General features: G+C 40.8%; 5 protein-coding genes across 7 annotated transcripts; 2 read left to right on the top strand and 3 right to left on the bottom strand.

Moving 5' to 3' along the window:
* The first annotated feature begins 15,568 nt into the window (after nucleotides 1-15,568).
* Nucleotides 15,569-22,975, top strand: ACOD1 (aconitate decarboxylase 1). Its single transcript, XM_063126025.1, has 5 exons — nucleotides 15,569-15,639; nucleotides 16,065-16,226; nucleotides 18,081-18,170; nucleotides 19,079-19,284; nucleotides 21,692-22,975. The coding sequence occupies exons 1-5, from the start codon at nucleotides 15,628-15,630 to the stop codon at nucleotides 22,647-22,649; spliced, it is 1,428 nt and encodes a 475-aa protein (XP_062982095.1). The 5' UTR covers nucleotides 15,569-15,627; the 3' UTR covers nucleotides 22,650-22,975.
* Nucleotides 22,976-24,366: 1,391 nt separating this feature from the next.
* LOC134398660 (glutamine amidotransferase-like class 1 domain-containing protein 3, mitochondrial) lies at nucleotides 24,367-30,426 on the bottom strand. Its single transcript, XM_063126024.1, has 4 exons — nucleotides 30,258-30,426; nucleotides 27,178-27,349; nucleotides 26,203-26,407; nucleotides 24,367-24,665 (listed from the first exon to the last, which is right to left on the bottom strand). Exons 1-4 carry the CDS (start codon nucleotides 30,366-30,368, stop codon nucleotides 24,473-24,475), a joined length of 681 nt encoding a protein of 226 aa, XP_062982094.1. The 5' UTR covers nucleotides 30,369-30,426; the 3' UTR covers nucleotides 24,367-24,472.
* A 985-nt stretch (nucleotides 30,427-31,411) lies between these two features.
* CLN5 (CLN5 intracellular trafficking protein) lies at nucleotides 31,412-37,742 on the top strand. Of its 2 annotated transcripts, none has more exons than XM_063127435.1 (4): nucleotides 31,412-31,605; nucleotides 32,550-32,715; nucleotides 34,905-35,130; nucleotides 36,424-37,742. In XM_063127435.1, the coding sequence occupies exons 1-4, from the start codon at nucleotides 31,493-31,495 to the stop codon at nucleotides 36,933-36,935; spliced, it is 1,017 nt and encodes a 338-aa protein (XP_062983505.1). In that variant the 5' UTR covers nucleotides 31,412-31,492; the 3' UTR covers nucleotides 36,936-37,742. The 2 variants fall into 2 exon arrangements, with proteins under 2 accessions (XP_062983505.1, XP_062983506.1); XM_063127436.1 differs by having other exon boundaries at nucleotides 31,520-31,605; nucleotides 32,576-32,715.
* Nucleotides 37,743-41,632: 3,890 nt separating this feature from the next.
* On the bottom strand, nucleotides 41,633-59,207 carry FBXL3 (F-box and leucine rich repeat protein 3). Of its 2 annotated transcripts, none has more exons than XM_063126028.1 (5): nucleotides 58,845-59,207; nucleotides 55,217-55,583; nucleotides 47,873-47,995; nucleotides 46,336-46,444; nucleotides 41,633-42,895 (listed from the first exon to the last, which is right to left on the bottom strand). In XM_063126028.1, the coding sequence occupies exons 2-5, from the start codon at nucleotides 55,580-55,582 to the stop codon at nucleotides 42,252-42,254; spliced, it is 1,242 nt and encodes a 413-aa protein (XP_062982098.1). In that variant the 5' UTR covers nucleotide 55,583; nucleotides 58,845-59,207; the 3' UTR covers nucleotides 41,633-42,251. The 2 variants fall into 2 exon arrangements, with proteins under 2 accessions (XP_062982098.1, XP_062982097.1); XM_063126027.1 differs by having other exon boundaries at nucleotides 46,336-46,507.
* Nucleotides 59,208-67,226: 8,019 nt separating this feature from the next.
* Nucleotides 67,227-232,631, bottom strand: MYCBP2 (MYC binding protein 2). Its single transcript, XM_063126029.1, has 83 exons — nucleotides 232,321-232,631; nucleotides 216,562-216,637; nucleotides 208,229-208,444; nucleotides 207,955-208,108; nucleotides 206,669-206,865; nucleotides 204,904-205,146; nucleotides 204,613-204,684; nucleotides 203,651-203,747; nucleotides 201,450-201,523; nucleotides 199,750-199,888; nucleotides 199,257-199,333; nucleotides 198,415-198,619; nucleotides 196,765-196,929; nucleotides 195,771-195,929; nucleotides 193,380-193,584; nucleotides 191,979-192,124; nucleotides 189,575-189,676; nucleotides 183,190-183,297; nucleotides 177,198-177,317; nucleotides 176,731-176,812; nucleotides 175,122-175,239; nucleotides 173,655-173,859; nucleotides 173,260-173,413; nucleotides 171,438-171,610; nucleotides 170,287-170,412; nucleotides 170,067-170,194; nucleotides 168,163-168,254; nucleotides 166,595-166,729; nucleotides 166,407-166,490; nucleotides 166,059-166,155; nucleotides 164,484-164,676; nucleotides 163,051-163,325; nucleotides 161,833-162,054; nucleotides 161,243-161,434; nucleotides 160,511-160,717; nucleotides 158,339-158,470; nucleotides 157,703-157,881; nucleotides 157,272-157,414; nucleotides 155,234-155,334; nucleotides 153,362-153,580; nucleotides 152,050-152,275; nucleotides 151,267-151,385; nucleotides 148,661-148,748; nucleotides 143,288-143,337; nucleotides 141,616-141,788; nucleotides 140,963-141,107; nucleotides 139,673-139,885; nucleotides 138,704-138,759; nucleotides 137,796-137,911; nucleotides 136,352-136,449; nucleotides 131,650-131,766; nucleotides 130,084-130,224; nucleotides 121,407-121,631; nucleotides 120,429-120,561; nucleotides 119,353-119,478; nucleotides 102,606-104,246; nucleotides 100,926-101,095; nucleotides 99,356-99,600; nucleotides 98,063-98,230; nucleotides 97,161-97,318; nucleotides 94,490-94,689; nucleotides 92,167-92,316; nucleotides 90,202-90,362; nucleotides 88,696-88,852; nucleotides 87,957-88,181; nucleotides 87,406-87,471; nucleotides 86,632-86,871; nucleotides 85,599-85,697; nucleotides 84,319-84,399; nucleotides 83,054-83,320; nucleotides 82,678-82,961; nucleotides 82,370-82,466; nucleotides 81,007-81,126; nucleotides 79,903-80,004; nucleotides 77,897-78,025; nucleotides 77,618-77,750; nucleotides 76,174-76,277; nucleotides 74,991-75,179; nucleotides 73,488-73,595; nucleotides 71,629-71,838; nucleotides 69,762-69,869; nucleotides 69,483-69,648; nucleotides 67,227-68,040 (listed from the first exon to the last, which is right to left on the bottom strand). Exons 1-83 carry the CDS (start codon nucleotides 232,629-232,631, stop codon nucleotides 67,925-67,927), a joined length of 14,043 nt encoding a protein of 4,680 aa, XP_062982099.1. The 3' UTR covers nucleotides 67,227-67,924.
* Between the last annotated feature and the right edge of the window lie 55,727 nt (nucleotides 232,632-288,358).

Below are 288,358 nucleotides of genomic sequence, written 5' to 3' on the forward strand. Positions count from 1 at the left end.
CTGCAAGTCATCAGACTAGCCCAACGCACACAGGCATATGCACACAGGCACAAGAACATTTATCCAGATATCCCTACAAGATTACCTTCTACGAAGAACATTAGTGCTACTAACTACGGTTTATATTTTTCTTTTTTAAATCTGATTTAGCATTATTTCTAAATCAGAATAAAGATGCAACATTCTGCCAAGTGATATGCGTCCTATGTTATGTTTGTGTAATATGACTTTTTCTTTCAGGCCCCACACAACCCCCCAGCTGCATACAGAATGGTTGTCTGCTTGCTTGGGTTTAAACATCATATATAGCAGGCTAGGAATGCAAAGATGTCCCCCCCACCCCCACCCGGCCTGCTCCTATCCAAAATCTAGGGTGACCATATGGAAAAGAGGACAGGGCTCCTGTATTTTTAACAGTTGCATAGAAAAGGGAATTTCAGCGAAGGAAGATAGATGCTTTTGAACTGTGGTGTTGGAGGAAAATCCTGAGAGTGCCTTCGACTGCAAGAAGATCAAACCAGTCCATACTCCAGGAAATAAAGCCAGACTGCTCACTTGAGGGAATGGTATTAAAGGCAAAACTGAAGTACTTTGGCCACATAATGAGAAGACAGGATACCCTGGAGAAGAGGCTGATGCTAGGGAAAGTGGAAGGCAAAAGGAAGAGGGGCCGACCAAGGGCAAGATGGATGGATGATATTCTGCAGGTGACAGACTTGACCTTGGGGAAGCTGGGGGTGGTGACAGCCGACAGAAAGCTCTGGCGTGGGCTGGTCCATGAAGTCACGAAGAATCGGAAACGACTGAATGAATAAACAACAACAAAAATCATTTGTATGCATAAAGCACCTGGTGAAATTCCCTCTTCATCACAACAGTTAAAGCTGCAGAAGCCCTGCCCTCTTTTGTATCCGGACACTCTAGTATAGCTCCTGCAGCTTTAACTGTTGTGACGAAGAGGGAATTTCACCAGGTGCTGTATGCATACAAATGACACCTGCTGAAATTCCCTTTTCTATGCAACTGTTAAAGATACAGGAGCCCTGTCCTCCTTTTCATACCATCACCCTACAAAATCCTTTGTTCAATCTAGAAGAAAGTGGTGGTTATTATTTACAAGGAAAGGGGAGCACCTAGTGGACTGAATATTAAGTTGCAACTCTGAAAGGATGCGGAACTGAAGGCAAACTACAACTGCCATTTTTGAAACATTGAAGAAAATAACTATAAATGAGCTGTCCGTCCTTCTTCAAGAGAAACTGAGAAAAGAAATATCAACAAGGAGTTCTGTGGCACCCTTAAAACCCATTTACAGCATAGTTGTATACATGTCTACTCAGAAATAAGTCCCATTGAGTTCAGTGGGGCTTACTCCCAGGAAAATGAGAGTAGACAGAAAAATTATTTATTATTATTTATTTATAATAAAGAGACTTACAGGTCCCAGCATGTCTAAACATGTATAGGATCACAGCCTTAGTTAATTTGGCATGGAATGACCATGCACTAGAAGGGAGATAGCCATGTTCTGCATTCTCAGGGGCCACTCAACTGTAATGGTGGCCTGGAATTTTGTTTTGGGTAGGTGACTGATTCTCCTGAATAGGAAAAACTGGCCACACCATAAAAATTTAATTCAGCCATCAAAGTGCAATAATAAAATTGCTATAGCCCATTGCCAGCCAATAAAACCATCTTCATCACATACCTGGGGGCATGAATCACTGCTAGTAGGGATGGGTGAGAAATGTGTTCAGTTTGCATTTTAGTGTGAATTTACCTAATTTTGCACTTTTAAACCAATGCAGCCAGTTATCCTTCAAATTTGCACTTCTCCGGATTTTGTAATGGAGTTCTCCGTGTGTTTTAAATCTGTATATTAGGGGAAAATGCACACAAAAACACATGTATTCATGAAAATAACATTTAAAATGTAGTATATTAGGACACTCACTAGCAAAAGATGTGTATATTAAGAAAAAAATGCATACCAAAAAGCATGGATTAGGAGAAATGCACATAAACATGTTTACAAATTGTCATGGCAACTTAAAAATACATTCTCCAAATTTGGGAAAATCCTAATTTAAGACTAGAAAAATGAGAAAGTGAGAGGGAACTGAAATGGATAGTTTCATGCATCCCTAATTGGTAGGTTTCTATAATATTTATTTATTTATTTATTTATTTAATTAATTTATTACATTTTTATACCGCCCAATAGCCGAAGCTCTCTGGGCAGTTCACAAAATATGGAAGAGAAACAGTCTTAGGGGCTGTCTATACATCAGTAATATGTTTCCAATGTTATATAGGGACAAGGTGCTGGACGTCCATAGCCTCCAGTAGGACACCAAGTATGATGCTAAATGCACACTTAGCATCACACTTGGCGTGATGCCAAGGTGCTGCCACTGGCAGCCCCACCTTAATTACCCGGATGGGTGGGGACAGAGGCAAACACAGGCTCAGGATGCAGGTCCAACAGGTGCAGCAACAGTCAGGCAGCTCCTTCCCTCACAGGCTCTTCCCACACATCAGTTATATGACGCAGCCACAGATTCACAGCCACTGCCACAAAACTGTGCAATAAAAAAAAGTCCGGGACTTGCCTCGACTTTTTCGGTGGGAGTGAGGTCACCCTGGCTCTTCCACTGTCTGGCCTCGCTCCATGATCAATCCAAGCGGCGGTCCTGGCAGAAGTTGACCAGTGATTGGTTGCTGGAAGCCAGGAAGAGGGTGGGGGCAGTTCCAGTACCCAGTAACCCCAAACTTCCTCCTTGGTATAGGAATTACCTGACACCACCCCAGGTAAGTGAGACTGTGGGGTTTGGGGAGAAGGTGGCACCAACTCAGTGCCTTGAAGACAGCCCCTTACGTAATCAGATGCTGAGACACATTATATCACGTAGAGCTAGTAATACCACAGTACGGGCTCTAACTAGAGTGTGGGAGTTAGGATAGCTTGACATCTTTTGCCCCCAATACAAAAGTGAAGTATACTTTGTACTGACAGCTTGATTTAGCTCTCTGTTCCCCAAAGCGGAATTCTATGGCTTGAAGTCAGGGATGGATTGCGTGTGGTTATGCTCCTTCAAATTATTCCAATCAGCACCAAACACCTGGAAGTGCACTTGAAATGATTTTGAAGCAAAATATTTATCATACCACAAGAGAGAGAGAGAGAGGCTTCTAGAGTGCTAATCCTAAATGGCTCTTGGTATTTACAGAGCTAAAAAGTGGCTTCTTTTTCATCTGAAAGTTGGGAGGAAAATGCAGCGAGTTCAGCAGCGGGATTAAAAAATGAAAGAAATCACTTCTTGACTTCCTTCACTTCTGTGAAGAGCATAAGCACCTGTTCAGATCAATTGATAACACTCCACTATGGCAAAGAGGCTTGCATTTTCCTAGGTATTATTGCATTCATGTCGATGGAATATAAGGTTGTGGAGAGGCAACTGTGCCTATGAAATCTGACTGGACTTTTACGCATCTAGGATTTTCAGATCTGAAATGGGGATGGACGACAGAGTAGGCTCCATATTTGAGGGGAGGCTTGGTCTTCCTCCAACGTTGGTGGGCCCCATTAGGCTCACCTGGTGATGTGTCATGTAGTAGTGCACTGAGCAGTATACAAGCTGCACCAGATGCCTGAGTCATGCTGCCATTTTAATTTCCCACAATGGCCCTGGGTTATGCTACGTCGGAGGCATCATGGGAAATTAGACCCAACAGTGCTAAAAGTGCTAGGCCACACATTTTTCTTAATGGAGGCACCAGAACAAGCATCAGCAGTGGACCCCACTGGGACACCAGCAGCTGCTCTAGGATGCCAGCCAATGCTACTGGTCTTACCTGTAGGTAGTACTTTAGCACCAGAGCTTCTCTTGTTAAAAAATAAAACCACGAGCACTACCAAAAAAGAAGGGCACCATGTTGTTCAGAAAATATCCATTTCGTACTCCGCATGAAGACCATTCATTAATTTTGCAAGAGGATTTTTCTTTCTGCAGTCATGGCTTGGAAGAACTACATCGGAGAAGGATTTGGGTATCGTTGTTGACAGCAATCTCAACATGAGTCAGCATTGTGAGATAGGTGCTAGAAGGGCTAAGACAGTTCTGGGCTGCATTAAAAGAAGCATTGTATCAAAGAACACGTGAAATACTCATTCCTCTCTGCTCAGTACTAGTGAGATCACACCTGGATTATTGTGTGCGATTCTGGGCACCACAATTCCAGAAGGCCATTGACAGGTTAGAACAGGTTCAGAGGAGGGCAACAAAGATGATACAGGGATTTGAAGACATGCCCTATGAGGACAGGCTGAAGGAACTTGGGATGTTCAGTTTGGAGAAAAGAAGACAGAGGGGAGAAATGTTAGCAGTATTCAGGTACATAAAAGGGTCCCACAGGGAAGATGGTCAAGAACTATTTTCCATGGCCACAGAAATGAGGACCCAAAATAATGGATATAAGTTACAGCTACCTAGATTCAGATTGATTACCAGTGGAACAGTCTGCCTACGGAAGTTGTGTGTTCTCCATCTCTGGAGGCTTTTAAAAAGAGGCTGGATAGCCACCTCTCATGGATGGTTTAATTGGTTTCCCTGCACATTGCAGAGGGTTGGACTATATGATCCTTGTAGTCTCTTCCAACTCAACAATTCTATGATTCTATGAAATGAAAATTCCTAGTTCTCATGACTCCAGAGTTTGACATGCAGAGAGCAATTGGTATCCAGATCTGAAAAATAAAGAGGCATGTACATCCCTATTAGGATTTTCAGGAGGTTAATCAAGGCTTTTTCACAACATGGCAACTCTTGCCAGGATCAATTCCTTGCAAAATACATGTGGGGTATCGAAGAGCTGTAGCTGTGAGCATCCATCACCTTAATGAAAGGATATGCAAATTAGGCTCATAGGATGCAATTCGATATGAAGATTCATTGCAGCCTTCAAGCTCATGGTGCATTTCAGGTACGGCTCAAGAGTTTATGAATTACAGCTCCATAAATAATGGGGGGGGGGGGAAACAATGTCAAGTAATTTCAGGATATTTGTCACAGTTTATCTTGACTTTGAGCGTTTGGTTTATCTCCCACAGTAACCTACCATGTTGGCAGAATTACAGAGACAGAATTACATCCTGTACTTGCACTTCAAAGGATGCTTTTCTTAATCTCATTTTTCAAACAAGAGAACTGAGATAGAGGCCACCGAGTGAGTCTATGGTTGTGTACAGACTTAGGGTCCAAGCATCCCACCTCTTTGTCCACATTTATAATAACGATTTGGCTAATTCGTGATTTTCTTCCCTTATACTGTTGTTCGAAAACGATCTAATTTTGTTTGCAAGGTGGAAATGATCATTTTATTTATTATTTATTACATTTTTATACCGCCCTATAGCCAAAGCTCTCTGGGCGGTTCACAAAAATAAGTTTACAATCTGCTAGTCTTTGGTATTTTTTATTTCCGGACTTTATACAAATGATTGCACACATGCAGCTGTCATTTCCTTATGCCTATTTGCAAATTCACTGTGCTGAATTTTTTTGACATGCAGTAGAAAAGAAGGGCAAAAAGAAACTGCACCCAAAAATTGTGGGCAGGGTGAAAATGGTTGGAAATGTTGTTCCCCATCCATCCCGAGACACTATCTAGGGGATATAGGATTGCTCCCTTAATGCGTGGAACTTTGGACGTAGCTAGGCTTAGCATCGCTACAGCCTACTGTCTGGTTTCCTTCTCCTCCCCTTCCTTTTCCTCTCCTCTTTGTATCTCTGCCTTCCACCACTGCTGGAGCACATGATGTGTTTGCTCTCTCTCCTGCCAGTGTTATAGTACACACAAAAAATGAACTGAACAATCTCCTCCTGAAACACTATCCCTGCATTATATGCAAGGTTACTTCTGAGTAAAGCTTTTACCTTTTCTTCACTAAAAGAAGAGTATGGTCTTCTTCTTTTTTTAGGCCATAGCTAGACCTAAGGTTTATCCCAGGATCATCCTGGGTTCATCCCTGCCTGAGCACTGGATCCCCTGTGTGGCACTTAGATGAACAGGTTTGACCCCAGGACAATCCTGGGATAAACCTTAGGTCTTAGTAGCTAGCCATGCACAAAGGGGACTAGTGAAAGCTCATTCCATTTTGCCCTTGTGGTCTTTCTCTGCTAACTGCCTTTCTAACAAGAGGTGGCAATACCTTAGAAATCCCATCAAGAATTTCAGTGAAATTTCTGAAGGTGCAGGGCTTCAGTGCTTGCCTTATTGCAAGGAGGTGGCTGAGCCCAAGACCGCAGGCGTGTAAGCCGTTCCGCTGCTTTTCCCGGCTACCGAATTTACTCACAAGTAGCCGGGAAAAGCGGCACGCAGTGCTCCGCAGGAGCGCTGTGGCCATCAGGGCAGGGGGGGGAGATGGGGGGGAAACGGAGCTGGGGGGATGGGGGAATCGGAGATCGCAGGTGGGCAGGGGGGGGAACGGAGATTGCAGGTGAGTGGGTGGGGGGTGATGGGGGAAATCAGAGATCGTGAGCAGGTGGGGGGGATCATGGCCAGGGGGTGAAATCAGGGACAGTGGGGGAACGGGGAACCCTTTTTTTAAAAAAAAAACTACCTTTATCATTGGTGCACTCCTGCACACCTGGCCTCTTTAAGTTCCCAAACAAAATGGCCGACGCGACGGGGCTTTCCTTTACCCCGTCGCATCGACGTGTGGATTGAAGCGACTTCTAGCATGGGCTGGCCTCTCCACACGCCAGGATTTTAAGGTAGATCTAGCAAGGCCCAGAATGAGTGCCTGAAAGCTGAGACTGGCATTGTTGGTTTTGTTCTGCAGTTCTTAAAAGTCGAAGAATAAGAGGAAGAGGAAGAGGAAGGAGGAGGAGGAGGAGGAGGAGGCGGCGAAGGAGGAAATAACATTTCTGTGCTCAGCTTTCAGGCATTTAGCAAGCAGCCAGCCTGGAAAACCCCAAGGGAGAAACCCCAGAGGCTCCAAGGCCAGAATGGGTAGAATGCTAAAAGGAAATGCACCCATGAACCCGTCTGCTCCCTCCTTGCAATAAGGTAAGCCCTGAAGCCCTGCCCCCACCCAGTGATATTTCTTCAAAATTCTCAGCATCCCAAGGAAAGAGGCAGAAAAACCACTGCCTCTTTTGCAGGGAAATGAAGAAGTTGCAAAAGGACAGGTGGAGGTTTGGCACAGCATTAATATTCCCATCAGGTAGCCATTGCACAAAAATGCAGTGCACTGCGCAAAAGCCTGATACAATGGTGTGCAACATTGTAATACCTTTGCTAGCTCATCTCCTGGCTTTTTGGTGCCTGAAGACAACCAGCACCTATACACCCATACACCTATACACCCAACACCTATACACCCATGTTACTGTATTTCCTTGTTCACTCTGAATTCATACGATACAACAGGTAACCCATTGTGTTCCCATCATTTCCACCTCCTTATTCTAATATTTTTGACCCAATTTTTGACAGCTTTCCTGTCACTTGTGCTATTGCTGTGTTTCCAGTGTGGGCAAATAATGCACCACTGTTACACTTTAATGAGGGTGGGGAGTGGCCACATTAAACTGTTTGTTACATCCTTGATAGGTTTTATTCTCTTTTACTCCTCCCCCGGTGAATAGTCTGACTCCTAGTAGTGACCGGAGTTCAGAAGAGCATTTTATTGCACACTCGTTACTGGGCACTCATGGATTTTCGCAGTTCTTCCTTTTTTTCTCATTACAGTAGGCCAGGAAAAATGAGATGGGGAGGAAAGAATTAATCTGTACCTTCTCCACGTCTTACCTTTTTCTCCTCAGAGAATTAGGACAGGAATGGGGGGTGGGGAGAATTTACTCATAGTCCAATAGTAAATTGTGAGAATTTACTCACAATGTTTGCTCATCAATTAAGCCCACTATATTCAATGCCTCTTATTTGTTTTATTACATGTTACAAATTCGATGGGTTGTAATAAAAAATACCCAGCTTCATCAGGAGCATCATCTTCAAAAACATTGTCTTTTGGATTTTTAGACTACTACTTCACAAGCCGAGCAAAACTCAGGAAAAAGTCTGTCACAGAAGCACAGGGTTCCTCAGAAATTAATTGCAACAAAACCTGTCAACAGATCATTCTCAAAATTTCCACAGATGACAACCATGAATTTTTCTGTAAGCTCAGAAAATTTCATGTTGCTATCTTGAAAAATGAAAAAGTTATAGGTGTTTATTTCTCCCAGTGGAACTCCGAATCTCAGCTTGGATCTGGCTCTGAGGTGGATCAGGGGAGGTCTGGATCAGTCCGAGGTGGATTGGGCTTGATTCAGAAGGTCTGCATTGGACTCCAAAGAGGATCGTGGTGTCCGTGCACAGCCGTAGTTTCTGGGAGGGAGGTGACTCCTTTGGCTCTGCCTCCAGTGAACCCACTTTCTGCTCCAACAATTGGGATTAGGTAACTGAGGTTTGAGATGGAGGCACTCATAACTGCATCACACTTAAAACCCCTGATGCCTAAACTTATTCTGCAGTTCTCCAAACTATACTCCAGCATCAGCAGCCAGCCAGCTAGAAGAACACCCTTGGAAGAATTAATCTGCTTATTCCATGGATCTCTTCCTTTTTTTAATCATTACAGTAGGCCAGGAAAAATGAGATGGGGAGGAAAGAATTAATCTGTACCTTCTCCACATCTTCCTTTTTTCTCCTCAGAGAATTAGAACAAGAATGGGGGTGGGGAGAATTTACTCAACAGTGGAAGAGTAAATTGTGAGAATTTACTCACAATGTTTGCTCATCAATTAATCCCACTATTTTCAATGCCTCTTATTTCTTTTATTACATGTTACGAAGGCAATGGATTGTAATAATAATAATAATAAACACCCAGCTTCATCAGGAGCATCATCTTCAAAAACATTGTCTTTTGGATCTTTAGACTGCTACTTCACAAGCCGAGCAAAACTCAGGAAAAAGTCTGATGTCACAGAAGCACAGGGTACTTCAGAAAGACTAATTGAACTAGAATATGACTCTTCTGATGTCACAGAAGCACAGAATTCCTCAAAAAGTCTAACTGAACCAGAACGTGACTGGTCTGATGTGACAGAAGCACAGGGTTCTTTGGAAAGACTAACTGAACCAGAATTTGACTGGGAGGAGGAATTTTCTGGCAACCCCAGATGACAGCACCCAACGGTTTCATGTATATGTTAAGCAGCATGGGAGACAAGACTGACCCCTGCAGAACTCCATACTGGAGAGTCCACAGGGCCAAGCAATGCTCCCCAAGCACCACCTTCTGGAGCCGACCCACCAAGTAGGAGCGGAACCACTGCAATGCAGTGCCCCCCACTCCCAACTCAGCCAGACGGTCCAGAAGGATACCATGGTCGATGGTATCGAAAGCCGCTGAGAGATCAAGGAGAATCAACAGAGTCACACTCCCCCTGTCGTTCTCCCAACATAGGCCATCATACAGGGCAACCAAGGCTGTTTCCGTGCCAAAACCAGACCTGAAACCCGACTGAAATAGATCCAGATAATCAGCTGGCCCGCAACCACCCACTCAAGGACCTTGCCCAGGAATGGAACATTTGCCACCGGCCTGTAGTTACTAAGATTTTCCGGGTCCAAAGAAGTTTTCTTCAGGAGTGGTCTCACTACCGCCTCTTTCAGACAGCCTGGGACTACTCCCTCTTGCAAAGAGGCATTAATCACTTCCCTGGCCCAGCCGGTTGTTCCATCTCTGCTAGCTTTTATTAGCCAAGAGGGGCAAGGATCCAGTACAGAGGTGGTTGCGCGAACCTGTCCAAGCACCTTGTCAACATCCTCGAGCTGTACCAACTGAAAGTCATCCAAGAAAACATGAGGTTACCAGTGCATGAATGACCGTGGCGAGGCTCTCCTGCTCTACCTAGTAGCCATTGATTGCCTTGTCCTCTAGCTTCCTGCAGCTGCTTTCATTTAAAAGAAGAAGAATCGGACAGGCTGCTGCCACATGATGTCTACTTTGGTAATAGCACAGAAGCAGGACAGGAAGGGAAATGACAAGGAGACAAAGCTACAAGAGCAGACGTTGCACTAAGAGATGATGAGGCGGCAGAAAACAAATATGACATCAGAGCAGCAGGCGTCGAATCTTTCTTCACACTCTCAGCCAAACACATTAACACAATCGTATGATTCTGAGCACTAGGGGTTTTCCCAATTGTTCTCCTCTGCACTTGGGCAGTTGACATGAAGAAAACTGACCATTATGTTTTACACTTTGCCTTGGATCCAGACTTAGAAATAGTTAGAGTTAGACCCATTGAAATCAATGCTCTAAGTTTGTGTATGCCTGAATCCAACCCACTGACTTTCAAAACAAACTGCTGGGCATCTGTGGGATGTTCTACTGCACAAGGCTGTATTGTTGAGTTTGATAACAAAAGTTTATTAATTAATAAGAATGATTGAAAAGTTTAAAAGAAGGTACTGTGTATTTATAGCACATTAGTAAGTATAAAGCCATAGAGGGGAAGTGAGTGCCGGATGGAAGGGGAGTGCTGATTGGATGTTGGTGTGGAGCGTCTGGATTGGCCGTGAGAGAATGAGAGGAGTCGGAGAAACTTGTGAGTATATATTTGCTTCTGTTGACAAGGCAGAATGTATGGGTTAGAGGCGAGAGTTATGAGTTTTAGATTAGAGTTTGGAAGAGAGTTTGAGAGAGATTGAGGCCATAGCTAGACCTAAGGTTTATCCCTGGATCGTCCAGGGGTCAAACCTGTTCATCTAGGTGACACACAGGGGATCCAGTGCTCAGGCAGGGGTGAACCCTGGATGATCCCAGGATAAACCTTAGGTCTAGCTGTGGCCCGAGAGACAAGAGATAGGAAAAATCTGCGTGCTTTGTCGTTTGAGTAGATTAGTGTGTAGAATAAGCAAGATAACCTAATAATTATATTGTGAAATGTTTAAGAGAAAGAACTGACTGAAGTTCTTTATAACTATTACGCTTGAGAACTAAAGAAACCGTTAAGCTTTTGTACCTGCACTAACTACTTGTTAATAAATTATATTTCGTTATAACTTGTGTTGTCATGTCTAGCCCTGCTCCCCCTAGTTAGGAGGAAAGTGTTTCGGGTAATCAGTCAGAATCAGACTCCGATGTAGAGGAGTCGGCGCCAGACACAGGCCAGCCTGTACCAGTGGGGGAGGAAGCTCTCACGGGCTTTTCACCAGCTGGTGGTGAACTCTCTCCAGAGCTCATCTTGTCAAGGGCAATAATACACAGTCAGTGGGAAGCCAACATTCTTCCGAAGGAGAGAGCTCCGGCAGGTGCGCAGATCCTAGAGCACATCGCAAGCTAAAACAGGCGGAGCGAAAAGTAGGCGAGAGAAAGTCGGCCCGGCTTGCATCGGGTCAGATGCTGCCTCAGAACTAGTCTCTCTGAAGTTAAGGAGTCTTGGCAAAAAGCTTTCCATTCTTGAACAGACAATTGTCTCACTTAGTTTGCATAGTTTTGCCTAGAGGAAAGTTCCAAGAGATTAGACTCTCTTCAAGCGAGGAGAGATGTTTATTGCTTAAATAAAGCTTTGTGGATTACTTCGCAAACCTCATTATTGCCTCCCAAGAAAGCAGGACATTAAAGAGAAACACAATAGGTGTTGTCCTTGGAGTACCTGAAAAGAGTACATGTCTATAGTGGCAGCGGAAGAGAGAATTTGGGGTGAGAGTGCTGAACTGTATAGCTGTTGGGCCGAAGAAGTGAAAAGTGTGTCACAAAGATGGTTGCAGCATTCTAAACCGCTTGACACCTGCGCTAAGTTGGACATCTAAGTTGTCTGTCTCCTGGACTGGGATAGCTTGGCCACAGTGGTACAAGCATTGGTAACCTCAAGAATGGATTACTGCAACACGCTCTATGTGGGGCTGCCCTTGAAGCTGCTCCGGAAGCTGGAGCTAGTGCAGAATGCTGCAGCTCGGCTGTTGTCTGGAGCTGCCCCTTTCCAGCATGTAACTCCTCTGCTGAGGGAACTGCACTGGCTGCCTATTCGCTACCGGGCCAGGTTTAAGGTTCTTGTACTTGTGTACAAAGCCCTAAACAACTTGAGACCAGGATACCTGAGAGAGCGCCTTCTCCCTTACCAACCTGCCCAGTCACTGGGGTCATCCGAGGGCCTGCTTCTGGTGGTTCCACCTAGATCCATCCTCTGATTGGAATCCACCAGGGGAAGAGCCTTCAGCGTGGTGGCCCCCCTCCTGGGGAATTCCCTGCCTCTGGAGGTCAGGCAGGCGCCAACCTTGTACTCCTTTTGGTGTCTCCTGAAAACATCTTTATTCCAAGAAGCCTTTCCTTAATATGCAGCCTTGGATTTCTGTTTTTTGCTTCTTTTTAAATTTTGTTTTAACTGTTTTATTCTGTTTTTATTTTCATTTTATCTTGTACACTGCTCTGAAATTTTTCAATGGGGAGCAGTATATAAATATTCAAAATAAATAAATAAATAAGTCCTTTGGTTCAGGAAAGGAATAAAAGAGCATTATAATGTAGGGGTCGTCACAATCTGCCACGTAATTTCTGGCATGTTGCAGAGGATTTCTGGCTGGGGTTCACGTGAGACTCTGGCAAGGGCACCACTGAGCCCTGTGGACTGAGAGCATGGTTGGGAGCAACAGGCTGTGCCTGCCTATTGCAAGGGAAGATCAGGCCAGATGGGCAAGTCAGCTTCCAGGGAAGCTTGCTTTCCAGTATTCATCTTCCCATTGAGGAACCCCTGACAGCTTTCCAAGGAACTAGGGTGACCACAAATCCTGGTTTACAGAGGATACACCTCTATTTGAAGGCCTCTCTGGTCGGAGTCCAGTTTAAAGAACAGGCAGCAGGGAGGGCCCTTGAAGTCACCCAACACTATAGGGAGGTGTAATGAATTTCTATTTAAATTGTAGTAATTCTTCCTAAATTTGTATCTACACATATTTTTTAAAAAATTAGCATATGCATAATTTATGCAAATCTGTACCTCGTTTTGGTAATACTCCATATAAAAATGTCCTATAGGCAGGGATTGTCTTGTTTTGAATTTGTATAGCTTAGAACATTTTAGGTGCTTTATATAACCATCATATATTTTTATTTGATGATGATGATGATGATGATGATGGACCTGGTTTACAAGGGACAGGTACCAGAAAATATGAAGAGAGCTGGAATGTATTGTAATGAGATCTGGAGTAGTTAAATGACTTTTCGGTGATTCCTTCTTGCAGAGAGTGACTCAGAATGGAGGGAAATGGCTGAAAGGGAAAGGGTTACACAACCACAGATGCACACATGCTGTACCAGGGGGTCCCAACTTCAGGGATCCTTTCCAATTCTGTTATTTGGAGGCAGAACTATCAGGGGAGGTTGCCCCGAGACAATACCTCTTAAGGCCTGATCAAAGACTGGTAACAGTTGTAATATTCAGATGATGTGTCTCAATAGGAGCTAAAGTGGTCCAACAAGCTATGAATCAGGGATGGGGTACCTATGGCTCTCCAGATGTTGTTGGACTGCAATTCCCATCATTCTTCACCATTATCTATGATGGCTAGGATTAATGGGAGTTGCAGTCTAGAAGGCCACATATTCTCCACGCCGGGCATGGGTGGAGATGACACAACATTAATTTGTTCCCCACCCCACCCCGTCCCTGCACTCCCTTCTCTGGAGAGGACAGCATCAAATGGTGTGGCTGTGAAGAAGCTGGAGGGTTTCAAAGAGACTGGAAGAGACACACAGAGAACTGAGTTATTGTCTCCAAGGGTTCTATGATGCTGGTGAGTCCCCTAGAACAGGGGTCCCCAACCCCCGGGCCACGGACCCATTAGGAACCGGGCCGCACAGGAACCCCCGGTCCGTGGCCCGTTAGGAACCGGGCAGCACAGGTGAGCTGCTTTCACCCCCACCCCCCCACCAGCATACCTGGGTGCGAGGCACCATCTCGCCTGCTCAGCGAAGCGAAGCCAGGACACTGGGGTGGGGTGGATTCAGAACAGCGCACCTGGCCGGAAGCCGCTCTGGGAGAGGAACTTCCAGGCACGCTTTTCCGAAGCCGCCCGCACGCCCCACTGTCCTGGCTTTGCTTCGGCTGGGCACCCAGCCGAAGCGAAGCCAGGACGCTGGAGTGGGGGGCGGGTGGGTGGGGGCTTCCCAAAACCATCCCCTCAACATCCCCCGGTCTGTGGAAAAATTGTCTTCCACAAAACCGGTCCCTGGTGCCAAGAAGGTTGGGGACTGCTGCCCTAGAAGAAACCTGATGGGAGAACAGCATATTAATGCTGTAAGCCTCCACTTATGCTGAACCAGCCTATATGTGAAAATAAAACAGGATTTTAGAAAACACCAGTAGCATCTCGACCAGGAACCTCATTCCAAGCAGTGGTGTAGCAGAGCCAAAGGCTTGCAGGGATGCAGCGCCAGCACTTTTGTATCAGCAAGGGCACTGATTTCATCTGCCACCCTCTACCTAGAATTCCCTGTTCCCTCTGGGCTTAGCTGCACTCCTCACAGTAACTGGTGGGTGGCAGGGGCGGGGAGATAAATTTTCCCAGCATCACTATATTGTTCCTTGTTATAAAGCAAAGTGTTTTGGCTTGGTCTTGATTGGGCAATTCAGATCCATTAGTTTTACTAAAGACTTGTAAAGACGTTCCTGAACTTCCTTTTTTTTTGGCTCTGAGAAGCGCTGCATCATTTGGGTTTCATAGAGCTTACGGCCAATCGAGTATCCTGGAACTTCCTCTCTCATGTTTTCAAACGTTTGTTTTGAAGAAGTTGAAAATGAAAGAAGATCTGACAAAGGAGAGCTTCAGCACTTTTCTTCAGTTTTGCAACCCATTTAGTGACACCGCTAAATGGATGTAAAGGAAATTTCATGCTGGGGCGTTGAGCACACTTTCGCAAGTTTAAACATTCACAGGACTCATTTGTGCTTGAATTTGTACAGCAGCACCCTTTCTGATAAACCACCTGATGCTTATTTTCCAGCCAGATCGAAAAAGAAAAATAGGAAGTGGGAGGCAGGAAGGAAAAGGAAACTTGTGATGGGAATGCAGAACCCGCCACCCACCGAGGCTGAATGGACAGATACCTGCCAGAGCATTGAATCATATAGAAATGCATTGGGACAGCCTTTTCTGTGGTTCAAGTCCTTTGAACTCAGAGGAGTCTTTAATTATTTTATTGACTGGCTTTTCATTTCTATGAGCTGGCACTAATATCACAACACACTAATGTGCCCTCGGAGAGAGTGTGAGGGTTGCCCCTTTGCAGCAACGCCTTTGTCTTTGTTTGATCATCTGAAGCCATCGCTTTGCACATGGCACGAATCTGACTCATGCGTTGCTGCAATCTGGAGTGTCAACCGCCGCCGTGGTCCTTGCGAAATTAGTCAGGGGAATGTTGTTGATGTTGAAAAGGGGGAACTTCTGCGCAAAGGAAGCCGGGCCGGGCCAAGGTGCTCTGTGCCCAACTGCTGTTATCATATAAAAAGGAGGCATCTGCCTTACCAAAGTCTGCTTTGGAAGGCTCATCAGACCCAACTTTACTCTGGAACGTGATCTGAGAGACAAATCACCGCTCATTCCATCATGTGGGCAAAGGTATTGCTTTGATTTATTTCTCCGAAGAGAGGGAGATAGAACATCAGTGGAGGTGTAGTGCAGTGATGCTGCACCAGCACAGAAATAAAATTATTATTATTATTATTATTATTATTATTATTATTATTATTATTATTATTACTAGGTGCTTACGCCGCCCCATAGATGGCCGCATTAAACAACAACTGTATACCCCACAAAACTAAGCCTATTAAATATTTGGGAAATTATTTACCAATTAACTTCTAAATGTATTCTGTATTTCTGGATATCTGTTAAAAGAAATTGTAGAGAGACCTCAAAAGACACCCTATGCTGGACAACTCTTTCCTCTCTCTTATACTACGCTGGACAACCCTTTCCCCTCTGAAAGTGGAAAACATTGATCACTTGGAGAGATTGGTTGCTTGCTTGTTTTTTGCCAGAATGTTACTGGAAATTTTGCAAACGTGATCCACGGTTTGAATGCAAGCCACTTGACTGACGTGGCTGTTCGGAGGAGCAAGCGAATGATTCTCGATACCTTAGGCGTTGGGCTGCTGGGCACCAGGACGGATGTCTTTCAAAAAATGATCCAATACAGTAAGGTGCGTTGATCAAAATATACATTATTTCGAAAGGCAAGTAAAAAACCCTTCAGTGGTGGCTGAGGATCTCCGATGCCTTAGGAGCCTGATGGATTTCACTTGGCTATTACTGTTAAATGCAAATGCACAATCCTAGATTGGTGTTTTTTTAAATCAAAAATCAAAAAACAAAAACAAACACATACCTTATTTCTTCGATTCTAAGACACACTTTTCCCCCCATATAAACATCTCTAAAAACGGGGTGCATCTTAGAATCGCGGGTGCTTTTATTATTTCTTAGAATCAAAGCTTTTTTTTTTCTGTTGGTGGTACTGAAATTAGTGTGCGTCTTACAATCGATGGCGTCTTAGAATCGAAGAAATACAGTAGCTGTGCACAAGATCCATCCATTTTCTGTTCTAATGAAAGCTTCATTCTGCAACCTGCATCAGTGATACAAACGAATACAATGGTCATAATGTAATGTCTCTTACGTTGTTTATTTAATCCATCTATGCACTGCTTACCATATCTAAACAAAACATCACTGAGTGCTTTACAAAATCAGATTATTATTATTATTATTATTATTATTATTATTATTAAAAAAACACATTATAATAAATACAAACACTCATTGGTTAAAATGTTTTAAAGCTTTAAAACCAAAACTAAAGACGCAATGAGTACTAAATATAATTCTTGGCATCATTGACTCAATTTTTGCTATTTGCAGCGAGGGAGGTATCAGTGGCACTGATGCTCCTTGGAAATGTTACTCTGTGCATACTGGAACTTTGTAGATTTCACCAGAACTTGCTTGTGCACTTAATGGTGTAGAAGCTGCCAGGCTCAATCTCTGGCAGTATCTCCATAGAATCATAGAATCATAGAATAGCAGAGTTGGAAGGGGCCTACAAGGCCATCGGGTCCAACCCCCATGTAAAAGAACCAGGCAGCAGGTTATGGGGGGAAAGCCCCTCTCCGACTGAGACCCTGGGGAGGGGAGCCACTGGCAGGCAAGGGTAGGCTGTGCTGCGCTAGATGGACCAGTAGTCAAGGCGGCATAAGGCAGCTTCTTCCAAAGTGAAAAACAGAACTCACCACACATTCTTCAGCCACAGTAGGGAGTCAACATCCTCCTGGCTTGGCAGCTGAAAGGGCTGACAGGCAAGCCAGCAAGCTGGAGCTCAAGCTGTTGGTCTTGCCACTCTCACTGTGGTAGACCGGTCATCTTCCTTTGGGGGGAGAAAAAGGGGCCCAGTGCCACATGCACAATCGTTTGTCACCAGGATTCGGTTTGGGGTTGTTGTTGTTGTTGTTTTTGCTTATTCATGTTTACTTGGGAGTGACTCCCTCTGGGTTCACTGGGGTACATACTCCAGTATGTGCACACAGGGGGCTTGTCTACACAAAGGGTTTGCTCTGGGGTGGCTTCGCGCTAGCGGCACGTCATTTACGTGACGCAGCCGCCATTGCGAAGCCATCCGGGGGCAAACCCTGGAAACTCTGCTCTGAAAAAGTTGGGCACTTATCCCGACATTTTTGGCAGCGGAGCCCATGGCGCCCCCTGATTGGTCACCATGGGCAACTCTGCGCCTATGGAGCTTCGGCTGTTGGGCGGTATAAAAATGTAATAAATAAATAAATAAAATATTTTGCATATTGGAGGCTGCATATTGTTCTTTGCCTGGGAAGGGAGGGAGGCCTTGGCACTGGAGGAATGCGTTACCTTTGCCAAAATTATCATTATTTCAGTGATATAAAACTGTGCCTGTCTTGCAGATCAATGAACCCAGCCAAGCCTAAAGAGAAATTGCTTGTTTGTCTTATCCCTGAAACCAATACTAAACTGTATTGATACTATTCCAGATCTACAGCTCAGAGGCATCCAGTTCTGTTTGGGGCCAGCCAGATCTCAGGCTGCCTCCCCTTTATGCAGCTTTCGTGAATGGCGTGGCGGTAAGGAACTCTATGAAACACTATACCCACCTACCGAGTTGGAATGCTTTGTAAGCTCTTTAAGAGAGCAATCCTATGCATGTTGAGAGAGAGATGCCCCATTCAGAAGACACCTTAAACCATGAATTTAACCATGGTGGTTAAGCCAGAAAGCCGAGCTGTGTTCAGAAGACACCTTAAACCATGGCTTTAACCACGGTGGTTAAAGACAGAAAAACTTATTCACTGTAATTAAAGCTGTGGTTTAAGGTGTCTTCTGAACAGGGCCAGAGAGAGAGAGAGAGAGACAGGGAGAGTCCTACAACTCCCAGCATACCGGAATGCTGGGAGTTGTTGGACATTTTTCTGTCTAAACTTGCATAAGGTTGTGCCATCAGGCATTTAGTATGAAATGTGCCATGCTTCACACATCACTTCTCATTGCGGTCTGTGGATCTCCCACGTCTAGTCCGGCCACCAGACTACGCAGGAGCTGTCCAGGTTTCCTCTTTAATATGATTGGCCTTGACAGAGTGATAGATCGATTATATTTTGGGAAGCATGCCCCCTTATGCTTCCACCCCCCCATCCTGCCATCTCTAGAACATATTTAGCTCTCACTTTGGGGCTTACATTAAATACATTGGTGTAGTTAACTAGAAACCCCGGCAACTGACCTTCCCAAGCAATTCAGATCTTCTGTCAATTGTTTTGCAATTAACAACATCACCAGTATATGTGGCACTTTACAGAGCAGCAGAAATAAAATACAGAGGTCTGTGTCCCAAAGAGTTTACAATCTGAATCTCAGCAGTGGAAGGGGAAAAAAGAGGTAGAAAATTGAGGGACTAGAGATAATTGCTCAAGGTAAAAATGGCATTGAATCTTTGATTTAAAACCAGGACTTTCCCCTCCCCTAAAAAAAAAAGGCTCACTCCATGGACTTTGATGATACGTGGCACCCAGCCACACACCCTTCTGGAGCCGTGCTGCCTGCTCTCCTGGCCATCTCGGAAGCTGCACCTGAGAAGCAAAGGATTTCCGGACGGGACCTGCTTTTGGCTTTCAACATAGGCCTTGAAGTACAAGGCAGGCTGATGCACTTTTCCAGGGAGGCCAGCGAGGTTCCTAAAAGGTACGTTAAGATAATATATGAAGATATGTTTCTTTTAAAATAAATATTCATAAAGATCAAGTGTGGCCTGAGTATTGGGCATTGATCTGAGGGATGTGTTTGCAAATCGCACTTCACTTGACAAGTCACTAAGCTCCCACCTTTATAACCACACCAGTGAGACTGAGAAGGCTAAACTATATCAGCCTTCCCCAAACTCGTGCCCCTTCAGATGTGTCAGACTTCAAATCCCAGCATCCCCAAGCCAGTCGAACACCTCGGGAGAGCATCAGGATAGGGCAGGCTGAGCTATATGAATAATAATAGCAAGCATAATCCTGCCAAAGTGAAGCACTTTTAAATTCCCTCAGTTCCGAGTGGAAGAGAGTTGGGTGAATGCTCAGCAAGAGAGTTATAGATAGGAGCAGGCCATACTATCTTTATGCAACATAGGTCACCAGCACCAATGAAATACAAGAAGGGGAATGTTGACTCAACAGTTTCTCTACTAGGGTGGTGGAAAACCTGTGGTCCACCAGATCTAGTTGGACTCCAATTCCAATGAGCCCTAGCCATTGTGGGCAGTGGGATGATGGGAGTTGTAGCACAACATTGGGAGGTCCACAGGTTCCCCACACCTACTCTAGTATCTTCAGTATAGTCAATTCTGTGTCCTGTTTTAAACCAGCAATTGACAAGCTAACTATTGCATGGAAATCATACTTCTTCTTCTTCTTCTTCTTCTTCTTCTTCTTCTTCTTCTTCTTCTTCTTATTATTATTATTATTATTATTATTATTATTATTATTATTATTTTGGATTCAAGGCACCTCACATCGTCGTCGTCCTCTCCATATTATGCTCACAACAACCCTGTGATGCAGGGTGACTGGCCCAAAGTCACCCAATGAGATTCATGGCCGAGCAGGGACTAGAACCTAGATCTCCCGAGTCCCAGTCCAAGATTCTAACCATTGCTCCACACTGAATCTCCAGTTCAGTGGGACTTATACCTCTGAGCAAATCAACACACATAGGCAGACTGCATAGCTTTGGGTCAGCCTTCCCCAAGCTGGCATTCTCCTGATATTTTGAACCTCAACACCTGTCAGGCCCAGCCAGTATAGCCAATGGTCAAGAATGCTGGGAGTTGTAGTCCCAAACATCTGGACTACAGATGTTAGGCACCAGATTGAGGAAGGCAGATGTTAGGCACCAGATTGGCACCAGAGGGCACCAGATTGAGGAAGGCTGGTTTAGGATGATTGCTCTACAAATTGAACTCATTGAAGCTAGCAGCACTTGAGCCAGTTTGCTGGTATGGATATAATATTGGCAAGTATTGGGTTCAAATGATTACTCAGACATGAAGTTCACTGGCTGACCTTGGGCCAGTACCTACCTATTAGCCTAACCTACCTAGCAGGGTAGTTGTGAGGAGAAAATGCAAGGGGAGGCAAAATTACAAATCCCACTCCATATCCTTGGAGGAAGGTTGGGATAAATGTGTAAGAAATACATACAAATGGGTCAGCCAGAAAAATATCACAGTGATATCTGCTTCTTGACTCCTATGCATGGTATGGAGAATGTGGATAGGGAGACATTTTTCTCCCTCTCTCAAAATACTAGAACCCGGGGTCATCCCATGAAGCTGAGTGGTGGGAGATCCAGGACAAATAAGAGGAAGTACTTCTTCACAGAGTGCATAGTTAAATTATGGCACTCACGACCACAAGATGTAGTGATGGCCACCAATCTGGATGGCTTTAAAAGGGGGTTGGATAAATTCCTGGCGGCAAAGGCTATCGATGGCTACTAGTCCTGACGGTTGTGTGCTATCTCCAGTATTCGAGGCAGTAAGCCTGTGTGCACCAGTTGCTGGGGAACATGGGTGGGAGGGTGCTGTTGCACCATGTCCTGCTTGTTCATCCCTGGCCGATGGCTGGTTGGCCACTGTGTGAACAGAGTGCTGGACTAGATGGACCCTTGGCCTGATCCAGCATCAGGGCACTTCTTATGTCCTTATGTGGAGTGGGCCTGTTTGGTGTTCCGTTCAGCCAGCCAGCCAGCCATGTCCTCTTCTAGGCTACTCCATTCTATTACCTCTCCCACCTTGTTTTCTGCTCCCAACCACAACAGTGGCCACTAAGCACACTTGATCCTCAGGGGCCATTGGTGTGGGGGGAGGGTAGGATTTTTCTCTAAAGATGCTTTTGCACTACTGCAAACTCTGGAGTCCCCACCCCCCACCCCGGTGCTGATACCTCTCTTGTACATTGATGGATGGTATTATTTTGGCTGTATAAGCATCAACACTCATAACCAAACATCAGAAATGGAAGGAATATGTGCTGAGTTATAGGCAAAGCCGGATTCCCACTGATTTCAGTAGTGTCATCTGCTAACGTCTTCATGCTTTTCTCAGGTTTCACCCGCCATCCATACTTGGTACCATGGGAAGTGCTGCAGCTGCCGCCAAACTCTTGGGTCTCGATCAGTTTAAATGTAAGGAAGCATTGGCAATTGCTGCCTCTTACGCCGGTGCACCGTTGGCCAATGCCGCCACCCAAACGAAACCTCTTCATACGGGCAACGCAAGCCGGCATGGCATGGAGGCCGCCATGTTAGCATCCTTGGGCCTTCAAGCAAACAAGTTGATCCTGGATCTGGAATCCGGCTTTGGGGCCTTTTACGCCGACTACTTGCCCCAGACTCTACCAAGCTTGCAATCCTACTCTTGGCTGTTGGATCAACAAGACGTAGCTATCAAGAGCTTTCCGGCACACCTGGGGACACACTGGATGGCAGAAGCGGCCCTGGCAGTAAGGAGGCACCTGGCAAAGAACGGGGAGTCCCTCCCCAGTGGCAAGATCCAGAAAATCGTGCTTCAAGTCCCCGACATCGAATACGTGAACAGGCCATTCCCTGCCACAGAACATGAAGCGAGGCATTCTTTCCAGTTCGTTGCATGTTCTGCCCTGCTGGATGGTCACATCTCTGTTGAGTCCTTCAAACAGCACAACGTCTCCAGGCCAGAGCTGAACGAGTTGCTCCGAAAGACGCACTTGGAACATTCTCCTGACAACCCGCCCAGCTTCAAAAGCCTTTACTGCGAGGCCAACCTCACCCTCCAGGACGGATACACCTTGTCAGAGCGTTGCGACACGTTCTACGGGCACTGGAGGAAGCCACTGAGCAGGGGGGACCTGGTGAAAAAATTCCACGCCAACGCCACCACGGCTGTCACTGCAGAAGCCGCCGAAAGCATCGTGGAAGCTGTTGACAATTTAGAAAACCTAGAGGACTGCTGCATGTTGACGTCACTCCTTCAAGGAGCAGAGTCGGCAACGGAGCAGTTAAAAAGCCAAAGTGGGCTGTTTTGAGAGACTTTTGAAGGCTTGCCTTGCCCAATAACAGCTCAATGTTCTCCAAGAGCCAGATCTAAGAAGACTATTAGCGTGGACTAGCTGCAGTTGTGCAAATTGAATCGGTGTCTATTTGACACACGTTGAAGTAGAGGAGCCATGTGTCCTGCTTTACAGAGGACAGTCCTCTATTTGAAGGCATCCTCAGTTTGAAAGGCTGCAAGGCCAAAGTCCGGTTGAAAGATGAAGACCAATGAGAAGGGAAAGCTTTGAACTTGCCCATCAGGTCACTTGGTCACATTTTTCACCACTATGGTGAGATGTATTGTATTTCTATACAAATTAAAACAACTGGTTCTAAATTTACATCGATACACATAAATCAGCATATCCAAATATTATGGAAGTCCATGTCATCTTTTTTGGCAATGTATATGCAGCCACCCTTTGTAAAATGAAATGGTCAGGAGACAAACACTCACACATTCCCATATGCCCAAGGGGTCTTTAGACACATCTTTCCCAAACAGCAGCCCCTAGAACTACGTGGCATCTCACCTTTGAAAGAGAGGTGTTCCAAAAGGAGACCATGATATGGCAGGAGAATCCCTTGATTAAGACGGGGTGGGATAAAACATGCCGAAGCCCTTGGGCACGCCTAAAGTAGCTCTCTGGATCCTGACCAATGATGCTCGGGTTCACAAATATATATTATACTGGTATACATGCAAGGGAGGTAGCTTCTTACTAGGATCCCAGAGAGCCTTCTAAATATTTTGGCTTTGGACTTAGTCCGAAGTTCTGCTTTCCACTAGTCCAGAAATGACCAAATTGTGTAGTCTTGGGGACCAGTCTATTTTCCAGATAGCTGTCTCGGGTTCCAGAGTAGTGGATGTCATAATAAAACTGTGGCAGGAAGGATGTCACAGTTCTAAAGCACCTGCTCGCAGGTATAGCATGACATACTTTCAAAATTGACAAGGAAGGTGCAACTGTCTCTACTTGTAGAACCTGAAAACAATTTTAATGCAGCAATGAAGAGAAAATTGCATTGCGACTGACAGTTGGGAGTCTTTGCTCTAGTTCAGGAGTAGGCAACTCATGACGCTCCAGAGGTTTTGGCCTACAGCTCCCATCAGCCCTAGACAACATAGGCAATAGTGAGGGGTTGTGGGAGTTAAAGGCCAAAACTTTTGGCGAGCCACAAGCTGCTGATTTAAACAAACTCCCCCAAGGTAGTGCCTTCCTACTGGATTGGACTACAGCTCCCATCTTGCCAACCAGCATGGCCAACAACTCAATGGCTTAATTTGAAACTTGGCCATGTAAGAGAGGCTTGTTTGCGGATGGCCCGTGCCAATTTTCAGGTTGAAAGGGTGGGAAAGGGCTTCTTTATTATAGGAGTTTGATGAGTGACTTCCGGTAGTTTGACAGGTTTTGTCTGTGTGCCCTCATAGACTCAGCTGGGGCCAGTCAATTCCTCTGCTTGTGCTTTGTCTTTTGGGAACATGTTTTGAGGTAGGTCAAGGGGAAGGTCTACTACGTGCTGTCTCCTGGTGGCAGGAGCCCTTGACGGACCCCCAGATGCGATGGACCCCCAGCCCTTCAGCCACCATTTCCTCCAGTAAAACTAGTTGCTGACAAGTGGTTTAGAACAGAACTCATCGTTTGCTTATTTCAAGCTGTGAAGGAGAAAGGAAACAGGCCCAGAGGGCCAAGAACCGAGACTCTAAACTCAGTAGCTGAATAAATGTTATTAATTCAATCAATCACACTAAGCTTCATTTGTTAAATACATTTCCCAGCAACCACCAAATGCTACTTTAGTTTCATTTCCCTCTTCAGGCAAGTTTCAGGACTTCGGCAACCATGATTCCAATCCCATCAAAAATTTCATGCAAAGGGGCCTTGCACATGAATGCGCAAGTGGTGACTATTTTGTTAGCGGAATCGACATGGGCTTCATTCACATTTTTACAAATGTGCTTGCATCCAAGCTCTTCTATCGCAGCTGCCGTTTCGGCATCAGGAAATCTGTGAGAAGAGAAAGCCAAAAGAACTAGCTATTTTTCCAAAATGAGAAAAAGTTATAGCCAGACATATATTGTCCATCCAGATGTTGTATCTACCTCCACCCCCATCCCACACACCATTTTGTGCAGGGAGATGGAAATTCAAGAGAGATGCTGACAAGAGTGGATATATTTATTTATTTACAATATTTATATACCGCTCCCCATTGAAAATTTTGGATAAAAGCTGGCCACATCAGTGAAAAGTGATCCTGCGGAGCTGTGATTTTGCAAGAAGGCCACAGTAACATCTGGTGGGGCCATGGAACTGTACATCTTGTAGTTTTACATTTTAACTCTGTAAAAGGTAGACGTTGTGCTAAATCAGGAGTGGGGAACTTGTGGCCCTCCAGGGGTTAGACTACAACTCCTATTATCCCTGACTATTGGCCATGCTAGGGCTGATTGGAGTTGGAATCCAACAAGTTCTGGTGGGCACCAGGTCGCCCATCCCTGGCTTAGACACTTCAGATGAAGTGGTTTAACTATGAAGACCTTTCAGTTCAGACGACTGGCAGGAATGGAGCGGCACTGACAATCCTATGCCCACTTATCTGGCCCATTGAGTTTATCTCTGGCTGGTTTAATGCAGTTCCACACCAACCGCATTAAATCCTGTGATGTCTCTCTCCAGTAGATGTTGCCTCTATGCGGCCTCCCTTCTTTCTCACCAAATCTATTCCCCTCCCTGCACGGCTTTCAATCTCTTCACTCTCAGAAAAGCAATTCTAGGGGCTTCATTACATTCCCCCCCCCCCCCCCGCCGAAGTGTACAGGTATGACTTCTATTAATATCAGATATTAACATAATTTTAATAGAAAAAGTCTAAATGTTTAAATATGCAGTACACTATACATAAATAGCATTAGGAAACCATAAGGATGGGTATAATCAAGGGAATTTTCATTCCAAAAATTAACAAACATTTTTCTATAAAAGTATCCATCTGTGAGTTATTTTACAGTAAGTTATTTTGGGGGACATGGTATTTCCCTTTATTTTAAGGCCATTCCCAGTGTCAAGTGTACACTGTGCTGGCTGGAAGTGTTGGAGTTGTATTTCAATATATCTGGAGGGTAACAGATTGGAGAAGGCTGTACTAGAGATAACAGTGGTAACACTTGGAGCACAGGACAGAATATGTTGACACACAGACAAGTTCACATAATTAAATAACCCACGGTCTGTTATCTTTCCTAAACAACCCAGGGAGATTCAATTCCTTGGTTGTTCTCTGTGACATACAAACTTTAAACTCTGGGTTGCTGAAGGAGAAATAACTTAGAGCTTTAACCCAAGAATGGGTTAAAACTCTGGGTTGTTTCTCTCTCAAAAGCCCAGAGTGACAGATTCAGATGTCGTGGAGAACCCAGTACCTGGGTGGTTTAGCACACTGGAAGTGGGCAAGTGGCTGGGAACCAGCATGCTCAGTTGTTTAACCATGCGAACCAAGTCAAAAACAAACAGACAACCTCCCAAATTGTTAACCATTTCTTACCTTCCATCTACATTTTTATTGTGACCAACGGTGACTTCACAGCCTGGGAAGACTTTCGCTGCCAGCACAGGGGAGATACAGCACAAACCAATGGGTTTCTTTGCGCTATGGAATGCCTCAAGGGTGGACTTCACAAGCTCATTGACGGTGCAGTCCTTTCCTTGTACGGCCCAGGAACACAGGTTCTTAGCTACGCCAAAGCCCCCTTAAAGAGAAAAGAAAGGACATTTCCTCTTGATATTGGGAAGAAATTTCCCCTCATTACCTCTTTGTGCCCTTTAACATATGACACAATTCCTCCTATCAGTTATCCAAGGCTGCCACCTCTACCGCCCACATTCTCAACCCAAAGTGGAGGAGAGGAAGAAAATATACTGGTTCAGTATCTTAAGTGCAGTTGTAGCCATTCTACTTTATCAGAGGAAGAAAAAATTCTGAGAATGAGGCGGCGTGCCATAAAAGCCTTGCCTAGAAGCACCCCCCCCCCGAATAGCAACCAATTTACATATTAATAGTGGTCCAAATGATAAGTCAGCATTCACAGTGTATTCTCATTCTGCAAACAGACACTGATGGGGGATGGAACTCCCCAAACATTGTCACTCCTTTTATAACTAAGATGCAATCCTGTACAACACTACTCAGAAATAAGCCCCATCAAGTTCAATGGGGCTTACTCCCAGGTAAGTGGCTATAAGATTGTAGTCCCAGTGGGTAATCCAGCCCCCACTTCCACTTTGCAGCTGGAAGGGCTATGGCCACTCAACCTGTCTCAATCCCTGCAATGGCACCATTGAAACCAGAGTCTTTGGGGAACGCAGACAACATTTTTCAGGTTACTGGTGCCCTGGGATGTAGTACTTGGGAGTTCGGTTAATGTTCCCATCACACAAAGCTGGCCACATTCAATTAAGGCAAAACTTTCATGGCCTACAAAGACAAGCATACAAGCATTAATTTTGTAAAAGTGCTCACCTGGGAAAATGACAGCATCAAATTCACCAATTTTTAATTCAGCCAAATCCTGGATGTTACCTCTTGCGAGCCTGGCACTTTCCACTAAGACATTCCTCTTTTCGTCATTGGGGTTGCCTTTTAAATGATCGACAACATGCATCTGTTCAATGTTGGGTGCAAACATCTTTACCTGACGGGCAAAAGAAACAAAGAAGAATGAACAGGACACTGTATGATGAATAAGGTAAAAAAAAAAAACCCACCCATCAGCACCTTCACAGTTTCAAGCATGAAGAATTTAAGATGTTCCTAGATAACAAGACTTTTGCCAACTGCAACCAAAATAATGTTTGCAAGCACCAATTAAGATCTTTCCAGAGTTCCAAGATCAAAAAACGTATAGTGAGATTTCATCATTTGGTTTGAAGGTTTTAGCATTTTAGTCAGCCACGCCACAGTCAAAACCTTCAAAACATGATTCAACTACAGTCTTAAAATTTAGACACAGTATTGTTTCAAATGAATGATCGCCCTGGGGTATAATACACCATATGTATTTTATGGTGTTTGCATTTGTGTTGTACCCTGCCTCGATCCAGAGGGAGAGGCGGGTAACAAATAAATAAATGTATTATTATTATTATTATTATTATTATTATTATTATTATTATTATTGTTCCCCTTTTATGTTGTAAAATTGCTTTCACTATACACTGAGTTGCATCCAATGAGATGTAGCCACTGTTAGTCTAATTTCAAAGAATCTACTCTAGATAGGTCTAATACTGGATACAAGCAAACAGTAAAAATGTTTTGCAGTATTGTACTTACGAATAATATTTTGCAAATTTTATTTATATCTAAACGTTAAAAAAAAATCTTCCAATAAACGTTTTAGATGTAACGGCATTCAGTGCAATCCTAAACATGCTTAGTAGTAAATCCTAATGAATTCAATGGAATTTCCTTCCTAAGAAATCTGTTTAGGATTGCTACCACCCTTGCTTTAGGGCTGCAGTCCTATGCACACTTCCAAATCAACATGCATGGGGGTCTCTGTAGGTAGAGAAACACAGTCCTACGCGTGTTACAGTTATCCATGCTCTGATAACCTCTCGTTTGGATTACTGCAATGCGTTATACGTGGGGCTGCCTTTGAAAACGGTCCGGAAACTTCAACTGGTGCAAAACAGGGCAGCAAGGTTATTAACAGGGACTGGCCGGCGAGATCACATCACGCCAGTCCTTTTACAACTTCATTGGCTGCCAGTCCAGGTCCGGGCCCGATTCAAAGTGCTGGTATTAACATTTAAAGCCCTAAACAGTTTGGGGCCAGGTTATCTGAAGGAACGCCTCCTCCCATATGTGCCTGCCCGGACCTTAAGATCATCTACAGGGGCCCTTCTCCGTGAGCCCCTGCCAAAGGAAGTGAGGCAGGTGGCTACTAGGAGGAGGGCTTTCTCCGCTGTGGCACCCCGCCTGGCGCCTACACTGTACTGCTTTCGTCGCCAGCTGAAGACCTTTTTATTCACTCAGTATTTTAACACTTAATTTTAACTTAAATTTAAATTTTACTGTTTTAACTCTGTATTTTAATCTTATATCAACTTTGCTGTGTGGTTTTATCCTGGTTGCGCTTTTTATACTGTATTTCGTAATTGTGTTTTAAACTGTTTGGTGCTTTATTGTGGTTTTAATTTTTGTGAACCGCCCAGAGAGCTTCGGCTATTGAGCGGTATAAAAATGTAATAAATAAATAAATAAATAAATAAATTTAGAGAGAGAGAAAAGTCCTACAACTCCCATCATTCATGCTGATTGGGGAACGCTGGGAATTGTACTCTCTAAACACGCACAGACAGGACTGTGCCCTAAAGCATTGCACAAGGTAATACCCGTTAGTTCCTCTCTAAAGCGTGGCACATCTTGGCTTTGTTACTGCCACACAGACTAACATTAACCCAGCTACCTTTTAGGGGACAAACGTGATGGCCATTTTTATGCTTAAAATATCGCAATAAGGCTACCGTCACATGGGCAGGATCTACACTACTGCTTATAACGGTTTATAATGGTTATTACAACTGTTCAGGCCCAGGACACATTACGTATACCGTTTTCATAACGTTTTAAAGTGTTATATCCTGCTTGGTGTAGATCGGGTCACACAGCAACCTCGTCGTGCGTGCGAGATTTATTTATTTTTACAGGGAATTAACCAACTGACTGGTAAAGGAGCATAAACTATTGCAATAATCGGAAACCTCAACTCAACCCATATCACATTGTGATTTTTGCGTCGAGCTGTGTTTCAGCGGCGGTCAGCGGGCAGAGAAGTAACGGGGCCAAAGCTCTACTGCAATCATTCGTCTTGTTTGGTCCTAAAGCAAACTCCAAGCCATAGCTACACCTAAGGTTTATCCCAGGATTGTCCTGGGGTCAAACCTGTTCATCTAAGGCCACAGATAGACCTAAGGTTTATCCTGGGATCATCCAGGGTTCGCCCCTGCCTGAGCACTGGATCCCCTGTGTGTCACTAAGGCCACAGCTAGACCTAAGGTTTATCCTGGGATCATCCAGGGCTCGCCCCTGCCTGAGCACTGGATCTCCTGTGTGTCACTAAGGCCACAGCTAGACCTAAGGTTTATCCTGGGATCATCCAGGGCTCGCCCCTGCCTGAGCACTGGATCCCCTGTGTGTCACTAAGGCCACAGCTAGACCTAAGGTTTATCCTGGGATCATCCAGGGTTCGTCCCTGCCTGAGCACTGGATCCCCTGTGTGTCACCTAGGTGAACAGGTTTGACCCCTGGACGACCCAGGGATAAACCTTAGGTCTAGCTGTGGCCTAAGTGCCACACAAGGCATCCAGCGCTCAGGCAGGGACGAACCCGGGATGATCCTGGGGTAAACCTTAGGTCTAGCTACGGCCCAAGACAGGCTTTACAAACGTGGCTTTCCTGCACTAAATATCAGTGCGGCTTTCCCGAGGTCCCCTGCCTTTGTGGGTGGGCGACCGACATGCACCGCTATCCTAATCTGGAGCCTGCCGGCTGGTTCCAACTCTAGCAGAAGACAGCTGAGCCCTCGGCGGCCTCACCTCTGCTCCAGCCCGGCTGAGATGAACCAGGGCCGCGGAGGCCTCGTGGATCTCAGTGCCATCGAAGACGCCGCAACCAGCCAGGATCAAGGCCACCCGCCGCTTCGCCATTTCTCTCTCCTACCCGCTCGCCTTCTCGGTCTGCTGCCGGGCCGCCCCAACAAGAGACCCGGCTCGCACCCGCCCTCTGCCGCGCCGATCAAGGGGCGGGCCGCTGTCGCGCCTCCTCTCTCCTGCGCAACGCGGGAGCCGGAGGCGCATTTTGCGGCCCGGTTCTTGCGCGCGTCTTTAGAAGATGCTCCCCAAGCAGCCTTCCCCAGCCTGGTGCCCTCTCGACTGCAGCTCCCATCGTTCCCAGCCAGAATGATGGGGGTTGTAGTCTCGACACTTCTGGAGGCCACCAGGTTATGGGAGGCAGAGCTAAAGCATCTTTCGGGAGTGGTCAGTGGGGCTTTTGATGCCCCTGATGTCAGTGAGTCTGGGCACGACAAGGTGCGCTCGCGTGGACCCGCGCGCGGTGGGATGCGGCAGGCAGGCAAGGCGCGCGCTCGCACTTCGCCCAGCTCCCGCGTTGCAAGGCTGCCTCCTGTCCCATCCCTGCCTCGAAAAGCCATAGAGCTCGGAAGGCTTTCGTCGATGCAGGCGAGGCCGAGAGAGCTCGCAGCTATTATTTATTTATTTATTTATTTATTTATATAGCACCATCAGTGTACATGGTGCTGTACAGAGTAAAACAATAAAATAGCAAAACCCTGCCGCATAAGCTTACATTCTAATAATGTAAGAAACGCCAGTCAAAATCAGGAACATCCAGTGGAAGCTGGTGGCTCCAATTTCGGTGGATTCCAACGTGGGTTTCAGTCAGAACTAGCCAGAACTCCAAAGGAGTATCCCAGGTGTTGAACCTATCTTGGGGCTAAGGTTCAGTGCAATGGACAACTCTTTTAGAGTTCTGACCGAAACCTAGAAATGTAATTCACAGCCCCACCAAAATAGGAGCATCCAGCCTCCACTGCGAGCCTTGAAACACGGAGGCAGATGGGGTGGGCGGAGCCGGGAGGGAGGAGCCTTTCCGATCCTGCTTCCGACATGTCTGAAAAGTCGGGACTCCCTGTCACGTGATAGACTGTAATCACCTGACCTGTGTGCGAGATGAATCCTACGGAAGCGACGCAGTAGCTCCGGTGCCTGGCCTGATCTTTGCTTCCTGGGTGGGCTACGCTGGGGGGATCGCGATGGCTGCAGGCTGGGACCCGGCGGCTCTTTCGCTGCTGATCCTGCAGCTGGCAATGCGCACCTGCTTGGCAACAGACGCTCCGCGCCAACAGCGGTGGCCGGTGCCTTACAGGTGAGGAGACCGCAGCAGGAGGGGAGGAGGTGTCCAGTGCTTCAGCTCCAACAAATAGGCTTCGTTTGCTGTCTAGTGGTGGGTGAAGGGGTTGCTGATTTCGAGATCTAGGAGCTAACACACCTTTCACCAACCTGGAGCCTTCCAGATGTGTGTGACTAAGATTCCCATCATCCAATGGCCGTGCTGGCTGTAGATCATGGGAGTGGTGGTCCAAGGGAAAGCTGCAGTCTGGACAAGCCCCTTTAACTGAATGAATGTTTGGAATAAATATTGGCAGTAGTGGTGCAGATGACACATGCATTTTAAGACAGAAGGGTTCTTTACCGTACATCTGAAGAAAGATAAGCAGCCCCGAGGAAGGACATTTCTTTACGAAATGCATTGGGCGGAATTAAAATAATAATAATAATCAGCCACCTAAGGACTTTTTCTCTCTTGAAATGAATATTAGCAGTAGTGGCCATCTGTAAGGGCCAGATCACACATGCGTGTTTGTTGACCACTGCTAGCCACTTCAGAGAGGTCTTCAGCGGTGTGCAAATGAGATGAACGTTAAGTCAACAGTTTAGAAGGCGATTTGTTCTCAACAGAAACAAGCCACATAATCAACACTGACTCAGCGAGTGTGGAGTAATTGAAACAAGGAAAAAGAAGGCGGGACCAAGTATGTTTATGTGAAGTGGCCCCATAAGAAAGGGAACGCGCAAATGTGAAGCCGAGAGGCACATTCCAACATTTAGCGTATTGTGTAAAATGGGAGTAGACGGAAGGAAGATCTCCAGATGTTTTGGACTTCAACTCCCAGCATTCCGAACCATTGGCCATGCTGGCAGGGACCTCTGGAAGTTGAAGTCCAAAATATCTGGAGATCTACTTTCTGCTTGCCCCTGGTGCAGATATTTTAGGTTTTTTTTTTTAATAATTCATTTATTTCAATGCAGGCGTTTTGATTACCGCCCCAAAACAGATCCTTACTGCCAGGCCCGCTACACTTTCTGCCCAACTGGTTCATCCATTCCAGTGATGAGCGACGAAGATGTCCTCGAGGTCTATCGATTGCAAGCTCCTGTCTGGGAATTCAAATACGGAGATTTCCTGGGTCATATGGTATGTGACCTCTCTCCCCCATCTTCCCAACTTTCTATTATTTTGCTATTATCCCAATTAACTTTAACATCTGAAAAATTAAAAACAGATGAATTTCCATAAATCCATGAATTCTAGGCCAAGTAAATGTATTTAGAAAATATTGGCAAGCCTGTTACTCTTCTGCCAGCTATCGGAGACTCTCTAGGGATGTGTTGTGTAAACTTTGGGGCATGCTCTGAAATTAAATTAATTTAAAAGCCCAACTCTTAAAGAAGCCTTTTAAAAATTGCACGTGCAGGACGAATAAAAATAATTATTGGCGTGCAACACTGATTCACTTCCCCATTCTAGATCTTAAACATGTTTCACAGCTGCACTGTACACTTGTAGGGGAACCTCGTTGAGTTTCTTGAAACTGTACCATTTTCCAGATTGGCTTGTTTGTTTTACAAAATTTATAATTTTGCCTTTCCTGCCATCCAGGGAGTCTTACACAGGTGGGGGATACCAGTACAACAGCATAATTTGCCAGTTAGCTTACCAGCTGTATGAGATCTGGCCCACCGACAATTGTAGCTGGAATAATACCTTTCGGGTACTTCAAAATAGATAATTTCCCGATTCTGCTTTTAGGTTGCATTTCTGTGCACACTTACCTTGGAGTGAAGCTCATTGAAAATTCCGTGGGATTTACTTCTGAGTAAACATTCACAGGATCTGACTCTTATAGCAGAATCCTAAGCATGTTGACTTAGAATCAAAGGCCCACTGTATTCACTGGGGCTTACTTTCACATAAGTGTGCATAGCATGTAGCCTTAGATCTGGGATGCAGAATCTTGAGCCCACAGACCAAATCTGGTTCTGCTGGAGACCCAGTTCGGCCCTCTGAGGTTCTCCAGAAGGCCACACCTCTTTTCCTTGACCACCAATCATGTGGTGGTTCCTCAGCTTTTGCATGGATTTTTCCTCATTCTAAAAGTTGAGACACCTCCCTTAAGGCTTAGTTTGTGGCAGTAAGGGATTGAAGCTAATGTTGTCTCGCTTTGGGGGGTATTTTGCCCCTGCCCCCTTTGCCCCTGCCCCTTTGCTTCCATCCCTGCTCTCCTTCATTTTGGAATGAAGCCCCAAAAAGTTCCTCGAATATTGAATTGGAACTTTGGGCTGTAGAGTGACTGTAGATGGTGGTGGTGAACAATGATTATTTATTTATTTATTTATTATTTATTTATTTATTTATTTACCGCCCCGTAGCTGAAGCTCTCTGGGTGGTTTACAAAAGTTAAAATAGTGAACATTAAAAACAAATATACAAAATTTAAAACCATCAAAAGCATTAAAACAACAATATCCTTTTAAAACAACTATTCTGGGGTCAGTTAAAAACAAACGAACTCAGCACATGTTGTTAACTGTCTGGGAGAAAAGTCTTGACCTGGCACTGAAAACAATGTTGGCACCAGGCGAGCCTCGTTGGAGAAATCATTCCATAACTGGGGGGGCACCACTGAAAAGGCCCTCTCCTTTGCTGCCATCCTCCAAGCTTTCCTTGGAATAGGCACTCGGAGGAGGACCTTAGATGTTGAGCGTAGTGTACGGGTAGGTTCATGTCGGGAGGGGTGTTGCATCAGGTATTGTGGTCATCAATGGTCTTTGAGCTGCCAGATTAGGGGCTTTGGCTGCTTTACCTGGAGAAGGCCCGATGTTCAGTCCTTGGCTCAGTTCAGTTCAAAGGGGATCCGAGGTAGCAGCACCTCCCCCCAACTCAATTTTCAGGGATTCCCCCCTTCTACCCTTCTATTCAGCAGGGTTCCCTGATCTTCTGCGTAGCATTTCCAGGCCAGGGAGAGGGCACAGAAATCTGCTTCCACCAGCCCAGTTGCATGCGCCTAAATCTGGACCCAACGCTTTGTTTTTAACATCCTCTTTAACCAGTGTGTATTGTAAAGTGTACGGTTTCAGGCTTTCCTCTGTCTTAACTAAATAAGCCACTTCCCCCTTAAAAAATAAAAACTCCGCTTTGGCTATAAATTGCCAATGGTGTCATCCACCGTACAATGAAGACACAGCTGCTTTTAAACCCTCAAATGGAATCTCTCCTCCTTGACCATTCTAGCAGTAGCAACCCTATTTCCAAAACCCCTGCCCAGGCGTCCTTTGAGTCAGCGTCACCTACATTGCGGCTGGTTGTTCTTTTCCTTCTTTCAGAAAATCATGCACGACGCTGTCGGTTTCAAGAGCTCCTTATCCGGAAAGAACTATACGATGGAGTGGTATGAACTCTTCCAGCTAGGGAACTGTACCTTTCCACACCTACGACCGAATGTATCTGCCCCTTTCTGGTGTAACCAAGGGGCTGCCTGCTTTTACGAAGGAATAGATGATGCCCACTGGAAGGAAAATGGGACGTTGGTTCTGGTGACCACAATCTCAGGTAACCATTCAAACGTTGCCACCAGCCTTGTTCACGTGTTCAGCCTTCAGAAGGTGTTACTGCATTATCCTTCTTCTAGGCTTGTTATCCTGTTTACCCAAACAAGAAATTCCATGCATGGCTGTGAACTTTCTCTGGAAATTTGTAGAACTAGGAAGATCTCCATCAGAGGTCTTTTGAGTGTGTTTGCACCTACCTTGTCAGACAGTGGGAATTTCCTCTAGCACCCACATACTTCACTTCTGATGCTTTGCACGGCCTGCTCAATAAAGATTGAACTGCTGTTTCTTACTGCTTTGTCCCCATCCCATAGTTCTTTTGATATCTCAAAATGGCGCTTGATCCAACTGTTTTCCCTAGCTACAACTTACACTTAGACTGTTTGCATTCAAACACACCATAGGAAATGAAAATAAGCTACATTAACACTGAGTTCCTATTGATCAGACCCACATCTTATAGCATTAGGAGACATTCAGGTGTAAATCGAGTGAACTGCCTTTGCAAAGGCACTCACACTGAGTGTGAGACCAGCTTGAGGACTAGGAAGCCTGAGCTTAGTATCTTAACCATAAATAATGTATTTTGTTTTTCTAATGTGAAGTTGATAACATTAATGGGAAATTTTGCAGGAGAAGAAACAATCTTAAATCTTTGCTCAAATGTAGTGTTTCCTAATTTGTGAGTAAAAGCGCCTTCTAAAACTCCCCACAGCCAGATTTGCATTATTCTTAAATGTTTCTATATATTTTGAGTGTCTATGTAGAAACTGCCATCACATGCTTACATGTTGCACAGGGCAGGTCCATCAAGGCATTAATCCAGAAGGAAGTTACTCATCCTAAATGAGTGGCTACTTGCAAAGGCGTGTTCTAAAATTATTATATGGCTATCAGCTCCAGTCATATATATGAAGGAATTACTCACATGCTGAGTGATGCCAGGCGGCAAGCAGTCTGCCCTTTCCTGGGATTGCAGAATAAATTTCTGGGCGCAGAATTCAGCTTCTTGGGATTCTCTCACTCTTCCATTTTTTATAAAATGAGCACGCTTCTAGCCCTTATGGCTCTAAGCAAAAGCTTGAGAATGAGCAAAAGAAAAATAAATTATCCTGAATAAGTTAAAACCTGGTGATGAGCACAGTTCATATAGATCGCAGAATCTATCTTTTCTGGGTATGGAAGGTGTTGTGCTTTTTTTAAAAAAAAGAACAGAATACTTCCCGCTCTGATGATTCTAAATGTAATAGCATTCTCTCTCTGTCATGTGCTTCTGTTTTTCTCTTCCTTACAGGAGCAGTGTTTAACCAAATGGCAAAATGGGTGAAGTATGACAATGACACTGGCATTTACTATGAGACGTGGATAGTCAAAGACAGTCCAGCTGAGCATGCCAGAGTGTGGTTCGAGTCCTACGAATGCTCCAAGTTCGTACTCAGGACTTACCAAAAGCTAGCTGAACTGGGGGCCGTTTTCAAGAAGATACAAACTAATTATACAACCATTACTCTCTTCAGTGGAGAGCCCATTTGCTTTGGGAATGAAACATCTATATTCGGATCACAAGGAAACAAAACACTGGCTCTAGCCATTAGAGACTTCTACTCTCCATTCAAACCTTATCAGTCAGTTAAAGATTTCTTTATAAACCTCTTGAGAATATTTGATGAAGTGATTCTGAATCGTCAGTTTTACCTCTTTTATAATCTGGAATATTGGTTTTTACCCATGAAATATCCTTACATGAAAATAGTCTATGAAGAAATCCCGTTACCGAATTCAAATGCCACGAAGTTTGGCATATAGTTTTCCCTTTTATTATTTTTAAAAATCCTCTTTTACGAAGGATATCCCAAGGGATGGCTCAGAACTTTTCCAGGGTGAAGACGACTGCAAGTAGTGGTAGATAGCTGGATTTCTACCAGTACTGAAAATATCCTCTGCTGAGATGTAGACATCTAATTCAAGCTCACACGGAGTATGAAAATGAGATTTTTGATGAAGGGCAGTATATAAAGAGTAGAATCTCGATGTACTATGCCAAAACAGTGCCATGTTGTACTTCAGCCTACCTCAACCTGGTACCGTCCAGATGTGTTGGTTTGCAACCCTTGTCATCCCCAGCCAGCATTGCAATGTGAATTGGGTATAATGAGAGTTGTAGTCCAACAAGAAACGTGCACAGGATAAGTGAAATGTCTACATTGGCTCTTAAGACTGTGGACCATTGTACTGGCCTTTGAATAGGTAGTTCAGGGGATAGAATGGGAACACTGCAGCTTCTATAGCACTGCTCAGCACGCAGGACAATGCTATGGAAGCTGAACATATGTCTTATCCCTGCTGCCAACCCAGGGGCAATTATGTAAACAGTGGGGATGTGCCACATCATTTCCAGATAATTGCTACTCACCACGTGTGCTAAATTACAAGGCTTCAGGAGGCCTGAATTTTAAAGGTGTTTTTCCTGATGACTGCCAATTGAACTATGCTGTCTCTTGAATGGTTTTCAAATTAGAATCTGTGAATAAGCCTCTAAAGTGTTAGCTTTTATGTTGTAAAACTGCTAATAAAAGTGAAATTATATATTTGTTAATAAAAGCAGAAATCTCAGTTCAGTTAAAATCTTTGTAATTTGTTCCTTTGTTTTAAAGCTTTCATATTTCATGTGTAAAAATTACCCCAAGATTGCGCTCTGATAACTCTTTCACAGGAAGAGGAGTCTTGCAGAGTATCTCTACACTTAACCATACTCACATGGTGGGCTCATTTCCACCATGTAAAATGGGACTAACAGTGAGCTCCCTCACTATGTTGCTATGATCAATATAATGACTACATCTTACACATTGGAAGTAATATAAAATATTTATTGCAACAACTCATCTGATTTGCACCATGATTCTAGGCTAAGCCATCCTTAGTCCAATCAAGTTTTCTTTTTAGCAGGAAAGATTAGGCCAGGCAGCTCATGGAATTATCTCTTGAAAATGCCATCATTGGGCTGATATAATTCTATTTTATTTTCTGCATCTCTTCCCAACCCCCACACCACCTTTTGAAAGTTAGTCTCATGAATCCCAATTCCTTGCACATATATTACACCAAAAGAATTAGAACCCCCTATTGTATTCCATACCTGCTCAAAACAAACAGGAACTTTGCTATCACCAAAGACAATCAGGATAACAGGCTCCAACAGTTTAATTCTTGTTAAATAAGAGTAAACAGTATGTTCATTTTTTCATTATTAGCTAATCTACATGAACAGAAATTAGTTTACTAGAATTACCCAAGTTCTGTTTTAGTACAAAACTTCAGAAACAGTTCACATGCTTGTATACAGTGGTTCTAACTAATGTGGACCTTGGGAATATTTTTTTTAAAAAATCATTCCACACCCCCATTTTTTTCAACAAAGGGGTTTTACAGAGCAAATAAGCTCTCGTAGCAAGCAAGATGGCATTATGGGTAGTGACTATTGCCTCAAATGCAACCTTCCCCAACCTGGTGCTCTTCAGATGTTTTGGACTTCAACTGTCAAAAGCCACAGCCAGCATAGCCAATCCTGGGAGTTGTAGTTCAAAACCTCTGGAGAACACCAGGTCAGGGAAGGCTGTTCTAGTGATTGCTTATGTTCTTTTGGAGATGCCTGAAATTAAAGTAAGTGGCTAATACTAGCTTTGTATTGCTGCTAGGGTTACCCAGTTGCTGCAGGGCTAAGGACCAAACAGCCATCACTTCTGATCTTGCTAACTGACCCCACAATCATTTTTTAAAGGGACCTACATAGTGGCATTCTTCATCACATGGAATATTTGACCCTAGTCAAACAACAGTTGGCCAACTGACCAGTATGCCAAATTTAGGAATCTGAATTCATTCTTTTAAAATCAGAAATAAAATACCTCCATTATTCTTGCACAAACGTTTTTTTAAAGAAAATCTATGGGGAGTTTACAAAAAATCCCTAACATTCTTAATAGGAGTACCATTAATTTCAGGAGTACCATAAAAATCACTATTTATTAAATCTTAGATCCCATCTTATAATCAAATGATCTCCATCCAAGGTAGTTTACAGCAGATTAAAACAATGCAATATCGCTCCAGCTGTCGATCTACACCAAGCAGTCTATAACACTTTCAAAATGGTATGAAAACGGTATATGTAATGTGTCCTGGGCCTGAACAGTTGTCATAACCATTATAAACCATTATAAGCAGTAGTGTAGATCCCGCCCAGATAGAACACAGCAGCTCTCAGTTCAACTTTTGCTAGTGGGGTAGAAAATACATGTGTATGAAAGCCTCTTCCTAGCTCTCTTGTATTACTCTTGTTGGCCTTATTGGGCCCATGGCAAGTACATATGAAATTCCACAGAAGCATGCTTCCAAGTAGGCCAAGATACAATTGTCTTGGAGATATTTTCCTCAGCCAGGTAAAATGAAACTCAGTTCTGAAACAATCTTTTAGTGGATGCGCAATAAGATGCTGGGGAAAATCATTATTAACGCCTACCCACCCACCCCTGGTGATCCTACCACTTGATCTGTCAAAAGGACGAAGTATAAAAAAGTGCACATCCACATGAACTAAAACTAAACAAAAAATAAATCATAGCAACAATAGGTCATAATTTTGTCTCTTAAAAAAGCAGGGATTAAGTACATATTCAGATGAAAAACATTAAAGTGCTATATTAAACAAATTCAAAGAAAATCTGCATACTCAAAGTGATTTTTCAGTCACAAAGCTCTGCAAAAACCATGCATCTTTTATATTCAGATGTTCCATCCACTAAGCAAGGTTTCTAACAATTATAGACTTAAATAGCTCATTGTAATTTATACATTTGGTGCACAGACAATAATAAAAATAAATACATTTTCTAATTACAAGAGGATCCTACAACCCAAATATAAAATTTATTCACAAGGCAAGTTTTATCTTTGATAGAATGTGTGTATGTGAAATTTATAATTTTACTCCATATTTTCTCCATGTTATTTTATGATCTACATGTTGAGTCTTTGAGAATTATTGTAAAATGCTGAAATTAGTACAAATAAACACATACAAAGACAGCTGACAAAAACTATCCAATTGATTCAGTAATTTGCTGGAGAAAATTGTTATTCCTAGAGTCTGCAACAAATTTTACAAAAACATGTTTCTGTTCAATTACTAAAGGTCTTCAGTAGACTCCTTAATGCTTCATCTTAAAGAGGTTAACATTTTTTTTACAACATTTTCCGAACTATAATAATGTAAAGATACAAAACTTCCCTTTTCATATTGTTCCACACTAAGCTTGTGATAACAAGAGGAAATGTTTTCATGGTAAATTTTCTTCTGCAGATGAATAAGAGAGAATGTACCACATCCTGAATTTCTTTAGCTAACTATTTTTGAAGTATTTAATGAAAAATCTTCTTTTAAAAAATAAATAAATCCACAAATCCTCCATATAGCCAAATCTCTCCTCCTGCTGCTATATGAAAAAAAAATCTTTGAAACTTGTTGGGGGGGGGGGGTGGATTTCAGAAAACAGTTTGTCATGTAGTGCAAAGAAAGATTGATGTTTGATGAACATGTCTAAAGTCCATTTTAGGCTGATGGAACTTGATCCTAACCATTATCAGGAAGGTTTATGGTTCTTCTTAGACTAGGAATCCAAGAACTACATGTAGTTTTCTGCAAATGCAAGAAAATTCATTCAGCCACCCATTTCTTGATGCAACACTAAAACAACTGCCTTAGACTGGAACTCTTTAGAGCTAGCCAATTGTAAGGTAGAGCTTTTGTATTTCATTAGGCATGAGGGGCAGTTGCCATGAAGGAACAAGATGAACTTCCCAGTGCATGTACCTCTCTAAAACCTAGCCTTGATCAAAGCTGCTCTCTTGCCATCAGATATGAAAGACACCAGCTGTCCAAGCAGAAAACTAGCACCTCCCCATATCTTACTTGCCATTTTCCCTTTTAGTACCCATGGGATTCAGCAATCATTACTTTTTCCTTTACATTGCAATCCACTTACTACATGCAATATTTCTGTATGAGCTTTTCACTTCCTTAACTGAAAAACAAAGCACTCATAAAGATAATGCTGCAAAACATCTAGACCTTGTTCAGAAGACACACTAAGCCATGGTAGTTAAGCATTTTGAGCTAAACATTTTGGCTTACCGTGTCATGTGAACCATTCTTCACCATGGTGGCTACATAACCATGGTTTAAACATGCTCATTAACCATTTACTGCAAAAGGGTTAGCGGCCTAACCATGGCTTAGCATGTTGTCTGAACAGGTCAGTCACCTTTGGTTAGCTATCACCAAAGTATAGGATACTTCTCCCAGAGTACTTTAACTTCCTGAGCTTTGGTAATACATTAAAATAGCGTTATATATGGGTGTTAAGTGTTAAATTTACATTTTAAAATTGCGAAGTTCAGAGAAAAGTTGAGAGAACATATTGCTAATAGTGTAAAGCCAGTAATATTTTCTGGAGCGTTTTAATAAGCACCGAACAAATACTTACATTTTCTACATACAAATATATCCAACTAAGTTGCTCTATTCCTCTGTCTTTATAATTTATCAAAAGATGTCAAAGCCTACAGACTATTGTATGTAACCTCAAATTAGGATTCTGTCTTCTAAGCACTTGATGGTTACACTGCCCAGGTACTTTTAGTAAGTCCAGGAATCTACAATAAAAGGGATCTTTCTTCCTTGCAAATTGTATTTCAGTCAGTCACTTCAATCAGGGAACTTAAATCAAAGTATCAGGCTAAAATACGGTAATTTATCAGAGCAAAGTTTGGAATGACAGCATCTGAATAACTCAACTCATAAGTTTCTACATTTGGAGTCAGTGTCAGTGGAAAAAGAGTGAACTATAAAAGGTTTTAGATGGACAAAGTTTTCAAAACATCCTCATTCCCTCCCCCTCCCTTAAACCTGGATTTTAGAAACCACTATTAAATAGTACATCAATTGTCTGGGTCCACTTTACAAACTCTATAGTATTAAATAAGCTTATATGCTTAAGTTGCAACACTGTGTGCTCAAAATGTTAAGGTGCTGTTTCATACGTCTTGCCATCTTCAGAGACTCTACCATGTGGGCATCATGTCTGGAAACCAAACTCTACCAAGATGTTTTGACACTTCCCAATGAATCTGCTCCAAGCTGTACTTCTGGTCAGGAATCAATACTTCTTCCATTATAGACAGCTGAGATAAGCGACCACCACACATCTTCACAAACTCCACAAAGGCACTGCAGGAGACTTCACATTCTCCAAGACCAATAGCTGACAGATTCTTACAGCGCTCTGCAATGCAAATCAACTCCTCATCTAGTGGCTGTAATCCATTGGCACACACCACCAGTTCAACTAAGCGAGGGCATGTCATTCCGACCCGGCCAAGTACATCTTTGCTGACTGACCTCCCAAAATAAAGGTGAGTGACAGGTGTTTCATAACGGAAGAATGGATCAAACTCTTCTTCATATAAGAAAAAATACATGACTAAATTCACTTTGGGAGAATGTCTGATGAAAGCATCCCAACTGCTTTTCTCAATTGTGTGGAAGTGTGTCTGTCCAGGATTTTCACTGACTACATCGACACGCAAGTGTTCTAATCTGACATGTTTTTCCGAAGACAAAGCAAGGAGGAGCTCATCACTCAGCAGATGGTAATTCAATGCCAGCTCACGTAAACCATGGCACTGATCAGCCACACAGAGGATACCTTGAGAAAAAAATGGAATATGAGAATGTGAATTCACATCCAGCCTGTCATAGGAATGAAACATTCTATCACATAACTGGAAAACATCCCCCCCTAAAGTTAACCTCAAATATGTAAACTAGATACTTAATCATTTAAAGAAAAACTCATGCTGTATAGGTTTCCTCGCCTGAGATAACAAAGTGACCTGAATGCTAACATGGCAATTAATATAACATATCTATGCCTTAACAACATAGTATATTTTCTCTTTATTGTACATCCATTAATAAGAACAAAAAGAAATATAGAAACCTAGAGGATGTCATTTATGAAATAGTTTTTAAAACACTGCTTACACCAAATATTTTTAAAATGGGAGCATTCATACAGGATAAATGTTTTGCTAACATGCAGGTCATGTGCTGTGGAAGTGATTAAAGCATATCTGCTAGCCAGAATTTCAGTAAACTTCCAAGATGATGCATACTGCTAACTGGGACAAGGAAGCAGTGAGCTCATACACACATTGTGTTTTTTCCCTTCATTTTCAGAAAGGAAAATCACTGGAAAGAGATCCTGCCAGATATTTTAATATCACACGTCCATATTTATATATATAAAAAATCTAATTCAGCTAGCTAGTTTCTGGGAACATGATAATACAGCACCCTAATATTTATTTTTTTATTAATATTTGTATACTGCTTTACTTGCTAAAACAAGCGTCAAGTTGAATGTTTACTACCTCCAGTCGGAATGTATGGAACCAGAAGGGGCCTTCTCTTGATTTATTATTTACTAGCTGTACCCTGCCACGCGTTGCTGTGGCTCAGTCTGGTTAAATTGAAAAGAAAGAAAAGACAAAGCGGATGTTTCTACTATGTTTAATTTCACAATGCTTGTGGATATACAATATTTTTAGTTGTTCCATTGTCTGTGTAGATATACAGATTGTCTGGTTTGCCGACTCTAGAACACGCAACATATAATTGTCCATGTGAGAAGCAATCTGTGTCTAGATCTAAACCGCACAATTCTAAAGATTGGCCCTGAGCTTTGTTGATGGTGATTGCAAACACCAATCGAATTGGGAATTGCAATCTCTTAAATTGAAATGGCATATCTGTTGGAATCATAGGAATGCGAGGAATGAGGACATCTTCACCTTTGAAAGGTCCTGTCAAGATTGTTGCTTCTATGACCTATAAGAGCAAATAGGAGAGAACATGCAAATAGGAGAGGAGGCAGAGGCAGTGGACTGGCCTACTGGTTGGCGATGTCACAATCATCAGCAGGACTGGTTTTGAGGAGGCCTATTTCTTCGATTTTAAGACAAACCTTTGACCCCATATAGAACATAGTTACATAACAACGCTCGCATATTCAAATGCAACTTTGTGTCAAAATTTCAAAGCAATCGGTGAAGAACTTTTGGAGATATAACGTCTGTTTCGAACGAACATTTACATTTTTATTTATATAGATTTGTTAAACTGATATTCCATCTTTCTACTATATAAACTCTCAAGGCAGATAATAAAATATCAGACAAAATATGAAATTATAATGAAAACATAAAAGCAATTCATTTTAAAATAGGGTATTTTTGTAAATGATAACTTAAGCTGAATCACTTCATGCCTTTAATTTTGTAAATACAAAACCAAGTAAACTCCCACCTCCTGCCAGTTTTGGTGGATCTCCCACATACAGAGCTACCCAATTTAGTATGGTCCCAGTGACAAAATGATAATGTAAGTTATTGTTTATATGTGTATATTTAAGTGTTTGGTTCAGGTTTGGATTTGCTGTGGCCAATTCTTTCGTTTTCAGGAAAGTAAGTGGGTGGGTGTGAATGGTGTCATCTGATTGGTTGGTTGATTTGAATGGAGAGAGAGGAGGGGGAGTGAGAGGACAATTTGACAGTTAGCTAGATTTAGTCAGAGTTGGAAGTCAGTTAGGGTTAGGGAGTTAGTGAGAGTAGGAGTGAGTGAGGTTTGGTAGAGGCTTGTTTCAAGATAATATTAGGAAAGTGGGGTTTTAGGATTTGGAGGTGGTTAGTATTTCCAGAGAGGTAGATGTATGTGGATAAAGCAGAATAATCTTTAAAGTGTCTTTTAAAATCTACTTTTATATGAATAAACTTTATTCTTATTTTGTTTAACAACTACGTCTGCTCAGTCATATGCGCTACTTCAGATGCACAATACACACGCACACTCACACACAAAGGTTTATTATTATTCCCTCATTCTTTTAGAAGATAAAGAATAGGGTGGTGGCAGCGAAGGAGAAGTTTAATAATAGACTTTTAATAATAATAGACTTTTAATAATAGAAGTTTAATAATAGACACCGAAGGAGAAGTTTAATAATACAGAGGCTGCTGACGCCACAGTCCCCAACCCTCTATACAATGTTTTCAGAAGTATGGAAGGGGATGCCACCCAACTAGCACAATCCAGACAAAAGCAAGCAATTTTAAGCCCTTTTGACTTAAGTGGGAAAATTAAGCATGCATCTGATTTTGCACAAGATTTGGAATCATTTTAAATCATTGGGATTTACTTAAAAAAAAAAAAGGTTTTTAATGTGATTCAACCTACACCCAACTACGAAACACAAAGTGACACAAGTCAAATGTATGTATCTTGGCTTATTAAGCCATGTGTTCCATACCCATGGTACACTTTCCGTCTTTTCTTCATACCATTATTCAATACCTTCCTTGCACACTTCAGTATTTCCACAGTTTACCATTATGTCCAAACTAGGAAACTATGGTTACCAGGATTAGAACAAAGTAGGATCGTAAACCAATTCAAAACATGGTTTGAGATCCTAATTTGTTTCAGTCATGGTAACAATAGTTTCCCAGTTTGGACACAATAAGAAAATATTATGTATCCAGGAAGTGTTGAATTGCAGAACACAAAGGAAAAAGAGATGGGATGACACGAGGATGGAGCATATGGGCACAAAGCTCATGCATATCTTTGCATATAACTGCATGTGTCTAGTGAAGCAACATGAAAAGTCATAATGGTCATTTTGCTTTTTCATAGGACAGCAATATTATATGAAAAGTTCAATGGTCATCTGAACTTTTCATATAACTTCTACCTCAAACCAAGGCCACCCATAACAGCGTACTGTCAGTCAGGGAGCTTAACTCGACTGAAATCAATGGGATTAAAAACATTTGTACACGAGTACCGTGGATTGCTTTAGGGTGCTCATTTACAGAGATAACAATATTACTGTTCATAGTTTATTATAATACATATATCATATAATACTGATATAAATAAATGCAACGAAGGGGAAAAGTCACATAATTCTAAGCTATCTAAAGCTGCAGATACAGGGTAGTCAATAAACACACATGTAGATGTTTGTTTAATCAGACAAGCTACTTCAAGATAATCGCTCACAGATAATTCTAAGAGCAAGCTCACCTGCTGGAGAAACATGAGGACAACTGCTCATCTTTAACAATTTCAGGGTATCACGGTTGTTAGCCACTAGTACTTTGAGAGATGGATCATCTACTGGTGTATCATCTATCTTAAGTGAAGAAAGGGATTTGGAGTTTACAAACACCACAGTCAGGGCAGAAATAAAGTGTGACTGTAGAAAGGAGAAAACAGTGAAATCAAGAAGTGAAACTTAATACCTTTCATCCATAGCAGAAAACCTGGACAACTGTTTAAATTTTTGAGCAAGCAACATCTTTTTAAGCCCTTTCTGAATTAAGTGCACAGAGCTGAGACAGACTAGTTCCTGGTCAAATATTCCAAGAAGCCTATGGCAGCTCACCTTGCCCCTCCATTATAATATCTTTTGTTAGCTAAACAAGAGTAAGAGCAGCTTGCATTTGCACCTATCAGTGGCAAACCTAGCAGCATAGCAAAGATTTTCCCATTCATTACCTGCTGACACTGCAAGCATGTCCAAACATGAACACAAGCTGTCATTAGTGGCAAAGGCCATTGTCTAATGTGTAGTGTCAGCATAGGACAGGAGACCTAGCTTCAAATCTTCACTCAGCCACGAAGTTCGATGTTAGGCCAATCACTCACATTCAGTTATAATTTAACAATGGTATAGATTGGTTTTCTCTCCAAATGCATGGGGTAGTGTCGTATAGATTTGATGAAGCCAATTCCATTTTTGCCAGTAAACTCAAGGATCGGTGTAGTTGGTGAAACAGCCAAACACAGTCTATTTAGCAGTCACTGCTAATCTTTCCATGCATGCATATGCACGCATGTGCACGTGCGCGCACACACAAGCTGCATCAGGAAATAACAATAACCTATTGTTTATTATTCTGTGAATGAATCTCAGTCCTGTGCATTCTCTGCTCCCCTCTCCTGCTCTAGTGAGGATATTAGGAGATCAGAGTCTTTTGTTTCCTTATGGAAACAGGGCAACTTTAAACCTTCATTTATGAGGCTAGCTTATTTCAATAAACCATAGTTAAGATTAACCATAGTTTACAATGCTAAATTGTGGTTAACTGAAAATGGAAGCAAAGGCTTCTGAATTCCTCCTCATGGCCATGACAGAAGACAAGGGAGGGGAAGCACTCGTTCATGTAACAATAAACCATAGTAAACAACAGTTTTATAACAGCATACCATAGTTTATTGTTACATCCAAATGCATCCATACACTGCACAAGAGAAAAGAGAACATGCAGATGCAGCAGTTATTACAGTAGGTTGATTCCTTCCCTCCATGGAACTACAGCACACTGCAATGGCAGCTGCCAGTTCTATGCCACAGGAGAGAAAGGAGAGGAGAGGAACATGCATTTTCTACTTGGCTGCTTATCTCAGGCAAGTGAGCTCGGAGAGAAATCTTTCAAGATTTTGCGAGTGCAAGACTGAAGGCCTAGCAAGACACACACCAACAGATTGAAAGGAAAAGGGCCTGGGCCACTGGAGCTCACTGCATGGAAAAGTATCAGTTTTTCAGTATGATTAATACCTTTGGTAAATCCATGAAGCTTGGTCGAGCAGTGGAAATTAGTCCAAGTGTTTTTAAAGAACAGTTCACAAGCTGTGATAAGATATCACAAGCTGCTTCAGCTGATTCCTTGCTGCTGTCCACCTTAAACAGGAAAGAAACAGTCAATGGATGCAAATATCACTTCAAAACCTGAAATTTTTCTAAACTGTTTAAAATATTTGAACTCCATTAGAAATAAAAATACTAATTTTGATTCTACTATGACAAATTGGATAAGAAGAACATCTCCATTTTAGATCACACCGTTTCTGAATGTCAGCTAAAGGATGATGCATTTGTTGCCATGTCTAAGAAGACGGAAGTAGGATCTGGAAAAAAATGCAGTGCTCCTAAAAGGAGTGTTCATGTTCATGGTTCTAGCCAACCATTCCACTACCCACCCGCTCTCTGGGTTCCATTCTTCTCCTACACTTTACATTCTGTAGCTAGTGAACTATTCTCCTTGTGTTGTTTTTGTGGGTAAAGGGTTCCTACTTAGGTTTTCCTAAAGGTTTTCTATACCTCTACAAGCCTAGGGTTCCTCCAAGCATACTGATATTTCCTTCTTGTTTCTCAGTAGCACCGTTTTGGCTACAACACAGGCAGAACTCAATTCCTGTGAAAGAAGTGACAAACTGTAACCAACCAAGGAAAACACCTTCTCACAGACAATTAGTTTATGCTATGCTTATAATAGAATCTTTACTAGTAGCTCTCAAGAACTAAATTGCGGGCTTGCTGACATCTTGACTGAAAAAATTACTTATTTCTCACTTTGTAGTAGAGGTTAGAGCATATGGATTTGTCCTGCAATGAGCAATGTGTGAAATAGAACCTAGATTAACATGTAATGCTACATCATGGTTTGGAAACATTGCAAGAATGAGTCTTGGGTTCAAGCACTCCAATCTTTCTTCTCCCTCCTTTCCTTGTGTATTCCGATTGGTGTTACATTTAGACTGGTGAATTATGATTTTGCCCTACAAGACTGGCAAACATGGTTTGATCATTGCTGGTAGTCCTGGTTTGGAGGGCATGCACAAGCCATAGTTTGCTAGTTTAAATGTAATGGCAAACTAAGATTGCCAAGAAAAAAAAATACAGAATTACAAGGAAGAAAGAATGTGCAAGCCCAAAATTTGTTTATATAGTCCCAAAACACGGCTTCAAGTTAAAAATCACATCTGCCAACTGAACAAATGTTAGTTGCTGTGCTTTCAGAACCTACTCAACTGCTTGTTTGCAATGATGCTCAGACATGATTCACAACATTATAATTAAGACTGTCAACCGATTTTAGAAGTTTTAGTTGAGTAATCATCCAGCTTTAAACAGATCAATTAATTATATTTAGGCAAGTGTACACAGCAACAAAAACACCAACACAGATGCCTGAGATACTCACAGAATACAATTTAACACATAAAAGCTTCCACTCAAGATTTATAAGGAAAAGTGGCCTTTTAATATTTTCTTTTCCATTCCTCATTACTGTAACATTCCAGAACTAAAGTAGCCTTAAAAAAACCACCACATGCCCTTAACTCATAGACCAAGGCAGGATCTACACTACTGCTTTAAAACGGTTTATAACAGTAGTGACAAGTGTTGAGGCCCAGGACACACTCCCTATACAGTCTTTAAAACATTTTCAAAGTGTTATATCCTGCTTAGTGTAGATTGTGCCCAAATGATCAATCTGTTAAAGCCTCAGTTGATTAATTTACTGCTTTAATTGGCTTCCCATCCTAATTTAAATACATTTTGCCCAGAGCAGCTCACGAGCACAACAACCCCAAAGGACCTTGGAGAAGTCAAGAAGGGGAATGGCAGTGGGTGGGAAGGGGAGAGTTCAGGATCCGCAGGGATCCTCTCTGTCACTGCCACTACCCATAACAAGGTGGGTCAGCTAGGTGGGCTAAGAAGCTTGTCTAGCTGAAATCTCTGTCTTACGTCTCAGGATTCAAGAAAACTAGGTAAATTTGCGTAATCATTTTACTAATTTGAGTAATCATTATACTAATTTACTGACTCTAATTTACTAATTTACTGAGCCGCTGCCAAAGGAAGTGAGGCAGGTGGCTACCAGGAACACAGGCTGAGGTTCGCCTGGCACCAACTCTTTCAGATGCCAGGTCTTTTTATTCTCTCAGTATTTTAACAGTCTACAAATTAATTTTAACCTTGCTGTTTTAAATGTGTACCTCTATACCTCTGCACTGCTGCTGATTTTATTCTGGTTGTGCTTTTATATTGTATTTTATATCATGTTTTTATACTGTTGTTTTATACTTTGAATGGTTTTAATTTTTGTGAACCGCCCAGAGCGCTTCAGCTATTTGGTGGTATAAAAATGCAATAAATACACAAATAAATAAATAAATAAATAAATAAATGATTCTCATCTTTAGATCAGCCCTTGCATGATTAAAGATGCAACAAATGAAAGCAGTTCTAGAGGGGCACTTTAATAAAATTCCTTATGCCTCGAGAGACTCTGACCTTGCTGTAGTGGCAAAGTGGAGTATCTGCCTCATTATTTCAACATTATAGGCATTTAAGGAGGCAATATCCAACTTTTTTTAAAAAACAACAACAAAACACTATTGGCCATGGTTTGATCACATGCCTGGTTTGTTTGTTTTTTGGCACACCGGTGAAGAAGTTAGCAGTTGTTATATTCCATCCAGAATCCTGTAAATATTTTGTTAGTTTCTCAACCACTGTCTGTTTTTTGAGGTCCTGATATATTTGAGGAAGGTCTTCCTTCCTCAAATATATGTCAATGTCATAAACAGCCACAATTTGCGCCATACTTCATGAGTTTGTATGACATATACTGTGTCTTTGGACATCTTCTTTTGAATGGCACTAATTATTCATCATTTCTAATATAAATATATCCTACAGGCTGTGCACAGGGCCTGGCTTGTGTGTCACATTCGCACTGAAGTTAATAATCAAATCTAAGAACTTTATTGATTCCTTTAAAAAAGACTAGAGACATTGTGCCTTGAAAACATTGAAGGCAACCTTCAACAACACTGTTTCCAAAGATCTTTTTGTGAAGAGAGAAAAGTGGTAATCTAAAGATCCATGACTGAGAATTGTCATCATTCTGGCCATCTGCTGAGGTGCTTCCAAACATTTTTTGGGGTAGGGTATGTTGCTTGCAAACATTGCAGATGCATTTGGGATCACAGTGTCCTCAATAAGCAGATTAGAAAGTTTCACTCAGAATAATAGCTATGATTAAAAAAAATATAGCTTTACTGGGTCACAAAGGAAGTTTTAACTGGAGAAAAATGTTTTTAAAATTCAGTTTTGTAAAGGAGTTCTGTAAACCGCTGGGGTACTCTTGGCTGCTGCTACCACCTATGGTGATGTTTAGTGAAGTGAGCAATTTGTCTATTATGAAAATAGGCAAAATATTTTTTCACCCAGCAGGTGGAAAGAAGAGCCCACACACCTCCTCGCCCACTTCCAATTCAGAGTTGCAGGTCTGGTTTGGCTCTGTGCTTGCACTGAACAAGCATAAAGTCAAAACAAATCCAGGCTCCAATCCTTGGGACTGCAGAGGGGGTATGGCAATTACCTACCCCTCTGCAGCCCCAAGATTGGAGGAAGCATCCGGTTTGTCTTCCTCAGAGGCTGGCTGACTATTTGGCATGGTGAGCAAAATTGTTGAAGCCCTGCCTGATGTTACAGTCTTCTCAATTCCACTGTTATCCAAGAACACTAATTGCACAGGTTCAGAGAATCTATTCTCACGTATGGATGTATCTTTCTGAATCTGATGAGATATTTGAAGACATCCTATTAATTTCCCTTAGGGAGCCTTTTCATTAAGAAGGAATGCAAAGAAGAATAAGGAAACAGCATCTCAACAGGACCCTTTCCCAAGAACAAAAGTAGTACCACTTAGGAATAAACACAAGTTTAAGCAAGGCAATGCCTTCATACCTCTAATCAGTTTATCTCAAATATAAGAGATGTGAAGTAGTAAAAGACTTTATAGACTGCCATCATTTTGAAAGAAAACTTATGTGAGTCTGGCAACATGGATTAACGAAAGGAAATTAGTCATAAACAAATTGTTCACAGGAAATACCAGCTAGGATCTCGGAGTAGGCTATTTGTCCATTCACATAATAAACTCTTAATTATCTTCAACAGTTTTCAGAGGTTTATGAGCTCTTCAGTACTATTTCCATGAATTAAAAGAAAACAAAAACAAATGCATTCCTAATCTACTGCTTTGAACCTAACAGCTCCCCAATCTGCCCTTGAGAACTTCTCCAGAAGAGCATGGCATAGAGGGAAGGGAGAAATCACCAAAAATCAGAAATGCAACAACTACCAGAGTTGTGGAAAATTTTCTAGGGCTTTTTTATTTCCTAAGTTCATTAATTAAAAAGGAAAGTATGGCAACTGGAAATACAATATTAGGCCAGTATCAAAGTTGTAATTAACGTTTTCACTCTAAGCAAGTATGTTAGAGAATACACATTATGTCACTGAAATTCACTGATGTGTCAGTATGAAATGGAACTAATAAATAGTGACAGTGGAACTGAAGGTGCCCCAATAACCTAGTGGAAGAGAACTGAACTCAGTTGAAATAGATGAGTGGTTGTCAGCATACCATGCACAGTTCTTTGGGTTGCTAAAATGTATCAACAGTTTTCAGTACCTTTGGGTTTTCTTCTTAAGTGTAAGAGCCACAAGTATTCCAATACAGATTGCTACCTAATGTAATATTTAAATATGGATGACTAGGGCATGCTAGGAGACAGCACTTTTTTCTGTCTATAGATGCATAGGATTATGCCGTATTTCACATGAAGTGTGCTTTAATTTCCCCCCTCAAATATTTCAGATAAAATACTTGTGGTATACTGGGACAAAAAAATAACACAGGGTACATTTTTAAAAGCTTTGCTGTTTACTAAATGCAATAAAAATAAAAATGCTTAATTAGATCTCTCTAGGGCAGGGGTGGGCAACTTGTGGCCGCCCCAATGTATTAACTCTAGCCAGAATAGCCTAATGGTGAGGAATGATTGAGAGTTGTAGGTCAATACTTCTATAAGGCCACAAGTTGCCCACAAGTTGCTCAAGAGCATCAGAACATTTTACGATGCAAACTAAAAATTTCCTATGCAAATGAACCTAATTTGCACTAGGAACTCTCTGGAAAATCCACCTCTCTGACAATTCTTTTAATCCACCCCTATTTTCCAATATATTCATTTGGGGGAGAGGAAAGAAAATTTATATTCTAATCACTGGTAGTCCACTCGTACTAGTACAATCTGATTGAGAGAAAGGACCATCTCCATGCTGAAATTACTACAGCAATCGTAATTTCAAATGCCTTTCCTGTTTGCCTCCTCTTCAGAATCAAGTGCCTTCTTAACATAGTTTTTATTGTTTTATTTTAAGGTTGGCATCCTTCCAGAGAATGGCTGTTATTGGGCAGATTAAAAATACAATAAAGTAATTAAAATAAATATTAGGCATGTTATTTGTCAGGATTAATTTTTGGCCTGGGAATAATTAAGCTTTTTTGTGTAAGGTAAAACAAGCTGGTTTCTATAAGACACTTCATTATTTTAAAACCATTGCAGAAATACATAACATGTTTTCACAAAAACTAGAATTCCAAATTTAAAAATCCCCTTGTTCCCTTAGTTTGTATTGCTACAAAAATAGTTCACCTTTTGTTTGATACCGAAGGATCAACATGCAGGTTCAGTATAAGGTTTGTGCCACATTTTGTTTAAATTAAAATTAGCAAACCCGATCAATGTAAGAAGCACAACCAAATTACAAAATTTAGTTCATAAATTTTAATTAATATATTCATTTGTTCTCATTTTCCTAATAAATACCAATCAGCTACTCGGACCAGGGAGCTCGATTTAGTTCTTCTTCACCAAACCGTTGATTAGTACTATTAGAGAACGATCCTTTCACTCCTAAAGAGCATCGGGGGCCATAGGATTTTTTGGGTTAACCCAAGGCCAGGGATAGTACTCCCGAGCCTCTGCAAATTCGCAAACACGAGCTCGGAAAGGAGGGAAAAGGTGCAGTACTGTGAGTAGGGAAGGGAGGAGACCAGAGGCCTTCCTAGACAAGGCCTTAGTGCGCTGAGGCCCGTTTTCCCTGCTGTGCATCCAGACGACGCACAGGGGAATCCGGGGTCAGGCCACGCTGAAGCCTTCCCTAACACGCCATAAGCGAAGTCGCTTATGGCGCGCCTTTTCCACAGCCCCAGCCTGAGGCCGGGGCTGCGGAACGTCTAGCAAGGTCCGTGGCTTTTTGCGGCTACTCGCTTACTCGCGGGGGGGGGGGGGAGAAGGCCGGGCACCAGGATGGCATCGGGGAGAGGGAGAGCGGGCATGGGCATGGTATCGGGGACAGGGAGGGGGAGAGCAGGCAGCACGGGCATCGGGGAGAGGGAGAGCAGGCAGCACGGGCATCGGGGAGAGGGAGAGCGGGCACCACAGGCATCGGGGAGAGGGAGAGCGGGCACCGGGATGGTATCGGGGAGGAGGGAGGGCACCGGGATGGTATCGGGGAGAGGGAGGGAGGGCACCGGGATGGTATCGGGGAGAGGGAGGGAGGGCACCGGGATGGTATCGGGGAGAGGGAGGGAGGGCACCGGGATGGTATCGGGGAGAGGGAGGGCGGGCACCGGGATGGTATTGGGGAGAGGGAGGGAGGGCGGGGAAAGAGTGGCCAGGGAGGCATCGGGGATGGCGGAGGGGGGGGGTGATCAGGAGCGGAGGGGGCTTAATTTTTAAAAAAAGGCACTTAACTTGTCGGGCGGCTTCGGGGCGCACGTGGCCCCTTTAACAACAACAAAAAGGCCAACGCTGCAGGGCTTCCGTAGTCCCTGCGCGTCGTGCGTGTAGGAGCCGAGGCGGCACGTGCTAAAGTTAGCGCGCTGTCGCCCCGCCTCCCTGCCGGCTTATCCGGCATGGTCTAGCAAGGCCCCAGGACAACTGGCTTACAACCTCCTCCTCTCCTGCTCTGCAGCATGCCAACTAGACAAGCAAAATTGCCCATCTAGGGAAAATGCAAGGTGAGAGGAGCACAGAGGTGGTGATCACCTTCATGCTCCTCCCACTCTGCACAGGATGATTGTAAGCTTCTGCGTTCAGGGACTTATAGTCATCGAGTGTATAACCCATGGATTGCACCCTTAGAGTATCTGCCCAGGGCTATTGCATGTATGTAGAGGTGGATCTGAACCAGTAATTTACAGGATAGTTCTCCTTTTTCTCCCCTCCTTTTTTAATATGTCAAAGTAGTTACCTTGAAGCTGACATACTGTAGATGTTTGGAATGCCTTTTGATAATTTGCTTGATGAGCTCTGGATGAGTAGCTTTTAAGTAAGATGTTGCTGGCTGATTCAGTTCAAACTCAAAACATCTCCATAGTTCAGGCATGTGGAAGACTTGGTTCCACCTACGGCAGACTTGTGATGCATGAGCACGATCAAGAAGAGGCAAATACTGGAACACCTGCAGAACAATCTCTGGAATGAGGTTCCCCCAATCAGGGCTCTGAAATACTCCAGCTGATTCTTCAAGTCTAGTTTTCAGTTTTTTGCCATCTATTGTATTCTCCTCATCTGATAAATTATTGCTGCCCTTGCTGTTTTTTGGTCCTCGTTTCATTCTATCAAATAAGAAAATTTCAAAATAGATTAAATCCAGAACTTGAATAGCATTTCCAGAAGATAAGACAGTCTTATCTACTATGTACTTCTCCCCCAAAATAAAGTAAAACTTGGAAGTAAAAATACGCAGAGGTGGAGAAAAATTTGTTTTAGATTAGAAATAATCAGGAATCATTTTTATAACACTATGGGCAATATCAAATACTGCTGTTGGGCATCAGCTGGCACAACAGGAAGCTAGCATTTTCTAAAGCAAACTCATGAATAAGCAGAAATGCTAGTTTCCGACTGCTTTAGGAGTACTAGCTTCCTGCTGCGCTAGCAGAATATGAAGTGGCCCTATGTTCTGAAAAGAGACTTGCAAAATGACACTATTGTTTTTGAAAGTTTTAAAAATTACTATCACAGATATGCAGAAATGTATCATTTATAAATAGAATGTAGTGATGCACACTACAAAAACTGATGGATGTATTTTCCGTTAAAGGAGCTGCTCTGGCAACATTTGCATCAATAACTATCATGGCACATTCCTGATTCTCCATATCAAAATGTGTTGAACAAATAGTTCTCACATATTTTTCTCTATGGTAGTACAGAATATATGTGGTATTTCCTATCCAGATAACATGCCAGTGAAAGGTAAGGTGAAACTAGAAATAGTATTTTCACACTAAATCCATCACACCATGGTTGCAGTCATCTGAAATGTTTATGCTTTATTTCTCTTAACAATATCAATTCTACTAATAAAACACTTTTCATTTTGTCATTATTACATTATTTCCAAATAATTATGCCTAATTAATCTGGCTGAACTACACTGTTAAACAATAATTGAACCTCCACCACCAGTGGAAAAACATGGTTTGTGAGGTTCTGTTGATGTAGCAGTCAACATGTCCCATCCTAAGCAGTTATTTGCTGGTACAGAAAGTCTTACTTATTTGCTGGCACAGAAAGGCAGCAAGAATACCAGATAAAAATTTTAAGTCTTTATTTTATGCTTCCATGCTTAGTTCACTAACAATGAATCTATATAGGCATTAATAACATTATACATTGCTTATTTTAATTCCTGTAATTCCCAGACTCCATATTTAGCAGAACCTAAATAACTACTTACAGTACAGTCATAGAAGCAATTACACTAATCAGTCAATACCTATCAAGGAAATAAACTAGCCCATGTTTTGAATACATGTATACCATGTTTACCAAAGAGGAGCAACATGTTCATCATTGTTTACATTACACAAACTTGTTACATAGAATCAAGCCAAACAGCTACTGATCTGACTCTTTTTATTACTTTCAGGTGTACCCGGGCTGAAGACAGGGGAGAAAGAACATTTAAAAATAAGGAGGATCAAAAGGACAGTTTTAAAGCCAAACAAAAACAACCAGACAGCAACAATGTTTAATTCCCAAAGTATTTGTGTTCCTGACGTGTTTCAAAAAAGACTTTCACCTAATTGATTGCACCCCACTGATCAGAAGCCCCTGAACTTGGAGGCACTTAATCATTCAATGTAAGGCGGGAGGAGGCAGTCTTCGCCACTCTGTCCTCCTACCCTGCTGATTTTGCTAGATGAGCTTCTTAGCCCATCTAGGAGGCACATTGGAGGGGGAAGGAAGGAGACTGAAAGGGGATCAGGATAACTCGTATCCTGGTCTCTCCAGTCTCCCCCTTCCCCATCAACCAGAACAACCCCTTTTGTCCTCCTCTGAGACTGCGTTTCTAACCTGAGAAGGCAGCTGGCACTGTTCTTTCTGGGCCAACTAAGAGGGGACGGGAGAGGATGGGTGGATCTCCAACTCTCCCTTCCGAGATCAGTGTGCTGTCTCCAACCTCGTGATGGGAAATCCAAACAAACCTATGCTCCCTGGGATGCTCACCATAGGACTGCTCTCTCCAAAGCTTAATTTACATTGGAAACTAAACATTACAGCTGTCTGTTTTTGAGGGAGGAAAAAACATTACTAGAACTTAGCAGATAACTAAATCACTTGAACACTGTAAGACTCCAGAGTACTAAGTAATAGAAGAACTAAATGATACTGACCTTCTTCAGACAACACAGTGGTTAAGCATTCTGAGCTAAACACTATAGCTTAGCATGTAGTGTGAACCATTCCTAATCATGGTGGCTACATAATCACAATTTAAACATGCTCACCAACCATTTGCTGCAAAAGGTAAGCAGCCTAGCCATGGCTTTGTGTTGTCTGAACAGACCCACTGTGAGTTATGCAGTTTACCACATAGTACTTCTTCTAACCAACAAACTCTCTTGGGAGGATGCAGAAACATCCTCAAATGTAGTGCAGGGAGCTGTTATCAGAAAAAGAACAACCAGCACATAAAGGTGTGCATACAGCAAAGAGGTTCCACGGATGGACACCAATGATTAAATCAAATTGGGAGTCATAAACTTAAATGGAAGTGACCTGAAATATGAGCAATGGTGACTATCAGGAAGGGCCTCTATGGGGATGGCTATACAAGAATAAGGCTAATCCATGTCTATGGCTGCAATTCTTGGGTCAAAGTCTTAGACCCTAAGACAGAGATGAACAGCTTGTGATCTTCCAGATGTTTTGACCTACCGTATTTCTTCGACTTTAAGACGCCATCGATTGTAAGACGCACACTAATTTCAGTACCACCAACAGGAAAAAAAACCCTAAGACACACCCGCGATTCTAAGACGCACCCCATTTTTAGAGATGTTTATATGGGTAAAAAAGTGTGTCTTAGAATCGAAGAAAGAGGGTATAACAGCTAAGGTTCATGACAGTTGAAGCCCAAAACGTCTGGATGGCCACAAGTGCCCACCTCTGCCTAAGAGACGGCAACCGCTGGAAAGGAATGGAAGTAACGCTAAAGCTAAAACAGCCTCGGCCAACCTGGCATCTGCAGGTTGTTTTGGACTACAACGCCCAGTAATTCTAGCCACTGGTCATGCTGGCTGGGGCTGATGGATGTTGAAGGCTAAAGATCTGGCGAGCACTAGGTTGGGGACGACTGATCTAAAAGGTGTCTCAAAGGTTTGGCTCACGACGGCGGCAGAGGAAAAGAGCCGGGGAGGGAAGAAGAGAGGTTTCCGTCTCCTCACCTGCGCGCATGCAGCACACGGCACCGCCGTCGCTTTACCGTTGCCGACTTATGACAGGGATAAAAACACGATAAAACGAACACCAGGCAGGACGGGTCGGACGGCTGAGGTGGTAAAGGCAAGGCCCCGTCACCCACTCACCTGGCGGCGGCACCAGCAGCAGACAACTCCGTCCTGCGCTTCCCTCAACCCGGGCCGCGTTGTCTTCTCTGCTGTCGCCTCATGAGTGGCCTCGTCCGGCCCAGCAAAGGCCTCGGGCGTAGGTAGGTAGGTAAGTAAGTAAGTAGGTGGGTGGGTGGCGCAGGTAGGCAGGCAAGCAAGCAGCTGTTGCCTTCCTCTCTCCGACAGACTGCCAACCTCACCGAATTGCGTCCGTCGCCGTTATAATAACAATGATAATTATGATTAAATGCTGCCTGAGAAAAAGCAGCGCGTTCCACTTTGCTCGCCGCGCTCGCCTCCTTGTTTACTTGGGTATCACCGAGCGAAAGCGCCACCGAGCGAGCGAGAGAGAAGCCAAAATGGCGGCCGCAAAGCCCTGTGACTCTGCGAGGGGGGTCGGCCCTCGCGGCGCATGTGCGGGTGGGCCCCGCTGGCGCTCATGGCCTCCGCGGCTTCACGCCCACCAGGCCCCCTCAGAGGGTCCGAAAGTGCTGAAGGGCCGGTTGGTTCTGGGATTGCCTTTGATGCTCTTGTTGTCTCTTGCCGCCACAGTAAAAGTGACGACTGCTTATGGGAGCAGCTAAGCCTAAAATCGAGCACTTGGTTATGGAAAGTATGAAGTTTGGCACACGTACACAGGGATACATACTAAACATGTTTCGATTTGGATCGAGTAAAGGAGCAGGAGACGGACAAAATCCTTATTCGGTCTGTTGTTGTATTTCATTAGAAACATTTTTAAACCACATTAGTCTTATTTATTTATTTATTTATTACACTTATATACCGCCCCCCATAGCCAGAGCTCTCTGGGTGGTTTACAGAAATTCTAAAATTGAGATAAAAACAAGTATTAAAATTTTAAAACACAAAACATACCAGGGCAGTGTACAAAATGTAATACAAACGCTTAATACTATAGACATTAAAAACAAACAAACCATAAACTACAGTTGGGATAGGGAACCTGTGGCCCTCCAAATTACAGCTCCCATCGTCCCTGCTCATTGGTGGTGGCTGATGGGAATTTGAGTCCAACATCTAAGAGGGTGCAGGTTCCTCACCCTGGAATTATAGCCAAGGCAGGAAAATGTTAAAATGGTTTTGTCCACGAGCCAGGGCAAAATCTTCTACCATATGTGAAGAATAATGTTGATTTTGTATTTATTTCTTTTAGCTAAGGTTATAGTTGAAGAGATGGAAAACAAGTGACAGACCTATGGGAAGCACACAATTTTGTGCGTGATCACAATTTATATCAATCTCATCAAGGGCCAGCCCTGCTGTGGAGGAAAGACAGCACAAGTAGAGTGAGAATACAAGACCCATGAGTGCTTTGTGTAGTCACCCCACACCTCCAGTACAGTGTCTATGAGTTGCTTCTCTATTGTTTTGTTTGGGCACCAGACACTGTCAAGTGTACTGCCCCATGCCAATAATGGCTGAAATAAGTATAAACGGATAAGGGATTGGAGGTGTAAATTGAGATGTGAAGGCCCAGACAATACAGACAATTTTGGGGGAAACCGTTTTTTCCCCATTTTTCTTCAAGTTTTTTTTTCTTTTTTGGAAAATTCTGGTTCATGAAATATACTTTTTTGAACAATGAATAAATGTTTAAGACAAGATATTCATATATTGCTAACTGGCCTTTACTCCCCTAAAATTATTTCTAAGCACTACGTAACGTAAGACTAGAGATGTACAATTTGTGGACATTTTGAAACCATGGGGGAGGAAATTCTTAGCTTTTTCTAACATTAGTTATTAATGTAATTGATCTAATTTATCTTCTATTAGATAAATTAGGGATGCTGCAAGTCATGCTCAATATCCCAACACGTGACTAGAGTCACCTTATCATAATATGTGAAAATAATGTGCATTATTAACAGTTTGGGTTTTGTTTTATAGAGTCCTATGTTTCTGGGCTTATTGTAGTTAGATGCTATAGCAGTCAATGGTTTTAAAATCCTCATGTGAGGGAAACACCACCACCATGTGACTGAATAACATAGGTTGTGACTGAACAACATAGGTTGTGACATTGGTGGATTCACCCACCTCTGTTTATTTCTTCTTCTTGTAAACTTTGAGGTTTGAGTCTATGGAACTCACTGTCTTAGTTGTCAGTAAAGTTCCCAAAGACCTCAATATTAGTGAATGCAGCCTTAACTATAAAACCTATAATTGCTCCCTATAACCTCTGCAGTCAGCACCACTTAATACCTTTGTTAATTTTAAAATCTATTGATGTTAAATGCTATTGTGGCTTTTCTATTATTAATTTTGAAAGAAATCAATTCTCAATTTTTTCGTTGCTTTTATTTCAAGATCTGCTACTGGATGTAAATGAACGATGTAAAGATTTTGATTTCTTTGCAAAGAAAACTGATGTATAATTTATGAACGTCAAAATGTATATATTAAAATTAATAATAAAAAAGTAAAAAACAAACAAAACTATAACTGCTGCCACCAAAATATAACTATATCTAAAACCCCTCAGTAGTGTAGGGATGGCATAAGCAAAAATTAAGAGGAATTATTTACACTCTTCAAATAATAGCTTGAGATTGCTTAGAGCAGTGGTTCCCAAAGGGGGCAGTACACCAGTCTTCCTCTACCTCCAGCTCTTCCTGCTTTTTTTGGCTTTTAAGATGATTCCTATGCTTCAGGGACAACTTGCTGAGCTTCTGGTCAGACATAAAATAGGGCCCTAAAATCTATTATGTAGAATGTAGTTTGCTCATAAAAAATTAAAAGGAAAAAAGTTAAGGATATAGATATAAATTAAAATTTAACACAAATAAAATTGAATTGTTAATACTTTCAAAGAACACTCCTACACATTAACAGATAGTGATGGAATGAAAACAGTGCTCATTAGACTCTGGCCATACATGTTTTGACTTGTTAGTCTTAGTGTCCCAGTCACTAAAAATATACAGAAAAACATTTGTTAGTGCCTTAGATAGAAGCAAAAGAACTTTATCTTTTTTATCTCTCTTTTCCAGTTCATATAACATAAACTTTTTTTGGGACCTATCTAGGCTGTTGAGTACTCAACAAAAGTTTTTCAAAAAAGAGGGGCTGACTTAAGTATTCCCAAAATAGGGGATTTATATGCCTCTCCCCAACGTGGTAGATAGAATGCACCCTGAAATAAAAAAAAATGAAGTACTTAATTATACCTTTATAGGAGTGCAAAAACATATTTACCAAACATAAAATAAGGAGCACTCACAGGCGTTTGGTTTGGCCTCAACTCTCATGCATGATAAGGTATGTCTGAGATAAGAAATCTAAAGCGAGGCTTCCTTTCTATGCCTAATTAGTCAGGTAATTATACTTATCAGCTGTGCTATCAGCAGAGGGGAAAAAGGCCCTTAAAGATAAAAAAAATCCCTGCCTAAATCTTCAAAGGCACTCATAATATATCAAAACCATGATAAATAAATAATTAAAGACATAATACCAAATAGTGTAGATCCACTCTTATAAAATATAGGACCAATTACATTCTTCATTGAAGCCATTTGGCATTGTTGTCCCAAGTGTGAAATCCAAGAGTTCCCTCCTTTTCAATCTGTTATCCAGTTGTTTTCCACAGCTAGTCTGCTTCTCCAAGATCCAGAATTTAATGTCCTTTTCAGAATGTCCCAACTCCATGAAATGTTTCACCTTGGGGGCATGCAGTCTTTGATTTCTGATGCAGCTCTTGTGTTCACAAATTCTTATTTTTATTTTTCTAGTAGTCATACCAACATACAAAAGTTTACAGGGACACTGCGATTCCAGGGGAGTTGTATATGCCATTCGGTGTCCCTGTAAACATCGATGAAACATTTTATTATTTTTGTCACCCTGGAGCCACACAAGATGGGTGGATGTTATTTTAGCTTCTTCCTGTTTTGATCTGGTTGGTTTATCCAAAGTAAGCCAGTTTTGTATGACTAATTCTGAAGCTTGAAACTAAGTTTATGTCGGGTATTAAGCCCCCTCCTTGTAGACTTCATTAAAGCTCTTTTTAGCCACTATAGTTGATTGCCCATCCCAAATAAAATTCATAATACTGTTTTGCCAAGAATCTGAAAGTACTAAGTCATGTTTTAAAGACAGATTTAGAAAAAGAAGCAATATTCCAGGAAGCACATATATCTTCTATGTTGTTCCCTGCCTCGGTCCAGAGAGAGGCGGGTAAGAAATAAATAACAAGAGCTTCGGCTATTGGGCGGTATAAAAATTTTATATATATATATATATATATATATATATATATATATTATTATTATTATTATTATTATTATTACAATTTCCCCAAATGTTTGGAAGGGGGTAAGAGTTGCTAAGTGCAATAAATCTTTTGAGGCCTCTCTTAACAATTTTTGATGATTATCCAGAAATACAGAGTGCAAGTTTACAAGTGAATTTGTAAATAACGGCCAACTATTTAATAGGATTAGTTTTCTAAGGTATACAATGTTGTTTAATAATGACATCAACAACTGGTGTACAGAAATTTGAAGCTCATTTACTCTGAATTGCTAAGGTTTATCTTCTAGTCCAAGGTTAAACTAAATTTAGATGTGCTTAAAATAAGGCTAAGAATGATTTTTCTGGTTCTGTTACTAAGAGAGCTTCATAATCCGCATATAAACAGTTTTTGTTTCTTGCTTCCCCAGCTTTACTCCCCAAGATGGCCATCCTATGGTCCTTGGGAGGGCATCTGAGGGGCTATAGGACATGTTGGATGTCCCCCTCTGAGACTGGAGATGCCTGCTCATAGAGTCCGTTCTTCTCTGACATTAGAACTCCAGTGTTTGAAAGTGGAGGTGGAAGGAGACATGCCGGAAATAGTCCCACCCATGCAAAGTAGCTGCAGATCTACACCAGCCCTGGAGCGTAGATCAACTTGCTCCCTTTCAAACCAATGTGGGAGAATTTGTTAAAAATAGATGGGGAGGAAAAACAAATATACTGTTTCTCCCTCACTTCTGCCCTGCCAGTATGAGCCCAGAAGGGTTTTAGATTCCTGGGAGGATCTGACATCAGAGGCCTCACCTCCCCCTATCCCAACAGGTAGGATTGCTCTGTTAATCCAATTTGATCTAACTAAAATAGCCAGAGGTTTCATTCCCATAGTGAAAAGCAAAGGAAAAGGAAGCAATTTTTTGAATCTCAAAAAAGAAAAGGGAAAAAAGGTTATACACCTCAAAATTCTACTGCTTCTAAAAATGATCCCTGCTGACCTAGTAGGTTGAAATTTGGCATTCACAGTCTACCTGAAGCATTTTACAATTCAGTAAAATTCCAAAGTGATCCGATACAAATTGCCACAGATACAGTAAGGTAAAAAGTGCTGAAAATTGACACATTTCTATTTTTGTACTCCAAGCTGTGGCTTGGCGTATCATATATATTTTTCAAATTTTCGAGAAAACTACAGAAGTACTTCATCAGGTTTGCTGAAGAGGTGTGCCTTTCAATGGTTGGATGAAGTTCTGAGTGGCCATTTAAAAGGGCTCAAGGTTTTTCTACCCCATGAAAGCCTATGACCCTGTTCAGATGACACACTAAGGCATGGTGGTTAAACATTTTAAGGTAAACGTTATGGCTTAGCGTGTCATGTGAAACATTCGTAACCATGGTGGCTACATAACCACGGTTTTAACATGTTCACTAACCATCTGCTGCAAAAGGGTTAGCTACCTAACCATGGCTTAGTGTGTTGTCTGAACAGGCCCTATAAAAGCAGCAGCTGGCAAAGTTATGCCAGGCATCCTCAGTTTCATTCTGATGCTTGAATGCTGCCAGTATGCCAATGTTTTCAGAAAAATTCTAGCGTTCCTATCAGTATTTTGACTTGGGAAGGGGGGTTAGCAAACTCTCAAATGAGGTAAGAGTGTGGAAATTTTGAGAGTTGAAGGTGTCCTGCCTGACAGTTCATTGATGGAGAAGGAGGAAAAAAGGAGGAAAAGAGGGGAAAAATACCCCACAAACGTATGCTGGAATCTTGGGGAAATAAGCTATTCCGAACACATATGGACAAATTATTAATTTGTATACAACTACTTAGTTAATTACTTGTGTTTGTAATTTGATTTAGGGGTTTTCAGAATCCTGTAATTTTTTTTTAAAAAAAAGGAAACTCAGTGATAATAAAATTCAATTATAAAAAAACAGTTTAAGACCAGAGTTAAGGCTATTGCATATTGCCTCAAGCTGCACAAATTAGAAGCTGTATTCTCTGATGTCAACTCACCGGAGGATTCCTCTAGCAATATAGTAAAGTTCAGATGCTCCTCTCCAACTGGATTTGGAACTGAAAGACCACAAGAAAAGTGTGGATGGATGGAGGGTCAGCTGTAAATAAACATGAGCTCCGCAAGAGTATTTCCTTGTGGACTTTGCCCCCGAACAATTATGTGTGTGTGTGTGTGTGTGTATGTGCGTGCGCACACACGTGTGCTGGAGGTAGGGATATAATAATTACATTTCCTTCCTCAGGCACCAGATGTCACAGGACAGTCCCAGTCTCTTTAAACAGTGTTGCAAACTGCAATAAATTAGCCTTACCCAAACTGGTGCCCTGCATATATATGTTTTGAACTACAACTCTTTGACTATTGAGAAGCTGGCCGGGATTGATGGGAAACATTCAAGAGAAAGATGGATAATTTTGATGATTTTATCATTAAGACAGAATGTGTTCAATGTATACTGCTCTTATTCTGAATATCTCTGGCACAGAAATAATGGTCACTATGACAGAGACTCTAGGGAAAGGAAAGGTTTCATTTAAGTAAATGAACATCCTTAGAAATATACTAGCATTGTTACTTATGCGATGTGAGCCAATCCAAGTAAGCCATGAGTTGGTCAACTGCCAATTTTGAGTTGGTCTGCCATTCCTTGGTCCCCAATATTCGCATGGGGAAAACATCAGAATCGAGCAAATCCATTACACTTGCACTACTTATCCAAAAAACAACTGTGATTCTTAGTTAAAGGAAGAATTGAAAATGTGAGGTGACAGAAACCATCCTCAAGAATGGTGTCTGAAGATACCTATTCCGATTTCAATTGAAAGATTCCTAATTTTCCAGCTATGGGATGATGGGTGAGACCTAATGCCTTTTGAAAAAAAGTTAACTGAAGACCACATAGCAGTTTTACCAGTAAATAGTTGCTAAATCTTTGTGACTTCTTCTGTTGGATAAACGGAACAGATGTTATCTAATGCCCACATCTGAAAGTTGGAAAAAGTTAGTCCTTAAAAGTACATCACAGATAATAAGGTAGCCTGGAATAAGTGGGTTATATTAAATTAATACAATTCAAGTAGTTCCTTTGGAACTTTTTGGGTTCTGTGGAATTTCTCCTCTGTGTCTCTTGTAATAAAGTTTTCAGAGAAGTCCATTTACTTCTACACCATGGCAGGAACCATGGTAGGTCCATTTACTCTAACTGGAAATCTGTTCTTACAAGGTGTTACTGTAGTATCTGAAGGAACGCCTCCTCCCATATGTACCTGCCTGGACCCTAAGGTCATCCTCAGGGGTCCTTCTCCACAAGCCCCTGCCAAAGGAAGTGAGGCAGGTGGCTACCAGGAGAAGGGCCTTCTCTGCTGTGGCACCCCGGCTGTGGAGTGAGCTCCCTAAGGAGGTTTGCTTAGCACCTACATTATATGCTTTTAGACGCCAGGTGAAGACCTTTTTATTCTCCCAGCATTTTAACAGTCTATAAATAAATTTTAACTTGGTGTTTTAAATTTGTAATTTTGCATTGCTGCTGTTTTTATCTGGTTGAGCTTTTATATGTATTTTATATCATGTTTTATACTGTTGTTTTATACTTTGAATGGTTTTAATTTTTGTGAACCGCCCAGAGAGCTCCGGCTATTGGGCAGTATAGAAATGTAATAAATAAATAAATAAATAAATAGTAATGTTTAGAGGAGTATGTGAGTACAGCATTAAAACATCCATGACTCTTTGCTCTTTTAAAAACTCGGTATGGCTAAACAATCTTCCAGACTTTGGTTTTTGAACCAAAATTTATTGTCATAAATAGCCCAGGCAGTCCAGGATGCAGAAATGGGAGGTGGGGAGATGTTTAGGACAAAATAGTGAGTCTGTTACCATCAAAGGTGCTTTTCTAGCTACTTTTAGGTTGAAAATGGGAGTTTTATTTGCTAAATTGCCATGTCAAAATGGATAGGAAAAACAACTTCATTTTTTTCCAACTCATTAAGGCTAGCAACAACAAAAACCATTTCTGATATTATTTACCAGTACCTGGTTTAACATATATAAAAATATATTTCAGCTGCTCCTAAATAAAGTTCTTACACATTCATTAGACTTTCACTGTATAAAAATGTACAGCGGCTTTATTGACATATACATTCCATTATGTTTACAGCTGCAAGATATGAGGCACACTCAGTATTGCACTTCATTAAAATTTCAGGCTCAAACATAACCCAGAAGTTTAAATGAAATTGCTGTTTACAATTTAGTAATTCTTATACAGGACAAACATTGATATCTTATATATACAGCGTGATACTGGTTACATTTATGCCTTCCTAACACTTTTTAATAACAGTCTAAGAAATAAACCAGAATACTCCTCTTATCCACCCCTACCCGTGATGCAGTTACAATTGTACAGGATTACAAAAAAGTCAGTATACAATAATCAACTTTTTCTTCATCTGATATCCAGCATCATTTGGAGTCCATGGAAACAGAGAGCCTTTAACGCTTCGTTGACAGCAATTATTTATTTGTAAGTGTCCAATGCTTTGTAGCTGATGCGAGTAATGGCCACATGCAAACACCTCACAAGTTTTGATGTCTTGGGTCATAAATGTCAGTTTCCCACAGCAAGGATTATGTACATGGTATTTGGCATCCTTCTCGCGCTGTAAATTGTTCCTTTTCCCTGGATTATGAAATGGTCCCATACTCATTCTAATTGTGGTTTATATTGATCTCAGGACACTTATGGGATGACAGCAGCTTTGCTCTGGCAAATAAGAGGACTATGAACTAAAAAGTATGTGCATTTCTGCAGACTCCACAGCCTAGTGCAAATTCCTCACCAGTAGGTGGATGGACTACATGAAGGGGACATTCTGTTCCTTCAAGCTGCTTGCCCTTGGGACCTGAAAAATAGTTTAAGAGAAAATGAAGTCTGTAAAAACTTGCACAAACTCCAAGAAATGCATCCAGTTAAATAGTGACATTATACAATGTTATGCCCCCAAATTCTTTATGCTAAAGGAAACCCATCACCACTGCCAACTGCATTTTCATAGATAAGAGTTCTGTGTGATGTTATCAGTGTTGCTGGGGCAGGCAATCCTAAGTGGAGAAAAAGCCACAGCTATATCACCCATCTGAACTAAAGGCACACATTCAGATAGACAGATTCACTGCTTGGAGAAAAATTCAATAATTTTTTTAGGTGTCTCAACCGGAGCATTGAATCTTCTGATCCGTGTTTGCTAATAAAACAGCTACTAGTCTTTTTTCCCCTGTTCTCTACCATGCAAGGAACCTGTGAGTGCTAGAGGCAGATCCAAATACACATGTTTTTCATTTCTTTCTGCATTCCAGCATGTTTCTATGTAACCTGAGATCTTTTTCACCTCTTTTCATTAGTCTGAAAAGATTGCTCTAAAGACTCAAGCTGCAAACAGGGTTTATCATTGCACCTCTTCCAGAAACATGTTTCCTTCCCACCCACCCCTTTTTTTTAACATACATTGTGAACTTTAGTTGGTTCTGATAAGACATTTTACCATGTCGTGCTTGTTATAGGAATATAAACTCTTCAAGAAATTCAGAGACTATACTTTTTATTTTACCTTTCTGAGCCCTCAGGTCTGTGCTTTCTTCTGGCTCTCTTTTGATAGGTGGCTTATGTAAAATGCTTGGGTAAATTCCAATCTAAATCATACTTGAAGTAGACCCATGGAAATGAATGGTGCTTAAGTTGGTCGTGACTAAGTTAAGCTACATTCATTTCCATGGATCTACTCTAAGTAGGATTTATGTTGGATTATACTGTTCCTTCCACAGGCATACAGTTTTGCATGTCACCTGATTTGCCAGACTAATTCTGCTCATGCTAAAGGATTCTCAGAGCTTGTTTTCCCACAAGAAGAGAACTGCCATGCACTGAAAATAACAATAAAAGTGGGTGCCATGAACCACAGAATCACTGTAGCACAAGGAGGACAGTATGATCAGGTACAGAATAGGATGTTTCTAATTCCTTCTCATGCGAAGGTACAGCGTGAATGTTCCAAAAGGTACTGTGAACCATAAGGAAGGATCCATTTTGTTATGAATTTTACTGTGATAACTTTGCTCATTTGTTTTGGGAACTATTATTACCTTAAAATACATCAGCCTTCACTCAGAAAGCTGACTATAACTCACCTGGTAGAGCCAAGTACATGAAATGCTCATGTAAGATCTGTTAAATTATTTTTCTACGTTTCTAAAACTCACCTGGAAGAAGAATATTGTAACAGAATCCTGATATAAGAGGCTATTTGGCATGAATTTACATACATTTAACTACATATTAAAATGTTACCTGCAGGGCAATGTGGAAGTTCTTCTTTAGGAATGCTCGTCATTCTTTGGAAGTCGTCATGACAAGCGTTGCAAAAATGTGTTGTCCCAAAGCAAAAAAACACAGCGACTGAGCAGCAATAGCGGCATTTGTACTCTAGAAAATCTGTACCATGTTTGGGACACATCTACAGAAGAAAAGAAAAGAAAAGCCTAAGTTAACTAGTTAACACAAGCTAAAAGGAATTTGCTTTATATATCTCAAATGTTATTTAAAACGCAGACAAAAATGTCTCACTACCTGAGCCCTTGAAACATCAGAGCAGGCACCACAAATGAGCTCTCTAGGATCATAGTCATCTCCCTGGCCAGCCTCAGCATCACAACGGGCTTCTCCTCCAAAATAAGCCTAAGGGGGAAAACACAAAAACGACTATTAACAGTATAATAAGCGGAGGACAAAAAAGTTAATTTGCTGTAATAAATACATTTGCTGGCGAAAAAAGCAACTAACAATAACTTTCCATGTGTGTATTTGTGCCCATTGGAGAAGTCTAAATGTTTAGCTCACTGGAATGTGTTGGCAATTAAAACTGGATGTTTTATTGCTTCCACTTTCCTTTTTCTTTTTTGGTGAGGGATAGTAGGGCAGACAGGATGTATAGGGATAAAAATTAGAGAACTAATTGTTGCAAGTACGGGGGTGGGGCGGGATTGCACAGGGTCCCCATTCTTGCTTACTTCCTGCCACCCTCCCCTCCCAGCAAATGTTTGCATCATTTTAATGCTGTTTTCATTTATCTGGCTATGGGGGAAATCACTGGGTAGGGAGCACAAATAGGGGAAGCCTACTAATGTGATTAAATACTCAAGTGTATTTGTCCTGAAGATGTGTTTTGAAATTTGAGTTGTTTGTTATAAAGTTGAGCCAATTATGAACTATACATTGTGATAAGTTATGATTTTTTAAAAAATGTCCACGAAAGGATGTCAGCATCCATCCTCTAAAAAGATGGACTTTATACAGATGGGGCTGAAACATCTATACTACAAATGCACTAAGATAGCAATGGTGCCTAAGCCTCTGTCGGTGGTTGGATGAGCTGCCCTAATGTCACCGCAGTGCTGACAACAAGGTTTCTGGCTAAGCTGCTTGAGACCTAGAGATCGGCAGATCAGGCATAAGTGTCTAGGGAAGAGAACTGAAAACAGTAGAAGCCTAGGAAGACAGGATCCAAGAAAGTTATAAGGCAGCTGGTCCAATGAAAATAATAATAATAATAATAAATAATAATAATAATGACAAGAAACAAGTTTAGAAGAGGAAGAGGTTCAGAAGTTGGTGGATAAGAGATTTAAAGGAGGGAGGGGGGTAGAGAGAGAGAGAGAGAGAGATGCATGTAGCCAAGAACTGCAGAAATAAGGACTGCTGAAGTTCATATATTGACTGGAAATAACCAACCAAATCTTTGGCTGCAGATCTCCAGTTTATGTTAAGTGTCACTAGCAAGTTTCAGGCTACTAATAATTAAAAGAAAAGTTGTAATCTTCATCCTCATCCCCATGTATCTTTCAAGAATAAAACTGGAACTGGAAAGTGGTGCAATAGCTGAGTTAGGTTTTAACATATTTCTGTATTGTTTAGATTAAATGCAATTTTCCTTTATGTAGGACAATGTTTATATACATTTGCAAAGTATGCGTTTTGTCAAGTATTTTAATCACGAATGGCAGATTTCTCACTATTCATGCTCAAGTGATAGAATATGTTAGAATATACCAGCTTTTCAGCAGTTTACTCTCTGGTTATTCTAAGCCAGGGGTAGGCAATACGGTACTCATGGGCCCCAGTGTACCCCTGGTCACCTTTCCTGGTGCCCACTAAGGTGCCCTATCCCTGCCACTTTTTAATGTAAAGAAAAAATAACACATTTACTTTAGACATTGAATGTATAAATGGTGATTCATAGTGAGAAAAGAGATGGGGGAATAAGTTGGTGGGCAGGCTGGGAAGGGAGAAAAAAGATTCAAAGGAATGTGTTGAGGCTCAGTCTGTACCTCTGTCTTTCACTCAATCGTTTGGATAAGTTACTTGTGATTTGTGACTATGTCTTCCCAAAAGTTGTCTAAGACTAATCTAAGTAATCAGCCTGAGCACTGAGTCTTACCTTTTTGCATTTGTAACAAACATAATAAGCGTATCTGTTCATGGCAAAGCCAGCAGGGTCATTATAAAACCGAACTCCAGGTGTTGTAATGGCCTCACTTTTGTGCAGCCCTTCATATTCCAATCTCATCAATGCTTTCCTCTTCACATCTTCATAGAGTTCCTTGATTGGATCAAGCAAGTCCTTTAATACTGTATGATTTATTTTGTTCTGTTATAATAAAAATAATAAGAAGCATTAAGCCACTTGTGATCACATATTTGCCCCAAAAAACGTATTTCATTTAATATGTAACAAATGAAAATGAACCCAAAGGTTTGTGTAAGCAATATCAATTGCAAAAGCAAGACACTTATTTTATAATATACACAAATACCACAATCCTACACATGTTTACTTTCCATTTAATGGGACTTAGTCCCAGGTCAGTATGTATAGGGCTGCAGCATAAGAGTCTTAATTCTAGCTGAGGATTCTCATAACATTTGTTAAGTACAGGTATACAGGATTACAAGGCAATGAAACATTGTTTTATTCCTTGACCATCATTATTTTAATATTAACAGCCTCAGTAGAATGATGAATCACAGGTTGGTTAATTTTTTTTAAAAAAAAACCTAACCTCAAACAGTCCATATATTTTGGTACTACGCTACATTACTGGCATGACCAACGTTAGTTCAAAGTGTGTTCTTTGTTGCACATTACCTGCACAGGATGTTTCCTCCTTGTTGTATTAAAATAAATGGCATGCTATTCCCCATTTACATTTCTAAATCACACATGAATTTGTATACATTATTAATCTGATAAGCTTTAATATTTATTTATGTAATCCAGAGGCATATGTACAAGGCTAGTTTGGAGTAATTCGCATTCACGTCCAGCACCAATCTTATTACTTGGTCAAAATGTCCATTAATGTTAAATTATTTGCCCTATAATGGTCCCTAAGGGTGCAATACAATGCATGTTTAGACAGAAAACATGTCCTTCAACTTTGATCATTCCCCAACCATGCAGGAGCTATATGACTTTTTCTGTCTAAACATGCATATGATTGTGCATTTCAGAATTATATTCAGCATCTTAAGTGGCATGCAGACCACTTAAACTTCAATTTAGTACTTAATATTTCCTACCAGTCTTTCCGAGTAAATATGCATGGCACTGCATGATTTAAACAGACCACTATTTTAAAATGACGCGTGTTTTCTTCGGATTCATTTTCCCCAGCAGAAGGCTACTACAACCTTGATGTCATTCTTAATGGTGCATGGAAAGGAAAGGAACCTCTCGTGCAAGCACTTGAGTCATTGCTGACTCCTAGAAGGACGCCTGCTTCTGCTGACGTTTTCTTGGCAGACTTTTGTAGCGGGGTGGTTTGCCATTGCCTTCCCCAGTCGCGGTTACCTTTCCCCCAGCTAGCTGGGTACTCATTTTACCGACCTCGGAAGGATGGAAGGCTGAGTCGACCTGAGCCGGCTGCCCGAGAACCAGCTTCCGCTGGGATCGAACTCAGGCCGTGGGGAGTGTTTCGGCTGCAGAAACTGCCGCTTACCACTCTGCGCCACACGAGGCCCTAATGGTGCATGAGCTTAGTTAATTATTTATACATCTACATCTTCATTCAGTCTTCCACAGCATACCATTTTTACATTAAAAACAATGCATTTTGCAGGTAATCAACAAGTCAATGGAAACTGGACTGGGTACTTTTGTTTCTCACAGTCCAGCATTCCAGTTCATGAAGATGTTCAGCTTCAGCCCTGATTTTGATTCTCAAATTCTAGCACATCACTTACTCCTTCAGCATGTGTTTCTCCAGATTCTAAAAGTGTATCTGACTCTGTACCCACCTTGCAAATAGGACAGGACATGAACCCAAATGTTATCCGTGGCCCAAGCCATCTGTTTTCTAGAACTCGACAACAGCATTGCAAGTGGAATATATGACTGCAGTCCAACTACAAAGAGAAAAAAATCATCAATACATTCACAGTAATAAACAGTGAGAATTGTAATATTGAGCTTTGCCCTATGCAGGTAAATGCCATACCCCAAATATATTCCCTGATTTCACAAGAAAAAAAAAAAGAGATTTACTTTCACATGACTTAAATGAATATCCATACAAACTACATTAACCCATATTAACTACAATGGGGACTTCAAGGGGGGGGGGGGGGAAGCACCCTGAACTGGCATGCTAGCAATTTGTAAGTGAAGCATAACTTACTAAAATGTATGCTATGAGAAATGGTTGCAATAAAACATGAGTGTAACTGGTTAAGCTGAAACAGGCAATTCTCCATTTAAGTATCATCATACTATTTAAAGGCTCAATGCAGACGTAACATTTAACCATAGTTAGTGCTAACAATGACTTGTTGCCTTAACCTCATGTTAAACTCCCAGAGGTCTGGTGAAATTATGCTTTAGCTAGCTCTGCCCATTGAGAGTGGCTGGGTTCACATGTAATGCTAAGCCATGATGGGTTGCTAACCACTATACCTCATGGATTATGCAAACAGCCCACTATGTACCTTCTGTAGAGTGTGGGTTTTCAGAGTGGGGTGTTTGGGTGGATTGGCCTGTTGTGGGCGGTGGAAACATCCCATAGACGGCACACCGACCCATCATGGGTTCCGCCAGAAAATAAACCATCATGGCTTAGCATGTTATGTGAATCAGGACCGTATGTTGTACACAGAATCCCAGCAAGACATGCTTGTCACCTTGCAACCAAAGAGATGGCCATGGTTTGCAAACCTTTAACTGGAATTTAGGTATTCAGAGTTAATGCTTAACACCATAGATCACTTACAAACAATTTACATAAATCCAAAGAGCAGCAAAGGTGCCTTTATTAAAATTCTTTAAAAACACAGAGAGAATTTTAAAAGGCTCTTAAAAAGCTCTAAATTTGACTTAAATGAGAAAGGGCATTGGAGCTAGATATTGGCAACCAAAGCTGAACAAGAACACTCAAAGATTGCGAATTCATTCCAGAGATCACTAGGCACTAAATAGGTGACTTGATAACAGGACATTCTGCCTGGGCAAGGCCTGCAGTTGAGCAGAGCACCAGGATAGATTTCTGCTTTGGATAAACCTGTCACAGGAAGGCTACTCAGTGAGAAGCTGAAGAGACTACAAATGCAACTTGGGCTGTACTCAGAGATGCAGAAATGCACACATTAACATGTACTAGCCTTAATACCACAAAAAAACACAAAAATAGTTTATCTCAACATTTTATGGCTTCCATACTGGCATTACATGATTTACATGTGAGTGTTTCACACTAATTGATGAGGAACACTTTGTAGAGATTCTGGATATAAAAAGCAAACTCAGACCTGGATAGCTGGTGCTGCTGAAAGTGCTTCTGTGAAACAAATCATGCACATGTCATCGGCATCCTGTTTAAGGGTGGTGGTGCTCTTATCACAACCATACAAACAGGGCAAGCAGTGCTCTTCGTTCTTGACACCTCCACAGGGGTGACCACAAGGATGCGTCTTACTGCAGGCGATCTTAGCATACTCCTATTAAAGAGAGACATGAACTAACATTATAAACATATTAATCACGGGTTAGGGCCAGCAATGGTTACTTTGCAGACATGTGAAAAGGTCTAGCAAGAGGTTTAAGCTACAACAGTGGCAGTAATAGTGTTGCGCATGCTTCTCTGATTTATGAAGAAAGAAATTTCCTCTTCCATTTGCCAGAAATAGGTATTTCAAGGAGCAGAAGGTCATGGGAAAGGAGATCAGTGTCTGGCAGGTATGTGAGTAAAGAAGAAAAATGAAGAAGGCAAAATGAGGAGGGAACATGAATTATTTAACCTGCTGCCTCTTTTCTCAGTTATGCATACATTTCTTTCCCTTCCTACTACCTGAAGAACAGGAAGAGAACTAAAGATACATGGGGGCATTGGTAGGCAACAACCATGTGCTCTCTCAGTGCTTCGAGGTTATCTAAAACTAGTAACACAAAAGGATGACAGTACCCGGAAAGATAAATAAAACAGCACATCCAGTCTTACCATAAAATCTTCCATGAAAGGAAATCCAGACCTTCATTGAGAAATGAGTGCTACTGTCCAAGTCAGTCATTAGAAAATATTTTATTGTCTACTATTGAACTCTCCATCCACTTAAAAGTATTTCTGGACAACACATTCATTTCTGGCTCAGTTTGTATTGTCAAATTTATTGAAGGACCAAGCTTCTGGCTCTAAGGGCTCAACTACACATTACACATAAATGCCTGTAAGAATACTCTGGCAGTCCATTACCTACCTTCAAATTAGTGACTGAATGGGGGAATTTAGAGCAGAGAAGCAATAGGAGTACTGAGGCTTTCTCCAGCCTTCCACACTACTCCATCATCCCCAGCAGCTGCTTACCCTAATGTATGTTTGTGCATAATCTGTAGTCGAGCCTTTAAATTAGAGACAAATACTTTATCACTTAAAAATAGCATGCCTCACGTTCATGCAACAGAGTTGAAAGATTCCAGAGTTTAATATATACAAACCTGGCAATCGGCATCAGTACAGACACTCCCCACTGCTGATAATTCTGTTCCGTTTCGGCAGCCACAGAAACGGCAAGCTTCAGAGCTGCTTGTGGCGGGTTTGCCTAAATCAACAACAGGGGAAAAAATGGAACCCCCCTCAGAATTTAAAGAATGTTTATTATTTCGTTATTATTGATCAGACAAATGTTAACCACTTTAACAGCACAGAAGTTTATCTAACAAGCAAACCTTTAAACAGCTACCAAGTAAAGCTAGGGATTACAATTTGAAGAAATATAATGCTTGAAAATATGAAGCTGCTTTAGAAATACTCAGGCAGGGGCCTTTCTCAGCCTTGCTACCGAAGGTTTTTAACTGCAGGTGCCAGGGGACCGAATCTGAAATCTTCTACATGCAAAACATGTGCTCTCCCACTTCGCTACAAATATCAAGAACAAACTGGAGTTAAGCGCTAACTATCACTATATTTTAAAATATTTTGCTATATTATATATTAAATATAATGTAATGTAATATATAGTATAACTTTACACTGGTACTCTACTACCAAGGCTCGCATAAATAATGCAAATTAAACACAAATGAATTACTTCTTATTTTGAATTATTTTATTTAACTATTTTGCTTCTAGATCTCTTTCTCTGAATTATTTAACAAGTGCTCTGGCTTCTGAGATTTCCACATGCATTACTTAACACACTCAAGCACTCCTGTGCAACAAACTGGAACAAGAAACCTGCTTTTTAAAAAAACAAAACTTGACAGCTCAAATTATTACAAAATTGAATCCTTCTATGTTTTTTATCTGTTCCACAGAACTGAAGTATGCATGCCTTTAATATGAGCAAAAGTCCAGGTAGAGGATAGTGTCCTTCTAGGAAAATGTATACATGGAGGAATCAATACTTGAGCCCAAGTACTTAGTTGTATATTTGCTTTATGGGAAACTTTCTGCTGTTTGAGCAGGCAATCAGAAGAACAGAAGAAGCGCCCTGATGCTGGATCAGACCAAGGGTCCATCTAGTCCAGCACTCTGTTCACACAGTGGCCAACCAGCCATTGGCCAGGGAGGAACAAGCAGGACATGGTGCAACAGCACCCTCCCACCCATGTTCCCCAGCAACTGGTGCACCCAGGCTTACTGTCTCGAATACTGGAGATAGCACACAACCATCAGGGCTAGTAGCCATCAATAGCCTTCGCCTCCAGGAATTTATCCAACCCCCTTTTAAAGCCATCCAAATTGGTGGCCATCACTACATCTTGTGGAATCCACTTAACACTATACAGGAGTCCCCAGTGTTTGCTAGTAAATGAATAATCTCTATTTAATGAAAAGTCAACTGGAGAATTTAATCTTACAAATTTTTATCAGTAATATATTTTGCACCCCCAACCTTCAAGTAATCGGGATAAAAAAATAATTGAAAATATGTTTCACCTGTTTGTTCTCTGAACTCCACCATAGCTTTCATGGTTTTAGAATCTGCTAGTGCCATCAGCCAGAACAGTTTGGTCCTACCACAGCCTTCATGAAGATCAACCTTGATAGCTTCTTCCTCCTCTTTGAACACCTGTCAAGTTTGGCGAGACACACATTCAATCTACAGAACTGGCGAACTTAGACAATTGAAAGATACAATTAGATTTTTAAATATGGACCTTTATATTTTAAAAGCCATTTTTTCCTGACAGTTAGAAAATACGTCTTAAGCCCCACCTGTCTCTGGTGAGACTTTGTTCGCCGATGAAGATGGAGGAATCTATCACAATCTGTACAGAGATTCCCACAGACATTACAAAGGATGATTGCAGCTGTTTCTCCATCATCGTGGTTATCACACATTGGCTGAAAGAAGCGAGAGGGAATGTTAAGTTTTTCTTTTCTACTTAAACAAGATAAAAATGTAGCTGTACTTTGAAACACGCTACTGATCACTTCTAAGCAGAAACATACGCTTAAAAGATATAAAATGGAATTAAAGAATCTCAGAATCTCAGCAATTTTCTTTTAAATATAAAATAGAGGTGGGGGGTGGGCAGAAATATGGCCAGGACATAATGTGTTGAACACTAGAAGAATGATTGCCAAATTTCTACTTTCAAGCATTGCTTCCACATCAACTTGTCTGCTGAGGAGCATCTGCCATGGGAAACCAATCAAGTCAGTGTTTTTAAAAACATATTAAATTTTTCTAAAACTGGGGTGGGAAACCTTTGGCCCTACAAATGTTGTAGGCTTACACCTCTCATCACCCCCTTGACTGTTGGCCACACTGGCTGGGACTAATGGGAATTGCAAACAGACTTTTAATGGAGTCAAAATGTTTTTTTGATCTGCTGAACCAATAATGTATATTTTTATGTAATAAAATCTAGTCAATCCCAAATTTGATTACACCAGTCCACTGAATCTAATGAAAGCTGCTGGTTGCATTCCAACTTCCTCATTTCTTCCACAGTAGCTATTTTCAACCACAAGCCTTCGATTCTTAAGGGGTCATTCAAACTCCTGTGGTTACACAGTGAACAGGTATTATTAATGATGGGCAAGTTGGCTTTTAGAGAAGCTTATAAGCCACCACTGACCTTCTTATCGAGGAACACCAATAAGCTTCCAAGGAACCCCAGGGTTCCCCAGAGCACAGTTTGAAAAACACTGCATTAGGTGTATAACTAGACACAAATAGAAATCAATGAACTCAAAAATACAGTTAAAGCAGTGCTACTCATAAAACTGGAGAGGGGATCCAGCCAGCCCGTCTTTTCAGCCTCCCCAACCTAGAATGCTATGATAAGATCCTACGCAGTGTAGTATGAGTTGCCCCACCAAGCTGCTTTTAAAAATTAAATAAAAAGATGCACAGATAATTGGTTGCTCCTGGAAATGCAGTGAGATTGACAGATTGCTGAGCAACTTCCGGAGTCTGCAGAAAAATATGATAAGCAGTGGAACAGATATAAAACAAAACATGTCCAACTGTTAAAAGAAAATTATAATGCCTGCAGTTAAAGAATGCATGAAAAATTCTGTGAAGTTTGTTTTCTGCAAAATTTATGTTTGCTGGTAGACAGAAAGGTAATTAATTTTTTTCTAGAGTTTTTTATTTTTTCATTTAAGGAGAAAACCTAACGCTATAAGCAATAAATCTGAACTGATTTTAATAATTCTTGATACAGATGAAATCTGTATGCATCAATATTTCCAGCAAAACTTTTTCAAAACTCGCAACACAAAACTTGCAGTTCTAGCCTATCTTTCGAAACCTATCTAGCAATGTATATATTTGGGTTTAGTCTGACTGTTATTCTTCAGAACTCTAAAATGGAAAGGTTTTGGTTCTGGTGATTTTTACTCTGAAAGCTCAGATAAATGAAATGAAAAGTTTGGAAAGAGAACAATGAGATTGATCATTGATCTCAATCCTCCCAGAGTGCAGGACGTGGAATAACAGGCTCAAGTTAAAGGAAGCCAGATTCCAGCTGGACATCAGGAAAAACTTCCTGACTGTTAGAGCAGTACGACAATGGAATCAGTTACCTAGGGAGGTTGTGGGCTCTCCCACACTAGAGGCCTTCAAAAGGCAGCTGGACAATCATCTGTCAGGGATGCTTTAGGGTGGATTCCTGCATTGAGCAGGGGGTTGGACTCGATGGCCTTGTAGGCCCCTTCCAACTCTGCTATTCTATGATTCTATGATTCTATTATTTTGGTCTGTGTCTCACCATCTGTTTTTGTTGTCCATCTTTTCCCATCCATCTTCCAGAGGAAAGTCTGTCTACGTGGTCCTGATCAAGCACACAAAGGGATGCAAGAGCCAGCCAAAGCTGTGGAAAAGAGGACACACTCACACAGTTGTTTAGCAATATGTAAACCTACATTAGTTGCAGGAAAATAAAGGCCAATCATTTAACCAATGATTTTATCTAGATGCCTTAATATACAACAAGCTTCAGACTGCAGTTCTCTCTTGCAACATTACTCACACCATTGTCAGCAGCACGGCTGATGGATTTGTACACTTAAGATAGGCCTGCACTGGCCTATCAGTTGGCATATTCTGTACTTCATGCCATACTGATAGGCATCTCGTTTTAGGATTTTCTCCTCTTGAAATTTAGTACTACTTTAATTTAGTATTAACATTTATATACCGCCTTTATCCGCTAAAAAGCCATCAAGGCTATGTACAACCATTTACAACAGTAAAACCTAAATATACAAACAGGAACATTAAAACAGTAAAAAAAAGTAAAATTACACATTTTGAAAGGCTAAATATAAAAGATGCATTTTTACACTCTTTCTACAGACCATGAAAGTGGAGGCTAATATAGTTTTTGGGGGAGTGCATTCCATAGTTGAGGAGAAAGTCCCTTCATGTGTGCCCAACAAATAAGGTTCTGCATGTAATGTAGCCCCCAATAGGGCTTTTCCTGTAAATCTTAATACTTGGGCAAGTTCAGAGCAAGACACAGGCTTTACATTTTCTCTGCAATAGCACTACTGTGTCAGATTTTCAAATGTCACTTGACTTGTATATCCTATACATGCCTATACAACTAAGTTGCCTCTTAGTAGAATTATGTGAAAATAGAATGGTGTATACCCATTTTTAAAACCTTTGTGAACTTCTGAAATTATGACCTCATCACCAAAAAGATGAGATGGATGGATGGGGAATACAGCAATATTGCACAGTTATTAGCACTAGGAGTTCCCTTTTGTAATGTGATGCAATGTGGGTAAAAAGGAAAAGAGCACCGTTAATTGGAAACAACACAAGGCAAGCTTTGGTGATCGGAAAAGAACAGACGAACGGCTCTTACGCGGGTTGTTGCAATACACCGCACTGGAGATCTGAATTCTTCTTCCATTTTGGTTAAAGCAATGATTGTTTCAGCAATAGCATTTTTTGTCACACGGGACCAAGCTTCAGATAAGTGACCCTAAAGAAGACAGAGGAATGAAAATCGAAGACTTTTAAAAAAAGATTACTAGCATGGATTTAGAAAGTCAGGGAAACCTGAGAAATCTTATTGAGAGCTCTGATGAAATTTTCATGGTGGCACCAAAACCTAGCATGGATTTTTCTTAGCCCTGCTCCTATTAGCTTATAAAATATATGATCTATATAATTGGCTGTAAGGGGTGGGACTTCTAAGGGAAAGGAAGAGAACTCACATTGAGGATAAAGTTCTAGATAGAAACTTTTTGGTGCAGCTCTCATTCTTTTTTGGCAGCCATACCGTGTAATGTGGGCAGACAATATCTACTTTTAGACACAATCTAGAAAGTTCTTTGTACTGCTGCACTGTACAACAACGAAATTGTTGCACAGCAAGGCAGGACATGTTCCTGCTGCTCAAGCAGCCCAGTTGCCTCTGTCATGGGGCAATTTCTTCTCCCCTTCCCTTTCTCACACCTATTAAACTGGGGACAAAGCATCAATTTAGCTTTTAGTGATATTGATGTGTTCCCTGATTAGCTATGATCACTGGGAAAGAAGAAAGATTTTCCCCGCACCCATCCTCCAAACGGCCCAAAGAAGCAGCAGAGGGAGAAAAAGAGGTTCTGTACACAGCAAAAAAAAAAGAAAAAAAAAAGGGGGGGCCTTCGGTAGTTTTCTTGAAAGTTTGTAAAAAGAAAAAAACTGGCATAGCTCTACAAACATTGCTTGGCCAGTAAATGAAGCAGAAACTCATTTCTCCCCTACCCTGAAATACTGATTCAAGTGACATCTTCTGGAAGGAGGAGGAAGACATCCACCCTGGTCCTACACAGGACCGGGGACAGCCAAAGTTGTCTGCCTCCCCCTAGCAATGGAGCTCTACAGACAAAAGAGTTTTTAATATCTTGGTTGGAAGTGGCAACCTTATTATATCAATGCCTATAAAATTCAGTGGCAAAAATCAGCTGTTTTTTTAAATGAGTACTATAACTAGGATGTTGAGAAATCCAGATGGCATCTCTCATAAGCACAGAAACTAGAAAAGGAATTTCAGGTTATTTAACTGATAAAACTAGGCAGGTGGAAGTGGACACATTTTAGATTTTGTGTGTGCAGAATATTATGGCTTCTGTTTGTTTATTACACAATCCCATCTCATTCACAAGAAAAATCCCATTTGTGCTACATCAATTTAATGTAGAAAAGAGAAGTACAAGTACGATGAGATGTTGAAAGCTTACAGCTGCCATGTCTTTTATGAGTTTAATAATAATCTCCGAAATCTGTGTTGGGGTTGAGCCCTTCATCCACCAGTGGCTTTCACCTCGTCTAAGATAGCTACAGAGAAAAAAAAAATATAATCAAGAGTTAAAAGGAACAAATTAAAATACAAGCACATCTTTTTGCAGTAAAACATATTTTTGTAAGCATCAAGAACACAATTCTGAACATTTTTTTAAAGAAAGGAAACTGTAAGAACATGTTCTTAACTGTAATTGTAAAATCGAAGGTGTACCTTAAATATTGAATGAGTACAACTTCTACTAACCTGGAATTAAAAATCATTGGCAATGTAACTGTAGTAACTCCTTTGCCAGCTGCAGTACCAGCTGTACCAGTTATAGTAGTTCCTTTGGCCTTTAGCTGTACAGTGAGTGCTTTGGCAATACATCCCAGGAACATGTCCAAGATACCCAGCTTATTCCAATCTCCCTTCTCCGTTGAATGAATGATATCACTTATATCTGCTGGAGGTAGCGCCTTGACGCCTATGATACTAGCCAAGCGACTAGGGGTGACTTCTGGAAGCACACGTCTCAGTAAAGACGTTACCTAGAAGAAGCATACAAAGAGGTTTAATTGTAGAATAAAACTTTTGATCACGCTGCCTCTTTACACAATGTGAAAAGTTTTTCTGAACTAACCTGCCTCTGTACCCTGGGAGAAGCAGTGTGTAACAGCGAGAAGAGATCCTGAAGCAAAGTCAATTGCTGAGCCAGGTACTGACGCCCTACATTAGAACCACTCAGTGCTAGCACCATGGACAGCAGCTCAAAACAATAGGCATCAGATGAGGCATCTTCATCACTGGGCTGGGAGTTAGCATTCTCCTTGCTAGAAATTGCATGCTCCCATTCTTCCCGTACACGTGTTGCTTCCATTCGGATAGCCTGTACAATATGAGCACAGACCTAACATGGGGGGTGGGGGGGGGGGAACAGACACATAAAGGAAAAAAGAAATTAAACTGCAAATCAACCACATTATGACTTCCGCGGCAATAAGAAAGGAAAGTTGACTTGTAATTCTTTTTAAACAGATCTCCAGAATCATTCAATGTACAAGAATCTAATCTAACTGCTTTTTAGTTGTGACGCCGTTACCAAATTGTGTACACACATATGTCTTTCAGTTATGTATACATTACATGCAGTGTAGTGCAAAAGCAAATACAGGCTACTTTGGCCTTCCCACCATGTATAGAACATTCTATATGAATTGATGTTCATATCTGAGTATACCACTTGCCCAAATTGCTAAAAAAAATAATGGAGTGGGTGGGGTGTGTTTGCATATGAATGGAGGTGCATAAGCATCAGTTCATACAAAATGTTCTTCATGTGATAGGAGGGGATAGATAAGCCCATGGCTTCTTCTTGTGTATTTAGTGCACATGTGTAAACACTTTAGAAATGGCTCCTAAGTTAAAATGTAAAACATAAAAAATCCAGAAAACTATATGGCTCCTACCAAAGTTGCTTGTAAACTGTGTGTTCTCTCTCCCTTGCTCCCTCACACCCACAGTATTGCCCAAATAAAACTCCTTTTCTATTTTTCAAAAACAGCTCCTGCTAGACGGATGTAGGCCCCACAATCATTCTGTGCATACAAAGAGGAGCTGTGGGTGTCCTTGGACTGGAACAGATGTGTTCGGTACAGCCTCTTCCCTTTATTGAAAACCAAGCACATCACGCTTTTCTTAAGTTGCGTTGAAATGGAGAAAAACCTTCCTCAGAGAGCTGGGTATCACGTGCCATAGCACTGGCTTCTTGTCAATAGGCTCTGTCCTCTTCTCCCCAATGGCCTGGCCTGTTATCATGTTGAACCACTCCTCCTTGTACCCTAGAGGCCACATATACCAGTGTGTGTAAAATATTTAGCACTAGAAAAGGTTATTATAATAACAAACCTGCTTTTGTAAATTTGTCAGTTTACTTCTGCTGAATATGATTCCAACCATGTGCTCTTTCAGGTCAGCATCTGAAGTTGCCTTTAAATGGAAATATTAACATTTGATGTGAGCATATGTTTCACTTTTCTTTTCTTTTTTTGCAACACGAAATCTCATGTGATTAAAATTTGAGACCAGTTCTGTTTCCCCTACATATGCTGGCATTTAGCGAAACCGAATAGTCAAAATAAATCCACTTAAGAATGCATATACTTAACATACTTTCTTCTGTTTAAAAATAAGCCGTAGGCAATAAATGTCTGAAGAGAGTGAAAAGCTTGTCTAATATTGTTCGAAGCATTTAATACTCCAGACCATAATGATCTTCCAACTGCAGAATGGTAGGCTTCTCCCCCAAGCTAAGTGAAACCCAGTTTACCTTCCTGAGGAAGAACGAGTTTATCTTCCTGAAGAAGAAGTATATTCTTTACATTGCTGGAAAAGCTTATAAATTGAGGGCCTCTACAAATTGCAGGAACTGCTAGTTAGTTTGGCATTCTAGCAAGGCACTGGTGAGAAAAATGTGTGGAATACAATTCTTGACACTTCATGACTTCGTCTGTCAGACGGAGGAGACTTTTTGCTTTGCTGCAGGAAGCTCAAGTTAGCACTGCATTGTGACTTAGCCTTCTGAGGCTACTTATTTGAAAATGGATGCATGCATGGTTTGCATTTGCTTGATTTAAAGCTCTCTGAGAAGAGCAATTTTAGCTGCTTTTTGCAGGATGAAAAGAATTATTAATAGTGATATTTGTAACCTACGGATTTGTGCTGATTAATGTTTGACATGAAGTTCAACGAAAAGGCATACAATTTCATGTCAATCAAAACCAAACTACTAGGGCTATTTCCAAAGTAGCTTCCTGCAATGACTGTAAGAAGTAACCGAAGTATAGATATGGCCTATAAATAGTGGCTGATCAGTACAGAAGAATAGATGGTAGCACCGCTGTCCTGCGGTTCAATGAATTGTGGATGAAGTATCTGAATTATATAAATTGCTTACTATGAATCCTGCAAACATTCTCTGACATTGGTACATTTTTGGTAACTCCAATGGATCTCTGCAGCCCAGCATTTATGTAATCATCCACATTACTAATAGTGTTGGCAAGAACACTTCTGAATTATGAATATCTAGTTAAGGGGAACCTAGTATGACATCGCAAAATCAAGAATATACAGAACTTGCTTTACTAGTTTTCGAAACATAGTAATTATAGAATACAAATAAATACATTGTGTACTTTTTCTTCTCCTTCAGGTGAAGACAACAATGCCTTTTCCTCTTGTTCTGGTGTTGGCTCAGCATCTCCAGATATGAGTTTTCCAAAGACCTGTTAGAGAACAGGAAAGAGATAATGCAACAGGCATAAGTGTAATCTACAGTCTTTTATGCTGCTACATTTACAGTTTTAAAATATATGTGCTTACAATTTGCTACAGATATCTGTCTAAATGGCAAAGAACAGAAGGTGGCTTGAAAATAGCTTTTGAAATGTATCACACCTGACCTGAATACAAGTATTAAAAAGGTTTTTTGCACAAATCAAGTGGTTCTAATGCTACAACAGCAGTGTTTGTTATTGACAAATATGGGCAAAAATAACATTTACATTTTTATTTGCAATTAGTATGTCAGTCAGTACCAACGAAAGATCATGATTTTAAGGTTCCTATTATAAGGAATTATCTAAATGTAAAGACAGGACCTACACTAAAGAGCACATACATGCTGAAAAACAGGAGGTGTGATGATTGTATTTGTTTAAAACTGTAAAGGTTATATAACAATACAAAGCCCAGAGGAATAGGGGAAGTGATGAACAGAGAATTAGCAAGCTGAGGGCATTTTAGTACTAGCAAATCAAAGTTTAGAAGCACCATAATCAACTTTAGACTAGCATCTATATCTATATATAGTAGGACACTATGGCTGTATCCCATCTTCCTTCTAAGGAGCTCAGAATGGTATATATACATACTGTTGGATCCAGACTTAGTCATACTTAGAGCAGACCCATTGAAATCAATGGGACTAACTTAAGTCCCATTGATTTCAATGGCTTTGCTCTAAGTTGAGTTGCCTTGAATTCAGTTTTTAGGAAGGCAGAATAGAAAGTCAAAAATAAATACATATGGTTCCCATACAGTCTAGCATCAAAACAGATGCAGACTTGCTTAGCCTTAGAGGCAGATTACACATACTTTTCATATCCTTTGTCTGAATTACAATGGCAAAAGTTAACGCAATGACATTGAGTGTCTCACCTGAGATGTAATAAGTCTGAAGACTCGCAGTGTCTCTGCTTCACAGTTTCTTTGTTGAGCTACACTTGCGGAGATCTGGCCTGCTATTTTGATGCTTTCGCCATCTTTCCATCCTAGTAGTTTCACTTGCCTAACTCTGAGAGTATTTTCTGGTCCCTTCAATTCAATTTTGATGATGTGATTATCTCCACCAGGAAGTTCACTTGTTACCCAGCCAATATGCCTTGAATCCAAGTCAACCTAGAGCACAGGAATATGAAGACAGATTTGTAGGGGGGAAACGCAGGACCCAGTGATTTGCACGTGTACATAACTGGTACAAAAGTCAAGATTTAATAGTCTGGTTCACACATTCAGTCACTGACAGTAGCATCAAGTAAAGGCTTGCATGTGTAAATGGGCCATCATGGTAGATGCAATATTCATAGCAACCAATGCCAACTCAAGCATTTGGTCAAAAGCAATTAAGTGATAAATATGCATTATGTAAATCAGCTCTAAAACAAATCAAGGGTGTCCTCTTCTCTCTTTACATAGAGTTTAAGACAACAACAACCCTTTCTTAAAGGCACAGATGACGGACTGAATGCTAAACATGAAGGAGAAGGAGATATTCAACACTTTTCCAAATGTATTGCTTCCTTCTCTGCCACAACAGAGAAGTGCTCCAAAGATGCCTTACAGAGACTGATTTGTACAAATGGCATCTTAAATCCATAGCATTATTTTATGCATTGATGCACTCTATTCGTCATAATTAAGCTAGTTATTTACCTGTTTTATTCTGCAAAGATCTTCTACTGCTTTGCCTGTTAAAAAGGTCATTGAAGTAACTTTGTTCTATAGATGAAACAAAATGAAACAAAAAAAGATCCTTTTAAGTTTTAAAGCTGCTTATTGTACCAACAGCAGAGTTTAAAGTAAAGGACAGGAATAAAAGTTATTTTACCATTGAGAACTAGAGGCAGTGAGGAGCAGCAAAAATACCTTCCAAAACCAAAGAGCAGTATTATCTAAAGGATTTTAGATAGAGTTCAGGATTTTCATTGCATGTGGCTTAATCCATTTCCCTGAGACAACTGAAGAGTTCTACATGTTATCTATTTCCTCCTTGTGATTTGGCCTATATGTGAGTGATATATAGAGGATTCTCTCTTTGGTCAATAGCTTCACCTTCCCTGCATTTCCATAGATATAATTTTATAACTAAATCCATTCTCTACAGCAGTGTGAATTTAACACAAGAGGAACATGTGTGCTCTGCTATTCCTTGCTTCTGCAAAATTTATTTGGGAAAACATCAGAGAATGAGATTAAACTCTTACCCCAAGATCACGTGAGTTGTCAACGTGGACAGACACATAGCGAGCATTAATTCCTTTGACACAATTAATTGTAATGTTTTTAGTCTTGTTTTTATCTTCATCTCCCGATTCCCAAAAGGTTTCTGTGGATCCATCTGTCAAACTACCGATCATGGCTGGTCGGCTTGATGTTTTAATATCAACAACACTGGTTAAGTCTTTTAGACAAATTACTATACATGATTCCTGTCAAAACAGTGAAGTTTCATAGTCAAAAAAACAAGTAAACAAGTATCAGTCACTACTGTAGTACAAACCATTCAATAAAACCCTAACAGTAAAATTATAGACTTGTACACCATGGCAGGACAAGAAATTGATGTCAGCATCATAAAGTATGTTTTTCTCATTCCCAATTCTCTCTTTTATTCATTTAAATAAAGGGCAGGAATGAATTAGAAAAGCTATTTTGAGTTTGGAACAAGTTTTCCGTTTTCTCAAACAAGTAAAATAAAAAATAATTCAGCCTTTCTACGAACACAAGTATTTACTGGACAGCACATCCAAATTTAGGTAAATCTACTTGAAGCCATTAATCATTGTATCATAATCTGAATGTCCTTCCAATAAATCTCTACATATGGGAAATTTGTGGAAACAAAATGTTTCAGGAAACTACACTCCAAATGATTGTACATATTTCTATTTAGCAATGTATGCTCTTCTACAGCTTTCATGACAATCTGGACAAGAGACTTACCTGACTCATAGTTTCAAAGCCAGACTGGATGCTGATACTAAAGCTCTCCTCACTATCTCCATCATCAGATTTGGACAGAATGTTGTTAATGTGGTGAAAGACATTGCTCTGGTGCAAAAATTGGTGGTCAGATTGCTTGAATTTGAGGCTCCAGCATCTGGAAAATAAGATAAAGACAATGTTCCTTCAGTTTAAATCAGTCCAAGCAAGCACCACCAGAGCATACATCATTTTAGTCTCTGAAAGAGCAGAGATGGCTCCACTATGCAGTAACTGCATTGCATTATCTGTTGAGTTAGCATCTCTCTCCATGTGATGAGAAACCTGTTTTTCAACTAATAACTTAAGTATGTGCAGGGATTTGAATATCTCACACATCTGAGATTCAACACATACAGTAAGAAAGACAGGAAAAGATCTGAGATCTAGAGACTAACAATAATTGGAGGATACTAGATGTAAGTTTCTTGAATGACTGCCTCTGAAAGTAATATATGCAGGTGTTAGTGAGTGAAAAGAATAGAGCTGAGCTTGAAACAGGGGCTGTTTCTTATGAAAAACTTCAGCCTCTGTAAAACACAACACGCACGCACACCCATTGTGATCTCTCAGAGTGGAGGTGGGATGTCAGGCTGTAAGATGGGACGAAAATGTTTATATATCCAAAGTGAAGGCAGAAGGCAATGTCATCATTAGGATTTGCCTTCACGGTGTCATCACAGAGCCATATCTGAAGGACTACTCAGAGTGAGGGCAATGCTTCCTGACCGTGTCCCAATTTGGCTTCATGATAGTGTGACTGCAAAATAAAGAACTGCAAACTCATGGTGAAGGGCACACAAAGACAGGTAAGCAAGGATGAGGGTGGAGGCAAAATATCCTCCCACCTGCCCCCATCTCTCTCAGCCTTTCCATAGGTAAAAATTTGGCTGAGGCCTAGATCTAGAGATAAGCCTCCTAAGGTCCTGGCAAATATAAGCAGCCACTTGCATGGAGGGAAAGAAATGAACAACATCACCTCAATAGAGTTTTAAATACAGGAATTCTGATCAATTCATGTTTTCTGTCCTTTTGACATAGGACTGAGCACACTAGCCTTGACTTTATTCAAGAAGGAATGAGACGCTACCACTTCCCTTTGCTTCTAATGCAAGGACAAACTGTGTGAATAAAAATGTGTACAGTATATAATTAGTGTAATGTATTTTAAAGGTTTTTAATTTCTGTGAACCGTCCAGAGTTTTGGCTATAGGGCGGTATAGAAATATAATAAATGAAATGAATAAAGCATGTATAATAAACCCCAACAATTATCAATGTGGATATCGCCTAACCATCTAGACACCACATGCTGAAATATGTCCAGCCACATGCATAGCTGGTACCTAAATATTTTATGCAGAGTATCTGTGATGTGTTTCTACTTCTGCTCAAAATATCAACAGCTTAATATTAAACTTCTCACTGGCCAAATGTGTTCACAGACTTTCTGTATCTAGTACCTACCTGAGAGCCATCTGTTGTAATGAACTTCCACTTGGGAGAGACATCATGAGGTCAGAGATTGTCTGTAGCAGTCGGTGGAAAGTGTGAGGTAAAGGATGAGCTGCTTCACCGGCAATTACTATATCTGACAACGGATGCTCACAGACTCTCGTATCTTTTTCCTGAAAATTCAAACAACATTTATTTATGTATTATTTAATGCATTTTAGCCGCCTTTCAAGTCTCCAATCTTCCCAAGACAACTTACAACGTAGGTCTTATCAAACCATAAATCAACTTTAAACAAGTGTAAGAATGAATCAATTAAAACAAGCAAAATGCAAAACTTAAATTGCTAACAAATATTTCACATATAATAAAAATCTTTCAGTTAAAAGCCAAAGAAAACAAGTAAGTTTTTAATATGCTCTTAAAAATACCAGACGGACACACACACACCGCCACACACACAAACTATGAACTTGGCCCTTCACAGGGAGAACGCAACCCTGTCTAACACAAGTTGAATATCTCTAGATCAGCAGGTTTCCTTGCCCACAATACTTCCTTCTTATTGGACCTTTTTAATAAGGGCACGCTCAATCTAGTTCTCTAACTAATACTGTCCCGACACAGGCCTCATACACCAGGCCTCCTCATACACAAACCCTTCTCAAGCCAAGCGCCACCACTTGAACAACCTGAGGGTAGGGTAAAACACAACCTTTCCCTCATATGAGAGGGTAAAGGCTAGAATCTGAAAAGGTTTTACTGTGTATGTAATAAGCTGAAGGTTTATATATAAGGTGTTTACGATAGAAACTGTAGAGCAGGTGATAAAGCCAAGCAGACACATGGTTTGAGGTAACAAAACAAAATAAAATGTTTATTTTTGGTTAACAAAAATAGTTACTTCAAATTCAAGTTAACCTGCTTAAACTACTAGTTTTAATTAAAACAGTAATCTTAAATCTCTTAAAATCTTATCTCCTTTCACTCCGCACACACCACTGACAATCCTAACTGACACTCCCCACTCCCAACCCACTAACCCCCACTCTAAACTCCCCCCATTTATACTCCTCCCCCCGCTTTCACAGCATCATCAGCCACACCCACTCAATCCAACATTCTGCACTCACTAGACATACAAAGCCAGACATACCCCATAACTGTGGGGTAATGCCACATATACATTTACTATTTGCATGCATACATTCAGGATCCTAAGTTCTACTACCTATAAAAAAAGTTTGGGATTATATTTGTAATACCTCAACATAATAAATTGTGGTAGGGTTAATTACATAACCCACAAATATTCAAACTTAATTCAAGATCACCAAAACCACCTTACTTACAAATGATGTACCCAGTCTGTTAAACAGAAAACTACTACAATTTTAGTATTATTTTTCCATTTGTCTTCACGGAGATACAAGCTGAAAATATCCCGCCTTAGCAGATGTTGTAAAGATTACTGAGATAATATTAGGAGATGGGAATGTTTAAGAAAAAGGTGATAAAAAATCCACAGTAAGAATCCAAGGACTAAGCCATTCTTAACAAAGACCTACAATGTTCTTGAAAAAGGCACTAGATATTGGAAAATTTAAGGTAGCCTGAATACAGCGATTTCTAGCAAGGCAAAGGAATTCCTGCAACTTTTATCATGATTTAAATATATCAGAATTCAAATCTTTCTAAATATGAAAAACAAACCCCATGTTTGTAACTACTTTAATCAATGTACGAATAATGCTAATTTAAGCTATTCCAAGATTAATACCAGTTTGTTCCTTTGATGTTTTTAAAAAAGTAATTGAAGTTACAGCATCCTGGGCGAAGCTAAGATGTGTACATGAATAATATGGCATGTGTTTTTAAATGCCTAGATATTTAGAAGTAATTCTGAATGGATTATAGCTATATATTTGGCTCCACAAAACACAAAATTATTAAAAACTTGCAAATGTTTCATCTTACTTGCTCGGTGTTTTCTTTGTTTGCTTTGTTCTCTTCATCCTCTTCTTCCTCCGGCTCTACTGGGGCGGGAGTGAGAGAAGCCACAAAATGCCAGAGAATATCATGAAGAGATGTCGTTTGGATGACATTACAGAGAAGCCAGTTGAAAGCCTAGAAATGAAAAGTTGAACAGTTTAAATATAGAGGAAAACTGAAGATACAACATTTCAGAAGACTTAATGGTGTATTCTGTAGGAAATACATGCCAATTGTGAAATTCATTATAGCAAGAGAACAAGTGCCCGGAATATTTGTAGGCTGCTATATTTAATAGACATTTGGGGTTAACTGGCTGAATTTGGAAATAATAAAAGCAAAATGTTAATTAATGGTGGTGATGACTAGCATGGAATTGGGCAGGCTGCCTAAGGTGGTGAAAGCAGGCACTGTCACGCGGTTTCCACTGGCTGTTAGTCAAGTTTAGAAAAAGTCATATGCAATTAAGGCAGAGGAGATAGAAAGAGATGGCATCTAGATATCCTAACCTAGCAGCTATTCCTATGCATCTTTGCTCACGGGTACATCCCATTGTGTTCTAGGTAAGTATGCATACACCTAGGTAAGTATTCATAGGATTGCAATCTAATGGAGTTACTCTTAAGAACGTAGCACGGAGTAGCAGAAATAATACAGGAAGCTGCTCATCCTGTATGGTTGTGCCACATAAGTGCAAACTAGATATGGACAGACAACACTTTAAAGATGGTCAGACCCCATGCATTAATGAGAGGTTATACTGTTCCCTAGTCCTATGACTAAATTAAACATATTGTATAGATTATAGCAATTGCACTATGCACAACTGAAATCTCTGTGTGGGCCACTTTTACACATCAAAAGGCTTTCACGGCTATATTTACTGTGTGCTTCTCTGCCTGCATGGTTTTCGCTCTCCCAGAAATACACATGAGTGAAGGTGTTCCAGATGCTGCACCAGTCTGAAATGTCTGCCACCAACTCCTCTGTGCACGTTTAAGCCCACCTAAATGGAGCTGGCCCCTCAAAGGGATTTGTGGCAGAAAGAGCCTGTATGTAAGCAAGGGCCCGAGGACTTCTGAATCCAGGGAAGAGGAGCAGTAACCATACAGGCATTATCCCATCCCCACTTCTACTCTGAATGGGCTTGAGTGGATCACAGATGGGGGAAAGAGCCACAAACAACAAACCTTTGGACTTCAGATGATGCAAAAAGAGAGAAGGGGCCTGCAATTTGCACATGAGCCCTATATTCTGCAGGCCTGGGGGTAGGAGATTAACGTGACCACATGCCTTTTTATGAGGACTGAATATATCAAATGTAAAAGGAGTTGCTTTACAGTGTCAGACAGTTGTGCTACCTAGCCCTGTACTGTCTTCTTCTGACCAGCAGCATTTTTTCAAGGCATTTCATATAAAGATGTGTGTAAGAGCTCCGACATACATACATACATATACATACACTAGAGAAGCCATCTTGAGGGGAATTAAGAACAGTGAAATGGCATGGGGTTATGTGCTTGTCTCTTTCCCCATTGCCTATTTATCTACTCAAATTGCCCCACCCCCACCTCCAATAGCTTTTCCCCTAATGGGGGTTCTAGTCAATCGCTTACTTTGCTCACATGCAACTGGAAACCCATGGAACAGGAAAGCTGCTCGGGTAGAGCAATACAGATCATTAAGCTCCTCTTTCTTTGCTCTAAATTTGCTTCTCATTTAAAAACATTGCCAGGGCTTACCATGATTGTGTGATGTGTAGTTAGAATCCCTGAGGCAGGGAACTTTTCCAGTCTTGCTGCTTGGGATCCATTTAACTGAAGATTCTAAAGATTAAGCCTGCAACCTTCTACATTCAAAGCATGTTCTTTGTCACTAAATTATGGATCCTCTCTATGTCCCTAATTAGTATAATTGTAAGTAACAATCTACTGTACCAGCACAGGGAAGTTAAGATAGATTGCTAGGATTACACCTATATATTCAGTTGCACAAATGTGACACATTATACAGAATATATGCAGCCAAGCTAGATAAAACGGTGGTTGCTGTCCTCTGTCTATTCACTGCTATTGCAGAGAAGGGGAAATAGGTCAGACACTGAAAGCAGACGTGGGGCCTGCAGGCGTTATGTGCTGCCTGTTGAGGATTGAGATGCATGCTTGTATTTGTATTGCAACTTCCCAGATGTCTCAGTTTCGGAAAATGAAGAGCAATATAGTTTGTGTGCTTAACCAGAAGTACTACTATAAGGAAAATAAATTGCTGGTGTGACACATATTAGGAAGATAATTAATGCACTAAATACCTCCATAGCAAATACCCGGCAAGCTGATTTTCTCAAAGCCTGTTTCATTGCTATTTCAAGTCCCTCCAAGTCATGATGTTGGATGACAAATGCCAGAACAGGCCACTGGAAATTTCTCTCTCCTTTGGAAAGAGAGCTGTGGGCGGAGATTAACCGAGAAAGTTCAGGAGATGGATGTCTCAGAAGAGAGGAACCCACTTCTATTTAAAAGCATAAAAATATATACATTAGATGGTTAAATTCTGTTGGTGCAGCTATGCAAATAAGAAGGTTAGTATATTAGTATTTAAAGTTTAAACTATACAAGTGATCTCTTCTAAAATCTCATACTACACATTACTTGATGGGGATAACGATCAGGCACCTCATTAAGCAAACAACTTGAATGTAGGGCTAATTCTAAAACATTTTGGTGGTTCATTTACAATTCTGGTCAACTGAAATCACACATTCACATGCTATTAGCATTAATGCATTTATAACATATTCCTAAATGTAGATTATGACCAGGATCCAAAGAACTGTGCAACTATTTCTGTGCACCAAGGGAACTCAAGCCACAGGTCAAATTGTTTATGAAAGACAGAAGGGAGCTTCAAACCAATTATTATTAATTATTCCCCTTATCAGATAGATAGACAGATAGATAGATAGATGCATGTGTGTGCGTGTGTGTGCGTGTATGTTTATGAGAGGACATGGGGAATATGTGCCTGGTGTTCAAAGCAAATAAAGTTTTAAGCTCTATCTAGTATGTATAAACCTTTGAGCTTATCTAAATGGCGCTTTGAAACCAGTCTTAATCTACAATCTCTGTGGCCTACTGATCATCAAGCAGTTCCCATCACTTCCTCCCTTTTTACTTGCCAATGGGTAGCGGGATGGTGGTGGCATATATTATTATTATTATTATTATTATTATTATTATTATTATTATTATTGCCTTTTTAAACCTTTGCTTTTCGTCCTGGCATGAACAGGAAGACAACAGCTTCTTTCTCCCCTGATCAGCTTCTTCTCGGCTTCCTCCTTCCTTGATCAGGTGATCTAGGAAAAAACTAGCCATGCTCTCCTTGATGATCGCCGATCCCTTCACAGAATTATGTTATATCCTGCCGTTTTCCTGCTTAAGGAACTCAAGGCAGTGACAACAATCCTCCTCCTCTCCATTTTATCCTCACAACAACAACCCTGTGAGGTAGGTTGGGCTGAGAGTCTGTGACTGGCCCAAAGTCAACCAATGAACTTCCATGGCTAAGTGGGGACAAGAACCTGGATCTCCCAACTCCCAGTCAAATCAAATCAAATTTTATTAAGGCAACCCAGCATGGGTTTTAGCCAGAACCCAACTCCCAGTCTAACACACTAGCCATGACACCACACAGATTCACCACACTGAACGGCATTCAGTGATCTCTCCTGTGCCTGCTCCTTAGCAGACTTTGAAGCGGCTTTGAAGAAATTTCTTTGTAAAGTAAATAAAAAAAGGCTTTTTAACATACACCTCTTTACTTCCTGACTGATAGTGACTGAAAGGGAAAGCTTGGGGGGAGGAACTCTCTTTCCCTGCATTTAGAAATGCCCCCAATTTTTCCTTTCCCTGCATTGTTCTGTGTTTGCTGTTGCTTACTTCGCTGAGGTACTTGTAAGTAGTGTGAGTGGGTGGGTGGGCTTGTACATGTGCTGAATTTTGCTTTCATCAGTAGGACTGTATTTTAGAACTAAGCATTGTTAACAACTTTTTGCCAGTAAGTAAATAAAGTCAGAGAGAAATCTCAGCCACCTTTCAGGAATGGAGTGTAATTGAGGGGGGTACATTTTCTGTGGAGCAGGTTACTGAGCTGCATCTACTGCCGCTAGGGAATGTCAAATCTAGGAAAGCAGGAGGTGGTGTCTGGTCTGAGAGTCCAACCTTGGCTGGAGCACTTCCAGGAACCATCACTAAAGAGGACCACTGCCATAATCAAGAGGGAACTGAGAGGGAAGGTGAGAGACACGTCTTTGGTGTGTAGACTGAAAGTTGAGCACAGCCTTTCTGCCAAAATTCTTTTGCTTGGCTCTGAAGGGAACTGCACTGGCTGCCTATTCGCTACCGGGCCAGGTTTAAGGTTCTTGTACTTGTGTACAAAGTCCTAAACAACTTGGGACCAGGATACCTGAGAGTGCGCCTTCTCCCCTACCAACCTGCCCGGTCACTGAAGTCATCCGAGGGCCTGCTCCTGGTGGTTCCACATAGACCCATCCTTTGATTGGAGTCCACCAGGGGAAGAGCCTTCAGCATGGTAGCTCCCCTCCTATGGAATTCCCTGCTTCTGGAGGTCAGGCAGGCACCAACTTTGTATTCCTTTCGGCGCCTCCTGAGAACGTCATTATTCCAGGAAGCCTTTCCTTAATGACAGTTCACTGCACATTTTGCTTCTTTTAAAATCTATTTTAAAGTGTTTTATTCTGTTTTTATTTTATTTTATCTTGTACACCACTCTGAAATTTTCAATGGGGAGCGGTATATAAATATTGTAAATAAATAAAATAAATAAAGAGTTCTGAATGCTGCTCTGTGCAGATGTAGAACTCATATGTGGGACTGCACAGAGAATATGAAGAAAAATGGCATATGCATCAACAAATACTTTTTTAAACAAAAAAAAGTTGAAGAAGTTTACATCCTTACCTGCATCTCCACTGTTAACTCTCCTTCTGGGAATGGCCTTGACCCGTGCAGGTAGAATGGAGTGTTGTTTGTCATATTCTGAGGCAACAACTGAATATGACCTTTGAAAAACTGTGCGCTTTGCAAGGTCCGTATCTGTGATGGGGCTAGTCTCTAAACTGGAAACAAGTCAGTGCGCTAATTAAAATCCTTATACGCATTTTAAAAACCCAGTGCAATGTATACATCCTGGAAGTGAATAGGGGGAAACCCATGAGTACAGTCAACCATGGTTTGCCCCAAGAGTTGTAAATGGTTTCCAAAATAGATTTCAAATCCTGCATTAGGAGTGAAACCTCATTAGTGTTAACCATGATTAACAATTGTGTAGATATTATAGTAACCCCCGATTAAGGTGTGGTAGGATTGTGCAATGAACAGGAAAGTGCAGGCAGTCGGAGAGAAGGAACACTAATTCATGGATGGGAGTTGTTACATCTGCATTGGTCTATGGAGTCCTTTAAATTATCTTACAAATTCAAAGATGTTTGGTATCAGGATTTCAATTTATCTAGAAAACAATCAACTTGTATATTTCAAATAAAATTACAGACCATGTGAACTTTTTTTTAGACTTGCTATGTCAAAAATTGCATTCTTACTTTTACTAAAATTGCATTGGATTGAAGTTAATATGAGCAAGAAATCAGAGGTTCTCCTTCAATCTCTCTATAAGGTGGTAAAGAGATTATTCTTCATACATGACTCTTCTTGGTATCAAGAAGTGCAGTAAGTTGATCTCAGGAAATTTTCAAAATGTTACCAGCTTATGAGAAGTCTCAAAAACTAATCACAAATCTGACTTAGAAACAACAACATAGTAGTTAACACATCAATACACATTAATATACACAATGGAGTACCTTGGTGGCATGGATTTCATGTTACTTTCTGGCTCCTCAAAGACATTAGGACTAGCATCAGGAGTAACAGATATATAAGGTGCAGGTACTGAAGTTGAGCGCAAATATCTCATCTCATCCTGAAAGAGATTGTCGTCTTGATAGCCAACAAAGTTTTCATGATGATGTCTGGGGGGGAAAATAGATGACAGTGATTACTGAAATCAACCGTTTTTCAAAAATTAACCAGGCATCCAAATGGATAAACCAGACAAAAATTAAGGCATACAAGTATTATTCGTGAAGATAACATGCCTAAACACACCTGGAAATTTAGCTTATCAAAACCATACCACTACTCATGCTATATCTCTGAACTTTTAAGTTCTGGACCATCTTGAATGTCCTCAAGATTTTAATTCTACATCCTCCTCTTTTCCCATGCTCTACAGTGCTGATAATATGTTGAGTAGGATGGCAGGCTGAGCAACAAGGATGGATACAAGAGAGCTTCGGCTATTGGGCGGTATAAAAATGTAATAAATAAATAAATAAATAAATAAATAAATAAATACAAGCCTTTGAAGTGGCATCTGAATATGCAACTTTTTCCTAGGCAGGTAATATAAGCAGCAAGGATCAAAACAAAAAAAGGTTTTTTTCTGGAAATCCAGAGATATCTCTGAAGAGAAGCCTGCTTCCACATAGAAATGTAGCACAGACAAAACCAGACTCCAGCCAGAATTAGCCCACTTCCAGGATTGACTGATTTCTTCTGAGTCTTTGCTTTCTGTAGCTTAAGAGGGTATTCACCTATCCTGTATTTGGAATGGTTAAACTGGTCTGGCTTCCATGTTATAGATACTAGTTTAAAGTTCAGAGACTGATTTAAAGTATTCCAAGCAAGCGATTTAAAGCACTAATATTTAAAGAAACATCAAGGACTTAGAAATGAGAACACTTTGGAAGAGCACAAATTAATGGGAAGGTAAAAACAACAACAGCTAACCATGTTCTTTTAAATACTTCTTTTAAAAATCACTTGCTTGGAAGAATTCTATCTTTTTAAGTAAATGACATTCAACAAATGCAGAAAGGAAAGTAATTATAATAATTAGCAATAACTGTAGTTAGTGTATTGTTTCACTCAACTAGGAATACTTCAGCAGATAGAAATAACGATTAACATCAATTCTCGTGAATTCTGGCTCTTAAAATAATTGTTATTTCAATACAAAATAAATGAATTTTAGATATATGTAATTATTATTTATATTAACAAACACTGGGGAGAAAAATATATGTGTTTTTTACCTTGCTAATGTCTGAAGATAGAGACAAGTCATTTTAACAGGGAAATCCTCTGAAATGCCTTCCTTGACAATAGGAAGCTGGGACTGGAATGGTTTGGAAGGGTGGTAGCACAAAATACTAGGCTCAGCGGCACTGCTCAAGGCCAGCAAAAACAGTGCATTTGCTTTGATTACTTGATGAGCTTCCATGGTGGGCAAGGCACGAGGTGTCTTAACTTGCATTGGCTTTCTCCTAGATTGTTTGACCTACAAGGAGACAAAATAATGCTACTTCACGACTGTAGTGGATCGTCAGGATCTAACAAGAGGTAAACACAATGTTCTCTTAGAGGAGAAAGGGTGCTGCAGTGGGCTTTGCACACTGCACTTGCTAGGTATTGCAGCTTTAGCACCTCACACTGGAGTTCCCCGTTTCTAGTTTATCCCCTCTTCAGAGCTCAACCAGCATGAGCATTTGAACATGAGAATGTAAAGAAGAATGAAAGGCTGTCTAAAAGCAAATCATCAAAATTGGGGCAGATAGTCCAAGCCTGTGACTTATGTCCCACTTTAAGCAATTACTCACTGTATCCCCCAGAGGCACTGCCAGAATAGTTAACAGAACCTGTAGCCCCTATTATAAATGCTTATTTTTCTCCCTTTCACAGTCACACATGGAAAACAGAAATGGGAGAATTCAGCACACTTAAATGTGACAGACACTGGTCTAAAGTTCAATTTCTTTTTCCATTTTTGACTGTTTTTAGAACATTATACAGCAGTATTTGCAACTAAGTTCATTAAAATAACTAGCCCACATTTTTTTGTTAGCTGCTTTTCTTACTGCCTGTCTGGCAGGCAATCTTTTCCACTCTTTTATGAAAGACAGCTTGAAAAGAACTTATAAAAAATTCTCTTTATAAGAACTTATAAAAAAATTCTCAAATCTAAGCCAGTACAAATAATCAGGGAGTCACTAATTACAATTCTTAAGTAAGGCACACCCAGAGAAATTTATTTACTGTCCATTAAATTATCCAATAACCAAAGCTCTTTGGTCTGTGTACAATACATTAAAAACCCACAGTGCTAATAAACAAACAAAACCAGTGCAGAATAAAACCAAGATAAAACCAGCAGCAAAGAGTAAAACCATTACAACATCGTAAAACCAAATTAAAACACGCAGCAGTATAAAGTACTAAAAGCAGTTCTTAAAAGGCTTGGGAGAATAACAAAGTCTTCACCTGTCACCAGAAAGACCATAATGTAGGCACTACGTGAACATCCGAGGAAAGTATTCCACAAACAGGGTGCCAGTACTGAAAGCAGTGTTAGCGCGAGCTTTGGCTATTGGGCAATACAGAAATGTAATAAGTAAATAAATAAATAAATAAATAATATTTTCTGCTGCCCAAAGCCCAACATGGAATCATGCAGTCAGATCACATTTCATCCTGATTATTACTGGCTTGATGTAAGAACAGCAAAGGCCCACTATTCTTAGATAGCTTCACTGCAACATGTAGCTGAGAAAAGCTACATGTCCCTGCCAGAGATTGTAAAAAACAGATTTTTTTTAAAAAAAATACCTTTTCTCTTGCTGCTGCCTGCTTTTCGCGGAGATATTTTTCTCTGCACCGATCACAGACGAGGTACCATGTGCTTCCTCCTATGCCACCATCACCACAATTACCAGCCCATCCACCACAAAAGTGTCCAATGCTGTTATAGCCTTGCCCACCTGCATAGCGGCCACAACCTTAAAATGATGAGAAGTCATGTTTAACAGTAAGGTCAGCTAAAGCCATTATGTATTTGCCAGGCCAGGTAATCACAGAGAGTCATGCTTTTAAGAGCCTGCCAGAAAACCCGTCACAGATTTAAGGGTTCTCTTTTACTACTGTTATATTAACCAATGCATGGATTGCATATGAGAATACATCCTCTTGAGCTCAGACCATTTAAGCCATGAGAAAGTTGGGCTCAGGTGTTTATCTAGTATATTCACCCTGGGCAGATACACCTTACTCAAGACAACACCATTCCTGGGTATTATTATGAACCACAACAATTCATATTACTAGCCTTCATTCTGAGGGGACCATTATAATCCTGTGAGTTCTCCTCCAGCCTGGACTGTAATTTGAGCAAGAGAAAAATTCTCCCCTCTCTGTCCCCCCCACTAATCTGTCTCTGTCGTGGTGGGGTGGCAAGGAGGCCTTCTTTTTGACACTGGCTATAATGCTGCTATGTTCAAGATGCCAGGGAGCATGGGAAATTAGTCATCAAACACCCTTGTACAGTGATCATTCAAAGGATTCAGGTGTCCTTGGGAAACTACATTTCCCAGGATTCCTGGCATCTGGGATGCTGCCATAGCAGTACTCCAGGAAGTGATAAGGAGACAGGCAGGTGTCCCTCCCTGCTGCTGTCTTCAGGCCAGATAAATGGCTGGCAGAAGGCTAACAGATGGAGGAGGGGAAGAGAAGAAGATATTTCAATTCTGTCACATACCTAATAATGTCACTGGGGTGCAACCTGGGCTCACAATCAACCAATATTGTTAATCAACTGTTATATTGTCAGGAGGGGAAATGTGGTAATTCAGATTCTGATCCAAGATGGAGATTATCACCTTGAACAAACTGTTTCTCTCTTATCAACAGTATACCACTAAGGATTCAGTGAATGCTCTTACTGAAGATAAGCTGGTTTAAACATGGATGGGAGACCACTGGGAGCTCTATAAAACACCACGAGAGAGAGAGAGAGAGAGAGAGAGAGAGAGAGATGCGACACTACCAAAGCACACTAAGCAAGGCTGCAATCTAAAAGCCAAACAGCAGAAAACATTGAATTCATACTGTCTGCCCAGTTTAGCTGTAAAGCAGGGATCTGATGTTTACATCAGAAGAGACACAGTGATGAGGGGAGCCTAACTTCTTTGTGTTGAGATGCCTAAACTGCCACCTCCCCAGCTTGGCTCCAATTCCAGAAGAGAGCTGGGTCAAGAAAAATGAACCTGGGCAATGGAAAACAGGAGGTCCAGGCCAGGAAGGATTCAGCTACTCATACTCATAAAACTCTCCCCCACCCCATTCCCCAACATATACATAGACAGACCAGACAAAATGTGACTGTTGCCACCATGTTTAGTTTATCCCTTAAGCAGATACTTTTGGGTCAGCGTCCATTTTCTTTGTCAGGTGCAGGGACAGTCAGTCCTTTGCATAATGCAAAAAATAGATTCCATGCAGAGGCCATCTTACCTGGATGAGCTTGTCTCATGTGATAGGTCACTGGATATGGGTGAGATTCCCCACACAGTTCACAGATGGTATCTTTCTCTGGACCCCCCACAGCAAGCTGAGCCATTTCACCAAAGAGATTCCCCCTCGGTCTGGCCTCAGCCTTTTCTTTCTTCTTCTTTTCTTTTTTGGATTTCTTGTTATCTTTCTCACTTTCTTTCTTCTTCAATACTGCACAGGACCCAGGGCTTGGAAATATCATGTTCTGAGAAGCTGCCTTGATTGTGGCCAGAGAGATGTCTTCCCAAAAGGCTACTAGGTGCTGCAGTGTTAAGGGAAGAGGAGACTTGGACTTCATAGTATGGTGACTGGATGTTTCAAAAGAGGTAGTTTCATTTTTCCCATCCTCACATCGTTCATGAAGAGGAGGCTCTTTAAGCATAGACAGGACTTTATTTTTATTTATGCTCCCCATTTTTGATATGTCGGGCCCATGAGGGGCTATGTTAAACATATTCAGAGCAGAAGATATTTCCAGGGAATGTCTGTTTTTCAACTTGGTTTCTTTTTCTTCTACAGGCTGTTGGCCAAGGTTGCTCCTAATAGGCGCGTGCTCTTTAGAAAGTTCAGGATTAAATTTTAAAAAGGAAGAGCAGGCCATGGCATCATGGACTATCCCTTCATGCCACAGGAAAGAAGCAAAGACAGCCCTGGCACATTCGGCCACAGAGGGAGACATCGCTTGTTTGGCAGGCTCTACAGGCCTGGCTCCATCCCCTTTGAAAAGACAGACAGACTTTTCCTTTTTGGGTCTTGTGTGCCTGTTTGCACATTTGCGGCTCACTTTTGGAGAGGCTCTCAGATCTTGCTCATCTTTCAGTGGGGCTTTTCCTATGCTGAAGTGAACTTTATTAGCGCCATCATCCACACTTTTGAATTCAGAATTATCTTCACATGTACTATCTGTGATGCTGTTTGTCTTTAAAGTACTTGAAGTGCAGACTTCAACAACTTCACTGTGAAGGTTTTCTTGTACAACATGAGGCGAAGGGGCTCTGTTTTCCGTTTCATTTGCCGGTTTCCCATCTTTTGACACAATCTTTGGCTTGGGCGAAGTGGACCTTCCCCTTAGTGGTTCTGTTAGGGGTACTTTCTTTTTGCGAAGAGTATCTGGGTCCAATGTATACGAATCAGATTTGGAGCGCTCTCGAGGAGGATCAAGCTTTGTTTTCACAGGGGCTGCAGGTTTCTGAGAAAGAGGCTTTTCATGAGGAGATGATGATCGTCGAGAACCGACACCAGATGTACAGGATTTACCTGCTGACAGAGCCTTTGGAGAAGATGACCTGGTTCCTGGCCCAGGAGATTCTGCCCTCAGACCAGACGTTGTCCTCCCATCAGATTTTAAGGTTTGCAGTGTGTTATGGTTTGGAGACAGTGATCTACTGTGGGAATCTGACCTAAGCTTTCCAGTATCAGATCTCAGCATTAGAGATTCACTAGCAGATAAGGTCTCTGCATTCCTGGGTTTCTTCTGGTCAGTGTGATTCATACGCCCATCAGATTTAGATGATCTGCTATCCACTCTGTATTTTGATGCCATGTCAGATTTCCCTGCTGGAGAAACTGGTCTAGCAGCTGCAGTAAAATTCACTCTGTCACCTGTATGATATATTTTATAATAAGATTAAAAGGAAAGTGTGTATTTATAACACAAAGAATCACAATTCATTCAGGCTTCTCAGTATCAGAACACCAGTAACAGCTAGAGGAAAGAGTAGGATATTATATAAGATAGACAGGAGAGAAAATTATGAGTTCAATACATTATGGGTTGGATCCAGAGTAGTGCAAACAGAACTCAGCTTGCCCCCCTTGATGGGCTTTAGGAAGCAGGCTAAAACTTTTTTGTTCCAGCAGGCCTTTGGAGATGGTCCTCAATCTATGTTAATGTCTTATAATTTTATTGTGTATTTTAAACTATGTTTCCACCCCCACCCCACCCCGCCCAATGTATGTTTTAAACTTTGTAAGGCCGCCTTGAGGCCCAGCATTGGGCAAAAAGCAGGATACAAATAAATATAATAATAATAATAATAATAATAATAATAATGATGATGATGATGATGTTACCTCCCCTCCATTGTAGCCCCCCGTGCCCTCTCCCCAAAAGCCACTTCTGGGAATCAGTACACCATCTAGAATGGCGTAGGCACAGGGGGGGTGCAACGGAACTGGGGAATCAGCAGAATTGGGGGGGCACACAGGTAGAAGGGTGTGTATGGCGCCTTTGGATCCAAGCATACGTGAGGATCCACCTGCTGAAGTTATCAGCACTCTAAAGTGCTGACAGCACTAATTGCCCGTTACAGGGTGTCAAGGAGAACTGGAATAAGTCCCCCTCTCTCATCACACACACAGGATCACCACTACCTCATCAAGTACTTGAACGATCCTATTCAAACAAAGTGTACTAAAACTACAGCTGAGATGTGGGGGCTCTCCCCCATGCAGACCATTTTGCATGCATGCACAGAGCCCAGTACAAAAGAGATATGTGTATGGAAGCAGGCTTCCACACACATGATTTTACCTACAGTTCAATGATTAAGGGTTCCATTCACAGAATGGGATGCTCTTAGCTATCCCTTCCTCATATAACCAGAAAGTTGGGGTATCATCCCCAAAAGCATGGAAGGTGGTACTGGAAGCTGCATGAGAAAGAGGGAATCTGCAAATGGAAGGGGCCCTTCTGTTCATGTAAAAGTAACTTTGGATCCAACCCATAGATTATCCTTTCAGGATTGAGATGAGTGATTTAACAGTGCTCAACACGTAGGTAAAATTTATATTTGTGCATACATACACAAAGGAAACATTCACATGCACCCTAAATGCTAACAATAATCTGAAGAAGATACAAGAAAAGGGTTTATTTCAAGACCTTAAAAATTCAAATGCTAATATACTACACACACTGTATTAAAGCAAATTTTGTTGACTAGATTTACCAGAATTATACTATCTAGTACCAGTAATATTAAGCCTTGCTTATCTGACAACCTAAAACTTGTTACAAGATGATATAGTTACCAAGAAACTTTTGTTCTTCCATGCTAAAGAATATAGAAATTATCAAGTTCAATTCAAAATTAAAACTAAAGGAAACATTTATAAGCATGTTGGGTGGGAGTGTCACGTTCACTCAAGGTGACATTATATACATGCCCGTGCAATGCTCAATAACTGTATTTTCTCCTAAAACAATAAAAGCACACAGTTGTTCAAAGTAAAAAATAAAATGCTGCTCCACTTTTATTTGGATTTAAAATCAGACCCTAAAATCATGGTGTTTATTGTAAAAACCAACAACACACAGATACCAAAAATAAACAGAATCTCACACTGCTTCCCTTCAACAAAGTGGAGAATAAAACCTATATAGAAAGTTTGCCCATGTACTTCCAAATGTCACTGATGGGCTATCTAAACCATTTTTAAGCATAAGACACTGAGCTTAGGTATATGCTAGTCATTGGCATTCATAAAGAACTCACACATTTACAGCAAGTCATTAAATCACTACAATTAAATACAACAGCAAATAGAACACCAAGCACAAACTTTTTCTTCAAGTGAGTGGGATGAGATGGACTGAGCAGGAAAACATCTTTTATTTATCAATTTCCAACAACTTTTGAATAACCTGTCTACAATCGCATGCGTACCCACCCTTTAGTTTGTGTGTGAGAGATGAAATAGCAGAGGCAGGCACAGCTACATCATTACTTTTGTAAATGCGCTCACGAGAAGCAAGGCTGCGGGATGGAGTTTCTATAGTGGAAAAGTGGCACAGAAGCAGCATAGATTGAATGGAAAAATAGCAAAGGTAAAAAAAGCAAGCAAAGCAAGCAGTTCAAAGGAGACACATCTATTTTGTGACAGTCTAATGTGTTTTAGTTCACTGTTACAGAAATAATAATAATAATAATAATAATAATAATAATAATAGCAGCTCTAGATGTTACTTGCCTCCAAAATAATAAATCAATATTATTTTTCAAGACAGCATTAACGAAAACCGAATGGTGAATTCTTACGGAAGCAGCAAATGGTTGATTGAAAAATAATAATGAAATAGCAGCTAATGAATAGTTTTGCTTTGTTCTGTTCATTTATTGTTTTGCTTTTACCTCTAATAGCCTATGCCCTGATAAACTAAGCCTGAAATGCTACAGATGTGATTACTATTCTGTAAACTCAGGTGCACACATAATTTCATCGTCTGGCTTGACTTTTGCATAGGGAAAAATAAGAGAAATTACCAATTGGAGATCATTAATTATACAATCATTTTGCTGCTTTTGAAGTGGGGATAACTGCTTTTGTAAGTTCTCCTTCCTAAATCCTTTTAATAATTCAATCATTTAGCAAAACAAAAACAAAAACAAACACATCAAGAAACTATTTGATGACAATAGCATATGCAACAGGTGAGCTCACCCCAATATGCAGCTTGCAGGTTAACCAAAGCCTGGCTAGTGCAAGCTAAACACTTTTAGCTCTGCCTTATTAAATCATCATCATTATCATCATCATCAAATTTCAACACTCATAAAAAGGAAGACCTTTAAATATTATATTATTTTTCAATTACACATCTCTCAGTAATGTTCCTGGTGATGAGGGTGTTACAGAACACTGAAACGGGATTAATTCTTAAAGTAAGAATTGAACATCATCAGACGGGGAGAAATTGTGTTTCCTTACTGTCAACTCCCCCCCCACACACACACACACTTCTGACCCATGATAACGTAAGAACATAAGAAGGACATGGTGCAACAGCACTCTCCTTCTCATGTTCCCCAGCAACAGGTGCACGCAGGCTTACTGCCCCGGCTACTGAAGGGGAAGAAATAGGAAGTAAACAATTACCACGTGGCCCATTCAGTGGCTGTTTTTATCTCTCCACTTTTCCTGTACACAGCAGGAAATGGTTGGATATTTTGTTTAAAAAAATCGGATTTAAAAAGGTCTATTTTGTGACGGTAAGAAGGCAAGGAGCGGGAGATGCATGGGAGACGGACGTCGTCATCAAAAGGACCCACAAACATCTGTAAGTGGGGAGTAACAAGTGTGTGATAAAACGCTCATCTGATGCACACCAATGAAAGACAATCCCCAAAATTCATGTTGAATCAGAGTAGTAATATCATACCTATTTGGATTAACTTCTCTTATTTTGGGAGCATGAGTTTCACTTCTCCAATGGTGCTGTACAGTGATTTTGGTCTATAACTACCATCAGTCCCAGTCAGAATGGTCAATGGTCAGGAATGATGGGAGTTGTAGTCCAAAATGTCTGCAGGACATCACATGGGGAATAAGGACCCTCCCACCTCAATTTTGCTATTAACCAGATCAAGGAAAAAGGTTGCTTCCAGGGGGAGGAAGCTTTTTCTAAGCTCCACTTAGGGAGAGAGGGAACAAGACAAACACCTGAGGCTTAAGCAGAGGACGAAGATCATTCTAGTCCCCACAAATTGGGCTTGATCTAGAGATGCACCTGGCACCTTAAGATCTGCAAGCATAGAGCTGCATCTTTCTAATTCTGCCTAAACCCCAATGGTATTGCAAGAAGTGTTTTAAATTATCCTTGCTTGTGATCTGAAAAGCCTGCTATATGCACACAAGCCTATAAGTGGAACCAAAGAGCTATTGCTGGCTTATAATACGCTGTGGAATTTTCTTTCGGCAGCTGACCCCAAGACTATATCACAATTGCTTTTGTAGTTCCGCTAAGATTCAAGGCTAGTTTTCCATACTGCATAGGGGTTTGGTAGCAACAAGTTTAAAGCCACCCTGGAGTCACAGAATAAGGTAGGGGTTTTTTAGATCCTGGCCCAAATGCGCATATAATAATGATTTCTATACATTTTACAGAATTCTAAAATCTATATGGTTCCCCATACAGAACAAGACACATTTGAAGGGGTAGCAAAAGGCATGGTGTTAGGAAAGAATTTGGCCTAAAACAAGAGCAGAGAGTAAGACTGTAACCCTATGCACACTTTCCTCAGAGTAAACTGAAATCAACACAATGGGTTTTACTTCCCATATAGTCAACAGGCTTACTGCCACAAAATGCAAAATGTTACGGTGCTTTTTCATTATCACCTAAGCACATTGTCATATACAATAATTTACGCACATCAACTCAAGAGGCAAGTACCAGTGATGTTAAAGATGTATTTAGTGACAATAGGGGACTTTCTCCTAATGCAAATACTTGTTTCAGAAGAGGCATTTTCCGCAGGAGAGGAAAGGGTTAAATCCTTTCTCCATGCCTTCTCTGATCCCTTTAATTAGCAGCCCCGGCCCACCCACCTCCTGCAATTGAACCCATTTGCATTTAACATCACTAGTAGTTTTGCCCTCAGAGACTCAAGAATATGAAGAACAAAACTGTGAGCAAGCATAGAGGTTTTACTACAAGTGTGTAACAAATCCCCCCTTCTCAGTCAGGCCTTGTTCTTTATGTAACAGGTTAGAGATCTTTTTGCATGATTCTCATCAGAGGCCATGTATATTATTGAGTATATGAAGAGTTTTGAGTTCATATTAAAAACAAGCTGTCCGATTTGCTTCCATTGAACATCTAAATAGCCAGCTAGTCCCTGACTGCTAATTGCAATCTGACTAACAATTTGGGTTTCTTCTGGAGTCATCACTTACTCGAACTTGGACGCACGGACACTTAGGATCTCACAAACATCCATGTGGAAAGGGGACATGTGAATCAGACCTCATTGGTAATTACTATAAAAAGCCTACCTTTTTATTCTGGCTGTATATACAAGAGTTACATATAGTAAAGAGTAAATAAATATGGTTTTCATGAAAAATTAGTTATTTACACTCTGCATTTTCTTGAGCAGTGAGACGGGAGCACTACAGTGGCTGTTTCATTGCTGTAACAATGTAGATACTTAGGCTGTCTTTACAATATCTACTGACAAATCTAAAAGCAGAGTATGGTCGAAGTGGAGAAGGCAGTACAACCACTAATCCTACTTTAGATTCACAAAGAGAAACTTTGTGAATCTAACTTCCGAGGGTGCTTTTGTTTTACCCAAGTCTAGCTAAAAACTCCCAGTTCTGCTTTTTACAGTGTCTGCATTCAAACTGCAAGTGCCTTCTGGCTGTTACTCTGTCCTTCTCCCAATCAGTGATCGGTATCACATTCCAAACATTTGGATTCCAAGCCATTAAGGACCTTAAAGCTTTGTTTTTGTTGTGCTCTGATCAACTATTAGTTGCTAAGTAAGCAAAATTATAGTGATAAGATCATTTGCAGCAATGAAGACAATCAAATTCATAAAATGTGAATAGGAAATAGAGTAAAAAAAATGGATGAGATGAAACTGCACATTTAGTACAGTCAAAGAATATTAAACTGCTTAAAAATTCTGGATTTGAGGGACATAAATTTATGAACATAGCTTTCCTAAAAAGTAGGTGAACAAAGGCTTCAAGAATTCCAATTAAAATTGTCAAAATCAGTTCCAAGGATGGTCATACAAAAGAGTCTGTATAGCAAAAATCATCACAGGTTCTGTGTCACCTGAAAAGCTAATTTATTGTAGTGCTAGCTTTCGTAGGCAAAACCGGATAAAACATGCCTGATAAAATAGGCATAAGCTTATGCCACAATATCGTTGTTCATTTTTGAGATGTCACAGAAATCTTCAATTCAGTCCCTAATAAGTCACTTTTGGTTTGATTCCACTGAAACATCTTGGAAAGCTGTTAGAACATTATTACCTCAGTAGAAATTTTGTAAAGACTTTAAAGAAGCATGCTGCACATAAAACATATTATCCAAGATATAGCAGAAGATGAAATATGCATTAATTTAATTATAAAATACCTTTTAGATTTTATTGAGATTTCTAAATAAGAGAGAAGTCTGAGGATTAGATGCTAATAAAAGACAGTGCCTTGAATATTCTTGTTTAAAGTGGGGATTGTTTAACTTTTTTCCTGAAGTATTTATAAACTTGAAGCTTGTCTGCATTCTTAGAAAGGGCAACCGTAATTTATTATGTGAGAATGATAAGAGATAGAAACAAATATTTACAGAATGGGAGTCATAAGAAAGCCAAATTTAAGTGAAAGGTAAATGAAATCTTCAAATATAAATGAACCCTGATAAGAGTGCCATGACTGAATATAAATGGCAAAGCACAATACTTGACAGCCTTGTATATTGGTGCCAATGACCAAAGCCCATCTTGGTGTCATAACTAAATCCAACTAGGAAAGCACAATGCTGACAGCCTTGCCTTATGTAGGCAAAATGAAGATCTCTGATATGCCAGATGCACAGACCATTCAGATCTACAAAAGAAGAAATTGCCTCACTTGGGTGGCTGCCACAATGAATATTAAGAGTCTACAGCCTGAAAGAACTGGTATAGAATGAATCAGCTAAGGTGCTTGAGATCAATTACCTACTTTACTTTGCCACTCTGCTTGGAAACCAAGGTGACTATCAACTATAAGCTATGTTGGCTTTTTATGGTCCATAACTTCCCATGATAGTTGAATGACTTTGGGTAGATTATAGAATCACATGCTGTTTGGATAGATTCCAGGACACTTAGAGCCGGGAAATAATCTATTGTGGCTAAGCTCAACCCTAAGCCATTTCCCTTGTGGATCAATCACTCCAGTAGCTATTATTATATTGACTCACAAAGCTTCCACACTAAATGCAGTCTCCTCATTTTCAATAAACCCAGCGTAGGGGAAGAGCATGCCAGTCCTGCTTAAGTAAATGCCAAATCTGTTCACACAGAGAGAAATGCAGTAAAAGACACCCCCACCCCCAAAAAAGATCCTAGAAATGGAATGACATGGACATCTCCCAAATTTCTCAGGTAGTGTCCATGAAAAGACTTTTCTCCAACTTATTCCGCTTTGATTTCTACTGCCTCTTCAGCCAACTTCATGATACATTGCTGATCTCAGATTTGATGGGAAAATATATCATCCAACCCCTCAGCCAGATTATTGGACAGCACTGGACAACTATCCTGTATTCCATTGGCGCTGCGGTCAACCTGACACCAACTAAGATGTCTGCGATATAAGATAAGATTTTGGAGAAAGCAGCCCTGGTGTTATCTTGATGAAACAATTCAAATTCATTTCTTCAGGCTAATGTAACTACAGCAAAAGAGCATCAAACTGTGATCTGAAAGTTCAGCTCCCACCTCAAGTAATCTGTACATCATGATATTAGTCCTAAGGTATTGAAATCTGTTAAAGTTTCTCCTGTTCCTGAAATTGCTCTATTATTAATGACAGCAGCAGCTGTTGCCACCAAGTCCATCTTCTGAGACTAAGCAAAAGGAAGTGTCCACCTTTTGGGGCAAAGGACAGACTTAAAGCACATTGGCTAGCATGAATCTGCCTATTTTTGTTAATGGCATATTCAAAGCAAGGTCTAATGGAAAGCAGGCACCTTCCCTTTAAGACCAAGAGGTTACACCTTCTCCCAAGGCAAATGTGGAATATTATGTTAACCACCTCATTTACCAGATAAAAAGAAGTATCTTCTAGCTGAAGCTTCCTTCCTCTACAGAAGAATAACAAGAATATGAGCGCTAAGACTCCTAATGTGCCCCTTGCTTGAACACTCCAGTGAAGCCAAGGAAGAGGGAAAGGAATAGTACTGTCAACTGTAATCCTCTGTTTTCTCTCTCTTTCACTCATTTTCAATCTCTGAAAATACTTCTCAGCCTAAAATTCCTCTCTACCTTGTGGAGCTGGATGAGCTCCTTAGGGATATTAGACAGCAGATGACTAGGCACTGGACCAGTTAGCAAAGGATTTAGGCCCTCTGCTGTTTGTACCATGATTCACTTAAGGGTCCTGAGAATAAGGGATCAAAACTACAGAAGAAGGTGGCTGCTTTGGGATTACTCACCCGAAGCAGATGACCAAAGGGCACTTCTACCAATTCCTGCAGGTCCTTTGTCTTCACAAGGATAGCAGCTACGCTTCCCTTCAGGCATCTCAAAACCAGGTGTAGGCACAGGGGAACATGTTGAAATAAAGAATGCTCACAAACCTGTGTGGGCTATTTACAAATAGTCTTGTAGTTCCCAAGGTGTAGATCAACTGGCAAGTGGAAGTGAGGTCTTCATTCCTGTTGTGTTTCTTAGTCTAACGTTGTTGTTTTTATCACTCTCAACTAGGGGAAGGGCATCCTGATAGTGCCTTATTTCAGAGTTGGCCAGAAAGCTTGCACAGATTGGCCTCCCCTGGTGCTGCCAGGGGAGGGGAAGAAGGCACCAACAAGTGGTCCAAGAAACAGAAACTTTAGAGAGGTTTAGACACTTCTTGAAGTTGTTTCTATTTACTTAAGCATTTCCTGACTTGTAATTGCTCTGCTTGTTTTACTGTTCATGTCATGTTTGAATGCATTTACTATTTTATACTGCTTTTGGATATCAAACGATATCCAAGTAGTATAAATTTTAAAAAATAAAGTATTGGCACATCCAGTTTACAGAACAGATTCACACCTCTTTGAAAACAGGCATAAATTAAAGCCTAAAGGTATAAGATAGTCATTCTGCTGCACCAAATTATGATTCCTCTCTAGCTAAGCTGAAAAATTAAAGCGTATCTGGGACATTATTTTAACCCGCATGATAAACCAACTGAAACAATCTGATGGTAGCTGAAGGAGCTGTGATATGAAAATTATCATATTACCACATAATACAATGACGCAGTTCGCACGTCATGACAACCCACAGGTTATTGGGCCGTGGAGCAGCTGGGTTTACCACTTCCATTTTCAATTAACAACCCTCTAATGTCCCGTAACCCTAGGTTGTTTAGGAGTTAAACTACCCAGAGGTTAACTCACTCCTGCCAGTTCATGGGTGAAATAACCCACAAATTGGCATTACATGTGAACCAGGTCGATAATTTTCAAGTAAATGGAAAAGAAACAAAAAGATCTTACAGAATTCTATTTTGTTAATAGTGAAGCCTCCCAGTATGTCATTTATGGAAAAATTAAGAAGTTAATACTGGAATTTCTAGCAAAGCTCTGGTATAACTGCAATCGACTCGTGCATTACAGCTCAAGATGTACCAATGGAAATTTTATATTTCTTCCAGGAGTTCCAACAGCAACAGTATTTGAAACCCTTTAATTGAATTGAAATCCTAAAAAGGTCAGTGCAGCAGTCTCTAATAATTGCTGGAAGACTGGAGTTTGCTTCAAAGTTATGGAAAGCCAACATAAAATAAAAATAAAAATGAAGAGGGTGCATTGATGGATGATTAGTAGCTGGTAAGCAACTAAGGTTTTTAAAGCAATGGCAAAGCTTCAGAAATGGACTGATGAGGCAGGAAAGGCTGACAGACTTACTCTGAAGCTGTGGCTGAGGTTGCTGGAAGGAAAGGGACTGTCCAAACACAAATGGGCTGTGGACTAGGGAAGAGGGAGTTTTTGCAGCTTGATCAAAGATGGAAGGAGCTGGGAGACTAGGCCGTGACTGAATGGAATTCAGTAGGGCACTCAGTTGGTCACCTGCAGTGGGCAAAACAGTCAAAACTACAACCTGTTACTTTCCAAAAAGTGCTGAATGAACTTCATTTGAAAGTTTAGTATTGATAAAACCTGCACTTGCCTGCGATCTTGTAACTAAGTATTATTCCATAACAAGACACAGTATATAAAGTGGTGCAATTACCAAGAAGTGTTTGGTAAAACCATGGGTAGTTCAACCAAATATTTTTCCAAGGGGAAGGGGATGACTTCATTTGCAAGTGATTCACAAAACATTTCCCCAATGTTCTTCTCAATTGTTTCCTTTTGAGAATGAGAACAAAAATTTAACATGACCTAAAAAAGGAACTTCCATATAGGACTGGGAACAAAGACTTGAGAATTGGGAGTAAGGAAACAGCTGTTTACTAGAACTTTTGTATCACAGACAGCTTCTGTTCAGAATAAGCTTTAGACCAAGGACGGAATGTGATTTTTATGTATTACTGAGAGTCATTGTTAAGGAAGCACCACAGCTAGACAGTAAGTTCAACCACTATTTTTAAGCAGTGTTAGTTCTCAAACGACCTTCATGCCTTATTTCTCAGAAAAGAGTATTTAAGCATGCTATTTATTATTACATGCATCAATTTTTAAATGTACAGCACATTTAAATACGACACTATTCATTTTTAAATAGAAAAAAGTTTTGGTTCTTTACTAAATGAGTATCAAGAAGATTTACCCTTACAGGCAGCCTAAAAATAATTTTAAATAAATAAGTTTTTTCTTATTCTTTTTAAACAAAACACATTTTTGTAACGTCTATATTATTATTTAGTGTCAACTACATGGACATATTCACTAAGTCGGTATATTTGAAAGACACAGTTTACTTATTGTTAAATTCTAGTTCTCAAAGGTGGCTACAGGGCAGTCTTTCATGTCTGGGATAGCAATACTTTCCACTAAATAGCTGAAACCTTCTTGTTTAGAAGGGCTCTGGGGATATGAAAGGCTTTAGTCCTGTGCTGGTGTGCAATTTAACTCAACACACTGAATGGCTTTATCGCTGAAAGATGTTTAATTGATCCCCTGTCTTTTAGTAGTCTGCAGTTTTTAATAATTTTGGCTTGATTGTTTTTATTGCCAACAACCTATAATTGCTAGCTGCCTTGATCTATTTAAAAAGAAATATATAAATGTTTTGGATAAGTAAGTACCTCCTAGTTAAAGACAGGGTCTTTACACTGTTAGTTTTACCCTACCCTGTGCCTGTTTACCCTACCCAATGCCTGTTTACATCCTCTTCCCCTCCTTATTGCTTTACTATGATTTTATTAGATTGTAAGCCTATGCGGCAGGGTCTTGCAATTTACTGTTTTACTCTGTACAGCACCATGTACATTGATGGTGCTATATAAATAAATAATAATAATAATAATAATAATAATTGACTTCAATGGGAAGGGGCATTCGCTGCCCTCCCAGAGTAAGCTTGGCAAAGCCAGAACTCCTCAGCCCTTGTTACAAAACAACAAAGCCATTAAGAGCAGACAGCCTGGAAGAACAATAGAACAAAACAACTTTGGAATCCCTGCAATGCCCTATACATGTCTATATGTGCATCCTATGCCAAAATGCTCCACTGGATGGGTAAACTGACTTCTGGCCACCTCTGAGAATGGGTTTTTTCTATTAGGGTAAGATTGTACTTAAATCAGCCTTCCCCAACCTGGTACCCTCCAGATGTTTTGGACTACAATGCCCAGGATTCCTCACTCTTGGCTACGCTAGCTGAGGCTGCTGGGAGTTAAAATCCATAACACCTGGAGGGCTCCAGGCTGAGGATGGCTGCCTCAGATCAAATGTATTCTTCCTGGAACACACAGAGTAATAGTGGTAACCTTCTGCCCCAAGCCTGCCTATTCAAGGGTGAAGGAGTGCCGCAAATTGAAAATATGAAAGGTTCCCAAAAAAATGTATTGGCCTTAACTCTGAGATCTAGCAGATGAGATTCTCCTTGTGCCTTTTAGGCATGCTCCTGTTGGAAATAAGTATGTAAAGCCACATTATTCTGGAAGCTCAGAAAGCATTCTAGCAGCATACCAAATATTAAGTAAGGTTCCCCCAGAAAGGTGTAGGACAATAACTTCAGCAGCCTTTTTGGGTTGATCCTCTAAAGGAGGAGAAGACTGGGTGAGCATTTGTAAATAACTTCACTAGCCAACCTTTTCTCATATGCAGATGCATTATTTTGGAATAGTATTTGGAAGGCCTGAGATATGGCCATGAGCTGGATGGTCAACCTACAGGATTACTGGTTTTACATTTCTCAGAAGTGAAAGACTACCTATCGGAGATGGGGAAATTTTGATTAAAATAACTATATTTCCCTTTTTAGATACCCAGTTCTGAAATCCTTTGTGGTGATATGATTATAAACAAGAAAACACCTTAAGGGGTATTTTAGCCAGGACTATAAAGAACAGCTCCCACTGTAGCAGTCAGCACCCAATTCAGGTTTCATGTCTGGAACTGGTTACTGGGGCAGGATTTGGGATTTTGTTGTTGTTTTGTTTACTGCTATACCCTTTAAGAATCTACAAAAATGGGATTAGAATAAAACTTCCTTGCTTCAACACTCTTGTACTCCATTCAATGGCAAAAACTGGTGTTTGCACTTTTGGGGAATAAAAAGAGATGGCTACTTATGGGTGAGGGCATCAGCCACTCCACTCTTCCTTCCAATGGCAGGACATGCCCGCCCCCCGTGCTTCACGGCATGAAGCACCTGAAAGACCTGTGGCTTCACCCTTGCCCTAAGCGAATGACAGGATGGCATTTGTTGCCTCTTTTTCCTTCCAGAAGTAAGGTACTAAGTTCCCTGGATGAACTTGACTAGTATTAACAGGGGGCAGGGAGAAGAGGAGATGAGACTGGAGCTCTGAATAGCTGCCTGAGAAATCCAGCTGCCTGCTCAGAAGATAAGGCATGACTGGGAGGGCAGGGCGTGTTCCTACCCTGGGGGAAGTCAAAAGTTTACCCTGTCTTGAGCTGCTGTTCCCGAGGTGAAAAATAGCCCTTTGACCACTTATAGGGGCTATCATTTGTTTCCACTGTTCAGCTTTAATATACATTTTTATCCAGTTGAAAGTTGAAATATTTAATAAAATCTCTTAGAAATGCACTGTTCATCATATATATTCATCACCTTGGGGTGTCTACATGTTCTTGAAAGCTTGAATTTTCAAGTGTATTCTCAAGTTCAAACTCCAAAAAACAGTGAAACTTTCTAGGTTCCATCATTTTACTGAGCTGAAGTAATATTTCAGAGTGATTTCAGGAGGTGATGTGACCTCCCTTAATATGGCTAACATATAACAGTTAGAAATAGGTTGCAACTTTATTTGCAAAATGGATTAGAACATAAAACCAGTACATTTGTAATTAGAGCCCAACAAGAAAATACACTCCTGCTCCATAAAAGAACCGCGAGAAGTTAATGTGCCATATCCTGCAAGATTATTCAGTAAGGACTTCTCTTCTAGGCATGTCTTATAGAAAATATGTGCAAACGTTCTGCAACACTCCTTGTGATTTCTTATGGTTAAGATTAAGGGACACTGGTCCATACCCTTCAAATGGTATGCTACTGCACCTAGATCTAGGTAAATTTACTTGCAAGTAGTCACAAGACTATGCTAGCTGAAAGGGTACTGTTAATTTGGCTTGGATCTCTTGTTGCTGCACTGCTCTTTGCATGTAAGAACTGCAAATACACAGGGAGAATGAAACATGAAGAAGAAAACAAAGCAGTAAGACATGCAACATCAAAGGGACTCCATTGCGAATACTCTAAAGGTTGATCCAGCAAAAGATAAAGAAGGGTTCCCAGGAATCATGGATGAATGAATAGTTGACATGAAGTTGACACTTACTCACATTTCTACAAATAAACATGATGAACATGAATTCTTTTGTACGTGTTACTTTACAAAGAAAACATAAGAACATTTAAAAAGAAACTTACGACCTTTCCTCAAAAACGTGACACTGAATTTGAAGCAAAGCCTGATTAACACAAAGTTCACTTGGAGATAACTTTATTATGGTTGTAAATTTAGACCATGATCCAGCCAAAGTTAAGCAAAACTTTCCTATTGTTTAATGAGTCTTAAATATGTTTAATTTTGGCTTGATTACAGCCGTATTTTCAAAGAAGAAAATCCACATAGAGAACCTCATCTTTATTTTGTCCTCTTTTCTGTGTTTCCACCATTTATTTTAAAATTCTATGTTCTAAAACTGTATACTACACTCTTCCTACACTTGATGTGTTAGCTTGACTTTATTTTTCTACTGTAGGAGGCATGAAATGACACAAGTAATACCCATAGTTACCAGTAATACCAGAGACACTAACATGTACAAACATTTTGGGGTTGCAATACAGTTCCACACAAAGCCTCACTGCTTTCAGTGGAAATTACACATGGATAATGGTGGAGGGAATTGCAGACTTTGACTAGTTAAGGCACATCATACGTTTAAGTAAAGGGCATTATACCAGCCAAACAAAACAAACGTTTAATAACTACTGAATTCTGATTTAGTTTAGAAATCATAACTATGAAGCCTTCACACCACTAATATGAATAAATATTAATAAAATATTTTGAAAGGCTAAACCCTTCTTGTGCCAGTACAAAGACCCAACCTGATTCTAAGCGCTGGTACAGAAGGCACCATTGGCCTTGTTATGCCAGCATTGGCAAATTTCACAAAAGCAAGTTTTTTGTAAGGAATAGGTCAAAAAATTTCAAGGTTTTCAAACAGTGACATCCCCCCAGCCCGAAACTGTGATTCTGGCTGCAACACAGAATTATTATACTCAAGCAAGTCCTGTTGAACAAAGGCTGAATTTATTATGATTTCAAATTATTTCCATCTCCAACAAACAAGCAATGTCACTCTTCTTTTATAGCTCTGTCTCAAATAATATTTAAGGATCATTCATTATTTTATGACAAAAGCTACTTCACAGTATAATTTAAGCTCCCTGTTTAAAAACTCAAGCACATCTGAATATGTATGACTTGCATCTGAAGCTGGTGCAACAAATAGCACAACAGAAAATACACTCAATAGTTGAAAGAGGAGATAGGAAATAATTGCCATAAAATGTACCTTTGTTATTTCCAAGGCCATAATCAAATCCTTGTCCATTACTACACCCTGTCCCCTTATTGAAAGTTTGCAGCGAGAATGGGCTTGGCGGTGGAGTTTGACCATTCTGATCTAGAAGAACTTGTTCTGTAAAACAAAGAAACCGACTTTAGATTTAATTCATTATGTCTTTCAAATGGGAATGTAAGCTGAAATATATGCACACAGAGATGAAGGTTTCAATTCAGAAAGATCTCCACAGCAGCCTTGTATTGAAATGAACAGGATCTCTAAATTAACATGAGACTATAGCCTTCCTCGCATGTTAATTGTGTGAAGAGGATCCACATGTAGAAAAGGGTATCAGCACCCCACTTCTGACATTCTTCTGTTGATTGTGGATGTCTGAGAAGGGAATGCTATCCAAGTAGACTTACAAGGGAGATGCAACCCTATATGATTGGCATTCCAGCTCCTGGAGAGGTCTAAATGTCTATAGCGTTTCCCTTCCCCCCATGTAGGTTTCCCACATGGGGGGAGGTGGAAAAACTATGCAACTTCAAGAGTCGAGCCACCATTGTGAACGCATTGCCCCTTTCTATTTCATCAACACCCTTCATGCTATTTACACATAAAAGGGGCTTCTATTTTCTTGCCTTTAATTTCATTCCTATACAATATTAGAAGTCATTCTATACTGAATTCATATCATGTTTGGACTGGCTTAATAAAACATTTGTATTCTAAATTGATTACAATTTGTTATTTCTTTAAAAAAAACCTTTTTGCTGGACCATGCCTTCGCCCTCAATACATTGCCCTAGCACACTAAGATTTACTCAGGTAGCATTGCTTGGTTACAGCTCAAGACTGGACTGAGAGTATCACTATATTCTGAAATAGAAAGATCTTCTAATGTTCTAAAAAAACTGAAATTAAAATGAAGAACTTTGACTACCATAAAAGTAGACTGTTTTCATTTAACCTATATGTTGTTTTATATTGAATTATGAGATTTAACCTAAGCTTGTTATTGTCTGTGTGCTTAATTTTAAGTACTTGGAACAGATAGGTTTGTAAAAAATAAAAGAACTTGCCATCTTCATGCCGGAGATATTGGTTTCCACCTCTGTCTCTAGCTAAGGACCACGCTTCACCTTCATCACTTTCACAGAACTCTACCATGCTGTTTTTATCCATCTGTACCCATGTTCCTTCAGAATTAGTCACCTAGTACATACACACACATACACACATATAAAAAGGCACTTTTAATTTACTTTACAAATTATCAACCAATGAGATGCAGAAATATTCTTCCACATGTGAAAAAGAGTGTCTTTCCTGTCATGGAAAGGCAACAGACATTTTTCAAGTTAAGATACAAAGAATAAGATAGAATAAAAATCATTTGCATCCATAGGAAGTTTAAGATCATTAGTATTTTCAATGTGTTAGATTGGATTACGCTCAGAATAAAAGAATAGCGAGATCATCAAAATAGCTCCCAATTAGACATAGCATTTGCAACCCAGTAGTATAAAAATGTTGGATTTATTAATTTTTGAAGCCTGAAACAGAGAAAGTCTGAAATTGACACTATGGATTCAATATTCACAAAGTTGCTGTGTGCTGTTTAGAAAAAAGTAGCATGACACACTACATCCTCAAGCCCATTGCAATAGAAGAGCACCAAAGCATGATCACTGCATGCAACAGCTGAATCAATGCCAAGAAACAAGATAATTTTTGAACTCTGTTGTAACCCTAAAAATAATTCATTAGCAAACTCCGAAAATATACAATTAACATTAGTATTTTCTGATGAATCAACAATATTCTAAAAACATATGCACAAGAAAAATCCAAATTTAATTGATGCCAGTTAACGAAAACATATGATCAAGGCAAAAGTAACTTGCATCAGTTTACAACATAAACCAACCTCCAGAAAGTTAACCATTAGCAACCCAGGATGGAAAAGCAAACCTTGTGTAGAACTGCTTTTCTTATGATTGCTACTATTATAAGCCAGTATCTATGAAGATAAGAACTGAAGCTACAAGGATCCATACCTCGCCCACTGCCTTGACTTTGTTTCCCAGAACTAACATTCCAATTGGGATACCTCTAAGGTTGGGACAGCTTCTGACGTTGTGACCTGAGGGGCCAGTCTTCACTACCTTATACACTCCAGGCCCACCACGAAGGAACGGCATATCTGGCTCTTGCATTACCGCTTCCTGAGGGCAGTGTGAGTTTAGGTCTTTGAAAAAGTCATCTGCATTAGATCTAGACTCCTGAAAATTTTAGAACAAAAGAAAAACCAAAACAAACAAACAAAAAGTCCCGTTAATAATGCCTTTGTACTTTTCACCTGAACCCACTCACTCTTTGTTAAACCTGCAACTAAGGTCTTGCCAAAAAAAGGGTAACATTTCTTAAACTGTAGATTTTTCTTATAAAATAGGAACTGAACTGGCAGCACTCACTGAATCACTCCTAAACACAAAGAATGTAAAACATTTGCTATATGAATGTTTATAAAATAAAAGATACGCATCTGAATCATGAACATTTGGAAGCATCACACAAGCAATTCACCATCTGTAGTTTAAAATATACATATATGATACAAACACAAGACTAAGAATACAAGACTATGACCGAGTAAAAGCATTCATGCAGGAGAGCGCAAGATGGAAAGGATAACAGAAGGTATATACATGACTGATGGTGATATTTACTATCATGTTATCTTGGAATGCAGCATCAAACCTGCACCTTCTATGGAATTCTAAAAAGGCCTATGGGATATTGTTAGCAGGCAAACAAGGAGACATGGTTGATTTAATGCAGTGTATTCAAATTGACTTTTAGCAAACAGGTGTTCCTCACAGGTTTATTAGGGATTCCTGGAGGTGATCAGCAATAGTGGACAAGGTTGCTATCGAGGCTTATGATGGACACATTTAGTTTATTCCCCCCGTTTTTTTGTAGTGCGGTGGTGGGTGTGGGGCGAGTGCAGGGAAAATTGACCCCTGGGCTGCTCAAAGTTGTCTTCCCTGGTTCTAGTGGACGCTCTCCGTTCCTGCAGGATAATGGTGAGACTTAACAGGGCTCATGAACTGAGAGGGAGCCCCAGAACATGAGCCAGCTTCTCCAGCAGTGCAGAGCAGTTCCTCAGCAAATATCAACATAGAAGGAGTTGCCCAAAGTTTGAAAACCACCGCTTTAAAGGTATTGATGTCTCATACTCCACAATGCCAAAAACACTGGTGGTACAAAAGAGACTGATCCTGGTAGTTAAGAAAACTCACCTGAGAGGGAAAAGGTTTGGAAGTCCATGAAAATAAGTCCAAATCCCTGACTCCTTGGCTAGCATTAAAGATACTCTATGTAAAGTTTAAGATAGACAAATATCAACAGAGAATTGGAACATTAACACATCAGAAGAAATTAGAGACAGGTAGAACACTTTTTATTTTATTTTCTCTTCATCCTTGTAATAATATTCATTTAAGGTAGTCTTAAAATTAAGTAAGCTGAACTCACTGTTCACCATGGGAAAAATATGTTGAAGACAAAACAGCTTATAAAGCTCTGAATGATGTAGTGTGTCATGCCATTCACTGAATAGAAAGATTCTTTCATAGAGCTTAAAACGTTTTGTGTAAGGCAATTCCCATTCTCTTGTCTCAATGAGAATACCAGTCCTATCACAAGCCAGATTTGTTTTATGAAAGACAGTCTGCCACTTTGTGAAGATTTTTTTCTGGGGGGAGGGGGAAGTGAGGAAAAAAAGATGTAATGCAGACATTCAGCCACCTATTCGTAACTGGAAAGGTTTAAAATGTTGCTAATATGGTACTTAAGAGAACTTTGGAAAGCACCGTAATGCCATATGTCTCAACAACATTAACAACAAAATACACTTTGCAAAGTACTCTAAAATTCTCATGGTGTTTTTGTTAATGCAGTCATGAAATATAAAAAGTGATGTCCTCATTAAAATAAACTGATTTTGGCCATACTGTCTGTTGCATTCTAAACTAAACTAAAGAAAGAACTATGTTTAAAACAATGAAAACCAAAATGTCCACCAATATCCTACTTTATACACTCTCTTCTCCTAGTAACAATGATATTTACAGAAGAGTCTGATTAACCAATGGCAGAATTTCTTTCTTCTGCAAAACCCATTTAAGAGGGCTCATTTCTAAATTACCAAAACACAGACCTAGAAGCTCAATACTCTAATTACACATGTGTAGAGGGATTCTTGGTTACTTGGCATGAGGGGAAGGCACTATGCACAAAATCAGAGGCACATTTGCTTATTATTGCTTCCCATACTCTAGTGTGGAGCCCGTGTTAGAAAATAAGTTCTGGAAAGAATCTCTGGCCCTTTCTACACCTAAGGATTATCCCAGGAAAATGGAGGGATTGTCCTTGCCTGCTTCCAGGATCCCCTGTGTGCCATTTGCATGCACAGGGATGATCCCGGGACGATCCCTGGAAAGGAGGCAGGTGTAGAAACGGCCTCTGGCTCATATTAAGCCATGAGAGCACCATAGCTTAATCTGGAACAAAAGACTTGCTTAACCTAAAGATAAGCCATTTCCAAATCTTAGTTTTGAGGAATGATGTTAAACAAATGGTGAATATACTGTAAAGAATTAAATTTAAATAAACTCTATACTACACCAGGAATTTGGCATTTTAAGTAAGTTTTAATTTAGCCACAATTGATACTACTGTCAGGTCATACAAAATTTCTCTCTCTCTTTGTCTCTGTTCACATGTAATGACAACCTATCAGTTTAAAAATAAGCAGGCACCATCATTTACCTTACAACCTACAATCAGTTCCTTTGTAGATTGTGAAGCATAATGTGTGAACCCAGACCATAGGGTTGTTTAGGGACTAAGGCCGGATCTACACTAGTCTTATAACGTTGCTAGTGTCCCTTTCTAACGTGGTTCTCTGAATCACGGGGCATACTAGCGTGACTTACATTTAGCTGTAACGTTACTGCAGGGCACATTTTTAAATCCTTTCTGTTGTTCTGGGTTGCTCTGAGCTGCTGGGTTTGCTCCGCCCACTGCCTGCCTCATTCCTAGCCAGCAGTGCAGGGCAATAGTCATAAGCTCACACACAAACCCCCTCCCAAAACATCTTAATGCAGGTCCCAGAGAATAGCCTGAGTGCATAGGAACCAGCCACTTTGCTGAAGCTAAGCAGGGTTGGGTCTGGTCAGGGTTTGGATGGGAGACCAAATTTAAAAGTTTTAGCAGCAGCCCTATTTAAGCCCCACTGGTCATGAGTTTTGGACAGGGAGCAAGGGACCCCAGTTAATTTTCCTGCACGGAGCTACAGCAATCATTTGAGCGCTCCTCAGCTCCTTTGCAAAGAGGGGGGAAATGTTAAAAAAAAATCATAAAAAATCAACCGATGACCCAATTTGATTCAAATTTTAAGGCAGGATGCATGGGAGTACTTCACAATAAAAGCAGATTCTAAGGTGGAAAACTTCTGAGTCCTTTGCATGCAATTGTCAGTGATTGCACAGTATAACGCTGGTGTGATTTATCTGCTGTAGCAAACGGGGCGAAGGAAGGAGAACAGGAAGTGGGCGGAGCAAACCCAGCAGCTCTGGGTTGGGAGAGGAAAATTACCAGTAGGACGAGGCACATGAATCTGTAGCCACGCTGGAACTAAGAAATAGAACCGGTAAGTAGAACTCATTTACAATGTTGGAGACCCAGGGTCACGTGACGCTGTGCGTCACAGTAACCCATTCAAAACGTTAGAATAACACCAGTGTAGATTCCCACTAAGAAACCCAGCAGTTAACCCGACAACAAGCCATGGGTTAATCGCTGAGTTGCTTAGGAACAAACTACCCTGCAGTCAGGGTTCACATGTCATACTGCAGGAGCCCGATCATGTTGTGTGGTAAAGCAGCCGCTCGTCCCCACTTCTGTAGAACAATCCATCAGTTTTTAAATTGACGGGCTGTCGGTCACATGTGAACCAGCCTTCTGTCCCTTTGCTTTACCACCCCTACTCAGCTTAGCAACAAGCCAGGAAAACAAGTTTTTCCAAAAAGTCTAATTGTTCAATATAACCATTTGGGGTGAGATCCACATGGCCATGCACTGGGTTCCCAGTATACACTGGTCCTTGCACACACACACACACACACACACACACACACACACAAAACTTTTGAAGGTAAGGGGACCTTCTGGGCTGAAAATGCAAACACTGGCATCAAAAAATCCCTTCCAAACAAGCAATTTCAGCTCACACATGGATCCTGGCCTTTGATGTCTAATGCATGCAGTACTCACACACAAATCAGGTGGCTGATAGCCTTTTTTGTTCAAATGGGACAATGAAATATCAAAGTTCCACACATCTCAAAATACATTTGTTAAAGAATAAGTATAAAATTTAGATTAGCAGATTAAGTAGCAAAATGGAATAAGAAGTTATATTGCAGACTTTCCACACATAAAACATTAAAAAAAAAATCAGAGTATTCTTTCAAACATACACTTTTATTATTCTTGTAATATATGAATTATGTAAAAAGCAATGAAATTAGCAGGGAAAGGGCATCTGGCAATTGTGTAATAATTCTGAATATTCAAAATGAATGCATTCACTTGTACAAGCATTATGATTAAATGTTTTTCGAGCATATAATCTTCTCGCTGCCACTTTTAAATAATATGCATATATTTATCAATACAAAAAGCTTTCAAAATGGAATTACCAATCTATTCAATATTAATGTTTAACTGTCATGTTTAACTTGCCAGTGCCCTTGAGAAACCAAATCTCAATAATAATAATAATAATAATAATAATAATAATAATAATAATAATAAGTCTTGCAACCTTCAATTTTGCACAATAAGGGTTTTGTGAAAAGAAAAGAAAAGAAAAGAAAAGAACTACAGAGAGAATCAGAAATCTTTTGCTTAATTGCATTGTGCACATGTCTATGACTCCTGGACCCAATAATAGTTTACAGCATTAAAGCTTTGTTTTCAGTGTTTAATATTTGCTTTGTTTTCTTGACATACACTGGCAATATATAATTTGCAATTTATTCCTTTCTGCTTGACATTTGAACTTACAAATGAGAAGCCCCAAACCAGAAAAAGTCTTCCATCCTTTTAAGAATAAAATAACTTCTGTACCACATTGCACATATTACCTCCCTGACAAACTAACTGATCAGAAAAATGGAACATTTCTATTGAAGTGTCAATGTTACAAGATGCAGAAAGAGACACGCTGATCAGTTTGATGTTTCTCCCTGGTAATGAAAGACTGATGAATAGGCTCAATGTCCAATTACTTTTACAAGTTAAAAACCAACAATTTTATATGGATTAAACTTTGGCCAAGATGTTTAAGGTCATCATGGAGGACAGGCCAGTCAAACAAGGAAGTTATTAAGCAAGCGGTTGAGAATGTCAATTTGTTCTCTTTTTTATTGTCTCTATTGGAATCCCTAGAAATTAGTCGGGGTCCATACCGTAAGTACTTAATATACTGTTAAACCCGACTTTTAGACCTGCAAATTATAGTATAAAGGAAAGCTTAAACTTCCTACCCAGTTAATACTCCCTCAAAAGGAAAAGGATTGCTGTGAAGATTGAAAGCTTCACAAAAATTATCCAAGTAAGTGAGCATAAGCTAATAATAAAATTGTTGTATATTGGGCCATGGCAGCCTTAGAAAGAGAAGCAGAGCAGGAGGCACATCCCTGATGGGACTAAAGGCCAAGGGAAAATCTAGCATGCAGGCAAACAGCTAGCTAGGAAGACACACACAGGCCTAGATCTAGTAGCCAGGCAGGCACAGTCAAGGCTGTTCGTTGTGCGTAATAAGTAAAAAAAAATTGGCCTAAAACCTTCATAGAGACTGTCAGATCAGGGCAAATCAATGCGCTATCTGAATGACTGGAACCTAAGCATACATAACCCAGGGAACATTCTGACCTGCAGCCCAAGCTGGCTCATCAAATGAGAGCAGCAGACCATTTGATTGCCATTCATCAAATGATTTTCATAACAGCATCTAACAAAAACACACATCAATCTGTTTAAGCTTTCCCAACTGACAAGTTAATATAAAAGTACTTTTGATATCTTTTAAACAGATCTCTATGATCTCCTTCAAATTAGAAAAATTCCCTGGAATTTAAATCAGCTTATTACAATTAAGGAGAAACACAGTTAATTTTAGTGTTTACCTTTAAAATAGGCTATTTTAAAACAAATGATTGTCATACTGCATTACATACAAGTTTTTCACTAGAAGCATTTAAACGAGGCAACTGACTCACCAATACAAACTTCCCTGCACAAGCACATTCTCTGTGCTATCATTGTGTGCAGTACTCCATGCAAAGCCATCTTTCAACAAAAAGACGACATGAATTTCCCATCCTGTCATCTTTGTACACAACTGCATCTGCATGGCTGAACATGTGTCACTTACTGTGTAATTGCCACATATTTTAAATAATAATGAATATGTACTAGGCAACGTCTTCATCTCTGAAGGTACTCTCTCTCTCTCAAAAGTAAAAGCTATCTTGACCTACTCTTAACTTATTATAGATATATCATTACTATCACTAATAACAGTATATAACAAATATTTATTGCATTTGAACAAAATGGTGAGCCAGAATTCTCAGCAACAAGCAAGTGTGCGGGTGTGCACTGCTCAATGACTCCTGCTTGGCTCTTCCTGCGACCAAGAATTTACCAGCAATAAAAAAAATATCAGTGACCTGGCTTGCATGATCACCATTAGTTAAACAAGCCACGGTGGCTTGCTTTAGCTGTGCCACATGCAAGGCGCCATTTGCCTAATTGCCCAACCAGGCACGGCTTGTTGTGTTGTCCAAACCTGAGTGGCCTGGCTTGTTGGCAGGGGGAAACAACCCTCAAATAAACCAACAACAGTCCATAGATTATTTGAGGGTTGTTTCTTCCTCCAACAAGGCATGCCCCACTGGGTTTGACAACCCAACAAGCCATGCCCAAGTGGGTGATTAGGTAAATGACAACCAGCATGTGCCACATCTTAAACAAGCCATCATGGCTTATTTAATCCATGGCGATCGTACAAACTGACCCATTATTTCTGCACTCTGGCGCCTGGCTTGTTGCTCCTCTAAGGCAGGGTTTGTAGTTGGCTTGTTAGAGAAGTGACAAACCAAGGACTGAGTTCAAATGAAACTTTCACATTTCCCATGGCACCAGTATACTTTCTCGTTATCGATAAGCCAGAATTCTCAGCCATTCTGGTATACCATTTTGTGCAAATGCAGCCACTCTCTTACTCAACACTATAGGGTTCTCTCACGGCAGCTAATAATCTCAATACCATGGTCAAGGAAAGACATAGCTTTCACCTATTTCAGCCTAAGCAGATCTTCACTTGATGTGCAGAAGAATGTAACTGATAAAAATTAACATTTATATCAGTTACATTTTAAATTACAATGTTTAAATTTAGTTACCATACGCCAGTACAGATGGATCACATAGTGGCTGCGTTCAGACAACACAATAGTCAATGGAGAGATTATAGTCAACTCCACAGTTGATTATCGAGGGGGTACTCCCCACACGACATGATTATAATCAACTGTGGTGTGGATTAAGGCCAGCGTTGAGTTGACTATTAGTCAAAGGTGTGTTTGATTAACACATCCCCTGCCTTCTCTCTCCCCCCTCAATCCTCCTGCTGGTATCCCATCAGCCATTGCGAGTACTGCCAGTTAGAGTAGAGCAGCAGCAGCCACTTCGGTCACTCTTGCCAGGGGACTCTGTATTCACTGAAAATAACCAACTGTGTGCAACGAAATAGTCAACGGTGCCCGACACTCAACACGATAACCAACGGTTGTTCAAATAATCAACTCTGCACAGTGTTAATTATTTCGGTTGGTTATTTCAACAGAATAATCAACCATGATGCGAAAAAGTCCTGACAAGCAACACAACAATCAACCGTTGACTATTTAACCCACCGTTGGTTATCGTGTTGTCCGAACCCAGTCAATCTCTCCCTCTCAAGTAACATTTGCCTCCACGTTTCCTTGGCAATCCTAATCCTGATTTGAAATGATGTTGACAGTGTGCCACTATACCATGGGCTGCATTATTCTTGTAATGACCTGTAGTTGGGGATGAACCACTACATTTTTAAAATTACTATAAATTATTCCAATCGTAAACTTATTTCCTGTTTATGATTTCCCACTTTACACTAAAGACTGCTTATTAATTAGACTGCTTCACAAAACAAAAAGAAAAATTAAAAAGAAAAAAGTATCAGTAGAGTACCCAAATTAGAAAGCAAAAAAATATTTCCAGCAATAGCATGCCATTATGTCAATATGATCAAATCTCTTTTTAAGTAAAACAGGGAGCAATGAATAACATTTATTTTAAATATTAGTCAATCAAATATAAATGGTACAGATCACACTGCTGGCCCACTTTAGATGACACAATGTTCCAGCTTAGCTATTTACCTCCTTTAAAGGGAGAAAAAAAGATTACTTCTATGTGCCTTAATTCTTTCTACACTTTATCATTTTTACAAACCATAAAATTGCTTAATGGGAATAATTATCCTTACAGGTGGGATAAATGGATGGTGAAAAAAATCTTGCCATTACAACATTCTTTAAACCACATTTTACTTACATCAACAGGGACCAAAAGGCTTTTGCCAAGATGCTGGTTAAAAGAAAGGCACCAGGCTTCAGTGTAACCATTCATATTAGGAACGTATTTCCGTATTGTCTCATCGTTCAGTCGTAGCCATACACCATCATCATTGTGGATCTATGAAGAAAGAACACAAGCTAGGCTACTTAGGCAGCAAATGATAAAAGGGCTGCAGATCATGGATAACACAGCTGCAAACGAGTTCAACTTTGGGGTTATTTAACTAACGATTTTTAAAAAGAGTTTCACGAAATTTAAAGCAGATTTAGATTATGGATGCAGTACAAATAATTGAGTTAAAAGATTTTCACCATAATCCTATACATATAGAACAGCAATATGGGAGCCTCTTCTGGAAAAGCAGTTGATATACCACTTTTGAAAATTGGAAATAGTAATTTGTTGGCATCTTGTGTCTTACGACTGAACTGTTATATTGTAAAAATAATTATTTACAACAAAGGGAAAGAATGACTGGAAATGTAGAGATTAAAACGCACATTAAAAACCAGATCTAGGCACTCACAATAGAAGGTTTGCATCTTTTCCATATTTTATCTGGAACAAGTTGGCTTTTGTAATAGGTACAAAACCTTTATATAGAACAGAAGCATTCAAATTTCATGAAGAATAATTTCTCCAGAAACTTAGCTGACTTGAGATAAAGCTGAACAATCAACTGAAACTTTAAAATGTTAACACAATGGCCCAATTCATACATAACAACAATCCATGTCTGAACCATGGGTTCTTAGGGCCAAGCAGCAGAGAGTGAGTCTGCAGCCTCCTGCATAATTGTCGCTTCGGTTTACAGTTATCTAGTAGAAGCAAGCAAGTGCACTTTTCAATTATGCTTTCAATTAATTCCTGTGTTGTTATCATGAGGCCTGAACCTTAAAACTGGATTCTTTAGGGGTTAAACAATCAAGAGTTAACCCAACAACAAACCATCGGTTAAACCTGTGTTATTTAATGTTTAAACAACCCTGAGTTTCCAGCTTTGGATGTCACGATAACCCAGGAATGGGGCATTCCAGGTTAATTGAAAACATAATCAACAAGTGCACTTGCTTGCTTCCAGTCAATATTGGTAATTCCTGGATTAAACAACCCAGTAATTGCCATTACATGTGAACCAGGTCAAAGAGAAAAGCAAAAATGCAATATTGAGCATGAGTTTAAAGCAACACAGAAAGCAAAGTGGCTAGCAAAATGAAATGATTCAGCGGATCATTTATGCTGTTTTACCTAAATACGTTCACCAATATCCAAAGATCTTAATACATCCAAAGGCTTGCATGCACTCAGTGGGATTTCAGACTTATTTGCCTTTGAACAGCAGGTCCCCATTCCATATCACAAATGGCTTTTGAAACTATTAAGTTTCAAGGAGGATTGTATGGCCTGGGATGGCTCCTATTCCAGAACCCTAAATCCATTGGCCTTGTGAGACTTAGTCATGAGGTTCATTGATGCTGGCCAAGATGCATAAGTGGTAATTTAATCTTAATTTCAATTTCATATACATTGCTTGCAAGTTACCTCATCAATAAAGGTAATGGATCCATTGACTTTTACTATGCCTATCTGCTCACTCTGAAGGGAAGGGTGGCTACGGATACGCAGCCCTGCACTGTCCTTGGCCACAAATTTGCGAACCTAAGAAAAGCAAAGAGACAGTAAGGTAGAGAAACCTGGAAAAGAGCTCGTGTTTTTTTTTAAGGAGTATAAAGATATGGCTTCAGATTATGAAAATCCACAGCGCTCAAGCGAAAGCCTCCTAACAGCTATAGTCTGCATCTAAATTTTCCAAGGCTGATACGAAAAGCTTCAAATTTGTTCTCTCTGTTTTGGAAGTCAGATAGAAAAATTAAAAGAGTTGTACACATGCACACAAACTAAATTAGATAACAAAGTCTAGATTAAATAGGATATAAGCACTAGTCATAATAAATTGAATTATATGGTGATCTAACTATTCTTGAGTGATGGTGAATACAGATATGTAAAACTGGCAAAGGCATGGTCTTAAGGCACATGGTGCAGCCACCTTGGTTAAGCTAAGAAGGTTTGAGGCTGGTCAGCGTCAGGAGGAGTGACCACCTCAGAACTCTCTGTATACTTTAAGTTCCATGATGGAAGAAAGATGGGATATAAATGTCCTTGCTGCTCCTGATCTGAAAGTTGCTGGGAACAGAAAAATCAATGGGACTAAACACTTGTGCCTAGATTTTCATATGCAAATCCCAATGTAGCCAGTGAGACATAGCTTTGCTTAAGTCATGTTAGGACTACACTTAAAATTTGGATGACTTTTTAAAGCTTCCTTTGAAGTATTTGGTAAACTGAGGAAGAAGACATTTAGAGAAATCTGCCTACGGCAGGGGTGTAAAACCTCTGGCCCATGTTCCCAATCCAACGTTCCCAGATGGCCACCCCACCCCCTTCCCCTTCCCCTGTATTTTTAGGAAATAGCTGATTTTGCTTTATTAGACTTGCTGGGAAGACTACTGAGAAATTGCTAACCCACCTCTTTAAAAACAATGTAAGATGTCTTATTATGACATGTAAATGCCAAATGCTAATGATAAACAACTAAGAATTTGAAAATGTAAATAAGTAAAAGGTAATAATAATATTAAAGGGAAGATACGCAAAAAACCACAAGCAGGTTCACAATAAATGCTGTGTAACTGGCATAAAAAGTAGTTGTCAAGAGAAAGACAGTATCCAAAGAAAAAATGCCGAGTTAAAGCCCTATCATTTTGGCTATAGGGTTATTTGAGTAATGAATGATGTGAGAAGCGTACTTAAAGATCCAATCAAACAAGCCACCATGGGACAAAGTTTTCTTTTATTAATGAGCTAAACCATTGTGTAAGATATATGCATCAAAAAGGTTTATATACAGATATCTAGGGTAGGGGAATACATTTAGGTTTAATTGGCAAATTTTGAATGAGACATCTTCTCAAAGACAATACAAAATTTATCATATCGAGTCTCAAAGGAATATGTGTAAGCCTTTTTTGTGCATTCTATTTTTTTAGGACAATAAGATAAATACGACTGTGAGTCCTAACTTATGGGACAGCAGATAGTAATAGCTATGAGGTAACTTCTACACAAAAGGTATAAATACATGCGGATTTTAGAATGGGTGAGTGTGGTCTTCTTATTAGTAGCTCACCAGGATTGTGTATCTTGTCAGTTCCATAACTTATTCAGTATTAAATACTGAACTTGGTTTTTAAGCCATTAGAACTAAAAGTCTTAAAACAAGAAATGTTTAGAAAACTCTATTTCCTATTAAGCTATTAAATTCTATGAGTCTTTCGCGAAGCTCTGTTTAACAGCAAGAAATGTTTTATGTTATTTTAAGCAAGTCACATTTTGATGTGATGTTACAAGTATATTTCTAATAAAATAAAAATGGATCAAAAGAGTTTTTCCCTATTTCCCTTACTAATTAGTATAAACCCAAAATTGAATCCACCTAGAACAATTTTTGGTGTATTATTTCCCTGAAGTGTACTGATCAGCTGTGGGTAGCTAACTGGCAGCCAAAGGCTTCCTAAATACTGGAACTGTAGCCTGAAAACACTCAGCAAAAGTCAGATTCATAACACACCCTGCTCCCCACCCCACTTTCCCTGACGCTGATCATTTGGATTTGCATGGGCTTCCCCTTCCCCCATTCTAAAATGTTTCAATGCCTCTCCTAAGGCTTATGCCCTTTCTACACCTAAGAGTGTAGAGGGAGGGGGTGATCCCGGACTTACCTTCCGGGATCGTCCCTGTGTGTCTAAACGGAAACGCGACATCCCAGAAGGGTGGAGGGACATCGTGCCCATCATTATAAAAACAATAACAACCAGGACCTGGAGTGCATTTGCGCTCCAGCGCAAAAGTACCAAAACAACACAATCTTGCTTCCCCCCCACAATGGCCCTGGACTCCTCCCATCCTGGCTCCTTCCCTCTGCTGACCCCCACTACTCGCGGAGAGTAGGGAAGAAGCCAGGACAGGCGCCCACACTGCCCGCAGCCCTTGGGATTGTCCCGGGACCGTGGGAAAAACTGGGATAACTGAGGTCTTAGTTATCCCGGGGAAATGGAGGGATCATCCCTCCCTGCTCCCAGGATCCCCTGTGCATCATTTGGACGCATAGGGTTGATCCCTGGAAAAAAGGCCGGTGTAGAAAGGGCCTTAGTTACTGGCAGTAAGAGCATTACGCTAAAACATGGTGGTATTTTTTTGCATTTTGGCACTGTCTCTTTTGCCTTTGGTCCTGACTAACACGGGAATGCAGCCCCCAAGAGCTTCTCCGAAACTAAATGTGGCCTTCAGGCTGAAGTAGGTTCAACACCTTGTGGGTGAGTGGTTCCCAAGTCCAGGAAATAGGCTCACTGCCTGTTTTGGATGGGGTTGCACTCTCTATCTGAAAGATCCAGTTCGTAGTTTGGGGGTCTCCTAGATCCATCATGGTCGCTGGAGGCCCAAGTGGCCATGGCAGCTCGCATTGCCTTTTACCAGTTTTGGCTGGCTCACCAGCTACGGCCTCTTCCAGACAGGGATAGCTTGGCCACAGTGGTACAGGCATCAGTAACATCAAGACTGGATTACTAAAACACGCTCTATGTGGGGCTGCCCTTAAGACTGTTCCAGAAGCTGGAGCTAGTGCAGAATGCAGCAGCTCGGCTGTTGTTAGAGGCTGCCTCTTTTCAGCATATAACTCCTTTGCTGAGGGAATTGCCTACCAGACCAGGTACCAGACCAGGTTTAAGGTTTTGGTACTAGTGTACAAAGCCCTGAACAACTTGGGACCAGGATATCTGAGAGAGCACCTTCTCACTTACCAACCTGCCTGATCACTGAGGTCGTCAGAGGGCATGTTCCTGGTGGTTCCACATGGACCTGTGGACCAACTGGAATCTACCAGGAGAAGAGCCTTTAGTGTAGTGGCCCCTCCTCTATGGAACTCTCTTCCCCTGGAGGTCAGGCAGGCACCAACACTAGGCTGCTTGTGGTGCCTCCTGAAAAACAACTCTGTTTCATGAAGCCTTCCTCAACTGACTAGCCACTGTTTTTCTGGTTCCTTTGTTTATAAATTGAACAATTTTAATTTGCTTTTTTAATCTTCTTTCTTTTACTGTTTATACCTATGTTCACCGCTCTGGAATCTGTGTTAGATAACTGAGTGGAATCATCATCATCATCATCTATGCCCTATGGTTATACATTTTTCCTCCCACTGTGGATAGCAGGCATGGTAGATTCAGACTATAGTAGGGGCAAACAGCTAAAGCTTCCTCCCTGCATGGTCCCAATCTATCTCCTTTTTCTTTCTTTTTAAGATTAGCTGTGAAGGGATTAAGGATCACTGAAACAAGGGGCATATTTTAGTGTTAAGGGCAAGACTGGGTTCTTCTTTTCCATTCCATATCAACAAATGGTTGCGACTGCAAATTGACTTGCCTTTAAAATAAAAGACTATATTTTCTTTAAAAAATACAACCCAGTTATGATAACCAGTATGTTTATATGAATTCAGAACACCCCTAAATGTAAAATGCAAAATGTAACAAAAATTGAAAATAAATTTGGTTATGTTTGCCAAAGAGTGAGGATTAGCTGCAGTTCCCTGTTGAATTGTCAGCAAATTTCTCTGGAACTTGTGAAAGGGCCTGAGAGGTCATAATCATATATGGAGATGGCTGTTGTTACAATTTCTTGTTGGTTAAAATATTTTAAGAAGGAAACCTAATAGGAAACATCTTGCAATTAATACTGTCACCTAATAGGTATCTAAAATGTTTGTGGTCATAAATAATGTTGCTTTGTATATTGCTAATCAAGAAACTCAGCAATGGCCATCTTGTATCTAGAGGTGCTTCCAGATGGAGAGGCTCTACTACTGCCACCAATCAAAAGACACTGTATAGATATTCCATCTTTTCTGCCTTAATGGGTTTTGGGGGGGGGGGGGGAGAGAGAGAAAAGACAGAAGAAGTGGGAAAACACAAGAAGGTTACAAGTGGAAGATGAGTTTGTCTGGATCGCCAAAAAAATTATGTTACTGAGCAAGGGTGATAAGCATGATGAAAACCTCACCTGGGAGCTTCTGAAGCCTTATGCTCTAATCTCTGAGCTCTGGCAGTTAAAAAATATTAGATAATATAGGTAATGTATTTACATACACTAATGCCATTTCAATTTCAAAAAATAATTGTACTTCTTATACCTTGTTTGGTAAAGGCTCTGCTTTCGGTTTTACCAACTGGGTTCCTGGCGGTATCATTCCTTTTGGAGGATCTTTTACTTTTACTTCTAGTCCAGCATCTGTAAAGTAAGGAAGTTATCATGAATGACTGCTTGGAAGTTGTTTCATTCAAAAGCATATCACACTTCAGTTCTTGGCAATGCAAAATTATGCTGTGAGCATCTAGCTTGTTTAGTGAACACGACTCTCTGGTATAAATGCAGTATAAACCTGTGATACACATCATGCATGAGAAATGTGACTCCTGAATCTAAACGCATGTCATTTTCTCAAAAGGTCTATTTTCTGTTCAGACAATGTGGTACAAGGACCCATTAGAAAAACAAAAAGCCTAGAAGTTCCTTAACAGATTAATTTAATTCATCAATCAATAAAGGCTTAACTACCGTATTTCTTCGATTCTAAGACGGCATCGATTGTAAGACGCACACTAATTTCAGTACCACCAACAGAAAAAAAGCTTTGATTCTAAGAAAAAAGAAACGCACCCGCGATTCTAAGACGCACCCTGTTTTTAGATATGTTTATATGGGGGAAAAAGTGTGTCTTAGAATTGAAGAAATACGGTATATACATAAGACTGCATTTAAAGATCCAGCATTCAAACCATAACACAGAAAATGGAGCAGATTATAAAAGGGTCTCAAGCAATTAACCTTCTTTGCCTTGACAACATGACAGAAATAATTTTTGTGAACCGCCCAGAGAGCTTCGGCTATTGGGCGGTATAAAAATGCAATAAATAAATAAATAAATAAATGTTTGTGCTTTCATGAAACCTTTTATCTGTCAAAGACTATTTGGAGGAAATGCATACATAAACATAATTCCTTATGAAGGATCTCAAGGGCTGCTTCCCACAACATGGATTCCAGAAGTGCATAACAGGATACACGTGGGAAAATGTGGTTTGAAGAAACTGCATAAACTATCGGTTCACAAAGGATCATGAAGAGCTTATTCTCTACCTGAGTTGTCATGCAAGGGCTGGGCAGCAAATGGCTCAGTTGTTGGCATTTCAATCTTACACTTATATAAGGCTGAGGCTGGACCTAGTCTCCATATGTGATATGGGAGAAAGCACAAGCTAGTATAGCAGATCAATCATCCACTATAGAAATAAAATTAATTACTATTAATATTAGCTATAATGTATACATTGTTAATTAAATCTATATTCCAATTATTAGCTCTGCCAGATTTCCTGATATGTTTTATTTTCAAGTATTTTAAATATAATTTGGAAGTAGAAAGAAGGGGCAGTGAAAATAGTCTTTAATAAAAACTTGTTCTCTTCTAACCTTTAGAGAAGATTTGTTAAGATTCATCATATGCAATTTTGGGCATTCTGTTATGAATCTAATAACACTTTGTTACTGTACAAAGATGAGGACTTTTTATGTACCTATTTCAATGCCATCAATTGTAACATGAATGGTGTAGAGACCAACTGCTCCTGGAGTCCAGTTAGCACAGTAGGTACCATCATTGTTGACTCTTATCAACATGTTTTCACTTGGTCTAGAAAAAAAATGGATATTGAAATCACAACTATCCACTCACCACTTCTACATTAATGAGGGTCTTGAGCTTATACTTAGAAAATTCAGCACTATATGATGAAATAGCAGATAAACAAAATCAAACAATACAGTACAATCTCCTCTGCAAAAGTTATCCAAACCTTCTGGGTATCTCCACCTTTTTCCTCCTGGTGCATCTGTTCTGCATATGTTTTCGCTAGTTTCAGCTGGGATTCCAATAATTGTGCAACTCCATGCCTCCCAACATTAGACTGGTTTTTCCTCAAACAGCCCCCACCCCCTCACCAATGTTAAGCTGATTTTAAAACTAAGGGGAATTTAAATAATGGTTCATGATATAGCATGGAGGTTGCTGTTAAAAGAAAATAAAAGGCAATCGGTGATAACAAATTCCTCTAGATGTGTGGAAACCCTTGAATCAGCCTATGGCAGCTTAATCCTGGTCTTCATTTTGATAAATGCAGACATTTGGGGGGGGAACTATACAAAAATGAAAAGGTTATAATTAAAATAGAGGGGGAACCAATCACTGAGCTACAAAGTTTAATACAACTTCCCCACATTTAAAGCAAGTAAAATAAAATCATGTTTTAGATTGTTTTTCTTAAATACGGTGCTTTCTGAACCACTGAACAGGTTTTTGCTAATAATAAAAAGTACTGTCGTTCAACAGAAAGTCACGTGCACACATGAAATCAATTTTTTAAAATTATATAGAAGATAATCTTCAAGATGGTTTTATGTCTTACATTTTGTACAGAATTATTACCTCTTAGGTGTTGGTGAAGCAAAGCGTAACTCTTCGAAAGAATAATTTTCATATATCTATAAAGCAAAGAGCACATCAAACTGCATCTGTTGTAATACTAATTGCAATAGCTACAAGTTGGTTTCTCAGCAATAAAGTGTGGTATAGACAATCCAAAATAGGATGAAATTGCTCCATCCCTGAAGAGAATATTCTGAACAGGGAAGGTGTTTATAGGGCAACTACCATTTTTATTTAATATGCTTCTGTTTCCCAACTCTCGTATAACTAGACCAGCCACTCTGGAATGAAGAGAAACCTATTTTCTCCATGACACCTTGGCCTGTCTGCTGAGAATGTCAAGAAATACCGCCTAACTTCAATGATTTTGTAAGGAAGTAGAGGATGCACCGTATCAACTCACTTCAGTCAAGCATTCTTTCTTTCGACAGGACTGAGAATTTCCAGTTTTAAACTGAGGGATCTATCAAGCATTGGTGGGTGAAGGGAAGGACGCAAAGCACACATTCATACACAAACACACCATCCCTCATCCCAGTTACTCTGCAGCACAATCACTGGGATGCAGGAGCCAGAACTTTGGGGAAGGGGGAGACTTTAACCTCACCATGCATCCCAGCGATCCTGCAGCAAGATCACTGTGTGCGGAGGCTGCAAGCTAGCGCTTGTGCTGGCAAAAGAATACCTGCTCTTATTTCTGCTAAGTGATTGGGGATGAGGGTAAATTCCCTTCTTAATACTAGCTAGGAAAATCTTGCCCTTATCCTCAATCAGTGACTGAAGTTAAAAGTGGACTTTTCCTTCCTGAGAAAGTGACCAGGGTCCCCCTAGTTCCATGAACTACACCAGGAATGGACAAGGGCCTCATGTAGCCCGCAGGTTGTGCACCCCGGCTCTAGTTAATCTTGAAGTTCCTCTTCTTCAGAGGTTCAATATTTAAAAAGCTATGACTTAAATAACACAATTTACCTTCATCATTGTAATAGCAATATAGCGAGCTTCTTTCACTATCATTGGTTCGTACGAAGCATCAAGTTTTGGGGAAGGAAGCCCTCCGAAGGTCATGTCAGTGCCAGGCGTAGCAGCACCTGCAGGACTGCCAGGTATTCGTTGCAGTTTTTTTGCCTGTTCTTGCTGCAAACTAGTTTTTTTCTGGGAAACAGGGATTGCTTTGACTTCCACCTGAGGATATAATGAAAGACTTCAAAAATGGCCAGCAATATCTAAACATATCTGAATTATTTTGGAAATATATCCTATATTTCAAAATTCACTTTCTATCTTCAGAAGAAATGCTCAGAAATTCTGTTTTCACTAACCTACCGAAAGATCAGGAAAAACATGATGGTTAGTTCAGATTTGCAAAACTTCTAAATTTCATTTTTTAGACTTCATCAAGAAAATTCAAAAATGAAGTCCCCCAATGAAAAGTAAATCTTGACTGTATAGTCCGTGGGAGGTTGACCCTAAAAAATATTCAACTATCTGTCAACCAGAGATGCAATAAACAAACTAATATTGTTTCTTAAAGCTCTTACATATTTTTAAAAACACAGGAGCTGCAATGCTTTTAAAAAGGAAATTCCCAAGCACCAAAATGGTTAGAACAAACACTCTTGACATATATACCGCAAGCATTGTTGATCACTATCCTAATGGTGAATTACACTTCAATATGCTAGTTGGGGTGCAAATTATATGAAGACTATAATTTGGGGGCCAGTTTTATATCAAGTAGTATTTTACTAAGAGAGGAATCCTATGGTCCCTGGGAGAGTATCCCAGGGACCACAGGATTGCTTGGAAAAACCCTTCCAAGGTCAGAAACAGCATTCTGACCTCGGAAGGGAGAGTTTGTGATCTGACACCCCTGCCCACCCTCCAAGATCTAAAAAGCGACCGAGGCATTCCAGTGAGTAGGGAGGGGAGGAGGCCAGGGAGGCCAGGATATGAGATATCCTGAGCCTCCTCCATCCCTTCCCCTCCCACCATCCTGTTAAAATAAAGGAGACGGGAGGGCAAGGAAGCAAAGATCACCTCCTCTGCTCCTCTCTCCCCGTTGGCTTCAGCCTAGCAGGGCATAGGAATATCAGAAGCCTCAGAGTGTGGAGGGTTCTGAGCAGCAAGGATGCAATCAATAGGATTGTGCCCTAAGTTGTACAGATTTCTTTTTAAAAAATTCAAAAACACCACACTCTGTGTGTGGGGAATCTACCAGTTACATTATTAAAAGGTCATCAAGAGTTCATCAAATATTACCTTCATATTAGGAACGTGAACAACATCACCATACTGGTCTTTTGTCTGCACAGTAATAACGGTAGGCCAGCCACATCGGATGTCATCTTTATTCAGAATCAAGGATGTTTTCTGAGGATCTGCATATGAATCTGGTTGAAGCCATCTGAAACAGGAAGGATAAAATCATTAGGCTTATATTTAAAACCCTCTGTATCATCATGCTTTGTGAGGATTTAGTATCAGAGAAGCATCTACAACATTTACATTTGAAAAAAATGTAAATTATGTATTACAAAAAGCAGGATAAAGCTATGAGGAACAAGAAAAGATGTTATGTTCTTACAACAGTTAACATAAGATACTATTTTATCTTTTCAACAAAGTCTTCCTTCCACGTCTACAGATAAAAACACCTGCTTGGATTTATACTTAGAATTTGTGCCATTTTTATTTATTTTAATTCTAAAGATCAAAATATCATGCTCCTTCTTGTACTAATTAAAAGCTCCAAAGACAACTAACATAAATGGAAGGAAAACACACATATTTCAAAGTATCTAACATAGGATTCTAGAAAAAAAAACTTTAGCAGCATAGTGTGTGCCATATTTCTTTACTTGAAATGAAAACACCTAATATTAGTCATGGATATAAACTAGTCATCACGATACCTTGCAAGCCGTCCACCACTTGATCCTGGTACACAGGAAATGAAATCCTCCAAAAAGGACTGTTCATTGCTTTGCACTTGCAGTGGGAGATTTCCTTCTAGCGCCTCCAAGATCGTTGGTGAATGAGACAATGCTAAGCCTTTACCCAGGATTCCCGAGTGAGATTTACAAACCTGGTTAGGGTTGAGAAAATATGAACTATATCCAAACAACTTCATTGCCTTTTAAAAGGTTACCTTTGGTAATAAATTCAATTATTTTTAGATTTTCATCCAATTAAAAGTCCCGAAAGTCATAGACATTTACAAATAAATAATTACACTGCAAAATATAGTATAAATCCAAAATTAAAACCAATTAAAGGGTGTACTCCCCAAAAATCAAATGTTTATCTCCCAGTAATCTATAGCTTAAGAGTCTTGTGGACTTTCCCCTCTCACAGCCCTCCTAAAAACGAGCAGAACTATGCGTCCCTCTTTTGGAAGTTCAACCAAGAAGATGGCACCCCCTTTATAAAGTACAGCTATCAAGATAAATGAATAAATGAAATGAAAGAGCTCAGTTTAATTAACAACCGTGCACTACACAGTAATTTATATGTGACTAGCTTACAAAGACAGACATTTAATTAGTGAAGAAAACTAACTCTGGATAAGGAATATCGGAGTAATCAAATGAAAGGTTGTTTGTGTGGATAAAGGGAGAATGCCTTAACCAGTGTGACTTTTTAGGTCATATTGCACCACATACTAGTTTTACTGCAAATACAGGAGAATTATTTCATCAGTAACTTGTTCACAATAATTCAAGCCTCTTTAAAAAAAAAAAGAAAGGACAGTGAAGCAATAGAGCTCAGGAAGGAACCTGAATAAAGTTTGTAGATCTACACTGCCACCCAGAAGTGAAGCTATGTTCAGAACAGGAACTGGGTATGCAGAAAGGTATGCACTCCAGTAAGATATGTTTAACAGTGAGGGGAACACAAGCATGCATATGGGTGGGGCCTCTCCATTCAACAGATACTGAGGGTTAGAGACTCCACACTCAATGCTTAGTCAAGCAAGAATAATTTCCTTTAGTTCTTGACTGACACTTGGCCACAGCTGAAGTAATTGTTTCAGCTTAAAAACCTTATTTTTGGCCTGGTCTTCCCACAACTCTTGCCAGTGGTCTCTCAGCTTGGACTTAAAGATGGGGGTAAAATCACTTGATGGACCTTTGGCATGTTTAAAATCAGAGTGGGTTGATTTTATTAAAGATTAAATAATCTTAAATAAATAAAATAAATAAATGCATTGGGTAGTACCTGAGGAATTCCTATTAGAAGTGCAGCCAGGTCCTTCGCTTACTCTGGAAGGACAGGAATTTCAGGTCTGCCTAAGCAAATAACCAACTAGCTAGATTTGACTGAGGTGGAAAACCAGTTTGGTAGAGTGGAGAGTGTCCATCTTTGACTAGAAAAACATAGGTTCAAATTCCCACGCAACCATGAACCATCAGCAAGTTTTAGCCTAATATATCTCACAGGTGTGAGGGGTCACAAATTCACACACATTAATATAATGTGGGTTTCTTAAAATTTATTATAAGACTTAAGCAAACCAAATGAAATCATTAGTGACAATTCGCAAAGCCCCTTAAATTTTTATTTTGCATGGAGAGTAGCCATTACCTGCAGAGCAGCCTCTTCCAGTATCTCAAGATCTTCTTCAAATTCATTACCTGTTTACAAACAGTAAATAAAGTCATGAAATCCAAAAACAATTTAACACTTTAAAAAGATATTGCACTTTTCATGAAGCCTTTCCATGCAATGAATTAGGTAACTGGCTCTTCCCTTAATCTTATTTTTAGAAGTCAGAAAAAAGACTTATCCGAAAAAGGGATTTCCTTGTGCATGTAAAACAGTACCTCAGGTGGGTCTTAGGTAACACCTTTGCCTTTGGGCAGGCAAAATCGCTGCTCCAATTAAAGCTTTGAACTGCCTTTCCCACCCTTATAGCTCAGTTTCTGTTGACAAGCTCAGGAAGTACTAGGATAAGTGTGAACAGTGAAAACACAATCAAGAAAAACAGGATACCTCACACTCTCTGCAGACAAGGCTTGGGAAGCAGCTAAAAAGGAATTTGAGTCTAGGGCGCAGCCCTGATGTACTGTTTTACATACACAAAAGAAATCCCTTTTATGGATAAGTGACCAACTGTCTTTTCTCTTGTGCATGTAAAGAGTACATCAGGTGGGACATACCAAAGCTTGCCCCACGTAGGGCAGGATTCCAAAAAGTAGTAGCTGCTTAATGTCTGGGAAGGACATGCTGTAAGACAGGTGTCCCCAACCCCCGGGCCACGGACCAATACCGGTCCATGGCCTGTTAGGAACCGGGCCGCACAGGTGAGCTGCTTTCACCCACACCCACCCCAGCGTACCTGGGCGTGGGGCGCCATCTCGCCTGCCCAGCCGAAGTGAAGCCAGGATGCTGGGGTGGGTGTGGGTGGGTGAAAACCATCCCCTCAACCCCCTCCCCCGGTCTGTGGAAAAATTGTCTTCCACGAAATCAGTCCTTGGTGCCAAAAAGGTTGGGGACCACTGCTGTAAGACACGACTTCCAAAGGCCACCTCAATAGAGGCATAGAATGTGTCTTGTAATGTTTAACAAAGATGCTAGGATTTGCCCAAGTAGCTGCCCTGGAGCATTAAAGGAAAATGCTGAAGTCGCGGCTGCTCTTGTAGAATGGGCAAAAATCTTGGTAGATGGAAACAACTTAAGGCAGGAATAAGTTAGGGGAATACACACTTTTAGCCATCTACTCAGAGTGGCATTAGAAACCTTCTGTCCCAAGGAGGCAGGATGAGACAGCTGGACAACCATCTGTCAGGTATGCTTTAAGGTGGATTCCTGCATTGAGCAGGGGGTTGGACTCGATGGCCTTATACCCCCCTTCCAACTCTGATTCTATGAAGGCTATTGCCCTAGAGATCTTGAGAAGGGTCTTACATAATCTGGCTGGATCTTGGGGTGCCCCTTCCTACACGTCTTTGAACCACAGGAGAGAAGCTCTGGCACAAACTGAGGTGGAAGCTGCTGCCTGAATATACAGGGACGCAGCTTCGTGGGCTCTTTTTAAACCAGAATCCAGCTTGCATTCAACCGTTTCCTTGACCTGTGCATCTGTATCTTTCGGGTGAAGAGCTGCCACAGGCACATCAATAAGTGGGGCTTTAATCTGATCAATAATGGGCTGCTCTAAAACATAATGGTATGCTGCTTTTAATGATGCACTGGTTTTAAACGTTTGAATTAGTTGTATGTATTTTATGGTGTTTTTATTACTGTTGTACCCCACCTCGATCCAGAGAGGCGGGTAAGAAATATTATTATTATTATTATTATTATTATTATTATTATTATTATTATTATTATTATGTTTGTTAGCAATAGTGATGGATTTATTGTGCTGTAATGGAAAATCCAATTCACCCTTAATCACTTTTTGGATAAGGGCAAGCAACTTCACCACTTTTGTCTTGGTCTGAGGATCAGGACAAACAGCTGCCACCCTAGACGTAGAGGGGTTAGGAGCTTCCCCTGAAAGATTCAAAGCCAAGGCTGCCATAGATTTACATGGCAGGGGAAGGTACCGTATTTCTTCGATTCTAAGATGCATTTTCCCCCCTAAATAAACAGCTCTAAAAATGGGGTGCGTCTTAGAATCGAAGCAATATGGTAGATGCAAAAAGACTCTATCCTATTAAAAAAGGGTCTGAAACATCCATTCTCTCTAGCTTTATTGCTTTTAGAAAGCTGAGTAAGCAGGGCTTTTTAAGATTGCTTTGCAGGCTGATTGGGGCCTACAGCGCGCCCCGTGCAGCTCCGGCCCTCGTCAGCCGTGCCGGGAAGACACGCGGCTCCAAGAGTCAGGAGGCTCACACACACCCCAAGCACCAGGTCCCGTCCCCCCAGCCGCCACGCTGGGAAGCGCGCGTCCCACCTGGAACCCCTCACGCCCGCGGAAAAACCTGTGCCCAGAGGCTAAAGAAGTGCTGCTCCACCGAAGCTGCTCTCACGCGGCAGCTCCAGCTCCAGTGGTCTCTCTCCTCCTCGTGCAGGCAGGCCTCCAAAAGAGGAAGTTCCTGCAGCAGCCGCGAGCCATGCGAGCAAAGAGGAGCTGGGAGGGTAAGCGCCTGGTTTTTTGCTTACCCCTAAGCCCCTTCCAGCCCAGTGGCACCAAAACCCAGCTCTTTCTAAGATATTTCTAAGAAATTTCTAAGAAATTCTACTCATAAAAGATATTCTAAGAAATTTATTTTTTCTTAGAATCAAAGCTTTTTTTTCTGTTGGTGGTACTGAAATTAGTGTGCGCCTTAGAATCGATGGTGTCTTACAATCGAAGAAATACGGTAATGGGAATCCTGAAAGAGGTCGTGAGAATCAGGTTCCTCGAGGTTGGACTCATCACTCCACTCCTATTCATCTAGGACAATTAAGTCTGCATCATACTCCTCTGGGTTAAGACAGTCCAGATGTGGGTTGGACTGATGTCTTCTTTTTTATTTCCCCTAGGCACATCATTAGGATCTGGAGATAAATGAACCCTGTCCTGAGTTGGAGCTGAAGGAGTCTGTGCAGCCTGCTGTGGCATTGAGAGAGAGAGAGCCAGAGGGCTGCGCAACATTTCTAGCTGGAGCAGGCACAGAAAGGTTTAAGGGTTGAGAATGAGCCAAAGCATGCTTAGAAAAGTCAGCTAATAAAACCTCCTTTAAGCACTGCAGCGACAAAGGTGGAATTTCTAGAAAAGTTGCCTGGGAGACGATGTAGCAAAAACTGGGTTCCTGTTTAAACCCAGACTCATACTCCCCCCACTCCTCCTCTTCCTCCCAAACTCCCAACATCCAGGCTGGCTAGGGCTTTCTCATTGCAGGGACCTGTTCTGACTCTGAGCCCTGCTGAGGAAAACTTTCCCAAGGATGGGGAAAAGGGACCTCTGGATGCTATGGAAAGGCTTGCATTTTGTATAAGTTGTAGGCAGACTAGCCACTTCAGTGCAGATGGGAGGAGAGCCAGTAATGGCTGCCACTGTCACCTTTCCTTCACTCACAGAGGCCACTGAGGTGGCTTGTGAAGAGCCAGAGGAGGATGCCAGCTGAGGCTTATGAGGAGACTTGTGGGCAGAAAGTCTTTCCTTTTTGCTTTCCCCATAGCAAGCAGCAGAGCCAAAGGCACAAGGGGAGAAAAGGCTGGCCAAGATGGAGGAGAGAAATGAAAAGGAAGGCAGGTGATGAGGGCTGGTTCCTCCCTGAGGGCTTTTCTTTTTGTATTTTGTATCCTGGTTGTGCTTTTATATTGTATTTTATATCATGTTTTTATACTGCTTGTTTTATACTTTGAAAGGGTTTAATTTTTGTGAACCGCCCAGGGAGCTTCGGCTATTGGGCGGTACAAAAATGCAATAAATAAATAAATAAATATTTTTACTATTTTTTCTGAAAAAGGAATTGGGACGGGTGGGAAGAGTACAGACAGGCAAAAGTTAGGAAGAAAATTGGGAAGTGGGGGGAAGCCTGAGTCAGAAGAACATAGAGGAGTGGATACACGACCACTTCAGTGAGGCAAAATCACAAAACTGAGCCAAAAGGGCGGGAAAGGCCTCAACTACTAGGTGGCGCCTAAGAACCATCTGTTTATATGCACAAGAGAACTCCTGAGGTCCCTGTCCCCTGTTCAAAATTATTGGGATGAAAGGCCGACTCTTCTGGGGAAAAGTTACTTGTCATAGAGTGAAGCCACATGCAAACTCAAATGAATGAACCCAAGAAAGGTAACCAAGTAATCTAACTTGGTAACCTCCAAGTTAGATTACTGCAATGCGCTCTACGTAGGGCTGCCTTTGAAGACTGTTTGGAAGCTGCAGCTCATGCAAAATGCAGCGGCCAGATTGATTTCGGGAACCAGAAGGTTTGGCCATATAACACCTGCTCTGGTCCGCTTGCACTGGCTGCCTGTATGTTTCCGAGCCCAATTCAAGGTGCTGGTTTTGACCTATAAAGCCTTACACGGCTGGGGACCACAATACCTGACGGAACGCCTCTCCCGACGTGAATATACCCGGTCACTACGTTCAATATCTAAGGTCCTCCTCCGGGTGCCTACTTCGAGAGAGGCTCAGAGTGTGGCAACGAGGGATAGGGCCTTTTCAGTGGTGGCTCCCAAACTGTGGAACAATCTCTCTGACGAGGCTCGCCTGGCGCCAACACTGCTATCTTTCCGGCGCCAGGTTAAGACTTTCCTCTTTGCCCAGGCATATGGCAGCACATCTTAATCACCCACATGTTTAGTTTTTTTTAACGGTTTTTAATGCTTTATGTGTGTATGTTCTGTGTTTTAGAATTTTAAATTTTGTATACTTGTTTTTATCTCAATTTTAGAATTTCTGTACACCGCCCAGAGAGCCCTGGCTATGGGAGCAGTATATAAGTGTAATAAATAAATAAATAAGAAAGAGGGGGTATTACACTGGTAGGCCTACTAGAAAAGCACAAGTCAGCCATTTTTCTCAGTCCTGCTAGGTCAAGACACACAAAAAAGGATAAACACCATTTAATATAAATGTTTCGCAAGATAGTATCTTCAGAAAAATATTGTGAGCTTGTAATATGTCATAATTTTAAAAATTCAGTATCGACCATCTTGAAGTAATTGGCAAACTAAGTCTACTGGCCACAATCCACAAGCTGCTCCACACGCCAAGCAGGACTATTGGCTCTCTGTCATCAAGAGAGTCAGCCCTTCATGCCACATGGGGAATTATTATTGAAGCTTGGGACAATCTCAAAAGTAGTTTGTGTTTTGGCATCAGGAACTGATATTTCATAAAACAAAAATCCTGCTTAGTATGCACAAGCCCCTGAGTATATCTAAAAAGCACTCTGGTTTGAGACAGTTATCTTTAAGATCACATCCCCAACCCCTGCGAAAGCACATGCTGTAAATGTTGTTCTGAATCCTACAACGACTGACACCCTTTGAAGGAGCGAGAGCGAGACATACCAATGGGAAGTGCCAGGTCTTTTTTCATCAAAGCAGCAGCACATGCACCTCCTAGATTGGCCAACTCTTTCTCAAGCTGAATGATACCCTTAAAATAAATAAGACAGACAAGACTTTTTAATGTGATTTTAGGGGCTCAGCAAATTCCCTCACCTTCTCAACCTCATAACAAACTTAATTAAACCACTTAAATGAAAAGTATAAACCATTATCAACCTTCACATTCTAATTAGTCTATATCTGGCAATGCAAGCATTGTGCAAGTAACAGAACCATTTCCTGAAATTCACCACTGCCTCATTTTGGGAACTTATAAGGGAGCCTTGACTAGAGCAGTGTAATGGGCTGTGAAATGCAGACTGCACGACCTTGGGGAAACAGTGATTAAAAGCCCAGAAGCCTAATTTGGTGGCAAGTGTTGCATTTGATCCAATGAGTAAATGAACTGGAAAAAAGCCTCGGCCTTGCCATCTAGGCGACTACTACTATTCAGCCCAGAGGTTTTTTATGCTACTGGGTCCCTACAAGGTTTCACCCCCTGTCCCATGCTCTTCAACATCTACATGAAATAGCTGAGTGAGGTTATCTGATGATTTGGAGTGAGGGACCATCTGAATTCGGATGAAGCGGAATCCTTTTTAAAAATCTGATTCGGCTAAGGCAGTGGAAGTTCTGAATTGGTGTCTGAAAACAATAATGGACTGGAGGAGGACCAATAAACTGAAGCCCAATTCTGATAAAATGGAGTAACACTTGGAAGATATAGTTCATCAGAGTGGAGAAGCAGTATTCCAGTGGATGGAGTTGCTCTCCCCCTAAAGCAGTGGTTCCCAAAGTGGGCGGGATTGCATGTGGGGGAGTTAAGAGGCAAGCGGACGGCAGGGGGGCGCTTGAGGTGGTCTTTTCCGTACCAGTTTGGGTTACAGAAGGAAATTTCTGATCGTTATCCTGCACTGTGGAGAGTGCTTCAGAAGCTCCTGGTTGCATTTCCAACATCATATTTGGTGAAATGTGGTTTTAGTGCAGTCTGCCTACTTCTCTCCAAGCAAAGAAATTGACTCCAGATTACTAAACGTGGTGATTTAAGACTCTTGTAAAGTGACTTTAAACCAGACATTGGGAAACTGGTATCCCTTCATCAAGCCCATCCATCACATTAAGGATTTACAGAATAGTGAGGTACTCTACCCTAGTTACTAAATGTGATATCTGATATTCTTGCTAAATGACTATCAGACTTTGAAAAGATGATATCACTGGATTAAGTTCATCAATTATGCTTAATTGAATAAACTAAAAAAATTAATTGGATTTTGAATAAATATTCAATTAATTGTTACAGTTTTGAATTTTATTGTTATTATCTTCCTTAGTGGGTTGTTGAAAACCACTATTCTGAATAATGATTTTTATAACGTAGGGTAGGGGGGCGCTGGGCATGAGTTTGTGGAACCAAGGGGGCAGTGACCTGAAAAGGTTTGGGAACCACTGCCCTAAAGGATCAGGGTCTCAATCTGGCAGTGCTGGAAGATCCAGCTTTTTCATTGGAGGCCCAAGTAGGTCTATCATGACATCCAATGTCTTTCAACACCTAAAGCTGGTGCACTAGCTGTGACCTCTCCTGGACAGAGACAGTTTGTCTATGGTTTTCCCTCCTCTGGTAATCTTCAGATTGGATTGTTGCAATGTATTATACATGCAACTGCTTTTGAAGACTACTTGGAAACTTCAGTTAGTCCAAATAGCTACTAGGGTGCAAACCATGGCTGGGAAAGCATGTAAGAAAGTAGTGTAGCAATTGGTTGCCAGTCTATTTTAGAGCACAATTCAAAATGCTGAGGCTTATCTTTAAATCCCTAAATGGCTTGGAGGCTCTATATCTGAAGGACCGCCTCCTCCCACATGAAACTGCCCATATGCTTGAGAGATGAAAGGCCTTTTTGCAGGTCGCCTTGCATTTTCAGGAAAATCCAAACATGACCAGAAAAAGGCCAATTTTAGTTGTGGTGCCTTGTTCTTTGAATGCTTGCTCTAGGACAGCTTGCCTGGTCTTGAATAAATTAAATGAAAATTTAAAGACGGAATCCTGTTCACTTCCCAGCTATGCTTGATGAAGTTACACTATTGGTCTTCAACTGGTGCGTCAGAACTGACTTGGAAAGATGATGTGGTTTAATGCGGAAAACTGGTATGAAAAGAATGAAGATTACAGAGCTACAGGGGGAATTGATGGGATTTCCCCCCACAACACTGGCATATAAATTTAACGTTTTAAAAAGTCCAAAGAGTTGTATTAACAGTTAAGCCTCAAACCATTTGTGATGATGAAATTGGACTCACATTTACAGATATGGAAGAAAAAATTAGGAAATGTATTCATTTCAGAATGACCCCACATTCATGTATTTTACAATATGTTCAGCCTGCCAAGGAAACGTCAGCGAAAGCAGGCGTCCCTCTAGGAGTCAGCAATGACTCAAGTGCTTGCACGAGAGGTTCCTTTCCTTTTTTCAAGTTAAAATAGAACTAAAACAATACAGTCAATCTGCAGATAAAAATTGAGATTTATTTTTTTAAAAGGTTGCAAGACTTAATTTTATATTTACCTCATCAGGCCCTGGACTAAATTCATAGCCAATTGCAAAACACTTGAAACCATAGAAAGTAGCCTTTTCATCTTTCACATAGTCTGATGCAGTTTCCAGAGAGAAGAGTGCCTCGTTACCTAAGATGAAGTAACAGATTTAATGAAGCAACAAAAATGGGCAACAAGTCATCTACAGTAAAAATCAGTAACGTGTAAGCTTATTTATCCAAATTCCACACACCATCTAATATCCATGCTATTCTTTCCCCAGTAATTAACCTCTACTGATCTAGAATAGCACATGGCATTGGAACACACTATCACTGCCACATGCTCCAAACTATTTATTTATTTATTTATTTATTACATTTCTATACCGCCCAATAGCCGGAGCTCTCTGGGCGGTTCACAAAAACCGCCCAGAGCCCACCCACATGCTCCAAACTATATGATTCTGGACTAAAAGTAGAATGAGTACTGCAGCACAACATCCAATCTTCATCTATGAAAAAGTAGTTAAGCAACATGATTTTATGTATTCACTCAACCACTTAACCATCAGCTGGATTTTGTCATTGCTTCCCAAGCTCCGTATTTCAAATATTTACTCATTAAGCAAATCAATGCCTTTTGAAACAACACACAAAGAATACCATACAACACCATTTCATTCCTAAAAATCCCACATTCATAAAGTCTACATAATTTTCATCTTGCTGAAAGAAGAGAATTTATTTTCTAAGACTACAGTTTAGGTCAATTCTGGCCAACCATTATACATTTTTTTAAAAATTGTACTTACCTGGCAACACCAGGACCATAGTTGGCCACCCAGATGAGCCTGAAAATTTCTTCAGTTCTATCCATGAATTAAGATTCTCATGAACAGAAGTCTGCTTTGGTCCAAACCCTGAATTCTGGAGGATTCGGGCAGGAATGAGCAAGCGAAGAACATCCTCTGATTGAGCAGTTCCACACTGAGCATCAAATTCTATTGTCATCCACCTGACACATTCTGGAAAAGTCACCTGAGCAAAAGGAGGGGGGAATTAATGTCCCTTTCTCTTTCTTAATTGACATTTGTTTGGCTGTGGTTTGGTTCACAACTGAGTTACATTCGGTATCAGGCGGCATCTTCAAAAATCAGGATCCTAGTACACATTTGGAATAGAAATAGATTTGCTACCAAACTCTGAAATGAGTGAGGGGGGGGGGGGGGCTGAATGGAAGATGTATGCCTGCTATATACAGTCCATTACAATTCTGTAAACCGTCCAGACAGCTTCAGCTATGGGGCGTCTATAAATGTAATAATAAATAAATTGCACAGCTGCTCAATAAAGTGAGATATTTTTGACCAGTTATATTAAGATGATGATCTGTGGGTGTAGAAGACAAGCAAACTGCCTAATCAAGAAAGAAAGCCACACTTCTGAACAACAATTCCATCCACCATCCTTACCAAGGCCTTACAATTTCATGTCATTGTCCTACTACCTTTTACAACCTACAATGACTCAAGTCACCTTTGCTTCCTTGCGCCTTTATCACATTTATTGTTTCCCAATAGTTGAATATTGAGGAGAAGCAAAAATATAAATTACAAACACAACTGAATGAATTAAGTAAACATACGTTTCTGAATAATTCATTCTGAGGACGGGGTTTGGATTTCTGTGTCATAATTTATTTATTTTTATAGTCCTTTTCTCAAGAAGCATAGAGGTGGACAAATCTCTAGATCTGCTGAGCTGAATACTTAGTTGACAAAAATCTAAGAGAAAGTACCCTAACCAGTTAGGTCAGGTTACGAACACCAGTAACATCTATATTAGCATTTAATATATGGAACAATAATGATTGCTATATGTATTTAAACTGCAATTCCTCAGGCAAACAATATATTGCTTGTTTATAGCACCACATTGCTTACTGTTAAGGTATTTGCAACATGGACTTTGTTTAAGTATCCAAATGCTGCATTCTTTGCCCCTTTACACAACACCTGAAGTAGCTGCTGAATCAAATTAAAATGGCATGCTTCGCAACAGAATCAAACAGTCAACAAAATGCTTAAGGAAGGGCAAACTGGTACAGACTTGAATAGTACATACCTTGTAGTGAGTAACACATGCTGGCTTGTAGGGGTGTTCACATTCAATGACAGCATAGTGGTTAGAGGTAGTACAAGCAGATAGCCCTTGTTCAGGTTGGTTTCCTGTGGTGCTGTCTGTAGACTGATTGGGATTGAAGGCAGGAGGGGCATACTTCTGATTCAAAACGGCTACGGATGGAAGCAGCTGCTGAACTAAGCCAAAAACCTCAACCGCAACCTGTAATGTGACAAAGTATTTGAAAAACTGAAAATATGTCTCTAAAATACATCTCCGAAGATACATTACAGTGCTCCATTTTAATATTCTTAAATTCACATTAATTCTATTTAATCCTGATGTTTAGTATAAAAATATACGCATATTCCTAAATAAATCTGATGACACTGATACTAAAATGTCAAGTGAAAGGAATGTGTGTCAACAACAGGATGAGTCAATATCTTTTCTAGACAGCTTTATAAACACTTGGTACCTTTCTGTTCCTCTTTCCAGGATATATTTATTATTTATTTATTTTATTAAAACATTCAGATCAGCTGAAGCTGACCCCAAGTACTCCAGCCCACGGAGTCCACCTGGGCCTCTAGTGACAAGGATGGATCTAGGAGTACTCCTAAGCTATGCACCTGTTTCTTCAGAGGGAGTGCAACTCCATCCAGAACAGGTTGCTTACCCAATTCCCGTATTCAGGAACCACCAATCCACAGAGCTTTTGACTTATCAGGATTCAGCTACAGTTTATTAGCACCCATCCAGCCCATTATAGCCTCCAGGCACTGGTCCAGCACCTTTACCACCCCAGCTGAATCCAACAAGGAGAAATAGAGCCAAGTATCATCAGCATACTGATGGCACCCAACCCAAAAAACCTTAATGACCTCACCCAGTGGCTTCATAAAGATGTTGAACAGCATGGAGTAGAATAGAGCCCCGTGGAACCCCACAGCTTAATAGCTATGGGGTGGAACAGGAATCCCTGAATACCACTCTCTGGAATTGGTAGGAACGGAACCACTGTAACACAGTGCCGCCTACTCCCATCTTACAGAGCTGATCCAGTAAGGTATCATGATCAATGGTATCAAAAGCTACTCTGTTGACCTAGGAAGATCAACAAGGTAGCACGCCCCCTTGTCTTTCACCTGGAGTAGGTCGACAGTTAGACCAACCAAAGCTGTTTCAGTGCTGTGCCCTGGTCTGAAACCACATAATCAGTTTCCTCTAAGAACATCTGAAGCTGCCCAGCCACCACACGCTCAAGCACCTTTCCTCTTCAGGAGGGTGCACTACAGCCTCTCTCAAGGCAGGAGGGACCACCCCGTGACAGAGTGAGGCATTTCCCACCCCCTGGACCCACCCAATCAATCCACCTCTGCTAGATCATTTTAGCCAAGATGGGCAAGGGTCAAGCTTACATGTGGTGGGTCATCTCCCCTGAGGGCCCAGGCTCCTCATGGTCAGGTGACAGTGATTGATCTGGGGTATCCTCAATTTCTGGGAGATCCAGCTCTTCCTCTGAGGATTCCTCCAGTGGAGGCATGACACCAGCTAATAACTAACTTATCCAGAATTGCTCATTCAATTCTTAACAAGAGCTATAGAGTTCTACTAGAACAAATGCAGCAGTTGAGTTTCAACTTTGAAGCTTTCAAGCATCCTTCACATGATGATCAAAACATAAATGTGGTGAACCACAAACCACAAGAAACCATAATGGATGTTCTCTAAAAGTAAGATAGTCTAACCATTTCAAGGTAACTTCTTAGAGTACTAGAACGTGAATACAATCCAGAGTTCCATGAGTAAACACAAAGGAAGTTGTCTTATAGTCTTAAAAAATTAAACCAATCGAGATTTCAAAGAACTTACCTTAGGAATAGCTGCAGCCACAGGCCCTATATAGGCTATGATAAGAGGAAGGAGCATGGAAAAGAGACTGGAAGAGCTGAGTAGTTCCGGAATGTCATCAGCTAAAAGAGACAAACCCAAAGATCATTACAAAGACTTCTTTGAAAATACAAGTCATTTTCCATTATTCACTGAAATAGTTAAGACACAGCAAAACAATTAATTTATTCATTTGAGCCAGGTTTAAATGTTTTATGTTCCACTGATTACAATGACATGCTGTTCAGATGACATGCTAAGCCATGGCTTTTAAGCATTTTGAGCTAAACATTATGGCTTAGTGTGTCATGTGAACCATGACTTAGTGTGTCGTGTGAATCATTCCTAACCATAGTAGCTACACAACCATGGTTTAAATACGCTCACTAACCATTTACTGCAAAAGGATTAATGGCCTAACCATGGCTTAGGGTGTCATCTGAACAGGCCCAAAGGGAACTCTCGTCAACAGTACTGAAATAACAGTCAAATGTGGCTGGACCATGCCCTATGGATTATAGCTATTATTTAAGTTTTACACTATTTCCATATCTTTACTTAAAGCCATAATTATTTTACCTAATAGTATAATGCCTATATCACTTTATGTGGCAGACTGTAGGCCTGTGCTCAGATGCTGCTTATCTCTGCCTGTACCTGAAGGCAGAGGTCTACTTTAGAGGTTGCACACTCCTCCCATGCATACAGATGATAATGGTTTGTGTTTATTATTATTATTATTATTATTATTATTATTATTATTATTATTATTATTTATTTATATAGCACCATCAATGTACATGGTGCTGTACAGAGTAAAACAGTAAATAGCAAGACTCTGCCGCATAGGCTTACAATCTAATAAAATCATAGTAAAACAATAAGGAGGGGAAGAGAATGCCAACAGGTACAGGGAAGGGTAAGCAGGCACAGGGTAGGGAAAAACTAACAGTAGAAAGTAACAGTAGAAGTCTGCACAACATCAAGTTTTAAAAGCTTTAGGAAAAAGAAAAGTTTTTAGTTGAGCTTTAAAAGCTGTGGTTGAACTTGTAGTTCTCAAATGTTCTGGAAGAGCGTTCCAGGCGTAAGGGGCAGCAGACGAAAATGGACGAAGCCGAGCAAGGGAAGTAGAGGCCCTTGGGCAGGCGAGAAACATGGCATCAGAGGAGCGAAGAGCACGAGCGGGGCAATAGTGTGAGATGAGAGAGGAGAGATAGGAAGGAGCTAGACCGTGAAAAGCTTTGAAGGTTAACAGGAGAAGTTTATATTGGATTCTGAAGTGAATTGGAAGCCAATGAAGAGATTTCAGAAGCGGAGTAACATGGTCGGAGCGGCGTGCTAAGAAGATGATCTTTGCGGCAGAGTGGTGAACAGAAACCAACGGGCTGATGTGAGAAGAAGGAAGGCCAGAGAGAAGAAGGTTGCAGTAGTCCAACCGTGAAATAACCAGTGCATGAACAAGCGTCTTGGCAGAAGGGACAGACAAAAATGATCGAATCCTGGCAATATTATACAGGAAAAATCGACAAGATTTAGCTACTGCCTCAATATGAGGAATAAAGGAGAGCGAGGAGTCGAAGATAAAGCCAAGGCTACGAGCTTCCTTGACCGGAGTAAGCGTAACATCATTGACAGTAAGAGAGAATGAGAGATGAGGAGAAGGTTTAGGAGGAAAAACATTCCTGATTTAACATTCCTGATTCAATCATTAAATTGTATGCAGAATGGGGTGGGCAGAGACCTCTCCCACTCTCAATGCACACAGAGGTTTGCAGGAAGTACTAGTGTCAGACTAAATAAGATTTCACATTTATCAAAACCATGAAACAAGATACAACATTTGGGTGTTATCTCTCTTTCTGCTATAATTGTACACTGTCAGTGTAACTATACAATAGCATACAACCCTTTTATAAAGTGAGTGAAGATCTAAAGGGCAAACATTCACAGTACAGAAACTCACTATCAGAAATGAATTTTGAATAAGGGGAACACAGCCCTTCCTGTAACATATTCTTACCATCTACAGCAAGAGCCCTGTGTAAAAGGTCTTTAGCAGCTCGCACCACAGCACTCACGACAGAAAGTGCTCTGCTACAATTTTTATCTTCTTCATTGGCTTTGCTCAGGAGCTGGGACTGTAGATCACCATCATACTCACTTCTGGAAAATGGAACAATTAAGCCACAAAGTTCATGGGGGCATTAAGTAAAATATGCTAGTACAAAGAAAAAAGTACTAGGTTTTTCAAACAATACAACAGGATATATCACATTTAAAAGCATCCTTCTTCCCAGGCCTCTTATTTTCCAAATCGTCACACGAGGATATTACTGATAGTCCTCCTTCAAAAATCAGTAGTTCTATCACAACATTTCTACAGTGGAAGCCTTGTACTGTTTACTTATAAAACCAAGCAGAACTCATGTAATTCAATCATACAATTCATACCTGTAATAAAGAATCTGTGGAATCTGTCCCCGTGTTTGATTTGTGCCATTACTGCTCAAACTACATGTGCTGAAAGTAAATGTTACGCCATCTGGGCATTGTACAGTGGTCATTCCTCCATCTCCATTAGCTGTGCGACTCCCATAGTTTCTCAAACGGACCGCATATTTCACATTTTCCTTCAAATCAAACACCAGGAAAACATGCCACATTAAACTAACGTGCAATATTTTATTTGTTTTCACATGCGAGAGACATCCTGAATGTTTTAAGGGCAGCATACACATTCTCAAAATAATTGATTTTTTAAAATGTTGGCCTGCAGCATTCTTCTCCAAATAACATTTTTATTCAATATAAGGCAATACACAACCATCTTCAATTTATACATGCTTTCTGCATAGCTACATGCAATACACTGAAGCAACCTTCCTGATTGCATTTTTACCACTAACAATTCCTGCTATTATGCCTTAATATTTAAAATATTCAGAAATAAAAATAAGACTAACGAAGGCTTTAAAAATGCTAAATTTTAGAAACAGCTCATGTTTGATGGAGCTGGGTGTTCTCTTCTCAGTAAAAACATAATACAGAAATATTTTTTCAGATTCAAAAATATATTGTTTTCTTTACCTTCAGGGGAACAACTTTGTCAAGTTTAATTTCAGCAATATCACTTGGGGAGTCGTCTGTAGTATAGGTCCCTTTAACCAACTCTAAAGACGTCCATCTATGAGAATGAGTTGAATCTCCTGTATGATCACTCTATATTAAAAGAGCAAAGGTCAATTCTTTAATGCAGGTCTGTCAAAAAAAAATAATCCTGGTATGTCTTTCTCCATGATCTTTGCTCCTTCAGCTCCACCCACGCCCACAGGTTTCCTGTTCCCTCCAATGTCTTTGCCCTTTCACTCTTGCTGCCCTATATACTTGGAACGGACTCCCAAAATACCTGTGTGGTGCCATCTCTCTTTCACTTCTTCAAATCTCTCCTCAAAATTCAGTTTCTGTGAAGACTTTGTCTCAATCCTAGTCCCCATGTCCTAGTGTAATTTAGCCTGTAATTTACCCTAAGCACATGTGACTGAAATTACATACTGCTTTTCTGCTCACTCTTGCATTTCCGGGGGGGGGGGGGGGGAGAGTGCCTTTGCTTTGTTTTACTACATTCTGCTGGCCTTCACATGATTTCACTTATTTATTTATTTGAAGAATCTCTACCAAGCTTTGTCTTCAAAAGAAAACAAAATGGCTAATTATTCTGTAAAGCAACATGCAAACCGATGGTGCTAGATAAACAACAACAGACAAGCAGGAGCTTGAGAAGAGGGGATGTTTGCATATGTGTTTTTATAACAACATTTAAATCCATCAGTTCATATTTGCCTAGGCACCTATACACAGTGGGCAGTATCCCAACGTGCGTGGGGGAAAACTGTCAGCTAACCATATGGTTATGGCGCTTGAGTGCTTCACATTCACAATTAGTAGCAGTAGTTTATATTAGCGGTTGTGCCCTGTTGGATACTGCCCACTGAGCCCAACATATGTAGCCCTATCAGGACAAGCCACACCCCTCCATCCTGCATTTCAGGTGGGGCCTGAATACAACAGGCTGCACATGGTTAGACCCTTATGCTAATGTGAAGTTCAATGCACAAACCGCAAATAGGGGCAAAACAGCAGAGAATGAGACCAAATATCTACACTGGTCAAAGGATTAAAGGCAACACAGTCACACATTCTGCTGTTTTATAACTCACGAGTCTCCCAAACTTGCCTATCTTGCAACCTAAACATTTTAAAAGGTAAGAAATAAATCTATAAACAAAGCGTGATGCTCTGCTCCATATTCCCAAGTCACAACAGTAATGCTAGAATTGCTATATCACAACCAAAGTATTAAGAGTACTTAAAAAAATACTATTAAATTTCTAGCCTAGCTCACTGGCCTTCAACTAGCAGGGCCATGGCCAACTTAAGCTGAGTAACCTTTACGCTCTCCCCGCCCCCCCACCCCACACACACTTCTTTGAAGGAGAAGTATAAAGATGGGGTCAGGGAGAGCAGAAAGGGCAGTACTGTTGAGGTTACATGTGATATTCCCTCCAAAAGTCCTTCAAATTGCACGTTAGCATATAGGTACTAAGAATATTGCTAGGGATCTCTAGCCCCCTATCCATGCCCACTCCCAACTCCATGTCTGAGGTAATTATAACAAAGAAGGAGACGGGGAACATGCACACTAAATTTAAACAGCATCCCCTTGTTTCAAGTGGGCATAGGTTTCCAAAGGTTAAATTCTACTCGCCTAGACTATTGGACAAAAGTAACAGGAAGCGTAAGAATCCACATTCATTCAAGTGCTGTGGCACCCCGGCTGTGGAATGAGCTCCCTAAGGAGGTTCGCCTGGCACCTACACTGTATTCTTTCAGACGCCAGATGAAGACCTTTTTATTCTCTCAGAATTTTAACAGTCTATAAATTTAATTCTAACTTTGCTGTTTTAAATTTGTATTTTAAATCTGCGTTTCTGCACTGCTGCTGATTTTATCCTGGTTGTGCTTTTATATTGTATTTTATATCATGTGTTTATACTGTTTGTTTTATACTTTGAATGGTTTTAATTTTTGTGAACAGCCCAGGGAGCTTCGGCTATTGGGCGGTATAAAAAATGCAATAAATAAATAAATAGTTTTATGTTAATTTTTTGTTAATTGTAGCAGCAAAGGCAATATCACTGTTGCATTGTGTGGGCTTTTCATTAATTGTGGTTATTTACTATTTTTATGCATAATACATACATCATCAACTAGTACTTCCAGTTCATATTCATGGATTCCTCCTCCTCCGTAGACAGAGAATCCTACAACAATGACTCCAGGTTTATCCACAGAGAAACAAATTGCATCAGGAGACCCATTCCCAGTATTCCAGCTTCTTCCTTGGCTTGTTTTTGTGAATCGATTTGGGCTTGACTTGACAGAATGCAGAGAGTTGAGCCCATCAGTCTGCAGAGAAGCAAAACAGAAAACGTTTTCAAAAACACCAGAGGATCCACATGGAAGAGAAAACATAAATTTTAAATTTTGTATACTTTTTAATGCTCACTGTTTTTAACTTTTGTAAACCACCCAGAGAGCTTCGGCTATGGGGTGGTATATAAATGAAATAAATAAAAATTAGGCTTCATTTCTAATGCAAGTTACATATATGAAATCGTCCAATAATACCCTTTCATAAACTATTCTATTGTCTGTGAACTATTTGGTTAACCATCCCTACAAAAACATCCACGAAAGCAACTAGAATTGCCCCATGTTAATATGTTCTGGGATACTATACCAGACAAAATACATCATAAGCTTAAAATCATTAACACTATTTCCAGAGAAATAAAAAATAATTCCAACATCATTAGAGAAAAATATCTGAATTTAATATGGATATATTAATTGTCTTACTGTAGTGTTATCTTAACAGGCACAGACAAGGAATATGGTGCTGTAATTGTGTTAATGAATTAACTACATTACCTCTGAACCTAATGCAGAAGCTGTGAGTTCACTCACAATACTTGCAAGTAATCCACAGGTATTAGAAACCAGATGTGCAGAGAACAGTTCATTTTCACGTCTAAGGCTGTTTCTTACTGGCAACACAACAATAACTAGCATTTTCTCAAGCACTTCACGAAAGCTTGTCATCCCTGAGATATTTTCTTCACTCTGTAGAATGGATTGGTAGATTAGAAGTTAGTTCTCACACAAAATTACCTGTAAGTAAGAGAACTTAGGGCTGTTTCACACATGCATTTAAAATCACTTCATGGTTCAAAACTGAACTTGAATAGCACCATTGAATAGTGCTGAGTTTCAGGTAACATGAAAACTCTGGGCCTAGTTACAGTAATCCAGGAAAAGAAATACGCAACCAGTCTAGATGGGAAGAGATCATGAAAAGCTGACTGTATCTTTTCCTACGGTTTTCCCCTCGTAAGGTGCTCAGTATTAAAAAAAAAATGCCATAACTGATTCTAAGGATTTACTACAAATGTGGAAAACTATCGAAACGTGCTTAAGAATTTTCACACCGTAGCAGAGGTTTTTTTGCAGATGATACTCACCTGACTAAGTTTTTCCATGTGTGCTACCAGCAGAGGGAAGCGGTGGGCCAGTGCAGAATCATTCTCAGTGCTAACTTGTTTCACCATAGAACGCAGTAAGACTTCTCCATCATAAGCAATAGGGAAGATAGACGTCAGTTTCACAGATGTATGGCACAGGGCTGACATTACAGCTGCAAGAAGCCTACTACTCGAAGTTTTGAAGTTTGCTTCCTGGATATCCTTAAAAATAATAATTTAAAAATGCTTGTAAAAGTGACATACTGGATCAATGTAAAAAAAGAGGAAGAAATGTAGCTTTTGCTGTAATGCTATACAAAAGTACAAATAGTTTTGGTACTATCTCATGGGAATGCATGTTGAAATGAAAAACATCTATAAATTTCAGTGTCCTGAGTGCAGATACTGAAAGCACAATACAGGGGACTGAGATGAGGCAGAATGAAGGGGTTATTACTGATTATGGTCATCCCCTACCTCTGCAAAAAAACCAAAACGAAACAAAAAGAAAAACACGACAAAACCCCAGAGGGAGCTGAAATGACACACCTGCTGACCTTCAAAACCAGTGGGCTGAAGGCTGTACATGTGAAAGTCCTTTATGCCACTGAAGAGAACAAAGGGCAAAATGCAGGCTCTAGTTCACAACCTGTCAGACAAGGAGCTTTGCTGGCTGAGTTGAAGAAAACAACCTACTGGCATAGGTAAAAGATGGAACTGACAGGCAGTGGGAAGGGAGCCAGCAGACAGTGGTGATGAGAGGGACGCTCAGGTGGGAGGGATAGGGAAAGAACTGGAGGTATCCAGGAGAGAGAAGAGCAGATTGGGGTGGGGGGTGAGGCAAATACTTCCTTTTCCTGTGCACCTCCTTCCATCCTCACTAACTCCTTTCTAGCCCTCTCTTGTATTTAACACCCCAGAAACAGCTTTTCAGCTGTATATTTTCAGACTATCTGAGTGGTAAACGTTTTAAAACTACTTTTGCAATTGTCTTTATTTTATGGTACATCATTGAAGACTGGAGGTATTAGTCACAGTATAGGTGCACAATGAGAAGGCTACTTCATGGCATATATAGGGAAAACATGGGCTACCAATACCTTTCACCTTTTTGGCAAAGCAAATCTATGCCAGTGAACAGTGTTTGAAAGATACATGTAGAGGTCTCACAATATCGCTTCTGAACTGTAAAGACTATGTGAAAAGTCTCTTTAGTACCTGATCTAAACAATTTAGCAAGTCACAAAGGCAAGCCCATTGAAGAGCTGGTGTTGGATAGAAAGAGTGAAAGCAGGCCGTGAAAGTGTTATGGCACTCCTGAAGAACAGCTTCCAGAAGACTCAGTGGCTGAGTGAGATATCCTTGCGGGTCATTGTCCAGCTTTATCATACAGTGATCAACTCCTTCAGATAAAATTTTTCTTAGTAAGGTTCTAGTCTTCCCAATACAGTCTGCCAGTTTACTGGTTTCTTCAACAACAGCTTTTGTGGTCGCTGGAAAAAGACAGAAGTATGTTAACAAAATTGCTACCAGCGATCCAATCAAGGAATGGAGTTTGGGTTCATAAAAGAAACACACAGACCGCCTCTGAACAATCACTTAGCATAGGTTAAATGGGTATTGTACTTTTTATTTTCCAAGTATCTGTATGCTTTCCTTTGTTCCGTGATTATACTCATTAATAAATACTGTCAATCTAGACCCGAGGTTTTGAAGTGAGTTTCTGACGGCCTCAAAGGAGAGCTCTCCTCCCATTCTTCTAGACCACCTGAGTCACATTAATAGGTTTTAAGCCACAGGAAAATAAAAAGGGAGAGAACAGCTTAAGGCTTGACCAGCTGGAGAGTGAGAGCTTGGGTTAGTAGTCCCCCTAACATCCTTACATTGCCCTGTTTCACATGGCAAATCAATTAACATGATTTGTGGTGATTCACAGAGTGCAAAAGCTATTTCTGGTTTCAATGAGCAACCTATGAATGCCCCATTCGTAAGGTCTTAGTGTGATGTGTGAACCCCGATATTCCAGCACTGACCTTTTCAGTCAGATCACTGGCAACATGTCATCCAACTTTTTCTTAAGCTGCTAGTACACACTCTTTGTTAGCCTGAGTTAGAAGTGACTGTACTTCTCTCAATGGGGCCATTTGCATGTCATGAAGGTAAATTGTTGGTTAATTAACCCAAGATTTGTGGTAATGCACAGAGCATGCTAGCCATTTCCAGTTTCAAAAAACAACATTCAAATGCCCCCTGGCATTAAGTTTTAGAGTGATATGTGAATTGTTTTTGAGTTAATCTCTGGTTTGTTTAATCCATAAACAATCCAGAATGGGGGCTTTCCTCATTATCACACTAGATTCCCGGTTTAGATGAAACCCTGGTTTCTTTGCTACCATTATAAAGGATAAAGTTAAGGGATGTGTGCATTGCCAAAAGACGTGTTCATAACTTGACTTATTAAACCAAGATGTGATTATCTGAACTCACCCATAGTAAATTATGAAGTCTCCAAGAAGCATCTAGTGAAAATATGCCTACAATTCCCCATGCAAGAAGCCAGGAGATATCACCCAACGAATTAACTTTGCTATAAAGGCCTATGTGTAAATTTGAGTTTCATACATGTAATATATTGGAGCTAAGCATGTTACCTGATACTGGATATATCTCACACGTGTAGACACGGAGTAACCTCAAGCAACAGGTGCCAACAAATCGCAGCCTTTCTAAATCCAAAAGGGTAGCTGTATACTGGAATCCTTTCAATCCTCTAAGCTCTTCTACTCCTAACACTAAGGTTGTCCAGCTCCAATGAAGAATGCTCAATAAGGATTCAAAGCACTCCTGTTTCAGGACAAGAAGGTCATTAAAAAAAAACAGGTGAAAAGCAAACAACTTCAAACCATGAAGATTAATTAGTGTAGCGATTCTTAAACTGTGGAACAGGGCCTCACTGGGTAGTGAGGGACACCTGAAGCAGGGCAGAAAGTTCCAGGGAAACATATGATCCAGAAGCAGGCAGAGTTTCCTTTGTCCTTGCAGGGGACCCTCATTAATCTACAGTCCCCTCCACTGATATACTGCTCTTCAATTAAAACTTTCCGAAGTGATTTTCAACAGATAAAGAAACAATTCCAGCACGATTCCTGCTTGATTTGGGGAGAAAGAAATTCAGGAATTGCACTTACTCTTCCGGTTTCAGGAAAGGATCAGAGGTGTCCTTCCCCGCCCCCTCTTATAGTACCAATATGTTGGATTAATAACCTAGCCCACATATCCTCTCATTCAACACTAAGATGCATACACTTGTGAATTTCTACATATTCACCTACGGAACTAATTACCACGGTTGGGGCAGGGATGTGGGCAGCACAAGGCAGAAATCCAGAAGCCATGCCCACACTTTCATAACCTTTGAGAAATACTGAATTAGTGTGGGGAAATGAAACATCTAACTGGATAAACTAGACCTAGTCAAATGTAAGAACCTATGAGGAATGCTGATGTATTTATCTAAATTCACTGTTCAGGATCTCACTAAAAATCATATCTGACACAAAGATTTGCACAGGAATGGCTGTCTTTTCTCCCATTTCTTAAACGAACATAGGAAGTTTTCTTATTGAATTGATCCCTTGACCTTAAAGCAGAAACTCTATGCAAGTGCAAAAAAAAAGCAAGGAAAGTTGTGATGAGTGCAAAATTCAACTTCCTGAGAATCTCAGCTTTCAGTACCATGCATGTTTTTCCTTTTTTCATAACTTGAAGACCCAGAATAAATTATACAAAGTAAGTAGTCATGCTCCATTTGCATGATGTATCTAAATTGTAGACCTGAATCTGGCATTGGAAATTATGTCCTAATCTGGAATCAAAAAATATCTAAAAGGGGGGGGGGATGGGATTGCACAAGAATGCTATTTTTCTGTATGTAAAGAAAAAAGCTACTACAGTAATGGACAAATAGGAATATTAAATAAGGAAAATAACCATCATGTTCTCCTATTCGGTTTCTTCAACAATGCATGAGAAAAATAGCATCACCCTGAACCAAATTTACTTAGGAATGAACATGCCATTCATGCTAACTGACACATGAAAAGTTAAGGCTTGATATAAAATGCTTCCATGTGGCACAGTGGAACATTAAAACATAGTTTAAATTAAACTACAGTCTATTGACTATTTTGGACGGTATAATAATGAACACACCCAAACAGACTCACCACTGAGACAGTTCTTGCAAAAGATCGCTTTAAAATGTGCACGGGCTCGCTTGTTTGCTGTTTTCCTTTCGATGCACTGCCATCACTTGTTGGCAGCCTGAAAGCAAAAATAGGGGTGGGGGGAGAAGTATCTCCTTCATTCTAGAACTTGGTTTTATAGAAATAAACAGTGGTACACTCTAACAACTCCATCTTCTTCAAGCAGGAAAAGTTACAGAACTGCAATAGCGCTTACAAAAACAAGAAATTTCTGTTGTGGTAAGGGATGGTAGATATCACTGAACACTGTATTAAACCTCTCCCTTCCTCCCCTGATATCTTAAAAGAAGAAAAAAGGTAAAGGATTACCTGTATAATAATTGTGGAATCTGGCCCGCATTAACATCTGTACCATTATTTGATTTCTTGGAACTCTTAAATTGGAAGACAACACTGAAAGAAGAAACACTATTCAAACATCAGTCATATGGCCTCCATTTCCGACACTAACACCCCCAACAAACACACACTCACGCATCAAAGAAACGAATATTTACCCATCATCAGTCGTAATAGAAGCTTGCCCATGGGATCCACAGTCACTGCTAGGACCAGACACTCGTGCCCAGGCTACATACCACCAACCAGCTTGCAAAAGGACTGGTTCATCGAACATCATTGCGTACTTTTCCCTGAAAGAAAGACACAAGAAAAAAAATCTAATCTAATGTCTACATTCCACAACAAAAAACGATAACACAAGTAAAATACAATGCATCTACTATTTTATTTTCAAATTTTCATTTTAATAGTACTTTGCAAGAGATTTGGGGGCAACAGAAGAGCAACAAAATGCTTCAGAGTTGAAGCGTGCTCAACTTGACTGCAGAAATTAACTTTTATGTAGGTTTGTATCCAGGCTTGGTTGGTGCTGGTAGAAATAGGGGAAGGCAGCGTTAGTCAATTCCCACTTAGCTCTGTGGCTCTTTGCATCCTCTGAAAATATGCTCCAGAGGAATGGGGGGGATCCTCCAGAAAATTGTAGTTGGGCTGCAGTGGTAGGTTGGGAAATCGGGGGGGGGGGGGGACGGGGACGGGACGACGACCTTCCTCCCTGCTTCCCCACCCCTGCCTACAGGATCCTCTGTTGAACAGAAGGAGCCCTTCTGTTTCCTGAAAGCTATGTGAGGATCCAATACATAGCATATGTTGTTCTGTATTACTGAAAACAAACAGGTTAGTGTTGATTTTCTTGAGCATGCTCATTATTTAATGAACACAACCTATATTATACTGCTTTCTCCTCTTCACAAGCTATATTTTAAGGTATTTTGTGTGTGGGGGGAGTATAGATAGTCACAGGATATATAATTAATATACTAGCTAGCAACTATATTTTCCTTTAAGGGTGCCTTCCCATTGCTTCACCTACATTCTCACTAGTCCTTACTACAATCTTTGTAGTTGAGTAGTGTGTGTTGAGGCTAATAGAGAGAAACTTGCTGAAGTCTACCTGGGTTCCTGGCAAAGAAAAGAACTTATATCATGGACTTCACTGTTTGGGACTTACTTCTGAGTGTACATATGCTATAAGTTACTCAGGCTAGTAACCTGGAGGATAAACTACTGTGGAGGGGAGGCTGCCTCCACTCATATTCTATGATCATCACTAAGATCAAGACAGAATGTCCTCTTAACGATATGGTAGGCTAAACATGCAGTCCTAGACCGAGAAGTATGCAGCACAATGACGTATGTAACACTATTTATTTGTTCCCTGCCCTTCTTGTCATAAAGCACTTGGGCCAGGATCCGAAGAAGTGATGAATGGCACTGTTTTCCCTCTGCAGGCATATCAAATTAGAAAGGAGCCATGGGAATGCATCCAATTTAGAATACGTGAGGGAGTGAGGGAAAGACCTACCCAGATGCGACATCTCAACTAGCAAATCTTTTTATACCTTGCATTTCTCTATATTGACTTCGTTTATCTCGGGCGTTAATATTGTTTGTCAAATTTTGACATATTAGTGCAGTTTGCAGTTATATTCATTATGTGTCAAATAATTCTACAGATGCAAACAATTCTCTACTCAAATGAAGATCAATTAAGTTTTAATTTTACCTCGCAGCACAATCATATGCCAAGACATCAGTTTCGGCAAGAAGGTCGCCATCTGTCTCGTGATCGCCTCCATCTGGACCCAATTCAAACAACTGAAAAAAGAGGCCTTTAAGAGTTTTACTTTCCTGCCTTAATTGTATAATCATTTCCCCCACCCCACCCCAAGAGCAATCTCCAGTCAGGAAAGTTATTCATGAGTGCACCACAACTGAGCAGAGCTCAGCATATGTCAGTGAAGGAACATTATAACAAACAGTATGATGGAAATTTTTATAGCCCATCAAGTAGCAATCAATCAGATCATAGAGGAATGTAGCATGAAGCCGCTGGGAGAGGTCATTAGGGGTTTAGGAGTTGGGTGTCACCAGTATGTTGATGATACTCAGCTCTACTTCTCTTTGTCGTCAGAGTCAGCTGGGGCGGTGAAGGTGCTGAACCAGAGCCTGTAATGGGTTGGATGAGGGCTAACAAATTCAAGCTGATTAAGATGGAAGCTCTGTGGATTGGTGGTACCCAAGTCTGGGAATTGATAGGCAACCTGTTCTGGATGGGGTTTCACTCCCTCTGAAGGAGCAGGTGTGTAGCTTGGAAGTACTCGCAGATCCATCCTTGTCACTGGAGGCCCAGGTGGACTCCATGGCCCAGAGTACTTGGGGTCAGCTTCGGCTGATCCACCAGCTACGGCCTTTCCTGGACAGGGATAACCTAGCCACAGTAGTGCACGCACTGGTAACTTCACAATTAGACTACTGCAATGCACCCTATGTGGGGCTGCCCTTGAAGACGACTCAGAAGTTGCAGCTAGTGCAAAATGCAACAGCTAGACCTGGTGATCAGTACATCAGTCTTAAAGGAATTGCACTGGCTGCCTATATGCTTCTGGTCAGAATTCAAGGCGTTGGCAATGACATTTACAGCCCTAAATGACTTGGGACCTCAATACAAGAGGGAACGCCTCTCCCTATATATATCTGCCCGAGACTTGAGATCTGTTGGAGGAGCCCTCCTCCGCATCCCACCAACACAACACATACGCTATGGTGGGACATGGGATAAGGCTTTCTCTGTTGTGGCACCCTGGCTGTGGAATGCCCTCCCCTTGAAGGGCCCGACTAACACCAGCGCTGGCTTCATTTCGGCATCAAGTTAAGACACGGCTTTTAAACAAAGCCTTTGAGGGCTAAATTCACCAAGCCGGCACATGCTTTTAATTGGTTTAATTGGATTTTACTGCTTTTAAATTCCATACCGGTCTTAGCTTGATTAATGGTTTAATTTGTTTTTAGTTGTGTATATTTATTGTTTTATATTTTTTGTATGATTTTATCTGTACACTGCCCTGAGTGATGTAGGTCTGGATACAAATGTTTTAATACATAAATAAATAATAAATAGCATGCAACAGCAGGCCATCTGCAATGCTAAGCAGAACATTGCACTGAGATTTTTTCCATTCGTGAAGCGTCTACAAAATGTGTGACCCACCCAAGCCAAATACAGGCCACTGGACAGGTACTATGGCCTGCCAAGTGCTTATCAACCCATTCGTTTTGCAATCTCATGCAGGCAGACGACTGTGTTGGGCTTGGAGGGTCAAAGATCATGTAGGCCTACAATAGTGTCTTATATTAGTTGTACTCATAGATGAAATTAATACTTTAAGGTCCATACTTCCTAAAGAGCATTGAGAAAGACCTCAAATTTTGCATTTTACATATGGATTCACTTAAGCTTTTCATAGATTATCTACTTTGAACGATGTACAATAATGTTTCACCATGGCTTCGCAAGACCTACAGATCTTTCTTTCTTCTACATCTTTCTTCCTATTTTATAGCTTGATCAATTTAACGCTACATTCTAAGCACAGATTTAGCCATGCTCCAAAATATTCCTTTTCTTACCTTTATTTTAGCAGTGTATTCACCCCTGCCTCCAAAGAGACCAAGGCCACCAAGTAAAATGTCAGTATCAGCACAAAAGCGAATAGCTTCTACTGAGTGGGCTGAATAACCCCAACCTCCTCCATGACCTAAAAGGAAAAAAAATGCAAGTTTTTACACATTCAATTTCTTGTACTCCATGCATGATAAAACATTATATATTTGATACATAGATAGATACTTTCAAATCTGTTGACAATGCTATAGTCTTCTTTGGAATATACTTTCATCACAGCCTGAGTCTCCTCTTCTGTATTTGTCACACCCATTTTTAAGTCCTGCATGGCAGCCAATGTGTCAAGACAACCTATAAAAAAAAAACACCACAGGAAACTCTTGAACACACCATAGCAGACTGACTAGCAATTCTACAAAATTAGACCCAGCTGTATTAATTGAGTATTACAGACCTCCATTTTATTATCCTTTTGAGTGGTCAGAAGATAAAAAGAAAAGCCATTGTGATAGATCACAACAAACAATCCCTAAAGGCAACCATGTCAGGCTGATTGACCAATATTAGCACTTTGGGAAAATTATGTTTAGGAAAGAATGTCTGAAACACATCTGTAGATGATTTGGAAAGTGCCCTGAAATATGACTGATAAATTGGATTAGAATAGAGCTTAATTACATTGGTTTTACCAGTGGTACTAAATTTACCATAAAACACACATTTAGTAGCTGCTATGACTTTTTTGGTATTTTTTTCTCATAGTAAAAGGAGTCTGATTACCAAGAAGAAGTAAGAATATAAGAAGTGCCCTGATGCTGGATCAGACCAAGGGTCCATCTAGTCCAGCATTCTGTTCACACAGTGGCCAACCAGCCGTCGGCCAGGGACCAACAAAGCAGGACATGATGCAACAGCACCCTCCCACCCATGTTCCCCAGCAACTGGTGCACACAGGCTTACTGCCTCGAATACTGGAGATAGCACACAACCATCAGTAATTCATTCAGATTAGAATTCTATACTTGATGATCAAATTCTCAGTTTCTTGACTTTCTAATTTTTATTCACACTACCACCAAATGTACACAGAACACTTTCCAGCTAGCTTTACAAAACCGTACAGGTACAATGGAAGGGTTAACACGCTGTTAGAATCTTCCCAGATGAGAATGCAGATTCACTTAAATAGGAAATATGCTTATTGCATAATACTAAGAGAATGTGGATTTACTGTAGTGCTGCCATTCATCATTCAAAGACTCTCAATTAAATTAGCAAAGGATCAGGACAAAGAAGGCATACTTTTCTAGACGCTAATAAAATTACACCTCATCAACTTTTGTTAGTTTTCGGTGTTCTAGGTAAACAATTCATACCCAGTATGTGCAAAGCTGCATGTGACCTTGTCGTAAGAGCTTTGGATCCTGTTGGAAGAGCCAGTTCTGGGCTTAGAATGCTACAGCGGGATTGCATGTCAGGGGCTGACGGAAGCCTGGAATCAGCTACAACTGCATTGTAACTCCACAGCTCTCTTGTATTTGGTCGAAACCTGGTGAAAAGAATATAGCTTTAGCTATTGGGCACTGGAATGGAGTGGATAAATAAATAATGAATGACTTAGAAACAAGAACTATGCATCAGTCAACTTTCCATACCATTATTATCGTCATCTAAGTGATCCAAATGATGTTTCTTAGGCTAGAGCTCCCAAAATAGCATGTCCTTCCCCTATTCTACAACCAGTGCAATGGATAGAAAGGTGTGTCACATTCTGACTCTAGTCAAGCATAGGAGACGGTTGTGGGGCAGTGAGGAAGCAAAGATAAGCTTTCTCTGTGACAATAACTTATTGAAGCAGAAGCTGGTGAAATGATGTAGCTTTGTGAAAATATCATTTTCAATACAAAGACTGCAATCTTATGCACTCTTCTCTAGGAATAAGCTGCAGTGAACTCAGTACTGCTTAGTTTGAAGTAAATATGCAGGGGGTCAAGCTACACGTCTCCATAGGCAAGACTTTTCCCTAGCATGCGTAACTGCTACCCACAGTTAAGAAATTCTGCTGAGCTCAAGGGTAGTACTGAATCCTTTTCTGTGCCTCACATATGGGAACACAGACAAAAGGCTACTTGTGAAAATGTTCACAAATGTGAACATTTGTGAACGGGTCTAAAACTTCAGGCTCTCATAGAATAGTAGAGTTGGAAGAGGCCTATAAGGCCGTCACGTTGGACTTGCTGGCCTTATAGGCCCCTTCCAACTCTACTATTCAATGATTAGAACAGTCAAGGTCTCCTCCCCTCTGACCTATGCTCCCACCTCCTATCTTTTATGCTACTCCAATGCCCAGAGCTCTGCTTCTCTACATCCAATAACACTTTCAATTTCCAGTTCCTGCCTCATGTCCCCAGGCTATCACCCCTTTAGTTCTAATTACTTTTCTTCCCATTCCTCTCCCTTTCTCACACCCTTCTTAGAATCATAGAATAGCAGAGTTGGAAGGGGCCTACAAGGCCATCGAGTCCAACCCCCTGCTCAATGCAGGAATCCACCCTAAATCATCCCTGACAGACGGTTGTCCAGCTGCCTCTTGAAGGCCTCTAGTGTGGGAGACCCAACAACCTCCCTTGGTAACTGATTCCATTGTCGTACTGCTCTAACACTCAGGAAGTTTTTCCTGATGTCCAGCCGGAATCTGGCTTCCTTTAACTTGAGCCCGTTATTCCATGTCCTGCACTCTGGATCGAGAAGAGATCCTAGCTCTCCTCTGTGTGACAACCTTTTAAGTATTTGAAGAGTGCTATCATGTCTCCCCTCAATCTTCTTCTTACTGCCACTCTCTTCCTTCCCCCTTTACCATGTGCCACTCCTTGTTCTACCTCTTGAGCCTGACAATTTATTGTATTACATCTCTATTACCTTCCAGCATCACCCCACCACCACCACCCAAGTGTGATTTCAAGAAACACATACCATGAGCATGCATAATCTGTAGCCTGGCTTCTATATTTTCTCTGTGATAATGCTGGCTAACTTTTTGAAATATTAAAGCAAAAGAAAGCTAAGATCCAACAGTCCAAGAACAGAAAGCTGCAGATGGAATACCTATTTAATGTTCCCAGTACTGCCTTTTAAAAGTTCTTTTTCTCCCATAACATTTGTTTTTGTTTCCGGTCACTATCAATAACCAACACTTACCTCCAAACAACATCATAAACTGGATCAAGACATACACCAAATCCCTGAAGGTCCTCCTGCTCAGAATCATTAAATGTTTTACAGCTTCCATCAACTTTATTTATCAAAAGACACTTAAATGGAGGGGGCTCCGATATGGAAGCAGGTACCAAGCCTAGGGAAAATATAAGCAGAATTCATATATTTAGTCCTCATTCATTCCCTTAAATGACAATAATGCACTGATATAGAATCATATTTACTTTTTTTAAGGAAGTCAAAGCACCAGCAAAAGCAAACACAACAGATTGAGATTTATTTATTTATTTATTACATTTTTATACCGCCCAATAGCCGAAGCTATTGGGAGATTATTGGTTCCTTTCAATTACAATTAAAGAGAAAATGAACCTTGCCTATTATGTGTTTGCTAGCAAAGATCTCTGATGTAGCAAGCACATGAGAGTTAATGAGAGCTTCATCAATCCGAAGAAAAGTCTGGTCACCACTTGCTCCAATCCAAGTAGCCTTGCGTCCATACTTTGATCCTATATTAGGCATGGGTGCTGGTTTTGCATTCCAGTAAGGAATATCCAAAATGGGCCTGCCAAGTTGCCCTTTCTAAAGATGTAAATTAGAAATGAAAACAATTAGAAATTCTACTATTATATGAATGAAAATTATTAAACATTCTCAGCACTGTAAACACCAACTGTGGCACTAAGGTGGATAAATGGTAAAAATGTGATTCCATCAGATGTAATTAATCTTCTAGATAGCCATCAATCAACCATGCTTCAGTTTTTACAGGCTGATGAGTATCAATGACTGGCAGAAAAACTGGGAATTTATTCATATTAATTATTAGTATTAAGTTTTTAATTAGTAATGACTGAACTCCCCTGGGCTCAATACGGAATGGGCACTACTTAAGAGAGTTAATTTGGGATTGATTCAGATCAGACTCAAAGTAACTCATTTAAGCACAACAGTTCAGTAAGGGCCTGAGACATCTCTCTGTTCTCTCCAGCAAGCTGGCTGCCACTCATGAGTTTCCTCCCTGTCCCTTTCTCAACCAAACCTGGCTGTAGCAGCCGGGAGAAACTATTCTGGGGCATTTAGAAGAAATCATGGTGCTCCTGTGATGGAGAATGGCAACTACATATCCTATGGTCCCTGGTGGTACCCACTGCATGTCAGCCTCTACGGCAGAAGCGGACAAATTCAGAGGGCCTGGGGACCAAGTTTTGGAACCCAGAACCCACCAGGCACCACATATATCCTCCCCCACACAGTTCCCTTTAAAACAAAGGGAACATGGAATACGCAGTATGTTTTAATGCAAAATTGCACTCCAGAAGCCCTGAAGTGTGCAACTTTGCATTAAAAAGATGCAAGCTCTCCCCATGTGCCTTATTTTCAAGAGAATGTGTGTGTGGGGGGGGTGTCTTACTATCTCCAAATTTGGTTGGAATTCAGTGGTACAATAGCAATTTAGAACAAAGAAGGGACCACAAGTGGCCCATGTGGTCCACCGCTGTTCTAAAGCCTAACAGAGGCCACCCAATGGAATTCCTCCCTGCTGTTACAGCCACGTACATTAGGGTGGGAAAGGAAGGGATGTGGAAAGAACTGACCAGAATCATGTTAACCCAAGATCTTTCATTATGAGCTGGATCTGAACTTTGGTGAGTATGGCTCATAATGAGCTTTGGAAAGGGCTTCAAACAAGAGAAATTTGTTTTCAACCCCTCAGATTCCAAACCATGGTGGCATCACTAATATTAATCATGGCCTATCCCAACTACAGTAGCTTTAACAAATCCTGGAAAGTATTCTCCATGAAACGGTGTATTTGAAAATTAATTTTAAACATTTCTTACTGAGAAGCTTCCAAATGTGAAGACTTGTCCATCCATTAACAAAACAGCTGTATGATTGCTGCCAGCAGTAACTTGCGTGCTAGGTCCAGGTAGTGCCTGTACCAGAGTAGGACATCCCCTAAGTCAGAATAAAGCCACTATAAGTTCATCCATTCTTATGTATGCATTAATCTATCAGAAACATACAGTACATGTACATGACAGTAATGAATGAAGTGATATCAGTTTAATTAAGAACATATAATTGCAGATACATGTGCAGAATACAGGAAAGGATGTAAACTATTCAACTAGTTAATAATGGCCATTAGTATATGGTAGATAAAGAATGCACAATTTGATAGTTTGAATGCTATAAGAATACCCATGTCATTTTCCAATTATGAGGAATATTGTTATGATTTTGTCTTTTAAATCTGATCCTTTAATTATGTGAGGTCTACTGAACAGGGCATGCAAACAACCACAACTCAACTACAATAGAAGCCAGAGAGCTTTATGCAATGTCTGTTATCACACTAACTAGTCCATTAGCTTGTTCCAACCTACTCTGCTATTCCAAAGCTTTCACCATAAAAAAGATGATTTTATCTTTCAGTTATGTAAATCACAGAAATACAGACACACAGATCAGATTATTGACTGATGTATACTTGATAGTGATGTTCCTTTATAGGTACACTTGCAAACACAGATTATCTCAGGTCTATGCCCCAATAGTGAGGTGATTCCTTTGAGTTTGTCTCATACATGTTCCTAGGTATGTGAAATATTCGGGAGCACATAGAGAACCTTACAGGTCCTACTGTGAAGGTTCTGCCAGCTGCCCTGATGAAATGAATAATTGTTGACACATCTGTTACAACACAGAGAATTACTGTGAGAAGAAAAGCTATTCAAATACTAAACAAATACATTATTTAACGCTGCAGAAAATTGGATTTATTCAGATGTACAGGCATTTCCTAGAATACTGACAGAGTTGAATAATACCTAGTGGGTCTTCCTATATACCTAGTATCTTAAATATACATATCAGGGGTATGGGAGATAAACAGAGAGTATATCCATCTATAGATAGATATAGAAATCTCTCGCTCTCTCTCTCACACACACACGAGCTCTATTTAAGCATTCTAAACCTGAATAGAGCATAGCCAGCTCCATTGGTGGATTTTGTCTCTCTCAACTTGTGGAGATCAACTGTCTGAAAAGGAGAACCTCCTCTATCTGTGGAAGCTCTTCATGTGAGCAAGAATGCTGGAAAATTAGGGTTCTTGCACACGTGGGGGGCCTCCACAGATAGAGAAGGCTCTCTTCTTCGGACCATCACCCTCCACAACTTGAGGGTGACAAATGCGATGAAAAAGAGGCAGGGGGCTGGAGGACTCCTGTTCTACATGCATTTGCTATATTCAGGTTCAGCAGGCCTGATAGGACTACATCCCACAGTTCAAGAGTCTCTTCTGGAGCAGAACTCAACTCTTGTTGTCTCCAAAGAGAGTTGGGTTAGTTTAAAGAAATTGGAAAATGAAATGTTTGTATGTGAACAGAATAAAAAAGATGCAACCATTTCATAGACAAAGTATTGATTTATATTAAAACATACCTGGAATTAACATCTCCGTGCCCGAGTTGTCCATGCTGCCCATATCCAAATGTGTAAACATCACCATTCTCCATCAGAACAACTAAGGATTAAACATTATGTTTTAAATCTTTTCACTTTTTACAAGGCTCCACAGAATGAATTCATTCCAAAAGCATCTAGTAAAAAAGGAATGGGCTGACTTCACAGATTGTAAGCATTTGATATAAAATTATTTCAGGGGAAGTAGAATCTGGTCTGTGGACTAAAATGTGCCTTGAAGAACTGCCGGATGGATGCTAGTATGGACAAGTAATGCAAAGCTTCTAGAAGCAGTTTTAAGGACTGAAGTATGTGTCCTAATTATCTAACACAAGGTATGCAAAGGGATCCCAACATTTTCTCTGAGGGAGTGTAATGGCCCAAAGCACTTAGAACTAGAATAGGGAAAATAAAGATAACATGACGTGAATGCTGTAATTCTCTACCTGAATGGTGAAATCCACAGCTAACTTGCACTGCTCGAAGCTCACAGTCGAAGCGGACTGCCCCAGGAGGATACGTTGTGATTTTGCTGGCATCTTTCTCACTTCTATCTCCACTTCCATCTACAAATGTAATACATAATTATATCCCATTCTTTTCCTCAATGAGCTTCTCAGTAAGTGGTCATCATCTAATCACGGAGGAAGGGGAAGGGCAATGATCCCCATGGTAACCAGAAGGATTATGCAATGTAAAAATAAGGGGTTTAAAACAATTAAATGGTATATATATATATAAAAACTGGTTAACTGTGAAAAATATGAGGTCCAACAATTGCCAGATCTTCAGTGACAAACTGATATTCTGCTAAGACCTTTAAAAGCTACAAAGAGCATTCAGCAAGTTCAGCAGACTCCACATTGCTTAAGCTTTAATTCAGCACATGCCAAAAAAATTCCAACATGAAATCCAAGAATTTAAGAGCTTAAGAATTATAATGTTGGGAAAAGTTATGTTATTTATATACTGGATTGATATGTAAACGTATTCCTTGTGTTTAAACAACTTTTGTGAGAAAAGATTTTGCTTTCTTTTCAAATATACAGCATTCACATTATAGGTCATGCCAAGTTCACACAGAGCTTTACACACTTCAGAACACTTTGTTTAAACAAACAAGCAATGGCATCTGTCAGGATAAACATTTAATCTGAGTTCTGGAATGACCACACTAATCCAACTGCATTGCAAAGTGAGATAAGGGTCATTACAAACACGTGTTACACTACAGCATCATAACTATCAGAATATTTTTCACAGCATGACATGCTCTGATTTTAAAAGGGATTTTTTTCTTTAAATGGGTACTGTTTTGAGTAAGGAAAAATGAAAGTAAAGCAAGCAGGTCATTTTTTTTAAAATCAAAGAGGTGTGTGTATGTGTGTGTGTGTGTGTGTGTGTGTGTGTAATAAAGTCTGAGTACATTTGTAAAGTGTTTACTAGAAAAGAAAAGAAAAGAAAAGAAAAGAAAAGAAAAGAAAAGAAACCAGAGAGAGCTAGAAAAGGTCAGTAGATGTGTCATTACATACCTCATGGTTACAGTTAATATTTTGTTATTCTCTCCTTGACCCATTCTATGCAAGGCATTGCCTCAATTCTTTGCCATGGAGGAAGCAATCCTAGACACTGTCCAAGGAGCCATAGGATACTAGGGATTCCCCCCTCAGAAGCATGACTCAGAGATCCGACCCTCCTCTCCCGACCCCTTGCAGTCAGCACAGAAAGAACTGAGCTAGCTGCCCTCCAGTCAGAAAAGTGGCCTCAGAGAGGGGGAGAAGGGGGTATTTCAGTGGGCAGGGATGGGAGGAGTCCTGAGAGGCCAGGATATGAGCTATCCGGAGGCCTCTCCAGCGTCTTTCCTTCCCCTCCGAAGCGCCATTGATGGACAGGCAAAAGAGCTCATCTAGTGAAAAATGCAGGCTGGGAGGAGAGGGAGGCAAAGATTACCTCAGTTGCTCACCCTGCCCTGCACTGAAGGACTGGAAGCCTCCAAGTTCAGGGCCATCTAATCATCAAGGGTGCAATCAATGGGATCACACCCTAATACACCTTAATGAAACATATCCCAAGCAAATATTTGCAGGTATATTGATTTATATAATCTATTTTAAGAACATAAATTAGGGTTTCTTACTGAACCATAGGAATTTTCTGGCACAGAATACACACAACTCCAAATATAGAAAGGTCTGAAAGTAATAGGGAATAATTAACACCAACACTCAAAATTATTTTAAAATGCCAATTACAAATTGGGGGGGGGGGGGAATAGCTGTCTGAAAGATGAAGGCAGCTGAAAAATACTGCCAACGACTAATCATGAAAGCTAGTAGACAGCTGCATGAATCAAGCTGCAGAAAGGGTAGCAGGAAGTATTTCCCCCTAATCTGTTACATCCCATTGCTGATTCTTCCAGTTTTAATTTCGAATAGGGACAAATATGGCAGAAATAGCATGAAACAGGAATTTCTAACTAATTAACATTTCAGGAGAAACAAAATCAAATGCAGCAAGATCAATCCTCAGTGAGAAAACCTCACACTAATTTTGGTTTTGCAGCTCAGAATTACAACTTTCACAACCCACACCCATGTTAATCTAGAGTTAGGGAATGCAATGTTTTCTAGCCTTTAAGAAAGAAAGAAATCACTAAAGAAATCTGTACAAGAGACTGCATCCAGGCTCACGTGGGGTTTCAAAACTCCACAGTTCTTTGAAGCCAACCTCATGCCTATATTTTGTTCAGTGGAAAAATGTCTGATACATCTGGCTGTTTTTCCGGGGCTTGCCAAACTGTCTCTTCATAGCGAAAGGTGAGGGAAGAGGATAATAAGTGGACATGGACAGAGAAAATCTGGTTCAAATCTCATCTTCAGCCATGAAGCTTTGCTCTAGAGATAGGTCTTTGGAGCTTCAACGGACTCTAGAACTAATGGCTTGCAGAGTTAAGAAATACTACCATACTTATATCTGTACTCTTATACATCCCTTATACATTTACTCTTTCCCATCTGCAACAATGGCTTGTTTTTAGTTACATTTAGGAAGCATAAAACATCACATATTGGACTGATGATGGCCACTCTCATTTTAAAGTGATTCACTGTGTAGGATTTTTTAATTTTCTTTGGACTTACTTGCAAAAATGCACCAATCACCTCTAACTGCAGCTGGATGAAATCATTTAGCACTATAATACTTAAATAGATTTACCTGCATATAAAAATCCTTCTAAAATTATTTTGAAGATGTATTATTTAATCTTGCGTTATACTTAAAGGAAAGGTTTAAATCAAAAGACAAGACTTTATTCATCACATAAAGTGCAGACATCAAGACAGAAGTCCTGGCATGCCCATTTCCACCACCAAACTTAGGAACATTGGAATCAGACTTCTACAGAGTCAGACCATTCGTCTATCTAATTCAGTATTGTCTACATTCAATGGCAGCAAACTCTCCAAGGATTTCAGACAGGTGTCTTTCCCAGCCATGAGTGGAAATGCCAGTGATTGAACCTCGAATTTTCCACACACAATCCATAGGCCCTTTCCATAATTAAATTGCTTAAATGCAGAGTCTAAAACTACAAAATGGGTTAAAAACGGAAACAAATACTTATTTATGAAATACAGAATGGAAGGCACAGCATTCAAGCTGACTTATCAACGTGGGTTTTCATACTACAGTAAAGTAATAAAATCGGTAAACGTTGTGTTAAACACATAACCATGCTTTTACTGAAACAGGTTTTAAATCTAAATCTGTGTCCTCTATATTTTGAAGGGAACTGCATGTTACAGAAGACAATAACCTAATATAATCACATCATTACTTGAACTATGCTGCTTTCAATATTTTTTGAATTTTGAAATACATCAAGCTTTACAAAGTTACAAAACTTACATTCAGCAAATTTTACAAAACCCATAATAATTTCTTCAAAGATCAAGTTTTTCAGAACGATTGAGAGAAGACAATTTTGTTGATACTATCAACCTGTATCACCACGTATATTCAGTGCAGCATTCTATTTTGCTGGTATGCCTCTGATAATTCTGTTGTGCCAGCAGAGCTGATCATTAAGCACAAGAGAAATAAGAGGTTTCTGAAAGAAAAACAAAACAAAAACCCAGAATGGAACAGGTCAATGGAGCCCCCTTCTGTCAGCTAGTTCCTGCTATGCTGGTGGTCATTTCTGCTAGTGTGGGAGCAGTGTAGGGTACTCTCCTCAGTTATTACAATTTAAAAACAGTTTTCCTTAACATCTCTGTGCCTTTATTCAACAGTTTAAAAATGCCTTTCTTTCTACCCTGGAATGTTGCACACACCTCCCTGGGGCAACTGAAGACAAAAAAATACTGACATATTGCAGAACTTCACTATTTTTGTCCTTAATGGTTTATGTACCTTTCTCATTTTAGCGAGGCTTCTAAAAAAGATACCACATACTAAAAATAGCATTGCACATATAAAACAGTGTTGCCAAAAATGCCTCTTTTGCTCATTGTCACCCCTAACTTGTATGGAATGGAGATTGTGTGAATACCTTTAGCAGCGCCAAATGGACAAGAAAGGTCAGCTTGACATGGAACAACAACTGTTTACTGAATGTTTGCTGAATCTTTACACATACCAAGTATATGTTGTTGTTATTATTATTATTATTATTATTATTATTATTATTTATATAGCACCATCAATGTACATGGTGCTGTACAGAATAAAACAGTAAATAGCAAGACCCTGCCGCATAGGCTTACATTCTAATGTAACATTACATTCTAATGTAACATTCTAATGTAATGTTCAGACATTACTCCCCATGCCCAGCTCTATGTGTGCTAAGATCAGCTTTCTCCCCAGTCCTTGCCTACCCTCTATCACCATATAGAGAAAGTAGCATTTGAACCAGGATACGGCATGAATGTTTCAACCCTTAACCTGAATACTGAAACCACATAACACATTCAACATCTACGCCCCTTGTTCAAATATGATGCAAGGGCTAACCTACTGAAACAGGAAATAATGTGGAACTCCCACCCACACCCGCTTTTTTTCTTAAAACATGCAAGACTTGGAGGAGGCCTGTTCTTTCCTACAGTTATTAAAATGTTACATCTAAGGATTACAAATAAAGTTGGCAGGTAAGTGTTCAACCCATGAAACAGACCTTAATAATGCTTATGGTGAAGGTATGCAAAGTACAGTGCTGTAAAGCAGAGGTAGAGGAACTGTGGTCATTCAAATGATGGATGAATGTTGTCCCTAGCCAACATTGCCAGTTGTTGGGGATTGTGGAAGTTATAGTCCAACAACATCTGGACAGCCACCAGCTCCCACTTCTGTTGTAGGGAAGGTTTTTTAAATGTCCAAGTTTAATATTTTAACAGTATAGCTGCTTTGTACTCTGCACACATATTAAAATCTATTTAAACAAGGAAATTTAAGGCCACACACACAGTTTACTGTACTACAAAATAAGATGGGCATCTTCTAAATTCACACAGACACACTCCGATCTCTTACAACTAAATACTCAATTGAAACATCTAATTTTTTACACAGTTATCAACTGCACTTACTGAAAGCCTTTTGAAAAACATGACATTCTTGTTTCAACAGATATAAAATATGATTGTGGCTGTAGTGAGAGACTGTAACATGATTGCTAAGTTTTATTAGGTTTGTTATCTTTTATGCTCTAGCCCAAGGGTGGGCAATGTGTGGCCCTCCAGATGTTTTTGCCTACAACTCGCATCAGCCCTAGCCAGCATAGCCAAGGGTGAGGGACCATGGGAGTTGTGGGACAGAACATCTGGAAAGCCACATGTTGCCCATTCCTGATCTAACCAATGCTACAAATATTAATGTTGCTATCGGTCTTTTTAGATAAGCGAATTGTCTAGGGTTCCTAACTCCTAACCACAAAGGGGTTCCATGGCAAAATGTCTAGTAGCTAGGCTTCCTCCTACAGTGCAACAATGAACAAAGAAAGTCCAACCTGTTGAATTTTTGCATGACCAGGAGCTACTAAAAGCATAAGTAGTCAGAAAAGAAACCCGAGAGTTGCTGTCAGCTTCAGGACTTCCAAAAGTATTTTTTTATATCTAGCCAGCATACCACCTATGTTACTGGAAATAATTATTTGACTATCCTTCCTCTCATTTTTGTAGTAAGAAAACAAAACAATCAAGCCATGATATGCAGCAAAGAAAAAGGAAATTTAAAAAAAGTAATGCATACTTTCATACATTTCTACTATTAAAGTCGCCCAATACTGAAAAGGTGTTTTATTTCTCCTTAGGTTACAGAAAATTAGTCAGAAGAGACTATTGGTTTTGTGCACTTCTCTTAATACCCAATGGATGGAGAGAAATAACTTGAAGGATAGGTGTAAGTCAACCCCAGTCAATAAGGAAGACCAAATACCTTTATGCTTGTCCCGCTTATGCTTTAGCTGTGCTGGATGGGGTCTTATTCTGGCTAGAGCCTGCTCTCGATGGTTCATAAAAATAGGACCAGGAAATACAAAGGGGCCTGAGGAGAAAATTTTTGGCACATGCATAGGAATGCTCACAAAATGGAAACAGTATGTTCAACAACAACAACCACAAAATTAAAAGCATGAAAAATGATGCAATAATCAATAGTCAGTATTTCATACTTTTGAAATAGACACTAAACTATAATTAGAATCTGAGAACATTTGAATTATCTTACATAATTACATAAGAACAAAAGTTGCAGGTATTATAGTGGATGAAAACTGGAGCTCAATTTCCTCCCCAAATCGCTCTACTTCCTTACGAACAAAGCCAGTACATATCAATCTTAAATGGGCAAACTACTCTAAACATGAAGCATGACCAGGTAGCACATGCCTACATGGAGGATGAGGATGATGCTGGACCTGCCTGGCATGCATTTGACACCACATTAGAATATGGGCCTATAGACAGAGCCCCAATCTATGTGATCAATCCCTATGACTTTGAGGGTTATTTTCACACAATCAGCTCTATATGGATAGACTTCTATTCCAGCATGACACACATTATGCAGACATCACACGAGTCTAGAAGTGAGGTAAGCAACAGAATGGGGTCAATCAGCATCATCTCAGGCCCTCATCTGTATGTACTGCAACATGACCCTGATACAAATATACTGTGGGCATAAGACTTTGTGATCAACCAAAACAGCAAACTGTCCCAGTTAAATGTTATACTGCAGGATACAGTGTGATAAAACTTAGTCGAATATCTACGTGATCACTGATTTAATCATAATCCCAATACCAAACATGGAGGCTGATTTATAAGACCTTTCTAAAGGAATAGCTGAAGGAACATTACAGGAGGCAGTGTTATCAAGCAATTATCTGTCTGCTCTTTTGAGGAAGTTAAAACTGTTCTTCAAGCCAAAATGAAGCAAATAACTTTTTTTCACATACACTGAAAAATAAACCAGTCTGATTACCCAATACAGCACTGTCTGGCCACATTAGAAGCACCAGCTTTGTGTATGGAACTCAATGCTTTTTTAGTCATGTGCATCAGCCCACAAGTTGGAGGTTAGGAATGGTGAGGCCTTGTGTCCCTTTATTGCTCCAAAACATGAGCCATTTGCAAAGAGTCATCATGTCTACAGGAGCAAATCACACCACATGCCTTAGAGCAATGCTCCCCAAGGCAGAGCTTGCAAAGACCTCCAACAGCATCTGCAAGGCTGTCCACTCCCAGCCCAATCCACAAAATTGATTACTTTTTTTTTACTTTTAAAAAAGACAATTTACTATGTCTCAGGCTTTCCTCATTACTGCTGATCAGTTGCCCAACAGTCAGAAAAGTAGGACAGATGGGCTTCTTGGCCCTGTCCATCACCCACTCTCTCTTCTGCTGCCTGCCTTGCCTCTTCTACCAAACTTCTTTTCCATCCATAACCTTGGAATTTTTCAGCTTTCCCAGCCCCTAAACTCATCCTTTTTCAGCCTTCCCAATCCCTAAACTTGTTACTTCTCGATGCCCTTTTTCACCCCTTCCCAGGTAGGGACCCTGAAAGCAGCCAAGGAGGCAGCAGCCCTGGAGAGGCCCCAAAAGATATGGAGCATCTAAGCCTAAAGAAGAATGGTGGGGCGAGGTAGGGAGAACCTTTCCTTTCCTTTTGGGATGGGGGATCGGGGCCTGAGAGAGAAAAAGATGGGTAGGTGGGATGGACAGAGCAATTCTATGTAGATCTTTCCAGAAATAAGTCTCACTGGGTTCATTGGGACTTATTCTCGTATGAGTGTGAGTAGCATTGCAGCCTTAGAAAGGAAGAGCAATGGGGACAGATGAAAGCAGGAAGACAGAGAGAGAAAGTGTGTGTTAAGTTGGATGGGTCTCTGACAAGAGGTGCACTGTCTCCTGAGTGTGGTATCATACTACGTGGGATCACACCTGTGGTTTGGTATTTTGGTCTCAGCCCCAATCTCTGCCTTGTACTCAGTTTTGTGGGCAACTGAATGGCCATGACCTCCCAGAAGCCTTTTTGAGACTCACCATAATCCCATGGTAGCCATTTTGTGGCAGTACCCACAACAGTTTCTCAAATTTCGCCTAAGAGAGAGAATTTTGGGTTTGATCTCTTCCAGCTTATGGCACAATAGATGTCAGTTTCAAAGTGACACATATGACTTGTGTTCTACAATTGAGTGTATCAAGGAGTATTAAGTTATGCAAAAGTTAATAGATTTATTTCATATTGAATTTTAAATTTCCTTAAAACAAACGTTATTAATGAAGAGAGGAAAGAGTGTCTCAAAAGAAGCAGAACAGCTTTCCCAGAATATGCACTCTCAGCTCTGATGCAATTAAAAAAAAAAAAGTTAAAATTGCAGTACAACCCCCTCCTTTGATCCTTTTTAACTGCTTTCAGGATTTAATATATATAAAGAGGGTCATTGCTAGTGGAGTGAATGACAATAAGGATAAACAATAAGGATAAATGTAGGTGGGACTTTGAGAAGACCACCCCATCACCAGAAAGAATCATGAAACTACATAAAGAAATAGGAAATCATGGCTCTGTAATGTACAGTGGTTTGTTTATACTCTGTTAGTGTTGAGTCTTGGATACCTATTTCACAGTAATCTCTTATGCAGACTTCAAGACCTTACATTAAGAGTTTGAATACTCCTGCCTATTCTGAAATCCATATATTAACTTTTGAACTACAGTGCCTCCAAATAATTCCCATTTTTTAATTAGTTAACTGTAGAGTTGGAGAGCATTTCACCTTAAAACGGGTTACAATATAAAATATTCAGGGGTAAAAGTTGTGGAACAGATAGATTTGAATAATGCTAATTTAGAAAGCTGGAACAAAAGCAAACCTAAGGGATGCTGAATGCAGTGATGTGTCAAATTATTTGCATTAGTAACCTTGTTGCCTCTACAGATGACTATGAGCTATTTCTGTTTGACAAAATATCATTTAGAATTTAACACTTGTTATCTCAGTGCCCCATAAGTATTGCTGAAAGTGCCATATGACCTTTGTTACACCCTTCTGTTCTGCCTGCATCACATTTGATATGACTAATTACTTCCTTAAATACAGGATGAATACTAGCAACTGGAAATAGACGTAAATGAAGCTGCACACATTAAAACTGGAATACTTTAACACAGGGGTGGGCAAACTGGCTTACAATTTCCATCAGCCCTAGTCAGCATAGTGAATGGTGAGAGATCATGGGAGTTGTAGTCCAAAACATCTGAAGGGCTAAAAGTTGCCTACCTCTGCCTTAACACTCAAACAGACTTAAGAGGGTTTTTTCCCCTTTGACCTTAGATTTCTTTTCCTCAGTTACTCTAAGCACATTTCCCCATACAAGTGTAAGTTACTTCAGAATTCACTCATCTGATCACATCTGTTGATTCTGTGATGTCCACTACTATTTTTTGATACTGCCTGACTGGGTCCACAATGATACATTTTATAATCTTCATCTGATGCCACTGCACATCTCATCCCAGATCTTATGTCAGGTGTGAGCAACTGTGTGGGGTCTGAGAGCACTTTTGGACACACAACTAACGTGGGTCAAACTTCTGCTGGTGCCCTGTGGAATTCCTTCTGAGCCCCTGCAGCAGTGGGAAAAGAAGTCAGTGGTTTGCTGCTGAAATTCACAGCAAGCTGCAACAGGGCACTAATTACCCTATTTCTTCGATTCTAAGACACACTTTTCCCCCCATATAAACATCTCTAAAAATGGGGTGCGTCTTAGAATCGCAGGTGTGTCTTAGGGTGTTTTTTTCTGTTGGTGGTACTGAAATTAATGTGCGTCTTACAATCGATGGCGTCTTACAATCGAAGAAATATGGTAGGTCAAACTTAGCTTGTCATCAATCTCGATTTGATGTTTTTTACCACTCCATTATGAATTTTGTGTTATGCTGCAAATTTCACTTTTGTATGCGGCCTACATGTTGCCCACTCCTCTTAGTTTATCTTTTTCTTTTGCATTTCAGCAGAAACTACGTTGACATTTGTGTGGCCACATTTTGTTGCCTGTCATTCAACATTCTGATCCATACAACGCTATGAAGTACACCACTATTCCATATTCTCAAACTCTCATTCAACCATGAAACTGAGATACTGGAGATTTTTACAATTCTGAAAAAGAATTCTAAGACTACCAATTATTAACAGCAACAACCAGATTTCTGGATGCTTTTCTATTTTCTCAACTGAAAAAAATACAAAGGTCTGGATTATGAAAAAGACCAGTTCAGAGATCCTTCACTTCTACCACTGCTGCGTATCATCAAGCTCCCTGGCAGTCTCAGTGCAGAATGTGCTGACCTGCAGGTGGCTTGTGACACTTGCTATTCTCTTCCTGTTTAAGGTAAGTGGAATGTCAAGATGTGTGACGATGTACCAAGGCAGGTTTTTCCAAGAGAAGAAATGCCGCTTCTAAATTTGTTGTCAGAAGTTGCAACGGCGTACATTTACTCATGACAATACCCTTCCAATATTACCATTGTCACACATCATCATGCAAAGGAATGTGCACCTGGAACAGCAACATAAGAGATCTAAGTTAGATCTCACAGCACTTGCTAATGCTTTCATACTGTCTACTTCCCCAAGCAAAATAAAAATCTTAAGTTCATGGGCATTATTTGCCCAGTACAAAATCCCCAAAGTTAGTCTTTATCTTACATATCTTTTTAATAATAATAATAATAATAATAATAATAATAATAGTTTATTACCCGCCTCTCCCTCTGGATTGAGGCGAGGAACAATACTAAATACAATATTATACATAAAATTAGTTAAAAGAGCATATAAAACCAATACAATATTAAAATAACAATCACAGCATCTTAAAATCCTTAGGTTTAAAATTCATCTGGGTAGGCCTGCCGGAACAGACTCCATACCTACAGAGTGGCTGGCAAGTTTCATGCGGAAAAACAATTAATTCTGTTGCTTGCACAGAATAATCAGCATCAATTTCTGATCACTCTTTCCAACTTAAAGTGGGGAGCCATAAGACCGACATCAGTCATCTGTTTTACAACTGTTCTGAAACTATTCAAATTGAGCCACTCAAGATTTCAAATGTGACCATCTCCCCAATACTGTTAGTATAAAAAGGTAGCAACAATATAGATGGTGTCAGATCCAAAGCTGAGTTCCAGCTTCCTGAACTAATCATAAAGTAAGACGTATTGCAGACTGCTTTTGTAAAACTTACAACTGGTCGATCTCAAATGAGATTGTACCAACCCCTGGCCTAAATTCATTAAAATCTACCTTAAAATCAGCTATTCGGTTCAATTCATTCATAGTAAACTGATACGTACTCAAAAATCAGTTTAAAAGCCAAGTTTGCACTGCTCCAGTGAATTTTAAAAGGAAAAAAACCCTCAACCATTTACAAGGCAGGTACCTTGTGGCCTGCTAGCTATATGTAGCATGAAAAGCCATCCTAAGAAAATCCCAGGACAAGTACCAAAGATCTGAGGTATTTTATGCTCAACATTAGTCTCTTTAACATAAAAATAGCACATTTGTAAATAAGGAAATCATATATTTGCGTAGAGAGCAAGCGAACTATGCTTCATGTAGGTCTCTTGCATCGTGAGGTGAGAGCAAAACCCACCATCTCTGTCTTTAAATCCTCCTTCCACTTGCCAAACTCATGAATTCACTGTAGTTTGACCAGTGTGCCTTTTATTTTATTTTTTTAAAAAGAGAAACTTTGTCATCGACCAAGCATGGAGAGGGAATGAGGAGGGATATAGAATAAACATTGATGTATAGTTTTATTTTTCTTTCTTTTTTCTGAGTTCAATGTAAAAACAAAAACAAAACAAAAAAAACCCCCAAAAAACCAAACAAAATCCCAATTAGTTTCAGAATTCAATGAAGCCCTAAGAGCTGTAAGTGGCTATTAACTCCTGAATAAATCGCAGTAATATTTAATGTAGGCTGAAAGCAACATGTTCTCCTGGGGAAAAAAGAAACTCCAAATTAGTCCAGCAGCCCTGGAAGAGCGTTTGAGCCGGTTCTGCTTTCCTGAGCCAAAATATTCATACCGTGGGGAAAAGTGAGGTCCCGAGGCCCTCTTCCCCACAGAAGTCCAACAAAGCAGTTAAAAAACAAACAGTGCTTCCTAAGCATATTTTTCAGAATGTGTATGCTGATCTCTGTATAAGAGTTTCCCAGAACAATGTTTATTCACCTACTCTGACATTATAGAACGCAAAAAAAAAAAAAAAACCCCACAAAAAACCAAAACCTCGTTCTGCTCACCTCTCCCTTCCTCCAGCCGGTGCCTTCTATTCACACGCTGCCGCTTTTCTTCTTGCCGTAACTGGAGATGCTCTTCAATGTTAACTCCGGGCACAGGGACAGCTACATCAAACAGACAAAGAATAGTCGATTTTCAGAAAGGCTGCCTTGCACAAGTGGAAGTGTCTTCATTCTCACGCAAAACATCTCTGGACCTAAGCCAGTACATTTCATATCCGAAAAACATCTTCACCGTGATCTTAAGTTGTGTGAGAAAAAGAAGCGTTACTTATTCTTTAGATAACCATGGAACCAACAAGACCTAGATGGCCGCCTTCCCCTATAGCCACCAAATCAGCCGCTGAGATCTTCAGAGGAGGGCTTAGATTGTTTTTTATATCGTATATTATGTGTTTCTAGGTAAACTGTTTGGAGATCCTGGGATATCAAGCACCAAAGAAGCATAAATAAATAAATGTTAACAGCTTCCTGCCATCCCGGCTTCCCCCCTCCCCCCCCCCCCCCCCGTATTAAGGTCTTCTACTGAAGCCCATCTCCAACTGCCTTCTCAATCAGAAGTGATGATATAACCACAAGGGAGAGGACTTTTTCCAGAGGTGGTGTCTCAGTTTTGGATTACCCTCCCTAAAGAGACTCACCTCCTGGCCCCGTTGCAATCCTTTCAGCACCAAGCTAGCCTGTGTAATTGTCTTAAAACTGCTGTCTTTTATCATCATTATTGTTGCATAAATATATATTGTTGAACATTGCCCCAGAATCTGAACTGGATGAAGAACCATATATAAATGTTTTAAGTACATAAATACTGAAAACTGTTTGTTAAGTTTTAAAAAAGCAAATATACATGAACAGTTGGAGTATATGAATACCCTTAATCTCTACTAATTTACTGATAAACAAATTAATGCAACATGGTAGGAGAAGAAAAATGAGAATGGCACCATTTGCAACAATCCACAACTAATACCTCCTGCAGGAACCTCACAGTAGTATGCTGACAAACATTAAAGCAAGCTTCCTCTTCTGCCATTTTGGGACAAGAAATAAAGTAAGCTTTTATTATGTTACTAATAAGTATTACCACTACCTTCAACAGTTGAAGAATGAAAAATATACTTTGGCTTGGATCCTAAGATAAATGAATAGAAGAAAGTAAGAGTTTCTGCTACTCCCAGTGCCCCCCAAAAAGCCTCTCTAGAGGGTCGGAGGACCTTCATGAACAATATAGGATGCAGGCCTGCCCAATTTTGGGTGATTCCTCCGTCCCCAGAAGTTTACATAGACCTGGACATGGAGGAGCCCCCAATTCTCCAAAGATTTTTGGGGGGTGCAGGCAACTGCACGGGAGGAGCAAGTGGGAAACCTTCCTTCCACGAACTTATTTGCGTTCACTTAACTTAGGATCCAAGCCTTCATATTTAAATGGGAAGAAAAAAGTGAGACCTTGCAATACAGCATCCAAATATAGACCAATTTTTAAAGTTTGAGCAATAAAAGAATATGGCTCAGTGTATATTACAGAATAAGGTTCAGCATAAATTTAATCCCAACTTAAAGGGCCTAGAGCAGGTTTTATATTTTCTACATTAAACTCACTTTTCAATTAAAAATACACATTTAACTTAACAAAGCTATTGGAGTCCAATTTACAGCTACTGAAATGAATGGGACAGTGAAACTATCAAATGTTTAAACTAAGGTTCTTTCTTTCCCCAGCGACTTCTTAAAACAGGATAAGAAAAATAATTTAGCATTAGGTAATATCACTTTGTAAACAGTGGAATATTTATTTTTGCTTTTTTTGTTAAAAATTAAAACACTGTTATTTTATTTTTAAAATTCCTCTTATTAAAAAAAAAAAAACTTCACAAAGCACTACAGGAGTCCTTTGGACACCAGGAGTCAATTTTAATAAGAGAATTAAAATTGTGAACCGCCCAGAGAACTCCGGCTATTGGGCGGTATAGAAATGTAATAAATAAATAAAGAGAATTTAAATTATACTCCATGCTGACTTTAGTTTGAGATAAGTATTAATACTCCGACAGTACAAACTTGCCATACTGATCTCTTATTTGTAATGCTATTTGAGGAAAATGAAAACCCTACTAGATTATTCGGTTACATTTTACTCTTCACATTATTTATTTTGAGCCTAATATTTCATCTATACATTTTCAATTTCACATCATCTTTTGTTTTCTCCTCCAGGCTTTCTGGAGCCCAATGCCAATTGCCTAATTGGTGTTTAAAAAATAATAATTTACAGGGTTAGGCTGAATGGAACCAAGTTGAATGGACCCAAATACTTTCACTGTAAAGGGGGGGGGGGTCTGATAAACATAAGGTGTTTTAAAAAAACATTTACAAAAACTTCCATAATTTCTAGCTTCAGATCACTTACCTAACAAAAGGTCCAGTGGTATCATATCTTTTACAGCGTCAAGGATTCCTCTTTGCCTCGCTTCCTGACCATCCAATTCTCTAGCACAGGCTTTACAACACCCACAAACAGCACAACCAGACTCACCAGAGCCACAGCCACAGATTCTAAAGAAAGCAAAGATGAAACAAGAGATGCTCACACAACTCTCATGCATATATCCATTCATCTTGTCTGAGTTCTTAACAATGGTTTGTTCATTATGTAACAAGTACATTTTACACTTCTCTCATGCCACCAGATAGAATCTGCAATATTGCTTGCAATTATTCTTTCGCATCCCTATCCAAAATAAACTTGATTTTTCATCACCTGGGGAATCTTTTTGGCTCACTGACAGGCCATGAAATACACAGTGGTTAATATCCAATGTTAGTCCTACACAGAAAAGACCCATTGAAATGATTGAGACTTACGTTAGTCTCTATTAGGTCTACTCTACATAGGACTAACATTGGATATTACCTTGTGTAAGTAAAAAAAGAAGTAAGGTTGGAATACTGCATTAATAAGATATAGCATGAAAGAAACCCCAATACACGCATAAACATTGGAATACAGCTTTAAACCCAGATGTCGCTGTAACTTGTATTATTTTATTAAGTACCACCAAGACTGCGGGGAGGGGGGGCTACAGTGAAGTATCCATAACAAAATGGCAAATGTCTGCTTACTTCCCTTTAAACGTGTTCAATTAGAGCTTACAAGGAATATTAAGAGTGCAATCCTATTCGAAGTAAGTGTCATTGAGTTCCATGGGGCTTCCTCCCAGATAGGTTTGCAGCCTGTGGGTTATATAGGATTGTGTCTTGAACACAGCGAGGCTTACTTCTGAATAAACATGTATAGTATTGCACAGTAAAGGTCTTACACTCATTTGCTGAACTACCTACTTTCACAGCTTGTTTATAATCTACTGAAAATACGTGTGAATACTTTCTTTCTAAAATATAGGGGTAATTCATTTTTCTAAATAGCATAATTTTGAAAATCAGAAACTCATAAGAAAAACACTTTTTATGATTATGTACCTCTGCAACTTATCCACACAAAACATTTGAAATGTGTTTTTATATGTTTTGCAAACAACTGCTCCAAATCAAAACTTGGGTCTGCTTTTCACAACACTCACTCAGGACATAAATATATGTAACTATTAACCACAAAACAATAGATGCCAATTTGTGAAATCCATATAGCAATAAAAAATTTCCCCTTAGAACATAATGCCAGCTCAATTGTTGTTGCTTTTCAACATATGGGATATGCTTTCCTTCACTGAATATTACAGGGGGACCAATCCCCTACAATAATGTAAGTATAAGAATATTGTCCAGCTACATATTTTAGATGTTTACTTACCCTCCAGGTACCCTGTCAGGTCGTCCACTGCTAACACAACTTGCTCCATAACCTGTACAGTCCCCACAAACAGTACACACCATACACTGTTCCAGCTTCCATTTATGCATGCCTGGTGGACACATCATAGATTTCTCATCTTTTTCATCTAGCTCTTCTTCTAAATCTTCATCCATTGCTGTTGCCATGTTCTCAACTCCAAAACCTACAGAAGAGACAAAACAATTTATACCAGATTTCATAAGTCAACACATCTACATTTGGAAAACAGTAATTCTATGTGCTTCTGACATGTCCTAGGAAGGACATAAATAAATAAAATAAAATAAATAATTAAATAAATGTCCTAGGAAGCTAGTTCTTGATCATCTAAACCAGGAACCAGGCCTCTAAATTTTAATTCTATACTTAATGTGTTTTCAAATTTCTTAGGCTTGCTAAACATGAAGACTAATTAGGTTGCAATCCTAAACAGACAATCTAGGGAGTAAGCCTTGTTAGATATTATGGCATTTACTTCTGAGTAAATATAGGATTGTGCTGTTAGCTCTCCTACAAAAATATGCAACTTTAAATATTATTTCTAAAATGTATGGCAACGTTTACTAGTCTATTGTGCTATATAATATTCTAGGGGGGAAAGCCTAGCCTTTGAGTGGAGAACATGATGTCCTGACAAATGACGTAATTTCCCAGATGTCCTGTTTAATAGCACAATGCAAAGCAGTTAAATCACATGAAGCAAAGTAGTATCCAATTTTAGTACTACATAGAGTAGAACCATTGAAATTAGGTACGACTTAATTAAGTCCCATTCATTTCAATGGGTCTACTCTAGATAGGCCCCCCACTTCCTAAGCATGCTTAGTATAGTAAATACTCCAAAGTAGTAAAGAGAAAGTAATTGTCCCAAAGCATCAGAGCTATTCAAATTACCTCAACTTTTGGCAGGGGGAGCACAACCTCATATAGGAACTAACGGTTTATAAGTTGCTATTATTACTTTACTGTAAAGAAAATCAGTCTATAATTTAAATATGCTGGTCTAAAAAGTGAAGGAAAAAACATTTTGGTAAAAAGATGCTTTAGTCAATAGCTTAACAAAGGAAATGTGGGGGGGGGGGGGAAAGAAGTACAGAAGATATGAGGCAGGAAGTGTAAGTGCTTTTAGAAAGGCCACAGCTTCAGCTGGGAATATGCTTTCCCATGGTTTCTTTCCTCTTTAATTCTCTTGCCTACTCCTGGCATGTATCTCAGGGGCTGTTGCAGTACAACCCTTTCTTTTGCATCTACCGCCTCTCAAAAGGAATTTTTCACCGCTGCTGCAGCCCCCACTTCCCCGCCTCCGTCCGTTAAGCAGCCCACTTTGCAGCACAACTCCTCCCCTATCCTCATATGCCCTACGGTGGCTCCCCTGCAACCCCTTTTCTGAGCAATTACTTCATTCACTAGCTCTTTTTTTGTGGTGCTTCTCAAGTGCACAAATGGGTTCGCAATTTTATTATTATTATTTTCCCCGGTCCTTCACAAGTACGCAGATTCGCCTGTCTACCATGTACAATCTGCAGTAGCACAGTCGCCGTGTCAATTGCCTATTCCACTTCGATGTTTCCCTTGACAGAGACTTCAGTGCTTCTCTTCACACCTTCCCTTTGACTCCAAAAGCAACGGCTGAACAAGATGGGAGTTTTTGGGGTGGGCACGATTACTGTGGGAGGATACATCTGATGTACCAATGTACAAAACAATTACTCTAAGGAAGCCTGTAAAATAAAACCCACAATATGTATTGAAGCAGTCCTGCGATTCTGCGCACTTGCACGCGTGCGACAGGAGAAAAACAAAAACAGGTTTGTCAAAGGAAGCGCTGACCTGGAGTAAGAAATCAACAAAATGACTGTACTACTGCGGACTGTATATAGCGGACAGGCAAATCTGAACACTTATGAAAGACCGGGGAGAAAAAAATTACAAATCCATTCACACTCTTGAGAAGCATTAAAAAAGAATAGTGAAAAATTACAAAGCCATTTCTGCACTTGAGAAGCACCAAAAAAATAATAGTGAAAAATTACGAAGCCATTTCGCACTTGAGAAGCACCAACGCCACTCCACCAAATGGGTCTGAATCCCATGCCAAGCAGCTGCTAACAAGCCTGCTGCCACCGGGTCCACACAATGTGACAAGCCACCATCAACAACCCAACAACAAGCCATGGGTAACAACAAGCCATGCTGAATCAGATGTCACAATACGCCACAATAAGCCACATTGACACAAACAAGGGCTACAATCCACCATTGTATTGATCAGATCAATGAAAATAGTTCCAGATAATTAAGCGCCAGCTAAAGAACACGAACACTGCCAAAAACAATGAAAGCACTGACCTTTTCCTCCCTGACTTGAGGAGCCGGTGTCTCGTCCACATTGCCCTTTGTTATTCACACCAAATGACCAAACTTCACCATTCTTCATTAGCACACAGGTATGAGCTTTGCCCATGGCCACCTGAGTTGCAAAATGGCCTTTCAAATCTGTTACTAAACCTGTAAGTTGAACACACATCTGAATGGTAAACATTTGCTTTTCCAATTTCAAAGGCATGGCTGTGAAAGCTATTTACATCTTAATTTAGAGACTAAAAGATGAGAGGCCACAATAGGGTCAAACTAATTGAAATGGCACAGCACTGTAAACAAGCTTTGGGATACTGCAGCTGATTTTAATAAGGAATTGCCCTACTGTGGATTTTGGATTTTTTTCTAATGGGCCAACACAGCTACCTATAACTTTCGTTAATACCAAGAGGTAATGCACACCTCAATGGCACAAATGCGTACACAATTATTAAAACTAATTTCATACAGACCCACTTCAAAAGTAAGCAAGTACATTGCCTTCTGTGCACATGTTGCTTCTGCTTTGTATCGGGTTTAGCAAACAAGCCAGGAACACCCTGTTCCTGGGTTGTTTGGTGCAATCTCCAATCTCCAAACCTACCACTCTGGACTTGTGAGGGAGAAACAACACAAGAGTTATAACTCATGGTTTGTTATTGAGTTAAAACTTGGTTTGTTTCTCCCTCTACAACCTGGAGTGCTGGGTTCATACATTGCAGCAAAGTTCTTGTGTTGTTTCCTAAGCTAGAGGCAAAGCAGGAGCAGCGAGCAGGTGAGAGGCAGGACTCATACTCGCTCCTGCACAGCTCCAACTGTGTAACCCAACTGGGCTGTTGTTAAGTGTGAATCAGGCCAGTACAGTATTGCATCGTAACCTCTATTCCTCTAAAAGTTATTTCAATTGTTACATATATAGTACAAATAACGTATCTTTATCATCAACTATTCTACTTGCTTTAAAACATCTAAAATATAAGCTTACTTGTGCTGTCAGAGTAAATAGCATCTTTTCCAAACATGTATAATTCTCCGTCTTTCGAAATGACAGAACTACTCCCATTATTGCATGCAGTATACACCACAATCTTTCCTTCCATTTTGATAATTTTTTTTGGCTTATAAGGCTTCGACTGCCGCCTGCTTTTTGCTTAAGAAGAAAAAAAGAGTCAGTTAAAATTTAAGTTTTAACACGCAACTAAGAAATAAGTGTATTTAGCAAATGATAATGTACTTCAGATTATGGTTTTTCACAGATACAAAAAATGGAGTAACTGATCTCCATTCTAGATGTTTCAGAAGAATTAAAGTTGGACTAAAGTAAATAGAAGCAAGAGACAGGCAGGAAGTAGTAGATACCCATTATACTTCCTCCAATTGTACTTCTACATATTTAAAGCAAAAATCAAAGGAATAAGGGGCAGATAACATGAGAACCCTTGCACTTTCTTCCTCCCCTATTCAGACTGTAACACAGTACAATATTTGAGGACAAAATTACAAAGTAAGGTAATCAATACAGTCAACCCCTAGGGTTGTTCTTTTTAAGTAGTCAAACTGCCAGGCATAAAGCAAACAATGTCATCAGTATGACCAATTAAGTTGAAAACCCTGCTCAAAATGTACTAAAACAAAAGACTCAAAACCAAATCTATCCCGTTATACACATAAGCATGAAAATATACACATAGTACTGTGTTCCTAACACCATTTCAGAATACACAAACACACAATGCATTGTGAAGTTCAAACTTGTCACTAGACTTAATTCTGCTTTTAATATAAATAGTAAGATTTAGGGATAAGGATACTGTTTTGTCTTTTCCAACATCAACTTCTTTTCTATATAAAGCAGCATTGCTTACACAGAATGATGATCACACCACTATGTGTGTCTATTTGAGCTTAATGTATTATAATTCAGAAAATATAGTTTCACCTAATTTTATGTAGAAAGATTATTCACAGGAGGCATATTTCTGTGTTTCAAGAGCATAAAATGGAATATTATCCAGATGAAAAAAGGTGGTAAACCTTGGGCTCATCTACACCTAAGGGTGTAGTGGGATGGAGAGGGGAGGATCGCAAACTTACCTGCTTCCGCAATCCTCCCCCAGCATCTATAAGGCTGTCCCGGAAGGGAAGAGGGACGTCACAGGTGCCATTTATTTTTATTTTGAAAAGAGGAGCCAGTCACGTGGCGCAAAAATAAGGAAAAAACTATGCCCAACCCCCCGACATCCCAGGATGGAGAAATTGCTGCCCACCCCACCCCCCCGGCATGGAGCCATCCCGCGCAGCTCCATATCCATTTGAGAACCCGGGAGGCCGCACCACACCAGCAGCAGTCCTCGGGGTTGTCTCGGGACCGCAACAACAACAAAAAAACCCCAGGAAACCAGCGGTCCCAGTTATCCTGGGGAATGTCTCTGGTCATCCCCGGTTGATCCCGGGATCCCCTGTGCGCCATTTGGATGCACAGAGACGTCCTATAGATGACGCAAGGATATAGACATGATGGACCAGATCTTCAGAAGGTACCTCTATTTTCACTCAGTTTGTAGCTACTCTCTCTAATGATTGTTAACGCGGACATGACAAACACAATCACGACCACCACATTACCCAAACTTACTTGATTCTCCATCTTCCCCTTTACTTGCTGAGCCTGTGAAAAATATGCTTCCATCCTCTGCAACAAGTAGGGCATGTGAGCCATCATGTCCAACTGAGAACTGAACAATCTTCGGAGATTTGGTGATTGGCAATTCTACCCATTTCCCTGCTGAAGGACCACCTTGTTTGATTCCAAGGCTCTGGTATTTTCCGGTGTAATATATCTGTGGAGAGGGGAACATGTTAGAGTTACATTGATTATAACATAGATACACGTAAAAAAAAGAAAGAAAGTAGTTTCACAGATTTGTAAGCAAATGTTGTAATTTTACTCGAAGTGCAGCAAATAATTAAGAAAACATTGGAAATTAAGAAAACACTGGAAATTAGTGATACACTAACTTACTATGTCTCTCTTGTCCGGTAAAATGTTAAGCATACAAAGGAAAGCAGATCAGAAAATACACACAGGGTCACAACTGACATGTCATGCTCAGTCATCTGTTGTTTTTCCTGACATCCTTTTACAAATAAAATCCAAGTGTGGAAATTGCACTCTGCCATTGAAGAACTACAAGGGGCATGTCTGTGTTTCATTTCTCCTTGCTTAAAAATAAATAAATAAATCCCTGTCCTATGCCAGTCTTCCTCTGCAGGCTGAAACCTCAATAGCTGGATTTTTAAGAGAAAATGTTAGAGGAAAACTACACACAACCAAGCAGCTTGTGTAGTTTGGCCCACTGATGAAATTACGCCCAGCTCCCAGACAGTAGTATTTTGAAGCCAAAGGGAGACTTTCCCATTCCAAAAATACCTCACTTGTTATACAGCTGATTATCCACAAAAGTGTGTTTCAAATACCTTTCCACTGGCTGTTTTCATTAGTGCAAATTCCCTTCCTGCACCAAGAATAGCAGATTCCTCATCAAACCCTGTACCTGGGGGAACAAAGTTACAATTAGCTATCAATCCTTTTCCAAACATAGTTTCAGTGTCAAGCCCAATTTTGCAAAGTTGGCACCTAATCAAATGTATAAGTAAAAACATCTTACAAAAAATATACAAAGTGTATTTGTATATTGTCAAAGTAATATTAGAAGCATAAATGTGGGGCAGAAAATAAGGCACCTGCAATCACTAGGATATTAAACTAGAGCAGAAGAATTGGCCCCAAAGAAAGCAAATATGATCTGTGAATGCATGGAAGTGCATCATACTAATAATGAACTACTACCTGTTCTCTCAGTTCTAAAGTATTTGTATTTTTTGGATATTTTTTCATGATGAATTCAAGCATTGTGCTTTCTACAATTCTTTAAACATGGAAGAGGACAGTAGAAAAGTGATTCCTTACTGATAATGTGCAAGTCTTTCTCCAGATCAAATAATGAGATGCCACACGCATGTAAGCATTTTCTGGCAAGCTTAAGCTGCAGTTCTTGCTGTAGCACCGGTTCAGTACTTGTTGCAAATATTCGAACTACGAAGCCATCCTGCAACAAATACAATACTAGTTTCAACAACTTAAAATATTTACTGACACAGAAAGTTAAGGCGCTCTGCTCTTCCGGAGTTGAACTATGTATCTTCAGCAACCCTACAGAACATCTCATTCAGTACACAGGATAAGATGATGATTAATTTGAATAATGGTATAAGTACAACAAGCAAAATAACACACTGCAGAAAAGTTCATCCATACCTGAAGCACTTTCATATTATTTGCACATTCTCACCTCCTGACCACCAATGAAATATTTAATGCACATAAGAAATAACAACTGAAGTCCATAAACCCCGTGCACATCCACACTTTAACGTTATATGAAAAGAGTATTGTTAAGTATTTGGATATTAAGAAAAGTAAGCTGAAAGAAACCACCAGTTTTAAGTTTCTGTAATCTGAAAATATATGAAGTTTTTGTTTGTTTTAATGACAAAGTGCTTCCAGTTCTTTAAGTTGCAGTTACATTTGGCACCTTAGTGCTCAGGACATTAACAAGAACAGCTATAGCACTTAAGAATTTAGTAAGATAGCAAAACATGTTAGCTCATTTGTTAGTTAAATAAGGATTCCCTGTGCTGTTCCATTTCTAACACTAAAATGCTATCAAAAACCTTAAGGTCTTTTACATGCTTTTCACCTACCTTGCCAGCCCAACTGACTCCCTGTAAAGAAGTGAATTAGTGTTAAAGGTATCAACCAAAATACTGGGAGTTCTCTTGCCATTTTGGATGCAGAACAATGCTTCTAAGGATAAAAATTACAAATGATGTTAAGAGATCCATGTTCAGATTTCCTGTCATCTTTTTCTTTTCCTAAAAGGCGATGGGGGAGAGGGGGAGTTTAAACATTTCACACTGTGAATCATCTCCGTGAAGTTCCTACTGGCTGTTAAGGGGGACTTCATGAAGGTACAGCTGTGCCTGCATATTTCTTCCACTACAGCTAAAAGCAGGACTGGGGATAACTTGCACCCAGGAATCAGCACAGGGAGAAAAGGATTAACAGCCCCACCCTACACCCCACAATCCAAAATCTCCCCACCCCACCTTTGCAACTGCTTTTAGGAAAAGAGAAGGATGTCTAGATTTGACCCAGGTGTCCTGAATCTTACATAGTTCTGTCTTTTGAAGAGACAATCTAGGTGTCCAACAAATGCAAAATATAAGTTTATAATTAAAATAATTTAAATCTAGTTTTCGACTATAATACTCATCTTGTTTAAAAATTGACACTTTATAAGCAACCAATCTAATGGCAGTTAGTAGAATCTCCCAAATTTCTCATGCAAAATAAACCCATGGAAACCTTGATGGCGATGAAACTGATGTAGCCATTTCCCATTGCAAATGCAGGTGGTCACAGCAATACATTGCTGAAATTATTCTCTTTTGCATGAAATACTATGAAAACATTTAATGTAAAAATACTAAGAATGTACATCACACCCTATGTTTAGTACAAATGCAGAGTTCAGAAACTAACATTTAAACCATTCAGTAACTGATGGCAAAAAAACAAAAACAAATCAGAGAACACTGTATACTTACATCTCTAGAAGCAGCTATCTGATTAATATACTCTCCATCAGTGAAAAGGATATTCTGCCCTTCAGTCTGGCAATCTGTGCAGAACAAACTATGCTGGATCAATTCACATTAAATATTTTACCCTCCAACTTCACATAAATGATTCATCTACGTAAGTATCTGAAGTTATATACAGAAAGTAAAGCTATATAAAGAAAGAATATATAGAATGTAGCTATATTAGTCTGTTGCAGCAAAAGCAGAATCTTATGGCATCCTCAACTAATAGATTTATTGTTGTACCTATGAGGAGGTTGCTTAAGCTTTAAAATGAAGTTTTAGCACATGGATCTAGGATAACAGACTATTTCTGTAAAGCATATTGTATGGTTAATTAATACCCACTGTAATAAGCAACTTATAACAGTCCTAGTGAAAACTGGCATAATACCTAAGTAAGTTACATGTTCATAATATAGATTTAAGATTATATAGTCAACAGCTGAAACCTAGACATTTGTATTCAACTCCTGTTATTCAAGAGTCCACATACCCTCATTCATGTAAGTGTGGCTTCCTGCCACAACCATTCACTCAGGGTCCATCTTTGTAATGAGTTTGTGGGTTATTTAAAAGACTGCCATCCTACTGTTCAGAGGGCACCTACTACATACCATGAACAATTGATTGTGTCAGCACATACTGTCAGGTTGATTTCCTAGTCTTTCAAGCCTTAGTGCAGCAACACTGCTGCACTGCTTCCTACTACTGGAGTCAGATAGGCTACCATCTGTTCAAGCCCAAGCATGTCCCTGAACCAGGATATATGCATCTCCTTCAACCTGCTGCCCCACCCATTATGCCTCAAGCCTCTTCTCAAAACACCCACATGATACTGCTCCACCTCCCCATTGAAAACTCACAAATTCCCCGACTTTTGTTTAATTCAAACTCCATATCCAAATTGTAACGAAGCCTAAGTATACATGGCCTGTGCTTGCATGCTTCATTTGTTACCCTAACTTTCCCTCTCGTCTCCTTCAATGCCAAAATTGATACAATATGTTTCTCAGGGCAGTGATCTGTCTTTTGGCTTATATTCCTCAACTCACCCCCATACGCTGATGGAGCTTTAAAAACAAGAAATGACAAAAAGGCCACTAACTCCCTAACCAGTTTACAGTCTGCCACAAGATGCTAGTCAGTTCTAACCCCTCTCCAACCCCATCAAAAGCTTGTTCAAGGTTGTGCCAGAAGCTTCTCCTATGAATTAGAAATAGCTTGTGCCTCAACACACAACATCTCTGCAGCTGCCAAGAGTTCTGCAACTATACTGAAACCAGCAGCTTATTCTACCAGCATCTCTGCTGATCACTACTCAATTCTGGAGTGAACCCTGGCAAATTCTAAGAGTGATTCCCTGCAACTTAAAACCAGAATTCAAGAAAATACCAGCCCCAGCCCCTTGCAGCCCCCACCTGTGAGGTAGCTGAAACACCTGGCTAGCTGAAATAATACAACTACATTTTCAAACTGAAACCAAAACTTAAGAGATTGGACAGGTGAAAAGGCTTCCAGTCAGCACTAAATGAAGGATTCTACCCTGCCTTTAGAGGGACGATATATTGAAGCCTCTTGGCTTTATTGATCCAGGCTTGGACACAGGGGGTTTGATCTTCCAGAGCCCTGAAAAACAGCATTCCCATAATGGATATACAAAGCACACATGCCATTCTGTCATGTAGAAGCTGCTGCCCCAATGTCAGTTACTTGGTGTGTTTCCAGGTGTGGTTGGCATTCTGAAAGCTGAATGCAGATCTATCAGCAGCTTTTACAGAACAGTCTATGACAGTAGGAATGTGCCATCTCATGAACACTTACACGTTGACAAAAACAAATTTAGAGAGCAGAAGCATTTGCAGAAAGCTGACGCAGGGGCTTTGGTATTTCTTTTTTTTTCTTTCACTGGTGAAAGCCAGTAGAATGCGTCATCAAATGATGGATCAGTTACTTGCAACTCTAACATTAATGTTCATTTAAAAGATATGCTCTAATTTGACAAATCAAGTCAATCATGAATCAAGGGACATTTTCTGGCTCAGGAATTTCCAGCAGTAATCTATTTAAATTAACTATATCATATATTTGCCAATCTCCAAAATAAGGGCCTTTATCATGAGCAGTCTTAGTGGTCCCCTAAAAGCCAATCTGCATTTCCATACCTGGCAAAGTTACTGTACCATCTTGCTCAAAAGATTCAGGATTTATTCTTATGGCCGTCATGCTATGATTGTTCACATCTCTATATAACAAATAACCCTGTAAAAAAACATTAGAAAGTGACTGTGCATGTTTCAAGACTGTGTTAACATTAAGAAAATAAAAAACTCTGCTGGATCAGACCAAAGGATTATATTTTCATTTTGTTCCCACAGTGACTAACCATGTGCCTATGCGAAGGCCGCAACAGTAACATCACCAAAGGTCATTAAAGCTTTTTCTGGCTTGTTTGGATGCTAACAAAAAAGCCCCCCAACAAGGACTGTGAAAAAGCTAAAACGAATGAAGACAAAAAGGATGTTTTATTCAACAAAAGGAAAAAGTTCCAATGCATTTTGGACCATATGCAGGTCCTTCTTCTGGGAAATTTAGTTTAAGTCATAACATAGGGGACAAGCACTTGAAGAGCAAACAATACTTGTTGCATTATACTCTCATGACCACTCTCTATATGCAACATGCTAGACACCTAGCTATATACCATACACACTTTCATTATGTCAGCACAAACCCAAGGAACAAACAATACGGCAAAAGCAGATTTTGCCACACAGCAGTGTGTTCCCAAGTGATTCTCTTAAAAGTGGCCACCTCAAGGAGTCTGTCTGCTTATGACACTGTTTGTGGCCAACTTAAAAAGTGAATTAAGATAGATAATCCATGTCCGTTTAGAAGCCCTTTACAAAAAAAAGGGTTTTGCAAATAGCCTAAATTAAATGTAGCCCTATTTTCTGCTAGCCACCATGTACGTTTTTTTAAAAGTTATATTTTACATTTTAGAAATTAAGCTCAATAGAAACTGCTTCCTTTCTATTTATACCAACGGATTTATAACTCTACAATGTTTCATCAGATGAATAGCGTCTATGAAAAATTAAACTGTTGCTTTCACTATTTCTCCTACCTGAGCATAACCCAACCAAGACTTCTTCTCTTTTCTGTTCTTGATGCGGGATGTAGAATTGTATATGTGACCCTGTAATGTAGCAAAATAGTTATACAATTGTTGAATGGCCATTTATAAACTAATGGTACAAAAAGCAAAGCAACTTAAACAAAAAAAAACTCAGCTGCTAACCCCTGCCCAATCTTTTCCCCCCAATACATCTTCAGATTTACTAATAATGAATACTGCTACTCACTTTAAAAACAATTTATAAAATCATCAATAATCCAAATGTAAAATGCACATTACCCTGACTGTTCCACTGTATCCAGAGCCGATTTTGTATAGTCCATCTTTGCATAATAAATACAAAAAGTAACCATCACTCTGAAGCAGACACTGGTCATCTTCATCTACAGAAATTTCCTTCAATGACCACTTATGCATCAGGGCTGCTTTTTTAATTCCATTGCTAAACCAATCTTGGATTTGGATTTTGCCCACCAAAACTGCTTGTACACTTCTCTGGAGGGAATTTAATATTGTTGGTACCTAAATGAAGAAAACATTACAGAATTTTATCAGTTATTATGAGAAACTTCAAAGCACCAATCCTAAAATGGGGGAAAGTGAATTATTATCTGGAAGTTCATAGCAACCAATATTGACCCAGTTAGCATGTTATATTAATCCAGTTAACAAACCATGGGGTATTGAAAAGATGAGTGGAAGCAAGTGTATGTGCTGGTTCCCAGTTGGCCACTTTGCCAGCCACTCCCACTGAGATAAACAATCCAAGGATTGTTTTTCATGACATCCAAATCCAGTGTTTATTTAGGGAAACAGACAATCATAGTTAAACCATGCATGCTCACTCCTGCTCACATTTTTAACTGTGGATTGTTACAACACGTGAATAGGTCCATAGTGTCAGTAACAATTAACAGCTAATATTGAAAACATACTTTACCAAACGTAAGAAAGATATTAAAGTGACAACTTGAATCAGTCACTGTCATGTACTGCAAATGGACACCTCTGTCTGCTATAAACATGTCTTTAGCGAAACTTAACACTGGATGGATCAATGTCATTTTTCCTTTTCGCAAAATTATTTACATTCAAATCCTAAATATGCTTTATTCAGAAGTTCCACCTAGTTCAGTGTGATTTACTTCTTATTAATGATACTCAGGATCAAAGAGGGTTGAGAGTTAGGAAATATGGCTTTTGACCTGGTTTTGATTTGTGCTGCTCTTTCATTGTAGTATGTTACTTTATTTTCACCTTTGAAAGCCGCTGTGATAACAATGTTGAGAGTCAGGATAAAAATACCCACAATGAATGAACAAACAAAAACATTCTGTTTGTGAGACATCTTTACAGTGTGAACGCTTCCTAAAGCAGCTCCAGATCTTAGAAGCAGTATTGACTAATGCTGTTCTTAGAATCTCAAGGATTAGGGCTTTCAGAAGGCAGAAGCTTGAAACTGAGATGCCAAGCAAGGAAACAAATACCAAGAAGGCCATATTTACTATGGCTGGAATTCAAAGAGCTGCTTTAGGTAAGTCCAAGTGCTACAGCATGTCCAATGGGATTCTTACCTCCCCACCACTACCTTTTTCCTATTTCACAAAGTGCATTTCAAACTTTCTTCAGTTTCAAAGGACCCTTGGCCACTTGTGACTAGTCACATTTTTCTTTGGATCCAGGCCAATGCATTTCATTGCAGATTTCCAAGTCGATACACCACAATTTCTCAAGAGCTGACTCAGGCATTTCATTCTAAATTTGTTCAGATTAGGATGACATACAGCTGTCAGAGTTGTGTGTTTGTTTGCATTTTTTGCATTTGTCAAATTCATGAAAATGACAAACTATATTTAGTTTGCACTGAACTCAAGTCCAATTGCACTAGACTCAAATATACTATCTGTGGCCTTCAGTCTCATGACACTTCTATTGCCATCTGATTTGGAAAACACCAAGTGACTTCTTCAGATAAGGGCCAAATACCGGAGCAAACATTCAGGCAACGCAATAATCTAAATGTAGAGTAGTTTTGATCAAACACCTGGATAGCTTGACAAGCGTGGCTCCCATTGTTGGTAAGGATAGCAGAGATTGCCTGAAGTGTTCTTCCGGTTTCTCCCCATGCAGCTACAAGACTGAAGAGGCAAGCGCATGAAAGTGCTGTCAAAGACTGACCAGTGCTGTCATTCATTCCAGTACTCCGAACAGTTATTTCTAGAAGAAGCTGGAACAGAGACTCTAAAGATAAAACAAAAGGTTACTTACACAAAGTACGAGCTGTTAAAGCACCACAAAAATGAGTTAGCACAGATGTATTGCAAGAGAGTAGCTTGGTTGGAGAAGGAAAATAGCAACAATGCAAGCTGGCAGCAATGTTGGTGATATACCCTGGAAGAACTACCAAGAGCTTCCTTTTAAAATTAACTCTCATCTCATTGAAATATTTAAGGATCATATAAGTATCCACGTAGCATTAGGAAGAACTCTCGATTTCAATGGCAATGCACTGTTCCTCTATTGCTCAACCCCAAACCTGGGAAATATTCAATGGATAAATGATATGGCAAGTCCATCAATATGTTTAGGTTTTTTTTTAACTAACTAATCTATAAGTAGCAAAATGTATTATTTTTTCATGCTGTATCTTAAGAGGAAATAACTCATAAGATGGCATGTCAATTTTTAAAACTTCCTACATCGAGCAACGTTAAAAATCAGTATCTATTACACTACACTGATTTTAGCCTTTGCAAAGAATTTCGGGGGGAAACACAACAAAGACATGACTACTGTCAGCATAGGACTCTGATGATAATTATAACCAAACGTGACTCTATTCCTGCTATAATTTCCCTGATACGGTTTCTGAATTGGTTTATCTGCTGTCTCTTTCTTTTATTTGTCTTTAGCTTCTATTCATGCTCATATTTTGAATTGTTTCATGGCTTTTAGACATTAAAAAAGCCCCAAATATTGGGGGGGACCCTATTAAACTATGGGAGGGGGGAGAACAAGCTCAGCTTGAAGCCAGGGAAGATTAGTAGGATAAATAGCAGGCCTGTCTCCTCTCTCCTGTGGGGCAGCTCCATCTAAGGGGGATGGAGTGGACAGACACCCTCCTTCAAGGGGCTAGAGGGATGGACAATGGTAGGGGCCAACAACGTGCCCAACTGTGACAGCTTTGTAAGTTTGCTTGAAGGTTTCTGTATAAACCTAAAGGCGAATCCAACCCTTATGAAGCCAGATCCAACCACTAGTTTGTGATTAAAAAATTATTAATATTTGACCTATTTTTCAAAACTGGATTTAAGTTGCAGGAAATATTACCTAGAACTTCAGGAGGTTCTGACTGGAGGCCTTCTGGTTGCTGGCCTTGAAGCACATTAAGAAGAGCCTGAAGACTTCTCAGACAGAGAGATGGATGAGAAAACCTTGTTTCCTTGATAAGTTCAAACACTTCACATAGTCCAACTTCAATTATCTAAAATACAAAGCAGTAAGTCCTATTAAAGAAAGATGCACTGAGTTCTGCCATTACAGGACATTTCAAAGAGTATGGCACCAATAACATGGCAACATATGATCACCAAGGTTTACTTGCCTTTGGAAGCTTGATAGGGGGTTCTTTAGCTTCCTCATCATCATCACTATCTGAATCACCACTCTGCACAGTATTTTTTGAAGCCAAAGCTACCGAGGTTTCCCTTTTTTGCCACTCGAGAACACAATGCCGCACATTGCAGTAGACGTTGAAAGCTGAAGGGTTGCTGTGAAGTTTGATGTCTGGTATGGTTACCATACTATCCAGGTTTTCACTCTAATAGTAATAAAATATTTTATTGCAGTTAATCATTCAGCAATATCTTCATGTTATATTAAAGAGGAATTTACCAAAATCACATTCTTCTCACAAGTCCCCTACTTTTGCTTACACGGTAGATGGTTACCTTTTTAACTCAAAGTAAAGTGAAAAAGGGGATCACAAGAATGACCAGGTTTAAAGCTCAAAATAATCACAATGCTCGGTGTACAGAAATCATGAAAAGGTTGTTGTTGTTGTTTTAAAAAATCAATGAAATATATCTGCTCTTGGTGGGAGCTTGGGACAAGCCACAACTTTCTTATTTAGCCTCGCTACAGGAATCACTTCTAAATTAACTGATGCAAGGATGCCAAGTCACAACACAGTATGAGTTCCCTCATTAAGCAGGTTTCACAGCTGATTACCCCAGGGGCATGGTACCAAAAAACTTGTGTCCAACAGCAGCAACAGCTTTAGATTTAGGACAGAAGGATACTCACTTGCTACTGCAGCCCACACTGGCTCTTTCCTATCGCTGGGCTGGATCCTATGCTAGTCTTACTTAGAGTAGACCTACTGAAATTAATGTGACTTAAGTTAATCGTCATTAATAGAACTCCCATTCATTTCAGTGAGTCTACTTTAAGCAGATCAAACACTGGATACAGCTCACTTTCATTGCAGTCAAGGGATGCACAACCCTGGAAACGGTAAGATGCTTCATACAATTGGCAATTGTACTTGCTGCAGCTACAGTGGTATTACACCAGTGCTCTCTGCATTAAATGTGAAAAATGTGGAGGGCATCTGAGAAGGAGCACCGATTGGATGTAGGTCCCTGGCATGTGCCCATCGCATGTTTAGAGTTGAGTATTTATTATGGAAAACACTGAATTGGTGTAACATGCAGGCCAAGAGGTTGAGCTACAAATCAGGAAGTTCAAGTATCACTTCTGCCATGAACTCACAAGGTGGCCTTAGGCAAGCAACTCCATCAGCCTCAACCCCACCCACCTGCAACATCAAGATAATAGGAATGAGACTGACCTACTTTATAAAGGTTGTAAATTTGTGTCTGTTACAGCAAAGATAGCAAAACTTAAAGAATTCTATGACTCCAAAAGCATCATTGAAGTAGTACCAGTTCTCAAAAGAAGCTCTGACTAAAACTCCAAGTTTGCACTTCCCCTAGTTTTAGGAATGTCTAGATCAGGAGTGGCCAACTTATGGCCCTCCAGGTGATGCTGGCTGATGGGAGTTGCAGTCCAACATCATCTGGAGGGCCACAAGTTGCCTACCATAGTCTACAAGGGAAATGTACTGTTTGAAAGAGAACATGTAGACATAGTACAGAGTCATGCAACAATAAATACAGTCTTCATGAGCAAGACTTCAGTGAAAAGCTGTCTCAGGATACATGCGAACAGCTTAATGGTACTACAATTTGTAAATAGATTATGGAAGGTCATGGTGAAAATGAAAACATCTTCCTGATATCTTTTCAGCCAAAATGGAAAAATACATGCAGAGACCAAATAAGACAGAAAAATCTTTAAGTAGTGGGGAAGGTTATTCAATTTTAATATATGGATAAGATTTTCAGAGAGAAGGGAAATATGGGATTTTGGCTAGTTCACGTTTACACACTATTACATAGTTCACTCAGGTTTTCAACCCTGAAGTACTTGTATTTGAAACGGCACTCAAACACAGATTGCAATGATGGCAAAGCCATTTTTTATCAGGTCCACCTGAAGGCATTTCTTCACCTATCTGGATACAACCATCATTCAAAGTCTTTGTAATCATAATACTAGTCTAATCTACTCTTTGTGTCTAATATTTGTTTAAAGTTTAACTGCTGAGATGGATGACAGAAAGCAAATTCCATCAGCGCTGGAGTCTCCTTACTGTCTTATGGGCACCGCTGAAGGTGCCAAGTTTAATCTAGAATTTAAAAGTCCTAAGCTGCTTGGATATTAAAGAACATCTCCTCTCAAGTTCCATCACAATGTTTTAAGATCAGCTAAATGTAGCCTTGACTATACAATCTGTCTGCCAATTCCACTCCATGACGCCATGAAAGGACAAGTCCTTGGTTGCTGCCTCAGAACTATAAGCTTGTTCTCCTGAAAAAGCTTGCCAAAGTCTGAGCCTGCACATTTTAACTGCATTGTAAACCCTCAAATATTATGATCAGCTAGATCATGAGCATGAAAGCAAAGCCATTTGTGCACAGCTCTCCAATCACTCCTCACCAACAGATCAAGCATCTCCAGTTGTGAACAAATCCAATAATGCAAAGGCAAGCAGGCTTAGGAAAAAGCTTTCCGACACTGCAGCTTGTAATTCAGAATTGTATCTTCATTCTTAAAACTTCTGGAAATGCAGATTTATTCATTCTAAACGGTTATATATCATATAACCATATTTTTCCATATCTTTAGCATGATAAGCAGGGTTAGGGAACATGTGGCCTGCCACATGCTGTTGGACTGCAACTCCCATCAGCCCTACCCAGCTTAGACAATGGTATGTTAAGTCCAACATCGGGAGGCCACACGTCCCCCATTCCTGCTTCACATGCTAAAGATATGGAATAATTGTAATTACATGATGTAAACGGTCATATGAGTCAAACACAAATGGCAGACAAGTTTTGATCATTTACATGATATAGACACATGTGCCTACTTTCTGGTAGCTTACCTACACATACTTTAACACCACATAAGGAAAAGCTGTTGTTTAGTGTCAGTGACAAGCCACATGTCTCTTCCCCCTCCCCCATGCCCATGGTACAGTCATCAGTAACCCTACTAGAATTTATGGGGTAGAGGCACAAGTTATCCTTCAGCACTTAGGCGAATATCCAATGTTATTCCTATGTAGAGCAGACCCATGAAATGAATGGGACATAAATTACTTGTAATTAACTTAAGTCACATTCATTTCAATAGTTTTACTCTTCATAAGACTAACATCCTAGGCAAGGTCCTTGAGCAGGTGGTTGCAAGCCAACTTCAGGCACTCTTGGATGAAACCGATTATTTGGATCCATTTCAGTCAGGCTTCAGGCCTGGTTTTGGTACGGAAACAGCCTTGGTCACCCTGTATGATGAGCTATGTCGGGAGAAAGACAGTGGGAGTGTAACTCTGTTGATTCTTCTTGATCTCTCAGCAGCTTTCAATACCATCAACTTCTGGAATGACTGGCTGAGTTGGGAGTGGGAGGTACTGCATTGCAGTGGTTCCGCTCCTACTTGGCTGGTCAGTTCCAGAAGGTGGTGCTTGGGGAACATTGCTCGGCTCCATGGATTCTCCAGTATGGGGTTCTGCAGGGGTCAGTCTTGACTCCCATGCTGTTTAATATTTACATGAAACCATTGGTCATCTGGAGTTTTGGAGTGCATTGTCATCAGTATTCTGATGACATGCAGCTCTACTTCTCCTTCTCATCTTCGTCAGGTGAGGCTGTGGATGTGCTGAACCAGTGCTTGGCTGCAACAATGAACTGGATGAGGGCTAATAAACAGAAACTCAATCCAGACAAGACTGAGATGCTGTTAGTGGGTGGTTCTGCTGACTGGATGGAGGGTGTTCAACCTGTTCTGGATGGGTTGCACTCCCCCTGGAGTAGGTTCGTAGCTTGGGGGTTCTCCTAGAACCATCTCTGTCACTTGAGGCCCAGGTAGCCTTGGTGGCACGGAGTGACTTTTATCAGCTTCGGTTGGTGGCCAAGCTACGCCCCTATCTGGACAAGGATAACTTGGCTTCAGTTGTCTATGCTCTGGTAACCTCCAAATTAGATTACTGCAATGCACTCTACATGGGGCAGCCTTTGAAGATGGTTCGGAAGCTGCAGCTTGTGCAGAATGAAGCGGCCAGATTGATAACCAGGACCAGAAGGTTCGAGCATATAAGACCCACTCTGGTCCACTTGCATTGCCTACCTGTATGTTTCCGAGCCCAATTCAAGGTGGTGGTTTTAACCTATTAAGCCTTAAACGGCTTGGGACCACAATACCTGACAGAATGCCTTTCCTGACATGAACCTACCCGAACACTACTTTCAACATCTGAGGATATTGTCATCTTTTCGGTGCCAGGTCAAGACTTTTCTCTTCTCCCAGGCATTTAGCAATATGTAATGAGCTTGGTTCTATTTTTTTGGCTCATAGTTTGTAAAGTTGTTATAGTGGTTTTAAATGTATGCTCATTTTGCATGCTTTTGCAGTTTTTAATTTTTGTATATTGTTTTTAAGTGTTTTTATCTTATGTGAACTGCCCAGAGAGCTTTGGCTATGGGGCGGTATACAAATGCAATAAATAAAATGAATAAAAATTAAAATAAAACACTGTATACTATCCTTAAAATTTAGCACACCAAGGTATGAGTCATATATTGAGGAAACTTTCTTATTAAGAATACTAATTATATATTGTATTTATGTGACTGGTAGAATTTAAACTACTACATTTCATTTACGCTTTAATTAATCACAGATTTTTAGAAAGTAGCCTATGAACCAATTACAGTTGATTAGCCAATGTAAAGCAGAACTGAATTTTTCAATCACAAAGTTAGAGACAGTTGCCAGACCATAATTTTGGCATCATATATTATCAGGATCCTATATTCTACATCAGTAATATAGCAAGTATTCCATGAAAACTAGAGGAGAGAAACAAGAATAGTTGGCATGAAAATGAAAGTAGTTGTGGGGGGGGGGGGAACCTCTGCCTCCCACCTCTCTAGGTTATTTTCAACCACAGACTTAACGAACTATTAAAAAACAGGAGTACTTTGGCTTTAAATATCTTTATGGTTTAAGCTCTTGAACTGCTACCATAAGTCTATGTTATTATTATTATTATTATTATTATTATTATTATTTATTTATATAGCACCATCAATGTACATGGTGCTGTACAGAGTAAAACAGTAAATAGCAAGACCCTGCCGCATAGGCTTACAATCTAATAAAATCATAGTAAAACAATAAGGAGGGGAAGAGAATGCAAACAGGTACAGGGTAGGGTAAGCAGTGAAACATATTCCCTCTTGCATAGCTTTAGAAGGTGCCAAATGTATTTTTCTTTAATTAGATATAAAAGCAGCCAATTATATATTACCAAAATTACATTTTAAAAATTCAGAAATTAAGTTAGCAAAGGTTTTTCTTATTTTCTCCAAATATCTCAAATGACTAACCTATTAAGTTATGTACAGAATATTCCAAATTTAACTATCCATTCATTAATATCTATCTATTTAACACTTTTTTTAAATTTTCATCAACTGCCTTTAGGTCTGTAGATGAAATTATCTACTGGTGCAAAATGAACTGGATTTGTCTTAGGTCTGAACCCAATAAATGTGAAGTTGACAGGTGCAAGGCTTCAGTGCTGAGAAATGTGAACAAAAATAAATCCACGGAAGGAATTTCCCATCTACTCCCCTAAAAGCGTCTCTGAAGAATCAGTGGAAGCCCATGAACAGCATGGCGTAGGGGAAATGGATATGAATGGTTACTGGCACAGGGGCAATCACCCAAGGTCCAGCACCTTTTGCGAACCTTTCCATTCATGGTTTGTTTCAAGCAAACCATTAATTAATGCAATCAAAGTTTGTTGGTTCCAATGATACAACAAGCAATGGTAATGTAAAACTAAAATGAATGTTTCCAAACTCCTCCCCACATTTCTGCTTGAGAGGGAATGATGGGCGTGTGCAAGCCCAAAGCTTATTAAAACGTGTCCTTGTCACACTAAACTAGTTTAATGCAACATCCAAACCCTCTCTAAGATTGATCTCTGACAGTATTTGAGAGTATGTTGACAAGCAATGGTATTTATTATTTGACAACTAACAGCTGACCAAAGAGGTTTCATATTTACCAGAATCAAAATGGTCAGATGCCAAGAACCATTTCAAACTGAGATAAAATGTAGGATTTGCAATTTAAATTCTACTTTCAAATTTTGAATGGTACCATTTTAATTTATCAAATTTCAAATATTTTGACAATTCAATTCAATGTTAATGTTTTCAAGTAACTCTACATTGCTCTTCTGAGAACGGTACACTATACTGTAATTCCCATTTACATTTGTATACATTGTCTGATGATGATAAATATAACAGCACTGAGTAAACAAATAATAAAGCCTTTGAACCAGAGAGTCAAAACAAAACAAAAAAACAGAACTAATTTATATTCCTGAACCAGAACAAAAGCTGAAAGTCTGCTCAACCTGAACTCAAACAGAACTAGGGGAAAAATCAGTTAACCAGTTCAAAGTAAGAGATTAACCAAACAACAAAACATCTGATGTAGTACACTCACTGGCTCCACCACAGCCAGAACAAGCACATAAAAAATAAGACTACTATTAGAGATGATATGTATATTTTGTGCCTGCATGACTCCTATACTCTGCCCTCCTTAAGGACTGGGCCTGAGAACCATTAAGTAGGGATTGAACTGGACAACTGCTTCCTCTTTGTGACAGAGGTTTGGTCAACATATAAGTTACAACATGAAAAGGATGACCATACATCATGTATGTGAGGTGATGTAACAATACAAGACAGCTAACACAGGACATATTTGGTCTTCATATATTCAGTACAATGTCAATATAAAATAAAATAGGAATAAGTTTGCAATAGGAATTAACTTGTGAACGTGAAATTGGAGCAGGAAAACAGGAAATAACATGATTAGAGAAAGATAGGAAAAGAAGCAATCAGAATGAAACAGGGCCCACTCAAATGATTAAATGTGAACACAAATCTTCATGGAGGTGACAAACTTAAGGGTTTGTAGTTAACCTATTAGAGGAAGGAATGGGAGAAGGCGGAGGATAGCACCATTGCTCTGCAAATAATCCATATAAATAATGTGTCTTATTTTTAAATTCTGGTTGGTTACGTGTGCCAACCCAGTTACTGAAACTTTGTTGATCTGAGCTGAAACCAAACTGGAATAATTTGAGACTGAACCTAAATCAGACTTGAATTGGAAAATGTAACTGTTTGACTTTCTTCTTTGAACTATATGGATTTGCTAAAATATCCTTTAGTACAGTTAAGATGTTGCAGTACATTTTAACAAATGTAGAGATTACACTATCAAGAGTATTATGATAGTAATATAACTTACAACAGTCTTTTTTACCATCCGAAAAGTGCAAGCAATATATAGCTGCTCAGTGAGAGAATGGTCAATCTGTTGAAAATTGCATTCTAGTACAAATTTTGGTTAAAAAAATTGTGAGAACACTTAAAAATAAGCAAGTGGATGATGCATATCTTTTTTAAAAAAAATCACTTCCTAATTGAAAGCAATAGTATAGACTAAAACTAACCAGACCAAACATGCAACGTTTTCACTATGGCCAGGGTCCAAAGCTGCCATGCAAGTACAGAAAACGTTTCCATGTGTATACAGAATAGAGGGAGTGCAATATTTCCTTATGCTGGGAGCCCTTTGTGCCTCAGGAGGGATCACTCTAGAGGGCTCCATGACCTTGGAGAAGCTTGTTGAGGGTGTGGGTGGCTGCAGCTGGAAAATGGGGGCTGGGAAACGCCTTTTGTGCAAGCACACAAAACACCGCACACAGCACTTTGTATCCAAGTCTATCTTATTTCCAATTAACACTGTTCGGACAAGATTACAAGGACTTCCTATCTGAGCTGGTTTTAGTGGCCAGAGTTGGAGAGAAGTTCTTAAATTGGATATTTTAATCTTACTGGATTTTGTGAGTTTTATTTTAGGAATTTGGTATATTTTAAAACATGCTGTCATTAACAGAGAGCCTTAACAGTGAAATTAATATCCAAATAAAATAGAGTCATTTTCAATATGGTAAAATAAAGCAGTAAGGCCAAAGAACTGAGAATCATGTGGTATAACATCACTTTCAGCATGAAGCCTACTAAAATGAATTAGAATGTAAATATGACACAAAGCGAACTGAACTTCTTGGGTTTAATTCAAGCTATTAAAGCATCTCACATTTTTCTCTTTATTAAAATTTTGCTTCAATATCAGCAAAATTTTATCTCTAGCTAAAATAGTCAAATGCAATAGGCACATAATAGAGAAGAATAAAATGGGAATTACCTTATTCCGTGTTTTTATTTTCAATTTACTCTTCTGCTTTCTTTTTAGTTTCTTCTTGCTTAAAAGCTTTTTACACCTATATTAAAAATATAGGAAATATTAATTCACATTAAAAAACCCACATATGAACACATAACATTTAGTAACTTTAGATTGTATTATTCCATACAAAACAGAAACAAAAGCTATATCATCAAATACGTGCCATAAAGCTATCAATATTGGCCTTACAAAAAGACTTCAAAATGCAAGGATCCATTTAACATAGATATTAAACCCCCAACCCTGATACACGAGGCTTTCATGGGGAAACCTGATCCAGTGTCCATCATCCCTTCATCCTATTATAAATGAGCCTAAGTAACGAAAAATGTGGCAATTCCCACAACCAGGGAGAACACGACCACTGAGCTACCCCATACAGCTCTTGTAAATGAATATTACTAACTTGTTTAAAGTGGAACATTGGTTTATGGAATACCTAGCCAAATTTCCCTTTGCCTTTCCAATCCTTATAGGATGTTAATGCAAGGCCAGGCACACACTCCCAAGGATTCACCATTTTCAACCTCTGGCCAAGAGTCAACAGTGAGGAACAGCCACTAGGACATTCCCATCATTCAAAACACAGTCACGTTAACTTTGTAGAGAACTGCTTGATTCGATTTAACTCAATCCCCAGCCCAAAATGTTTATCTCCTAAATGGCTCTAGTTACATGGGGAAATTTTACATTAATTTCCTCTAAGGGTTCTAGTGTATTTGACAACTAAAAACTATTTCAACCATTTACATGCCCCATGTAATATATATCCCATCATTTGTTAAATAAAAAGCTTGCTAAGGTAAATAGATAGAACACAAAGATGTTAACTGCCATACCTGAACAGAAAATTGATTTTAGCCCATATAGAAAAGCTGGCATTAAAAAACACACCATACCAATGAGCTGTCCATACAGGTCTTGTAAATCAATATCACTGACTTGTTTAAAGTGGAACATTGGTTTGTGGAATCAAAGGGTGTGTGTGTGTGTTGTGATAGGTTTGTTTGTTTATTTATTTATTATTGCATTTATATCCCGCCTTTTTTCCTCCAAGGAACCCAAGGTGGCGTACATAATCCTCCTCCTCTCCATTTTATCCTCACAACAACAACCCTGTGAGGTGGGTTGGGCTGAGAGTCTGTGAATTCTGTGTGTGTGTGTGTGCGTGCGTGTGTACACACACACACACACAAAGAATTCCTGTGGCCTCAAAGGAAGCCCCCTGATGATCAATCATCCATTACAAGGACAGAACAGCAATAAAACAATGATTAAATTAAGTATATGCCTTTTAATAGTGTGACTGATAAAAGTTAAATACATTTTCATATTAAATTTAAGTGCTTTTTTGAAGCTTTGACATGTGAGAATTTAAAATTTAATAAACAAAAATTGCCACTCACAGTTACCAGAAAAATCAACCATTACTAGTTTCTTTTCCCTCATTATTTAGGATATTATTTATTTTGAGAATTTAAAAACCGCCCTTCAGCACAAGCTCCCAGGGACAGTAAAACCAAAATAGCCTCGTAAAAGAAATAGGAGCGTTAGTTGATTAATCTACCATTCAAACCTTACATCCCTATCAATTACTCCCCTTTGTGATGTCCTTTCCAGGAACATGTGTAAGTACCTGCAACATTCTGCAATTACATAACAAACATTCTGCAGTTACAGCCAATGGTGTTAAAGGCTGCTGAAAACTCTATCTAGATCAGAGTACTATACTCTGTTGGCCTACAAGTTGAGATGCTTTACTCTGCCAGAGCTGGCATTTCCATGCATGAGACTTTGAGCTGCATGTACAGCTAAGAATTTTCACAAAGTTTTGAGAGAAAGCAGGTCATGTGGGATACGAGGCAGACAAAGTTTGTGATGACCAGAGAAGCAACTAGGGAGGTCAAAAGAGGAATATGACTGCAGGAGGCAGCAGTAGGTGTTAAGTTGGCACAGTAGGATTTCTCAACCGCCCATGTGAGTCCAGGTAAAGGACCAAATGAAGGATGGCAACAAGGTAAGTTATTATCTCACAGGGTTGATTTGAACTAAATGATGATTTAAATCACTTCTCTGAAGGACTCAATTTTAATGGTTTAAATAACTAGTCAGAAAGATTCTATTTAACCATTTTTGTTGTTACCTTAATACATATTTTCAAAGATGTAGATTTCATGAGGTAGGTATACAATAAGCAATTATTCTGAATTGTTTTCAGATTAATCTTCATCAAAAAATGGGTTGACAATTTGGTCATTTTAGAACTAAAGCGGAATGAACTTATGAAATCATTCAGAAGATGAACCAGCTCCAACTGTTCAATTAATCATGATTTTTTTTGTAATGATGTGCCAGAATCACCAAACAGGCTTTATTGTTTATTCTCTTGTTAGTTTTCTTCTTCAACAAACAACATTAACAAAACACGCACATAGATTTTTGAATGGTTAACTGCTACTGTCCAAATCATGTGACTTCCCCCACAAAAGTGTTTAAGATAAACAGTAGAATTATTCTAATGGAACGGATGAGGGATGCAGTTAAGCTATGCCACAGTATACTTTCTTCAAAGTGCTCCAAGTGCCACAGAATGTCCAAGTATGCACATATTTTGCCTTGTTTTTTCTAAATTATCATTTGCATATTTATTGTAAGCATTGTAAAGAAATGGCCAACAATTCTTGATGACGATGTGAACAATGCCTGTTCTAGACATTAAGGTGCCAATAAATTGCTATATTTAAGATATGTTTGTGAAGAGTTCTTTATGTCATGATAAATACCTAGGTTGGGTGGTAACACAAACCAGTAGTTCCTAAAACTAATAAAGAGATGCAAAGAGAAACAAATTATTCAATAATCTTAGATGGCATGAAGAAACGTTATTTTGTTTACCATCAAGAACCATAATAAATCATGCAATTCCATAGCACATAACTTCAACAACAACAACAAAACTATTTAGAAATGACTCTATTTTAACATAACACAAAAAGGATTTGGTTTCCTTATTAAAAAGCTAATGGTAGCTATTTAACAAAAGCAAGTTCTGTATTACATTTCATAATGTAAAGACATCATGTCAACCTTGTCTGTTTTGTTTAAGAATGAATTTTCTCTATTCACAAACAACATTCCTTCCACCTTGAATAAAACAGCAACTTGATACAGCCATGTAATTTTAAAGTAAGCTTTATGAACAAACAGCCAAATAATGAGTAAAGGAATATAAGGAGGAAGTGTCTATTCCCAATTCCATTAATGTAGGAACAATTGTTAACACAAACACAAACAAACACACACACACACACACACACACACACACACACCCAGCTTAATTGATGACTATCACCACTGAATTAGCAAGTAGATAATAGGCTATTTTCCCACAGTCCCTTCACCATTTTTAAAGCTTTTTCTTTGAAAAATAGGAAGTCTGAAATATACATAATACTTTCTTACCAAATGTAATCTTAGTTTAATACTTAAACATAAATCTACTATGTGTAAATTAGTGCATGAAATTGTATTGTGTAATTTACTTACACATTTTACAAGTATATTTTTATTTAAACTAATAAATACATCCATTATCCCATGCTAGAAATGGATCTGCGCACAGCTATACACTACACCTGCGATGTGATGCATACCTAGCTGAGACTAAATGCCACTGAATTCAGCAAGACTTACTTCCAATTAAACATACTTAGGATTGCTTTGGAAGGTAGCTAAGTAAATCTTTACCCTCCATTGATAAAAAAATGTTTGCATCAATCCAATTTTAGTTAAGCTTACCCAAGAAAGTTATGCACATAAAATACCCAGGGGAAGGTATTAAGCATTACACCATATGCAAGGTTTTAAAAATCATGCCTGAAGACATTCCCTCTCAATGCATACAGTTGCAAAGATGTCATTAGGGATCAATAATACCTCACAATGTGAACTACAAACACCTACAAGAGCAGTACAGAGTCAAAAGACTGGGTTTGAATGACACAATAACCTATTGTGGATTATTTCAGCCACTGTGGCTTATTCTGTCATCTGGGAGGATTTTTTAAACCACAGTGGCTTATTTCCACAAAATAACCACTGTGATAACCCACAGTCTGCAAACTGGGTCATTTAATCCATTGTAGGTTATCATGTCATATGTTGTGCACCTTGGATTAATTGGCTCACCTAGAGAGTCACGCGGCAAGAGCAGCTCATATCGCTGCCAGCTGACCTTCTCTAACGGGAACAGTGGTTCCATGATATAGTGTTAATGCGCTATGTCTGTACAGTCAAAAAAAGAAAAAGTTCTTATACCCCCCCCAACACAATCGCTAAAGTGTACAACTGTGCATTAGCAAATGAGCATATTAGCACTCAACAACATAGTGTATTAGTGCTATGTCTATACAGATTAAAAAAATAGTTCCTTTATAACCACCAGTCCAGGGTTTAGAGGGGGCACCAGGTGCCTCTTGACTAGGAGGCAGCCTGTGAAGTTCATTCTCAATCCAGCAACCCTCCAAGGGTTTATAGCTGCCACCCCATTTTTGGTGTGCCTCGCTTTTCCACTTCTCTGGGTGTCACTGCACAGAGTCTGAAGGGGGGACATCAGGTGCCTCCACACTAGAGGAGGCGGCCTTTGAAGTCTGGTCCTCATCTGGCAAACCTCCAAGGGTTTATTTGTACCACCCCCTTTTTGGTACATCATTTCACTACTGTTGCGATATAACGAATGGGTGAAACAGCGTTATTGCTCAGGTGGGAGGACTGCAGCAGGACAAGGGGTGGATATAAGCTATGCACAGCAGCTTATTTGCCCAGTTGTGTGGCGAGGCATCTGTGGACTATTTCTAAAATAAGCTACTGTGCATAGTTTATTAAGCCATCATGGACTAAAGTGACATCCAAACGCGGCCTAACTGACCCCACGGCTTTTTAAAACATAAAACTATTGTGCTATTAATGCACATATAACATGACAAGGGTTGCATAAGTTTAGCAGTACAGTTATCATGAGTTGTGAATTACTTGTGCAGCAAATCTCATAGACCTTGCAACCACAGCACACAGTGCTTGAGAAATCTATGCGCAATCACATTTCATAGCTGCATTAGGACAGACAAAACGTGAAGCAGAATGGTACTATGATTTTTGGTCATTGCATCAATCACAGAGATGACTCCTCCTGCCCCTCTCTTGGTGTCAGCAGTGGCTGGTCCTACCAGTTCAGAGGCTGCCTTTCTCAATGTCCCAGGAATGTGGAGAACCATCTGGTCACAGGTATCCACACCACCTTTAGATTTCTTAGGCTTGAGATTCTTGTTTGAGATTGCCTGCATTGTTATGCATTAAAGAAAGAATCATTGCCCTTTGTCTCTTTGGCAAATAACTTACAACTGTCAGATCTTCTTGAAAACCAAAAATACTGCTGTTGACCTTTCTGGATTTGCAGACAAGGAATACAAGAAGAATGTCTGGTTTATTTGCTTTTTAAATGTGCCAACCAAAATCAGGTTTTTCTTGATTTCCAGAGGGCTCACCATCCCAGTCCCTTGCAACAAGAACACCGTAAAAACTAACACATTTATTATGGTATATGCTTTGGTGGACTATAGTCCACTTCCTCAGATACATGACGTATCAAGAATTTCATATATACTGTACATACACAGTACAAATTGGTGGTGGTGGGGTTCAATTGTAAATAGTGGCATCTGAGGGAAATTAAATGCAGGTAGCAGACAGTGACAATTGCATTATTAACAGTGGCCATTCAAAAAACCATTGTTGCAAACACCATAAACATCCTTGCACTAGGTAACTCAATTAATACATGCAGTGTGATTTTTATATTTAAAAAATTATATTCAAACCTCTGGAGAAAGAACTGAATGTCTTGGTAAACTTAAGTCAGCAGTCTCTTACTCTAATCTCACATTTAAGTTTCCTTACTCCACAATGGCCATATTAAGGTCAGTGACAGCATCCTCGGCGAACGAAAAGTTCTCCCATTGATTTTTGAATATTGCCATTTCTAGTGTCAGATTTGTGTTCATTTATTCTTTTCCATACCACCTGGCCTCTTTGCCCAATGTAGAAAGGCATTGCTGACAAAAGACAGTATATAGCACATTACAAGAAGAGTGAAGCTGTGGGTGACAATCCCAGGTCCTGCAACATTATTTCCTGAGTTAGCATCTCAATTCATTGCATGATGCAGTCACTGTGTTCATCATTTCTGTTATGTGGCCTGTTGTTACTAGTAAGTAACTGTTTTTGGTTGTGGGGCTGTCTGTAAGCAATTATAGACCTCCCATCCCAGGCCTCTGAGAAGGAAGTTTCATTGTCCAGGACAAACTGTAGTTCATTGATGATACCTTTAGATAGTTTCAGCTGGGAGCGATAGGTTACAAGTGGTGTTCTCATCTTCTCTTCTAGATCTGTTCTATAACACAATTATTCCTGGGTACCAGTCCAGCCTTATCAATCTGTTTTTTCACTTAGATGGGTATTGTAGTTTGAGAAACGCCCGATGTATATCTTTATCTGTCAGACAAGTCTGAACAGAAATGGTAGTATCATAGGGCTTGGCTGTAGACCAGGAGTATTGAACCTCTTTGAGCTAGGGCTAATACAATTTGTGAGAAACTTTGGGTGGCTGCATTTGTAGCCATCCAAATTGATGGCCATCACAACATCTTGTGGTAGCAAATTCCATAGTTCAGCTCTACAATGTATCAAGAATTACGTCCATTTATCTGTCCTGAATCTCCCATCAATCAACTTCATGGGATGACCCAGGCTTCTAGTTTTATTAGAGACGGGGGGATGTCTCCCTATCTACTTTCTCTACAGTGGTTGAGGGAGTACCTAGGAGCATGACACAAAGGATGTCACGCCAACCCACTCTGCTAATACAAACAGTGATCACATGCACGGAGGCAGGAGAAACCACCACAATGGCTTCTTCCCCCACTGCAATCGTTCGAACACACCCACTATCTCTAAAAGAGCCATAGCCTCAGATTCTGAGCTTCATGGACACCAAAAATTGAAGGTTCTCAGCTCTTTCATTTGTTAATATGTTTCTTGCTGTAGGTTTCAAAATACACACATCGAAATACTTGAGCCAACTGAAAAAGAAGAGGAGCCAGAAGCTGTGTTGTAGAAAGTTCTTAGCACCAGGTCTCCCAGATTGCTCTCTTGAATTAACAACCTAAAAATGTTTTGTATTCTGCAACATTTGAAAGTATTTTTCTAACATGAAATCCTACAAGTCGGCTCAAAGGATGCTACCACTGAAAAAAGGAAGGCCATTTTTGTTGGTTCCTCTTTCCTCTATATCCCAAGTTACTGCTCCAGAGAGTTGGTAGACCCTCCAGAACTGTGTAAGGAGTGGTGCTGGAGGAAGAAGGAATTAAGGAAAATAATCTCTGCTGGATCTCAGCGCCTTCTGCAAACAGAAGGAGCCGTTTCATTTGCAGATGGCACACTCTGGACCCATCCCAATATTCTGCTGCTTAACAAAGCTTTAACTTCCTTTGTTATACATTTACTCCTCCTGTGTTAAATATAAAGAGTTCTTATTAGTATGAGGGAACAAAATTTATCCTGCGTACAAATGACTCAATATCCATTTTTAAAGAACTAGATTTTAATTGTACAAGTAATTCCAAACTACATTCCAACCAGGTTGTCTTATTACTACATCTTTGTAAGCCATTCAGGGCGGCTTTTTCAGCTGAAAAGTAAAGAAAGAATGTTTTAAATAAATAAAATACATGTTCAGAATGAAAAAGAAATACAAATATTGTAACTGCTCCATAATTATTAATGCACATTCAAATGTTTTAAAGAAAATCAATTTTAAAAAATATTTAAAAGCACCTAAAATTACAATGGGCCTGTTAATTCTTTGGACAAACAAATTATTAGTGACAGACTGGATTCATACATAACACTAATCTATAGTATGAGTTACTGAATTCTGAACTGTCATGTTGTGCAAACCCAACCATGTTAGTGAATCATGGCTTATTAACCATGAGTAACCTAGAAAGAGAACACATGGTTTGTTGTTGGGTTGTAAACTCTGGGTTGTTTAAACTATTGGTTAGTAAGTGTGAACCCAGAACCATGGGTTGTTTCGCCAGGCTACAGGGACTATGGGCAAGAGTGATTAAAAAAACAGTTACTCTCTACATGCCAGTACTACAGTGCCACAGAGGCATTTGGGATACAGGGAGCAGTGATGGAGGGGGGGCGGGATCCGGTGCTTTACTTTCTCATGGAAAAGTTTCTTTTTTATAAATTCAGTAGTAACAGTGAATGTATGCCAATTGTAAATACAATAATAGGCACATTTGGCAGTTTCAAAGTTGAAGTTGTAATAACGTTTTTCAAGTGGTTATCCTTAGCAGGTATGTGAGACATTACATACGTATATGTGAAAGAATAGAATACATATATTGAAATACATGTTTGTCTGTGAAAAAGAGAACTAATAAATAGTGACAGCAAAAATTAAGGTGTCCCAACAACCTAAGTTAAGCGGAGTTGATCTCTGTTAAAATAAATGAGTAGTTGTCAGCATATCAAGCAAAGTTCTTTGGGTTGCTAAAATTAATTAGTGTGCCTTTCCCAACCAGGTACTCTTCTGATGTCTTGGGACTACATCCTCCAGCATTCCTAGCCAACGTGCGGTGCTTTTTTAAGCTTTGTTTACTAGATACAAATAAAATGACTATGTTAAATTAGATCAGTTTCTAGTGATTTTTCTGATGCAAACTGAAAATTTTCAATACAACGAAGTTACCCTATGCAAACAACCCTAAATTGCAATTCAAAATTTTCCCAAAAACAAAGCCACATCACAGGGAGGGAGGGAGAGAGCCAAGGAGGAAGGAAAGAAACAACCCAGAAATTGAGAAAACAAACCTGGGTAGGGCAACAAACCCTGGGTTAACAATTACCTGGTTCGCATGACACACCATAATGTTGGCCTCGATGAGCCGGTCATAGCATGTGAACAAGCCCACTGGGTTAAATAAACCTTGGGTTAGCATTACATGCAAACCAGGTATTCCCAATTACAACAACAACAGTTTATTGCTTATTAGCCAAGCAGGCCATACACATACAGAAACATAATAAAATACTCCCCTCATTCAGGGGAAATACCAGAGTACAAAGTGCTAATAGAATTGCTAAAAAGAGCAAATTAAAACATTTTAACCCTGAACAATATTTTCTAACATATATTGACAAGTTTAATCTTTTATGGCAGCCAATGATTTTCATTTCTCCAGAGCCCATTTGACAAACTTAGCAGTCCTATATGACATATAATAATAGTAATTGAGTTATGCTTTGAGAAGTGTTATCCCCAAACCCAACTATTAAGGGCTCAAGTTTCTTCCTCAACTCTGCATGCAATGGGCATTCCACTAGGAAGTGTACCATGTCCTCTACCCTTGAGACAGCCAGCTGGGCAATCTCCTTTCACACTATGGTGGGACCTATAACATGCCTTCACTTTTATCAACTGGAGTGAATTCAATCTGCACCTAGCCATAAGCCATCTCAACTCACATGAGCTGATGGAAGTCAGATAAGGGGGCACCTTCCCCAGGAAGGTAATAACACTTTTATAAATCATGTTGGAACGTCTCCCAGCAGCACCAGCTATTGCAGTCTGGATGGCATCATCATTATTATTATTATTTCCCACTTTTTTTCCTCCAAGGAACCCAAGGCGGCATACATAATCCTCCTCCACTCCATTTTATCGTAACAACAGCCCTGTGAGGTAGGCTGGGATGAGAGTCTGTGACTGGCCCAGTGGGTTTCCATGGCTGAGTGGTCTCCTGACTCCGAGTCCAACACTTCAGCCACTACAGTACACTGGCTCTCAACATCATGGAACCTCCTGAAGACCTTCCCCTTGGCACTATCGTATCCCCTCGCAAGTAGGTATGTTTGAAAAGCTCAGCTCAGAAACAGATATGCTTGTCTTCTCTGCCCATGAGTCCCACCCCATTATTTTTGTATGCTAATAAAACCAAGGATGAAATACTATCTTTAGCTAAAAGGAAATGGCTGCTTTTTGAACAAGCATTCCCACTGAGTAGAAAGCTAGATTCACCTTGGAGGTGGATCTAGGTACTCTGGATAAAAATTTAAGTTGCATTGATGCAAATGGGGTAATGTTTGCATGGGCCCAGACAGGTGCCCCATATAAGATCTGAGAGAGTAATTTACCTTTGAATAGCTCTATTAAGGGAGCCACCATCTTTCCACCTGGTCCTGCAGCAAAGCAAAGAACAGCATTGCCAGTTGCATTAGCTGTCAAGACTATTGCTTTCAAATGCTCAGAACAGGATCCTGAACTTTAGAATGTCATTCCAAGGTATTTGTACTTATTGATCTGGTTAAAATAAGATTTTAGTTTTATCATAGCTGACCTGAAGGGCTTCCCTCATGCAATATGAGCTTGAAGCTCTTAGAAGCCTACTTATCCCTACCTGGGTGTATGACAAGAGAACGGCCTCATCTGCATATAGTAACAATGAGATGCTCCTGTTCTTTAGATGAGATGGGGAGAAATCAGGACTAGATAAGAAGGAAACTATGTCATTATGATATAGACTAAATACAAGAGATGCTAGCAAGCATCCCTGACATACTCCTTTGTTGACAATAACACGAACTGAAAGATCTCCACCCGAAGAAACTCTCACATGCAGACTAGAATTCTCATACAATGCCTGCATTCTCCTGAGCGGCTTATGGTCCACTTCTAAAAGTGCAAATTTGTGCCAAAAGCGGGCTTTAGATATAGAATCAAAGGCTGGTTGAAGATCTACAAATGCAGCAAAAAGTGAATAATGGTAGGGAAATATACACACACACCCCAAGTATTTTATTAGAAATCAATGGTCAACTATAGATCTACCACACCAGAAGCCTGCTTGTTCTTCAGCCTCCAAACGCCCAATTTTCTAGCTTGTCTAAAAGATATCTTGCATATAATTTACTAATAACTTCCAGAAGACTTATGGGGCGATAATTTTGGGGGTCTGACTGGTTGCCTTTTTTATATCTGGGCACCACAATAGCCACCGCCCAACCTTGGGGAAATTTTCCAGTTCTATCAATAGATGTAAATAAGGCTGCCAACATCGGGATCCACCAATGGGGATAATCAATTAAAAGATCTGGTGGGATACCATTGTGTCTTAAAGCTGAGATAAGGTAACAAAATCTGGATCTATCATTACTTTCAAGTGCTGATGCCAATTCAACCCATTGCAACCTGGCATACTTGTGCTTATTTTCTTTAATTGTTTTTATAGGATTCACAATTACATTAATAAGATTCATGTTGAAAAAATACTAGCATAGACCTCTTGAAGCCAACAATCAAGGAGTCATACACAGAGCTTTTACTATGATGACACCTTCACAATTCCCAAATCAAATCAATGCCATCTTGAGGTACCCAACTTGGCCAGGAAAAGAGAACAATGCAAATACACATTCCATCTTCATTTGGAAATAATAAAATCAGAATACTGTACTACTAAGTCTGTATCACACACATGGAATAGCTGCAAGGAATGTAATTGCCCAATACCTAGAAAAAAAGGAAGTGATCATACTAGATAAACTTCTAGACAGGTTTGCCAGGTGAAAGAACATTGTCATGTCACTTTCAAAAACTTAGCCTCTACTGTATTAAACTGTTTCATATAATAGCATTCAGTGGACCTATGCTAGGGATATGCAACCACTGTGATTTTCCAGCAGTAATGCCTTGCATGTCCCCCATATGTCTGCAACATGCAATTTCCTTCACACTTTCCAATAGTCATTGGAGCATGTAACGTGCATAGAGCAAACATGTTTGCCATGTAAACTATAAATTAACCCTGACAATGCAAGCGCAGAGAGTGCCAAACCTGTTTGTGCCCATGGAATCACTCAGATTAGATTTAATATTTACTGTCACCTTCAAAACAGTGGCAGCAGAGTCAAGAGAGAAGGTTGATCAAACGATAGCAGCAGGAGGAAACTGGGAACTTCTATGTAGCAGCCTCATCTCCTTGGGTCTAGGAATTCAGTGCAGACCTTAAATATGGACTATTTATCACCTTGCAATTTGTCACTTCCACCCATTCCAACAACAGCTTTTTTTTCCTCTTGGTACTGAACAAGCCTATTGGACGACACAATACAACCTGATTCCTCAAGGAGATGCACGTACCCTGAACAGTCCCACTATCTTAAGTCCTATTTAGGGCTTCTATGAACTTCATCACCTTTCCTAGTCAGGTGCTGCGACAGCTTGGCTATAGTAAATCACCAGTAATCAAAAAGTGCATGTGAAGCCTGCTACCTGCAGTTCTTATTTATCTGAAAGAAAGCAACTTGCCAAGGGGATCTCAGACAGGAAACTGAAACGGCATCTTCTGTTTTAGATGAGATTATAAAAGCCACCTTGTCATCAAAAGCATCAAAAGGTGACACCATCCAATGAAGAAAAGCATTTCTACTCCAAAATCTTCAATTACAATATATATAGTGTGATATTGAAAAATACTTCAGACCAGTAGTAAGCACTCAAAACAACTCAAATGTATCATGGCAGTCTCTTTGAGAAAGTGAATAGAATTAATGCCATGTACAGCCTGATTCTATGCAGATTTAGGCATGCCTAACATCACAGTACCAGGCTGGTACTCTTTGCTACTGGTTCTAGATTGGACTATGATTTTAAAATAAAGTACCTGGAATATGAAATTCAAAGGCAATTTGGAAAACCTGTGTAGGTCAATATTTATCGACTTAATAAGCATTTAAAGGAATTCGGTTATATTCTGGTAACATACAAATAGTATATCTGCCAAACATGTGGCACTGAATTCAGTGACATGTCCATCTGGATTAAGTCTCTTCTTAAAGTAACAACTCTGCGCATGTATAAAAGATCAGCACCTCATTCTTCAATTCCAGGGGCTTGTCTACACGAAGGGTTTGCCCTGGGGTGGCTTCAGAGTAGCAGCACATCATCTACATGACGCAGCCGCCATTGCGAAGCCATCCAGGGGCAAACGCTGGAAACTCTGGTCCAAAAACATTGGGCAGTTACCCTGACTTTTTTTGGCAGCGGAGCCCATGGCACCTCCTGATTGGTCACCATGGGTGGCCCATGCCTGTAAAAGTTTTTAAAAAATGGGGGGGGGGGGGGAGAAGAGGAACAGGGCCGTTCAAAAAAATATCTGTTATCTCTGCAGCTGCGCAGATACAGACAATTAAAATAAAAAGAAATGTGGGGGGAGGAACCGGCAGCCAGAAGGAGTAGAGGTGGCTCGCCCAGAGTCCCTGCCCTCCTAGCATCCTCCTCTGGCTGCCTCGTTTCTCCCCCCCCCCATTTTTTTTTATATATATCTCCGCAGCTGCAGAGATAGATAATTTTAAAAAGTAAAAATAAAAAGGGGGGAGGAATGGCCCCGTTCCTCTCCTCCCCCCCCCCATTTGTTTTTTTTTAACTTTTAAAGAGCGGGAAAGCTCTCACTTGCGTTCCTTCTTGTGTAGATGCCGGGAAGGAACGCAAGTGCGGGAACAAGGCCGCCAAAGCACTACTGTAAAGACGGGGGCCAGGAGTCTAAACTTTAGTTTCAATGGGAAAAGATAAGTTACATTTCCCATTTTGTCTGCATTCATCCCTTGTTAGTACTTCCCTTCCACCAGCCAAATGTAGACGTTACACTACTCAGGGCAGGAGCCTGTCTTAATTTTTGCTTACATTAGAATTGTAGTCCAAAAATTTGGAGGGGACCAGATTGGGGGGAGCTTCTCTGCTACATAGATTTATGGGTCTACATAAACAAAGAATATACCTGAAAATGTTAAATGAACATTTCACCATCTAATAAACGAACACCACATTTGAACTGACATTAAATGATAGCGACCTCTTTCTTACCTTGCCTATCTTGGGGGGGGGGGAATTAATGACTAAAGAGCTAGTTATCTTTGATAACACAAATTGATCATTGTGATTTCAAGTGTTTAGTTTATTCAATGATAGTAACCTACCTGCAATCTAACCTATTATGACCTCACCCTAAAATAAGCAGTCTATCTTCCAACTTTTGTCTATTGTAGAAAGTATTGTATCTTCACAGTGACAAAGAAAGTGGCAACCTATTCCTAGCTCACAGACCTTTGCAGGTAATATGTCAGTAAACTCAGGGTATTACAATTATCTGGAAAGTGCCTATCCCACAACCGTTTACTAGGGACCGATTCTGAAGCAACATCTTTTCTCCAGAGAAATACTTGTGAATAAAATGTTGACAATTCAAACTCCATTGGGTTTAGCAAAATCCATATTCTGGAAGCAAGACCAGATCTTCCCTGTCAAAATCTACACAAATTTTAAATTCAGCAACCCCCCTCCCACCATGTATTCCTATATTCCAACCTGATGAAAGAAGAATAGCACTGGAATAGGCCCTATGTCTCAGGTCTGAATGCAGACAAATCTAAATTATCTTGCTCAATGACAATCATTAATGATGCAAATTCTCAAACTTGCACATTTTTGTGACTTCTTGGATGACCTGAAAAAGGTATTATACTAATATGGACCTCAATTCTCTTCTCCCCCAGTTTGCATGCATGAGGTAAACATGGATTATAGGAACATAATATTGGAAGGGAGGCAAATAACAGTAGCAAAACTACCCTTGGTTCCTGACATGAAATAGATTGCTTTCTTGGAAAATGCTACAGCGCTTCAAAACACTGCCTAGGCAAAATTGTGCTTCCTCTGGTACCTTGTAATCTACCAAATGTAGAGCTCCTTAGCTGAATCACCTACAGTATGTGGGCCTTCAAGAAATGAGGGAAGTTTCCTACTACAGGTATTCGTGGAGGTAATAAATTGTTACCACATAGTTGTGTGTTCATGTTGAGGTGGCAGGGATCCCCTTCCTTAACTGGATGTTTATAGTTTTATACTTTGAATGGTCTTAATTTTTGTGAACCGCCCAGAGAGCTTCAGCTATTGGGCAGTATAGAAATGCAATACATAAATAAATAGTTTTAATAAGATTTATTTATTTATTGCATTTCTATACCGCCCAATAGCCAAAGCTATTCACAGGGGCAGCAAAATAATACCTTTTTAAAGGTTCAACCCTACACCCACTTAACTGATAACTGAACTCTGAACTCAATGAGACTTACTTCTGAGTAGATATGCCTGCGTTTGCACTTGTCAGAGCCAAAGTTCACAACAACAATACGACACAGCATTATTTTAATGCTCCCTACAAAACGGACTGTAATAGATAGCGGGAGTTTGTCTGTTAGACCCAACAAAATCCACGAAGACAATAAGAAAATATCTTTAGCAGGATAACAACAGCAATAAGGGTGGGGGCAAGGGAGGCGTTTGAGTCTTCCCTCTGTGCAACATTTGGTTCCAATAGATCCGAAGCGCGATCTTGTTCTAGATTTAGCAGAGCGGGCTATTCCGTAGCCACACACAGCTGTTATGGGCCAGGGCGATTATGCCGGAGCTGCAGGCATGATTACATGCGGGATCTGGCCCCGCCGGCCGGATGTGTTCGCACGGTGGGCTGACGGGGCGTGTGCGCATCGGCAGCATCTCCCCTTCGTCGTTGTTCTGCTCCTGCTTCTTACCTGCCCGGGTGGCCGGCCTGCTCCCGTTCGCTCAGCGCCGCCGCGGTGTAAATCCTCCGGTACCGCTCGGCCAGGGCCCGGCCCGACAACAGCAGCTGGTAGCGACCCCGACAGCCGCCGCCAGGAGGGGACGACAGCCCGGAAGATGTCAGCGGCGGCGGCAGCAGCGCCCCGAACCCGCCCGAGCTCTCTCCGGGCCCCATGGCCACGCAGGGCTCCCCGCCGGTCCCGCTCGGGAAGAGGAAGAAGCCGCCAGGCTCGGATCCAGAACAGGCGGCGGCGGCGGCAACGGCAGAGGCGGCGGCGCTCATCACCCCCCTCCCCGCCTCCGCACGCTCCGCCCAGGCGGACCAACACCCCCTTTCCTCCTCCTCCTCCTCCCCCTCAGCGCCCCAGCGGCCCTGCTGCCATAGGGAGGCCCGCAGCGAACAGACACAACCAACCAACCCACCCGCTCGCCGGACCGGCAGCGCCTGACTGACTGACAGGCGCAGCGCCCCTCCCCCGTTCCCCTCGTGTGCGCGCGCGAAAAAAGGCAGAGGAAAACGCAAGCCGCTCCTCTGGCCAAGCGTAGGGCGCGGCGGGGCGACGCCGGGCGCATGCGCTCTCCCCTTGCTTCCTCTCTCTCTCTTCCTTCTCTATACGTCCCCACCCTCACCCCTTCCCTTCCCTTCCTTCCCTTCCCTTCCGTGTGTCAAAAGCCTGGAATTTGGCCGCGCCTGCGCGAGCTCTCCTTTTCTATATACGCTTCCCCCACGCTCGCTTTCCCTCTGGAAGTCCGGTGTTCAAAGCGCATGCGCGCTGGCTTTGCGGACGGGGAAACGAGTCGCGATTGGGTGGCTGGTTGAGTTTTTCCTCCTTCCGCACCTGCTTCCCAGGGCGTGTGAGCTCATGGTAGCACGTGGGGGCTTGCGGCGGGGAGCGAGGGTGGGGTGGGGATGGCTGCGTTAGGAGCAGTGATTGTAACTGCAACGGTGCCTAATAATAATTAGGGTGACCCTATGAAAAGGAGGACAGGGCTCCTGTAGCTTTAACAGTTGCATTGAAAAGGAAATTTCAGCAGGTGTCATTTGTATATATGGAGAACCTGGGGAAATTCCCTCTTCATCACAACAGATAAAGCTGCAGGTGCCCTGCCCTCTTTTACATCTGGTCACTCTAGTATAGCTCCTGCAGCTTTAACTGTTGTGATGAACAGGGAATTTCACCAGGTTCCCCATATATACAAATGACACCTGCTGAAATTCCCTTTTCTATGCAACTGTTAAAGATACAGGAGCCCTCTCCTTTTCATAGGGTCACCCTAGTTGTGGCTGGGCTCGAGAAAGGAATGTGTCACTGCTGCTGATTTTATCCTGGTTGTGCTTTTAAATTGTATTGTATATCATGTTTTTATACTGTTAGTTTTATACTTGGAATGGTTTTAATTTTTGTGAACCGCGCAGGAAGCTTCGGCTATTGGGTGGCATCAAAATGCAATAAATAAATAAAAGTTGAAATGTAGCAAATTGCTAGTGTCCTACATGAATCCTCTTGTAGGTTGAAATGATCCCTGTGGAGGTGATGTCATCACTGTCGAATAAATACTATGAGGGAAATAAAAATGTGTAGACTCTGAAATGCTTAACTGCAAATAAAAGGGGAGAGGATAGAGAGAGAGGGGGTCACGTTTGGATATCACCTTGCACAAACTACGTGTGTTAATAAGTATTCTGATTAAAGTATTCCTGTAAAACCAGTCTGATGGTATTCATAGCTGCAGCAATAAAGAAAGATGAGGTTGTAGTGAACCCTCTGGGCTAATCATTTTTTACAGGGCTCTACTAACTAAAGCGGGACCTATTTTTTTAAAAAGGAAAATGGTGGCATTGTTCTGTCAATATGTGTTAGAAAACAAGATAATTGCGGGGTGTGTGTGTTATTTTTGGTGTTCGATATTGTAGATTTCAAGTGGCCATACATGCTACCAATGTAATCAGGCAGCAGATGTCAGTAAAAGGAAGTTGCAAAGGCAAACCCTCAACGTTGCACTCAAGACAACTTAACTCGGAGTGAGCATGGCTTCATAATTTTGATCTCATAACGATGAACAGGTTTAGAACGGCTAGTCCTTGCTTAAGAGTAGGGTTTTTAAAAAAATATAACTTGACTCACTATTTGTTCATGCAGTTATGGAGAGTAATGAGTAATAATTGACTTCTTCTTTTCCTCAAAAAATCAAGGCAGTTATGTTGGCCATGAGAGAAATTCCAAAATCCATGTATAGTAATATATTAGGACAACACAAAGATCATAAAAAAATGTGCAAACTTTAAAAATCTCCAGATCTCTTCATCAGGGAAGGTGTTAGGGAAAGTGGAGGGTGGAGATTCAGTCTTCCTAGGAGTATACTTCCTAGAAGTATAGCTTCCAAATCACGTGAGGTACTGGTTCCTCTCTATTCGGCCCTGGTTAGGCCTCATCTAGAGTATTGCGTCCAGTTCTGGGCTCCACAATTCAAGAAGGGCGCAGACAAGCTGGAGCATGTTCAGAGGAGGGCAACCAGGATGATCAGGGGTCTGGAAACAAAGCCCTATGAAGAGAGACTGAAAGAACTGGGCATGTTTAGCCTGGAGAAGAGAAGATTGAGGGGAGACATGAGAGCACTCTTCAAATACTTAAAAGGTTGTCACACAGAGGAAGGCCAGGATCTCTTCTCGATCCTCCCAGAATGCAGGACATGGAATAACGGGCTCAGGTTAAAGGAAGCCAGATTCCAGCTGGACATCAGGAAAAACTTCCTGACTGTTAGAGCAGTGCGACGGTGGAATCAGTTACCTAGGGAGGTTGTGGGCTCTCCCACACTAGAGGCCTTCAAGAGGCAGCTGGACAACCATCTGTCAGGGATGCTTTAGGGTGGATTCCTGCATTGAGCAGTGGGTTGGACTCGATGGCCTTTTAGGCCCCTTCCAACTCTACTATTCTATGATTCTATGATTCTATGACCACTGGATAAATAAAGACTGCCTAGTTGATCTCTTCTTCTGTTTTCCACCAATCAAGGAACATGTCTGGTTTGCCCTGGATTGAGACTGTTTTGCGTTAACCGCTGGATTTTATATTTTCAAAAATGGAGGGGCTGCATTTGTATGACACTTTCTTCTACTCGGTAGTCCTTGGGATTGGTTTGTGGCTCCTCCAAAGGATAGTAGCCAGCCATCACATCCCATGGTGGATGAGTGTTGCTTGATAAGAATTCCTCTTGTTTAACATGACTCATTTTATTCCTTTTAATAAACAAGGAATGTGTTTTAAAATACTATATAAACAAGGAATTGTAATTAAAATACTATATTTTAATTACAATTTGACCCACTTTAGCCCTTCTTCTTCTTTTGTAGTCACTCCTGGTGTTATGCAGATCATTCTCTCTGTTTAGAAAGTGAAATATTAATGATGGTAGTAGCTATTGCTCTCTTTTTTAATGATGTGCTATATCACTCTTTAAGAAATAACTGTTGTGTTATTTGACCCAGTGAAGGCATTTATGGTCCAAAATCCAAGTATCTGCTTTGCAAATATTGTTGGACTACATCTATTCTAAGAATTGTTTTTGATTAATCCAAATGTCAATTGAAATAGAAAACAAATCTGAAAATACTGAAATAAGGGTTCGTTTTGTCTGTGATTCAGGGTTTTTTTCTTCGCTCAAAGAACCAAAACATTAAGTTGTACTGTTCTTTCCCCAGATCTGAGTAGCATCTGTGCCATATTGCCATTTGCCTGCCATATGGATGACTAAGATATTGCTCAGCAATGGAACTAGATAAGGCGATGCACAGTCCACCTTAAAATGTGGGGTCATGAGGACTTTAATTGCAAAAAAAGAAAAAAATTGCTTTGGCTGCTTATATATCTCATTCCCAAAATCCTCTTTCTGTCATGGACTGAACTGTCAAATGCATAGCTTATCAAAAGGAGGAGGAGGTAAACAATCATTTTGAGACCAGGGAAACAGATGATCAATTGCATCCTTCTCCAGTCTGGTGTCCTCTAGGAGCTTCATCCCATGTACCTGTTCCTTCGAATTATCCCCTACAGCGCTAAGCTGTCGGCGTTGTTGTTGTTGCTGCTACCGGGGCGGCAGCGATCCTTTGCATACCAGGAAGTGGGTTTAAGGGGGGAAATGTAAAAAAAATCATAAAAAATCAACGGATGACCCAATCCGATTCAAATTTGGTATACTTAAAGCTCTCCTTAATATCTATTACTGTGCCAATTTTGATGTCTTGATCTTTAAAGCTTACGCAGATGTAAGCATTTATTTAATTTTTCTTTAAAATCCTGTTCCTGCGCCCCAGTGGCTGCTCGGAAGATACGCCCGAAAAGGTAGCTAAATATCGCACTTCTTTTCACTTTATAGCACAATTAAAGCAGGATGCATAGGAGTACTTCACAGTCAAAGCAGATTATAAAGTGGAAAACTTCTGAGTCCTTTGCATGCAATTCGCAGTGATTGCACAGTATAACCCTGGTGAGATAAAGCTCAAAGTGTGTTGAATTACAACTACCAGCATATGCTAACAATCCATGCTGACTGGGGGATGCTGAAAGTTGTAGTCCACATCTGGAGGGCACCAGCTTGGGGAAGGCTTTTCAGTTATAGAATTACTATTTGATCATTGTGAAGGTGTGGGGTAAGGAAAAGAGAGGGTTAAGAGGGCCAGGATGGCTATCTATTGTCCTTATAGTTCCTAAATAGTTATTGGCCCATTCTGCCAGCCACACCTTTTGTTAGGGAAATTACAGGTATGTCCCAGAATACGGATTAGGAAATGGTTTGAGACATCTCTAGAAGGTGAGAGTCATGTTGGCAAAGATAACTCAGCCATCCCCTTCAGCTGAAGAAAGGAAGCAAGCTATGTTGAGTTTGTATGTGAGTCTGGTGAGTACGGGGACACGATAAAAATGTTCTCAGGAAAAGAATGAGGGAGAGAGACAAGAAGAAAATGCTCAGGTCAGCCTTCTGCCCATCAGCAGGTGGGGTGGGCCCTCCAGATGATGGACTGCAACTCCCATCAGCCCTAGCCAGCACAGCCAATAGTAAGCGATGATTGGGATTGCAGTCCAACATCATCTGGAGAGCTGCACATTCCCCATCCCTGAGCTAAAAGCAACTGGTGATGCCTCTCTGCCGATGTGAAATTGGGGGAGCAGATCTTTGGCTTGTAAGATTGGAATGCTGTCTGCTTCCAACTATGCTCAACTTGTATATTTGTAAATCCAAATATGGAAAAATGTCAAAAGCCTCCAGTGATTTCTCTTCCAAAGTGCAGCAAACCCAGGTGGTGCTTCTCTCGGAACTTGTCATTTTTGCAGAAGTGTGGAATGCACAACAGTATTTAGAGTGCTTTGCCTGCCTGTTCCCATGGGTGTTGCTTGATTATCTCTCACCAGCCCTCACCATAGCTGGGACTTCATCTCATGAACTCATCCCATCTGCAACGTGGGGGTAATAACATTAACTTCCTTGCACAATTGTACATTTTAAACACTATAATGTCTGTGAAATGTTTTGAGCAGTTGAAAACATATAAATGCAAAACATTATTATGGGCTAGCCAATATATGAATGTGGGCTGAAATCGCCTTTTGGGTGTGTGATATCTGCAAGCCTGGTAAAAGTTGACTTCATCAAGGAATTTGGAACGTATGCCACTCTTCGCTTCTCGACCTATTGGCACCAAGGCAGAGCATTTTGCGGGATTAAATAGTCATGATCCAAAGATCTGCTGAGCCAGGCAAACAGAGGAAATTGGATGACATCACCATCTCTAGAAGGCGTAGCTAAGCCATGCCCCACTTCCTGTTAACCTTTTATCTACCGTGCCCTTACACTGTGTTGTTCTACCGTTCTTTCTGGTACAAGTACATATTAGCCTGTCAGCACAAATCTTCCCCTCCTTAGCATATTACAGTGGGTGTTTGCCAGGTATTAGAATAATGGTGAATAAAGTTGATAGCTGTGCTTGTTGTTGCTTTTTGTCCCAGCAGCTTAACTGAGACACACCGAAAGCAAGCTGCATCTTCTTCTGCCTCTTGCTTCTTTGCTGTGTGTGTAGAAATATTTCTTCATAAACCAAATCAATGCGAGCTGCCACAATGGTGCCTCTTCATAATGACCAAACAAGCTGTTCATAGCGAAGGAGAGAATAGAGTTTATGAGGTCTTAGGAAGTAGATGGGAACTGTGTTTTATGTACTTTAAATATTTCTGTACTGCCTCTTTGGATTTTTTAAAAATTGGTTTTAAATGTACTTAAAAATATAGACACACAAAGCAACTGGTAGTAATAGATGCTGCAGTATAGAAGGACAATGTGATGTTTAGAAAAGAAGAATCGTTGGTGATTTTTTTTTTAAGACTTGAGAAATAATTGTAAGACTTGATTCAATTGAGGAGAAGGATATCGTGTCTGAGGATGCCCCCTTTCAGGTTCTGGTTCTGTCTTTCCCAGCAATGAAGTACACTTCCAACTTAATATTTGAACAAGCTTAGAGATGCCACGAATACCTAATTTTCCACTCTTGAAGTGGAAATCATGGGTCTACAGTTGAGGACAAGCACACTGAGAAAGCAACTAGCTTCTGAATATCTGTCAGATCTATTGGGGGGTAAGAGAGCAGTGATGATGTGCAATTCATAATGTAGTTAATGTAGTTAAGCCAATTACTTCGCATTTGATTCAGATCAGCAGCTACACAGAGTGTATAGTTTTGAATCTGGAGCAATGTGTACCTAAACCAGTGCACATGTGAATAATAAATTGTTGGCAATGGATAAAAATATCAGTGTGAAAATCACATCTGCTTGTGAAGAGTAATTGCACACATTTACACATCCCTGAAGTTGTAGGAAACCGTCTTCTCTGAATGGTTGTATTTGGAGTCATTGCTAGACTTGTTTCTTGTGGTTAAAATAAAAAGTGATCATGCAGAGCTCCAAAAGGATCTCTCCAAGCTGGGAGAGTGGGCATCCAAATGGGAGATGTGGTTCAATGTAAGTAAGTGTAAAGTGATGCATGTTGCACACAAAAAAACGAACTTCAAGTATAACCTGAGCTGGCGTTGACTGAACAAGGAGGAGATCTTGGGGGCTGTAGTGGACAGATCGATGGAAATATCAACCCAGAGATCAGCCACTGTGAAGAAGGCAAATTCCATGTTAGGCATTATTAGAAAAGGAACTGAGCATAAAACTGCCAGTATCATTTTGCCTTTATACAAATCTATGGTCTGACCACACCTGGAATACTGAGTACAGTTTCGGCCACCACACCTAAAAAAAAAGATTGTAGATCTGGAAAAAGTTTAGAAAAGAGCAACTACAATGATCAAGGGACTGGAGCATCTCTCCTATGGGGGAAGATTACAACAGCTGGGATTGTTTAGCTTGGAAAAAAGGAGGCTAAGGGGAGACATGATAGAGGTGTATAAGTTGTGAGGAGAATGTGGATAGGGAGACATTCCCCCCTCTCTTTCATAATACTAGAACTGAGGGTCATCCCATAAAGCTGATTGGTGGGAGATTTAGGACAAATAAAAGGAAGTACTGTATTTTCTGGCGTATAAAACTGCTTTTTAACCCAGGAAAATCTTCTCAAAAGTTGAGGGTCGTCTTATACGCCCAGTATAAGATGACTTTTTAACCCAGGAAAATCTTCTCAAAAGTTAGGGGTCATTTTATGCGCTCAGTTGTCTTATACGCCGGAAAATACGGTACTTCTGTATACAGTTAAATTATGGAACTCACTACCATAGGATGTAGTGATGGCCACCAATTTGGATGGCTTTAAAAGGGGGTTGGATAAATTCCTGGAGGAGGAGGCTATCAATGGCTACTAGTCCTGATGGCTAAGTGCACATCCACTTGATCAGAGGCATTGTTGAGATGAAACTTCCCATGGAAAGTTCTGACATCCAAAAACTGACGTCACCCACTTTCCCTATAGGTGAAGCCTCAAAGAGTTATGTTAGAATTGGTGCCATGGTTTTGTTTGACAAGAGCAATGCAAGGCAGTGCTTCACATTACAACACACAAGGCAAGAGCATCACTCTAAATTGAAGTAAGCATTTTTTAAAAAGATGAACAAATGTATGATGGCAAATGTTTTGATGGATCAGAGCCCATTTTGTCATAGGCATGAAGTTGCCACCTTAATGAGTAGGTGTATATACTGTGAGTACAGAGGAGAAGAGAAAGGAAAACGCTGTATTGCGTGGGCAAAACAATAGAGTTTCATAGAAATAGGTTATTTCTGGTTCATCTATCACTTTTACTGCCTTTCTCAGAAAAAACACACACACCTGTTTACTTAAAGTGCAATGTCATATAGCATAGACCACTTTTCCAAGGTCTATAATTCCTGAATCTGCTCTTAAAGGCAGCCAAAAAAATAATTTTAAATAAAATATTTTTAAAATAAATCTGCTTCTAACTACCCAAAGCCTAATGCAAAGTGGAAGATCAAACAATTACCTCTACCAATTCATCTACAGATGTCAGTGATCTTGAGGGAATAGTTGGGATCAGTGAAGATGGGATATAATGCCTAGCTGAAATTTGTGAGCCTCTGTTCCTGTAGTTTATGCAAAAAATCTCTTTCCTTTCTAATATATAATTTTCACAACTATGAAGCAGTTTTGTTCAAAAAGAGTCATGTATATGATTAGCTCAGTAATCCTTAAAACAGCCTTAGAAGATAGTTAGAATTATGCCCATTGTGGAGTTGGTGGATGAAAGAGTTGAAGCTGAAAGATAATGACTGGTTTACACCCTTACATAATGCACCCTTACAAACCCTTACATGGTTTGTTAACCATGGGTTGTTTGGGAGCACACAGGAGTGAGAGAGTGTGCTGGCTCCTGATCGGTCACCTACTTCCACTTCGCTAAACAACCCAGGGTCACCCCGTTCCTGGGTTGTTCTCCATGATGCCCAAACCTGGAAATCTGAGTTACTGAGGGAGAAACAACCCAGAGTTTTAACCCATGGTTTGTTCTTGGGTTAAAACACTGAGTTGTTTCTCCCTCAACAACCCAGACTTCTGGGTTTGAACATTACAGAGATCAACCCAGGAATGGGGCATCACTGAGTTAACAAAGCAGAAGCAGGTGAGCAGTCGGGAACCAGGGCACTCACGTGCTCCCAAACCACAGTTAACAAACTGTGGGTTGTTTAATTAGGTGAGCTGGAACATTTAATCACTTGCTTAAGGTAGGTAAACTACATCCAAATTTGGGACATCAGCCAAAACTAAACACTTTTAAGCCCCACTGACATCAATGGCAAAATTGTCATGCTGAAATCTCTCCTATTGTAATCATTGGGGCTTAAAAGTAATATTGTGCCAAATTCGCTAGAGCTCAATTTTTGATATGAAAAACGCAGTTCTGAAGGATCCAGAAAGTCCCTTGACAAATCCCTGCTTTAGTAGTCTCTATTCCGGCCAGCCTGTTCCCAGTCCTGATATGCTGAGTGCCATTTTTAGGTCTAGCTTCTTCACTGCATCAGGATCACATACTGAACGTGATGATATCATCATATTGTATAGCCAATCAGATTTAGCCATGTGACATCACTGAGGGCAAATGAATCCCTTCCATTGTCTTTACTTTGAATGGGAATGGGGGAGAGAGGGAGGATGTATCTCTGTTGCCCTGGTAACTGGGGAATATTCTTTGTCATGCTGTGCTGCTGACCAATGCTGTCTGGCAAGAATCCTACCCCACCTTCCAGTTTCACAGATGTGCATCCCATTGAAAAAAAAACACCCCGTAGTGCACATGGATGCTATCAACATTCACATAAACACGTTGACCATCAACACTGCAATACCTTCAGTGGGGTATGCACTCAACTGGACATTCCAGTCCATGTTCTGATCTGTCTAGTCTGCTAAGCACCACTGGGCTGAGGAAGGAAAGCATTGATCAAATTGCATCAATGGCCCATTACCTCTTCTCTTTGATAGCAGTCCTCTTGCAAACAGTTTTGCACAATTTCATAAATGGGTGTAAAAAATTTGCCCCCCAAAGGGGCGGCTGGTAGAGGGAGTGTTCATGAAGGATGTCCCTCTCCGACCCCATTTCAATGCAGTGCTATTTAAACGTGTTTTATCTTTGGCTCCATCCGTGTCCTTGCTTGGTTCCTGCTCTCAATAACAACGAACTTCTGAATGACTTATCCAAATAACGCTATCTAATTTCAAAAGCAAATCTTTGAAAACATAATGTAATCAGAAAACCAAAGTTTTCTTAGGCTTACCAAAAGATACACATTTTGCTAAATTTGAGAGGCTTATATCAGGCTGCCAAGCTCAGTCCATGTTCCCTTATCTTGTGTCCCTTTAGGCTTCATTAACTCAGCCCAAGTGTGCCGTATCTGTTTCCTCCAGGGCTGGCATCTCAGCATCAAAGTTACACTTTTTTTTTCTTGGGGTGGAGATAGGTTTAACCCTCTTTCTGCCAGCTACGAGATAGTGACATATCTCCAACACAGTTAATTTGTCTGTTATTGTGCTTCGTAAAGAGAATACCGCCCCCTTTAGATAATCATAGGATCGAAATGTCTTTTTTGTTTTGCCACAAATGCCACTACTGAAAATATTGAATGACTCTCATGAATCGCACAGGCCAAGTTTGCACCAGTGCTAAGAAGAGCATGAACAGGCCACAGCTGTGTTTGCCAGTGTGAGTTGTCAATTGTTTCACAGGCTGAGATTCTGAGACAGGTTATCCAGTGTGAAGTTTCCTAGAGCATACATTCAATCTAGTGGGAGAGTTTAAGCCAGTAGCTCATCGGTCCAGTAACTTAATGAATGAATAAATTTATTACGGTCATTGACCAGAACCAATAAAAACATTAATAACAAACAGACAATCCCAAACACATACATACATTACTATATTACATACATCCAGCAGTTGCTGAGAAATTGTATCACACAACCAGAGGCTGCAATCGACGGTTAAAAGATTATGGCAAGTTATAGCAATTGCACAAAATTTGGCCACTTTATTCTTAATATGTGGTGTCTTGTCCAGCAACTTAATTAATCTAGTAGGTGAAACGGGCTGTTGGTTATTTAAATAATGTTTAAATGTTTCGCCTATTGTTTCAGAAGCAAGATACAGTTTTCCCCATTACAGTGCTAAGCCGAAACCAAATTAGCTCAAACCACCCCACAACAAAAAAGGTGTGATTTAAGTCATAGCCTCACTGATTAAAATTTGTATCACCAATGAATCACCTAAAAGTTTAATTAAACTTATTGATTAAATGCATTAAACTGAAGCCTTAAATAAGTACAAAATAAGGCAGCAATCTAAATTCACTTATTAGGGAGTAACTCGGTCGGACTTACTTGGCCCTCGTCTTGACGACGTCGATAATGCTGCGCAAGGCGAGACACATCAGCGCCTTCCGACCATCTACATCAGAAGAAGCGTGGTTGCGGGCTTTCTGGGAGCCACCTTCGCCACTGTGCCCACCAACCCGAGTACTCACGTGGCCATTCCGGGGTCGCCTGGGAGCATCCGTGCCCCCTCTTCTAAGGGTAGAGGGGGCGTTATGAAAAATGGGACTGACGGATGTATTTTTGTTTTGTTTTTTTAAAGCGGTAAATGCAAAGGATCACATTTACAGCTAACTGGGGGGGACCAAGGGGGGAGGAATGGGGTGCTCCCTCCCTGGCAGGATTTCCAACCCCAACCTTTAAACTTCTTTTTTTCTTAACAAGGCTCTGCAGAGCCGCAGAGCCTTTCTCCAAGCTAAAAAAGTTGGGGTAAGTACCCAACTTTTTTTAGTGCAGAGCTTCAGGGCTTTGCCCCTGGATTGCTGCAGAGTGGCGGCTGCGTCATGTCACCTGCTGCCACTCCGAAGCAATCCAGGGGCAAAGTGCCCGTGTAGACGAGCCTTTGGACATTGCAGTAAGACCTCGAGGGTAGTTGAACAGTTTCTGACCATGTTGCATAGGATATGGTCAAGAAGGCCCGTTGAGTCTCTGGGGCCAAAATTCAGGGTTGCTAGCTATGAGTGGGAGAGAATAATATGTTTATGAGGTGTTCAATGCATTTAAGAAGTACATATTACTTGGTTCTTCTATTCTGAGTGAAGCAGTTGTTCCTATGACTCACTAGCAACACCATTCTTAGAGGCACTGAGTGGTCCAGCTGGGCTTCTCTCCTTTTGGCTTAGAAGAGGTTGCGGGAACTGGTAGACTTTCTGTTTTATGATGTATATCCTTCAAAATTGCCTAATCTCCAGGCTGCATAGAAAGTCCCGTAGTTCGACCTTCTTTGAGAAGGCGACATGGGGAGGTCACTGTGGATATTTTGTATTGTTGTTTTGTTCAAATAATGTAAAAAAATAAATAGGTTACATCTATTCTATTTTATATTGTAACTAAACAAAATTGTCAGCAAACCTTAAGGCATACACTAATCTAGTATTTCGGCTGAAAGTAGATAGCGAATGCTCAGATAAATTGGATAATCAAGCCAGTTGCCAAGATGTGCTATATTAATCATTACGTGTGATTTTGCTGCATTAATCTTTAAGGGTGTGTCCAGACTTGCTATTTTCTTTGGATTTGTCAACTTTTGTTGACTCACTTTTTACAGACAACATGGTGCAGTTTGTTTATATCAGGAGTGTTAAACCCCTTTTAGCTTGAGGGCTGAATTCCATTTTGGGGAAGGTCTGGGGGCTGCATTCCTGTGAATGCACAGTGTGTGGCTAAAGGCAAAAGGGGCGGGGCCATTCCATCATTTTCTGACGAATCAACTGGTGCGTTGTTGCTTTTTCAGACGTCATTTGTGGTGTGTATGTTTTGGTGACAGTGTGGACAGACTTAGCGCTATCCTAGCTTCTCAGGGCTCCCATGCCTTTCTGCAGCAGGAGTGGGGCTGGGGGTGTGGGGAAAGGGGGCTGGCCCTGCCAAAAAGAGCTGGTGGGCTGAATGGAGCAACTCTGGAGGCCACATTCAGACCACGGACCAGAGGTTTCCCGCCCCTGCTATAAAATTAATAAAGCTCTACATCTTTGCAAGTTCAGCCCGTTGTTTTGCTTACTGTTCTTCTGGTCTCTGAATTCCACCTTAAATGGCTTCTCTAAATTATCTTAGTGCTAAGTGTCTCCATGTTTTTGGAAAAGGTGGGGGAAAGACTATAATTATAGATCTCCTGTCATATTTTTAAAATGGCTAAAGTGACATAAGTAGCAAATTAATACTTTTTTTAAAAAAAGGACAACATGAGAACATAATTCAAGCACATCCATGTGGGAACAGAAATAGGCATTGCAGCATTTAGAGAGACTATTCAATGGGCAAATCACTGACTTTTTGTCCCTAATTCTCCAGCCTGGATTAGAAAGGAAGTAATAAAATAGGCTGCAAATAGGTGTTGTTGTTTTTTTTAAAAAAAACAAAGAGTATTTAAAAGGACCTTTTGCTAAATGGAACTTATTTGTGAGTAAACATTGGAGAAGAATCTTTGCCCTGGTGGATAATATTACATCATATTAAGTGGTCTATGAAACCTTTGTTTTATTGTGGCAAAGCAATTGCTGCAGATGCACTAAATGGCTGAAGGTGGAAGCACCCCAGGAAACATAACGTAGGGGCTATTCAGACATGATTTTCATTTGGGTTCTATGGGACATTAGGTTCTATGCAACAAAATAAGAAGGTTGTAATCTTTGACATAGTTGAAGAAGGACTAAACGCTGCCCCTTGCCCCAGAAACTGGATAGGTATAATTCCCACACTAATGATGCCTACAAGTGTGCCCTTTTATTTTCATAGAATCATAGAATGGTAGAGTTGGAAGGGGCCTATAAGGCCATCCAGTCCAACCCCCTGTTCAATGCAGGAATCCACCTTAAAATATACCTGGCAGATAGTTGTCCAGCTGTCCCTTGAATGCCTCTAGTGTGGGAGATCCCACTACCTCCCTAGGTAATTGGTTCCATTGCCATACTGCTCTAATAGTCAGTTATTCCTGATATCCAGCCAAAATCTGCCTTCCTGTAACTTGAGCCCATTCTTCCATGTCCTGCACTCTGAGATGATGAAGAAGAGATCCTGGCCCTCCTCTGTGTGACAACCTTTCAAGTATTTGCAGAGTGCTATCATGTCTCCCCTCAACTAGGATGACCATATGACAGGAAAAAACAGAATTTGTCAGGATTTTTGGTAACAAATCTGGGAAGGGGGGAAATTATGAAATTTGAAGAAGAATCTGGATTTTTCCCATCTTCCCCACCCAAAGGGCAGCTTTACACAACCAAGCAATAAGCTGGCACCCTGCCCCTGGCCACAGGGTACAAGTGCGCAGCCCGACTGGACTGTCCCAGGAGACTTTGGCAGAGAGAGAGGGAGATTGTTTGAGACTGAAGGCTTTGGTTTAGTTGCTATGACTTAGAGAGACAACAGAGGCTGTACAGGCAAACCAGAGACACCTGTTGTAACGTAGCCCCACGGTGCTGGCATGCAACGCAGGGCATTAGCAAGAGGGTCTCAGAGTCGTGTGTGTGCAGGAAGTGGACAGGAGTTCAAAGTCTGCATGTGTGAAGTGGTGCCAATGCACAAGCCTTGAGAAGCTAATGTATATAAGTGAAGTAGTGTCCACCACCCACAACACCCTCACTAATGTTAGAGCAGAGATACTTGTGACAATCGTACACAAGTTTAAAAAAAGAAAAGAAATTTAAAAATAAAAAAGCCAGCCAAGCAGCCGGCAACAAGCTCTGTTAACAACAGCAGCTTGCAGTGAAGTGAGGATACAGTCAGAAAAGATATTTGAGAGAAGGGGAGAATGTATCACACAGAGTATAGCAAAAGCGTCACAGTACAACAAAAGCTACAAAAGTAGGAGTGAAGTTAATTTCAGATGCACTGAATGTCTCACTTGTTCTTTATTTCAGTGATTTTAACATTAAGATGTTATGTAGAAGAGATTTGTCTTCACTGTGTGCTGTAAAATCAGACATGTGACCAAGGCTATGTTCAGATGGGCACACCCTCTTGGTGCTGGACACACCCCTTGGGGGCTGGACGTGTTGTCCTCCTTTTTGGTTTCCAAAATATGGTCATCCTACCTCAATCTTCTCTTCTCCAAGCTAAACGTGCCCAGTTCTTTCAGTCTCTCCTCATAGGGCTTTGTTTCCAGACCCCTGATCATCCTCATTGCTCTCCTCTGAACCCCCTCCAGCTCGTCTGTATCCTTCTTGAAGTGTTGTACCCAGAACTGAACACAATACTCAAGATGAGGCCTAACCAGTGCTGAATAGAGGGGAACCAGTACCTTGAGCAATTTGGAAGCTATTCTTCCATTAAAGCAGCCCAAAGTAGCATTTGCTATTTTTGAAACCACATCACACTGTTGGCTCATATTCAGCTTGTGATCTACAACAATTCCAAGATCCTTCTCATTTGTAGTATTGCTGAGCCAAGTATCCTCCATTTTGTAACTGTGCATTTGGTTTCTTTTTCCTAAGTGTAGAACTTGGCATTTATCCCTATTCAATTTCATTCTGTTGTTTTCAGCCCAGTGAAGTGGAAGGGAAGGGGTAGTGAGGCAAAGCAACGGCATGCCAGGTTCCATCATTCACAGCAATGGGGCATCCACAAAGATGAGAGCCTCTCTCTCAACTGGCACCTCATTGTTGGTTGTAAGAGTTTTTCTCTAAGGATGATCCTTCATAGACCATGATGTGGAACTCTGAGAAAAAGGCCTGTTTTGCCCTGTGGGCTGCTTTAAGAACATAAGAACATGATCCAGTGCTATGCTGATCCAGTGCTATGCTGATCCAGTGCTATGCTGGATCAGACCAAGGGTCCATCTAGTCCAGCATTCTGTTCACAGAGTGGCCAACCAGCCATCGGCCAGGGATGAACAAGCAGGACATGGTGCAACAGCACCCTCCCACCCATATTCCCCAGCAACTGGTGCACACAGGCTTATTGCCTTGAATACTGGAGATAGCACACAACCATCAGGGCTAGTAGCCATTGATAGCCTTCTCCTCCAGGAATTGATCCAACCCCCTTTTAAAGCCATCCAAATTTAAAGCCATCTACATCCTATGGTAGTGAGTTCCATAATTTAACTATGCACTGTGTGAAGAAGTACTTCCTTTTATTTGTCCTGGATCTGCCACCAATCAGCTTCATAGGATGACTTCAGGTTCTCCCTATCCACATTCTCCATACCACACATAATTTTGTACACCTCTATCATGTCTACCCTTAGACTCCTTTTTTCCAAGCTAAATAATCCCAGTTGATGCAACGTTCCCTTACAGGGGAGATGCTCCAGCCCCTTAATCATTTTAGTTGCCCTTTTCTGCACTTTTTCCAGCTCTATAATATCCTTTTTTAGGTGTGGTGACCAGAACTGTACTCAATATTCTAAGTGTGGTTGCACCATAGATTTGTATAAGGGCAGTATGAGACTGGCTGTTTTAGGGCTTTGCTAGACCTGCCGGGATAAGCCGGCAGGGAGGCGGGACGACGGCGCGCTAACTTTAAAGCGCGCTGCCCAGCCTCCTAGATGGCAGACGCGTAGGGATGATGCAAGCCCTGCAGCGTTGGCCATGTTTTTTGTTTTTTTTTAAAGGGGCCATGTGGGGCCCGAAGCCGCCGGAGAAGGTAAGGTTTTTTTTAATTTAAGCCCCCTCCATTCGCCCTCCCTCGCTGTCTCCCGTTCGTCGCCCTCCGCCCCCCCTCACCATCTTCCGTTCGTTGCCCTCCGCCATCCCCTCGCCGTCTCCCGGTCATTGCCCTCCGCCATCCCCTCGCCGTCTCCCGTTCGTTGCCCTCCGCCATCCCCTCGCCGTCTCCCGGTCGTTGCCCTCCGCCATCCCCTCGCCGTCTCCCGGTCGTTGCCCTCCGCCATCCCCTCGCTGTCTCCCGGTCATTGCCCTCCGCCATCCCCTCGCCGCCTCCCGTTCGTTGCCCTCCGCCATCCCCTCTCCTGCCGGTCCAGCCTTCCCTCCCCCATCTCCCCCCCCCGGATCACCCCCCCTGGCACGATGGGCACAGCCAGATTCCAGCTGGACATCAGGAAAAACTTCCTGACTGTTAGAGCAGTACGACAATGGAATCAGCTACCTAGGGAGGTTGTGGGCTCTCCCACACTAGAGGCATTCAAGAGGTAGCTGGACAACCATCTGTCAGGGATGCTTTAGGGTGGATTCCTGCATTGAGCAGGGGGTTGGACTCGATGGCCTTGTAGGCCCCTTCCAACTCTGCTATTCTATGATTCTATGATTTACCTTGCCTTTCTCCTGGCCTTCTCTTACAGCATGGCCTGCCACAGCTTCTCTCAAATGGAATTCGGCCCTTGGGCTGAAATAGAAAATCATAGAATCATAGAATAGCAGAGTTGGAAGGGGCCTACAAGGCCATCGAGTCCAACCCCCTGCTCAATGCAGGAATCCACCCTAAAGCATCCCTGACAGATGGTTGTCTTGAAGGCCTCTAGTGTGGGAGAGCACAACTTCACCAGGCAACTGATTCCATTGTCGTACTGCTCTAACAGTCAGGAAGTTTTTCCTGATGTCCAGCTGGAATCTGGCTTCCTTTAACTTGAGCCCATTATTCCGTGACCTGCAATCTGGGAGGATCGAGAAGAGATCCTGGCCCTCCTCTGTGTGACAACCTTTTAAGTATTTGAAGAGTATTTGAAATTATCTCCCCTGATTTAGAAATACTTCTACAGTAGGCGCAAAAATCTGCCATTCAGCTGTAGTATCACACACACACACACAGCCCATTATAATGACTGGCATTTTGTTGTTTTCATTATATTCTGAAGCAGATGTTTCATTTATTGGATTTCCATACTGATCCCTTAAAGCCTTTCCAGCAGTTTCAGTGGTATAACCAGCTTCTTTACTCCTTTATTGAATAATTAGCATAGAAAAGAATTGCTTTTCAAAATCTTTAATGATGCTGATGATAGATTTCACTTTCTCTACAAGACAGTGTATAATTTCTCTGTTGCTTTTGTTGTGAAATAAAGATATTTCATCACAATGTTGTTAGGGCTACCTGAACTGTTGTAAAAGTGCTTTGACAACAAAATGCAAATACGATTTCATTACTGTTAATTAATGTGATGTCAGATTCAATTCATTGACCAGTTTTTCGGGTTATTTAAGAGGTACTTGTCAACACATTTTTGTATCAAACCAGACTTTGCCAATTCCCTCAAGGATGATTAACAAGATTGAGAAGTAGGAATACGTTTCCCGTGGTTATACTCAATTTTCTAGATTAAAATATCTGAATAATTTTAAGAATGGGTTTGTTTAAGTTTTTTTTTAAAAAAAAACTTTAAAACTATTAAATAAGGATGATATAATATAAACTGTTTCCCCATGTAAATGATCTCTGAGAAATAAGCATGATCAAATATGGAAGCCTCAACATTCTTGTTTTATAATAGTTTCCCCTCTCCCCCCCCCTCCAATAGGACAATTATGGAATGAGACTTTAGGATTATGTCCTAAATGTAAGAGATGAGGGCCATACACCTTGTTATAATAGCATTGGGGGCAGGGGTGTCTTTTGTAAAGCACAGCTTCTGCTATCACAGAAATTCAGTGTTTGGAAACGTTGTTTTGTATCACTCCTGGAAGATTTGTGGATTTTGCTTTGTTTGCTCCTGCTTTTGCACTTGGCTGCAACTAATCATGACCTTCTGTACCAGTGTGATCGGAGTGTTTTTGTAACACATCTCAGTGTTCCTTTATTGCTAAACAGGCTTTTCTTGTATTTGATGCAGAGACAGGCACTAACAGCAAAGAATGGCTATTGTAAAAGTTCATGCATCTACCCCAAGGATAGGCAACCTTTTGGGGCTGTGATCACCTTTGGCAATTTGAGAAATTGTCCTGGGTGCCACCATAAAATAGCTACCATAAGAGGTGTGGCAAAGGTCAAGTAAACTGACGAAAACAGTACAAGGCAGAGGTGAGTTACGCACTAAACAACACACTAAACAAATCCTTTGAACCCACAGTCTTCAGCACCAACAGAAATCTATTCCATAGCAACCCCAGCTGCAGGTAAGAAAAAGTGTTAATTAAAGAACGACAACAAAAACTGGGAGGAAGATATCTGGGGTTACATTGGGCACCATGTTGCCTACCTCTGAATTCTAACCCATTTGTCGTGTTTCTCAAAAAAAACCCTGCCTTCTTGGGAGACAATAAGGAGGCCTGCTAAGTAATCCACAAAGCTTTGTTTAAGCAATAAACATCTCTTCCCGCCTGAAGAGAGTCTAATCTCTTGGATCTTTCCCCTAGGCAAAAACTATGCAAACTAAGCAAGACAATTGTCCATTCAAGAAGAATGGAAAGCCTTTTCCCAAGTTGCATTAACTTCAGAGGGACTAGTTCTGAGATGGCTTCTGACACGATGCTAGCCGGGCTGACTTCCTCTCGCCTTCCTTTCGCTCCGCCCATTTTACCCTGCGGTGCACTCTAGAATTGGTTAACCTGTCGGTGCTCTCTTCTATGGAAGAATGTTGGCTTCCCACTGACTGTGTATTGTTTGCCCTTGACAAGATAAGCTCTGGAGACAGTTCACCACCAGCTGGTGAAGAGCCCGTGAGAGCTTTCTCCCCCACTGGTACAGGCTGGCCTGTGTTTGGCACTGACTCCTTCAGAGTCTAATTCTGATTGATTACCTTAAACACCTTCTTCCAAACTAGGGGGAGCAGGGCTAGACATGACACCATTTAACTATGGCCATACTGGCTGGGGATGATAGGATTTGTAGTCCAATACATCTGGCACCAGGTTGGGGAAGGCTGATCTAATGACTTCCAAAACCTATTTGCACATTACTCTCTCCGTGTTCATTGGATGCCTGGAGCAGGAAGCAGAAGCACACCTCATGTCTAAGCATTTGTCCTTTACATGTGTCCAGCTGCACACACAATCCACAAGCCTTCCATATGTCCAATGAATGTATGAAGGGGATCGTCTGGAAAAGGCTCAGCAACCCTATCCCTTTTGTTCCACAGTGCATCAACACAATTTCTACCCCTATATTTGCAAACACATGCTTTACATTTTATGGTGTCTATTTAAACTGTCTTGGACATTACACTTAAAAATGAACTGTATAAAGTGGCCTATAATATTAATAATTCTTTAAAATACTTCTTTTTATGCCTTTGTTACACAATGCATCATCATCCTGTATCCTAGGTACTGTGTGAAGAAGAAATCGCAGGGTGGGGGGAGGGCGTGTTGGGGGGAATCCAAATTTTAATTCATGCCTTGGTGTTTGATAATCAAATCATTTTTTTCCAATCTTCTGTTATAGAATTACCAATTTGCTTCTTGAGAAAGCTCCTTATTGATCCATTGGTAGGTAGCAGACGTTGGGGTCTATTTAATGCAATAAAAATGCATTTGAGTTTGCGTCACCTGGTTGGATAATATTATTACATTGGATGTCATAGCAGCTATTAATGTGGATGCTGTGGTCGGGTGCCGTGAATATATTTTAACGTACCCAGTGGGGGGAGGGGGAGGAATACAAAAAGCCCAGAAAGGAGAAGTGTAGCTCTGACAAGTGTGTTAACGCATAATAGGGAACCCACTCTAGTGTCCTTTCTGAATTAGAGTGGAGACGAGCATTTTAACGGGAGATAACTAGGAAAGCATCACTGATAGATTTATAGGTGGCTTTGTTATTACCGGGATAATGGAAGACGTTACAATATACCACTGAAAGCAGGGTGAAATGGGGGTGACACATGTTAGAGATCCATCATTTTTATTGTGTCTTGACTCATATGAATTACAATTTATTACCATGGGTCATCTAGCCCACCCTGTTTCTAGAGCAAGGTTATTATTGCCTGTAGGACACTTTCGGGTGAGTTGTCAGCAACTTACATTTTCCTCCAGTGGAGCAGATACTTCCCTTGGGAGATTATTCTGCTGTCTAATAGATTTCTCTCAATCCAAACCTACTTACCTTCTTGATTGATAATCCCTTTGACGTCAGTGAGACTATACACATGAGGAAGGCTGGAAAGCTTTGCTACATTTTTCCAAAACAGACTAATGGCCTGATCCTAAGGCGTGATGTGTTCTGCACGTGTGTGCTTCAGAAAAGATATGAACAGCTGTGCTCAGCCCATCAGGGGAATACACTATGCTGGCCTTATTGCAAGGGTTCTTACTGCGGCACGCCAGGCAGATTGTGGGCCCCCAAAGATTCGCAGAGGACCACAAAATATATTGAGATGTTTGTGTGAATAAAGTACTCTTCCATGGAGTGGAGTGACATTCTACGGGGTCTCTGCAGCAGCAGCTGATCATACAGATGTCTTTGCTGGCAAAGCTCATTCTATGGCCATTTGCTGCACTTGCCCATGACATGCCTTCTAATGTCCCTTCTTATGGAAAATCTAGCTCTTTGCAATGGGTCTGTTCACACAACACATGATCTGACATTCAGTGGTTGAGTGTGGTTTGTTTGTTGAACTGTGGGTTAGCATGTTGTCTGAAACCAGGACATTTTCCACAGGGTGGCTTGTTAGCCCTGCAGTGTGCCTTGTTAACTACACTGAACAACTACACTGAACAACCCAACAACAAACCATGGGTTCTCATGGTGACTTCTTCAAGAAAAAATAAGCCATATTACATGGTTAACAAGCCACCCTGTGGAAAATGTCCTGGGTTCAGACAACATGCCAACCTACAGCTCAACAGCAACTCACACTCAACTATTGAGTGTGGGTTACCATGTTTTGCAAACCCAGTCAATATGTCCAACAGGCTATGGGCAGGGTCCTTCTCAGGCCTAGCACTGCCATGGATAGCTACCAAGGGCCCACTACTACAGCTGCTGGTGCCCTAGGGCCTCTTCTCCAACACTCCTCTTATGAGAGCTGGGAGGCTGACAAAGTGCAATGCTATGTTGCCCCAGTGCATTGTGGGTGATTGCAACAGCAGCTACTAGTTGGTCAAGGAGAATTACCATGAGCATCATCAGACGGGTGGATTTTTGCATTTCCCTACTGTCGCTAAGGCCTCCTCCTGCTGTCCCACAATGGCAACAGTCTCTTTACACATGGAGAGAAAGAGGAAGCAGGAACAACCACACGGCCCATTCTGGGGCTGTTTTTATCATGCCGCTTTTCCTGCACACAGCAGGAAATGGTGGCACATTCCTTTTTTAAAAAAAAGTCAGATTAAAAGGGGTCTATTTTGCAATGGAAAAACAAGTGGAAGGAGCGGCAGGCGCACGGGAGGTGGACAATGTCATCTAAAGGACACGCAAACATCCGTACATGGGCAGTAGCGAGCATGCAATAAAATGCTCATTTGATGACGATCTGTGTCTCTCTTCCTCTTCAGTAAGGCCTTCTCACTTGCTCCTGTGGCTGACAGAAATGAACAAGAAGGACAGATTGGGATGAGACTACCTGCCCAAATGGGGAACCTATCCCCAACCGGTGGGGGTGGGGGTGGGACACAAGAGTGTGCACTCATTCCCACCTTTCTTTCGAGTTAGGACAGTGTGGAAGGCAGCTCCCTTGGTGATAATCTACTATTGCTGGCAATTATAATCTTCATTTGGGTCATATACATGTCAATCAGCCACAGTTCATGTTGCAGGGCTCTTTTCAGGCTCCGTTTAACATCTGGATATGTGGAATTAAGAGCTGTAGCTTTTCAAGAGGGAAAAGAGAGAGACCTGAGTCAGTTCTCTTCCAGGAGCATCAGACAGCTGCCAGCTAGTAGGTAAGAGCATGTTTCAGCAAAAACAAACACATTACTCGACTCCTGGCTTCTATTTCAGGAGTTCTATTAAAGAGCTCAGTTAAAGTAACAGAAGAAATCAGAAACTGTGTAAAAGAAAAGACGACAAGCAGCAGTTAGCTTGCTAATTCTTACCCAAACGCCATCTCTGCATTAGCCTAGTGCCTTACACAAAGCTGCAGCATCCTTCCTGCAAGCAGTGGGAAGCATGGGATTGGCCTGGAGGGTGTTGTGTTTCTCGAAACTTCCTGCCTTCTTGGGAGACAATAACAACGCCTGCTAAGTAAACCATATAGCTTTATTCAAGCAATAAACATCTCTTCCCACCTGAAGGGAGTCTATTCTCTAGGAATGTTCCTCTAGGCAAAACTATGCAAACTAAGCGAGACAATTCTCCTTTCAAGAAGAATGGAAAGCTCTTTCCCAAGATGCGTTAACTTCAGAGAGACTAGTTCTGAAGCAGCTTCTCAGGAGATGCGAGCCAGGCGGTCTTCCTCTCGCCTTCCTTTAGCCCGCCTGTTTTAGTCAGCGGCATCCTCTAGGATCAGCTAACCTGTCCATGCTCTCTCCTTCGGCTTCCCATGGACTGTGTATTATTTGCCCTTGACAAGATAAGCTCTGGAGAGAGTTCACTCCCAGCTGCTGAAGAGCCTGTGAGAGCTTTCTCCCCCACTGGTACAGGCTGGCCTGTTTCTGGCACTGACCCCTCTACTTCAGAGTCTGATTCTGATTGATCACCTGAAACACCTTCTTCCAAAACAAGGGGAGCAGGGCTAGACATGACAGAGGGGGACAGCACAGATTCCCCGGGCAAAGGACCACAGGGTCAAAAGAAGATACAAATGGCATCTCATTTTGTGTTCCAGGTGGGGTGACTGAAATGGGCAAAACACAACTCCAATCAGATAGGATCCTGGTGCTTTCTAGGTTTTTCATGAATATATGGATGATGATGCTAATGCCCATGGAAGTGGGCTTTGGAGGAGTAATACTGAGGAGGAGAGGTCTCTTTCCTTGCCCCCCACTGACACACTTCCTGTGTGGGTTCAGGCATGCTCAGCCTACATGTGTTGCTGTCCTCTTTCTGATGGAAAAGAATTTCTTAAGGGGACAGAGAGTTGAGGTTTTGTTAGACCAACTCAGGCCTGGAGCCTGCCCTACCCCCTCCTGGACTCAAGGCTTTCTGGGGGAGGGTTTGCTAAGAAGGCAGGTAATTGTCCTATGTACTGCAGGGCTGGCCTTACTATTAGGCAGGTGGCTACATCTTGTGGGAATGCCTTCTTCCTGAGCCTCCCTTGCTGTTACCATCCTCTTGAGCTGGCAGTGATGTTTACTGGTTGCTTGCCTGGGCTGCCAGCCTGTCTTCCCTTGTTGACTTCACCTAATGTCTGGCAGACAGTGCCATGGGGAAAGGCCAATGAACAAGTGAGCAGACAGAGGTGGCCAGGCCCTCCAGCAGGCATTGTGCATGCATTGCGCTGTTCATCTGATACGTCCTGGCATCACCACTGCTGAGACTCAGGGTTTGGGCAGATAGCAAGCGCCAGGTGAAGCGGTAAACAAGCAGCAGTGAGGTGTCGGAGAACAGAGTAAGGTGTTGGCAATGGGACACTGATGCATCTGGAGATTAAGCTGACAGTGACAATTAGCAGTGAAAGCCCAGTGAAAGTGACTGTGCTATGAATGAGGTTCCCTCAGATTCAAATCTTGCCTCTGCCATTAATTCACTATGACCCTGTTCGGAATGTTACGGAAAAACTGGAGCCCACACGGAGAAACTGGAGTCCACACCAAAGTTCTTGTCCAAACAGATAGCTTTATTCACTAGCGAAAAAGCAGCGCGGGATGAGTCCACGGGCGGCTGCCTTGGGGACTGGGAGGAGGGGCTTTTTATACATGCCCCTCATGCAAAGGCAACGCACACACTTTTACACAAAGGAATTGCGTGCGCATCTTGGCAGCATAGCACAACCGGTTCAAACCTGTTCGGTAGGAATGTCTGCCTCGGACTTCAGGCATGCGCAAAGAGCACGGCCTTCATTAAGGTCATAACCGGAAATGACAGCCAGTTCCCTCACATTCCCCCCTTTGATACACTCTTAGCGAAGGCACAGAGTGCTATCATTATCCCAGATTGTCATCATTGACAGGGACTGGCCTGTAATCCTGCAAGGCCATTAGATGCACTGCAGTACGTTTATCTGCAATTTGCTCTATCATGTCCTTCAAACTTTGTATAATCATTGGCATAAGACAGGGTAACAGCAAGCATAACATAATTCTTAAAATAACAATACTGATCATCTCTTTTAGCCCACCAAACTAATTGAACCATGAGCCTAAGCCCTGGCCTGAAATGAGCTTGGCCATGGGCGATTAGGAGGTATGACGGTTTGATTTGGTCAATAGGACAAGATAGTTTGATTCAGCGTGGTAATGGTCTGACACGGGGTTTCTCCGATCTTCGGAGCCCCGGAAGATATTCTTTGGATGCACCACCTTCCAATTAGGGTGTTTGTCAGCATCCACTGACTATGGGGCTTGGGGTCAGTGGTCTCATTATACGGCTGGCTGACATTGTATTCTTGGGCTTCCTAAGGCCATTGGTCTCCTAGGTTGGTTCCTCCGCATACATAACAATTAGATTAATTCAGAGTCGCAGCGACAGTTTCTGCAAAAGTGACAAAAAGGTTGCGCGCTATCTCTGGCACTTCAAAAGGCTGTTCGACTTCTTTCCAAAAGTCTTGGAAGAAGTGCTCTTGTATGGTGTGGCCTGTTTCTACAAGCTGAGTGAGCTTCAGATAAATCCGCCCCAGGGGATCTGCTCCCCGTCCATGAATGCGGAGCCCGAATTGGTTCCCAAAAGTGGTCACAAACTGTTGTGGGTTAAAAACGGTAAAATTCACTAAGTTGCACTGTTGTGCTTTGCAGTTACTGAGGACTGGCACTTTGGTTAAAGAGGCGTGGATTTTACTAAAGGGGTGGTGTTGTTGGATAAGTGGCCCACCATACACAGTTCTAATAAGGACAGCTGTTATCGCAATTGGCTTGTTTGGGGATGGTAGTCTGCATCGGGTCTGTGGAGGGGCATATATTTGTCTTCGTGCATGTATGTCTTCTCCCAGCTGAGATCCCCACACTGATCTGGCCAGTGGGAGATCTTACAAGGGTCTATGATCACAGAAGCTGGAGAATTTGGGGTTCTAAGGGGTATTTTTCTGCAATAGTGTACCTTGCTGGTTAGCATCTCTGACCTCTAGGTGCCATTTAACAGGATTTTTCTCTGGGATCAAAACATGTGACTTTGTCATTCAGAGAACATGCCGAGAAAGAAACATTACAGAAAGTGCAAGACGTTTTGGTCTCAGTACACTGCAATTTACTCTGATATATAATAGTCTGTTTGATTTGGTTATTCAGTTTCACTGTTTGTATACAAGAGGAGCAGAGATCAAGTTTTGACTTCTGGGATGATATGCTCAGGGTCAGCAGGAAGAGCAAAATAGGCAAAACATGCTTCGGGCGGTGTACACCTCTTCTTTCCAGGTTGAGAGGGGATGCAGCGCCCCCAGTTATTTCGCTCCCTCGGTTGCCGGTCCCGAGGAGTCTTCTCCCGTCGCGTCCAGCGGTGAGGGCTGTTTCCTCAGGGTGAGCTTTAGGCCCGCGGCTTTCGTGGCCTGCCATCTCTCGGGTGCGGCTAATTTTGCTCGGCTCCAATGAATCCAACTGGAATTCCCTTGGACCTTTAAAGCAGTAGGCGTAGTCAGTATAATGGTGTATGGCCCGTCCCACGTCTTCCCTAACAGGCTTTCTTTGTAACTCTGCATAGACCGTGATCTTCTTTTCTCTTCCCCATTCTAGTGCAGCGATTATGGTGTTCTGGATTCTTAAAAAAAAAAAAAAGATAACAAGTCCATGTCTGCAGGGGCTTTTCTTTTGATGCATTTACAAATGAAGCCAGTAAAAACAATTCACTGAGCATTTATTGATCATGGTTCTCAAAAAGTCTTTCAGTCATTAAACACCTGATCTTTAAACAGGGAGGTCATGATGATTCTTGGCACATCAGGGGTAACAAATCCCATCTTTCTGGGTTCTTGAAAACTTTGAGTTATTGTTCTAATTCCAAGTCTTCTTTTTCATAAGGTGGATTCAAATACTGAGAAATGGGCTAGCTCCAATTATGGCAGCTGTTTGTCGAAAAATTAGCCAATTCTTTTGGCAACATCAGGGCTTCTAACAGATCAACTGTTAATTCTCCATGGGTCACTGCTCCATGGGCAGTCACAAATCTTCTTTCTTTCCAAATCTGTCCATGTGATATTTTGAATCAGTAAATATAGTCTTTTGCCTGAAACAAGCATCAGGGCTTCTGTGCATACTACGAGTTCAGCTGCTTGTTGTACAATTGTAGCTGGATCCATCAGTAAACAACTCGAGGTCATCATATAGGTCTGGGCGAGGTTTGGTGCCAAGTTGCAAGACTTCAAGGCATTCATGCTCTGGAACTTCTTCTTTGTAGTTCTTTGTAGTTCAGGTATCAACGTGGCAGGATTCAATGAGGCAAGCCTTGGGTCCACGAGGAGGTTGATCTCATATCTGGACTGGCAGGCAGGGTTCAGGTGTCAGCTTCTTCCACTGTACTCCACTGGTCAGTGCCACGTTTTTGGCACAGCACACTTGAGGCTGGTAGTGCAAACACAGTAATGCAAGCTGGAGTTTTTAATTGCTTTAATCATTTCACAAGTCCATTTTTAAAAAGCAATAGCTGTATTCTTCTTCTGGCTTCTAATTTCAAAGGATACTGATGCAAGAACACAGGGGTGCTTTAGGCTTCAATTGTAGTTGCATTTAGGGCTGGGCAATTTCAGAACACAACGTTCAAAACACACACAAAAATATAGCAATTCAGTATTTCCAATCTTCGTCAGCAGAGGACGCAAGATTGTCCATTCACTAACTTTTTCAAGGCAGGGGTCTTTTACCCCCCTTCTCCTTCTGGTCAAAAACCATGCCACGTACACTAACCTTCAAACACTTTCCTTTTTTTTTTTTTCTCTTTTTCTTCCTCCCCTATGTTTCAACTTCTTATCTTCTTCACCTCTTCTATTCACATATTTTACATACTTCTGACATTTAGCAACATACTTTTCCTTTCTCCCATCTTGGCACAATGGTTGGCAAAACTATTTGTGCTTACAAGGAGCTTTTTAACTCAGGCAGTGAATCTTCAAAGCTATGGAAGACATTTCTTCCGTGAAAATGGGGTTCTACATTTTCTAATTATCTGAGGTTTGTGAAAGACAAAATACACAAAGTCTTCAAAATCTTTGGACTACTTCCACTGAGAACAAAACTTTCACTGAAACAAAACTGCTTATCTCTAGCTGCTAAGCATAGGAGAAGCAAAAAAAAAAACACTAGGGAGGAGGAGGCTGCAAGGGGGATGCGTAGGAGGGAAACAAAAAAAGTTCTCTTTTCACTTGGGCCGGGTGGAAAACATAAACTGTCATTTTTTTTTTCACTTTAACACAACACCAACTTTTCTGTAGTAGCGGAACTGGAACAGTGGGCACCGTTGGTGGGGGCCTCATCTGGGGCGCCGTAGGCGAAACATAAGGCGGCGGCAGTTCTTCCTGAGGACAAGGTATGATTGGTTTGTCCTTTGAAGCACTGTAAGTGAGCTGCCTCAGGCGGTGGGGCTGGATTCTTTTATCTTTCTTCGCCTTTGTACATTACACTGGGTAGTGTCAAAAAAAAACTTCTGCAAAAAAGCTCTACCATGAATCTAATGGAGTGGAAGAACCTCCCCCCATCCTAACTTTCTAAACTCACCAGACATACAGACAAATCAGGTGGGTAGACGGGGAACCAACTGGCTATTGGTAGTGGGGGAGTCAGCTGGTGAAACAATAGGTTCACAATCACACGCTGCCAGCCCACGTTGCCAGAATTTCCAGGCACAAAATGGTGCCAGAGGACTGATGGATCCAACGGTCAACAATGGGAATCAGGCTGCCATTCACACACCAATTACACAGACAACACCCTTCCTCCCCAAATCCAGCCCAGCAGAGAAACAGAAAACAGAGAAACCTTCCGGCTTCTGAGGGGTTGATCCAGCCCCTCCTTCAGCTCCTGGGAGCTGGCTGAACAGAACAGAAACAGATTACAGAGAGCCCATTGTTACTCGCCTGTCTGAAGCTCCGGCGCCGGTTAGAAAGGTATCTGTAGCAAAACTTCCACAGAGGTTCAGCTGCGTCCACGCCGCCCCCTCAGGTCGGTCCGTCCCCAGATCACCAGGCATCAGCGAAGCCGAAGGCAAGCTGACGGCGTGCTCCCGATGAGTGTCGGCGGACGCCTGGGGGGGGGGAGCTGCGAGGAGGCAAGCTGGAGTGGGGGAAATCTCCCTGGCAGGCTGTCCAGTACTCCGTGAGGTTTCCTTGTTGAAGGAAGCGGCCCCACGTTGGGCGCCAGGAATGTTACGGAAAAACTGGAGCCCACACAGAGAAACTGGAGTCCACACCAAAGTTCTTGTCCAAACAGATAGCTTTATTTGCTAGCGAAACAGCAGTACGGGATGAGTCCACGGGCGGCTGCCTTGGGGACTGGGAGGAGGGGCTTTTTATACACGCCCCTCATGCAAAGGCAACGCACACACTTTTACACAAAGGAATTGCGTGCGCATCTTGGCAGCATAGCACAACCGGTTCAAACCTGTTTGGTAGGAATGTCTGCCTCGGACTTCAGGCATGCGCAAAGAGCACGGCCTTCATTAAGGTCATAACCGGAAATGACAGCCAGTTCCCTCACAAGATGAGACTCTAAGCCATGGTTAGGCTACTAACCCCTTTGCAGTATTCTGTATACTGATGATGCTGTACTGTTATCACTTTCTAGAATTGGGTTAAGACGATTACTCTCTGCATTTGGGACCTATTGCTGTGAGAATAGTTTGACTATCAATTATAGCAAGTCGAAAGTTTTGGTGTTCTCTAAAGCTCGGAAGCAATACAGATGGACTTTAAATGGTAATATCATTGAGCAAGTTGCCCATATAAAATATCTAGGCATACAAATGCAGAGCACTGGAGCTTGGTCTGAACAAAGAAGGCAGACAATTAATTCAGCAAATTCTAGTCAGCAGCTGATCCTAAGATTCTTTTTCATGTAAGGTGGTCAATTCATCCCTTCTGCAATTCAAATTCACAAAGCTAAGACTCTGGCCCAATTTACTTACGGTATTCCTATTTGGATACTGGGATTTAATGCCCAAATTGAAAGAGTCCAATCTGTATTTCTTAGAAAACTACTGGGCCTCCTTTCCTGTGTGGGGAACGCAGCTATTTATCTGGAAGTGGGTATTAGATCAGTTGAATGCAAGGCATGGATTGAGGCCTTTAAATGGTGGCTACGACTACACTTCCTTGCAGCTCCTGGTAGCTATCTCTCTTTACTGCTCTCAGATGCCTATGTCACTCGTTGGATGAGAGAGATGGAGAAGAAGCTACTTAGGCTGGGCTTCTCTGTGGAAGCTGTAGGCAACTATGGCTCCAGAAGGCCCAATCTCTTGTTGTTCAAAGACTAATAGATCTAGATCTACAGCATTTAAGAACTGCTGCTAACAAATCTTGCTCTCTGCTGCTCTACAATAATTTTAATAACTATGGGCTCACTGCAGCTTCATATCTGTATGCTTTAGCCATTCCCAAGTATAGGAGAGCATTTACCCTTGCTCGCTTTAATGTGTTGCCATCAGCATTACTAGAAGGACGATTTAGTAAGATCCCGGTTAATGAATGGATATGTCCCTGTGGTTCTGGAGCAATAGAATCTGTTGAACATGTCATTTTACATTGTAACATGTATGAGGACAGCAGAAAAAAGTTAATCTTTCCTTTATTAACAGCCTTTTCTGGATATAGCCCCACAATGTTGGTATTAATCTGTTTAAGGGAAGTGTCCTCCCATATTACTGAAAGGGTCTCTAAGTTTCTCATGACCTCAATGCAAACTAGAAAAAATAACATTGCAATCCTTCTGAGAGAAGCAACTCACCGAGCTGTATTTTGTTTTTATGTCACCTTTTATCTATCCTTTGTATGTTTTGGTGTTGATTTTGCTGGTCTGTGACCATAATAAAGAACAATGATGATGATGTAGCCACCATGGTTAGGAACCGTTCAGTTGACAATCTAAGCCATTGTGACCTTGTTCAGATGACACGCTAAGCTACAATGGTTAAGCATTTTGAGCTAAACATTATGGCTGAGTGTGTCGTGTCAACCATGACATAGCGTGTCGCGTGAACCATTCCTAATCATGGTGGCTACATAACTACGATTTAAACACACTCATTAACCATTTGCTGCAAAAGGATTAGCGGCCTAACCATGGCTTAATGTGTTGTCTGAACAGGCCCAATGTTTAGCTCAAAATGCTTAACCACCATGGTTTAGCGTGTCATCTGAACAGGGTCTATGTGACTTTAGGCAAGCCACTGGCACCTCTTAGTTTCAGACTTACCTCCCATCAGCAATATGGGGGAAATAATGCTGACTATCTTATGGGGACTTTGTAAGAATTACTGAGATCCTGTATGTGGAGCCCTTTGAACGCACACAAGTGTCACATGACCTTTAAGAGCCTGCCAACGTCTTAGGTCTTTGGGAGAGGTGCTTCCTTCAAGACTGCTGCCTTCAGAGGTGAATTTGGAGCTGACCTGAAAAAGGGCCTTCTCGGTGGTCACTCCCAGGTTGTAGAACTCACTATTGAGGGAGGATAGGTTTTCTCCCTTTTTGTTGACCTTCTGCTAGCGGGTGAAGACTTTTTTTATTTAAGCAGGCTTTGGCATATAAGCAGGTCTGTTGGGTTAGATGCAGTTTTTATCCTGTTGCTATGTTTTAATTGTGTTTGAACGTATTTGTTTTTATTATTGTTTTAATTAAGTTTTATTTGTGATTGTAAGCTGCCTTGTGGCCGATTTTTTGTGGTAGAAAGTTGAGGTGCAAACCAAATAAATAAATAAACATGTTTGAAGATTTATTTCAACATTAATTTTTAAGGAAAGTGGAGGAAAGCACAAAGCTGGAAAAAACACAGAATTTATTATTAGTAGTGTTAGTATTTACTCCCCCTCCTGCCTTCACATTTATTTTCAAATTCTGAAAACTTCACTTTTATATCCTCAATTAAAGACGGTAGTCTGAGGGGGAACAGTTGGAGTAAAGAAAGCAAAGCTATCTCTCCCACTTTCTGTAATTTTATTTGCTCGTGTAACAATGGGCATGGGGGATGGCTGAAATCAAATCATGCTTTGAGGGAGTCTATAAAATGTGTTTTTAGTGTGGAATCCTATTTTTATTAATATTAATAAAAATGTTGGCCCATTTCTTGACTATTGTACGATTGCTGTCTTGATTACTCTTAGCAAATATATTTTTCTTCATGGTAGGATAAAGCAAAATTGTTTTTTCCATTTGACGTGCAATACAGAAGGGAAAGGTTTGATGTTCAAGGGACTAATTAGTACAGATAATTTCTGAATTATTAAAGACTATTTTCTCTGTGCCATGGTAATGCTATGTAGCATGGGAGATGCTACATGGTACTCTCTCGGGCATAATCTATCACATTTGTAACACAAAGTCCATTTATGGATTCACTGCTTTGTGTTGATAGAGATGACCACACCAGCAACAAGGCTGTGCCTTCAACAAAACAATCCACCAGTCCACATGCCTTTAAGCCAGTAATGTTAAACCGTTGATATCCTCTCAGCTTTAACCTTAAAGGCTTGTATGAACTAGGACCCTCATACTGTAAGAAGCTTCCTCCTATGAGCTACCTCACCAACTGAGGTTGTCAAGGACCATATTATACATCTGTTTTAATGACAGGCTTGGATGGAGATGGCCAGGAGTTGGGTTTATAGCCCCAAGGCTCCAGTATTATTGCCTTTTTTAAAAAAAGCTGTAAACCCTTCCTCTTTTGTCAAGACTGTAAGTAAGGACTTAACTTTAAAGGCTATTCTGTTTTATCTTATATTGTGGTTTATAATTGCTTGTTTTATGTTTTCTGCCAGCCCTATTCAGGCATTTCAGATGTTGTTGGACTACAACTCCCATTACTCCTGATCACTGACTATGCGGGCTGAAGTTAATGGGAATTCGAGTCTAACAATCGGAGGTTCCCCACATAGATGGGACCATGCATAGATTCCTAATCATGTGGAGGCTAAAGCCTCCGTCAGACACCCCCCACCCCAACTCAGCACAGGGAGGTTGTGAACTTGGAGGACAGGGACAGTGTTTCCAAGGACATGAGGATGGAACCAGCATGTGCTTTGACACCTGTTCCTGTACCCTATACATGGAGTCTGTGGGAAAGCCGTCTAGAAAGATCTGAATACATAAAATAGCTCATAAATGGTTGGCTACCATTTTGAGGCTGTCACTTGCAACTGTCCTTCCTAGGTTTTGCACACACCTGGGCATTTCCTGTAGTCTTCTCCCCTGGGCAAAGCTCCCAGTATGGCTCACTTAAGGAAGCTGCTTTTTTGTAGAGCAGGGGAAATACAGTATTACTTGTGAAAGCAAAAGAAAATGCTTTTTCCATGTGTGGAATTGTGCTATTCTGCTCTACCACAGTATCACCTAGATGTCATGTAGTGCTCGGATCTCAATTCTATGACAACAAGAAAATGGATACAGCAGATTAACAGCCTCATGTAGAAACACACTGTTGCTTTGCCACTTTTAGTTCCTCCCTTCTAAAGCAGATTCCTCCCCCCCACTTTTTTAAGGAAAAGGTATTGTTATATGAAGTTTGCCCTTAAAAATCACAGTCATGCATACACTGACTAGTTTAGCATTGATTATACTCTCTCTGTGTAGACGTATTCTTTGCTGGGACTGGAGACATGCTTAGTAATTCATAAGTATTGATTCATTTCCTCCACAAGTTGAGAAAAAGCCAAACATTATTGCAGTATCTTTAGTTGTCAAATGATGCTCTGTGCACATTCGCTTTTCATTTGCAGATCGAGAGATTTCTAATTATCCAACAGTATCAAAGAGTTTCTTTTTTGATAACGTATAATTTGGCCGCATTAAAAGAAAACTCACATTTTCCAGTTTTTTTTAAAAAAAACTTCCCACTTTCATAAACATGAAATACAAATGCACTTGGAAGCCATTTAGTTCATCCCAATTCTCTGAAGTAGGATCTTCTGCACACCTTAACTTCTCACCATCAACTCAATTTAGGGGAGGTGCCTCTACTTGCTTTCCTGTGCAAAATGAGAGGGCTTTTATTGCATGCCTATACTATTACTCTTCCTTAATTTCTGTCCTAATATGGTATAACTGCATTTATCTGCTGGCAACATTTGTGAGAATGTAGCCCAGCTGGAAATACATGTTATATGGGCCATCTCATGCACTAAACAAGGACTTCCAGATGTTGGACTCCAATTCCCATTAGGCTCAGCTAGCATGGTCAGTGGTTGGGGAAGATGGGAAATGTAGTCCAACAACAGCTGCATGATCCCCCCCGCCCAATGGCTACTTCTCTTGGATTAAGATGGGGCACTTGCTGAGGAAAAGTGGTGGGTGGAATGGAAATATGGGTCTGGAACCCTGTCCATCAAGGACAATGGCTGGGAGAAAGGATGACCAGCCATTTCAAAGTGCAGATCACCACTGTTTACTTGCTTGCTGGTAAACACGTGTGGGATTGCAGCCGTAGTTCCATTAAACGTCCTTGCCTGCCTGGGATTGGGCTTCATGGCTGTCAGAAAGACAGTTCCTATATGCCAAGTGTGCCCAAAGGGAGGAACTGCAGGAAGAGCCAGCCAGCCAGCCATTAGCCTCCACCCTCCCTAGATGAAGCCTGCCCGCACTGTGCCACAAGCATAGAAGAAGAGTGGGCAAGGCAAACCGTATCGAAGGAAGTGCAGGGCAAAAGTGTTGTTATGTGGAGTGCTCCCGTTCTGGGTTCCAGCCAATGAACTAGGCCTTCTTCCTGAATGCTCTGCTCTGCCCCTTGCTCCCTCCGCCATTTTCTGTTTTTCCCCTCTCAGCATTCTGAGGCCACTGAGCACCGTCAGTCATCTTGAGGCTTCTGCAAACCTTGGGGTTCCCCAAGCATGCTGATATCTTCCTCTCTCCTCAGTAGCCTTGTTCTGGCTATGTAACCATCATAATTCAGCACCTGAGTTTGCTGTGAGTAAACACGATTAAGGACCATTCACAGTATTTTCATTGTGAACGACAACAAAGGAAATAAGAACCCTATAGTTTTTGTCACTTCAAAGTATAGACTTACATTTAACTAGAAACAAAGAATTCCTCCCATCTTGGCTGTCATCCTAAGCACTGTAATCAAAATCATCCACCTGAAGCTATCTGGAAAAACAAGGTGATGCAGAATGAGTGTACTGACAGTAAGTTATTATTTGTTGCTGCTCTCCCCTTATCTTGGTAAAACTGACGACTGACTGACGGATTGGCAACTTGTGCTATCTGAATAGTGAGGGGCTGGGGTTGAGGTAATATTTTCAAACACAAAATTTAGGGCCCGATATATTTGTGTATTTCCATCCCAAAGCAAAACAACCTGGGGAGGGAACAGTAAAATCAATAAAAATGTCCTGCATGGCCTACATTTTCATTTCCTTGTTGCCCAGGCAACTTCAGAAGAAGAGAATTCAATCAGTCATGTTTATTCTCCCACTTCCATTCCATTCCAGGTTCCAGTAAGGCTATGTGACTGGGAACACTGCCTTTGGCTTCCCTTGGTCTCTAGAATTGACTAAAGCAGTTCTGACTTGGAGCATGCAAGGTGGCTTCCTAGATTGACCCCTCTTCACATGCTCCGGGCATGCGCAGAGAGGCTAGCTGGTCCTTTCTGTCCACACTTCAAGTAAATTGCAGAATTGATTCCTGCTTTTACCAGCCACTTCAGAGATTTAGGCCCAAATGTTGCTGAACTCAATCAAGCAGTTCCTTACTCCAGTTTAGGAATGGATTTTGTTCAATCTACATTTTTAAGAGAGCCAACTTGATTTGGATGTCATGGATGAACACACGGATTGGAATGAGGTTTTCCTTCAATTTTCGTGCCTCCTCAAATGTTGCAATACAGTTCACAGCTTAAAAAATGTACCACCCTGCATATAAAAAAATGTATCTCTTAGGTTAAAATGTATACAGACGTACGTGCTTTATGGTAAAAAAAAAGTATAGAAAATGCACACCTTGTGGGGAAAGACTTTAAAAAGTAATGCAAATTTTCATGTATTTTAAAAAGATTTGCAGGTAGATGCAGAAATACGACGGAAAAGAGCTATAAATGAATGCACAAGAAACTGACACAGACATCCAGTCCTATTCTATGTCCACAGCAATGGAAGTAAGAATGACCTGCAGTTGTGGTTCTTGAAACAGATGTCTTTTAAACATACTGGTGGCCATATGGGACTTACTTGTCCATGAACAAGCTTTTGCAGGGCTGGGAGGTGGGGGAAAATTGAAATGACACACATAGGCAGCAATTAATCTAGCTTAGAGTTGTCAATTCTGTGGTAAAGACTCATGCTAACATCCCTGCCTACAAGGCTGGGGTTATGTAAATGTTTTCCCAGGTGTGCAGGAGCTGTTCCTGGGTGAGCGGCTCCCATGCGTCTTGGAGAAGTTGAGAAAGCACCATGGAGGGAGTGTTTCTGTCTGGACAGTGAGAGAATATGTGGGTGAGTGAGGGGGAGATTCTGTATAGGGGTGAGCGTAGGGTAGGGTGACCATATGAAAAGGAGGACAGAGCTCCTGTATCTTTAACAGTAATGTAGAAAAGGGAATTTCAGCAGGTGTCAATTGAAGAGCGTGAAATTCCCGCTTCATCACAACAGTTAAAGCTGCAGAAGCCCTGCCCTCTTTTGTATCTGGCCACTCTACTATAGCTAGTGTAGCTTGAACTGTTGTGATGAAGAGGGAATTTCTCCCACTTCAATTGACACCTGCTGAAATTCCCTTTTCAATACAGCTGTTAAAGATACAGGAGTCCTTGTATTGAAAAGATAATTTCAGCAGGTGTCATTTGTATATATGAAGAACCTGGTGAAATTTCCTTTTCATCACCACAGTTAAAGCTGCAGGTGCCCTGCCCTCTTTTAAATCTGGTCACTCTAGTATAGCTCCTGCAGCTTTAACTGGTGTGATAAAGAGGAAATTTCACCAGGTTCTCCATATATACAAATGACACCTGCTGAAATTCCCTTTTCTATGCAACTGTTAAAGATACAGGAGCCCTGTCCTCCTTTTCATATGGTCACCCTATGTCACAGTGAGGGTTAGAAATAAACCTGTTTTTAAAACCTTATTGGGTTAAACCGGGTGGGGAAAGGAGGAAGTAGCCTTTTTTTCTGGCAAAGAAAAATCTTACATTTGTGTTCAACCTACTGAACAAGACGGCAAGTGGAGTTGCTAGGAAACAGACAGCCACACAAGTATAAATGTACGGGAGTGTCTATATGTAAAAACAAATTGAAGTAAACCAACAACACCTGCAGTTGTAGACTATTTAAAAGAGTTTAAAATGGGTGTGGCTGTGTTTTGTGTCTTAGGCAAAGTTTTAATTTATTTGTTGTTTTAGGTCTCAAAGGCAGAGCAAACAGACAGTACTGTTTGTTCAAAGAGACTGTACTGTGGGTTTTTTCAGATCAACTAGAGTTTAAAATGTCAGATGCCCATTTTTCAATCTCATCAAATTTATATTTATCTTTAAAAACAGTAGCTGCTCTGAATTAGGAATGGGGGAGATATTTGTTCAGTCTGCAAACTTTCCTAATTTCAGACTTTCAAACCATTATATGAACCAAAACTAAATTATCCTTCAAAATTTGCACACTTCCAAATTTTGTAATGGAGTTCTCAAATCAAAAAATGCATACACGGTGTATATATCAGGAAAACTAATGTTAAAAATGCATTGTATTAGGAAAATTGCTTGCATGGAATGTGTATATTAGGCAAAAAAGCCACATATTGTACTTTTTGACTAACACACACACACAAAGATATGTGCATAAACATGCTCATGCATTTTCATGCAAAATTTACACCACACACACACACACAGAGAGAGAGAGAGAAAGAGAGAGAGAGAGAGAGAGAGAGAGAAAACACCTCAAAGTTCAAACCAAACCAAATTTATTACTTGAGATATTCTCAAAGTTTGAGTCAAGCTGAACTTGACTGGAAAAATTAGAAACTGAGAGAGACCAAAATTGATAAATTCATCCATCCCTACTCTGAATAAAGGCAGATTTTTAAGGGCATTGATTCAAAATATCATGTACACTAGTAATTTACATAGTTCAAAAGGACTCATTTCAGATTTTCAGTTTTTTTTTAAAAAAATATTATTAGATGTATTTGTCAAATAAATGCCATATTCAACACATTAAACGCAACATTCTTGGTTCCTTTCAAAGCAACATTATATGGATCTTACTCTCTGTAAGCAATGGAATATTTTTTTCAGAGACCCCACTGCAATTCTCTGGGTGGACTAGCCTTCTTTTCCTTAGTCATTTGGGCCTAAGGGCACAATCCTATGGATATTTAGACAGAAAATAATCCTACAACTTCCAGCATTGGGAATACTAGGAATTGGAATTGGAGGACTTGTTTAGGGCATCCTAGGAAATGTAGAACTGTTTCCTATCTAAACATGCATAGTATTGCTTCCTTAGTGGGTTGAACTTGAACTATAGGCCTAGGAAGCTTCTTATCCCCTGTTTATGACTTCCAGCATGTGTGATGAGGTGCCTGCTTGATTCCTGTGGGTTTGCCTTAAAGCAACGCTGGATCATGCTGGGATTAGACAAAATAATGTGAATATTTCTTAACTGTCCTGGAATATTTCTTAACTGTCCTGGAATATTTCTTAACAGTCAGATGTTGCTTTACAGAAGCTAATTGTTAAAATATGTTTTATTAATACAGAGATGTGTCTGAAATGCTTGGAATAGGAAAGCCAAGCACGTTTGGGGGAGGTGTGAGATGTCCCTGCCCCTGGGAGGAGTCTGATGAAAAGCTTGTGTGAGCATAGGAACAGCACCTTTAAACAGAGGTACAGACAGTGGAGGCTGGTGGTTCCTTTTTTTTAAAAAAAATAATATTTATTTATTAAACTCTATTTAACAAAGCAGTTTTAAAAAAGTTAAAAATATATATAAAAACATACAAGTCAGACAGCGTTTCTAATAAATACACAAACACGATTTCTGTAGATGCCGAACTGAGCTTGTTTCCTTCAATTTACTGTGGTCAGAGGAAGATTTGTTAAACCAGAGTTGGATGCCACATCTGTACCATTGATGTAATTGAGAAAAGGAGACCATATTTCATTGAATGGGTCATAGCTAAGTTGGCCCGACGAGACTCTGCGGTGGTAGGTTAATTTTTCAGAGCAGGCTATATCCCACACTTTCCCTTTCCATCCAGTGAGTGTAGGGCCCTTCGGATCTTTCCAGTGTTCGGCGATTTCTAAATGCCAAACGCTCTAAACCCCTCCCTTACCCATAAAGAATTGGTATTTATCCTCCTTACGGCAGCTCGTTTAGAGGCTGGTAGTTCCTGTGGCACTGCTGTGGGTTTCAGTCAGAACTCTAAAGGAGCTGTCCAAGGTGCTGATCCCATTATAGTGATAGGCTTCACGCAGCCTAATGGTAGGGCCGGCCCTGGAGCCTTGGTTGCCTCTTCTCTGCTGCAAAGCAGGGCTGGATTTGCAGCTAGCATTAATTCTTCTAATGTCTACCACTGTTCCTCTGTGAGCCCTCATCGATTTTGCTCCAGTCAAGGTACCAAGATGTGTCTTTGCTGCATCAAGTGGGGAAAAGCAACTGTAGCAGGTGGCAGAGGGAAAGCAATGGGCAGAGGAAAGGTTAAGCATCGCCTTCTGCCTGCCATTGTGACTGCAAATATTGCTTCCTGCTTGCTGCTTTGCAGCAGAAAACCAACAGAGTTCCTGAACTAATGTTTTGTCTCCATTAGTGCAGTTTCACCCTTACCAGAGTGGAGACATCAGAACTATCTGGAGCTAATTAAACCCAGGGGCAAGTAGGTGCCCATCCAGCAACCTATTTGCAACATTTATCCTTGGATTTGATACTCCGGTATTAAAACCAATGAACCTTTTCATGTTCTGGTCTATATAATATTAGGATTGTTTCCAAGTAATGGGTTGGTACAGGCTTACCATGGTAGGACTGGTTTGGGAGTCACTTGCACTTCTAGCAAAAACAAGAGAGAGGCTTCTGGGATCTTGAAGGTTTATTGATTCATTATTGTGTATGCTTTTGTGGACTAGAGCCCATTTTCTCATGAAGGCATATGCCATAATAAATCCACTAAGTCTTTAAGTTGCCATAAGACTCGCTGTTGTTTTGCCCCAAAAGATTGAAATGGCAATCTCTTTGGACCCTGCATTTCTAGGAAACACACGTGGCCCTTAATTGGGGACTTTATGAGCTTACTTGCTACTTCAGTCCTGGAGACACTTGGATCAGCAGGGTTCTCATATATTTTCCTAGATCAGAAGTAGGGAACAATTGGCCATCTAGATCATGTTAGACTACAACTCCCATCATCCCAGGCCATTGACCATGTTGGCTTGGGCTGATGGGAATTGGAATCCAACATCAGGAGGGTTATAGGGTTCACACTTCTGTCCTAGATGCTGACCTAGATACTGCTGACTTCTTCCCTCTTTCCTGCCCTCCTAACTTTCAAGGACTTTATAAATCTTTCCTGCACAGAACCATGGATTTTTGCTGGCTCATTCCCATTGGATCAGTTTGACTTATAGCAATCTAGAATGGCTTCTCAATGTCATTCATTGACTCCTGTTCATGATATCCTGATGTGTTGTAATGTTTATATTAAGCTCTTGAGTGCTTTGCATATTACAGTCTGAAAGAACATCTCGGTATGATGATAAGCAAAGTCTCTTAGTTGGAATATGCTTGAATACCTAATATAACATGGAAATAGTTTTGGATTCTTTTTTCTCCAAATGAAATAGACAATATCTTTTTTTCAATGAACAAAATTAAGAACTGATATTAAGGAAGTATGGAGTACAAGTTTTTTGTTTTGTTTTTTTAAACAACCCATTTTTTCCCCTAAAATGTAGTTTGTTGACAAGCCAAACACAAAACCATAAAAGAATGCCAAAACCATTATTATAGCCATTTATTAATCAGTTTATTTGGCTGACTACAGGAGAATGTTAAAAACAATAAATCTGAGTGCAAGGGAGATGATCTAGATTCTAGATGAACGGCTTGCCACGCAGAAATGGTCTCCATGCAGTACAATTTCAAGCAGCCAACACACTGATGTCTGTTCCTGTGAAGCAGCCGTAAGGGAGCTTTCAGCTAGACATGGGGCTCTGAAATCTCCCATCCGTGGGAAAAAGTTGGCAGGGTCATCCTTCAAATTATTTATTTTAAGATTTGGAATTCGATCTGATAGCAGCTCCTTTACCAGCAAAAGGATCAGATATATTTTTGACATCAATCGCTGTGGTTGATAACCTTATCTGTCTAGAGCAACTCAAAATACAGCTGTCTCCTTTCTAGATCCTTGTTCATTATCTCCTTGTTAACTTCCCTCCATGGAGAAACAAACCAACCCTGGCTCTTGCTGAAGAATAGGTGTTAAAACTTTAGGGTCAGAAAAACAAAACATGTACACAGTTTTAAAGAATTTTCAAAGGACTTGATTAATGCTCAATTTTTCCATTTTGGTCCTTTGTGTTAGGTGCTGAGGCCCAAAGGTGAACAGATAAGGTGAATAGTCTGGTTCCACCAAAGAAGGAGCTGGTGGTCTCTTTTATATATACACATATCACTTTTCATTGTATTAGATTTCAAAGCTGGGTGCCACACAAAACCAGTGCAGATTGCAGAGGATCTTAGCATAGGACAAGTTGACTTTCTACTATCTAATGATGGGACTTCACCTATGGAGGGAACTTACCTACCAACCCCCTGTCAGGGGTGAGCAATGTGTGTCCCTTCAGATGTTCTAGCCTTCAACTCCCATGATCCTTCACCACTGGCTAACGTGTATCCATATCCCATATAATGCTTCCCTCTCCCCGCTACACCACCATGTTGATGCTGTACTTTGGTTCTCAGTCTTAAAAGTGACACATGCATTGCAATTAGTGCTGGAGGCAGATCTGAATAATGACTAGCCGTTCTTTCCAATAAGAGAGCAGACGTTTCTTGCTCCCACTCGCTTTTGGATACAGCCTGGCAACTTCTTCTTTTGCGCCTTTCATAGTCTAATCTAATTGAGATTGCACCCCTAAAGGCTTTTACTAATGGCCAAGTCCCATTGAACATGGTGGGACTTAATCCCAAGAAAATATACATACATCGAGGATGATTTCTAGGGAACTCAAAAGCGTGTTCATTATTTTGTGACATTTTGATTGGTCTTAGTTAAGGTTATGGTTCTTTTTCATTTTTCGTTTTTGTTCTTAATGGATGAAACTGCTATTTTTGCATTGATTATTCAGTTTACTCATCCATAGAGGATTATCATTTGTTGGCTTGCTTTATTCCAGCCTCATAGGCAAGGATGATTATCCATATCCCATATAATGCTTCCCTCTCCCCGCTACACTTTCTTCCCACAGCCTTAAAATGCTCTGCTTCCTTAATAAAGGCTTTCTTGGATTCGAACTTCACATGCTTGTGCATATTTTATAGGCAGGGGTGCTTCCTTCATTCCCCCCCCCCAAAAAAAAATTTATTTGCACAGAAAAAAAAATAATGAAATGAGATCAGATAAAACATAAATGTTTACTAAAGGCTTTCAGAATTAAACTTTTCAAAGCAAAATTCCACTATCAAAAACATAATTTCAAGAGATTTGCTGCCAGAATTAGAATGCTGTCAAATTGGGAACCATTCACATCTGATGCCTTTGCCTTGATTTTGCAGGAAGTTAGGTCTCTGAAATGAAGGTGTGCTTGGATTAACTCATTGTTTTGATTTCTACCTTGACCTGGCTTCCTTTGCAAGAGTTAAGTCATCTCTTCAGAGAAGAGATGGTGTTAAGTAACACAGTCCTGCTTGCATAAGCTGTAAATTAGAGGTTAAAAATCTTGCATAATCTTTGAAATATAAAACCAGTTATCATGGTATTAGGAAGAATTGGGACAAATGCTAAGGCTTGGTTCATTTCCTATCCAGTCTTTCAACAGGAGCTTGGCCAGATTATTTCAATGTGACTTTGCCTGAGTGATGCTAAATGAGAACAAACTGTGGTTGTCTTGTATTTTATGCTTTGTCAAGTCCAATGTCACTGGGAAAATTCACACTGAAAATAGCCCAGTTTCAGTCTAGCCAAAGTTAAGCACTTCTAACTCCCATCAATGTCAATAGACAAGTAAAGCATGAGCTGCCTTAAATCGCTCCCATAGAAATCAAAGGAGTAGGAATGTGCCTCATTTTAGTTGGATCATAGCTTTATGTTTGTATTTAAATTGCTTCTGACTATTAGGTTCTAACCATAAAGCGTTTCTTGGGGCAGCAGTTTTTAGAATGCATAGAGCCGCCAGGCTGACATCCAGAGTTCTACACTCTAGCTGTACATTTCCTGCGGAAGCAGGAAATACAAGTAGCATTGGTTTTTCTTGTCTGATCCAGACCCAGCCTTTCTGGCTGCCTCTTTCCTCCAACTACTATAACAATTCCAAGCAGGATTCCCTGGTGTGCCACGTTATTCAGATATCCAAGTTTGCAATCTGGCAAACCTAGTCAATGGCACAGAGCAGTTTTCGGGACAATTTTTTTACCACCACTGCTTTCCCATTACATAAGAACATAAGACATGCCATGCTGGATCAAACCGAGGGTCCATCTAGTCTAGCACCCTGTTCACACAGTGGGCAACCAGCTGTTGGCCAGGGACCAACAAAGCAGGACACAGTGCAACAGCACCCTCCCACCCATGTTCCCCAGCAACTGGTGCATATTCAGAAAAGTAGTTCCCATAATAATAAATTTATTTCTTACCCGCCTCTCCATTCTGATCGAGGCGGGGAACAACAATAAACGATAAAATACATAAAACTGAATTAAAACATAATATACATTGTTAAAAAACATCCTAAAAAACACCCTAAAAACATTCTAAAAACAGCTCAACATGAGATTCTCCTAGGCCAGTTTTAATTAATCACAAACCAAGATGGCAGCTACGTACTTAGGCTCACTATGTGACACTGGGCTCCATCATACCAGCATTTTATCACACTCTTGTCATGCCTGGTTTGCCATTTTGCAGCGTGGTACTCACATGACGTCATGCCTGTCCTGCAGTCACCCTGCCTCTTCCCTTCCATTTTCTGTTTTCCTAGAGCTTGGAAAGTCTGGTTCATTTCCTCCATGTGGGATTAAAGCGCCCTTCTGCCCCCATCTATTGCCATCTTCATGCTATGTCCTTTGTTGGGGGCACATGGTTTAAAGGGAGGTCTTGCTGATGAAAGAGAGTGGGGCGGTTCTCCTCCTCTAGCACGTCATGTTGAACAAATGGGCTTGTGCTGACTCAGTTGAATGACAAGAACCAATGAACTGGAGGGGGGAAAGTGGATGAGGTGGAATGGGAGAGCAAACAAGCAAAAGGAAATTCCACCGGTACAGTGGCGATACCACAAACACATATGAAAGGGACCATTAGCTTGGCCCACTAATGAAACAGAGGTGGAAATTGCGGAGGCAAAGGTGTGATGGGGCCCACTTAGAGAAAAAATCTTACCCAAAGTTACAAAACATGTCCCAGGACTTGTGTTGTGCTGATCTGAGGCCATAGGAAAGTACTGAAGCAGAGTAGGCAAGCTGTTCAGGCACTAAAACACTGCATATTCAAACCTAATTGTGCAAAAAATACAAATCTACAATGATTTTAATGGAAACTAGGATGTAATAAGAATCCAAGGGATGCAGGAATGTTGAAGGCTGCCCAGCCTTTAGCTCTACGTTCTCTTGACTAGTATAGAGCTACGTATGTGCATGTGTGTGTGTGTGTGTGTGTGTGTAGTAAAGAGCATACTAAAAGCTAACCTTTAAAGCTAAATCCCTTTTTGTTACATGCTCCTCAGTCTCCACACAATTTATAGTGTTAAATATATAGGCCGTTTGTGGACTTGCTGGACAGGTTGAAATAAATTACTTTCATTGATTCAGACTATTTCAGAGGAGAAGTTGCAAACCATTCCCCCTGACACTCTTTTTTATTATGATATATTGAACACAGGATGAAAGAGAACTACTAAATGCATCCATTATCATTGGAGTGCATATTTTTGCTAGCAGAGTTCAGTTAGAGAAAAATGTTAAAAGTATGCCTTCTGGGAATCCTTGATCCTAAAGTGAAACAAATACGGCTGGATCAGCCCCGACGTTATTTAGTCTTTAGTGTGGACTTGCTTTTGATCATGTGGTCTGCTCATTTGGATTTAAGCATGATAACCCAGAACAAAATATGACAATATGTGTTCCATGCTTCCCACTTTCCTAATTTGTTAGAAGTTCTAACCCCCAAGTAGTGGACATTTGACAGAACTAACTCCCAAGTCACAGCTGGGTGAATTCACTGTTCCCCCACTTGTCTCCCTTTGATCAAAGCATTTAGTGTGGGAGCACAATCCAATACATAGGATTCTTGAGTTCTCAAAAGTATGCAGTCAGACCCCAGCTTCTAAATCAAGAGACTATTAAGGTCAGGGAAGACCTTAATAAATATAATGGAAGAGGAAATCAGCAGGGGAAACTGGGGAAAAACAACCTGCCTAAGAAGTCACAGGCAATCCTTCTGGCTGCCACATGCCAGCTGAGCTTGTAAGGGGTGGATTGTCTACCACTTAGGTGCCCCCAGCAGCCCACTTAAGATTGCTTTTCCTGCCAATATAGATTCTGTATCATCAGAACCAAAGGGCACCATCCAGTCAAAGCTATCCACTTTTAAGCCCCATTCATTTAAATGGTAGAGACTGAAGCACATTGGCTTCCACTGAAATCAATGGGATTCATACATACTTGATTTTGGACAGATTATGATTTAATAGCTACAATCCCTAATACAGCACAGACATTTCATGTCCAAGCTGGGAACTAGCATTAAAAACACACACCTATAGTTTTACAAATCAAAGAACAAAGAGGTCAACCAAAGCATAAAACCTCCACCTCCACCCACAGCTGAACATCTTTAAAACAAAGGGTTGTAGCAATGTTGGTCCTAGTTAGAATAGACCTGTTGTAATGAATGGGACTTATGTTAGACCAATATTGGACCAAACCCATTGGATACAACCCAAGGGACACTTGTACGGTGACCTACGTTACGGAGGTCAGTCCTCTACCTGAAGAGCTGTCAGAGGACAGCCCTCCATTTGAAGATGTCCTCTACTTAAAGAGCTGTCCAGCCCAAGTCTGATTTAAAATAAAACACACACACACACACAGAGAACATAATGAAGGAGAGCAGTGGGATGGGCTTGACCTTGTCCACCAACAGTTAGCACCTGGATAGTAGGCTGAGCAGGCATGCAGCTCACCTAATTTGTCTTCTTGATTACGGTGAGATATATTGCATTTCTATTTAAATTATAGTTATTATTTCTAGATTTGCAGCTGTACATATACTTAACCTTATGCAAATGTTATGCAAAACGGCACCAGCTTTTGTCCTTGTTTTGAGCAATGTATTTCCCCTTTCTTGGCAATGCATCAGTGGCTACTCTTGGGGCCAGTCCTATCATTAGGCAGGGATGATGGCCTGCTAAACATGATAGTTTTGGGGATACCATTAAAATTTGGAAATGATTTAATTCCTTGTTATCACCAAGGTGTGTGTGTGTTTGTGTTGGTGCTAAAATGTCTTGGGCAGGCTCTGTTCTTCAGAATGCACCTTGGTTGCCTTTTCCAATCTGTGTTGCATTTTGCAAGGTGTCAGTCAGTACGGCTGGTGTAATATTAAGTTCCTCTCACTCCAGCTGTGACGGATGAGTCATATTTAATCAGTGCCTGCCAGCTAAATTACTCAGGGCAGGCTCCTTTCCCTTTATGAATGCCAGCTAGTCTGAATGCAAAGCAAAGCAATCACCACTTCCGAGCCCCCCACCCCACCCCACCCCAAGCCAAGCGCCCCCCCCCACTCCACAGCATCTCACCCCAACTTGCCCAGTCTCCAGGGCTTTTAAGCTCTTTAAAGTTTAGTTTTCTTATTCAGTTAGAACCAATTCATTGATTAATTAATTGAAGCTTTACATTATTTCAGCACTGATGATATTTAATGAAATCACCTAGGCAGAAAAAGGAAGGAAGAAAGAGTTTTGTTGTTTTGGGATAGTAGAATCTTCTCAAACGTCTTGTTAGTCATAAAAGATGTTTCTACCTTTTATTCTTGTTTTGAACAAGAATGACACCAAGACTTTGAGCTCCATCACACCAGCGATTAATCGCACACTCGCCATTTCTGGCATGTGGTTTTGCAGCATGGTACTCACATGACGTCATCCCTGTCCTGCACTCATTTCCCCCCTTCCCCCCTTGTTGCATTTTATTTTGGTGCGGGGAAAGTCTGGATTATTTTTCCCTCTCGCTTTTTCTTTTGTTGAGGGTGTGTGCTAATGCAGTCTTGCTGATGAAAGGAGAGGGTGGGGCGGTTCTCCTCCAGCACGCTGTTGTAGGGACTTGTTACTCAGTTGAATGGCCTTTTTAGTGCTCCAACCACCCCCTCATTGCCCATAGAAACAGAGCCCAGATGAAACCTTAAATCAATAATTGGTAGATAACAAAGCCAGAGAGAGGGGGGAAAGAGCCCACGCCCATCAGAGTACCACAACCAATGAACTGGAGGAGGAAGGAGAAGGGGCAGGGTGGAGTGGAAGAGCAAACAAGCAAAAACCCATGTGAAAGGGACTGTGTGTGATGGAGCCCTTGCAGCGCTTATGAAACGGAGGTAAAAAACACGGAGACAAACCAGAGGGAAAAAATTAGGTGTGATGCAGCCCTTCAATACTTTTATGCAGGGCTGAGGAACATTTTTCAGCTAAAATGCCAAATTCAATTTCTGAGAAGTTCTCGTGGGCCACATTCCAGTGGTGAGTGGAGCCAAAGGCAAAACGGAGTACACACACACACACACACACACACATATATCCAGCAGCATTTTGTAGCCTAATGCGTTTACTGCCAGTAATTAATTTTGAGGAGAGGCATGCCAACCTTTTATAATTGTGTGTGTGTGCAGGGGGACTGCACAAAAAGCTTGGAAATCATCAAACAATTGATGAATGGGAAGGGGGGCATGCCCCCCCACCCCTGTTTTATGTGTACATATCTGGGGAGGGCCTGTCTAGACATTTTGCTGAGGCAAAGTAGCAAATGGCACCTCTTTTCCTGGTTAAGTTGCAAAGTAGCCAAGGCTGGCCAAATTATTTTGGCACCTGCAGCAGAAAATCCCACGGATGCTTCCCCCCCCCTCCCTGGCACAAAAAATTCAATGGGCTGTGATCCAGACTTGTCACACCAGGGATTCTTTCATTCACAGAGGGACCCAGGACCCAGCAGAAACTTCCAGTTGGAGAAAGGGGTTGAGGTGGTGACTTCCTCTGATTCACTTTCCCCATCCATCCCACGCCACATCTAATGGTGTTTTAGAGAATCTCTCAGCCTTTTAAAACAATGTGGGAGATGGTACCAAGGTGTGTGGGAAAGAGAGAAACTCAAGAAAATTGCCACTTTGCCCCCTTCCTCCAGGACCAGCAGGATTCCTCTGAGCCAGTCTTGATCCAACCCAATAATAATACCTTACATAACTAACAAGTTGCTGCCCTTTCAGGATACCCAAAATTGTGAGCTGCCTCATTCTGCCTAATCTGGATAAATACAATTTGCCAATTTTATAACCACTTCGTAAGCTGGCAGTTGGCCCTGCCACATGGTGTGAAAAATATTGCCTTGGCTTGGCTTCCTTGGATTTCTGATCAGATCAAGAAATGTGATGAGATTTAGTTCATCATTGGGCAGGATGGTAGGCTTAGCTAGGACTGATGATAGGCACACCATGCGAAGTTACCTGTTGGTGAATGAATAGACATCAATTTGCTCCCCATTTAAAACTGAAAAGAAACCAGTAAGGGCACAAGGCAGAGAGAAAGAATTAAAATATGTATTTTTTAAAAAAAACTCTCAGAGGAAATCTGCATTTTATATCTAACGGTAATGATCACCATTGCTTTTTCATTAATTGCATCATGATTTAAGCTGCATTTCTCTCTGCCCTGAATGTCAATTCGTCTGAGGACATGACAGCACTCGGCAGTGAATGGCAGACTTCTCCTTCCGTCTCTTCTGCCAGTGATGCGCTTTTGATCTTGAACCGCTGCCATCCTGCTGCAGGATGCATTGGAAGAAGAATAGAATTGGAAAGAACGAGGGAGTGATGTCATCAAAACAGAGCCTGCTCTGAATCATTTTATGCTGCTGCTGCTGCTGCTGTATTCTCTCAAGAGAAAGGGGTCAGTGTGGAGAAAGCTTCTCATTAGCTGACAATGAGGAAATGCCTGCAGCAGCAGTCAGCCAGGTTATTCAGACCTCTGACTCTCCTACCAGCAGCTATTAAAAATCTCCAGTGTTGCACTACTGCTATTTTAAGAGAGAGTTTTAAAGCCAGTTGGAGATGCAGCGTAACAGTTTAGGTGCAAAACAGTTTGCTTGTTCGTTTCTTTGTTTCAAAAAAGAGTTTTTGTGGGTTGGGTTTTGAACGTTGATATGGCGATTGACAAAAAAATAATGAATAGCATGTTAAAATTAGTGCAATTTCTAAAATGACAGTTCAGGCTTGCCCTCAAATCACACCAGCTGATCTAGAAGTTATTTTCTCCAAGGTCGGGATGAAGTAGTTGTTGATCTAGCCAAATTTTTAAAATGACTCTCTCCTGGGGTGCATCCAGATGGAGAACTTGCAGCGCTAACAATGAGAAGGAAGTACAGCGATTCCATCCTTTTTCTCCTTAATGGGTTTTTTTGTGGTAAGAAAGAACTCAGAAGGAGTGCTGGGAACATGTGGTAGGGTTACACATGGAAGACCCCATCTGGACCAGTGTTAGCATTCTGTGAAAGCAGCAGGGTGGTGGCGTGATAAAAGCCTCACCTGGAAACACCTGGGATGTTGAGCATTGTAGCAATTGGACATTAACAGACCAAGAGTTCACTGAGTCACAATCTTTTTCAATTTCATTTTTGAATGGGTATTGCTTCCCCTCACCCTTTTACCGCCTCCTGTTTAAAATTGTATCAGTGTCCTGTATAGCCGCCAGTGAGAATCAGAAAGTTCTATCCGTGGGAATACAAAGGATGCTAAGCCGCTTCGGTGCTCCTCCAGAAGTTCAGGGGTGGCTATATACACACAGCTGACACAGGTACCCTTGGAATTTGGGCATCCCAGGCAATTGCTTAGTTTACCTGTATTGTTGAGCTGGCACCAGTTTTCTCCCAACCCCAGATTTTGGGAGAAAGATAGCTGTGGATGCTATTCGCTAATGGGGAGAAAGCTTCATTTTGTACACGCCCCAAAGTGTGTGAACATATCTGCATTAAAAGTTGCCAATGGGTTAGAGTGGTGTAGTGGTTAGAGTGTTGGACCTTGGACTGGAGTTGTGGTGTTACTCCACAATTGGTTTTATTTTATATGTCTGGCTTAATATGTCTAGTAAGTTAGGAATGTTAGAACTGAGTGGGTGTGGTTTATGATGTAATAGGTCAGGGGCGGAAGAGGAGTATATAAGGAGTGTGTTGGGAGTTTGTGGGAGAGTTTTCCTTAGTTTTTGTTTTCTTGTGTTTTTTATTTGTAAAGTAAGAAGAGTTTAGATTCCAGGGACTTAGGATCGGTGTAAAGAGAGAGAGGTGGTTGGTGTGTGGAGAGTTTAGATTAGACAAGATTGAAAGTATTCTATTTTTATTTAAAGTTTTTAAATAACAATAAACTTTTAATTATTTTGTTAGCTACCAAATACCACGCGTCAGCTTGGCATTTTTATTTACCTGCCTTACAGTTATTAAACACCCACACCAGATTATACCCACAGTATATTTAGAGCAGATCCTGTATTAAACCTGTTTCCCTCATAGCTAGGAGAAAGGTTTTAATTAACCCTCCCTCAGGTTTTGAAGTGGTGGTGCTTGGCCTGAGGATGGTTTATGCAACGGGCCTAGTGTAAGGGTTTGATATGTCGCAGAAGTGACCTGGGTTCGAATCTCCATTCACTTTGCAAAGCTCATTTGGTGACCTGAGGCCAGCCATCTCCACTTTTTGTGTGAAAAGAAAGGGGGTAGCCCCATCCAATTATGCCACCCTGAGTAGCTTGGGAGAAGGAAGGTTGGGATATATAAATGTGAGGAATAATAAGAGCCAGTCACTGGAGCTGTGTCTTTAACAGCAGCTTGATGCAAAGACATTAGCAGGTGATCACGTTGATGATGCCATGGGAAATGTCAGCTGCTGAATTCTGCTATGCAAACTGCTGCTAAAGGCACACAGTCAGACCAGGCTGGTTTTTGCTCTAGTCCGCTTGCAGTTCTAGCATGTGCAGGTTGTACATGTGTGGTGGGTGCGCACACATAGTGTCTGGCTATGTGTAGATAAGTGGCTAGGTTATGGGTAGGAAGGAAAGTACATACGCCGGAATAAAGAGAGAAGAAGGAGTAGGGCAGCCTCCCACCTCATCCCCCAGCCTGAGACTGAGGCTGTCTTGAGCCATTTCTACACCAGCCCGGTATAGAGGGTGGGTGGGGGGAGGATCTTGCAATATCCTGATTGTGAGATCCTCCCCCTAGTCTAAATGTGGGTGCGACATCCTGGGAAGAACGAGGGTGTCGCACCCGCCATTTTGTTTTTTAAAGGAGCTGAGTGCACGTGCGCTCCAACAAACAGTGAGTTGTGTGTTGTTGTTTTTAAAAAAGCCCTGACCCCACTCCCCCTCACCCCGACTCCTCCCAGCCCAGTTCCTTCTCTCTGCTAACCCCTGCTACTCGCAGGGAGGAGGGAAGAAGCCGGGACGGGCGGCCACACCTCCTGCAGTCTCAGGACCATTCTGAGACTGTGGGAAGAGTACTTATCCCTGGGAAAACCCATTCTTGTCCCTCCTTCCTCCCGGGAGTCCCTGTGCATCATTTGGATGCACAGGGACTCGGACGTGACCAGCCCGTATTTTCGGGCTGGTGTAGAAATGGCCTTGGTAGATAAACAGCACGTGTTCTTGCATTTTAGCCCCACTGCAACCTTCCCCAAGCTGGTGGCTTCTAAATGTTTTGAATTACAACTCCCATCAGCCCCAGACAGCATAGCCAATCCACTGTGGTCCAAGCCATGGCAGCGGTTCATGATCAAAAGTGCATGCTTGGCAGCAGTAATGGGAGAAGTCTGCCACTCACTGCCAATGCTATCATGTACTCAGACAAATTGACATTCAGGGCAGAGGGAAATGCAGCTTGAATCAGGATGTGATAAATGAAAAAGCAATGGTAATCATTGCTGATAGATCCACTCCAGCCTGCTCCAACCTGGTGCCCTCCAGATGGTTTGGGCTATAGCTCCCATCACCCATGTTGGTTGGCCAAGCTGGCTGAGGCTGATGGAAGTTGTAGTTCAAAACATTTGGAGGCACCAGCTTGGGGAAGGCTGGAGGAGTGCATGCTGTTTCTCTACCAAGACATTCTCTCATTCTCTACTAAGAGAGACAGTGAGTCGTTTCCTTGTACAATAGAAAATGCTGGAAGTTGGTAGCAGTAGGACAAATGTTCCTGCACTCATTATGGAAAGAACTCAGATCTATATTTTATCTGCCCATGAATCTAGTATGCTTCATGCCCTGGATGAAAGAGCATCGGGTAGAACAGGCACGTTGTAATTCAGTCTGCCAAGGTGAGTCACCATCAGGAGAACCACACCTAGTCATGCTCTTACACAGCAGACGAACGATGCAGAAGACATACGGCAACTTTGTGCTTTCAAGTGGATCTGGTACGACTCCATCATTGCACATACAACCTTTAATGAGAACTGGGGCCTTCCCAAATAAATGCCTGTGGGAGTAGATCCCATTCACAAGAACTGCCCACGCCCTTTTCTTCTAGCAGATGGGTATGAACAAATGTGCCCTGTTCTTGTAGGCCTCGGGCCCAGTTTATGCACCTGGTGAGTGAGGTCATGCAAGTGCAGGCTTCATTTCAGTGCCCTGTTGCACATGCAACCAATATGCCTAGGCCAAGGGTATTGAGGCTCTTTCAGCCAGAGGGCCAAACTTAATTATGGAGAAGTTCTCAGGGTCTGCAGTCCAGTGGGCAAAGAGGGTGGAGCCAAAATGCCAAAAAATAATAATAATATGCCCACATATTGTATCTTAATTAGCTTTCATTGCCAGTAACTAAGTTTTTGAGGGGCACCTCAACCTTTTAGAATTGGGGTGGGGGGAACTGCACAAAAGCTGAGTTAGCACAAACAATTGGGGTTTGAGGGAAAGGGACATCCGCAGGCCAGATTGGGACCAAAATCAGGCCAGACAGGCTGATTTTGGCCCACAGACCTGAGATTCTGTACTCCTGTCCTAATTCATCACCCAGTTCCAATGTCACAATAGTTCTTTGCCTGATTCTGATGCTAAGTGTCAGACCATTTTCCAAATCCAGCTTGAATCATTCAGATCAGAAAAGTGCAAGGTTGTTTCTGATCAAGAATCAAGCAATAAAGCACAAGTGGTACACACAGAACCCATATCTGGTCACATTGGGCAGGGCTCCTGCAGCTTCAACTGGTGTGACGAAGAGGGGATTTCACTAGGTGCTGCCTGCATGCAAATGACACCTGCTGAAATTCCCTTTTCTATGCAACTGTTATTTATTTATTTATTTATTTATTTATTTTATTTTATTTTATTTTATTTTATTGCATTTCTATACTGCCCAATAGCCAAAGCTCTCTGGGCAGTCCACAAAAATTAAAACCATTCAAAGTATAAAACAACAGTATAAAACATGATATAAAATACAATATAAAAGCACAACCAGGATAAAATCAGCAGCAATGCAGAAATACAAATTTAAAATACAAATTTAAAACAGCAAAGTTAAAGTTAACTTATAGACTGTTAAAATACTGAGAGAATAAAAAGGTGTTCACCTGGAGTCTAAAAGAATATACTGTAGATGCCAGGTGAACCTCCTTAGGGAGCGCATTCCACAGCCGGGGTGCCACAGCAGAGAAGGCCCTCCTCCTGGTAGCCACCTGCCTCACTTCCTTTGGCAGGGGCTCATGGAGAAGGACCCGTGAGGATGACCTTAGGGTCCAGGCAGGTACATATTGGAGGAGACGTTCCTTTAGATAGCTTGGCCCCAAGATACAGGACCCCTGTCCTCCTTTTCATATGGTTACCCTAGTGGTGATGGCATGTCAGTTTCACTTCAGGCTGGTGGGGCATAGGAATCTTGGAAGCCTCCGAGTTTGGGAGCTTCCAAGAAGCATGAGCACTGTCCATAGGATTGCCCCCTTCATTTATTTTCCAGCTCACAACCGACTGTGAATGTTTCAGAATATTGGGGCGTGAGACAGGCAACATGCCGCCCACTAGGTACCATTAAGTTGCCAATTAAGCCTTTATTAGAATCTCAAGTTTAAAAGTAAAACTTGGACAAGACAAGGCGTTTGCCTCACAATCACAGACTTGTTTTTCTTTTAGAAATAGCAGACATGGGGGACTCAGTCCAGATTGGGTCTGGAGTGCAGAGATGGTTCCTTTAAAAAACAAACAAACTTTTTAAGCCTTCCCATGCATTGCTTTCCCATCAAAAATCCCTTTCTGAAGCTACCGTTTGCCCTTGAAGGTGCTATGCAGCAATAAAAGAGATTACAGCAATGAAACCTTATAGAAGGAAGGGTTGGCATCCTTCCTTAAATACCCCATCCCTGATCCGGTGGAGGGGTAGTGGGTGGTTCTAAAAGAAAAACTAGCCCTGGATGGAACATCACATAGAAAACATACCATCTAGTCCAGGGCTACATTTCTAGCATATATAAGTCTGAAGTGTGGTAACAGGACATATGACTTTAACAGCGCAGTCCTCTCCTTATCTGCTCAGAAGTTAAGTCCGATTGAGTTCATTGGGACTTACTTCTGACGTAAACTAGTATCAGATTGCAGCCTAACATGCAGGAATTGGCAGGTTAAGCCTTTCATTGGCACAGAGATAAGAATGATCATTTTCTAATTGCTGCAGATCATCTGGCTATTTATGACACAGCTAAAAAGCCAATTAAAAAGAATGCAACCATCATCAAAAACAAGGACGAGGCTAAAAACTAGTCCAAAATAATTGTGTTTAACTCTTTGGATTACTAGGATAGATCCATGCAATTATTTATTTGCACTGCATTTATGTTACCTATAACAAAATAATTCTAACATCCTGTTTTGTTAATAAACAGCTTGGGGGAAGGAACAACCCTAATTGTAAAATTCCATTATATCACTAATATTTTGCCAATTTCTATACAAGGTAGGAAAAAAACTGATCAAGTTCCCTAGAATGGCTCTCATTTTGCCTCCTCTGCTTCCATCTAGTGCTTCAACAGTAAATTACACTAAGCTGTAACTATGTTTTTACAGCTTGCGGTAAATAGTATATTTACCTATAAATTAGGGATGTGCTCCGCTCCGATTAGAAGCGGAGAATCAGAAGCGAATTGGCCTGCTCCGCCTTGCCCAGAGGCGAAGTAGAAGCGGACCGGGGACCTGTAGAAGCACAGCGAAGAGAAACGCCCGTACCCGGAGCGCTTCTCTTTTCGCGGACCGATCCGATTGCTATTTTGAAAAATTTCGCCCATAGGATTGCATTGCAGAAAAGAATAGGGGATAACTGTGTTGTTTTTTAAGCTATCTTTCTGAAACGTCTTGTGCTTAGAGAGTCGTGGCTGGGGGTCATTTTGAGCCTACTCTCAGCTCTCTGCGTGCTGTGGTTCGCTTGCTAGAATTTTTGGGAAAATCAGGTAAAACAGCGGGAAAATACCTTTTTTGAAGGGCTGAGGGGCAGAGTCAACTCCCAGTCATGATCACATGAT

The sequence above is a fragment of the Elgaria multicarinata genome, chromosome 5 (genome assembly GCF_023053635.1).
Source record: "Elgaria multicarinata webbii isolate HBS135686 ecotype San Diego chromosome 5, rElgMul1.1.pri, whole genome shotgun sequence".
Lineage (NCBI taxonomy): Eukaryota > Metazoa > Chordata > Lepidosauria > Squamata > Anguidae > Elgaria > Elgaria multicarinata.

Coding starts and splice junctions, on each gene's coding strand:
- ACOD1 (XM_063126025.1), top strand. Junction 16,227..18,080: donor AAATGATCCAATACAGTAAG/GTGCGTTGATCA, acceptor ATACTATTCCAG/ATCTACAGCTCAGAGGCATC. Junction 18,171..19,078: donor CTTTCGTGAATGGCGTGGCG/GTAAGGAACTCT, acceptor TAAAAAAAAAAG/GCTCACTCCATGGACTTTGA.
- LOC134398660 (XM_063126024.1), bottom strand. CDS start 30,368: ATGGCGAAGCGGCGGGTGGCCTTGATCCTGGCTGGTTGCGGCGTCTTC. Junction 26,408..27,177: donor TGATGCTGTCATTTTCCCAG/GTGAGCACTTTT, acceptor TTTCTCTTTAAG/GGGGCTTTGGCGTAGCTAAG. Junction 24,666..26,202: donor AATAAAAATGTAGATGGAAG/GTAAGAAATGGT, acceptor CTCTTCTCACAG/ATTTCCTGATGCCGAAACGG.
- CLN5 (XM_063127435.1), top strand. CDS start 31,493: ATGGCTGCAGGCTGGGACCCGGCGGCTCTTTCGCTGCTGATCCTGCAG. Junction 31,606..32,549: donor CGGTGGCCGGTGCCTTACAG/GTGAGGAGACCG, acceptor ATTTCAATGCAG/GCGTTTTGATTACCGCCCCA. Junction 35,131..36,423: donor TCTGGTGACCACAATCTCAG/GTAACCATTCAA, acceptor TCTTCCTTACAG/GAGCAGTGTTTAACCAAATG.
- FBXL3 (XM_063126027.1), bottom strand. CDS start 55,582: ATGAAACGAGGACCAAAAAACAGCAAGGGCAGCAATAATTTATCAGAT. Junction 47,996..55,216: donor TACAGTATGTCAGCTTCAAG/GTAACTACTTTG, acceptor TTCCTGTTTAAG/GTGGACAGCAGCAAGGAATC. Junction 46,508..47,872: donor GCTTCATGGATTTACCAAAG/GTATTAATCATA, acceptor TCCTTTCTACAG/TCACACTTTATTTCTGCCCT.
- MYCBP2 (XM_063126029.1), bottom strand. CDS start 232,631: ATGAGCGCCGCCGCCTCTGCCGTTGCCGCCGCCGCCGCCTGTTCTGGA. Junction 206,866..207,954: donor AGAACCTCCTGAAGTTCTAG/GTAATATTTCCT, acceptor TTTTATCTTTAG/AGTCTCTGTTCCAGCTTCTT. Junction 177,318..183,189: donor TAAGCGGGACAAGCATAAAG/GTATTTGGTCTT, acceptor TTACATTTGTAG/ATGGAAGTGGAGATAGAAGT.